The 261,476-nt window shown below is 37.1% G+C and overlaps 1 protein-coding gene, 1 long non-coding RNA gene and 1 other non-coding gene across 5 annotated transcripts; 2 read left to right on the top strand and 1 right to left on the bottom strand.

Annotated features, from left to right (window-relative positions):
• Nucleotides 1-826: 826 nt before the first annotated feature.
• Nucleotides 827-243,276, bottom strand: USP32 (ubiquitin specific peptidase 32). 3 transcript variants are annotated; one of them, XM_045488182.1, is made up of 34 exons: nucleotides 243,011-243,276; nucleotides 173,264-173,391; nucleotides 127,648-127,753; nucleotides 123,403-123,521; nucleotides 117,527-117,686; nucleotides 94,380-94,511; nucleotides 92,460-92,567; nucleotides 91,046-91,161; nucleotides 89,993-90,055; nucleotides 87,522-87,605; nucleotides 79,105-79,166; nucleotides 67,429-67,531; nucleotides 57,076-57,271; nucleotides 50,412-50,587; nucleotides 49,491-49,631; nucleotides 44,205-44,322; nucleotides 40,222-40,376; nucleotides 39,049-39,130; nucleotides 38,170-38,244; nucleotides 37,256-37,394; nucleotides 36,711-36,816; nucleotides 34,039-34,212; nucleotides 33,144-33,318; nucleotides 32,319-32,470; nucleotides 30,982-31,093; nucleotides 29,390-29,601; nucleotides 22,900-23,084; nucleotides 18,447-18,533; nucleotides 17,401-17,521; nucleotides 8,814-9,005; nucleotides 6,523-6,811; nucleotides 4,365-4,789; nucleotides 3,771-3,863; nucleotides 827-3,110 (listed from the first exon to the last, which is right to left on the bottom strand). In XM_045488182.1, the coding sequence occupies exons 1-34, from the start codon at nucleotides 243,066-243,068 to the stop codon at nucleotides 2,937-2,939; spliced, it is 4,818 nt and encodes a 1,605-aa protein (XP_045344138.1). In that variant the 5' UTR covers nucleotides 243,069-243,276; the 3' UTR covers nucleotides 827-2,936. The 3 variants fall into 3 exon arrangements, with proteins under 3 accessions (XP_045344138.1, XP_045344137.1, XP_045344139.1); XM_045488181.1 differs by having other exon boundaries at nucleotides 44,163-44,322; nucleotides 243,011-243,265; XM_045488183.1 differs by lacking the exons at nucleotides 117,527-117,686; nucleotides 123,403-123,521; nucleotides 127,648-127,753; nucleotides 173,264-173,391; nucleotides 243,011-243,276 and adding an exon at nucleotides 103,287-103,434 and having other exon boundaries at nucleotides 44,163-44,322.
• Nucleotides 13,019-13,125, top strand: LOC123604794. Its single transcript, XR_006715511.1, has one exon. It is a non-coding gene; the product is annotated as a U6 spliceosomal RNA (small nuclear RNA).
• On the top strand, nucleotides 66,778-191,096 carry LOC123603362. The gene is made up of 2 exons (XR_006714851.1): nucleotides 66,778-67,013; nucleotides 190,886-191,096. It is a non-coding gene; the product is annotated as an uncharacterized LOC123603362 (long non-coding RNA).
• Nucleotides 243,277-261,476: the final 18,200 nt, after the last annotated feature.

A 261,476-nucleotide genomic window follows, 5' to 3' on the forward strand; every position in this document is an offset into this window, starting at 1 on the left:
TGTTGATGACTTTCTGGATCCTTTTTCTGTTTGTCTCCTTAAACAAGCTACCACTGCTGCTAACATGTTTCATCTATACATTTTTAATGTGTATTCCTGTTATTGAGAATGTGAGCAAAGAGCTATTAAATTCTTTTAGCATTAGTATAGCAAGAGTACAAACAAAACAAATCTTTTTACAAAACATGATTGAATCTCATGGGGGTAGGATTTCACATTCAATGAGCACTTACCAAGAAACTGCCAGGCTTTTATATACTTCATTTACTTAAGATAAGGCTGAGAGGTAGGCAGTCTATTTTTAAAGATAAACAAACAGGGACTGAGGGTGAAGAACCCACAGCTCTAAATCTTCAACTCTTCTCAATACTGCCAATTGCTTCCTTGGAGGGCTCCCAGAGAGACAACCAGGGACATCCTTGGTTTCTCAGCATCCCCTAGAAACCCAGGATCATTTCAAGGAATTATTCAATGAGAAGTCTTCCTCTTCACCTCATCTCCTAATCTGCAAGAAAACTATCATTAAGGCCTCCTACATCAATTCTCCATTCACCACCAACTCTGCAGCCCCCGCCTGTCCACACTGCCCAATGCCTTCCAAACAGTTTCCTAACAGGGATGTGAGCAAAGTTTAAATCAATTCAGCTGGCCACTGCAGGTATCTTGTTCTACCTTCAATAGTTTCCATTCTCTCAGAGATGGAGCATCCACTCTATAAGTCAGGTACGTATTATTCGAGTAGGAGAATTAAATAGGGTCACAGAGAGAAAAGGCTGAAGAATTTGACTTTTTTCTTTACTTGTATAGAGGAAAGCCAGCACATAGATGCATCCACAGTATTTAATTTGTTTGGATAATAGTTACAGATAAACAGGTACACTCCATATACAATTACCAATACTTTTTTATACAGTTCATATTTCAGTACATCAACACTATTTTATTTACACTCTATTTATGTACATTAACATCTTTCTAAAGTCAGTGCATTGTCAACAAGTTTTATACAGTAATTTACAAGGTGAATGTAGTTAATAGTTAATTTAATAAATTTTCTGCTAGTCATGAATTAAAAAATTAATTACAACCAATATAACAAACACAGATCAAACAACATTAGTAGATTGTGCTACCTGCTTAAATAAAACATCTGTAAGTAAATTATTTAAAATCTTCCACTTTTTCATGGGACTTGTCCAGGTAGAAATGGACAGATTTTTATATAACTGAAATCATGAAACTTACAAAGCCTGCATTTTGTCTGACTTTATAATATTTTATCATTTAGGCCACTCCTTCCTACTTGTAATTACAGTCTTCTTCTGAATAGCGTTTAAACTTACGTAGCCATTTAAGGCAACCTTTCCAAATGCTCTGAGAAGAACTGAATAATAACCGGCCTCAGATATCAGAACACAAATGCTTAATTACATTGGTACCTACTATCTATGAGGAGGGAAGGTTAATGAAATCTGACAATTAATGAGAATCACTTCCAGGTTCCAGATTAATAAAAAAAGACTGAAATAAAAGTGAAATGTTCACCTCACATATATTTAAAAACAACACAAGGGAAAAAATGCTGCCTGAAATAAATAACATTTATACTTTTGTTCCAGTTTTGAATTATCAGAGGAAAAAATGAAGTAAGCAAGAAACGTAACTTTTGATGACCATTACTGTGAAATTATTAAAAAAAGAAAGAAAAAAAAAGACAAACTCCAGAATTAAAAAAAACCAGACATGCAAAAAAACCAAAAGTTTACTTCCTAAACCCACCAATTAAATTAAAAATACACACTATCAGTGTTTGGGATGTGTTTTGTTTTTAAATTTAATATGGGGGCAAAATACCCCATATTCAAGTTAATTTATAGCCCTTACAGCCATCAAGTATGAACAAGTTTTAAAAAATTCATTTTTTTAAATGCATGTATTCTCTCTTTTTCTAAAGTGCAAAACAAAGAAACAAAGAACAAACAACCACTAGTTGTAAAACACCATCCAGTTTAGATGCCGCTTTCCCTCTGAGAAGCTCTTTGTGCAACATGGGCATGTGACGATGGTGCAAATGTTGGCAACTATCCTACTGCACTCAGCAGTGGTGGGGGATACATTTTTGAGGACACTTGAAGTAACCTCAAGGTAAGATGCCTCTATCTGGAGGGCTCTTTTAGCTGGATTTCCCAGGACACATTTTTTTTTTTCCCTACAGGGTCTCCAACCAAGGCCCTGGGTAGAAGGCACACAGCTCTTAAGAGATTCTCCCTTTCAGACTGACCACTTATATACATGCCTCTGCCATGAATGGCTGGTTGTGTCTCAAACACAAACACGACAACAGAAACAAAAAGCAAGAAAGGCATAGAAATAGTGGGAAAATGGTTTAAAAAATAAATAGAAAAATGTGTGTCCATGCCGTAAGAATCCTTTGCACGCCTTCTGAACTTGTTTTCTCACATCTTGTCAATAAAATGGAATAAAACTTTAGGAAAAAGGAGGTAGCATATCATGTCGTCCCCAGACAACACTACAATTTTTTGTTTTACTTTGACTCCAAGGAAATTCTTAGCATTTTGTTATGATTATTGGTAAACTCTACACTCACTACATTTGTTTATATCTGGACAAGCACAATTTAGTTCTTATTTGGTCCCAGGTGGCTGGTGCCAAACCCTTTTGTTTACAGGCTAATGGTGGGCTCCGCCTGAAAGTTCTCTACCAGAGAGCTTGTGTGAGACACTTCCAAACCAAAGTATTACTACTGTTATGCTAACTGCTATTTTAATTAGGATTTTTATTTTGTGCTTCAGGGTCACAGGATAAAATAACTACATTTAGCTTGCCTTTCACAGAGAAACTTCTGCCAAATGTCAGCTACAGGGAGTCATCTCCCTCACCACCAGCCTGTCTAGCAGCCAGAGTGGTAGCTTTATTTACTGTAACACACAATACTTTTTGTAATCGGACTCAAAGTCTTCATCCATGCTGCTTGTGTCTGCCATCTTTTTGCCATCGATCTTTGGCAGAAATTGTGCATAGTCTATCCCCTGCTGCTCATAGAAAAGAATGTAGGCAGAGTCGGTGTCAATTTCATCAGGGTGAAGTTCCTGAAGAGGCAAGAAAAGCCTTTAATAAAAAAGTCATTACTATGCTGGCCCTAAATCCTTGCTAGGGAAGGGAGGACCAACCCTCTTTAATTACTAAACCAGACTGATTCCAATCAGCTTAACATTTTGGCTGTCTGATACCTGTCCTAAACTAAGCCCCATTATTTTCAATGTTTGTTTTGGGGAAAATATTCTGACCACAGACAGTCAAAAGAATGACTAAAAGCAAAGAAAAAACCATCAAATTCTAACAGCTCAAAAGATAAGAACTTTTTCTCATTAACAAATACCTTCTTTTTCTTCACCATTCATGTTTTCATTCTGTGCTCTGTACATCATTTAAAAAAATACTTTTTAATTGTTTATTTTTGTGAGAGAGAGGGGGACAGAGGATCCAAAGCAGGCTCCACACTGATAGCAGAGAGCCCGATGTAGGGCTTGAACTCACAAACTATGAGATCATGACCTGAGCTAAAGTTGGATGCTTAACTCACTGAGCCACCCAGGTGCCCCTGCACATCGTTTTTGTTCCTTTAATACTGAAGACACCTATATACTAACAGAAATATTTCCTATTGAGTACAAAGTCTATTATTTCAGCAAATGCCCCTCAGATCTGTTGACATTTGTTTCTTTTATTCAAAGACGGGGGATATTTACCTTACAGCTGCTGTCATTATAACAGTACCACTTGCTGTTTGGGTTTTTGGCATAAGTGACGTAATGGCCCCCACCCAGAATTCCTGAATGGCACTGTAAGAGAGAAGAAAGTAGAGGTATGTTAGTAGTTAACAGTAGTCTGGTCAGGGCACAGTCCTAGGACACAATGGGGAAAATACCAATCACTTAGGTGATTAAGAAAGATGTTTTGGAACCATTTACCTTTTTCTAAAAACAAAACAAAAAGAAAAATCAAAATTTAAAAGCTCCAAATCTTACCATTTTACACTTGTAATTATATTTTAGAAAGAAAAAGTTCTTAGGAGTACATAATTTTTCATGACTTGAACCCATGACTCCAATTATAATGATTACATTACTATGCCCTGCATACACTGGGAGCATCTTGAATTCTACCCAAAAGGCCAAGATATCTACTGCTAACTTCGTCTATCACCAAGCTCAATGCCCAGCAAATAAGCAGGTCCTGAAAAAAATGACTGATGAATGAATGAATTAATGAATGAATGAGATGAGTGAACAAATCATTGAAAAGTGCAGATCATTCTGAAAACCATACAACAAACCACTTACCGAAATTGCATATAGATTATAAATAGGCTTAACACGAACATCTTCTCTTTGGTCATCAGTGCTGTCTTCTTCACTGTGGTTTTCAAGCTGACCATTGCTGTAGCCATTGCCACATGCCTCATGCTCATAAAGAAATCCATTGGCCAGAGCTACTTCGTGGTCCTGGGGGGTGACCAGTTCAGTTTGGCTACCCCCCATCATGTGCCCCCGGCTCAAGGAATCAGCCAGCTCACAAACTTGCCCACCTCCATTCTCTTTGCTGGCATCCAAGTTCTCCTTACTACTTGACAGTTTATTTTTGCTGCCAATCTGGGGTAGCCGGAGCCTCCCTTTGCTCCTCCCTAAAGTCCTAGGGCTACTGTTAGGGCTGCTATTTTTGCTGGAGGGACAGCTAGTTCCACTCTTTCTTGACGAAGACGGAGAACCTATGAAAGGGAGAAAAGGAAAAGATTCTTAAATCCAAATGCCACAAGTTTAACCAGCCACCAAATGCTAACTTTGAAGTAAACTTCACAAGTGTACACATAAAGGTAAATACAGGGGTGTTCTGACCAGCTACTTTTTATTCCTATCATGCAGTGACAAGTTATATTCTTGTCTTCCTCAGGCCAAGCTCCTACAGGCAGCAATGTCCTAAAAAAGTGAAGTACCATGTAGGGACTTAAAAACAACAGAAAGATGAGGGGTGCCTGGGTGGCTCAAGCAACTGGTTGAGCATCCAACTTTGGCTCAGATCATGATCTCACTGTTCGTGGGTTCAAACCCTGCACTGAGCTCTCTGTTGTCAGCACAGAGCCTACTTCAAATCCTCTGTACCCCCCCTCTTCCCCTCCCTCATTCTCTTACTCTCAAAAATAAACGAAAACATTAAAAACAAACAAACACACACAACGGGGTGCCTGGGTGGCTCAGCTGGTTAAGCGTCTGACTTCGGCTCAGGTCATGATCTCATAGTTTGTGAGTTTGAGTCTTGCGTCAGGGTCTGTGCTGACTGTTCAGAGTCTAGAACCTGCTTTGGATTCTGTGTCTCCCTCTCTCTCTGCCCTTCCCCTTTCTCTCTGTCTCTCAAAAATAAACGTTGACAAAAAATTTTGTTTAATAAATTTAAAAAAACAACAGAAAGATGAAAAATAAAAAAAAATAAAATAAAAACAACAGAAAGTTGTACACCTGAGACAAATATAACACTGTGTAATAACTATACTGGATTTAAAATAAATAGAATAAAATAAAATAAAATAAAATAAATAAAATAAAATAAAACAAAATAAAAATAAAAATAAAAATAAAAATAAAAATAAAAATAAAATAGCAGAAAGATAATTTAGGTCAGATTCAGTTCAAAACAAACAACTGGACTAGAGCATAATACAAATACATACTCTCCTTTGTTAAATTAGATTACAGAATATGATTAAGTACTTACTATTGGTAGGCACAGTATTGGGAACTCCCTACTATTTCTACCTCTGTAGATCCTGTAAGGCAGTGGGTCTCAAAGTTTTTGGTCACAGCCTCACTCACTTCCATATATACTCTATATACTCAAAAATTGCTGAAGACCTTAGAACTTTTGTTTATATAAGTTATATATCAATATTAATCATATTAGAAATTAAAACTGAGGAATTTAAAAAATACAATACATAAGCACATATTTCACTGACAGTATCATCACATATCATGTTGGCTCTGACTCCACTACATATCTGTTAGAGAATGAAAGTGAAAAGGTAAATACTGTCTTAGTATTTTTATGAAAGAACTTCTAATCCTTCAGGTCCCCTGAAAGGGTCTTTCAGAGACCCTCTAGAGGTTCCCAGACTATACTTTGAGAACCTCCGCCGTAAGGGAACAAGGATGACGACTATTATTCATGATCACCATATATGTCAGGCATTACGTAAAGTGCTTCACTCTTGATGCAGCAAATCCTCAGACACTATAAACTTTTACAAATGAGAGGCTGTATCTCTTGCTAAAAGTCACACAGGTGACTCAAATCTAGACAGGTCTGATTCAAGATAGGTTCCTTCTACCTCACACCAAACTGGTGCTCCAGAGTGGAAGACAGGGAAACATGCAACCTACAGGGGTCCCAGGAAAGCCCCTCTCAGGGTGACATCTGGACTCCATGAGGCCCTTCAGGCTTCCTCACCTTTAGGGCTACTGATGATGTTTGCACTGAGTGAAGACGGGCTCTTGCTCAGGAACACATCCTCTTCCCCAGTTGAATTCTGAGCATCCACTTTCTTCACCTCTCCTGGCAGAACCCTGGGCTCAGAGAGGTCATCCCCCTGGGGTGTGAGTGGCTTACACTGACAAAGAGCCGGGTCTCTTGGTACCAAAAAAGCACTAGGGTCAAAACTTTCACGAGGAAATTTAACAATTTTCTGTGATTTTATCCATCGACCATTTACAAATTGAAATCGTTTAAGGTGAATAATCTGGAGAAGGAAAGGTAGAAAACAATTACATTAAAGGGCTCTGAAGATACAAAATTACATTTAAAAAACCTCAAGTCTAATACATGTTCAAGAATATATACATTTTTTTCAAAAAGAATGCATCTTATTATTTAATGGAGTTATCAGTGGGGCCACTGGCCTTTAGATATATAGCTAACATGATGATCTCCCTAATTTCATAGTCTATGCATATCCAAAATTCTCTCCCAAATTTCTGCAACATCCTGGGTGTCTGTATTTTGCATCCTGGGTGTCTCTGTTTCCTGGGCCTGTCACCCAGACTGACCTTTACCTTTCTCTAACATCACAAAATATCCATCCACAAATATACTCATGAAGACAGAAGACTATACTGAATATTTTGAAGAAAAATGGAGGAATTTTCACAGATGAAACTTACCCAATCTCTGATAGGAGGCTTCTCATTTCTTACCATATCCTTTGGTTCCTACCAGGGAGTTTCAATGTCCTAAAGAGCATAATAAGAATCTCCCTTCTCCTTTTTGCCTTCTTTTTTCTTTTCCAAGAGCAACAAATTCCTCTAATCTTTATACAGTGTTATAATACAGTCTAGTGTGGGCACAGATCTTTGGGTGGCTATCTCTATCCTAAATACTAACAATTTACTATTTATATAAAGAGAAACTCTTCCTAAGGGACATACTGGTATATGGATCTACAGCAGTCCACCAAGCTCTCAACATAATATTTATTTTTCATTATTCTTTAAAGATATCAAAAACATAGTTTTTATATAAATGCCTTTACTGCTTATGTTCTATGTGACTATTGTACAAGTATATATAATTATCAAAACTCACCAAACTGACATTTAACATCTATGCATTTAATTTCATGCTAATTATACCTCAATTAAAAATAAACTTGCCCCCTTCCCACCTACCTATCCCAAGCCTGCCCTGACCTTTTCGTCTCTTCCCAGAGTTCTCATCCCTGGAGCTAGCTAATCAATGTTATTAATTTCCTAGGCATCCATTCCTGGGAAGTCTTTCTGGTCTAAGTAAAGAAAAACCTACATTTACAGTCTCACATAGTAATAAAAAAAAAAAAATGAATAAAAAAGTACACACAAGGTCTAGTTAAAATATATCAATGCCTGGGGCACCTGAGTGGCTCAGTCGGTTAAGCGACTGACTTCGGCTCAGGTCATGATCTTGTAGTCCATGAGTTCGACCCCCACATCAGGCTCTGTGCTGACAGCTCAGAACCTGGAGCCTGCTTCGGATTCTGTGTCTCCCTCTCTCTCTGCCCTCCCCACTTGCACTTGCTCGCGCGCTCTCAAAACTAAACATTAAAAAATATTCTTTTAAACATATCAATGCCTTACAGTTACATTTGCTATGATACTTCTACCTGTACAGAAAAAATTTTCTTAAATGAACAGGGAGATCTGTCACTTCAAACTCTCCTGATGAGCAACAGAAGCATCTTCTATTCCATGAAGGAAAAAGGCAGGAGTAGTAAATCACGTGTAAAAGAACACATAAGCCCAAGTGCACCTGTGTGCTTGTGCTGTGGCCATGTGACCAAGCACAGTGGGACTGGAGACTGAGGCTCAGCTGTACTTCTACATAAGAGCCTAAAGGGTGAGCATAAAGATTCTCTCTCTAGAGCATAGAGATTCTCTCTCTTTCACCTTCTCCTGAAGTTCAAATTCACCAAGATGCAGAACTTGTGGCACTTCTCACATACTGCACTGAACTACAATTAATGGTGTCTCTCTCCAATTAATGACTTCTCTCTCCTTCTAGCCTGTATGCTCCTTCAGAGCAGAACTGGTAATAACACGTGTAGAACAATTAATCCCTGTGTGCAACACAAAATCCTTGCACAACACAAGTGTTTTAAGCACTGCCACAGGGAAGGTTTTATTCTCAAAAGTAACAAAATTCCTATTAGTTCATGGCTTCTTTCTTTTATGCTAGGCTCCTGCTCTCTCAGAGGCAGGGCTGAAACATACCAGGATAGGGGGAAGCCTCCAGAGATCCAGCTTCTTGGTTGCCAAGCAGTGGGTCTTACACTTGGAACAATAGTACATCTCATTTTCCCCTAGTTCCTCCTCACTGGTGAAAGCACGGAGGCAGCTGTCCAGGTTGATGGGCTCAGCTTGTGCTCGCCGACTCTGTTCTACACTCTCATGCTCATCTACAACCTGGAAGTGGAAGGAATAAGAGGAATTGGAAAAGGGGTGTAAGGGAGGAAAGGAGTTTAAAATGATCCCATGGCTATGTATCATGTTAGGTGACTCACTCTCGTTTTACTTTACATGAGGAAAAAGAAAACATAACCCAAACTAGAGTCTTTGAGCAAATACCATACTTCCACATTTACTTCCAGAATTACATCAGTAACATCCTGGATCAAATTTCTATTTATATGACCATAATAGCTTTTCTTGAAAATTTTCTGAATTCTTCAAAATGACAAAAACAAGGAGCTGCCTATTTTACAACTTTTTAATTATAATGGTATGTTTTATTTATATATATAAAAATATATATTTGTATTTGACATATATATATATATATATACACACACACACACACATATATATGTATATTTATATAAATCCAAAACAGTATCATTTCAACATGTGATCAATAAAAGAATTATTGATGACATATTTTAGATTCCTTTTTACTAAGTCTTTGGAACTATAATACTTCTTAATTTGAATCAGGCACATGTAAGTGTTCAATAGCCACATGTGACTAGTGGCTACTGCACTTCTTTTTTACAATTCTGACATCCTAAAACAGCTTATATGTGAGCTCACCCTCAAGTCAGGGGTGATGAGATTAGGCCATTTATTTTCAACCACAAAGACAGAACATTATCAATATGTTGCAGGCTTTGTAGAGGCTAGGAGAAATAACATCATCACTGGAACACAGATGCCAGTTATATATTAAATAAGAAAGGGTATCAGAAAAGCTCACCAGGAGAAGGCAACATACCAGAGCATGAAACCTCATGGGATAAAACTCATTTGCATAGTAAAGTCATGTAACAGAGTTACCAGAATACCATGTGTATCATCTGTTTCGTGCCTCATGGGGCCTTTTCATCTGAGGTGGCAACAAAGAGATGGCAATAAAAGCAAGAGCAGGCTCAAAAAAAGCCTATGTTGAGAAGGCCCCTAATACCTGCCCAAATCTCTCTAGTTCTATTGACCAGCATGCTAGACTTTGGAGTAAAAAGGACATAAGTCTAATAAAGGAGAGAGAGCAGAGGAGGTAGTGTGCATGTGTGTTGGAAGTAGTGTGGGGTCAGGAAGGAGAGGAAGACGTACCTAGAATGCAACAGAAAAGGAAAAATTCTCCCTCTCCTGTTCTTGGTTGCCACTTAACAGCAATGGAGAACCATAGTGGGTGAGGCCTAGCACCAGGACTTTGAAAGCTACCATAAGACTTCACACACAGATCTTTTCACCCCAGCACAGGGCCTCGACACTAAGTCCAACAATAAGTGCCTCTCTTTCTGGGCAAAGGGCACACAGAGGTCCATCACCAAACTTCTTACTCTGTTCCCTTTCTGAACTCATGATAGAACATTGAGCTGCCTGGCTGACAAACTGGCATGGCTCAGCACATTCAGTTTACAACAGGTTTTCATGTGTGGCTTTTTCCTGACATGAGAGGATAGCTAAGTCACAGGCTGTCAAATGCTAGGGCTGATCATGCAATTAACAGTTTTAGCACTGCATCACTGTCCACTTCTAAAGACCTCATATAAAAAGAGGAACTTAGAGGAAAGTCCTCTCTTTCAGAATGATAAATGTACCTTGACTTTAGGTCACTGCCTTCTTTCCTGATACTAACTTTCATCATCTTTAGAGCTGGTCATCTGAGGGAAAAACTGACATGCTTCAATGTCAGTGGAAATATGTTGCATCATGGTTGCTGGAATCAGAGTAGAAAAAGAGTAATATTCTTTTCTCATAGCCAGTTAAACATTATCCCTATTATTTCCATCAGGGATGCTTTATGGCCTACCACAAATTACAGTAAGCTGGTAAAGATACTGTTGATCTTTATTGACTATATTTCTTATGGAACACACAGGCTAGATGGAGAAAGGGAGGAAGGTTGACCAAAAAAAATGCATCTGACAATAATTTTTATTTACCAATAAAATTTCCCTAAATGACAAAGATTCCCTTTTTACCTCTTGGGATCCATTCCCAGATCCTCTACCACTATTCAAATAGTTTAAATCACTCATTGGCACCCTCCTCCTTCTTCTGCTTGAAAGCTTCTCCTTAACACAAAACATAAGGAATTGGGGTGCCTGGGTGGCTCAGTTGGTTGAGTGTCTGACTTCGGCTCAGGTCATGATCTCACAGCTCGTGAGTTCGAGCCCTGCGTCAGGCTCTGTGCCGACAGCTCAGAGCCTGGAGCCTGCTTTGGATTCTGGGTCTCCCTCTCTCTCTCTACCCTTCCTCTGCTCATGCTCTGTGTCTGTCTCAAAAATAAATAAAAACATTAAAAAATTTTAAAAAAAAATTAAAAATTAAAAAAAACAAAACATAAGGAATAAAGTCATAGCTTTCTCACATGATAAAGAATATTAGAAAAAGAGGGAGATATAAGAAGCTATCTAGTTCAATTATCTATTGAGGAATGTGAAATCTAAACAGGTGAAAAATAAAAAGACTAAGAGCAATGGTCTTTTTCTCTGTTTACCAAATAAAGCATTTACATAGAAATTTTGGAAAGCATGGAAAAATATAAAAAGGCAGGGAAACTTTTATTCTTTTTTTTTTTTAATTTTTTTTCAACGTTTTTTATTTATTTTTGGGACAGAGAGAGACAGAGCATGAATGGGGAAGGGGCAGAGAGAGACGGAGACACAGAATCGGAAACAGGCTCCAGGCTCTGAGCCATCAGCCCAGAGCCTGACGCAGGGCTCGAACTCACGGACCGTGAGATCGTGACCTGGCTGAAGTCGGACGCTTAACGGACTGCGCCACCCAGGCGCCCCGAAACTTTTATTCTTAATACAAAGACAAATATTGTCAAAATATTGGCAGCTTTTCTTCTGTCCTTTTCCTAAATAGTATATATTTTTTAATATTGAAAAGATTTTTTAGTATATGCAGTTTTATACTTTGCTTAAAAAAACAAAAAACAAAAAACCATGAGGGGTGCCTGGGTGGCTCAGTCAGTTAAGCATCTGACTTCAGCTCAGGTCATGATCTCGCGGTTTGTGGGTTCGAGACCCGCGTTGGGTTCTGTGCCGACAACTTGGAGCCTGCAGCCTGCTTCTGATTCTGTGTCTCCCTCTCTCTCTGCCCCTCCCCTGTTCACGCTCTCTCTGTCTCTCAAAAATAAATAAATGTAAAAAAAAAAAAAAACCCAAAAAACAAAAAACCATGATACCTCTTTGGCTAGGTTTATTCCTAGGTATTTTATGGTTTTTGGTGCAATTGTAAATGGGATCGATTCCTTGATTTCTTTCTGTTGCTTCATTATTGGTGTATAGGAACATAGGAATGCAACCGATTTCTGTGCATTGATTTTACATCCTGAGACTTTGCTCAATTCATGGATCAGTTCTGGCTGTTTTTGGTGGAATCTTTGGGGTTTTCCAAATAGAGTATCATGTCATCTGCAAAGAGTGAAAGTTTGACTTTCTCATGGCCGATCCGGATGTCTTTTATTCCTTTGTGTTGTCTGATTGCTGAGGCTAAGACTTCCAGTACTATGTTGAATAACAGTGGCAAGAGTGGACATCCCTGTCGTGTTCCTGACCTTTGAGGGAAAGCTCTCAGTCTTTCCCCATTGAGGATGATATTAGCAGTGAATCTTTCATATATGGCTTTTATGATCTCGAGGTATGATACTTCTATCCCTACTTTCTTGTGGGTTTTTATCAAGAATGAATGCTATATTTTGTCAAAAATCGATACACTGAAAACTACAGAAAGCTTATGAAAGAAATTAAAGAAGACACACACACAAAAAAAGGAAAAATATTCCATGCTCCTGGATTGGAAGAACAAATATTATTAAAATGTCGATACTACCCAAAGCAACCTACATATTTAATGCAATCCCTATCAAAAAAACACCAGCATTCTTCACAGAGCTAGAACAAACAATCCTAAAATTTTTATGGAGCCAGAAAAGATCACAAATAGAGCAATCTTGAAAAAGAAAACCAGTGCTCGCTTCGGCAGCACATATACTAAAATTGGAACGATACAGAGAAGATTAGCATGGCCCCTGCGCAAGGATGACATGCAAATTCACGAAGCATTCCATATTTTTAAGACATCCAGATGGCCAACAGGCACATGAAAAGATGCTCAACATCTCTCCTCATCAGGGAAATACAAATCAAAACCACACTCAGATATCACCTCACGCCAGTCAGAGTGGCCAAAATGAACAAATCAGAAGACTATAGATGCTGGCGAGGATGTGGAGAAATAGGAACCCTCTAGCACTGTTGGTGGGAATGCAAATTGGTGCAGCCACTGTGGAAAACAGTGTGGAGGTTCCTCAAAAAATTAAAAATAGACCTACCCTATGACCCAGCAGTAGCACTGCTAGGAATTTACCCAAGGGATACAGGAGTGCTGATGCATAGGGGCACTTGTACCCCAGTGTTTATAGCAGCACTCTCAACAATAGCCAAATTGTGGAAAAAGCCTAAATGTCCATCAACTGATGAATGGATAAAGAAATTGTGGTTTATATAGACAATGGAGTACTACGTGGCAATGAGAAAGAATGAAATATGGCCCTTTGTAGCAACATGGATGGAACTGGAGAGTGTTATGCTAAGTGAAATAAGCCATACAGAGAAAGACAGATACCATATGTGTTCACTCTTATGTGGATCCTGAGAAACAACAGAAACCCATGGGGGAGGGGAAGGAAAAAAAAAGAAAAAAAAAAGAGGTTAGAGTGGGAGAGAGAGCTAAAGCATAAGAGACTCTTAAAAACTGAGAACAAACTGAGGGTTGATGGGGGGTGGGAGGGAGGGGAGGGTAGGTGATGGGTACCGAAGAGGGCATCTTTTGAGATGAGCACTGGGTGTTGTATGGAAACCAATTTGACAATAAATTTCATATAATAAAAAAAAATAAGAAAAAAAAATAAAAAAATAAAAAATTTGAGATAATCAGGAAAAAAAGAAAAAGAAAAAGAAAAAGAGAAAGAAAAAGAAAAAGAAAGCCAAAGCTGGAGGCATCACAATACCAGACTTCAAGTTGTATTACAAAGCTGTAATCATCTAGACAGTATAGTACTGGCACAAAAACAGACACTCAGATCAATGGAACAGAATAGAGAACCCAGAAATAGACCCACAAACGTATGGGCAACTAATCTTTGAAAAAGCAGGAAAGAATATCCAATGGAATAAAGACAGTCTCTTCAGTAAGTGGTGCTGGAAAACTGCACAGCGACATACAGAAAAATGAACCTGGACCACTTTCTTACACCATACAAAAAAAATAAACTCAAAATGGATGAAAGACATAAACATAAGACAGGAAGCCATCAAAATCCTCGAGGAGAAAGCAGGCAAAAACCTCGTAGACCTCAGCCGCAGCAACTTCTTACTCAACTGGTCTCCAGAGGCAAGGGAAACAAAAGCAAAAATGAACTATTGGGACTCGTCAAAACAAAAAACAAAAAACAAAAAACTTCTGCACGGCGAAGGAAACATTCAGCAAAACTAAAAGGCAACTGACAGAATGGGAGAGGATATTTGCAAATGACATATCAGATAAAGGATTAGTATCCAAAGCCTGTAAAGAACTTATCAAACTCAACACCCAAAAAACAAATAATCCAGTGAAGAAATGGGCAAAAGACATGAATAGACCCTTTTCCAAAGAAGACATCCACATGGCTCACAGACACATGCAAAAATGCTCAACATCAAAAAAAAAAAAAAACCAAACAAATAAACAAACAAAAAAAACAAACCCAAAAAAACAAAAAAAACCCACAAAAATTTTTTAAAAAATATTAAAAAACAAGAAGGGGCACCTGGGTGGCTCAGTCGGTTGAGCATCCGACTTCGGCTCATGCCATGATCTCACAGTCTGTGAGTTCGAGCCCCATGTCAGGCTTTGTGCTCACGGCTCAGAGCCTGAAGTCTGCTTCGGATTCTGTGTCTCCCTCTCTCTCTGCGCCCCCCCCCCCGCCCTGCTCTGTCTGTCTCTCTCTGTCAAAAATAAATAAACATTAAAAAAAATAAATAAAAAATGCTCAACATCACTCATCATCAGGGAAATACAAGTCAAAATCACAATGAAATATCACCTTACACTTGTCACAGTGGCTAACATTAACAACTCAGGCAACAACAGATGTTGGAGAGGATGCGGAGAAAGAGGATCTCTTTTGCACTGCTGGTGGGAATGCAACCTGGTGCAGCCATTCTGGAAAACAGTTTGTGGAGGTTCTTCAAAAAATTAAAAATAGAACTACCTACGACCCAGCAATTGCAATAGTAGGTATTTATCCAAGGGATACAGGTATGCTGTTTCAAAGGGGCATATGCACCCCAATGTTTATAACAAACAGCACTACTGACCATAGCCAAAGTATGGAAAGAGACCAAATGTCCATTGATGGATGAATGGTATATATTCTTCCATCTTCAGATGGAAGATGTGGTATATATTTATACACATTTGCAACTATGTGGATGGAACTAGAGGGTATTATGCCAAGCGAAATTAGAGAAAGACAAATATCATGACTTCACTCATAAGGAATTTAAGATGCAAAACAGATGAAGATAAGGGAAGGGAAGCAAAAATAATATAAGAGCAGGGAGGGGGACAAAACAGAAGAGACTCATAAATCCAGGGAACAAACAGAGGGTTACTGGCAGGGTTGTGTGTGTGTGGGGGGGGGGGGGGGGGGGGGCAGATGGGCTAAATGGGTAAGGGGCATTAAGGAGTCTACTCCTGAAATCATTGTGCTATATATGCTAACTAACTTGGATGTAAATTAAAAAATAAATAAAAAACCAAACAAAGCCATTACATTGTTAAGTATCATGGTAATCACGGTAAAAACTCCTGGTAATCATCATTTTCAATGACTGCATAATATTTTATCAAATTTATATACTATGCTTTATTTAACCAATCTTCTAATGTGGGACAAATACAAGTTGTGTCTAATTTTTTAGTGTTCTAAAAAATGCTATGATGATTATTTGTCAGCATTAAAGTATTTCCCTAGAATAAATTCCTGGAAGGGAAATTACTGGAATAAACAACATAAAATATATGGGTAATAATGTCAATTTTGAACCAAGGTAATCACTTTGTCTACGTGACTCTCTAAGCACATGCAGAAACCACAGGTAGGAAGAGAAATTTAGTAGGAAGAAATTAGTCATGTGGCTGCAGTCCCCACCAAAGCAGGATATCTCAATAGCAAGTTGGTTTCCATGGTATCCTAAGAGCATCACTGAAAGTGGAAATGGGGTGAGATTTAACAGGTCACGTAGGCCCTTCTTTCTATAAGCAGGATGTCCTCCAGAGCTTTTCAGATCATACACTGGAAATTTCCATCAAGAGCCACATAAATGCAAAAGCAACTACAATTCTTCATGTAACTAAAAAAAAAAAAAAAAAATCCGTTGATGCTGTTGCTTTTATTTCTCCATCAGATTCATCATATCTCTATCCACCAACTATCTAGCCAATCTATCCTTCAACAATTATATTATAAAAATTTAATATTTTATAATATTAATATAAATATATTTATATAATATATAATATATATTTATTTTTATATATATTTATATTATATTTATATAAATATATAAATATATATTTATATTATATATAATATATTTATTTATATATTTTTTATATATATTTATAAATATATATTTATATTTATTTACATTATATATAATAAATATATAATATAAATATTATAAAAATTTAATATTTTTATAATATAAATATAAATATTTAATATTTATAAAAATATAAATATTTTTATAGTTAGTATGGAGTTATTAGTCTTTTTGAAATAATATTTTCAAAATGTAAAAACTGTTTTCCCAGTAGAGGAATGCTAAGTGTGAAGGAATAGCCATTGAGATACATTCTTAGGTGCCCAGTCTTGAAACATTCAATCTTTCCTTTAATTTTTCTGATCACTATGCCCAGTAAGCAACTGTAGCCCTGAGATGCCTTCCAGCTAAGTTACAGTGTTACTAAATGCTGCAGCTATAATAATAATTAATAAATAGGCAAAGAGGTATTTATTGCTTGGAGGCCAAACAATATAATGTCTTAGTCATACCCAGAATTTCGAGATTTACTTATTAGTGGTGTTTTTTGAAATGTAATGTCCCAATAAAAGTAACTCTGTAAGTGGGAAAACAGAAACGTCCATGTAATCATGTCAATATATTAAGTGGCTTAGAGAATACCAATGAATGTTTTTCTGATTGTATTTAGATCACCTAAAACAGAAATGTCACAATACAGTTAAACTGGGAAAACTTCTACTTATGAAAACTACCATCTTATGGTGGCCTTGAGTACTTACCCTTTCCTGTGATGTTTGATAGCGGAGGTGAAGAGCTGTGGGGTCCCAATCTACAGCAATATAGGCATTTCCAATGAAAGCTCTGTCTTCTCCACAATCAATTTTACAGCCTCTGCAAAATCTAAAGGGACGAAAATGACCTACTAAGGAATGAATAATTATGAAAGAATCAACATTTTCTTTATCAGAAATATTTTCTCTTTCTACTTCTCCACTTTCTTGGGTTCAGAATCTGTCATGGGCTTAAGAGTGATAAATGTATGAATATGTATTAGTAATTATTTTTATTTCAGGGAAGCATGCTCATTACTTCTCAAGTCTTTGGTTTTTCAAAGCACTTGATAACCATTTGTTAATCCACATGAATGTGTGGACTTTATGGAAGATAAATGACGCGGGGATTGGATATTTGAGATAATGTACCTCTAAGAAAATTCTAAATTTAGTCATTTAATACTCTGAGGAAGGACAATTCATCTGATATAACAATGCCCATTTCCTTGTTTGTAAAGTGGCACACTAAATAAATGTTTGTAAAAATTTATGGGAAGGGAAGGACCATGACAAAGCCATGATTTCAATGCCTATTTAGATTCCATTTGCTAAGTCTATTATAGTTCTCTGAAGGTTGTTGACTTTAGCACTCAGATATTTCGCAAGCTGCAACAATACTGACCAATCAGTCTCCATAATTCTTCTAAAAGTCAAAAACAGACTTCCACGAAGTCTAGTAAGTAGACTATGTTCTACTGGGCTCAGAATGCTAAACTGATTTATATATAAGGAGCAGAAGGTATAAAATAATAAATGTTAATCATAAACTATGAATTTAATGAGGATCACAGAGTTTTCAAAACCAGCTAAGGCTCAAGAGCAAAACTTAGCTACGGACCACATAAGAAAAAGATGAATCAACAATTGCGATGTTTATTTCAAGCTTCTTATTATTTAGTATTACTTCTAAAAACTGGAAACCTTATGCAAAAGGTATAATATCTGAAGCTGCAATGCTACTAAAATTTTTCTTTTGCATAAGATTACTTTACCTATACCATGGGCACCAAGCACAGGAGTTCCCATCTTTCTGCACAACTCGTAGAGTGAAGGGATACTGATAGCCCATACTGTCATCACTGAAACAGAACATAAACCAAAGAGTATAAAAAACACTTTTTAAAAATTTGTTTTATTTTTTATTTTTTTAAATTTACATCCAAATTAGTTAGCATATAGTGCAACAATTTCAGAAGTAGATTCCTTAGTGCCCCTTTACCCATTTAGCGCACCCCCGACAATCCTCAGTTTGTTCTCCATATTTATGAGTCTCTTCTGTTTTGTCCCCCTCCCTGTTTTTATATTATTTTTGTTTCCCTTCCTTTATGTTCATCTGTTTCGTCTCTTAAAGTCCTCATATGATGGGGCGCCTGGGTGGCGCAGTCGGTTAAGCGTCCGACTTCAGCCAGGTCACGATCTCGCGGTCCGTGAGTTCGAGCCCCGCGTCAGGCTCTGGGCTGATGGCTCAGAGCCTGGAGCCTGTTTCCGATTCTGTGTCTCCCTCTCTCTCTGCCCCCCCCCCCCCCCCCCCGTTCATGCTCTGTCTCTCTCTGTCCCAAAAATAAATAAAAGTTGAAAAAAAAAATTTAAAAAAAAAAAAAAGTCCTCATATGAGTGAAGTCATATGATTTTTGTCTTTCTCTGATTGACCAGTTCCATTCATGTAGTTGCAAATGGCAAGATTTCATTCTTTTTGATTGCCGAGTAATACTCAGTTGTGTATACATATAAACCACATCTTCTTTATCCATTCATCCATCAATAATAGACATTTGGGCTCTTTCCATACTTTGGCTATTATTGATAGTGCTGCTATAAACATGGTGGGGGGCATGTGTCCCTTCGAAACAGCACGCCTGTATCCCTGCGAAACACCTAGCAGCGCAATTGCTGGGTTGTAGGGTAGTTCTATTTTTAGTTTTTTGAGGAACCTCCATACTGTTTTCCAGAGTGGCTGCACCAACTTGCATTCCCATAAAAAACATTTCTATTTGAGGTCTCAACTCCTTTTCATTTTTTCTTGAAGTAACCCTAGGAAGGGGCATCTGTCACAGCAGTATGCTCATGGTTAACAGTTCAATGCTAGTTATTTTAACCCATTAGCAGCAGCCCTGTACCAACCCCACTCAGGGCTCCCATGTTGTATCCCTGTTACAGAAGGTAGACAGACTAGACTGTCAGATGTCTCTAAGAGAGGCCATGTGGTCCACACAAAATTTTAAGATAAGCTAATAACCTTATAAGCTAATAAGCTAATCATGAAATCAACTACCAATTATCCTTCAGCCCTAATTCTATCACAAGATTTAATTCACATTAAACTAAAATAATTAGACCTTTCCATGACAAGAACATTGCCACAGCACAGAAAGCCGAAAGATCATAATGGTTTTTAGAAGAGCGGACTATATATAATATATAATATATAATATATAATATATAATATATAATATATAATATATATATTATATATATTATATATATAATATATATATAATATATATATATAAAATATATATTTATATTGACATATTTCCTTTTTTTTTTTTAAGTTTTGTTTAATCTCTACACCCAATGTGGGGCTCAAACTCACCACCATGAGATCAAGAGTCACATGTTTTTCCAACCGAGCCAGTCAGGCACCCCAGAAGCGTTCTTTAATCAGAATCCTGATGTGGTACACTGTGAGGCACCCTTTTCCCTGCCTTAACTACTCAAAGCTATAAGCTACCTAACATTTTTAGAGTAATGTCTTTTAACTGCAAGACAGCCTTGATTCTCCCACTTAAACAAGTATTTTTCTTCATCCTTGCCCCAATAAGAAGCAATGCAAGACACCACATTTGGCAACTGGTAGTAGCTGTTACATGGTTGCTAAAGGTAATGAAACCATGAGAAGGACTTTGCCACCTCCAAAACGTTCAGTTCCAAATATCCTACTTTGCAATAGCTACCTCCTAACTTTTTAAATCGCTTATTCAAGTATCACTACTCTAACAATTCTTTGACCAAAGAGAAATTTCTAATTACTGCTCTCAAATCCTCACTTTCCTCCTTACCCACTGTAGCTCAAAATAATCATCTTTTATATAGATCCTCGATTCCAGGAATTTGTCCATCTAATCTAAACATTCAAATTTATTGACATTAACACTCACAAAAATAGAGAACTGTACAATGAACCCCCATGTATTGGTCACCCAACTATAATCATCATCAACCCTCAGCCACTTTTAATTCACCTATACCCTTAACCTAGCTCTATAGATTCTTTCATTCCATTAAAAAAAATGGGAAAATATACATAAAATTTACCATTCAACTTTTTTTTAAAAGTAGGCTTCAAGAACAGTGTGGAGCCAAACATGGGATTGAATTCACAACCATGAGATCAAGACCTGAGCTGAGATCAAGAGTCAGACGCTTAAGCAAATGAGCCACCCAGGCACCTGTACCATTTAACCATTTTTAAGTATACAATTCAGTGGCATTAAAGGCATTCACAATGCTGTCTGTGCAACCATCACCACCATCCATCTCCAGAATTTTTTCATCTTCCCAAACAGAAACTCTGTACCATTAAGCAATAATAATACTCCTTTCCTCCCAAACCCTAGTAAACTCTAATCTAATTTCTGTCTATGAATTTGCCTACTCAAAATGTCTCATAAAAGTGAAATCATACAGTATTTATCCTTTTGTATCTGGCTTATTTCACTTAGTATAATGTTTTCAAGGTTCAACCATGTTGTAGTGTGTATCAGAACTTCATTCCTTTTTATGGCTGACAAATACTCCACTGTATGTACATACCACAGTTTATCCATTTGTCTGCTGATGGACATTCGGGTTGTTTCCACCTCTTGGCTATTGTGACCCACCAGATTATTTTGAAGGAAATCAGAGGCATTTTATCATTTTCATTCATAAATATTTCATTGTGTTATCCCTAAAAGACTCTTATTATCTTTTTTATTGCCTGTAGGACTATTTTCTCTTTAATCTATTCTAACCTCCATGCCTTCATCTATACCATTCCATCTATACTAAAATAGCTTTTGCAAAGGTCACCAAAGACTGCCATTTTATCAAGTCCAGTGGTCAGTTCCCAGGCCTCTTCTTACTAAATCTCTCTGTAGCATTTGAAACTGATCATTCTTCCTTTAAACACTTCTTCACTTCTGGGACACCACTCACTCCTAATTTTCTTCTTTCGTCACTGGCTGCTTCTTCTCAATCTCCTTTTTTGTCATTTTTCAACCTCTAAATGTTGGAATGCATCAGGAATTACATTGGGGGGGGTGTCTTCTCTATCTCTTACTCTCTAAACGTTATCATCTGGTCTCAGGGATTTAAATACCAACTATTTGTGATGACACCTATATTTTTATATCTCCAACAAAGGACACTGAAGTCTATATCCCACTTAAAAATATAACATACATGTTGAATTTAACTTGATTCCTGTCATCTCTTGCTCAAACCTACTCCTTCCTCAGTTTTCCTCACATTAAATGTTACCACCATTCACAAACAATTGCTCAGGCTGATAACCAAACTTGGGTTCCTCTTTCCCTCATACTCCATATCCAATTCATTAGCAAGCCCAGGGAAAAGTCCTCATCTGGAAGTTCTTCAATTTAATCACACTTTCACTTCAAATTTAATCTTGCCCTATTGTCATTTTTACTTAACATGACATTCCTCAACTAAATTGCTTATTATTTGCAGTTTTCCTTTAAGATTTATTCTTTTTTCTTAAATTACTTTTTTTTTTTAATTTGAGGGAGAGAGAGAGAGAGAGAGATAGAGAGCGCACAGGGGAGAGGGGCAGAAGGAGAGAGAGAGAACCTTAAGCAAGCTCCACACTCAGCAAAGAGCCTGACGTGGGGCTTGATCCACAATCCTGGGATTATGACTTGAGCCAAAATCAAGAGTCAGACACTTAACAGACTGAGCCATGCAGGTGGCCCTCCATGTTAAACTAACAAGGCATGGAAACAATCCAACTGAATCATTTGTTATGGTATGGGGATTTTTCAGAGTTCATGTATAGAAATGAACGTGACTGTTTCCATTCTGCATTCCAGCAAGTTGAGAGGATACAAACTCCCTGGTGAATTTATACTCCCTAGTTTTGCAATAACAGAAGTCAAGGATAATACCTGAAGCATTTAAAGCATTAGCAGGAGGGACTTCAGGTAAGAGAGTACAGAATGAAAGGATTATTAGACACTAGAATGTCTAGGTCATGAAAGGAAGTTGTACAGTCTCTCCTACTCAATAGATCAAACCACATGGTTGAATTATATGCTTTCTGGATGGCTCTTCAAAGAGTGATTAACTTAACATGGAATGTGTCCTATATATTACATAGAATTCATATAAATTCTTCTTCTTGAGTTTGGAAACCACCTGTCCAGGCTTATCCCCCTCTCAACTCACCAATCCTGAGCATGGTTACTGGCTTCCTGAGGTGGGAGTGGGCTGGCTAATCGAGACACCTGAATCCAGACCGCATCATACAGGTCCTTCTTCCGGGTATGCACAGTACAAGGAACAATCAGTGGCATTCCAAAGAGGCTGGGGCGATTCTTCTGAGATGAAAGGAAATACAGTTCTGTCCTCATCTGTATGTACAAACAAGAGAAGAAAGGGCTGAGAAGACAGGCCTTTGATTCCTCCCTTTCATTCTAAGACAGCCAATAACAGGCAACAGTATCATTTTCAAAGTAGTCCCTACCACACTTCTCTTTATTTATAAAACCACGTTTAATTAATATAGAGAATATGGTTATTTAGAGTGGAAGGTTGAAGATTGAAGTATTGCCAGTTTTAGAACTGCTATCAAACTTTTCAGCATTTAGTATTTTCAAACTAGTTTTCTCTGATAAATATTTCTCACACACACAGAACCACATGTAAAAACTAGTAATAGTTTCCTAACTCAAGGTTTTTAAAAGCACTTAAAATCCTTTCTCTAGAAAGGATGCCAGTAAACCAAACTGCCTCAAAACACAATTTTCTAATAAGGTGTTGACAGCTGTTGTTAGAGCAGCAATTCCTAAACTGTTGGGAAGATATGAAACCCAGCCATTTAATGTTATAACAACTTATGCACCTTCCTAAAAGTAGCTGAGCTGACTTTAGTCTTTTTTGTTTTTTAATTACGTGATAGAATATAAGTAAAGTAAACTTTAAAAATATTTGCTTTTAGTATGTTAAGGAGATTCCTTAATTATAGAGATACTGCACAGAAGTAGCTTGGAAATGGCTGCTTAATAAAACAAAAGTTTAGTATAATAAAAGGTTGACTGCAATTCAGGATTACTCAAAAAACTGCTGAGCACTTGGACATTTAATTCTTTAAGTGTGGTCTTTGTGTAGTAGTTAGAGAAGCTAAATCAACAACTTACAAACTCACCAACGGTTAGCTAGTTTCTTAAAGACTTCTATTTCAGATTCTCAAGCATTTTATCTTGCCATTATTCATTTTTTAAATTAAACCCCTTTTTTTTAAAGATCTTATTTTTAGGTAATCTCTACACCCAACATGGGGCTCAAACTTACAACCATGAGATCAAGTGTTGTATGCTCTACCAACTGAGCTAGCCAGGCACTCCTTGCATTATTCATTTAAGCTTAGCTAAATACATGATTCTAAGACTGTATTTCATGTGCTGATGTTCTTATAAGACTCACAGTTGATACATGGACAGAATTCAGAATAACTATTTTTCAAAAACCTAAAAACAGGGGCACATGGGTAGCTCAATCAGTTGAGCATCTTACTCTTGATTTCAGCTCAGGTCGTGACCTTGTGGTCATGAGATCAAGCCCTGCATCAGGCTCTGTGCTGGATGTGGAGCCTGTTTAAGATTCTCTCTCTCCCTCTCCTTCTGCCCCCCACCCCTGTGTGCACACTCTCTCTCTAAAAAAACAAACAAACCAATAAAACAAAAATCTAAAAATATAGGTTAATTCTTCTCTCCTTAAACTTCTACTGTTCTTCCACTCTCTCAGCAGATGACTTATTTTACTAAATAAATGAGATCATCTAAGCAATGACCTCTTCATTCCTCAGTGTAGCTCTTTTCTAAACCCACAAAAAATTTTCATCCTCTTGAAGGTAACTTCTCCCAGTACCACTGGGAGATACTACTCAGTTCCTCATGGGAATAACACTCCCAGCTTTCCTATACCAGGAATCCTCCTTTTGCTCTCTCCTAACAACTTTTCCTCCCAGCTGGAAAAACTCATTTGGCCCAACTGTTCAAAGGAGTTTTGCTCCATTTCTTTATTCAGTTATACTGCGAAACTTCAATTTTCACTCTTTTGATTTCTCTGGTCCATGTAAACCACTTCTTTCTTTCTTTTTTCCTTTAAATTGACTTTTCCTTTATTTGTCGCATCAATACCGTTTTCCCATTTCTCTATTTTCTGAATATTCTTGCCTAGGTTGCCTTGTCTCATTCTTATTCATCTTTTACCTTGTAGAAAGGAGGAGACAAAAAATAAACTACTTTCAAAGTAATTCAATCATGAGATCAGAAAGGTCTGAAAGAAGGTGGCAATAAAAATGAAGAAATGGTAAATTCAAGTAGTATTTTAAAATAAGATATTAAGGGGATGGGGCCCCTGGGTGGCTCAGTTGGTTAAGCATCCGATTTCGGCTCAGGTCATGATCTCACAGTTCGTTGAGTTCAAGCCCCGCGTTGGGCTCTGTACTGACAGCTCAGAGCCTGGAGCCTGCTTCGGATTCTGTGTCTCCCTTCCACTCTGCCCCTCCCCAACTTGTGCTCTTTCTCTCAAAAATGAAAGAATAAATAAACTTAAAAAAAAAAGAAAAGAAATTAAGGGTTGCCTGGATGGCTCAGTTTGTTGACTGTATGACTTCAGCTCAGGTCATGATCTCATGGTTTGTGAGTTCAAGCCCCCACATCAGGCTCTGCTGTCAGCACAGAGCCCACTTAGGATCCTCTCTTCTCCTCTCTCTCTGCCACTCCACCACTCGTGCTCTCTCTTTCTCTCAAAAAATACATTGTTTAAAAAAAAAAGAAGAAGAAATTAAAGGGCATAGTGATATACTGAATATAGGGTTTTAGAAGAAAAGGGGAGAAAAAAATCTAAGGATATTCTCAGCCTTTAGCTTTTAGCATGGAAGAATGGTGTTGCCTTTCACAGAAATAATAGGAAAAGGGACTTGACCTGAGACAGACAGATGGTAAAATCAATTTTAGGTATTCCTAAAGCACCTGTCTAGATCATGAAAGAAACTGGAAATCGATAACTGGTTAAAAGGTGAAAATTAAGGGTTGACAATGTGGCTTTATGGTCTAATAATTACAAAAAACTGTATATAATGCTTTAGCACTTACCAAGTGCTCTATAAAACATATTCATGAAAATTCAAGAGAGTGGTTTTCCAAGACTTTTTAAAAAGTACATGAGAATTCTTAATTTAGGATCTGATAATACTTGGTTAAAAAAAAGAGAGAGAGAGACATAGGGAAATGCTGATGGGAGTAGTTGGAGCTGTACTTAAAGCCAATACCAAGTACAAATGGATGCCTTAATTCTCTATCCACTCATATAATCCCATACAATCCTGTCTAGAACGTGGCCCGTAGAATGTCATCTACGTTGTCAGGTGCTCACTTTAAGTCATGAGTTATTAATTCAAAAGGGTAGACAAGTACATTTTAAAGAATTATCACAAAGCAAATAGCTGTATAATCACTAGTCAAAGACAGAATACAGCTAGCACTCCAAAAGCCTCCCTCTGCTTCCTCCCAATCACAATTTCTTTCTTCCTTCAAAAGTTCAGTTTTTCTAATTTTATGGTAATCACTTCCTTGCTTTTTCTTTATAGTTTCATAGGCTATGCATAAAAACAGTAAATTTCATTTTCCCTGTTTTTAAAGTTTTTATTTATAAAAAGAATCATATATTTTATATTTCTTTTGTGTCTGGCTTCTTTTCCACATTAGGTTTATGAAATTCATTTATGTTGGGTACAACTCTAAATTCATTCATTTTCATTGCTGTAGAATATTCTATCATATGAATGTCTCAACTTCCTTATCCTTTTTCTACTACTAATGGACATTTAATGTTTTTATTTTTTGTTTTCAGCTTTGGGCGATTACAGATAATGCTGCTAATGCTAATGCTGCTGAATGAATATTCTTGTACATATCTCCTGATACACACGTCTGTTTGGTAGATGCTTAAAAAGGAGAATTGCTTACCTTTAACTAGAAAACTACTTTCCAAAAGAGCTGTATTAACTTATACTCTTATTAGCAGTGTATGAGAGTTCCTGTTGCTCAAATATCCTCATCATCACTGTTAATCAGTTTAAGCTGCTCTGGTGGGTGTGCGGTAATATGCTAATGGAGCTTTAATTTGTACTTCCCTGGTTAGTAGTCTGGCTGATCACTTTTTCATATGGTTACTGGCTATTTGTATATCCTTTCTGTGAAGTGCTTATTTAAAATTAACCATTTTTTATTCAAAAAATTTTTTTATTTGAGAAAGGGAGAGACAGAATAAGCAGGGAAGAGGGGCAGAAGGAGAGAGAATCTTTAGCAGGCTCACACTCAGCACAGAGCTGAGGCTCAACTGTGGGGCTCAATCCCACAACCCTGGGATCATGACCTGAGCCAAAATCAAGAGTCAGATACCCAACTGACTGAGCCACCCAGCGCCCTGAATTGTTTTTTAATGATTTATATGAGTTCTTTATATTTTCTAGATTGAGTCTTTTTGTGGTTATAGGAGTGGCAGACATCTTTGACTCCAAGGCTTGCCTTTCTATGCAATGGCATCTTTTGATGGAACTAAAGTTCTTAATTTTAATGATGTCCAATTTATTAATCTTTTCCTTTATGGTTAGTGCTTTTTGTGTCCTATTTAAGTAGTCTTTTCCTACATCAAGGTCATGAATGTATTCACCTATTATCTTCTAGGAGCTGTTTTATTGTTTTGCTTTCATATTTAGTTCTGTAGTCCACCTGGAATTGAACATTATGTGGTAAGAGGTAGGTGTCAAGTTTCATATGGCTATTCAATTATCTCAGCACCATTTACCAAGAAAATTGTCTTTCTCTCACTGCTCTGCAATGCTATCTTTGTTATAACTCAAATGTTCATACATTTGTGAATCTGTCTCTGGGTTCTCTATTCTAAACCACTGTTAATACTTGTCTTTTCTCATACCAATATCACAATGTCTTAAGTACTTAAGTGTTATAAAATAATTGTAATATCTTGTAGCTCAATTCGTCATGCTTTACTCTTCTTCAAGAGTGTCTTGGTTATTCCAGTGCTTTGTATTTCCACATTTTTTTTTTTAATTTTAATTTTTTTTTACTTTTTTTTATTAAAAAAAATTTTTTTTTAATTTAGTTTGAGAGACAGAGAGAGCAGAGGAGGGGCAGAGAGAGAAGGAAAGAGAGAATCCCAGGCAGGCTCTGTGCTGTCAGCACAGAGCCCGATGCAGGGCTCGAACTCACGAACCATGAGATCATGACCTGAGCCAAAACCAAGAGTCAGACACTTAACCAACTAAGCCACCCAGTGCCCCCGCCCCCCGTTTGTTTAAGTTTCTTTATATTGATAGAGCACAGGAGGGGCAGAGAGAGAGAATAATTTTTTTACTTTTTAAGTAAGCTCTGTGCCCAACATAGGGCTTGAACTTATGACCTCAAGATCAAGAGTCCCATACTCTACTGAATGAGCTAGCCAGGTGCCCCTCTGCTTCCACATTTTAGCATCAGCTTATCAAGTTTACATACACGAGCATACATACACATAGTAAGCATTTATATTGGGATTGTGCACTGAATCTGTAGATGAGTTTGTGAAGAACTCAGATCTTTGAAATATCTGGTCTTCTAATCCATGAACATGGTCTATTTCCCTCAAATATTTGAGTCTTCTTTAATTTTTATCAATATTTTTATTGCTTTCCATATAGATACCTTGTGTATCTATTGCAGTTTATTTCTAAGTACTTAAATCTAATGACAAGTGCTATCAGTAAATCTCACTAGTGAACAGCAGAGGGAGAAGCAGAAGATCATGTAAAGATGGAGGCAGAGATTGGAGTTATGAGATAAGAAATGTCTATGGAAGTTGGAAGAGGCAAGGAAGGATTCTCCCCTAAAGCCTTTGGAGGGAGCACAGCCCTGGTGATTTCAGATGTCTTGAGATACCTATAGAACTATGAAAGAATAAATTTCTGTTGTTTTAAGCCATGAAATTTGTGCTAATTTGTTACAGCAGTCCTAGGAAACAACTTGTTTTTACCCAAGAACATTCCTGTTTCTCTCCAAAAAAACCAACCAACCAACCTCCAAATACATCTATGCTTACATGGCAGAGAAGATGTACATGCCTACATGAAAATATGGGAGACACAAACTTTTAAAAAGGGAGTAGTATTTGGATGTAGCAGCCATCCTGTTGCTGTTTAATATGAGTGAGGAATGACACTTCAAATTTTTAAAAAATGTTTATTCATTTCGTGTGTGTGTGTGTGTGCGTGTGTGTGTGCGAGAGAGAGAGAGAGAGAGAGAGAGAGAGAGAGAGAACAAGTGGGGGAGGAGCAGAGAGAGAGGGAGACACAGAATCTAAAGCAGGCTCCAGGCTCTGAGCCATCAGCACAGAGCTGACACAGGCTTGAACCCACAAATTGTGAGATCATGACCTGAGCTGAGTCGGACACTTAAACGACTGAGCCACCCAGACGCCACTGAGGAATGGTATTTCATACAATGGCCAGCATGTGTGATACTAAATCCTGGCTCTGATCACTTACAATAACACCCTGAAAGTGAACACAATGAAGAGGCTTCAAAGACAGAAAGTGGCTATGTTTCACAAATGACATTGGTTAAGATGAGCAGTAAGTTGCCTAATTTAAACTAACCATTTTTCGGTGGACTGCAATGATGTAGCCTGTAAAGGAATTGTCAGGAAGAGATGGCATATGACCATTCACCATTCCATTTGTGAAGTTCTTCTCAGTTCCACACGGCACAACAGTGTTTGGCATTCCATTGGGTATAAACATTGGTCGGGGCAAGTCTCCATTGGTTGTTAGGGTCAACATTCCATTTGTAGATGGGGAAGAGGAGAAATCTACAAATTCATAGATAAGTACAGCATCATAAGCTTGTGGTGTTTTCATCGTTGCTCTTTTCTCAAATAATGTGGGGACCAAGACCACTGTAGTAGAGTCTCTTTTAGCAAAGGACAGGGAGAAATCATAGTTCAAATAATAATTCTGGACTGACTGGAAGATTTTAATTTCAGATTTTACTTCTATAACTCACACTTAAGATGAAATGACAAAGCAAGAATAACTGCTGGAAGTAACTGCTTGGAAGTATAAGTAAAAAAAAAAAAAAGTTGGTTTTCTTTTAGTTTTCTGAAAAGTAGAAGTAAAATTTTTGTAAGAATCTTTATCAGCATCATACCTGTTCAACCTAAATGATATTAAATTCAGATGGAAAATCCCATTTTTATGTTCTTACAAATAGTTTGAACATACAAATAGTTCTGCCACTTGTTTTCTTTTCCCTCTCTATGAATTCATTTCTCTATTCCCCTAAAAATGTTCAGTTGAAAACAACAGTCTCTAGCTAGATGTTCCTTTTTTTTTTCATTTTAGTTTTTAAAAAATATTTTTTAGATTAGTTTTAGATAAAGAGGAAAGTACAGATTTCGCATTTGTCCCCAAAAATGCAAAGCCTCCCCCATTAGCAACATCCCCCCAAAGTGATATATTTGTTACAAATGATGAAAGATGTCTTTTAAATTTAAATTATATTAAAAATGTATTTCTCTTAGTCTCAACAGTGCTCAACAGTCCATATGACTTGTGAATATTCTATTGGATGGAAAAGATTACAGAAAATTTCCATCATTGCAGACAGTTCTATTGAACAGTAATTATCTAAACAAAAAAGCAGTATTAAATCATCCATCAACCCACTATCAATAAGTGCCAACAAGAGGAGCCTCATTCTCTATGAGGCCCTTTATAGTCAGGAAATAAACCTAATTATAAGCAGTATGCAGAATAGACCAACAATGTTAATGGTCAAAAAGATTTAATTGATAACCATATCAAACCACATGCATATTAAACAGATTCTTTTTTTGTTATTTCCTACCCCCACTTAAATAGATTCTTTTTGTCATGTTTATTGTTTTATTCTCTGATAGTATATTATATATCTCTCACACCATTTGTTGCCATGTTAGTATCAGATAAAAGAATTAAGAGATCTGAATTCCAGTGGTAGACTTAGTTAAATAAGCATCTGCTTGTCACTTACATTGCCTGAATTTTAGGTTCCTCATCTAAAAAATGAGGAATCTGAGCCAAATGATCACCAAGGTTTCCATCAGTCTCCAAAATTCTTTTGCCTGAATATCCTTAGCCCAAATAAATATACACCCTTAGGCCAATATTTAAAGCTGAAATAACGAGAAGGAGCTCTAGTTCTATCTTACCTGTCTGTGTTGGACTAGAAGCTGAAATTGGAGATCCAGGAATGGGAATTTCAAATGCACACAAAAATCCACTCACTGAGAGTCTCACTTTTTGGTTGTCTTGAGGGAAATTCTACAGAAAAAGAGGACGAGAAGGAGGAAATGTTTCATATAAAATGGAAAATCATTTGAAACAAACGTCTTAGATGGTTTCACGAATAAAACAAACAAAATGACTGAATAACTTTTCTCAAACAGCTAAAAGATGAAAGCTTGATAAACTGACTGAAAACTAACCTCACTGACAAAACATGTTATCCCATTCCATAGGAAAGAAGTTGTTTTGAATAACTGATGGCTTAAGTTTTGTCCTTCATTTCAAGCATCTAAATCCCAAACCTCAGAGAGATCTTACCTTTGCATTACACATGAGAAAACATCAGTTGGGAGTTTGTTCAGAAAGCCCAAAGATGAATATGAATAATATCAATGGTAGGAGTTCAATTGAGGGTAGGCAATATATTATTATTTTATTAATTTTAATTTTTATTTATTTTTGTTTCAAGCTTTTACTTAAATCCTAGCTAGTTAATACATATATAGCGTAATATTAGTTCCAGGCAATGTATTTATTAAATTGCTTGCTTCTCCAGCTGGTATGCACGAAGAAGTGATTTATGTCAATTTGTCTTTGCTCTCTAACATCTTAGTGTGTTGAAAGGCCAGGTATATATATTCATAAATAAATAGTAAAAGCATACATTTATAAATATGTAAAATACTTTAACCAAGGAAGAATTCTACTAAGAGTGGTAATACAAAAACCTGTAAAGTGTAGCAGCAGTAGTCACTGGGGGAAATCTATACTGTAGTGATGTAGCTAGATTACTCCATATAGATAGCATTAGGCTTATATTTCCCTTCTTTTAAAATGCCACTATCAGGGTACCTGGGTGGCTCAGTTGGTTAAGTTAAGTGTCCATCTTCAGCTCAGGTCATGATTTCATGGTCATGGGTTTGAGCCCCGCATCAGGCTCTGTGCTGACAGCTCCCTGGAGCCTGCTTTGGATTCTGTGTCTACCTCTCTTTCTGCCCCTTCCCTGCTTACTCTCTTGTCTCTGTCTCTCAAAAATGAATAAAAATGTTAAAAAAAAAATTTTTTTTAATGCCACTATCATTATTACTTCTTTATGCTGGTAGATACCCTTTTTAAAGTTTCAGGGATGGGAAACTGTTAAATTTTGTTCATTCTTTGTTGTGTTTTGATATCCCCTTCAGTCATTTAATAATTAATTGAGAAAACTGTGATCTTTAAAGGATGGAATCAAGGGTATCCTAGAAAGAATAATCAATATTACCTTTATGTTGGACCCATGTACTTCTGCAAGAAGGATCTGTTCTGATTTAAGTCCACAGAGATCGCTCAGCTGTTTTTTTAAACCTGTGTACTTTTCATCCATATTCAGTCGTAGTCCGTATCGTACAGGGGTAGTACCATCCAGCTTAATAACTAGTAAAGAGAAAACATCTTTTAGATATAATGCACATTTCACTGAAAGCTCTACTGTGTGTGTGTGTGTGTGTGTGTCTGTGTGTGTGTGTGTGTGTCTTGGAAACAGCAAACGTTTCAGTCTAGAATTTTTATTTTACATGTAAACTACAAGAGATGGTTGTATCATCAGGGATGATACTGAGTGAAATCATTATTTTTTGATGTTCTTCTGATATAGAAATGTGAGTGGTTTTGTAAGATTTTAAAGAGTTTCTGGCATGTTTGAAACTAACAGAGGTATCAATGGGCACAAGGCGTGGTCCCATGTTCCAGGGTCTGGAGTTCCTGCCTGAAATTACACTGTTGGATTATAACATGCTGACCAATTTTTATGATAATACATTATAATGTTTGTTTATTTGGGGGGGGGCGGGCAGAGAGAGGGAGATACAGAATCCAAAGCAGGCTCCAGGCTCTGAGATGTCAGTACAGACCTTGACATGGGGCTCGAACCCATGAGCCATGAGATCATCCTGAGCCAAAGTCAGACACTTAACTGACTAAGCCACCTAGGTGACCCTATGAGAATGCATTATAAAGAAATGACTATACTTAGAAATTCAAATTCAGGCTACCTGATCAATGTAGAAGACATTGAAGTTAAGTAGATTTTCAGAACTTTGTGACCTACCTGTTATTTCTAAGTGCATATAACTGTCCATTGGTAGTGGCAAAGACAAAAAATTGAAAGGGTCAAATCGGACACTTATATGCCCACACGTTTTGCATCTGACTTGGGACCTCAGCTGCCCATGGAACAAATCCACAACAATCGATCTATTCCTTCTCAGATGGTTGTCCCATGCCTAGCAAGGAAAAAGATCAGAGAGCTTTCTTTTTTCAAAATTCAAAAAATAATTATTTCTACATAAATTCAAATAAATTGGTTAAATATTTTAGGTTTAAATGCCAAGAATATAACCCTCTGAAACTAATGTAACATTATGTCAACTATACTCTAATAAAAAAAAAAGAACATAATCCTTAATCTTCATTTAAGATATAGAAACTTTCTGCCTGCAAATTTACAATTCAGATATGTAATTTAAAATGTACTGGCCTACTGAGATAGGAGAGAAAACCAGTTCTTGATTAGAATGTGATTCTTTCTGTTCAACCTAAATGATATTAAATTCAGATGGAAAATCCCATTTTTTTGTTCTTACCATAGTAACAATGATGAGAATTAAAGTTCTTTGTCCATTAAAGAGCAGATAAAACATACATATTCATCATTGTACACATCATTTTAGCAATTATGGGGACTCCTGAAGTTCTACTGAATAAGTCCTGCATCCTTTCCCATAAGTTTACAATGTAAAAAGGCAACATTTAAAATTTTTCATTAAAGATGCCTTGTTTTGGCATTACTGAACAAGAATCAAGCAGAGAAATATAAATTCTTTTACTTCCATAGTAAAATTTTGATCACAGAATAGTTTAGTTAGCATTCAACTTGTACAACACACATCTGTGGCCAGAACATTTTATCTATTGCTTACATTAGAAACTCAAAACCGACAAACCTCTGCAGCTACTTCCCAGTCTGGTCGGCCATCACTGTCCTTCAGTTCCACATAGGGCTTCTCATGGACTCGGTTAAGATCTTCATGGAGACCATCCAAGAGAAAAGCCAGAAGTTCTTGGGAGTCTTGTTGCTGGAACCCATTAAACCTGGGAGCATATTTTGCTATGGTCCACTATAAATATAACAGAATCAAACTCATTATTTGCTACCCCATAAAATTTGGGAAGAACATGCCCCATAATTCAATCAGAGGCATTATAAGAAGATAAAGTATTTAGTCTGCCTCCATTTCAGCAAATATATTTGGAATAATCATGAAATCTCTCGTGTCTTAATTTCAAATGACCAAAAAAAAAAAAAAAAAAGGGAAGAAAAACAAAAAAGTATTTTGGCTAATTCTGTGTCCCAGTTCAGTATCATATAAGCAAAAAGTTCTTTAGGTACACAGACATTATTTAAGACAGGTAAAGACAGAAGTATATATATATATATATATATATATATATATATATATATATATATTTTTTTTTTTTTTTTTAAGGTTTTTATTTTGAGAAAGACAGAGACAGTGTGAGCAGGAGAGGGGGAGAGAGAGAAAGGGAGAGAGAGAAATAATCCCTAATAGGCTCCACACTGTCAGCACAGAACCCGATAAGGGGGCTTGAACTCCCGAAACTGTGAGATCATGACCTGAGCAGAAATCAAGAGTTTGACACTTAACTGACTGAGCCACCCTGACACCCCAAGACAGAAATATTAAAATAGCATTTGCTTTCATTGAAAAATTCCTGTTACAGTTTTCTTTTACAGTTAACCTATCTAGTCTTATAACCTTTTATTACTAGAGGCAGAATAGCCTCATGTTTAACTCTGAGGACTTACTATCTTGTAATCTTGGGCAAACTATTTAACTGCTCTGAGCCTTAGTTTCCTGAGCCATAAAATAAAGATAATAATATTGTTTTATATTACAGGACTATTTAGAAGATTAAAGGAGTTAATACACACAAAATATCATTAGAATAGTGCCTGGAACATGAAAAGATGCTCAACATCACTCCTGATCAGGGAAATACAAATCAAAACCACACTCAGATATCACCTCATGCCAGTCAGAGTGGCCAAAATGAACAAATCAGGAGACTCTAGATGCTGGAGAGGATGTGGAGAAATAGGAACCCTCCTGCACTGTTGGTGGGAATGCAAATTGGTGCAGCCACTCTGGAAAACAGTGTGGAGGTTCCTCAAAAAATTAAAACTAGACCTACCCTATGACCCAGCAATAGCACTGCTAGGAATTTACCCAAGGGATACAGGAGTACTGATGCATAGGGGCACTTGTACCCCAATGTTTATAGCAGCACTCTCAACAACAGCCAAATTATGGAAAGAGCCTAAATGTCCATCAACTGATGAATGGATAAAGAAATTGTGGTTTATATACACAATGGAGTACTATGTGGCAATGAGAAAGAATGAAATATGGCCCTTTGTAGCAACGTGGATAGAACTGGAGAGTGTGATGCTAAGTGAAATAAGCCATACAGAGAAAGACAGATACCATATGGTTTCACTCTTATGTGGATCCTGAGAAACTAAACAGAAACCCATGGGGGAGGGGAAGGGGAAAAAAAAAAAAAAAAAAAAAGAGAGAGGTTAGAGTAGACGAGAGCCAAAGCATAAGAGACTCTTAAAAACTGAGAACAGGGGCGCCTGGGTGGCGCAGTCGGTTGAGCGTCCGACTTCAGCCAGGTCACGATCTCACGGTCCGTGAGTTCGAGCCCCGCGTTGGGCTCTGGCCTGATGGCTCAGAGCCTGGAGCCTGTTTCCGATTCTGTGTCTCCCTCTCTCTCTGCCCCTCCCCCATTCATGCTCTGTCTCTCTCTGTCCCAAAAATAAATAAACGTTGAAAAAAAAAAAAAAAAAATTAAAAAAAAAAAAAAAAACTGAGAACAAACGGAGGGTTGATGGGGGCGGGGGGAGGGTTGATGGGGGATGGGGGGTGGGTGATGGGTATTGAGGAGGGCACCTTTTGGGATGAGCACTGGGTGTTGTATGGAAACCAATTTGACAATAAACTTCATATATTGAAAAAAAAAAAAAGAATAGTGCCTGGAAGTGGTTAAGTAGTCAAATTTTTAGCTATTATGATTATTAATTTTAAACTAAAAAGTTTTTGTATTGTTTTTAAATAAAGATAAAAAATAACCCTAACTTTACTACATATGATATTAATGCAAAATTTGTATCCATGAGTTTCAGTAATTACATTCTTTCAGTTTTTTTAAATTCTACAGATAGAATTAATTACTTTAGTAACGTCAAAAATATATGGAGTATCATTAACTAGACTCAGAGGTATATCTTGCAGTTAGAATACTGTTAATAGTAAAGGACTAACAATGGAAGATTTACTATACACACAAGCAAGATACCTGATAAATCAGTAAACTGAATGACATTCCAAATTTAGACTGTGACTTTGTTTCCCAGTATTTTGCATACATCTGAACAAGTAAAAGTATTTGACATCTATGTGTAGTGAAGGATCTAAAAAACATTAGTTAAACTAAAACTAAAAAAGCTAAACATAAAAAGCATGTGGAGAAAAGAATTACTTAAACAACTGCTTAGGACTTAAATACTTTCATATTATTTTAATCTGCTTACCCGAAGTTTTAACGGGGCGACATTCTTCTGAGTTCCACTCCAAAGTTCCTGTACTAAATCCCCATAGCACTTAGCCATATGCCCCTTCATACCAATGGGATTTGTCCTAGAAGTTTAAAGAGGAGAATTTTTGCCAAAGATTCTCATAAATCACAATCACAGAAATGCCTAGCATCTATTTTCTCACATCAAAATATCTTTTTTAAATTTTTTTTTTTTTCAACGTTTATTTATTTTTGGGACAGAGAGAGACAGAGCATGAACAGGGGAGGGGCAGAGAGAGAGGGAGACACAGAATCGGAAACAGGCTCCAGGCTCTGAGCCATCAGCCCAGAGCCCGACGCGGGGCTCAAACTCACGGACCGCGAGATCGTGACCTGGCTGAAGTCGGACGCTTAACCGACTGCGCCACCCAGGCGCCCCCAAAATATCTTTTTTAAACAAGTATGTCTTTCCCCTCATTTCATACTAAATAGGGCAAATAAGACTTTTGGGTTCATATCAAAATTATAAAGAGAGAGCAATGAATCAGGAAATATTATTACCTGTTGAGTTCATAAAGATGTCTCCCTGAGATAAAATACTGTGTCAGTGGCTGTGTGTTACTAACACACTGGATGCTTGAGTTCATGAAGCATGTGTTTCCCAGGTTACTCAGACCTGTGGCTCCTTTTTCTGTGGGAACTGGAACAAACAATATGAGAAAGAAGCTTAGCTATAGTAAGACGTCACAAACCAAACAGTTACTTGTATTTGATGCAAAGATTTTTAAAATTCTTTCAGTTGGCTAAATGGAGCTAATACTTCTTTTTCCAGTCTTGGAATGCTAAAAGTAGAGAAGGTTTTTCATGGGATGTCACTGGCAATCATGATAATCCAAGTTCATTTGTGATCTAAATGTAGCAATGATTCTCTTTAACTGCTATGATAGTTTTTTTTTTTTTTTTTAAATGTTTTTATTTATTTTTGAGACAGAGAGAGACAGAACATGAGCAGGGCAGGGGTAGAGAGAGAGGGGGACACAGAATCCGAAGCAGGCCCCAGGCTCTGAGCTGTCAGCACAGAGCCTGACGCGGGGCTCAAACTCACGGACTGTGAGATCATGATCTGAGCTGAAGTCGGATGCTTAACTGACTAAGCCACCCAGGCACCCCTGCTATGATAGTTTTTTAGAATTCAAACAATTCTCTCCTAGTATCGGGTCTTTAAAAAGATATAAATTATTTAATTGTGAGGTTAGAAAAAATGTGATGCTTCAGGAAAAAGTAAAGTAAAAGGGGAACTAGTTCACTTTTGAACTAGAGGGCCAAAAGTTAACACTTCAATAGATAAGAAAATTAAAAAAAAAAAAGAAGGAGGAGGAGGAGGAGCATAAGCAGAGGAAGAAGAAGAGGAAGAAGAAGAAGAAGACGATGACTTTTAAGATCATCTCTTTAAAAATAATACATTAGAGACTTACCCTTGTGTCTATCTATTTTACTACTGTTTGCTATAAAGGACATTTCCTCAGGCCAACTCATATCTTTGTTGCGAACTGGAAAGACAGAAAATGTGTTAATTTCTTATCTATATCCATTTAATTGCTTCTGTTTTTTTTTTTTTTGAAAAGAGTTTATTTCTAAATAAACCAGAAACTGAAAAAAAGGGGTTAATTTTGTAATTGATTCTAAAACTATTCCAACTCTATATTGGGGACTTTACAGTCACTTAATTAGAATTCATTAGTAAGCTATTCCCTCAATTACCTGCCTGAATTAAAATTATACTCAAGTATTGATAAATGTAATTAAAACTCTTAAACTCAATGCATTAGAATTATCACAATTCCTTCTTAAATTGTGACAACTGTTAGAGTAAAACTCTATTTTAATACAAAGGCAGCTAGCAATGTTTCCAAAAATCTTGATGGGAAAAGATACATTTTAAATTTTCAATGACACGTGCATGCCACTATGTAAATGTATATGTGAATATACAAGTAAGCTCTGTTGGTGAGTGACCAGTGTTGATGACTAATGAAAGCCTGTGCCACTAACTGTGCCAGAAAGTTAGTTTTCTTACTCAAACTCAAAAAAAGGCAGCTTGAAATTTCTAAGAAATTTTGTAAATTTATAACCGAATTCACTTGCTTCTACCCACCATTTCCATCCATTGCCAGCCAATGAATGTAGACATATTTTTCTTTTAAAGCAATCTTGATAGAATGTAGGATTACATAAGACCTTAATAGTTTTTCTTTACTATAATAGTTAGAAAAATTATAAAATGAATTATTGAGTAACTAAACCTTAAATTCTTTCCCTAAAATCTAATATAGATGCATGCTTCCATCTTGTACCTTCAATTACCAGATGCTGCTCATCCTGGATTTTCAAATATTCCAATCTATGATCCTCATCATCCAGAAGAGTAAGGTAATTCTGGTAAGGAGGAGGAAATGTTTTTGTTAAATTGATTACTAAATTTAAAACAAAATGGAAATAAAATAAAAATGAATGACAAACACATCCTTGAAGTTCTATAACTTATGTGACAGATATGTGGATATTATAGTTGTTCAGAAATATTAATAATTTAATTGGCAACATGAGAGAAAAACAATGTCAACTTCATAAACAAATACTTTATGTCTCTAAAACAAAGTTATAACAGAATTTTGGGGAGATCAGAAGACTTACCATACATCAAACCAAAATTCACTGAGATTTAGATTTTCTGAAGCACTTACAGAACTTTTCTCTAGTACCTGGTATGAAATTCAGTAAACATGTTTGTGAACCAAAACTAGGGGTGTCTGGGTGGCTCAGTTGGTTAAGCATCTGATTTTGGCTCAGGTCATGATCTCATGGCTTATGAGCTCGAGCCTGTGTTGGGCTCTGTGCTGACAGCTCAGAGTCTGGAGCTTGCTTTGGATTCTGTGTCTCCCTCTCTCTCTGTGCCCCTCCCCACTCGTGTCTTCTTTGTCTCTCTCAAAAATAAATATTTAAAAAAAAGAACCAAAATATAAAATCATATAGGACAATTACACGTTTTTGTTTGTACTCACCCTATTTAAAGTGCTCACAAAGTTAAGTCATTTAATTCTAAGCGAGATCTATTATTTTGCCTGTTTACTCATGAGAAAATTGAGACAGTTAAGTAACTTGCTCTGGGTTATACAGCTAAAGTGGCAGAGACAAGATTAACCCCTGGCAGTGTGGTTCCAGGAATCGTGCTATTCACTATTATACCATACTGTCTCTCAATGGTGATCATAGGAGGATGTTACAAAGAGGGAACAATGGAATACAGAACTGGTTAAAACTATTTATGATCCAATTTCAAAGTATAATCTGAAAACACACTGCATATATTAGGAAGAACATATAAGCATTTAATAGCACTGCCTCTGAGGAAAGTGAGAGATAGAGGTCAGAGGTTGGGAACAAAGAATTTTCACTATATACTTGTGTACCATTTGATTCTTTTCAACATGTGTATATAAATTACCTTACAACAGGAGATGACTTACCTCACTGTTGTACAGCCACAGACGCATATCTTCCTCTTTGATGCGTAGCCTCTGAGATAGATATTCATGAATTTCCTTGATGGTCTGCATTCGACTAAAACAGCCTGTATAGGCTAAGACCCGCTTTAAGGGCGCATTCGGAGAAGGTACATTTCCTATGGTCATAGTAATCATGATAAGGAAAACGGCAGATATAAAAAAGAGCTCCCTGATCAGCAATGACTATTTCAGAAAATAATGATGAGAAATGAGAATTATAGCTTTAATAATTTTAAAAATTAAGAAGCTTTAGAAGTGCCTGGGTGTCTTAGTTAAGCATCCGACTTCGGCTCAGGTCATGATCTCGTGGTTTGTGGGTTCGAGCCCCGCGTCAGCCTCTGTGCTGACAGCTTGGAGTCTGGAGCCTGCTTCAGATTCTGTGTCTCCCTCTGTCTGACCCTCCCCCATTCACACTGTCTCTGTCAAAAATAAATTAACATTAAAAAAAAAGAAGAAGAAGCTTTAAAATAAAGCTGTAAAATGAAGACAGGGGACCAACTGTGTTAAAGTAAGTTTAAAGTCAGTCTTAACTTTGAAAGGAAGAGCAACAAAATCAGAGGCCCAAATTAACAGGCAGTATTTGGATCCCAAGAAAGGTGGCATGTATCAACAATTGACCCTGGTATCTTGGCTGTCCTCGGCAGGGTTACATGCAATAGCAAAACCAAAATTCAGTGTAAGAATGGGGAAGATAATATGGGACTGGATTTGAATTCCACAGTTAACTGGATTCATTGAAAAGAAAACCACTGGCCCAAAATGGCATCACTTAGGTTAAAGCCTTAAGTCAATAAACCAGGACTTAAAACCTAACCTAACTGCAGTTTCAAACCCCCAGAAATGTAACCTTTAACCAGTCAACATAGGAATTTCTTTGTCAGTACTAGGAAATTTACTGATAGACTCCTACCATTCCCCTTAAGAGGGAGACCCTGCCTAAAACAGTGGAATCTTTGCTAACAGTTTCCCTTTTTCCACTCCCTCTCTACCTTTAAAAACCTTTCCTTTTCTGTAAGCCCTTGGGAGCTCCCTACTACTTGCTAGACGGGATGCTGCCAAATTCATAAATTGATTAATAAAGCCAATTAGATCTTTAAAATTTCCTTGGTTGAATTTTTGTTATTTAGCAACCTGACCCACTTTCTCCCTTTTTTTAAAGTTTATTTATTTTGAGAAAGAGAGCAAAAGAGCGTGACTGAGGGAAGGACAGAGGGAGAGAGAATCCCAAGCAGGCTCCACATTGTCAGGGCAGACAGAGCCTGACGTGGGGCTCAATCCCACAAACTGAGATCATGACCTGAGTCAAGATTAAGAGTTAAATGCTTAACTGACTGAGCCACCCACGCACCCCCTGACCCACTTTCTTAAAATAAACTATCTGTGAATTACTAACCCGATCATTCTCAGTTATTAAGTGCCCCGATAACCTGGCACATTAGTACAATCACATAAGAAACTTTTGTTTAGAATTCTAAGTAGGCATACACTCTACCAAGTGGAGTTAAAAGTGAAATCAAGAACCTTCCTGTGAATTAAAAAAAAAAAAATCACCCTGCTGAAAAGGTAGGAGGAAAACCGTATGGCCTGCCTGCCCAGTAAGAAGATAGCAGACATGATCTTTAATTCCTAGAGGGCTCAAGAAACAAAAACAATGGCAGCAAGGGAAAAGAGTGACAAGTAAAGAAAGAATATATCAAGTTTAACCACATACTTCAAAAGAGAAGGTGGATGAAATGACAAAGGATTATGGAAGTCAAAAATCGTTTGCTAAAACAATCTACTAAACCCTGGTTAATTTTTCAGCCAAAAACCCAGGCAAGAGTTGTAGCTTAAAATGGTCCTCTCTAGCTATATAGCATATTATAGTTTACTGAACAACCCAAAACAAAACAAAAAAAACCCCTTAGCATATCAATATAATCCACCTAGGGTACAAGTATACATGCCAGGCAATTTTCTACCCATTCAATGGAGACTTAGCTTTTTTCCCCTTATTAAATGCATGTAAGTTTTCATCTACTAAACAAAGCAGAGAAAAGTATTGGTATCATCCACTTTTTAAAGAACTTCCAAAAAGAATTCACTCACCTACAATAGGTTGAAAAATCATATAAGAAACAAAGCCCTCTGTAGCTTTCTCTGTCAAAAAGGCTACATTGAAGGCTTTAAACATGGTTTGTACATCTGTCACTTCAAAAGGAGTAAAAGAGCCTAGTAAATAACCCTTAATACATTGAGTAAGAAGAAAGATGAAAACTATGTTACAGCAGAACAAAACCCAACCATGATCAATTTTAAACACACAGAGCAAATCTTTTACAATCATCAGTGAGCAAAGAATAATTCCTAACAGAAAGTAATAGAGCAAATTTCTCCAATTATACATCAGAGGATTAGTTATAAGATTACAGCAAGAAAGCATCATTTTTACAAACTTCAAAATGATTAATGATTGATTTCAGAACTAATTAGTAAGGAATAAAAATTTCAAATTAAGAATAAATTTAGAGCAATAACTACCCAGTTCTAGGATTCAAAAGCATTTGCAAGTGTAGTGTCCAAGTCAATTTCTATAGTCTTAAGCCACATAAGAAATTTATTTGAATTCTAGACAGTTTTTATAGCATAGCTCATTAAGCAGGCAGCCACTTATTACACATACTTTTGTGTTTTTGAATAGCACCAACAAATCTAGTGGAATTTACAGAAGCAGCAAAAATCTAGGATCAGCACAAGAGTTACAAAGAATACTTACTAAAAGCACAACAACACATTTTTCCTCTCATGTTATCTTTCAAAGAGAATTGAAAAAAATATATGCTAGGGTGCCATGGAAGCAAGGCAAATACTTTTATTCAATGGAAAATTAAATCAAGAATGTTTCACAGTGATTCTATTTCACTGTTCCTTGATTTTGACATTTTCCCCAAAGACAAAATTTGGTTAGGTAGAAGCCAATACTTTGCTATAATTCTTACCAAACAATATGTGTAAGAATCTCCATATATAATTTGAATATAACCTTTAAGAAAGGCATAAAACTAATTCTATTTAATTTCAAGGGAGGGATGATAGTGATTATAGAGTTGGTTTGGGTTCTTACATACTAAGTTATATTAATTATAATAACATTGTGGCATTATTAACACAAAGTCTGAGATTTTGTGTAAATGGATGAACTCATTACTTCTGCTGAAGAACAATGTCAAATATTTGCAAAGTAAAAGCACAAGGCAAGTCCTGCCTGTCAATAAAATTTAACATAACAGAGAAATCAAGGGGGAACTTTTTGTAGGTAATACATCAAAATGGGAACTTTTATGTCATTTTGATAGGCTTGATGTTTTTCAAAGCCAATGTATCATTTTAGTTTTCAAAAATATATCCTTCATTTTATATATATTATCTGTCTTCTTATAAAGGCTCTGTGGGCCAAGCATGAGAAATGTATCATGTTTTCTCAAAAAAAGTCCCCCAAAACACCAACCAACAAACAAAAATATGATATTGCAAAAGAAATTACTTTCAGATATTTGAGTGGAGGTGAAAAGATTAGTCAGTCACAGACTGACAGGTTTTACCTTAGGTCAAGGAAATAATTTACAATGGATGGTTTTCAAAGAAAAAAAGTATATGAAATATATTTCTATTTATTTTCTTTGTATGTTGACTAGCCAGAAAAAGAAACAACTCTTCTCAGTTTGCTGCTGAGATTTTGCCACTACCCCATCTAGTCTTGCGCATGACCATAGATCTAAGCCCCATTGATGATTTACTGATTCTGAATGAAAGCAGATGGGAATGTGTATTAGTACAGTGGCACCAGACTTCGAGCAACTTGGGTTTTGTTTGTTTGTTTGTTTCAACAAATGCATGGTATTCTTGCTGCATTCTTAAGTTACCTCTTGGTAAATGCTGAGGAAACATTCTCAGGCTCATCATACCCATATTCACCCAGATGTTAGACTGCTGTGTCCGAGTGGCAGGCTGCTGTCTTAGGAAGAGAAGATATCGAGGAAATAACTCTAGCTCTGGGATTTCTGTCTTGCTATTCTTGATTACCTGTTGTCATATAAGATATAATGTGATCACTATAAAAGAAACAAAATTTGTCATTTTTATCTAATTTCTGAGATGTATGTATGTATGTATTTAGAGCGAACAAGGGAAGGGCAGAGAGAGTGTGGGAGAGAGAGAATCCCAAGTAGGCTCCCTAGTGTCAGCGCAGAGCTTGGTGTGGGGCTCGAACCCACGAACCGCAAGATCATTACCTGAGCCGAAATCAAGAATTGGACGCTTAACTGACAGAGCCACCCAGGAGCTCCACGGACAAATTCCTAGCACTAGAGGTATAAGTCAAAAAGTATGGAAGATCGTTATCATTAACTACAAGTCCTTTTGCCAAAGCGTAGCAATTTTCTTAGAAGTGTATGAACATACTTCTCTCATAAGATATTCTCCGAAATGTATGAACATTTATTTTACAATATTCTCAGAAACCTATGAATGTGCTTCTCTCATAAAACCTTATCATTGGACATCATTTGAAAACACCTTATTTCTTCAATAAAGAATAAATTTGCTTCAATTTTTATTTATTACTCAGGATAAAAATGTTTTCATATAAAAATTTGCTGTCTAGGGGCACCTGGGTGGCCCAGTTGGTTGGGCGACTGGCTTGATTTTGGCTCAAGTCATGATCTCACCATTTATGAGAATAGGCCCCACCCATATCAGGCTCTGTGCCTGCTTGGGATTCTCTCCCTCCTCTGTCCCTTCCCTGCTCTCTCAAAAAAAAAAAAAAAAGAAAAAAAAAAAACTTAAGAAAAAATTTGCTATCTATGTTCTACTGTGTAACTGGTTTGTTCAGTGTATTTTTGTCTATGATTAAAACAACTACATTGGATGTACAAAACTAAGACTTATGTTGTTGAAACAGGATTTTTCTGGGGCACCTGGGTGGCTCAGTCGGTTAAACATCTGACTCCTGATTTTGGCTCAGGTCAGGATCTCACGGTTTGTGGGATCAAGCCCAGTATCAGGCTCCGTGCTGACAGCACGAAACCTGCTTGGGATTCTCTCTCTCTCTTGTTCTCTCTGCCCTTCCCTCGCTTGTACTCTCTCTCAAAATAAATAAGAAAAAAAAAAAGAAACAATTTCTCAGTAATCCCCTGCAATAATGTGTTTGCCAGCCCAAAGATACAGGAAAACATTTCATTATAAAAATATTGCTCTATGAATTTTAAGAGTTGAACATTATCAAATTAGTATTCCAAAAGGATAGCAGAATTAACACTCTTTAAAACATAAAATCCTACATAATGTTTAACAGTCTCCAGTGATCAGGCTTTATTTTATTTCCCTCTGCCCTAGTAACCAGTGTTTTCTGCAATAGAGCATTTTTCAACACCAAGAGGGGGCAGTAAAGAACCAGATAAAAACAATGATACAAACCACACTTTTAGTACTTTTTCTTAAAATTCTGACAGGCTACAGTATGGCACTCGAAAAGCTCCACTTGGGAGGTTTTTCAAATCCTACTTAAATGATAAGCAGTAACTCTCTCCCTGGTATTCTCTTTAGACTGCTAGAAGAAGTCTGTCCACTTCTAAATAGGCACTGACAGCTACAAAACCAACCATCATTCTTATGGTTTCAGTTTTACATGATTTGAGGAAAAATTAATAATTCAATATCTGGGGCACCTGCCTGGCTCAGAGGAACATGGTACCCCTTGGTCTTGGGGTAGGGAGAGATTACTTAAATAAAAAAAATAATAACAGTATCTGTAGTTGTAAAGCTATATAAAAACATACCTTTGGCAGAATTCTGAACTGATAATGAAGTAGTTTTTATAATGCCCATCTTGCTTGCCAAGATAAAAGTGCTTTCGTGAGCAAACTACAAATTAACAAATTCTTATGTACAAACATACAAAACACATTTATTTACTTTTTAATTATTCTTGTCTTTGAACTTCTTAACCTCAGTGACAACTGCAAACAACAGATGCAATTCCATTTGCAGGAATTTACCGTAAAGAGATCACCACACCATGTTGGGAAAGAAAACGCTCGCCAGAAATTTTTTTTCCAGAAATTTTTTTTAACAATTAGGTGCTAGAGGCAAACTAAATGCCTATCAGTAGGTGATTGGTTAATAAATTATGATTTATGTATATATGCAAGTGTATATGTATGCAAAGTATATAAAGGAACACTGTGCAATTACTGAAAATAATGGTACAGATCTAGATTTACTGACCTAGAATGATATCCACAGCATCTATGTTAGATTGAAAATAGCAGGTCACAAAACATCAGGTATAAGATGATTCAATTTCATAAAATTACCCACACATATCTACTTACATATGTATATGTATGAGTAGGCACAGAGGAATGCACACTGCTTAGAAAGATACACACCAAAAAGTTAATAGTGGTTATCTTTTAAGTAGTAGGATTTGGCATTATTTTTATTTCTTTGTTTTTTTTGTGTGTCACTTATCACTGAGCATGTACAACATGTACAAATTAAATATTTTTAAAAAATATTTTTATTTATTTTTGAGAGAGAGTGAGCACGAACAGAGAAGGTGCAGACAGAGGGGGAGAGAGAGGATCTGAAGCGGGGTACACACTGTCAACAGAGAGTCAACGTGAGGCTGGAACTCCCAAACCATGACATCATGATCTGAGCTGAAGTCGGACGTTCAACTGACTGAGCCACCCAGGTGCCCCCTTGGTGTGTATATGTATCTATATACTTTAATAATTTGTATTTTATTTAGAGAGAGAAAGAGTGAGCACAGCAGGGGAGAAGGGCAGAGTGGGTGGGGGGGAAGGAGAGAGAGAGACAGAGAAAGAGAGACAGAGAATCTTAAGCAGGCTCCACACTCAGTGTAGAGCCCAATGTCGGGCTCGATCTCACAACTGTGAAATCATGACCTGAGCTGAAATCAAGAGTCGGACGCTCAACTGACTGAGTCACCCAGGTGCCCCAAAGATATTATTTAAATAAATAGTATGACTTATATAAGTATGAAGGTGAAAAACATTAATTTTTAACCTTGCCATGGCAATACACTTAGTATTCTCTACCTGAAAACACCATATTTAAATTTTTTTACAGCACTTTTTCCTGTAAGCAGGCAAATTTAGAGATTAAAAAAATACTATTAAGCCAGTAAATGCAGCTTTGATCTAGTAAAATTACTTTAATATTTGTCTGACCTCAATGTAAAAACATGACCTTGCATGGGGCTCTGAAAAACTCATTTAATAATTATAATGATGATGATGATGATAATATTAGCAACAGTCAATATTTACTGACCACTTACTATAAATCAGATGCTGTCCTAATCATACATATTATTTAATTATCAAAACTCTAATGAAGTAGATATTGTTATCTTCATTTTACAGAGGAGGACACTGGGATTTAGAGATTGGAACGCTGGTAATCCAAATCTAGGCAGCCTCTAAAACATCAAAGTATATATGTGTCAAACATAATTATCAACAATGTTTTCCCTGTAGATATAGAATATTAAGATACAGCAGGAAAGTCCCAGAAATTAAGGGGTGCCTGGGTGGCTCAGTCAATTAAGTGTCCAACTTTGGCTCAGGTCATGATCTCAAGGTTCGTGGGTTCAACCGTGTTGGGCTCTGTGCTGATAGCTCAGAGCCTGGAGCCTGCTTCAGATTCTGTCTTCCTCTCTCTCTGTGCCTCCCCTGTTAGTGCTCTGTATCTGTCTCTCAAAAATGAATAAAAACATTAAAAAAAATTTTTTTAAGATACAGCAGGAAAGTCCCAGAAATTAAGTGACTAACTGAAGGACTACCCCACCTCCCAATAAATAAAGTATATATAAAGAATATAAAGAATAAAGTACATATAGTATATATATCTATGTATATTCATATATATATGTATCTATCTAGGGGTCCTGATGACAAATACAGTAGGAAACTTTTGGAGCCAAGAAACACAATACTAAATTCCTGATTCCAACTTAAACACAATTTTTAATAAACATAATTATTAATAACTCAAAATCAACATCAAAATTATACACTAGAGCTTTATAGCAGATTTTACTCTTTTTAGAAGTGATCTAAGTAACTGTATCTCATCCATGCAAACTTTCCTAGTATAAGAAAGTTCTATCTTGGGGCAAGTTCTATCTTGGGGCTGCCTTGGTGGCTCAGTTGGTTAAGTGTCCAACTGCTGATTTCGGCTCAGGTCATGACCACATGGTTTGTGGTATTGAGCCCCGCACTGGACTCCATGCTGTCAGCTTGGGACTCTCTCTCTTGTCTTTCTGCCCGCCCCCTGCTCACACATGCTCCCTCTCAAAATAAATAAATAAACGCTTAAAAAAAGAAAGTGCTATCTCAGACACTGTATGAAGGAGAGTGTTTCTTGATCTACAAAAAGAACCTTTTTACAAAGTATTTTACTGCATTGACAATGCAAAGTATTCAGAGTAATGAGTCCTGTTGTTTACTGTATAAGCACAACAGATGTTGTTTAGTAAACTCGTTAATATTTTGATATTATATACTTCAAGTCTTTTAAATTATTTTAGAACATTTTATTTATGCTCTGAATGACTCATCCTAGTAATGGCAACAATCAGCATTCACAAGCCTTGAATTCCTGTTATCATATGTTGTGATCATTTTTGTGTCCTTCCTTCAAAAAGACAAAACACAAAAATCCACCAACAGCTATGGGAAGAATCAATCCCTAACTGGATGCCTGTGTGGTTAATGCAAATTATAGTTTCAGAAGTAACTACTACACCACTTCCTCTATATTCACTGAACTTTTTGGCACCGGCTTTCAGACTTCTGCTCAGCCTAAGTCCTGCATTATCCTAAAGTCTGTGTTTATGTGGATGACTTATTTAATAGCCTAGCCTCATAATATCCTTGACTTTACTTAATTCAGTGACTATTCTCTCCACTCCATGTAGCCACACACTCCCATAAACACATCACTGAAGAGTTGGTACCTAATACAGTGCTCAGTAAATGGCTGAACAAATGAATGAATACATGTAAAAGGAACATAAATTTTGTTCAACTAATTTACAGGTACTGAGTATTCTGCTGTCACAGGTAAGAACTAATTTGTGGATAGTGAAATTCATATGGAAAAGTAACAGAAGACCCAAACTAGGACTGTTCCTTAGATAAAGCACTACTAGTTATACTTACAGGTCTAGGAAGGGCCAGGTTTGCTCCATACCAGTGATAAAGTGCTCTCCACACAGGTTCTGGAACCATTTCATAATCTCTTCCGTGGATCAGCTGTGGGGTTCGTTTTAATCGTCCTCCTTCTAGTGTTAACGATGTAGCCTTAGAAAGAATGGAACACAAATGTTGATTTTTAGTATTTTTAGTATTTACAGAGTCTTGTGTTTTAACATAACCTAGACACAGGAGAACAAACACATATGTCACGACTCAGTTTTATGTTACTGGAAAAAAAATGAATTTTCTATAAGAGATTTTTATTTTTAACTTTCAAAATAAATTATTTAAGGAAGATAACTCAAGGCAAATTATTTGAAAAATCATTAGAGCATCTGGAAATAAGACTGGTTTTCACAGATTTCTTTCAAACACAGTATAAAATATTATTTTAGGAAAAACAAATTCCACATACACATAAAACTACATTTTCACAGTAGCTGTCCTAAGAATTTTTTTTTTTTTTTTTTACATTTATTTATTTTTGAGAGACAGAGAGACAGAGCACAAGTGGGGAGGGGCAGCGAAGGAGACAGAATCCAAAGCAGGCTCCAGGCTCTGAGCTGTCAGCACAGAGCCTGATGCAGGGCTCAAACTCACAAACTGCAAGATCATGACCTGAGCCGAAGTCAGACTCTTAACCGATTGAGCCACCCAGGCGCCCCAAGAATACTTTTAAAGATTACTACTGCTTCTATATCATAAAATATTCTCTAAATCATAAAATATTCTCACAGATGTGTACTATGCAGAGATATCCATCTACACCAGGTTAATTAGTGAATCATGAATGTATGAATGTTGTGCTATGTGTTAAAACCTCTAGAAAGGAATTTATTTGCCACTTGAAAGAGAATTATTTTAAGTAGATGTCAAATCACTTACCTTTACTGGTTCTTGAGTTACTAATGGCTGGTTATCAATAGCCCCTGGTTTCTGAGGACTGAGATGCAACAAAATGTTCCCATTGGCTCCTAGCAAACATTGGTTGTTGTTGTCAGAAGTGTTATGCTGTCGAGCAAAGCACATATCTGCCCCTGGTGTGGCAGAATACAGAAAGCCTGTAAGGGAAAAGAGGATGGAATCTCTTTATTTTTAGTTATTATACATAGGCTTGAAGATATGAACTCAGTGTCCATGTATTATGCTATTTTTGTGTTGGCACGTCAGTCAGTACAGTATAATATTCTGATAACTGTAGAAGATAGGAAATATACATGTATTCTTTCTGGAAAACACCTAGCATAACACTAGGTGGAAGAAAAGTTTTAAAAACTGTTACCAAATGGACATTTGGCCAACCTCCTAAAATATCTAGTAAGTCACAAGAATTACACATCCTTTGACAGGAAAAGAAGTATGGCCAAATAGCTGGGCTCTCACACAGTCACCTTTAATTCTTCTCTTCCACCTATAAACACATTCCAAATGTTCTTAGTAGATAATGGTGATAAGAAGAAGAAGTATTAAAAAAAAAGGGGGGGGGAGGAAAACAGGGGAAGAAGAAGGGGTAAGGGGTAGGGATAGGGGGTAGGGGGAGGAGGAAGAGAAGTCTCTAAACCAAAGGGAAGGAGCTAAAACAAGAATAGAAGAGTACCAGAGGGGAAGGAATGGTTTCCTAATAAACTTATTTCAAAGGAAGACATACAGGTTACAAAAGAAAGATGCAAACAGAAAAATGATTAATGATGACCTAGAGTTGTGAACCTCAATGGTATTTTAAGGTATTTCAACTCTAAACTATAGGCTAATCTAGGGTAAACATTCTAGCCATCAATCACTTTAAATCTCTTATCTGTGGCACTGCTTAGCCTGTGGATAGCACAGGTCAGAGTGAGCACATATCAAAAAGGACCTTAAGAGGGTTAAGAAATAATCTTGGTGTTAAGGCTCATGAGAGAGAGCACTTCTAGGACTGCTAAGTGATCACTATAATGTCAGATGGGGAACAAGGAGTAGATTCTACAAAGAACTTTGTAGAGAAGATGCTAGCTCTGTCCAATTTGAATGCTCCCTCCATGGAAAGGAAAAAAGATCTCAAAGATGAAATAACAAGAAAGTAAGTCTAAGAGTCCTGCTACTATTATCAGCAGAGTAACAGGGATCAACTCAATTCAGTTGGGCCACAAAAACATCAAGCCATTTCCTCCAAATGTATAGAAACACTGAATTTTAGATAGGTACCAAGGAGTGAGGGGGATTATGGGAAGCATTATGACTTTTGTCAATAGTTTTACAAAATAATCCCCCAGTTCTGGCCTGAAATGTCTGTAGAATCTGGTATGAGGATGCATTAAATCCAATGAAAGCAGAGACAGTCTTGGAGATGGAAATTTAGACTTTTCTCAAAAATGGTCTTCTTAAATCTAAACTTATTAACAAAATATTTTTTAAGTTATTTTGAGAGAGAGAGAGAGAAAGAGAGAGAGAAAGAAAGTGTGAGAGAAAGAGTGAGAGAAAGAGTGAGAGAGACAAAGAAAGAGTGAGCGGGGACAGGGCAGAGAGAGGGGGCAGAGTATCTGAAGAGTATCACAATGTGGGGCTTGACCTCACAAACTGTGAGATCCTGACCTGAGCGGAAGTCCTACGTTTAATCAACTGAGTCACCCAGGCACCCGACAAAGTAATTTAATATGGAGAGAAGTGGCTTAATCAGTGAATATATTTCCAAATTGAGAGATTAATGAAGTAGAATATAGAAGAGCTTCTCTTTGTAAAGCTACTAATGAATTCAAGAAACATAATTGACCATTTCATTCAAAACTTATTTCTGTGAATGGGCCAGCATTACCTTGATTCCAAAACCAAAGATCCCACAAAAGGAGATTTCCCCATGGATACAAAAATTCTCAACAAGATACTAGCAAACCAAATCCAACAATACATTAAAAGAATTATTCACCACGATCAAGTGGGATTTATTCCTGGGCTGCAGGGCTGGTTCAATATTCACAAGTAATACAAAAAAGATAAGAACCACACAATCCTCTCAATAGGTGCAAGAAAATTGTTTGACAAAATACAGCATCTTTTCTTGATAAAAAAAACTCTCAAGAAAATAGGGATAAAAGGAACATACCTCAAGATCATAAAAGCCACATATCTTTCATAATATATGAAAGACCCACTGTTAATATCTTCCTCAATGGGGAAAAACTGAGACCTTTCCTCCTAAGGTCAGGAACATGACAGGGACGTCCACTCTCACCACAATTGTTCAACATAGTGTTGGAAGTCCTAGCCTCAGCAATCAGACATTAAAAAGAATTGGCAAGGCAAAAACAGACACATAGACCAATGGAATAGAATAGAAACCCCAGAACTAGACCCACAAACATATGGCCAGCTAATCTTTGACAAAGCAGGAAAGAACATCCAGTGGAAAAAAGACAGTCTCTTTAACAAATGGTGCTGGGAGAACTGGACAGCAACAAGCAGAAGGTTGAAACTAGACCACTTTCTCACACCATTCACAAAAATAAACTCAAAATGGATAAAGGACCTGAATGTGAGACAGGAAACCATCAAAACCCTAGAGGAGAAAGCAGGAAAAGACCTCTCTGACCTCAGCCGTAGCAATCTCTTACTCGACACATCCCCAAAGGCAAGGGAATTAAAAGCAAAAATGAATTACTGGGACCTTATGAAGATAAAAAGCTTCTGCACAGCAAAGGAAACAACCAACAAAACTAAAAGGCAACCAACGGAATGGGAAAAGATATTTGCAAATGACATATCAGACAAAGGGCTAGTATCCAAAATCTATAAAGAGCTCACCAAACTCCACACCCAAAAAACAAATAATCCAGTGAAGAAATGGGCAGAAAACATGAATAGACACTTCTCTAAAGAAGACATCCAGATGGCCAACAGGCACATGAAAAGATGTTCAGCGTCGCTCCTTATCAGGGAAATACAAATCAAAACCACACTCAGATATCACCTCACGCCAGTCAGAGTGGCCAAAATGAACAAATCAGGAGACTCTAGATGCTGGAGAGGATGTGGAGAAACGGGAACCCTCTTGCACTGTTGGTGGGAATGCAAATTGGTGCAGCCGCTCTGGAAAGCAGTGTGGAGGTTCCTCAGAAAATTAAAACTAGACCTACCCTATGACCCAGCAATAGCACTGCTAGGAATTTACCCAAGGGATACAGGAGTACTGATGCATAGGGGCACTTGTACCCCAATGTTTATAGCAGCACTCTCAACAACAGCCAAATTATGGAAAGAGCCTAAATGTCCATCAACTGATGAATGGATAAAGAAATTGTGGTTTATATACACAATGGAATACTAAGTGGCAATGAGAAAGAATGAAATATGGCCTTTTGTAGCAACGTGGATGGAACTGGAGAGTGTGATGCTAAGTGAAATAAGCCATACAGAGAAAGACAGATACCATATGTGTTCACTCTTATGTGGATCCTGAGAAACTTAACAGAAACCCATGGGGGAGGGGAAGGAAAAAAAAAAAAAAAAGAGGTTAGAGTGGGAGAGAGCCAAAGCATAAGAGACTGTTAAAAACTGAGAACAAACTGAGGGTTGATGGGGGGTGGGAGGGAGGGGAGGGTGGGTGATGGGTATTGAGGAGGGCACCTTTTGGGATGAGCACTGGGTGTTGTATGGAAACCAATTTGACAATAAATTTCATATATTGAAAAAAAAAAAAAAAAAGAATTGGCAAGGAAGAAGTCAAAACTTTTACTCTTCGCAGACAACATGATACTCTACGTGGAAAACCCAGAAGACTCCACCAAAGAACTGCCAGAACTGACACGTGTATTCAGCAAAGTCACAGAATATAAAATCAACATACAGAAATATGTGGCATTTTTTTTTTAACTTTATTCATTTTTGAGAGACAGAGAGAGACAGAGCATGAGCGGGGAAGGGGCAGAGAGAGAGGGAGACACAGAATCCGAAGCAGGCTCCAGGCTCCAAGCTGTCAGCACAGAGCCCAACGCGGTGCTCGAACTCACGAACTGTGAGATCATGACCTGAGCCAAAGTCGGATGCTCAACCGACTGAGCCACCCAGGTGCCCCCAGCCAGAAATATGTGGCATTTCTATACACCAATAATGAAGGAGCAGAAGGAGAAATCAAGGAATCAATCCCATTTACAATTGCACCGAAAACCATAAAACACCTAGGAATAAACCTAACCAAAGAGGTAAAAAAGATCCATATGCTGAAAACTATAGAAAGCTTATGAAAAACTGAAGACCCAAAAAAAAATGGGAAAACATTCCATGCTCCTGGATTGGAAGAACAAATATTGTTAAAATTGTTACTATCCAAAGCAACCTAAATATTAAATGAATTCCCTATCAAAATAACACAGAATTCTTCACAGAGCTAGAACAAAAAATTCTAAAATTTGTACGGAACCAGAAAAGACCTCAAATAGCCAAAACAATCCTGGAAAAGGAAAAACAATCACAATTCTGAACTTTAAGATGTATTACAAAGCTGTAATCATCAAGACAGTATGATACTGGCACAAAAACAGACACATAGATCAACGGAACAGAATAGAGAACCCAGAAATGGACCTACAAATATATGGTCAACTAATCTTTGACAAAGCAGGAAAGAATATCCAATGGGAAAAAGACAGTATCTTTAGCAAATGGTGCTGGGAAAACTGGACAGCGACATGATGAAGAATGAATGTGGGGGCGCCTGAGTGGCTCAGTTGGTTGAGTGTCCGACTTCGGCTCAGGTCATGATCTCGCGGCCAGTGAGTTCGAGCCCCGCGTCGGGCTCTGTGCTGACAGCTCAGAGCCTGGAGCCTGTTTCAGATTCTGTGTCTCCCTCTCTCTCTGACCCTCCTCCGTTCATACTCTGTCTCTCTCTCTGTCTCAAAAATAAATAAACATCAAAAAAATTAAAAAAAAAAAAAAAAAAAAAGAATGAAAATGGATCACTTTCTTACACCATACACAAAAATAGACCCAAAATTGATGAAAAACCTATACGTTAAGACAGGAGACCATCAAAATTCCAGGGGAGAAAACAGGCAACAACCTCTTTGACATCAGCTTGCAACAACTTCTTAATAGATATGTTTCTGGAGGCAAAGGAAACAAAAGCAAAAACGAACTACTGGGACCTCATCAAGATAAAAAACTTCTGCACAGCAAAGGAAACAATCAGCAAAACTAAAAGGCAACCTTTGTAATGGGAGAAGATATTTGCAAATGACATATTGGATAAAGGGTTAGTATCCAAAATCTATAAAGAATTTATAAAACTCAACACCCAAAAAACAAATCCAGTGAAGAAATGAGCAAAAGACATGAACAGACACTTTTCCAAAGAAGACATCTACATGGCTAACAGATACATGAAAAGATGCTCAACATCATTCATCATCAGGGAGATACAAATTAAAACACAGTGAGATACCTCACACCACCTCACACCTATCATATTGGCTAAAATTAAGAAATCAGGAAACAATGGATGTTGGTGAGAATGCAGAGAAAAGGGAACACTTTTGTACTGGTGGTGGGAATGCAAATTGGTGCAGCCACTCTGGAAAGCAGTATGGAGGCTCTTCAAAAAATTAAAATAGAACTACCCTACAACCTAGCAATTGCACTACTAGGGATATATCCAAAGGATACAAAAATGCTAATTCAAAGGGGCACATGTACCCCAATGTTTATAGCAACACTATCAACAATAGCCAAATTGTGGAAAGAGCCCAAATGTCCTTTGAATGACAAATGGATAAAGAAGATGTGTATATATACACAATGGAATACTGGCAATCAAAAAGAATGAAATCTTGCCATTTGTAAAAATTGCAACAACGGGGATGGAACTAGAGTGTAGTATGCTAAGTGAAATAAGTCAGAGAAAGATAAATATCACGATTTCACTCATGTGGAATTTAAGAAACAAAACAGATGAACATAAAGAAAGGGAAGGAAAAATAAGATAAAAAGAGAGAGGCAAACCATAAGAGACCCTTAAATACAGATGGGTTGCTGGATGGGTGTTGGGTGGGGGGAATGGGCTTACTGGGTAATGTACATTAAGGGGGGCACTAGTTAGGGGTGCATGGGTGGCTCAGTTGGTTGAGTGTCCGACTCGTGGTTTCGGCTCAGGTCATAATCTTATGGTTTTGTGAGTTCGAGCCCCACATAGGGCTCTGTGCTGACAGAACAGAGCTTGGTTGGGATTTTCTCTCTCCCTTTCTCTGCCCTCCCCCCATTCACACTGTCTCTGTCTTTCTCAAAAATAAATAAACTTTAACAACAACAACAAAAAGGAAGCACTTGTTGGGATGAACACTGGGTGTTATATGTAAGTGATGAATCATTAAATTATACTTCTGAAATCATTATTACATTATATGTTAACTAATGTGGATTTAAATGAAATTTAAAAATTAGAAAATAAAACACCCCCTCCACCTCAAAACTTATTTCTGTGAATGGAAGCCTGATTATATCCTACCAAGCACACTCTCTGACAAAGTATACTTCTTTAAGAAGTAACCCTGAATAAACTTTATGGGAAACAAATCATACTTACCACTGCCAGCGGTTTCTGAGGCTTCAGACGCAGTAGAAATGTTGTCTGAAAATCTCTCCTCTGTGGTGTTCATATAACTGAGGCTGCCACCTCCGATTCTATCTTCACTTTGCTCTATAGAGTGTACTGCTGTTCCAAATGAGTGTTTTCCTCCATTCAGAATAGATGATGGCTCAATTACAACAGGGCTGGCATCCTAAAAATCATGAAGTCAGAGATTAAGGCATAAGATGAATCCCCAAATTATCTATTGCTTCTAATTCTCCTATAGTTAGCTACCACCAATTAAGAACATTTTTTTAATAGAGAAGATACAATTTTTTAAAATATTTTTTAATGTTTTACTTTATTTTTGGGAGAGAGAGCATGAGCAGGAGAGGGGCAGAGAGAGAGGGAGACACAGAATCCGAGGCAGGCTCCAGGCTCTGAGCTGTCAGCACAGAGCCCAATGCGAGGCTTGAACTCACAAGCAGCGAGATCATGACCTGAGCCAAAGCCGGACGCTCAACCGACTGAGCCACCCAGGCTCCCCCAAGAACATTTTACCATATAACTAAATTTTAATGTCTTCAAAGGGGAAGAGGTGTGTACAAGTAGTATTGGTAAGGTGGGCTGGGAACGTATTGCAAAGCACTCTGTAACACAAAGTGAGTGAATGAATGAATGAGTGAGTGATGTATGTATACATGTATTTTTGAAGTAATCTTATGCCCAATGTGGGGCTTAAACGCATAACCCTGAGATCAAGAGTCACATGCTCTACCAACTGAGCCAGCCAGTCAGGTGCCCCCGACATAAAATTATTTAGAGTTTATTCTGTTGAAAATTGAAAACCATGGAAGATTTTTTTTGATATTAAAAAATTAAATATTTGCTCTTTTTATTATTACAGATTATAGTGTTACTGTAGGAAATCTAGAAAAATATGAACAAAAATATTACAAGTATTCAGATTCCAGCATTTAGCATTAGTTGACACTTTGATGTGTTTCCTTTATTTTTTTGTGACTGAAAACGTATGTATATGTAAAAAATAAATAGCATGGAGTACATAGTTAGAATTAAGGGGAGTGCTCTGACATACCAGCTATTCGGCCTTTCACAGTAAGTAAATTTCTAAGCTCCAGTTTCTTCAGGAGTAAAAATCAGGATAATATTCGTATTTATCTTAGAATTATTGCAAAGATAACATGAGCAACACATGTAAAGTGCCTGGCATTTAGTAAATGTGAACTATCATTCTGGTTGTTATTAAATTTTATTTTTTTTATTTTTATTATTAAAATGTTTTTTATTTTATTTATTTTTGAGAGAGAGAGAGAGAGAGAGAGAAAGTGAGAGTGCAAGCAGGGGAAGGGCAGAGAGAGAGGGGAACAAAGGATCTGAAGCAAGTTCCATGCTGACAGCAGGGAGCCCAAGGCAGGGTTAGAACTCATGAACTGCGAGATCATGACCTGATGACCTGAGCCAAAGTCAGAAGCTTAACTGACTGAGTCACCCAGGCACCCCAATATGTATTACATTTAAAAAACAGCATATGGTTTCTTTTTCTTTCACTTAACATTATATTCACAGGATTTTCCTGTGAGAGGGTTTCAAACGGGAACACTATAATCCATTTTTTGCTTTAAAACTACAGAAAGGACTAGAGACAGAAACTGAAAATTGAGACACAAGTTAGAAGACTCCTACAATAATTCAAGGCAAGAGATGATAAGCTACTATACCATACAGCTAGATTCAGAAATAAGGAGATGGAGAGAACATGGACTTAGGATATGTAGGAGGTGAAAAAAATTGACAACTACATGAAAAAGAGGCAAAGATAATTCCAAAGTAGAACCTGAGGTGCTGGTGAAGACAACTAGATGGGAGTTGACACTTTCATAAGGTAAAGTATGTGAGTTAATGGGATCATTTGGGGAAAGAGCTTATTTGGGGATATTCTTGTTTGAGTTACCTAGACACTTGAGTCTTGTGTTCAGGACAGAAAAAGAGGCTAAATATAAAATTCTGGAGCTCAAGAGACTTCCTAAAGCATAAGAAAATGTTGTATGTAGAACAATGAGAGAACAATATTTACAGAATAGGCAATGGAAGAATCTGAGAAGGACACTGAATCTGAATGATGAGAGAGAAATCAAGAGATTTTGCAGAAGCAGAGACTGCTTGCATAGAATTATTTTCTACTAAGTTTAGTAATGGAAAAACAGAAACATAAGACTTGCAGAGAAGCAGGAGGAAAGGTGCTATGAGAATGTGCATTGTGAATGTTTTTAGAAGATTAGGATATTTGTAACTGAGAGGGGAAAGAGAAAGACTGAAGGAATTAACCAGTAAAACAAGATCCCGTAGGCATCTGAGGAGATACACAAGAGGATGGGTAGAAGAACTCAAGTGGCATTCAGTAAACACTGACATGCATTTTAGTAGATAAAATTGATCACTGAAGGCACTGCTTATAAAGTAAATAATTGCAACCCAAGAAAAAAAAAACACATCAAATTTAAAAGACAAACTCCAAGTAACAGCATAGCAATAGAACAGTGGGTGCTTTAGTTTCTTTTAATGCAATTATAGTATCTCTAATTTTAGCCCAAACAGGGAGACACTGTATCAACATTTTATTATATGCTTTCTCCTCTTTGATCTATAAACCAGGTGAATACCATCAATTTGTAGATCCTTCAGAAGCCAGTTCTGAAGAAATTTCAGTGCCTTTAACAGAGTGGCAAGAAGAATGAGAATAAAACCCAGGTTTCTACAGCCCAATTCACTTTATGGATTAAATTTTTAAAAACAGCAATTGTTTAAAACTTCAAACAACTCAGAAGTATACAAATTCATATTTTAAGTTTTATTTATTTTGAGAGAGAGAGTGAGAGAGAGAGAGAGAGAGAGCAAGCAGGGGAGGGGCAGAGAGGGAGAGAGGGAGGGAGGGAGGAAGAGAGAATCCCAAGCAGGCTCTTCACTGTCAGTGTGGAGCCCAATGCAGGGCTCAAACCCACGAACTATGAGATCATGATCTGAGCCAAAACAAAGAGTTGGAAGCTTAATCAACTGAACCACCCAGGTGCCCCAGAGATTCACATTCTTTACTACAGATCCTAATGTTAGCATCTTCTGTCAATTATTAACGTTCCTAAAGTATGGGAAAAATACCAGATTAATTTGGGTATTAAATAACCCTAGCTCACCATGAAAATTTTATTCCCTTTTCAATTCTCTCTCACTTCCTCTGATTACTTCAAGGAAAGGGTCCCAGTTTAAGTGTGCCTTGGTGGCTCAGTCGGTTAAGCGTCCAACTCTTGATTTTGTCTCAGGTCATGATCTCAGTTTGTGATACTGAGCCTGGTGTCAGGCTCTGCACTGTCAGTGGGATTCTCGGTCTCCCTCTGCACTCCCGCCCTGCTCGTGCTCTCTCTTTTAAAATAAATAAACATCTAAAAAAAAAAAAAGCAGATTAATGTGCTAATCTAATACTTGATCTGCTGATATAACATTTAATAACTTCTCTTTTTAACAGAGAACAGGCTTTAACACTAGTCTTTAAAGGGCAACACTATTTAGCTAGAATTTGATATTATATCTTATTTTCACTGAATTTATTTTTATTTGACCTATTTCTGGAGTGTGACACTGATTTTCTATTTAAGATAGTGATATAGGGGTGCCTGGGTGGCTCAGTCGGTTAAGCGTCCGACTTCAGCTTGGGTCATGATCTCGCAGTCTGTGAGTTCGAGCCCTGCATCAGGCCCTGTACTGACAGCTCAGAGCCTGGAGCCTGCTTCAGATTATGTGTCTCCCTCTCTCCCTCTGTCCCTACCCTGCTCGTGCTCTGTCTCTCTCTGTCTCAAAGATAAACATTAAAAGTATTAAAAAAAAAAAAAGATAGTGATATAAAGTTTACTTTTAAAATATTTACATAAAAATGATAAAATATAATTAAAATGATAAAGTTACTTACATAAACGTATTAAGCAAATAATAGCATGGGCATTATATGGCAAAATATGATGACCACAGTACAGAAATGACTAGAAATTGGGAATCTACATTAAATAGGATTTTGGGTCATTGGTATATATATATATACATACATATATATATATATATATATATACACATACATATATATATATATATACACACACACATATATATATATATATACATATACATATATATATATATATATATTTTTTTTTTTAAGTTCTATGCCCAACGTGGGGCTTGAACTCATAACCCAGAGACTGAAGAATTGCATGCTCTATCGACTGAGCCAGTCAGGCACCCCATAGTATTTTAAATTACACTATCCATCAAAGTCAAAATTGTATGGACAACAGAACAAAAGAACCAAAATGACTCATGGCCAAAGAAGTAGACATGTAAATTAGGTTTGAGTAGTTTACATCATTTATCATATGTTTGGCTTTCAGTGTGTGGATTTCACAGCAATTTCTTAGAGATAATACTTATTTTCTCAAAGTTTTTCTGATATTGAGTTCATATCAGCAAAAATGCATTAAATTTGGATTTCAAAAGAAATTTTCAGTGAACAAAAATGACTTCTATTACTCCAATGGTTTCTGATTTATTAGGTTTGGAGCGGAACAGAGGCATTTCTTTTCTTTTTTTTAAAAGGTCTTTATGTGATCCTATTATGCAGTCAAAATTGATAGCCATTGTCCTAGTGAGGATTATTGTCTAAAACTTCTGTTTTCATAATGTGCTGCAAATACTGAGAGTATAGTAGTAACTGATTGCTTATTGAATGTATTACTTGCTCTGGAACTTGCTTTTCAGTTCCAATAGTTGTTTTTTTTTTCTTATCTGCCAATACAGTCTTCTTCCTTCGGGGAGAGATATTCTGGAATTTCTCTCTGAGTGGTTCTCCAACTTAGTGGCACATTAGCATCACTTGGGAAGCTTTTAAAATCCCAAGGCCAAGGTGGCACCCAAATCAATTAAATCAGAATTTCTGAGGGTGAGGATCAGGGCACCAGGTGTTTTTCTTTTAACCCAGGTGATTCCAATGCACAGTCAAGTCAGAGAACCACTTTTCTGGAACAATGTGCACACCCCTGAAAAAGTGGCAAATTACATATAGGCTATTTGCTTTGTATTCAATGTCTTCCACATAAAAATAAATAAAATCTGAGAAGGAATAGAGGTCATGGGGGAAGGATGCTTTCAGGATAAGGCAATATGCCTACCACATGGCTTACTGTCAGTCCCACCCACCAGGTCTGAACACAGGTTCTCTTCTTGGCAGTCAATTTAGGTTCTGATTCCTTATTAACTAGACAATCCCATTTCTACAGGGTTTATAGTTGTGATTCCCACAGTCTTCTACCAATTCTCTGATCTCAGGAACAAGATTACATGGAATGGGGTAGAGAGGAAGATAAAGAATCCTAAAACTTAACAACCCACAGAGGTCAGTCTCCCTTGTTTAAAGATCAAGGGCCCAAAGCCAAACTCAATCTGGGGTGTGGGTGTAAGGAGTGAGTTGCTAACCAAGATACAAACTGCCTCTAAAAACAGCTGGGAAGGGGGCCTGGATGGCTCGGTCACTTAAGCATCTGACTTCAGCTCAGGTCATGATCTCATGGTTCGTGAGTTCGAGCCCCACACTGGGCTCTCTGCTCTTAGTGTAGATAGAGCTCGCTTTGGATCTTCTGTCTCCCTCTCTCTCTCTGCCTTTACCTCACTCATGCTCACTCGCTCTCTCTCTGTCAAAAGTAAACATTAAGAAAATAATAAAGTTAAGCTCTTCTTAAAAAAATAAATAAAATTAAAACTCTAAACAGATTCAGATTTTAGTGAGCTTTTGGGTCATTTACTTCTTTCCTACAAAGAAGGAGTAAGACTGATAGCATAGCCATTTTGAAAGAATAACTTTTGAAAAATTAAAGTCTTCTCCTAGATCACTCCGTTATCGTCCAGAAAAATCACTTTATTTTTGCTGTAACTGTTCTTGACCTTAAATGGTGGGTGCATAACTATCACATGGTTGACAGGAAACTCTTTTTAAAATTTATATTCATTTCTCTATTCCATTTATTTTAAGTTTGTTTATGCACTATAATTACTTTAAGTTTTACAATAATTTAGCAATAGAATGATTTTAATAGCTTATCAGAGACTGAAATCTTTGCTGCCAGTGACTGCACACTGTACCATATGCTTTTAACATGGTGCAGTGAATGATAACCTTTTTAGACTTAGAGAGTAAGAGCTTTTTTTCACTTATTTCCCACTGTTCCAACTAGAGTGGTCTGTCTTCTCACTGTCTGACTTTCTTTGCTATTCTAGGAATCTACTGCTCTCGGTGTCCGGCACTGCCTGAAACTGTCACCATTACTCAGGTTCTTTCTTCTTTCCCCTTCCTCCTCTATTTTTCAGGTCATTGCTTCCACTCTTGCTTTCGGTGAAATTATCAACATTTTCAGTCAACTAATCTTTCCTTCTGCATGTTAAGCAAACCAATAATGGTCATATACTGTAGTCACTGGCTCTTTCTGAGAGTGTTATTTCCAGTTGCTCTGGAAAATTTTTTCCCCTAAATATCAAAGGATCTTTTGTTTTGTTTTTAGTGACTTCTGGCTCTGGAACTATTAGCAACTGTCCTGTGTTTTTAAGAAGATAGGTCTCTACAGTAGATAAGGTTTCACCCAGGGTGAAAATTTTCCTCATTCTCTTGAGTCGATGATTCCTAAAAGGGCTATGTGGCACTTTAACATACGATAATTCTATTTTGAGCATTTCATGATTCCTTTTGAGTTGTAGCAAATGATTAATGATGTTCCAAAATAAGGGTCAGGATTCATTTTCTTCTTTATCAGTGATGATGCTACTTCTTTTTATACATATGTATACTCCAAGTATTAATTAACTTAAACAACTACTAGTTATGCCAATTTTATATTACATCAGTCTGCAATGCTGGTTTTCAAAAAATGGAAGGCAGTATAGAGTAACGGAAAAAGCACTAAGGTAGGAATCAAGAGACCCAAGCTCTAGAAATCTAGATCGAGTAATAAAGTAATTGCCTAATACAACTCTGTGCAATTACAAAACCTAAAGAGACCTCAGAGGCTTTGTCTATAAATTCAAAAAAGAGAAGTGCTTCAAATGTTTCTTAGATTAGAAGCATTATGTAATAATAATAAATCATAATAAACAATAAGACTAGTACATGAGTACTAGTACTCATGAGGACTAGTACATGAGTAGTAATACTGCTCCCTCAGTTCTCAAACAGGAGGAAAGACAAACATATATACTACAATGATGACAAACAGAAAAGATTTCACCATTTCTCCTCATTTACATTTTTACAAAGGGAGATTTCACATGGTAGAAATACCTTTGGCTCATTAATGAACAGATTGCATGAGCAGATCAAATATTCAACCTCAAATCAATCATAGCAAATTTGAGGGAAACCACTACAGAGTATGCCATTTTATGGAGACATTAACTAAAGCTAATTGATGGTCTTATTAGGTGGGCAGATTAAGCCCACAGTAAGATCAAATTATCCAAAACAATAAAAACACCAATTAATTTTTCTTAAACAAAGTATTTGCCAAAATTGCTATATACTGCAAAGGTAAATAGAAATCATTAATTACTATTGCTACTGCTGCTAAAACCACTGTTAATATTACTACCATTACTTCCCTAACTTTACATAGGGTTTCTACTTGCCAGGCATGGGGCCAAGTGCTTCACAAATGTTAATTTATTTAATTCTTTATAACAACCCTATTGAAATAATCTTGTTGTTCATATGAAGAAACTGAGGTAGGGAAAGGATAAGTAACTTGTTTAAAGTCATACAGCAAGTAGCAGGTCCAGGACTCTACCACAAGGAGTACAAGCTCACTGCTATTATCCTATACTGTTTTCTCAGACTATTAGGTAATACTTCAGTACTTACTATGTACCAGACACTGTCCTAAAATGCTTCATAGGGGCGTCTGGGTGGCTCAGTCAGCTGAGCGTCCGACTTCCGCTCAGGTCATGATCTCACAGTTTGTGGGTTTGAGCCCCATATCAGGCTCTGTGCTGACTGCTCAGAGCCTGGAGCCTGCTTCGGATTCTGTGTCTCTATCTGTCCCTCCCTGCTCATGCTCTCTCTCTCAAAAATAAACAAACATTAAAAAAATTTCTTTTGTTTTAAATGCTTCACATGTATCAGCTCCTTTAATCTTCTTAACATGCTATGATGCAGGTTACTGTTCTTAATCTCATTTTACAGATGAGGCCCAGAATGTCATTTTTTAAAACAGTTATTTGCATAGAAAACAAAGTTACCTTTTATTTACTAAAGATCACTTTTCTAATACATATCTTCAGAAAAGACTGCTCTTACTCAATTTACATTTTTCCCCCTTATTAAGTAAGTTGCCTTAAGTCTCTGCTACTTTTCCCTACACATAAATTGATACCTTTCTCACAACAGTTAACCAGTTTCATTTTATTTTTTTTTTTTTTAATTTTTTTTTTTCAACGTTTATTTACTTTTGGGACAGAGAGAGACAGAGCATGAACGGGGGAGGGGCAGAGAGAGAGGGAGACACAGAATCGGAAACAGGCTCCAGGCTCTGAGCCATCAGCCCAGAGCCCGACGCGGGGCTCGAACTCACGGACCGCGAGATCGTGACCTGGCTGAAGTCGGACGCTTAACCGACTGCGCCACCCAGGCGCCCCTAACCAGTTTCATTTTAAAGTAAACTTTAAGTCTGCATTTGACAGACATACTAGACAACAATACAGAATGCCACAGTGGAGAGAATATGATACTTAAGTGCAGATTTCCACCTCTATATCTCTCCCTTACTACCCTCCACTAATTCTTTTCATGCACAGAAGGGTTATGGGAAGCAAAAGCAAATCAGGTTTGTGTTCTCAACACTGCACTTCTGTCTATTTATGAGAGATGTGCTGCTAAGAACAAGACCTCTACCATGTTCCTACAGGAAATAAAAATAACACTTCAAAACACAAAATGAGGATTTTCTTTGAGTCTGTAGCCAGTAAGACTTTAATAACCATTAATTCTAAGGCCAATTTAAGAATATAAAGAACAAAAAGCATTTCAAAAAAGACTTGACGCTTTACCTCAATGTTTTCATTTTCTACCTACAATCACCATCATTATCTACCTACAAAGTTTGAAGTCATTTGCCTACTTCTCCTTCAACAACATCAGTCTATTTTTTCCAATTAACATATTTTATATGTGAAAACACAATATTAAACTCTCCAAAACGGAAAAAGAACCAGTTAGAATAATGAAGTAAATAATGTGAACATCTACTAATATTCTGATAAATAAGCAATGACACATAAGGACATACAGGAAAAAATATGAATCAAACTATCAGGTTAGTGATCATTTGGTTGGTGACCATTTGGTAACTAACGATGAATCTATATATCAACTGGCTCTCCAAAAATGGGAGAAATATGATTCCTAGCATTACTCTGAGTCTTTTCATACTGAAGAAAAATCCATTCTTTGTTTTACATAAGACTCTAGGGGTGCCTGGGTGGCTCTGTCAGTTAAGCATCTAACTCTTGACTTTGGCTCAGGTCATGATCTCATAGTTCATGAGATTGAGTCCACTGACAGTATGGAGCCTGCCTGGGATTCTCTCTCCCTCTCTCTCTGCCTCTCCCTCACTCGCGTGTGATCTCTCTCAAAATAAACAATCAAAATACACACATACATACATAAAGACTCTAGAATTTTCACTGAGAATTCCTCTTTTAACTCTTTATTTGGAACAATGGCAGATTATCATTTAGAAACTGAATCTAATGTTAGTCCTGAAATTAACTTTCTTGAACAGAAAAATCAACACGTCTTACCCAAGGGTCTTCAACATTTTGATGAAAAAGGTGAACAAATGAAGGATAAGGTAAGTGATGTGGTCGAGATACCACTGGCTTAAAAGTCAGACCTTAGGTTTGATCCCAGTAAGCAAGATATTTATGTCACCTTTAATTTCAGCCTTAGGTACATCACAGGTAAAATGAATATAATACCACTTTTCTCCCAGGGATATTGTGAGCATTAAATGAGATATGTAAAATGCATATACATGCACCCATGCGTCCATTATCACCTTCCTCACAGAGTTGTTTCAAGGCAGGAAATTTATGTGGCAGTACAAGCACAGAGCTTGGTCTATAGCAAATATATCACACAGGTACTCATTTCTTTCCCCACCAAATCCTCATCTATGTAGAAGGATTTTATTACTGGCCAGGAGCCACCAAAGTCTGATAGAGTTGAAAATCCTATGAAATATTACATAGGGGGGTCATACTCACATATTTGACATATTCTTTCCACTGCTGCCACCACTGCATGGAGATGATAAACCAATTGTGTCCTGGTTGCAGACCATACCTGCTCTCTCGTTCTAACCATCCTCTGTACATACAAAAGACATTCAGTATATCAAATAGTATGAAACAGATGACCACACATCCACAAATTATCATTAGAAATTTTTACAAAGGAAAAACATGACACATATACTTGGGGGACTGCCATAGTTTAAATTAGTGAAACACTGGTAAGCCAAATTTAGGAGTCCTAAATACCACTATCAGGCTTCACACTGATGTTTTAAAAACAGCTTTAGGGCGCCTGGGTGGCGCAGTCGGTTAAGCATCCGACTTCAGCCAGGTCACGATCTCGCGGTCCGTGAGTTCGAGCCCCGCGTCAGGCTCTGGGCTGATGGCTCAGAGCCTGGAGCCTGTTTCTGATTCTGTGTCTCCCTCTCTCTCTGCCCCTCCCCCGTTCATGCTCTGTCTCTCTCTGTCCCAAAAATAAATAAACGTTAAAAAAAAAAAAAAATTTAAAAAATAAAAAAAAAAACAGCTTTACTGAGGACTAACTTACATAACACAAAATTTACCTGAATTCAGAGTACAGCTCAATGATTTTGGTAAATTTATAAACATGTGCAACCATCACCAGAATCCAATTCTAGAATATTTCAATTACCCCCCAAAGCTATCCTGTACCCACATTTAGTCAAGTTACATTACCACCCTCAGCCCAGGAAACTACCAGTCTATTTTCTATCTCTTACAATTTGCCCTTTTCTGAACATTTCATATACATGGAATAATACAACACATGGTCTTTTATACCTGGCCTCTTTTCCTTACCATAATGTTTTTGAGGTTCATCTATGTTGCAGCAGATATCATTAGTTTGTGCCTTTTAATTCCATTCCAAATATTACTTAAAATCATTCCAAAGGTCTGTATACACATTTTGTTTATCTACCTAACATCTGATAATCTGAAACTGGCAATCTATTTTCCAAAGTGGCTGCACCATTTAACATTCCCATCAGTAAGGTACAATGGTTCTAGTTTTTCCACATTCTTGGTAACACTTGTTATTGCCTGTCTTTTCTATCAAACGTTCAAGTGGGTATGAAGTGGTAACACATGGTGATTTAAAAAAAAACTTTTACAGAGGAGAAATTCATAACATAAGGTGTTGGTTGCCTATTTTGAATGTACTAATGCCAGTGGACTGTTATGCTTTAAATGGTCACTTTTATGTTATGTGTATTTCTCTAAAACATTTTCATACATCCCAACTGAGTAGTGATACATTAGGCAGTTATTTCCTATTATTCCCTTCCCCCAGCCCTTGACAATCACCATTCTGTTCTCTTTATCTATTCATTTACCTATTCTGGATATTTCATATAAATAGAATCATACAATATGTGACCTCTTATATCTGGCTTTTTTCATTTGTGAGGTTCATCCATGTTGCTGCACGTAGGAATACATCGTTCCTTTTTACGGCTGAATAATATTCCACAGTATGCATATACCACATTGTGTTTACCTATTCATCCACTGATGGCTACTTGGGCTGTTTCCACTTACTACTTATTGTATATAGTGTTGCTATGAACATTTGTTTACAAGTATTTGAGTCCCTGTTTTCAACTGTTTGGGGTATATACCTAGAAGTGGAATTGCCAGGTTACATGGGATTCCATGTTGAGGAACTACCAACTTTTCCACACAGCAGCTATACCATTTTATATTTCCACCAGTGATATATCAGTGTCCCAATTTCTCCACATCCTTACAAAATTATTTTCCATTTTTTTAATTATAAACATCCTAGTAAGTGCAAAGCAGAATCATTGTGGTTTTTGAGTTGCATTTCCTTAATGACTAATGATTTTGAGTATCTTTTTACGTGCTCGATGACCATTTGTAGGTCATCTCTGGAGAAATGTGTATTCAAGTCCTTTACCCAGTTTTTAATTGAGTTTTCTTTTTGTTAGTGAGCTGTAGGAGTTAGTTAGTTGACCCCTGGTTAGTTGACCCCTGGCAGATCTGTGATTTACAAATATTATCTCCATTTTGTAGGTTGTTTTGTCACTTTCTTGACAATGTCCTTTGATAAACATAAGTTAAAAAAATTTTTTTTAATACTTATTTATTTTTGAGAGAGAGAGAGAGAGAGAAAGCAGGGGAGGGAGGGGGAGAGAGAGAGAGAGAGAGAGAGAGAGAGAGAAAGGGAGATACAGAATCTGAAGCAGTCTCCAGGCTCTGAGCTGTCAGCACAGAGCCTGACATGGGTCATGAACTCACAAACCATGAGATCATGACCTGAGTTGAAGTCAGATGCTTAACTGACTGAGACACCCAGACGCCCTGATAAACAGTTTAAAATTTTGATGGTCAGGGGCACTTGAGTGGCTCAGTTGGTTAAGCGTTCCACTCTTGATTTCAGCTCAGGTCATGATCCCACAGCTCCTGAGTTTGAGCCCCTCAATTGGCTCTGCACTGACAGTGTAGAGCCTGTTTGGGATTCTCTCTCTGTCCTCTCTCTCTGCCCCTCCCCCCTGCTCACGTGTGCACAATCCTTCTCTCTCAAAATAAACTTAAAAAAATAAAAATAAATAAATTTTGATGGTCAAATTTATCTATTTTTTCTTTGGTTGCTCATGGTATTTATTGTCACACGTAAGAATTCAACTTAAAATCCAAATCACTTTTGAAAAAAATATTTTTCCTAAATACAGAATAAAAGTACCATTCTGCTCACTCCTGGATTCCAAGATTTCTGATGAGAAACCTGCTGTTAATCTTATTGAAGATCTACTGCATGTGGTGGATAGCTTTTCTCTTGTTACTTTAAAAATTTTTCTCTGTCTCTGGCTTCTGATCATCTGATTAAAATGAGTCTTGGTGTAAATCACTTACAGTGTTATCCTTCTTGGAGCTCGATGAGCTTTTCTAATGTTTAGGTTCATATCATTTATCAAGTGTGGGGAGTTTGGACCCATTATTTCTTCAAGTATTCTGCCACTTTTTCTCTTCTCCTTCTGGGATTCCTATGTGTATGATGGTACGGTTGCTGCTATTTCAACAGGTCCACTAAACTCTGTTCATTTCCCTTAGTTCTTTTGTCTTTCTACTACTCAGTCTCAATAGCTTAAATTGACCTATCTTTAGATTTTAGCTTCTCTCAAACCAGGCTTTATGGTTCTTGATATATAAAAAGAGTGTAAAAAAACATTTCTAGCTTGTAGGCTGTATAAAATCAGGTAGTGGACCAAAGTTAGCCAATGGGCCACAGTGTAATAATCCATGGCTTAACATATAGTCTGTCCTAGACAATATCACGTGTACTTGAATATGTACCCTGCTGTTGTTGGGTGGAGTGTTCTGCTGCTGGGTGCATATACATTTACAACTTTTATATTTTCCTGAAGAACTGCAACTTACCATTATAAAATGTCTGTGTAGTAACAATTCTTTGTCTAAAAGCCATTTTTTCCTAAATATGCATGGTTATATTTATTTCAGCATTTTACTTTGAATCTATTTGTGTCTTTGAATCTCAAGTATTTGGATTAAAAAAAATCAGTCTAGCTTTTGATAATTGTTTAATCCATTTATACTTAAAGTAATTATTGATATGGATTTGTGCCTACCATTTTGTTACTTGTTTTCTATTTATCTCAAGTATTTTTGATTTTCTATTCCTCCTTTACTTCCTTCTTTTGTATTAGATTGTTCTGTATTAGATAGCATATCATTTTAATTATCTTTTTAAAGAAACTATATCTGGGATTATATTCTTATGGCTGCTTTAGAGTTACAAAATAAAGCTTAACACATGCTACTTCAGATTAATACTAATTTATTTCAGTAAAATATAGATGCTGCTCAAATATAGCTCTAGTTCCCATTCTCTTGGTTGTATTATTGTCATGCACATGACGTCTTTTTATCATGTAAGAACAACATAGCTTTCAAATTATTGTCTTATGATTTTGTATTTTAAGTCAGTCAAAAGGTGAAACAGAAATGTATTGGTATATCATTATGTTTACTAGTGCTCTATATTTCTTTATGTAATTCAAATTATTGTCTGGGGTCACTTTGTTTTAGGATGAAGAAGTTCCTTCAATATTTTAAGTATTTTATTCCTTCAGTATTTAAGACATGTTAACTAGCAATAGTGTTTGTATGGACTGTTTTCAAATTACCTTAATTTCTGAAGGATAATTCTCTAAAAGAAAAAAAAAAAAAGGTCAGCCATTAATCTTATTGCCTTCTACAGGAGTCGTTTTTCTCTTCCTGCTTTTAAGATCTTCTCATTGTAACTTTGAACAGTTTGACTGTGATATGTTTAGATGTGGATCTGTTTTTAACCTGCTTGCAGTTTGTTGGGCTTCTTGGATTAGTGACTTTCAATACTTTTAGAAGATCCAGCTATTATTTTGTCAAATATTTTTTTCTGCTCCTTTCCTCCTTTTGGGACTTCCATTATGTGTGTATTGGTATACCTGTCTCTGGTGTTTCACGCACCTCAGGTTCTGTTCATTTTTATTTATTCTCTCTGCTCTTCATACTGGAAAATCTCTATTGATCTATATTCTATTTTGCTGATTATTTCTCTGCAACTCTAATCGGTTGCTGAGTCCCTGTAGCGAATTTTCATTTCATTTATTGTAATTTTCAACTCCAGGATTTCCATTGAGTTCACTTTTAAAATTTTTATCTCCTTATTGATATTTTATATTTGACTAGTTATTGTCATTATATTTTCCTTTAAATCTTTAAACAAAGCTTCCTTTAGCACTGAAAACATTTATAACAACTGCTGTGAAATCTTTGTGTCCTAAGTCAAACATCTGAGGCTACTTCAGTGACAGTTTCTATTATCTAGTGTTGTCACCACCACCACCACGGTATATGGGTCACATTTTCTATTTTTTGTATGTTTCATATCTTCTGTTATTGAGAACTGGACATATTTGATAATATGTTTCACCAACTCTGGATTCTGATACCACCTGTGTGTTTTGCCTTGTGATTTCCTGGACTAATTCTAGAGTCTGTTTCCCCTGCAGTGTGAGGCAGCTCAGTTTTATTATTTTTTACATTTAAGTTTGGCTTCCTTGGGAACAGCATAATTTACTGATCAGACAATAACTGGTGAGGAGCTATGCTGAAACATCTTGAGCCAGTAATACTTACACTTTTTCTTGATGGAAGAGTTCGCAGTTTGAAAAATGATGCGAAGTTCAGGCAGATAACGAACTTCCTTGGTTTTTACTTTTTGCATGTGCAAGGTCTCACATTCAATCAGGAATGAATAGATAGCTACGGTCCTCCTTGGTTTCTGCTGAGGTTGGGCCTAGCCTTGTATATGAGCAGGCTTCCAGATCATTTGTGATATGGTGAAATATATCAATACTCATTACGGTCATCTTGTTCCCTGGATCTCTTGGTTAAAATTTTGACTGGCCTGTCAGTCTGGTGTTTTCCTTAATCAGTATCTCAACCCCAAGCTAATGATGTTCCCTGATTGTTTGCCAACATGATTGTCATATAAATATATATGACTATATATATATATATATACATATATATATATATAAATTACTTATTTATATATATACACACACACAAATATAAATATTGTGTATATGCACAATTTTCTTGGGCAGGCATTCATGCCTGTCCTATTCCAAATTAAGTCAGCCTTGTCATCTCTGCCTTGGTAAAACTATCACGTTGGGTAGGAAGGAATGGGAACAGCCCCAAGTAAAATTACCACAGATTCCCATTATCCTTACCAAGGTTTAGTGGTTTTTCTTGAATAAATGCTTCCCAATTGTCGAATAGCTTTGGTCCATTTCCAAAGTCCTAAAATAGCTGGCTGACAATTTTGTACAATGTTCTATTTTGTCCAGTTGCTTTTCAGGGAGGATTTGCTGACATCTTCACTCAGCCATTGCAGAAATACTAATTTTGATATAAATTACTGATTCTTTAAGTTAGAGAGAAATATTTCTTTCATCTCATTGCATATATACCAACCCGATTCATACTTTAAAAATCATCCGACAAATTCAAATGAATTTCTAGGAGTAAAAATGCAGGCAAAATAACACAAAACTCAAAAGTCAAAAATGAAATGAACCACTTTGGAATCTAGAATTTAAAATTCAGATTTAGTAAAAATAAGGAATACAGAGGCAGATTATTTGTGTTTTCAATGAAAAAAGTCATTGACTTGATCCTGCCACTTCCATGCAATTTTTGGTAATAAGTTCCTCAACTTTTGTGTTCTCAGTTTCCTCTTCTATAAAATGGGATGGTGATACTAATTTAAAGCAGTTATTCTTTTTTTTAATATAATTTATTGTCAGAATGGTTTCTGTACAACACCCAGTGCTCATCCCAACAAGTTAAAGCAGTTATTCTAAGGAATAGATGAAATAATGCAAATGGAACTACTGTGTAAAGAACAAAGTTCTATAAAAACATGAGATTTTACCAGTATTATATTTTAAAATAGGGATGCTATAAGCATTTGCAAAATAATTAAGCCAAGAAATGTATATACAGGTTATACAGCATTTTTTTTAAGTTTTTATTTTAATTCCAGTTAGCTAACATACAATGTTATTTTAGTTTCAGGTGTACAATATACTGATTCAACAATTCCATACATCACCTGGTGCTTATCTAGATAGCATTCTTAATATGTATACTAAGTCATACTGACTTCAGAAGATATTAGCATGTGATGAAATTAGATTACAATACTGTAAGAAAAAGCTACTGCAGCTACATAAAAGCCTTTCAGTATTTCTTTACCATATCTCATTTGTACACTTAAATGTACTTTAAAATTTTATTTTATGACAGTTAAAAATCAGAAAAAATCAAGACAACAGTGTCAACATCTGAATACAAGATGAGTAAATAAGAATGAGTTTTCTGAGCATGAAAATTAAAATGACTACATGAGACGAGAGTTTTTATGAAAACATTTTCAAAATGGATACAGCTAAAAATTCTTTAAAAAAATAACCATTTTTTGGGGGCGCCTGGGTGGCTCAGTCGGTTAAGTGTCCGACTTCAGCTCAGGTCACGATCTCGCAGTCCGTGAGTTCGAGCCCCACATCGGGCTCTAGGCTGATGGCTCAGAGCCTGGAGCCTGTTTCAGATTCTGTGTCTCCCTCTCTCTGCCCCTCCCCTGTTCATGCTCTGTCTCTCTCTGTCTCAAAAATAAATAAACGTTAAAAAAAATTTTTTTTTAAAAATAACCATTTTTTAAAAGAATCCAGTTTTTGTTAAGTTCATTTATTTTAAGAGAGAGAGTGAGCAGGGGATGGGCAGAGAGAGGTGGGGAGAGAGAAAATCTGAAGCAGGCTCCATGCTCTCAGCACAGAGCCCAATGCAGGACTCAAACCCATGAAATCTGAGGTCATCACCTGAGCTGAAATCAAGAGTCAGACACTTAAGTGACTGAGCCACCCAAGTGCCCCTAAAAGAATCTATTTTACAAAGATGGAAAATATATTTGCTACTTAAATTAATCTGAATCTCAATTGGCATTTCTCTTTAAATGTTAACTACATAATCCTTCCGGTCCTCAGGTATTCCAAACAACTCTATTCAGTATACTCTCTTATCAAGCAGTCATACACCAGAAGAAACTACTGAAAAATTTGCATACACACTAGTTTCAAGAGTAAGTGACAAACTATATATTGAATTTATTCTAAAAGCCAAGTTTAATAGTGATTCAGTCTTGTTTCTGAAACTTCCTACACAAAAGTAGTAACACTAAAGCAATGAAAGATACTTGATATATTAAAAACTGAATTATAGCCATAAATGTGCAGGCCTATTAACCTAGATATTTCACCTCAGGTAATATTGCCTAAATAAATACCTAACCAAAGGCATACAGAATTTATTACTAAATTACTAAATTATATTAAAGAAAAATAGAGATTAAAAAATAGGGGATGAATGGGGCCTACTAGCCAGTCATTTAAATTATAAAAGGCTTTTATTGATATGTAAAAGTGTCATTTGATGTAATCTGCAGTGAAAATGGAGGCCAAAAATAAAAGAGTGTTTTGAAATATCCTTCCTTCTTTCCTTTTATTAAAAAAAATTTTTTTGGGGGGCGCCTGGGTGGCGCAGTCGGTTGAGCGTCCGACTTCAGCCAGGTCACGATCTCGCAGTCCGTGAGTTCGAGCCCCGCGTCGGGCTCTGGGCTGATGGCTCAGAGCCTGGAGCCTGTTTCCGATTCTGTGTCTCCCTCTCTCTGCCCCTCCCCCGTTCATGCTCTGTCTCTCTCTGTCCCAAAAATAAATAAACGTTGAAAAAAAAAAAATAAAAAATAAAAAATTTTTTTTTAATGTTTATTTTTGAAGAAGAGAGAGAGTGTGAGCAGACAGAGAGGGAGACACAGAATCCAAAGCAGGCTCCAGGCTCTGAGCCATCAGCACAGAGCCCAATGCAGGGCTCGAACCCACGAACTGAGAGATCATGACCTGGGCCAAAGTTGGACGCTTAACCGACTGAGCCACCCAGGTGTCCCCCTTTCTTTCTTTTACATGTTTATTTACTTTTGAGAGACAGAGAGACAGAGTGTGAGTGGGCTAGAGGCAGAGAGAGGAAGACACAGAATCCAAAGGAGGCTCCAGGCTCTGAGCTATCAGCACAGAGACTGACATGGGGCTTGAACTCACAAATGACCTGAGATCATGATCTGAACTGAAGTCAGACACTTAACTGACCGAGCCACGCAGGCATCACGAAATATTCTCATTTTTAAAAAAACATTTACAAATCCCATCAGAGGCATACATATGTGGGTATATGAATATAAAAGTGTCAATAGTGCAACCATTAACAAAATGAAAAGGCAATCTATGCAGTGGAAGGAAATATTTGCAAACCACAGATCCAATAAGGGCTTATATCCAAAAAAAAAAAAAAAAAAAAAAAAAAAAATATATATATATATATATATATATACACACACACATATATATATGAAATTCATTACCACTTAATAGTAAAAAGATAATAATAATCCAATTTAAAATAGGAAAGAACCTGAATAGATGTTTTTCTAAAAAAGACATACAAATGGCCAAAAGCTACATGAAAAGGTACTTAACACCACTAATTATCAGGGAAATACAACTCAAAACCACAATGAGGTACTACTGCATGCCTGTTAGGATGGCGATTATCAAAAAGACCAGAGAGAATATCCATTCACAGATGTGGAGAAAAAAAGAATCCTTAAACACTGTTGATGGGAATATAAACTGGAATAGTCACTTAAAAACTAGGTTTCACATGAAATCAAAAAAAGAACTACATATGATCCAGCAATCCTACTTCCAGGTATAAAACCAAAGGAAACAAAATCATGATCTTGAAGATGATAGCTTTACTTCCATATTCATTGCAGCATTATTCACAAAAGCCAAGGTGTGCTAACAACCTATGTGTACAATAATGAATGAATGGATAAACAAAATGTGGTGTGTGTGTGTGTGTGTGTGTGTATATATATATATATATATATATATATATATATGTATATGTATGATAGAAACAAAATGTGGTGTATATATATACACATACATATATATATGTATATGATGGAATATTTATCCAGTCTTAAGAGGAAATCCTGTCATTTACAACAAAATGCATGAGTCTGGAAGGCATTACACTAAGTGAAATAAGGCAGGCAAAGACAGACAAATATTGCATGGTAAATCACTTACATGCAGAATCTTAAAAAAAAAAAAAGAGTTGAATTCAGAAACAGAGAGTAGAAGAGCAGTTGCTGGAGGTTGGGAGAATACAGAGAGGCTGATAAAAGGGTACAAACTTTTATAAGATAAATAAAGTTTGAAGATGTGATGTATAATATGGTGACTACAGTTGATAACACTGTAGTGTATAACTGAAATTTGCTAAGAGAGTAGACCTTAAATATTCTTACAATTAAAAAAAAAAAGAAGGATCCAAAATCTATAAAGAACTTATCAAACTCAACACCCAAAAAACAAATAATCCAGTGAAGAAATGGGCAAAAGACATACATAGGCACTTCTCTAAAGAAGACATCCACATGGCATACCAACAAATGAAAAAATGCTCAACATCACTCATCATCAGGGAAATACAAATCAAAACCACAATGAGATACCACCTGACACCTGTCAGAATGGCTAACATTAACAACTCAGGCAACAACAGATGTTGGCAAGGATGCGGAGAAAGAGGATCTCTTTTGCACTGCTGGTGGGAATGCAAACTGGTGTAGCCACTCTGGAAAACAGTATGGAGATCCCTCCAAAAATTAAAAATAGCACTACCCTACGACCCAGAAATTGCACTATTAGGTATTTATCCAAGGGATACAGATATGCTGTTTCGAAGGGGCACATACACCCCAATGTTTATAGCAGCACTATCAACAATAGCCAAAGTATGGAAAGAGCCCAAATGTCCATCGATGGATGAATGGATAAAGGTGTGGTATATATATACAATGGAGTATTACTTGGTAATCAAAAAGAATGAAATCTTGCCATTTGCAATTATGTGGATGGAATTGGCAAAATTAGAGAAAGGCAAAGATCATATGACTTCACTCATATGAGGACTTTAAGATACAAAACAGGTGAACATAAGGGAAGGGAAGTAAAAATAATATAAAAACAGGGAGGGGGACAAACATAAGAGACTCTTAAAAATGGAGAACAAACAGAAGGTTACTGGAGGGATTGTGGGGGGGGGGGTTAAATGGTTAAGGGGCATTAAGGAATCTACTCCTGAAATAACTGTTGTACTATATGCTAACTTGGATGTAAATTAAAACAATAAATTTAAAAAAAGGAAATATGTGAGGGAATAGTGATGGATATGTTAACTTGATGGTTGGAATCCTTTCACAATCTGTACCCATATCAAATCAAATTGTACACTTTAAATATTTTACAATTTTAGATATCAATTACACCTCAATACAGTTGAAAAAATGTCAACAGCAATTACCTATAAATACAGAGATGATGGGCTTTTTTTTGCTTCTTTTTATTTAGCTTTACTTTATAAAAACTTTTTTACAATAAACATGAACTATTTTGTAGTAAGGAAAAATTGCAACCTTTCATCTTATAAAATATCTTTTTTTTTTTTAAGTTTTTTTATTTTGGGAGAGACAGCATACACATGTGAGCAGAGGAGGAGCAGAGAAAGAGAGAGGGAGAGAATCCCAGGCAGGCTCAGGACTATCAGCACAGAGCCCGACATGGGGCTCTATCTCATGAACCGTGAGAGCATGACCTGAGCTGAAACCAAAAGGACGCTTAACGTCTGAGCCACCCAGGTGTCCCTAAGATGTCTTTCTTATTTCAAAAAATTAAATTCAGTACTTGGTGCAATTTTAAAGCTAAAGAGAATATGATTTCTAAATTAATCCAATCCCTTGGTTAGGAAATTATTTTAACAAAAATATTTCAATATGAAACTAATTTGGAGAAACAAGGTGTCACTATAATGATTATATTAAAATGGGACATGTTACTTAATAACAGTATATTTCAAGTGTCGGAAATTTCAACTATATAATGAAAAGTACTCTGATTGAAACTATAAACTTACCTAATAATTTGTCCTTCTTCTTCAGGAGTAGCTGGTCTTAACCCCAGAACTATGTGACATACCTAGAGAAAAAAGTGGTAAATCAAACTTCACTGGTGCCAATGACTGGACTGTATAAAATTTCACATGCTCTGCATGAGTTCCATTTTGTAGATGGGAATCTGAATTAGCAATAGCTCTCAACTGATGAATTATCAGTGTTTGAACTTTAAACTTGAGCTGTTTGTTTTCTAAACAAACTATTTCAATAGAGGCCAACTTCTAAATCTCTGTGTGAGACAGGAAAGAAAGGAAGGGAGGGAGGAAAACGGAGATAGAGACAGAGACAGAAGAAAAGAACTATTTACCAGAACATTTCATTAATACTATGTATTTTAAGATATCTCACACAGGGAATACTATTTTCTTTCCTGAAATCTGAAGAGCAAATCATGGCACTCAAGGAGAAAGGCGAGGGGAGATGCAGAGGATATAGGAGACAAAAAATATGGGTAGCATTTCAGTTTAATCAGTTCAAAGAGAAAAATTATTGCCACTAATGCTAAATAAGCTTTTTAAAAATATGCTTTTTAGGGCTCATTTCCTCTATGTGGTTTCTCTAAATACCATCAACAGATGTAATTTTTCAATATTTTCTCATGAAAAATTTCAAAAACACAGAAAAGTTTAAAGAATTTAACACTGAACATGTCATACCCATTATCTAGATTCTAACATTAACGTTTTATTATACTTGCATCTATCCATTAATTTATCCATCCTTAATTTTTGGATGCATTTCAAAGTAAATTACAGACAGTAGTACAGCTCTTTATAAATACATCAGCATGGCTAACATTAACCAGAGAGTTCAAGATCTGTTTACAGTTTTACCTTTTGAGGTGACATTTATGTAACAACAAAATCCACAAATTGGGTTTTTGAGATTTATCTATTTAGGAGTAAGTAGTTCATTGTCATTACTAAGTAGTATTCCATTGTTTGAACACACCACTGTTTTATCCATTCTCATATTGACAGATATTTGAGCTTTTGAAACCTATTTTTCTAAGCAAACTTATAGAAAATGGAAATACACATGCTTACAAGTGAACAAATCTTAAGTGTACAGTTCAACGACTTTTCACAAAGTAATATCTATGAAACCCAGTAAAAAAACTGCTATCTCACCCAAAGCCCACTTTGGGTTCCTTCCCAGACACCACTGCACCTCTCTGATGTATCCACTATCCTGAATACTATCACCATAGAATAAGTTTTGCATACTTTTGAACGTTTTGGTTTAGTGTTTTCAGCTCAAGTTTATGTAAGATTCATCCATGTTGTTGGGTGTAGCAATATTAGACTTATTTTCCAGTGCTTTAAAGTATACCACTGTATGCACATGCCACAATTTACTTCCTATGTATTTATTTATTAATAAGTATTTGGGTCATTTTCTGGGGTTTTTTGGCTACAACAAATAGTGATTTTAAGAACTTATTTGTAGGTCTTTAGGTGCCCAGATAACACCAGTTTCTGTAGGTTTTACATATGAGTAGACTTTACGGGTCACCAGGTAAATATATGTTCAACTTTTATAAATACTGCCAAACAATTTCCAATGTGTTTGTAATAATTTACAATTATTACAAATTGTACAAATTACATCCTATTGGCAATATATGAGAGTTCCAGGTGCTTGTTATCCTCACCAATACTTCATATCACTTAAAAACTAACCATTCTGGGGTATGTCTACTGAATTTCACATGTGGTTTTAATATGTATGTCCATGATGACTAAGGAGCTCCTTTTCATTTCTTAACTACTGGGACATTCTGTTTTGTGAAGCATCTCTTCAGGATTTTTTTTTTTCACATTTTTATATTGAAGTTTTGCCTTTTTCTCATTGATTTTTATTCTTTGTATGCCCTAGATACAAGTCTTGTCAGATGCAGGTTTCACAAACATCTTCTCCCACTGCATAACTTATCTTTTCACTTTTTAAATGGTAGCTCCTCACTAAAAAAAAAAAAAAAAATGACTTGTTGTTTATTTAGTTTTTTGTTTTGTTTTGGGTTTTTTTTGTAGATATTTTATTTTTATTTTTTTTAATATATGAAATTTATTGTCAAATTGGTTTCCATACAATATCCAGTGCTCATCCCAACAGGTGCCCTCCTCAATACCCATCACCCACCCTCCCCTCCCTCCCACCCCCCATCAGCCCTCAGTTTGTTCTCAGTTTTTAAGAGTCCCTTATGCTTTGGCTTTCTCCCACTCTAACCTCTTTTTTTTTTTTTTTTTTTTTCCTTCCCCTCCCCCATGGGTTCCTGTTAAGTTTCTCAGGATCCACATAAGAGTGAACACATATGGTATCTGTCTTTCTCTGTATGGCTTATTTCACTTAGCATCACACTCTCCAGTTCCATCCACATTGCTACAAAGGGCCATATTTCATTCTTTCTCATTGCCACATAGTACTCCATTGTGTATATAAACCACAATTTCTTTATCCATTCATCAGTTGATGGACATTTAGGCTCTTTACATAATTTGCTTATTTAGTTTTGAGAGACAGAGACAGAGTGAGCATGAGTGGGGTAGGTGCAGCACAGGGGGTGGGGTGGGGGGGGGGGGACAACAACACGGGATCTGAAGGAGGCTCTGTGCGGACAGCAGAGAGCCCAATGCAGGCTCAAACTAACTGTGAGTTCATGACCTGAGCCGAATGGAGACATTTAATCGACTTAGCCATCCAGGTGCCCCTAAAAAAATTCTTAATTTTACTGAAGTCCAACTTAGAAACTTTTGCTTTGTGGTTAATGCTTTCTGTGTCCTAAGAAGTCTTTGCCACCTCAAAGGCATTAAAATATTCTTGCAAATTATTTCCTAGATGCTTTATCTTTACTTTTCAAACTTATTAGATTTATACTCCCACTTGGATTAATCTTGATATATGGGTAAGAAGGAAGAATAATAATGCATTTTTCCCCACAGAGATACCAATTGACCCAGTACACCATTTATTGAAAAGATCACCCCTTCCCATATGCAATGCAAAGTCTTCTTTGTTATAAGTCAGGTGATCACATACATGTAAATCTGTTTAAAAACTCTCAATAGTGTTCCACCGGTCTATTTGTCTACCTTCACGCAGTCTTAATACTATCACATCGTCTTAATACTACTGTTTTATACTAAGTCCTAATATCTGGTAATGTAAGTCCTCTAACATCGTTCTTTACATTATCTTGGTTACATTTGGCCTTTTCCACTTCTGTATGTACTTAGAATCAGCTTGTCCAGTTCCACAAAAACAATGACAACAATAAGCTTTTTGGCATTTTGATTGTGAATGCGCCACATCTACAAACCAATTTATTTATTTATTTATGTATTTTAAAATATAATTTATTGTCAAATGGCTAACATACAGTGTGTAAAAGTGTGCTCTTGGTTTTGGGGATAGATTCCTGTGGTTCATCGCTTACATACAACAACCAGTGCTCATCCCAACAAGTGCCCTTCTTAATGACCATCACCCATTTTCCCCTCTCCCCCAAGCCCATCAATCCTCAGTTTGTTCTCTGTATTTAAGAGTCTCTTATGATTTGCCTCCCTCCCTCTCTGTTTATAACTAATTTTTTCCCTTTCCCTTCCCCCATAATCTTCTGTTAAGTTTCTCAAGATCCACATATGAGTCAAAACATATGGTATCTGTCTTTCTCTGACTTATTTCACTTAGCATAATACCTTCCAGTTCCATCCATGTTGCTACAAATGGCATGATTTCATTCTTTCTCAATGCCAAGTAGTATTCCATTGTAAATATAAACCACATCTTCTTTATCCATCCATCAGTTGATGGACATTTAGGGTCTTTCCATAATTTGGCTATTGTTGAGAGTGCTGCTATAAACATTGGGATATATGTACCCCTGTGAATCAGCACTCCTGTATCCTTTGGATAAATTCCTAGTAGTGCTATTGCTGGGTCATGGGGTAGTTCTATTTTTAATTTTTTGAGGACCCTCCACACTGTTTTCCAGACAGCTGCACCAGTCTGCATTCCCACCAACAGTGTAAGATGGTTCCCATTTCTCCACATCCTCGCCAGCATCTGTTGTTTCCGGAGTTGTTGATTTTAGCCACTCTGACTAGTGTAAAGTGGTATCTTATTGTGGTTTTGATTTGTATTTCCCTGATGATTAAGTGACATTGAGCATCTTTTCATATGTGTCTGTTGGCCATCTGGATGTCTTCTTTGGAAAAGTGTCTATTCATGTCTTCTGCCCATTTCTTCACCGGATTATTTGTTTTTCGGGTGTGGAGTTTGATGAGTTCTTCATAGATTTTGGATACTAACCCTTTATCTGATAAGTCATTTGCATATATCTTTTCCCATTCCATCGGTTGCCTTTTAGTTTTGTTGATTGTTTACTTTGCAGTGCAGAAGCTTTTTATCTTCATGAGGTCCCAATAGCTCATTTTTGCTTTTAATTCCCTTGCCTTTGGAGATGTGTCAAGCAAGAAACTGCTGTGGCTGAGGTCAAAGAGGTTGTTGCCTGCTTTCTCCTCGAAGATTTTGATGGTTTCCTGTCTCACATTTAGGTCTTTCATCCATTTGGGGTTTATTTTTGTGTATGGCGTAAAAAAGTGGTCTAGTTTCATTCTTCTGCATGTTGCTGTCCAGTTCTCCCAGCACCATTTGCTAAAGAGACTGTCTTTTTTCCATTGGATGTTCTTTCCTGCTATGTCAAAGATTAGTTGGCCATACATTTGTGGGTCCAATTCTGGGGTCTCTATTCTATTCCATTGGTCTATGTATCTATTTTTGTGCCATACCATACTGTCTTGATTATAGCTTTGCAGTAGAGGCTAAAGTCTGGGATTGTGATCCCTTCTGCCCCTTTGGTTTTCTTTTTCAATATTACTTTGGCTATTTGGGGTCTTCTGTGGTTCCATACAAATTTTAGGATTGTTTGTTCTAGCTCTGAGAAGAATGCCAGTGCAATTTTAATTGGGATTGCACTGAATGTCTACAAACCAATTTAAAGGGAACTGACACTGACATCTTCAAGATGCTGAGCCTTCCAATCCATAAATATGGATTATCTCCCTCTGCATTGGTTTTTTTTATTGCTTCTATAACAAATTATCACAAATTCAGCATCTTTTTTTTTTTTTTAATTTTTTTTTAACGTTTTATTTATTTTTGAGACAGAGAGAGACAGAACATGAACGGGGGAGGGGCAGAGAGAGGGGGAGACACAGAATGGAAGCAGGCTCCAGGCTCTGAGCCATCAGCCCAGAGCCCGACGCGGGGCTCGAACTCACTGACAGTGAGATCGCGACCTGAGCCGAAGTCGGACGCTCAACCGACTGAGCCACCCAGGCGCCCCGCACAAATTCAGCATCTTAACACAAAGTAACTTTATTATCTTATGGTTCTGTAGGTCAAAAGCTAGACACGGGTCTCACTAATTCAAAAATCAAGGTGTGAGCAGAGCTGCATTCCTTTCTGGAGATGAAAAGAACACACTTCTTTGTCTTTTCCAGTTCTAGAGTTCACCCACATTACTTTGTTCATGGCCCCTTCCTCTATCTCAAAGCGAACAAGTTTGCATCTCTAACTTTTCCTCCAATGTCATCTCTCTCTCTTTTTCTTCCTTTCCCTCCCTCCCTCCCTCTGACCACAGCTGGAAAAGGTCCTCTACTTTTAAGGACTCATTTGAATTAGACCCATCTGCTAGGCTAATCTCCCTATCTCAGAGTCCTTAGTCCAATACATCTACAAAGTCCCTTTTACCATGTAAGATAACATATGCACAGGTTCTAGGGATTAGGGCATGGATAACGTGGTGGTTGTGGTGGGCATTATTCTGTCTACCACACTCTTTAAAACTTGATACTTTTTGATAATGCACAAGACAGAACACCCCGATTATGTTTAGAATACTTCAAAATATCGGCCACTGAGTTTATGAAGAAGGACTGAAAATAAAGATATTACCACAGGGATGGTTTTCCAATTTTGTTAACACTTATATATGTTACACTTAAATACCTAAAACACTCAGCCAAGAGGGATCTTGGCAAATAAAGTAAGAGTATAATTCAAGCTTTTATCACTAGACTTACCAACTAACTCTACCAATTTTAAGACATAGATAACAATTAAAGCTTAGCATAGCATAATATAACTTAGCATAACTTAGCATAACAGTCTTCTTACTCATATACTAAGTGAACATATAGTTTTAAAAGCATATTGAATATGAAATAAATACAGTAAAATATAATGTTAAAATGTAGGTGATAAGTATTCATGTGAAAAACCTTTTAGCTCTTCATAATATAATGTTAGAAACACACATACACAAAGGCAAATCTCAAGCATTTGGTTATTTATAAATTAGAGTCAGAAAAATAGTGCCACTGCAAGTTCTTGATAAGAATGAGAAAAAAAAAAAAAAGAATGAGAAAATAGGAAAGACAATACAAAAGAATCAAAACGTTATGCTATGCAATAGCTACAAGATGATATAGGCATAAGCCTAAGCGATCTAAAAGTTATGAGATAAAGTAATAAGGATATTATTTTAAATGAGATAAAAATAGTTGATCAATTTTCATATTACCAATTTTCATATTACCAAGTCATTTCTGTTTGGAGTAGTGACTAATATTATTTTTGTATGTTTATATTTTATAAAGCCATCAAGTTAAAATCCCTGCTGAAAATTGTAACTGATGTGGAAAAACTGATTGATATAAATGGATATTACAGGCTTATCAGATTGTGTGTGTGTATGTATACACACACACACACACACGTGTGTATATATACACACACGTGTGTGTGTGTGTATATGTGTATATATACGTATATGTATGTGTATGTATATGCACGTGTGTGTGTGTGTGTGTGTGTGTGTAATTAGTCATTAGCTATCAGGAAGAGGCCAGTTTCCATTTATTCTAGCATAGCCATGTTTATTCTTTACATAAAACAGAAGAACATGATAGATATAAACATAGCAAACTTCTGACCTTCACAGGGGTATAAGGAAAGAAAAATAAAATAAGGAATCTAAAATAGGGGCACCTGCGTGGCTCAGTTGGTTAAGCATCTGTCTTGATTTTGGCTGGTCATGATCTTGCAGTTCATGAAATCAAGCCCTGTATCAGGCTCTATACCGACAGTGTCAAGCCTGCCTGGGATTCTCTCCCTCTCTCTCTGCCCCTCCCCTGCTCGCTCACATCCTCTCTCAAAATAAATAAACTTAATAAAAAAAAGAGGAATCTAAAATATCACTATTAAGTCAACTTAAATATTTGTGAAAAATTATAAAAAATGGAAACCATAAATTATTGTTTTTAATTGGAGCAAGAAAAGAACTACAACTAGGAAAATAGTTGAAATCTGGCAAGCCTTATGACTTAATGTTCATTCCTGGCACCTTTTCTCTCCTCCTTCTTCAATCTTTCTTGTATCTTCTAAAGAATTTTTTAAAAAATTTAGAAACAGCCTTGCAGCCAAGATAATCTCCTAACTGGAGAGACTGTGTACATTGAAAATTCTACAGCTGCCTACTTATGATTCATCTTTCTGTTCACACTGCCTCACTTATTAGGAAGGACCTTTAAAAAAAGACAACAGTGAAGAAAAATAAGAATTATGATGGCTTTTGCAATCTAAATTATTATCTATGCATCTAACATGCTGGTCTATCATGAATTATAAGATAAATATACATAATCAGCTATATTCTACTTTTCTATCTCCCATGATTTTGAGATGCTTCGGTGGGCTCTCACCCTCTGTCTTAGCATCTTTCAGGTATATACAGGATAATGTAGTTTTTTTTTAATAATTTTTTTTAATTTTTTTTTTAATGTTTATTTATTTTTGAGACAGAGAGAGACAGAGCATGAACAGGGGAGGGGCAGAGAGAGAGGGAGACACAGAATCTGAAATGGGCTCCAGGCTCTGAGCTGTCAGCACAGAGCCCGACGCAGGGCTCGAACTCATGGACCATGAGATCGTGGCCTGAGCCGAAGTCGGACGCTAACCCACTGAGCCACCCAGGCGCCCCTAAATAATTTTTTTTAAATGTTTATTTATTTATTTTCAGAGAGAGAGAGAGCACGCGTGTGAGAGCGCACAAGTGGGGGAGGAGCGGAGAGATAGGGAGAATACCAAGCAGGCTCTGCACTAACAGTGCAGCCTCAGGGCTCAAACTCACGAACCATGAGATCAGGACCTGAGCAGATATCAAGAGTCGGATGCTTCACCAAGTGAGACCTCCAGGCGCCCCTACAGTTCTTTTTATAATATGCGGTTTTGTAGCTGAGTTGCAGTTATTACTACACAATGAAACAGATGTAGAACTACTGGTACTATTACTCTCTGTACCTGTCAAACCTACCTGGAAAAGGAGATTCAAAAACTCATTGGCAAGAACATTTTTCACGCTCCAAATCTGGTAGTCTTCTAGAGTAAGATGACCCATCTGAAAGAGAAACAATGTTTAAAAAGATCTCATGTAAAGAATGTCCTCATTTTTACTGAATTTGAGTAAAATCTGACTTATTAAACGTATATTGGTCATTTTTATTTTAAAGCAAACAAATAACTTAAAGTAGATGCTGCATGTTCATCTGAAAACTAGACCAGCTAGGATAAGTTTAAAAGCAACAAAACTCTCTCAAAGCAGTCAATGGTAATGAGGATAATTTATCATCAACAAGCTTTATCCTCCAATAACCTGGGAAATAATTCACATTATCTTCTGCTTCAAGGGTTATCTAGGGAAAACCACAAAAGGCTCTGAATAAAGTGGAGTATTTACTAATGAAAAAAAATTTTTTTTAATATCTATTTCTGAGAGACAGAGCATGAGCAGGGGACAGGCAGAGAGAGAGGGAGATACAGAATCCGAAGCAGGCTCCAGGCTCTGAAGCAGGGCTTGAACTCACAAACTATGAGATCATGACGTGAGCTGAAGTCACCACCTATTTACTAATTTTTGAAAGCAAAAAAGCAGACTCTGGATTATGTCCTTTCATTCTAACAATTTTCTAAAACCTTCTTAGAAATATCTACCAATATTATCAGACTTCTTAGACATTTAAAGGAATTTGATAATAAATTTCTGATATATCAAAAATGAGTATCTATATAAGATTTTCCCAAAACTAATTTAACAATTTATAAGTTGAGTAAAGGCAGCATTTTTGTAGTGTCAATGTGTACAAAAAATTCCATATACATACAAAGGCAATATAACCAAATGTTTCTTACTGCTTGTGTTCACATAATTACTTATCAATCTTAGATGAATAATGTTTTTTGCTTTTATTATTTAATGATATTGACATGTTCTCTTTTCATTATATGCTAGCCACATGTAAGAAAAGATTTTCAATTACTACAGTTATGATTATTAGCTTTCACAATACAACTTCTTCTTAGTATGTTAATATTAAATCTAAATTTAGTACGTTAATACTAAATCCAAATCCAGTATTACGCTTTTTTATTAATAAAAAAAAAAAGCATAATATTGACATAATCTGTCTCCAGCGAATAGGTTTGGCTGAAAGGTCCAAGTTTTATTCTGAACTGTTACTTTTTCATTATTGTTGCAACATGGAGATGGAACAACTAAATTAAATTATCTTCTTGTTAAAGTTTATAATAGAGCCAGAAGTAGAAACTCCACCTTACATAAATAGACAGCAATAATTCCTACTATTTATTATTCAGAAAAAAAAGTATTAAAAATTGTACCTCTACATGAGGCATTTTCTAACAGAAATTGTTGCAGGTTTCTACGCATATCAAATAGAAGTGGATACCTTAGTTTTTGGTAGACAGAGGTAAACAAGGGAGACTATCTGTACTGCCAAAGCCCTATAAAACTCACCTCTGTTACTGAGCATTAGTTAATAAGCCTATGATTGATTCCCTCTAGAATCATGATTGAAGAAAGAAAAAAAAAACTAATGTCACTTATTTTATCTAAACCTCTGTAATACTACTGTAGTCTACATCCTACTAATCTGGTACTTGGTACATGTCAAAATTTGAAGGGAAAGGCTCAAAATAACTCAAATATGCCTCACATATGTGCATTATTTTCAATTTCACACGGTGACACAAAGACATTACAGTAATGTAAGCTATAGCAATAAACCTATTATAATATCCTTACTAATAAATGTTGTCAAACTAAAAAAAAAAAAAAAAAAAAGAATTTATTCTTTAAGTATATGCTTACTCTTGGTATTACGTGATTATCCTGGCTGCTATTAAATAATTCAGGAGACATCATTATTAATACTATTAGAAAAAAATAATTTAGGAATATATGTATCACCCAAATTGAGATAAAAAATCATTTCTATTGTCCCAGATATCCTATGGTCCTACCCAATTAATCCATGCATTCCCCAAATCACTATTCTAATACCTATCACCATTTATCAGTTTTGCCTCTGTTTTTGAGCTTCACATAAATGGAATCACACAGTAAGTATTCTTTTTTGTGTGAATTTTTTTGCTCAATATAAGGTTAGCCCTACTATAACTTATTAAAATGGAAGAAATAAATATTATAAACCATAGATGTCAAGGGCTATGTCTATTTAATTTTTATAAAACATCTAGTTGTAAAATATAAGTTTATATATATAAACACTTAACGGAACTGTTTAAAGACGGAATGGGCTATCTTTAGAGACAACTTCGTGGTACTATAACTGTAGGTCCAAATAAACCCTTGGTGGAAGTGATGCAGAAGGGATTCAAATATGTATATAAGCTATATATCCTAATTCACTGTACATGGTATTTTCAGAAAAGCATATAATTTATCCTAGCCCTAGCTAGACTCACCTTTGTGGTGTCATGTGCATTCAATATGCCTTCTACAATGTCAGATAGATCCGTATGTAATTCCTTAAAAAAAAAAAAAATCCAAAGGAGTAATTAGAAAAGGGTAGTTACATTTTATTATTCAATGGCTACAGAATACTGTATTTTAGTCAAGTATTGTTAATTTTTTTATTTAAAAAAATTAAAAAAATTTTTTTTAACGTTTATTAATTTTTGATACAGAGAGAGACAGAGCATGAATGGGGGAGGGTCAGAGAGAGAGGGAGACACAGAATCTGAAACAGGCTCCAGGCTCTGAGCGGTCAGCACAGAGCCCGACGCAGGGCTCAAACCCACGGACCGCGAGATCGTGACCTGAGCGGAAGTTGGACGCCTAACTGACCGAGCCACCCAGGCGCCCCTATTTAAAAATTTTTTAATATTATTATTATTATTTTACACTGTTATATTCATTTCAGGTATACAATACAGTGATTCAACATTTCCATACAACACCCAGGGCTCATGACCACAAGTGCCCTCCTTAATCCCATCATCTATTTAACCCATTCCCCCACACTCCTCCCCTCTAGTAACCATCAGTCAAATATACATTTTTTTTTTTTTTATTTGAGAGAGTGTGTGCATGTGGGGGGGGGGGGGGGAGGGAGAGGGAGAGAGAATGTGAAGCAGGCTCCATGCTCAGTTGGATCCCATGAACCTGGGATCATGACCTGAACAGAAATCAAGAGTCAGACGCTCAACCAACTACGCCACCTAGGTGCCCCAAGTATTTTTTTAAATTACCTTAATAAGTTCTTAGGTTTCCTTTAAAAAAAATTAAGACAATTTTCCTGTAGTTTCATTGTTTACACAATAAGTTCAGTTTATTAAATTTTCTAAGACACATTCTCTTTCCTATTTTGTACCTTCAGCTATGAATATTTTGAGTATGTAGCATTAATATAGCAACTCAAAATAATAACAAATCCTTTTCTCTCTCTTTTTAAATTCTCCACTCCACTTTCCTATTGGAAGTTTACATACAACAATATGTATACAATCAGAACTTACTGGTATATCATCAGTGCGGTTGTCCTTCCACACCTCTAAAAGTGCAACCACCATGTCTCTCAGTTCAACCCTGGAGAGAACTCCATCACGGTCAACATCAAATACCTTGAAGCAAACTAAAGAAAAGAAACTCTTATGGAGGAAAATTACTTTTCTATTCTGAAGTACAATGCCTTTTACTAGACGCTGACCTAGCAAAATTAGTTTCTCAAGCAAGTATATTTGGATTAAGTTCTCATCTGGAGCAGACTATAATATGTCATTAAAGTCCTCTAAACTTGTAGGGCTTCCTGAATTCTTCATAAATCTCCCTCTGAATCAGTACCTGGGTTACAGTCCTATGCTTTACCCAAATTTAGAGTTAAATTCCTTGCAAACTGATTAAAAAAAAGGGGGGGGGGGAGTTACTATATAATAAATATTACAATATCTCACAGGTTTTGAGGAGGCAATTCAAGTCTTTATATTACTTTCTAATATTTAAAACTGATAAGCTGATTTTTATAGTGCTGAAAGTATTCCATTTACACGAAATATCAGCACTTTGCTAATTAGCTCCAAACAAATCACTATAGTTACCTTCTGTTAGCCCATCAGCAAAAAAAAAAAAAAAAAAAAAAAGTTAAAAACAAATTTAAGGCGATAATTCACCTCATTTGAGATGCAAAATTTCGGCCTCCTTATTTAATATTAGAACTTTAGTGGGAACAAATGATCTACCATAAAGTCAGACTGTAGTAATGGCATATCATCAGGGAAGAATTCTGAATTTTTAAAATTAAGTATCTATTTCATGTTTGTGAAGCTGTATTTTAGAAAGAGTGTGATGATGACCCTAGTAAATACATTAGAATTAGGTTCCAATTAAATGTAAACTGCTCCATTTTCTCATATCTGGTTAAGATTTAACAATGTAATATACTTATGTTTGTAAATTATGCTACAATAACATTTTAGCTAGGTTAAAGAGACCATTTTAGTATTTAATAAAATTATGTTTTGATCATAAATTTCATCTTGCTAATAAAATATTAATGTATACAAGTGACAGAAAATGAGTTGTACTTTAAATTATGCAAGACACAAAATTCTCTATAGACTACCAGAACATATTTTCCAAATGCTTAACACTGTCAAATATATTGTAAGTGATATAGTTCATTGATCATGAACTGCAAATTCATCAGAAAAATCAATCCCTAATCAAAAAGATCCCAAACTACTCCACAGTAAAAAAGAAGAGATGAGTGAATCCTTAAACTGACCTCAGGAAAACCTCAACATGAGACTAATATTTACCAACCTGACAATGTGATAAAAATTCAAGCCTTAATACACAGATGATTTTATATAGATGAATGCTAATTCTTTCTGTGTAGTTTGCAAATTTTGTGACAAAGTTTAACACACTTACATTTTTGTCTTTCAGCCAGGGGTCCCCTACAACAGGCTGATAACCCACAAGATATCTCCTTAAAATCTATGTGATTGTCACGATTTTCATCAAAAGCATTAAACAAACCTGTAAAATAGGAAAAGATACCATAAATCACAGCCAACAAGTCTCCTAATATTAATAATATCATGTTTATGAAAAGAGGCATGACTCCCACAAACTGGCCAAATTAAAAAAAAAAAAATTGTTTATCAGTAGCTCCTACTGCCTCAGGAAGTATTTTTCTCCTGGCATAATTAAAATTAAAACTAAAGACCATAGCAGAAAACACATTCCTATCATCCTGTGTTTGGTTATATTTGCCTGTTTGTCTCTATCTTCTATCACTTGTAACAGCTAAAAATGATGATGGCACGGGGCGCCTGGGTGGCGCAGTCGGTTAAGCGTCCGACTTCAGCCAGGTCACGATCTCGCGGTCCGTGAGTTCGAGCCCCGCGTCGGGCTCTGGGCTGATGGCTCGGAGCCTGGAGCCTGTTTCCGATTCTGTGTCTCCCTCTCTCTCTGCCCCTCCCCCGTTCATGCTCTGTCTCTCTCTCTGTCCCAAAAATAAATAAACGTTGAAAAAAAAATTAAAAAAAAAAATACTTTAAAAAAAAAAAATAAAAATAAAAATGATGATGGCATGTAAAAAATTAAAATAAATTGAAAAAAATTAAGAACTGAAAAAATAATCAGAAATTACTATTATCCTTACTTAGTTAAGAAAAAGGAAAAAAGGAGAAAAGCTGAACTGTATACTTAAAGATAATATATGAGCTCCCATAAACCTCTTTCATTAAGCAAAGAAAAACATGTTACAAACAAAAGAAATTCTGTACTGCAGTCTTCTTTGTAGTTTATGTTTTATAAATAAATACTTAAAATCAAAAACAAAAGAAAATTTGTAATCTTGTGGTTTTCAAACTTTTTAACTCAGGACTCTGAGATCAAGACCTGAGCCGAGAATAAGAGTCGATGCTTAACTCACTGAGCCAACCAGGCAACTCTGGTTTTCAAACTTTGTGTAAAACATAGAAATGGAATAATTTTGTTTTCAAATAAAATGATTTCTCAACCTGCAATTCTAAAAAGGTGAAAACACAATTGTACTGTTGAAGTAAGGTGGAAAAGCCCAAATCCCCATCAGTCCTGGCTCCCCCAATAAGTACTGCTAAAGTACCCCAGGAATCTGAAGAATACAGACTATATTTCAAGAATTCTGTGCCCTTAGTTTAAAGAGTAGAAAACTAAAGCTCAGATGGGGTTAAGTGATTTGCCAAAAGTAAGAAAAGTTAAGAAGAACACAACCCAAATATTCAGATCCCAAATATGATTTTTATGATATTATCCACAATTATTCTTTGTATTCCTAATTTAAAAAAAAAGTTATAGCAATGAAAAGTTTAGAGCTAGCAAGAACCTCAGAGATATTCCAGGCTAGTAATTTTTAAATCTTTTTTGGTAGGGGGAAGGATATAGCAGTGGAACCTTCTTATGTAGAAGAAAAATAATAGAGGCACTTGAGGTGAGAAAGAGGTGGACTTATGGGTGGAAACCTAGAGCTTTACCCACACAGTGGCCACCACCCTATTCCATGCACCATAGGCTAAGACACTTCATTGGAATACAGTGACTAACTTAGTCAAACTCATTTTATATTTGAGGATATTCATGTGCAGAGAGAGCTAACCTGATTTATGAAAGGTTACACAGGTAGAATAGGAAGCTCAAGACTACAATCTTCATTCCCCTTTTTGTTTTTTTTTCCATTAAACAATGCTATTTGCAAGAAATTTGCAAACTTATAACATTATGGCATTTTAGAGTTAAGATGGATGTAATGGTTAGAAATAAGAGATGGACTCAGGTGTGTTTGCCATTTGTAGAAAACAGACCTACCTTCACTTAGAGATGGACGAATGGGTGGTGAAACCAATGGGCCAAATGTCTCTAAATCAAATCGTCCAGTCCGGGATTGAGCCTTTAGCAACCAATAGCGTTTCTCCAGATCAATGATGTCTGATTCTTCCACTGAGAGTCAAATCAAATAACATTATAAAACCTCAGACTTCTCTTCTGGGCAGTTAGTTCATCCTGATCACATAACTTCAAGGATATATTTTACTAATTTTCTGATTCAATTGTTAAAAATAATAATTACCTAAAACAAAACTCTGGAAGACAAATACGTTATATCTAAAATGGCATGAGAATTAAATCTGAATTAATATAAAAGTGGCTTTAAAAATCAGGAAAAAATGTTCACAATTTCCCATTAAGTAGGCTGCTTAAACCCAACATGTAAAATAATAAACAACTGAGACATTTCTTTTTGGCTTCCTATAACACTTTTATCTATACTCCCTTTTCATAATTTTCAACTTCTATCTTGGATTTAAAGATTTTATATACATATTCGCTCCTGGTTACACTGTAAACATCCTAACAGCAGGATCCATGTCTGATTCATCCTGTCGATATGGTAACTACTTACACATTCAATACTTATTAAATAAATAAAAAAGAATATGAAAAAGATGCTATAAATGACAAAAGTCAATAAATGACAGATGAGGTAGGATAGGATTTACAATGTGATAAATAATAGGTGCATCATGAAAACATGAATGTCCTTCACCCCTCATACATCAGAAGGTAGACTAAAAAATTACAGATATGCTCCAACCGCAGTTACATTTTCCATGTGCTGTTCCCCGCCCCCCCGCGCCCCCACCCCATGCAAAGAAGTAAGATTTAGAAAGCAAACAAAGTGAGTCCTTCCAGTGCCCTGGCTTTTTGCCTGCAATCACCTTCCAGACCTTGGCAAGATTGGAGGAACCTAAGCAGTGAGAGATTTCGCTGAGTTAAACAGAGAAGTTGTAGTTCTGGGAGGTTAAGATAGCCGAAATTTGCAAAGCAGAATACTGGAGAGGAAAGAGTTATACAAAGAAAGAGCTCCAGAAATCTGCATAGGACTCTTGTTGAGTTTTGGCAGAATAGTAAGCTATGTATGTATATAGTGAAATTCATTTGAGGCTGGGCTAGGAGATACCTAAGTTTTGGCTAGCCAGAGTAGAGACACTTCCCTGAACACAGGGAGTAGATTAAGAAGGTCACACTTAAATAGAAGGGAAAAAACTCTAGAGTAAATGCTACTTCAGACTTAATAAAGCTTTAAAAAAAATTTTTTTTATGTTTATTTATTTTTGAGAGACAGAGAGACAAAGCACAAGCAGGGGAGGGGCAGAGAGAGGAGACACACAATCTGAAGCAGGCTCCAGGCTCTGAGCTATCAGCACAGAGCCCGACACTGGGCTTGAACCCGAGAACCATGAAATCGTGACCTGAGCCAAAGTCAAATGCTTAATGGACTGAGTCACCCAGGCACACCACCCTAATAAAGCTTTTAAAAAAATCCTTGCAAATGCCAAGCTGATCCACAAGTAATTTACCGGCCTATCAAAAGAAAACAAATTCCTTTTAAAGGAAGAATCCACTTAGCCATAACATTCATAATGTCTAGCATCCAAAAAAATATGACACAAGCAGGAAAAAGTGATCCAAAATCAGGAAAAAATTAGTCAATACAAAAACCTATAGAAATAACAGAGAATTTGGCATTAACAGACAGGCTTTAAAATATCTATTGGAAACAGCTCAAGAATTTAAGGAAAACCATGACTACGTTGAGGGGAAAAGGGGGGGGGGGGATAAAAAAGCACCAACTGATATTTTCTACTTATTTTTTACAATTTTTTAAATGTTTTTTTAAATTTATTTTTGAGAGAGAGACAGAGTGCGAGCAGGGGAGGGGCAGAGATAGGAAGACACAGAATCTGAAGCAGGCTCTAGGCTCTGAGCTGTCAGCACAGAGCCTGAGGCAGGGCTCAAACCCACGTACCGAGAGATCATGACAGAGCTGAAGTCAGATGTCCAACCAAGCTACCCAGGCATCCCCCAACTGATAGTTTTTTTAAAATATGTTTATTTATTTTGAGAGAGAGCACAGGAGTCTGCATGTGTGTGCATGTGCACAAGTGAGGTGGGGGCAAAGAGGGAGAGAGAATCACAAGCAGGCTCCGTGCTGACAGCACAGAGCCCGATGTGGGGCTTGATCTCATGAAACTGTGAGATCATGACCTGAGGTGAAACCAAGAGTCCAAAGTTCAACCGACCGAGTCACCCAGGTGCACACCAACTGTTATTTTGATGAATACAAATATTTGAAATAAAAAAATTCACTAAAGAATTTCATAGCAATTTAAAAACTACAAAGGAAAGATCAGTGAATTTGAAGACCAAGCAACAAAAACTATCCAAATGGAAGCATAAGGAGAGAAAAAAAGTGAAATATTAGAACCTTACTGAACTATAGTATCAAACAGCATAACATGCATGGGGTCCCAGAAAGGGAAGGCAGAAAATATCTGAACTAATAACAGTTGAAAATTCCCCCAAATTTGATGAAACCTATAATTCCACAGATACCAAAGTTCAATAAATTCTGTGCAAGAAAAATTCAAAGAAAACCAAACCAAGGCAAGTCACAATCAAATTGCTAATAGAAAAAATTTAAAGCAGCAAAAAACAGAAGCAAAACCTACTACAAACAAGGGAACTATGATAAGCAATGATTTCCCTCCAGAAACAAGGGAGCCAGGGGTGCTTGCATGGCTCAGTCAGTTAAGTGTCTGATTCTTAGTTTCAGCTCAGGTCATAATCTCAACAGTTCATGGGGTTGATCCCCATGTCAAGCTCTGTGCTGACAGCACCTGCTTGGGATTTTCTCTCCTTTTCTTTCTGACTCTCCCCCACTCAAAATAAATAAAAAGTTGGAAGAAAAGAAAAGAAAAGAAAAGAAAAGAAAAGAAAAGAAAAGAAAAGAAAAGAAAAGAAAAGAAAAGAAAAGAAAAAGAGAAAAGAGAAAAGAAAGCCAGAAAAAAAACAATGGAGGAAAAATGTTGAAAGAAAAAAAAACCTGTTATTTTCATATTCTATATCCTATGCAAATATCCTTCAAAAAAGGGGAGGGGGGATGAAGAACTTTTTGGACAGACCAAAGCTCAAAGAATTCATCAACAGCAGAACTGCATCAAAAGGAATATTAAAGGATGTTCTTCAGACTGAATACCAGATAGCAATCAGTATCTATCTATCTATCTATCTATCTATCTATCTATCTATCTATCTACACAAAGGAATGTTGAAAACAGGAAATGCCCAGTCTTTAAACTTCCATGGGGCGGATATCACTGACCATACCAGATTTTGGATAGGAGCTTGATGGCAGCTTTGGTTAGACTAAGTTTTTCTTCAGTTCAAATGCTTTGAAAACTGAGTTCAGATTTCTATTCAGGAGAATCCAGAAACTGCTAGCTTTTGAAACTAGGGGCCATAAACTCCAGCCTGGAGGCTGCATGCGTGTTCATATAAATAGTGTTTTATTAAAGCACAGCCACACCATTTACTAACATATATAATTTATGGCTGCTAACGTATTACAATGGCAAAGTTGAGTAATTGTGATAAACAGACATATGGCCCACAATTCTGAAATATTTACTATCTGCCTTTTTTAAGAAAAGGTTTTGCCAATCTCTGTGTTAGACCTTGAAAGTGCATGACTGCAAGACTTCAAAACTGAGACTACACAAAATGACAGCACCTAGGGACCAAAGAGCCTTGAGACTGTGACCCTTCAAGAGTCTGAGATTTTAAAATTGTTAGGCCATAAAACTATAAAATCAAGAGATCTCTTTTCACTTCTCAGCCTGCCCCCAATCAGCAAGATTTCCACCTGAGAGAACTGGGTGGCAAAAATTATCTTTGTACGTAGGGTTCCTTCAGATTCAAATCTGAAACAGGTTTCTCAAAAGTTTGGCTACTTTTTCTTCATTCCAGCACAACTTATCCTCAGGCAGGCTCACTCCCCTGCCAGCCTTACTCCCAACCTCAGCATCTGGCCTGAGATTTGAAAACATCCTATATACCCTTGATCACCTAGGAAGGGCTTTGTCTCTCTGGAGTTTCACTTTCTTTTCTTTTCTTTTTTTTTTTTTAAAGTTTATTTTCATTTATTTATTAATATTTATTTTATTTACTTATAGAGAGCAAGCAGGTGAGGGGCAGAGAGGGGACAGAATCCTAAGCAGGCTCTGTGCCACCAGCACAGAGCCTGATGTGGGGCTCAAACTCACATACCTTGAGATTGTGACCTGAGGTAAAATCAAGAGTCAGATGTTTAATCGACTGAGCCAACTGGGCACCCTCTTTTTTTTTTTTTTCCTAAGATTTCTTTGTATGCAATGGCTTTATTTATTTATTTTTAGTTTTTTTAGTTTATTTTTGAGAGAGAGAGAGAGAGAGAGAGAGAGAGAGAGAGAGACAAGTATGCACACAGCAGGGGAGGGCATGAGAGGGAGACACAGAAGCAGGCTCCAAGCTCCAGGCTGTCAGCACAGAGCCTGATGCAGGGCCCCAACCTATGAATGGTAACCTGAGTCAAAGTTGGACATTTAACTGACTGAACCACTCAGGTGCCCCTGCATGCAATGGCTTTAAAGAAGAGTATGATTGTTTCGTCTATGTAGTGATTTCATGTTATTACAGTGGAAGTGAAAGTCGTTTATACCCTTCTATACTTCCCAACCTAAAGCAGAACCCTTCAATTAGCATTTAACATGAATCTGAAAATTCTCACCAGTGCAGTAAGATATAAATATGAAAGTACAATATTAGAAAAGAAGAAGCAAGGTTATTCTTTGTGTAAAGCAGAATGCATATCAAAAAACTCAGTTTTTTACAAATTATAATTGGGTTTAAAAATCTATAAGGATACAAAATACATATACAAATATCCATGCTTTTCTTATATAACATTAATAGCATGTAAGAAAATATAAAAGACAAAAAACACAAAAATAGCAATTCCCCACAAGAAACAAATATCTAAAAGTAAATTTTAAGATATAAACGAAACTTTTATGAAGAACACTTTGTAACTAATATTACAGATCTGAATAAATGAAGAAGCATACCATGGCCCAACAGGGCCTTGATAGAGGCATACCATGGAGTTAAACAGGGTGTAAGATCACACTGTGAGGGTGGTATAAGAGTAGAGATCTGAAGGAGGCAAGGGGACAAATCACAGAAAAAACTTTCTAGAGAACAAGGCCTCAAGATGAAAGCTTGCTTAGCAAGCTCAAGGAAAACAAAGATCAGAGTGGCTGAAATGGAGTTAATGAAGGGGAGAATAATAAGAGAGTAGTAGGAGATAAAATCAAAGAAAAAATGGTCAGATTATGTCATTGTGAGAACTATGGTTTTTTTTTTTTTAATGTTTATTTAATTTTGAGAGAGAGAGAGAGAGAGAGAGAGAGAGCAAGAGAGAGCAAGTACAAGCAGGGGAGGGGCAGAGAGAAAGGGAAGAGAGAAAAGGAAGACACAGAATCCAAAGCAGGCTCCAGGCTCTGAGCTGTCAGCACCGAGCCTGAAAGTGGGGCTTGAATTCATGAGTCATTAGTTTATGACCTGAGCCGAAGTAGGATACTCAACCTACTGAGCCACCCAGGTATCCCCTTATAAAACTTTTTTTTTAACGTTTATTTATTTTTAGAGAGAGGGAGAGAGACACAGAGCATGAGTGGGGAAGGGGGAGAAAGAGAGAGAGGGAGACACAGAATCCAAAGGAGGCTCCAGGCCCTGAGCTTCAGCACAGAGCTAGATGCGGGGCTCAAACCTACCAACTGCAAGATTTTGACCTGAGCTGAAGTCGGATGCTTAACCAACTGAGCCACCCAGGCGCCCCACTTCAAGAAATTTTATTTTACTTATTTTTTAATGTTTGTTTGTTTGTTTATTTTGAGAGAGAGGGAGAGACAGAGTGTGAGTAGGGGAGGGGCAGAGAGAGAGGGAGACACAGAATCCGAAGCAGGCTCCAGGCTCTGAGCTGTCAGCACAGAGCCCGAAGCGGGGCTCTAACTCACAAACCGTGAGATCATGACCTGAGCCAAAGTCGGACGCTCAGCCGACTGAGCCACCCAGGCACCCCTAAAAGAAATTATATTCCTTTTGCTTGACTTCCAAGGGGCTCCCTGGACTTAAAGCTAATATCTATTTTCCTTTCCTACCTCCATTCTTTTTTTTTTTTTTGAAGTTTATTTATCCATTTTGATACAGAGAGAGGGAGCAAAGCCAAGTGGGGAAGGGGAAGAAAGAGGGAGAGAGGGAATCCCAAGTAGAATCCACACTGAAAATGTGGAGCCCAATGTGGGGCTCAAACTCACGAACCTTGAGATCATGGCCTGAGCCAAAGGCGAACACATAAATGACTGAGTCAACCAGGAGCACCCCCTACTCATTATACTGCCCTGATGCTCTCTATGCCTAAAACCTAAAAAAAAAAAGAGGTTGTTACTTAAAAGATCTAAGAGTAAAATTCTTTTGAAAGTAAAATACAAAAATAACACTGCACTAGGAACATAGAATTTTGTGTAATTATACATCAACAGATGGAAGAAATGAGATATTCAGAAAGCCAGTATTGTAATTTACTCTGAAGCAGAAGAAAACTCATGGAAATGACCACACCTGCCATAGGTAAAAACAAAAAAGGCCTTGACAATGTGTACCTGGGGTCAAGTACACTGGTTCTAACGTGTCCCCATTTTACAAAGAATACTCTCTTGGGAAGTTCTTAACTTTGCTATCTCCAGAATAGTCCTCTTAATGATCCATAAAATCTATGAACAGGAATTCTAAGAGTGACAATGAAGTTACCCTACACTTTGGCATTTAAAAAGAACTAATTACTTATTAATTATTAAAAGTAACTATACACTGAGGGACAAGATTACTTGTTTGTCAAATTACACAAAATCATTGTTCATAGTTTTAAATAAAGGGCTAAGTTCATTTTTAAAATTTTACAGAAAAATCATCAAGGAAGATTATGACACAAAAAAGATAAAATTTTCATACAAGAGTACACACTGTCATAGATTTTCTTTTTTAACCAAATATCAAATATACTACATTCATTGACACTGTAACCTCCTGATGAATCCACCTTTGCAAAGGTCCAATAATTTTGAAACTAAAACTAAATTTTAAAAATATGCAAAACTTCTACATAAGTACATAGTTTTCATTTTTTTTAAAACAGAGGTATCTATCAAATACCTATATAACTGAATTTTACTAAAAAGGAATATTTAGGGGTTCCCAAGTGGCTCAGTCAGTTGAGCGTTCGACTTTGGCTCAGGTCATGATCTCATGGTTCATAGTTTCGAGTCCAGAGTCGGGCTCTGTGCTGACAGCTCAGGGCCTGAAGCCTGCTTCAGATTCTGTGTCTCCCTCTCTCTCTGTCCACCCCCCACCCCCGCTTGTACTCTCTCTCTCAAAAATAAATAAACATTGGGGCGCCTGGGTGGTGCAGTCGGTTAAGCGTCCAACTTCAGCCAGGTCACGATCTCGCGGTCCGTGAGTTCGAGCCCCGCGTCGGGCTCTGGGCTGATGGCTCAGAGCCTGGAGCCTGTTTCCGATTCTGTGTCTCCCTCTCTCTCTGCCCCTCCCCCGTTCATGCTCTGTCTCTCTCTGTCCCAAAAATAAATAAACATTGAAAAAAAAATTTTAAAAATAAATAAATAAATAAATAAATAAACAAACAAACAAACATTAAAAAAAGTTAGTAAGGAGAGTAATCACAGGAGTCTGATATATAAACTGAGATAGCACTACTGTTTCCTTTTCCAAAATAAGATACCTGGTCACTTCATTTACAATGTATGAAAGAAAAAGAAACCTTTTAGTTCCTGCAGAGAAACTGCTTTCTCAAATTCTAAACTTTCTTCTAAGTAGTAGATATACATATAAAAAATCTGACCCTGAAACAAAACAAGGAAGACAGTAGCCTTGACAGAAACTACGTTCTTATTTGAATACTTCTAGGTACTGAGCATATGCTCAACAAGTACTTCTGATTAATTAGTGTTTATACAATACACTAAATTAGAAACGCACACAAATCACACTGACTTGACTCTCAAAATTGTTTACCTTTGATAACTGTTTATAAATCTCCTTAAAAAGCACAATTTCTTTGCTAAAGGAGAAATGCGGAGGGGCGCCTGGGTGGCTCAGTTAAGCATCAGACTTCAGCTCAGGTTATGATCTCATGGTTCATGGGTTGGAGCCCCGCATCAGGCTCTGTGCTGACAGCTCAGAGCCTGGAGCCTGCTTTGGATCCTGTGTCTCCCTCTGTGTCTGCCCCACTCCTGCTCACTCTATGTCTCTGAAAAATGAATAAAGGCTAAAAAAAAAAAACTTAGAAAAAAAAATGTGGAAAGATGTGTTGAAGATATTTAAAAGAAAAAAAAAAGATCAGATTGTCATGGTCACCAATTAAAACCATGCTTTACAGTTCCCTCTTACGCTTATGTGATCTGTTCATATTTTGGTTATAGACTGCATGCAATTCATCATCAAATATTTGCCAAAAGCAGGCTAAAATAAATTATATATATTATTACATGAACTGGCAACTGAAGTGCTGGGAAGAGTGAAGGCAACTAACTTTATTTTCACTTAAAGAAGTTAGAGGTAATGAGTGCAATAATAATTACTCTACTTGCAACTCATAGATCAATATCAGAACTTATACTTTACTAGCTAAATACGAATGAATCTATAACCCATCTAAAAGTATAATTTTTTTCTGGTTCACAACAGCAGCACACCATACTCCCAACATTCTAAATAATTCGTGGCCTACACTTGGGCCATCCTAATCAAGTCCCATCTTACCAGAGGTTCCAGCTGCAGAAATAGCTCTTTAATGCCAGAAATGGGTTCTCATTAAAAACAAAGAAAAAACTGGCAAAACATCCAAGCGTTTTCAAACAGTAACACATTTCTTGAACACTGTTGAGGAAGCAACCTGTTCACAAATGCAACGACCTTCTGAGATCTACTTAAAATGGCTATAATCCTTACATCTTGTACAACCGATAAGAGGATAATGAAAAAGGGACATGGAGATTTACTAGGGGTTTATGGTCAAAGAATCATTGACATACTTTTTCTCTTATTGAAAGAAGGTGCCAGCAATGCCAGCTAAAATGTTGCAAGGGAATATAATAACACACATATTTTTAATTGAGATAATAAATGCTAAAATAGAAACAATGTAAATTTAAATTAGATATAAAAAGAATAATCAAAATGCATTCAAAATTAGCCCAAAATACTACACTAATTACCTCAAAATCCACTACTAAAAAATCTGAGTTATTCATCAGGCTTATTCATTCTTATGATACATTTTAAGGAAATTCCAAAAGTTCTTTCTTAGTTTATTTCGAGACACATTTACATGAAAGAATAGGCACAAATATTTTCTTCCAAAAATATGGCTAAATTATATGAAAATATCAATATTAAAGAAAATAACTCTCAATTCATTTTTATCTTATTTGTTAATTTTTGAGAGAGAGAGAGAGAGAGTGTGTGCACACACAAGCAGGGGAGGGGCAGAAGGACAGAGATAGAGAGAGAATCCCAAGAAGTCTTCACATCCAGCTTGGAGCTCAATCCTACCACCAGCTATGAGATCATGACCTGCGCTGAAATCATTGAGTCAGATGCTCAACCGACTGAGACACCCAGGCACCCCTCAATTCATTTTTAAAACATAGTTCTTAAAATCATAGTTCTTCTACTGCCCATTTCATTTCTAAGTATCCCAAGGGGGGAAAAAAAGGAAATTGGAAAAGTGAATCTGCAAGATTGTCTGAAGTGAGTCTGACGAAAATGGTGCACCACAACCACAACTCCTTCTATCTCAATTAACAAGTTACTCATAAAAGATTGAAGAATAAAATGACTGTGTGTTCATAAACTGCCTTCATCTCAATTTTGGCACCTAGTAGCCATCTGATCTTGAGAAAGTTTCTTTAACTTCTCATAGTCTTAGTTTCCTTAGTTTTAGAATATGAATAAAATGAACCTCAGAGAGGGCACAAGGATTAAATGAGAGGATATACAGAGTGCACATAGTGCCTTCTTTAGTAAGTGCTCAATCTACACTAATTAGAACTCTCATAAAGAGAAATTAAGAAAACAGTCCTGTTTACAATTGCATCAAAAAGAATGAAATACCTAGGAATAAATTTAGTCAAGTAGATAGAAGATCCGTACTCTAAAAACTGTTAAGACCTTCTTTAGTATTATGTTTAGATTCCTTTCTCTTTATTTTTTGTGGGTATCTATTAGTTTTTGGTTTGTGGTTACCGTGAGGTTCATATATAATACCCTGTATATACAGCAGTCTATTTTAAGTCTGTGGTCACTTAAGCTCAAACACATTCTAAAAACACTACATTTTTACCATCTACTTCATGTGTTTTTAACACTATATTTTACTTTTTATTCTGTGTATCCCTTAATTATTACAGAAATAGTAGACTTTACTACTTTGTCTTTTAACCTTCATACTAGCATTACAAGTGGTTGATCCCCTACCTTTACTGTATGTTTGCTTTTACAAACAGATTTTTCTCTTTCATAATTTTCTTACTTCTAGCCATGGCCTTTTCTTTTTCACTGAGAGAAGTCCCTTTACTATTTCTTACAAGGCCAGTTTAATGGTGCTAAACTCCTTTAACTTTTGTCTGGGAAACTCTTTATCCCTCCTTCAATTCTGAGCGATAACCTTGCAGGTAGAGTATTCTTAGTTGTAGGGTTTTTTCCTTACAGCACTTTGAATATAACATGCCACTCCCTTTTGGCCTGCAAAGTTTCTGCTGAAAGATCAGCTCATGGTCTGATGGGGGTTCTCTTGTATTTGCTCTTCCCCCTTTGAAGTTTCTTTTATCTTTAATTTCTAACATTTTAATTACTATGTTTCTTCATGTGGATCTCTTTGGGTTCATCTTGTTTGGAAAACTCTGTGATCCCTGAACCTGGGCGTCTGTTTCCTTCCCCAGATTAGGGAAATTTTCAGCTATTATTTCTTCACATATGTTATCTACCCCACTTTCTCCGTATTCTTCTTTAGAGACCCCCATAATGCACATGTTAATATGCCTGACATCCCAGAGGTCCCTTAAACTATCCTCATTTTTAATAATTCTTTTTTCTTTTTGCTGTTCAGCTTGAGTGCTTTCTACCACTCCGTCTTCTAGATTGCTGATCCATTCTTCTGCATCATTAATCTGTTGATTCCCTCTAGTCTATTTTTCATTTCAGTTACTGTATTCTTTACTTCTGATTGGTTCTTTTTAAAAATATTTTCTATCTCTGTTGATGTTTTCACTGTTTATTCATTCTTCTCCTGAGCATCTTTCGATGAACATCTTTAGTTTTTTTTGTGTGTTTATTTATTTTTGAGAGAGAGAGAGAGAGAGAGAGCAAGGAAGGGGCAGAGAGAGAGGAAAACACAGAATCTAAAGCAGGGTCCAGGCTCTGAGTTGTCAACACAGAGCCCGACGCAGGGCTTCAACTCACGATCCTTGAGATCATGACCTGAGCCAAAGTCAGCACAACTGAGCCACCCAGGTGCCCCTAGGTGAGCACCTTGAGGACCGTAACCTTCAAGTTTTTTATCAGGTAGATTGCCAGCTTATCTCTGTTTCATTTAGTTCTTTTTCTGAGGTTTTATCTTGTTTTTTCATTTGGAACATATTCCTGTGTCTCCTCATTCTGCCTGTTTGTTTCCATGTATTAGGTAGATCAACCACATCTCCCAGTCTTCTTTTTTTTTTTTTTTAGTTTATTTATTTATTTTGAGAAAGAGAGAGAAAGAATGCGAGTGGGGGAGGGGCAGAGAGAGAATCCCAAGCAGGCTCCACACTGTCAACGAGAAGCCCAACGCGGGGCTCAAACTCATAAACTGTGAGATCAGGACCTGAGCCAAAATTGAGTCAGATGCTTAACCGACTGAACCACCCAGGTGCCCCACACATCTCCCAGTCTTGAAGGAGTGGCTTTATGTAGAACATGTCCTGTGGGGCCCAGAAGCACAGTCCCCCTAGCCACCAAAACCAGGAGCTCCAAGGGTATCCCCTGGGTGGGCTGTGTGTGCATTTCTATTACGCGGGGCTGTGACTGCTGGAAGTGCATTGATAAGTGGAGCTGTCCCTAGCATGACCGGCTTAGATGCCCCGATGCAGTTACTAACTACAGGCACAATGGTAAGGTTTGGCTGCCCTGCTGAGGCTGGAGCCAGTTTGGGAGGCTGCTGGTCCAGGCCAAAGCCACACACTGGATGCAGCATGGTGGGAGCTGCTTTGGGGTCCCTGGTCCTGGTGGAGGCCACCCAATGGGTGCTGTGGAGTGGAAGCCATTTGGAGGAGTACTAGACCCAGCTGAGGTCACCTACCAGACAGATATGGTGGAGCAGAAGCCGCTTTGAAGAGTCACCTGGTTGGGAGAGGAGAGTTAGGCATGGAAGGATATTGAGGCAGGGTGAGTGGTGCTAGCAAGGCAGATGTGAATTATCAGAAATGGCACCTACCAGCACTAGGCCAGCTAAGTAAGAGTAAGAAAAATGGCAACCGCCTATGTTTCTGTTCCAGGAGAAAGTTCCTTCAAATCCCTGCCCCTTCAGCACATGCACTAAAACTAATGAATAAATCTCCTTTACATATGACCCTGGGGACTTCAAACCCCTGCCTCTGTGCTCTTGGAGTGGATGGATTTGTGCACAGTCTACTTTTAAGAGCAGAGTCTCAGGTTTCCTAGAGCTCAATGGGTTTCCTATAGCTCAAGAGCTTTCCTGGAGTTAGGCTCTGCTGTTTCAAATCCAGGCTTTGTGGGAGCTCATCTTCCCAGTGCAGGTCCCCAGGCTGGGAATGTCCAATGTTATGCTTGAAACCCCTTGCTCTTCAGGGAGGACTTCTGTGTTTGTGACATCCCTTCTGTTTAAGGGTCACCACACTGGGGGTATTAGTCCTAACTACACATCTCTGCTCCCCTCCTACCTATCTCCATGTGGCTTTTTCTTTATACCTTTAGTTGTGGAATAGCTGTTCTGCTAGTCTTCAGGTTGTTCTGAGAAAGAGTAGTTCTATATGTAGTTGTAGTTTTAGTGTATCTATGAGAGGAGGTAAGCTCAGAATCTTTCTACTCCACTCTCTTGATCCTCTTCAGGTCTAATCTTAGGTATTTAAATAGCAAATTATGAGAGAAAAACACAACAGCTCTGACAAAAATTTGATTAAGATCTACTCAAATATTAAAAACTTGAACTCTGGGCTAATGTTCTAATTCAATTTCTTTTTTTCTTTAAAAAAAATTTTTTTAATGTTTATTTATTTGAGAGAGAGAGAGAGAGAGAGAGAGACAGAGCATAAGCAGGGGAGGGGCAGAGAAAAAGAGGGAGACACAGCATCCGAAGCAGGCTCCAGGCTCTGAGCTGTCAGCCCAGAAACCGATGCAGAGCTTGAACCCACAAAATGCGAGATCATGACCTGAGCTAGTCAGACACTTAACCCACTGAGCCAACCAGGTGCCCCATAATTCAATTTCTTAAGCTTAAAAAAGATACGGAGGCACCTGGGTGTCTCAGTGGGTTAAGTGTCCAACTCTTAATTTCAACTCAGGTCATGGATCTCTTGGTTCTTGGGATGAACCCTGTGTTAGGCTCTGTGCCGTGAACAGCTTTCCTGGAGTTAATCTCCAGCTTGGGATTCTCTCTCTCCATCTCTCTCTGCCCCTCCCTACTCACACATGCACAAACACTCACTCTCAAATAAATAAAATAAAATAAAATAATAATAAGGTAACAATAATCTGGAATTTGCAGTTCTGAAAAATGTACCTGCCATGACAAAATCTAAAATCTTACTCTAAATCTGTATTGAATACAAATAGATTCCCCTGTTTCACTTGTGATTTAAATAAAAGAGAACATCTGATTAAATATGGCAGTGTGTTCAACTTACTGTGACTTTAAATTTTACTTTATAATTGTATGTGAAAAATAAAAGGCATCTGCATTCTAATATAAATGTTACTTACAAGTGAAAAATTGTAATTCCTTTTTGTTTCCTAGATATCTTGGCTCATTACACAAATTTAAATGTAGTCACTGATGCTTTAAAATAAATATTTTCTGTCTACTTATAAATCAGTTAATAACACTATTTTTTTATCCTAAGTTTCCACATTCAGGACACATTATTTGAAAAGTTTAATGTACCAAATATCCTTTGAATGGAAGAGCTTGCAAAGAATTTAGTGGTGAATTGCTTAGCCAGAAACTGAGAATGTATAGGTAATATGATAAATCATAGCCATCAGAATGCAAACCTACCATGTCAGAATTTCTAAATAAATTTAGCAGTAATTCTGACTTTATGATAATGCTTTCATATAAGCCCCATGAAGACAGTAGCTATTTGCTGAAGCCCATTGCAACTGAGTTGTCTCTTTCACTGGTTTATGCTGATTCTTTATTTCTATAAACTGTAAAATAAAACAGAACTAGAAAGAAAAAGACTTTCCTCCCACAGATGTGGACAAGTTGATTTGTGTACAGATCTACAACCCTCTGTTATGAAACTGCTTGCTTCCAAAACAATAACTCTCTAGAGATAATGGGGTAAAGCTCACTGATATTTGCAAGCCAAGTGTCCAATGATAAAAGAGGTTACATATTCATTGTAAAGCACCCATTCTACAACAGGCACCAAGCTGAGTCTTTTAAAAACGGTATTATCTCATGTAATCCTAAAGGGTAGACCAATATGCCACCCCAAATATCTTACTTGGCATAAAAATTATATTGAGTTGAAGGCAATTGAGAAGAAGCAGATAAAAGAAAAGCTCTCTGCAAACTCCCCCTACCTTTTGCCTAATTTGTAAAGGTGTCTTCCCTGCTCCTCTACCAGAAAGACAGAAGTAATCACCAGAGACTACTCTAGACCGTTATCAACCTGGAGATTGTACCCGATAAATGAATCTATATAACAAACCTTACTAGCCAGCCCTACCATTAGTTTCTCCACACATTTGCCTTCCCATAATTTGCCACCTCTAGAAACTCAGTCCTTTTGTCTTGTCCCCTCTCTACAAAACTATTGTTCTTTATTAAGATGCTATATAAACTCCAGGTCTAACCACCATGCATAAGCAATGTTAATAAACTTGTTTCTCGCTTGGTATCTGCCTCCTGTGAGTCTAATTTAAAGGGCTCTATCGGGGCACCTGAGCGACCGACTTGGGCTCAGGTCATGATCTCACGGTTTGTAGTTCAAGCCCCGTGTTGGGCTCTGTGCTGACAGCTCAGAGCCTGGAGTCTGCTTTGGATTCTGTCTCCCTCTCTCTCTGCCCCTCCCCCACTCATGCTCTGTCTCTCTCTGTCTCGGAAATAAATAAACATTAAAATAAATAAACAAACAAATAAAGAAAGAAAGAGCTCTATCAATGAACTCAAGATGGGTAGAGGAAGAAAGACTTCCTCCCTACATACCTTACAACACTCCTGTGAGGTAAACTGTATCATTACCTCTGTTTTCCAGAGGACGAAAAAGAAGTTGAGAGATTAAACAAATTTCCCACTGTTACATGAGTAATAAGCAGCAGGCCCAGTGTCTGACTCAAGGTCTGAAGAACTCCGAAACATCCTATCTGTATTCCTCAAAATATAGTTCAGAATTACCTTAGATGTCTATTGCCCACTGAATAAAATCATGATTATAGAACCAATAACCAACATGTTTAACACCCTCTCCAAATAATTCTAATGCTCAATGAAGGCTGGTAACTACCAATATACCATGGTAGCTTTATATGTTTTTATTAATATTTATTTATTTTGAAAGAGAGAGAAAGAGAGAGCACAAGCAGGGGAGCAGCAGAGAGGCAGGGAGAGAGAATCTAAAGCAGTTTCTACGCTGTGAGCACATAGCCCAATGTGGGGTTTATTCCCATGAACCTCAAGATCATGACCTGAGCCAAAATCAAGAGTTGGACACCCAACTGACTGAGCCACCCAGGTGCCCCCATAGTAGGCTTATATTTTATTAATTTTTTATTTTGGGATATTACTCTTACAAGAAACAAGGATACAACAAAATTCAACTAACGTGCTAGCAATTTAAAATGTTATAAATAACTGAGAAAATTTAAAGCATAGCATTTCTTCAGACTTTTACCATACACTACTGACTTATTTCCATGGCCACCAGGGAAATCCATGGGTGTACTATAGGAGTAGATAAAATAATTAGTTTAGTGCTCTATACTCCTAAAACAACATATAACTCCTGCTCACTCCTGGGGAAATCAAACGTTTAAATGAGTACTTAGAATGTAGACTTTTAGTAGCTAAAAATTTTTCAATACTTTACAGTCCAAAAACTTGCATTTAGACCACTGTACTAAGAAGAACTCAAATATGAACTGGATAAGAGCCTTGTCCCTATGGGACTTGTAACTTCTGAGGGGAATCAAAGCCACTTCCAAATGAACCTAAGAGAAGGTAAAAAGCATCTTAATTGCTTTAATAGAAATGTAAGATGTGCAGGAATGCAAACAGTAAACTTAATTCAAACTGAAGAAAAATGGAGAAGGCATGACAAAAGAGCATATGGATTTGGCTTTGAGGATGAAGAAGTATTTCAATTCTTAAGAGCTGAAAGATGAAATGCAATCTAAATAAAGGTATATTAGAAGTGATATACAGGGTAACTATAAAAGCCCATGGGGTATAGTCATGGAATATTGACCAGTGCTCTGTAGTTGAAGCAGAGAACACATATAAAGAGAAATGATTATGGAAAATTAAGAACAGGAAACCAAGCGACGTTAGAGCCATGCTAAGGAGTTTAAACTTTGTTCTATAGAAAATGAAGATTCCTTAAAGGTTTCTGAAAAGAAAAAGTATTTTTTTAATGTAAACTAAGCAACAACAACAACAAATTTGCCCTTCATTCTCTCCTATGATTAACATATACTCAGATAAACAAGGACAAACATTGCAATGATGGCAGCAAAAAAGAAACTCTTAAGAAATAAGGCTGAATTAAGATTGATGGGGTCTAATGTGAAGTTTGACAAGGAAAAGTCAAAGTTAATCTCAAACTGGATGACTGGAATTACAAATACTATTAACCATGATAGAAAAGACAGGAGGAAGAACATGTTTGCTTTTTGAACCTTTAAGATGGGTTGAAAACAAGGAAACATGCATTTAATTTTACATATGAGATTAAGATGTTAGAATATATATAGTGAATACTCGACAGTCAAAAAGAATGAAATCTTGCCATTTGCAACTACGTGGATAGAACTAGAGGGTATTACACTAAGCTAAATTAGTCAGAGAAAGGCAAATATCATATGACTTCACTCATATGAGGACTTTAAGATATAAAATTGATGAACATAAGGGAAGGGAAGCAAAAATAATATAAAAACAGGAGGGGGACAAAAACATTAGAGACAAACATGGAGAACAAACAGAGGGTTAACTGGAGGGTTTGTGGGAGGGAGGATGGGCTAAATGCGTAAGGGGCATTAAGGAATCTACTCCTGAAATCATTGTTGCATAGATGCTAACTTGGATGTAAATTTTTTTAAAAAATTTAAATAAAAAAAAATAATAATAAATAAAATATAGAAAAAAGAAAAAAAGAATATATATAGATATATAGATATAGATATAGATGATATAGATATATAGTGGAAAAAAGGAACAATAGGCCCCAAATGGAGTCACTTGTGTGGAGCCCCATGTCAACATACCAAGACTTAATATCTCATCTAACTGTAGTTTCAGCCATTCCCAGAAATGTGACCTTTAACCTCTCAATCTGGAATTCCTGATAAGCACTAGAATAAGGTAATCTGCCTGAAAGACCCCAGGCATTCCCCCAAAGGAAAAGATGACCTTACCTGAAAACAATCTACTGTTTGTTAGAAACTCCTCCCCACCCCCCCCCCCACTTCACTCTCACTCCTGCTCCCTCCTATCTATAAATCTTCCATTTTGTGGAGCTCCTCAGACCTCCTTTCTATTTACTAGATGGGATACTGCTCAGTTCATGATTTGAATAAAGCCAATTTGATCTTGAAATTTATTCAGTAGAATTTTGTTTTTCAGTAATACCCAGGAGGTATTTATTAAAATGAATATACAGTTTGGGGTGCCTAGGTGACTCAGTAGGTTTAAATGGCTAGCTCTTGGCTTCAGCTCAGGTCATGATCTCACAGTTCACTGGTTCGAGCACTGCATTAGGCTCCACAGTGACAGTGTGAAGCCTGCCTGGGATTCTTTCTCTCTCTCCTCTCTACTTCTTCCCCAATTGTATGCACAGCCATGTTCATACAGGTGCACATGCTCTCTCTCTCAATATAAATAAATAAACTTAAAAAAAATGACTATACAGTTTGAGATACCTCAAGACCAGAAAACTCCATCAAGGTATCACCCACAAAGATATGAAGTATAAGTGAAGCAATGGAAATGGCTGTAATGAAACAAAGCACACACATCATTTAAGAATAAAACACAGCTAAAGTCCAACCCATGAGAAACCCTTTCTACATTTAAAAGGTAGAGAAAAAAAAGGAGAACAGTAAAGAAAACTCAAATAATTAAAAACTAGGAAACTACAATGGTTCCAAAGCCAAAGAACAGAATTTCATGAAAACTGAATGGTCAATAGTGCTAACAATGCTGCAGAGAGACAGGGGTAGATAGAATGACCCTAAGAAGAAACCATTTGGTTTAGAAATTAGAAGGTCATTATTACAGGTGGAACAACACATCTACATTAATATTTGCTGTAAATTCAAGGTAAAATTTTTTTAATAAGGCAAAGGCACTGTAACTTTCAAATACTATTAAAACTTCAAAAATCTTCCCAAGTGATAAAAAGCTAAAAATAGAGAAGATCATCTTTAAATAAAAATGGAACCATATAATGGGATAACATTTTTAACATTTTGATAATTATTTTTACTGATTGAATTTAAGTAAGTCAGTCTGTAATCTTTAATAATACAGTGCTTTCTGGGAGTGCAAGCTGGTATAGCCACTCTGGAAAACAGTATGGAGGTTCCTCAAAAAACTAAAAATAGAACTACCCTATGATCCAACAATTGCACTACTAGGCATTTATCCACGGGATACAGGTGTGCTGTTTCAAAGGGACACATGCACCCCCATGTTTATAGCAGCACTATCAACAATAGCCAAAGTATGGAAAGAGCCCAAATGTCCATCGATGGATGAATGGATAAAGAAGATGTGGTATATATATACAATGGAGTACTACTCAGCAATCAAAAAGAATGAAATCTTGCCATTTGCAACTACATGGATGGAACTGGAGGGTATTATGCTAAGTGAAATTAGTCAGCCAGAGAAAGACAAATATATGACTTCACTCATATGAGGACTTTAAGAGACAAAACAGATGAACACAGGGAAGGGAAACAAAAATAATGTAAAAACAGGGAGGGGGACAAATCATAAGAGATTCATAAATATGGAGAATAAACTGAGCGTTACTAGAGGGATTGTGGGAGGGGGGATGGGCTAAATGGTTAGTAAGGGGTGCTAAGGAATCTACTCCTGAAATCATTGTTGCACTATATGCTAACTAATTTGGATGTAAATTTAAAAAATAATAATAATAATTTTAAAAAATAATACAGTGCTTTCCAAAATAAGCCATAAGCAGTATCTGCATTTGCAAAGTATGTCAGACTTAATTTCACTTTAGGCAACTGACAAAGACTTTCTCCTTGACCATACTTAAGTCTCTTTGAGCCCTCTTTCTGACTAGGCCTCCAACTAAGCCCCCATCCAGTCTCTGGCTTGCTCAAATCCAGTCTTAGCTAAGAATGCTGCTAAGTCGTCCCCCTACCCTTGATATCTGATCAAGTTCCTCATACCCCATCTCTGATGAATAAGTCCTTGGCCTTATCCCCCTACCTTTGATGCCTCCTCTTAGTAACTTTCCCTCCAGTGACCACCTCATCCTGCTCCTTGGCCAGAACTCCCTACTTGTCCTTGTTATATTTAGAATTAAGACCAATCTTTGTCTCCTACTGCAATACACCACTACAGAAGTCTTGGGTTGTCTTTCTTACCATTTTAACAAGCGTCAGAGTAATTTTTTCTATAACATGAGTCATTAGGGGTGCCGGGGTGGCTCAGTCAGTTAAATGTCTGACTTCAGCCCAGGTCATGATCTCATGGTTTGTGGGTTCAAGCCCTGCATCGGGCTGTGTGCTGACAGCTCAGAGCCTGTAGCCTTTTTCAGATTCTGTGTCTCCCTCTCTCTCTGCCTTCCCCTGCTCATGCTGTCTCCCTCTGTCTCTCAAAAATAAATAAACGTTGAAAAAAAATTTTAAAAAAAACAAAAACAAAACCATGAGTCATTAAAAGAAAGCAGTCACACTCTTAGCATATATTAGCAGAAAAATAATTCACCACATAATCACAAATGAAAGTACGAGTTCAGCAAAATATCCGTAAGACTGACAATTTAAATATAAATCTAAGTTAAAATTTACAATGAGTATAAAAAGATTCCCTAATTTTTTATGCAAAACAATTTTTTTAAAGGCTTTCCTATCAAAAATAAAAACAAGAGCACTGAAAAGTAGTAGAATCAAGTCCATTGCCTATTCATGCCAGAATTTATCAGAACTTCTGGTAATAATGGAATGAAAATGGGCAGAAAAATAGCTGCTGTGTAATTAGTAGCCAGTCATAAGTTATACAAAGCAACAGATACAAGTAGCACTTAACATCCAGGCCCTCTATTCAGTTAATAAATACTTATTTTTTAAGGGCTTGGCACAGAAGGAGAAAAAGCAAAGAATAATATAGATTCTATGATTTAAGAGAGATGACATGTACAAATAAATGGAATGCTATAAATAATTTCAGTAAGAGGTGGAAGTGATAAGTTCATCCAAGAAGGGTACAAAAAAGGTGTTACGAAAGTTCAGAGGAATGAGAGATGATTTCTCACAGAAAGGCAAGAAAAAGTTTCCTGGAAACAAAGGGGCATGTGATTTAAGTCTTCAAAGATGACTAGGATTTATAGGGAGAAGTAAAGGGAAAGGCACTCCAGTGTTAAGAAGTAGCATAAGCAAAAGCCCAGTGTAGGTACTTTTCTGTACCCACAGAAAAGAATAAAGGTTAACATTTAAGGTCTATGCAGTGGTAACTTCAATGATGTCCCTCAAAAATCCATGGTCACCTGGAACCTCAGGATGTGACCTTATTTAGAAATAGTGTCTCTGTAGATATAATGAATTCAGCATCCTGAATTTAGTCTGGGCCATAAGTCCAATAACTGGTGTCCTCATAAGAAAAGGAAAGGACACAGAGAGATACAGAGAAGGCCACAGGAAGATGGAGGCAGACACCAAAGTTATGCTGCCATAAGCAAATCCTGGGGTCACCAGAAGCTGGGTGAGGCAAGGGATGATTTTTCCCCAGGGCCTTCAGAAGGAATATGTTAACACCTTGATTTCAGCTTCCAGAACTGTGAGAAAATAAATTTCTGTTATTTCAGTTTACAAATTGTGCTAATTTGTTACAGGAACTTTAGGAAACTAATACCGCTAGGTTAAGGGCAATTAGTAGAGGGCTATTGTAAAATAGTATGTAATTGGTCTCTGCCCCTGGTTCCTCCTAATATTTAGTTGTGACCAAACTCTTGTTAACTTCCCAAGTGATAAGGGTTTCTGACACAGTGGCCCTAAATCCCTTGTAATTTCCTGGGTGATATCAGTACTTTGTTCTAATGCCTGAGGTGACTCTTAGTGGGATTGGTCACCAGGAAGACCAAGCCATAATCAGAAACTTGGAACTTTCAGCCCTACTCCCCATTTGCTGGAGACAGGAAAAGAGCTAGAAACTGAGTAACTGATTATGCCTACATGACGAGGCCTCTATAAAAATCCCAAAGTATGGGCTTTAGTGAGCTTCTGGATTGATGAACATATCCATGTGCCAGAAGGACTGACACATCCCAGCTCCTGGGCTTGGGACCCTTCCAGACCTTGCCTCTGGTTGCTCATCTGTATGTTGTTTTTTTCTTTTTTACACAACCTTTATTATATATTAAGTCAATACATATAAAATGTTTCCCTGAGGGGCGTCTGGGTGGCTCAGTCAGTTAAGTGTCCGACTTTAGTTCAGGTCATGATCTCACGGTTGGTGGGTTTGAGCCTTTCTTCGGACTTTGTGCTGATAACTCAGAGCCTGGAGCCTGCTTCTGATTCTGTGTCTCCCTCTGTCTCTGTCCCTCCCCCACTCTCACTCTGTCTCTGTCTCTTGAAAATAAATAAGTGTTAAAAAAAATTTTGTTTTAATGTTTCCCTGAGTTTTTATAAGCTCTTTTACAAATTATCAAACCCCAAACATAGGTAACATCTAATTTAGAGCTGTTTGATCAGAAGCACTGGCAACAACCAGGATTTATGATTGGCCTCTTCTGTGGGTAGCAAAAAAATGGTCTTGTGAGACCGAGTCCTAAACCTGTGGGGTCTGTGCTAACCCCCCCGGGGGAGATAGCGTGTCAGAAGTGAACCAAATTGCAGAACACGCAATTGGTATCTACAGAGCATTGAGGAATAACTTTGTGTGGGGAAAAAAACCTACGTATTTGAAGTATAAAAGCATTCAGTGAGTACAGAAAAAAAAGTTTTCTTTTTCAGCTATGTACTCAATGCTCCAGCATTTTTTAAAAATGTTTATTTTGTGCGCGCGTGCAAGAGAGAGAAAGAGGGAGAGAGAGAGAGAATCCCAAGCAGGCTCTGCACTGTCAGCACAGAGCCTGATGTGGGGCTCAATCCCACAAACCCAGAGATCATGACCCAAGCTGAAATCAAGAGTCCGTTGCTTAACCGACTGAGCCATGAAGGTGCCCCATAAAGCTCTAGCATTTCATTTTATTACACTCTGGAAGAAAAAAAAACACTGACCAGTAAATTTCTCCTTAATAGGCATATTCTCATATTACTAGGCAACTGTATTAAAAGTGGACAGAAAACAATGAAATGCCGTTACTTACAATGTGTGACTCCAGCTAGAGTTTGGTAGAAAGTGGGAGTATCACTATCATCAGTGAGGGTCACATAAACACCTCCAGATAGTAGCCAACGAGAGAAGGTAAAAGCATCTTTGTTTAGAAGAAGCCAATTTCTAAATTTTTCATAGTTTACTTTTTCACCCTAAAATTAAAAGGAAAAAAAAAAAAACACATAGGCTTAGTCAAATTTTAAGGTATCTTACTTAAAACTGTACAATTTGAAATTTGTTAACGTTTATCTTGCTAATATCTACAAAGAAAGGATTATCTAACACTACAGGGTGTATATTTGGAAATCAAACTGTTTTAAAAAATAATTGTATTTTCAGAACTTCCACTTGCATAAAATCTATGCAATTTAGTTGTAAATTACTTCATCAATTCATTAAAGCAGTGCATTGTTACTAATAACTCACATATTATTTTCTAAGGTATATCCTGAAATCAGTAAAGTGTATTTTTTCCTCTTTGTAAAAAAACAGTTTTATTGAGGTATTATTGGTATACAAAGATACTTAATATGTACAATTTGATGAGACTGGACATATGCAAAACCTATGATACTATCACCACATCAAGATGGTAAACATAGCCAACATTTCCCAAAGTTTCCTTGCATCTTTGTTTTTACTTGTTTGTTTGTTTGGTTGGCTGGTTTGTGGCAAGAACATTTAACATGAACTCTACCCTCTAAACAAATTTTAAGGTGCACAATAATGCATTATTAACTATGGGCATTATGTTATACAACAGATCTCTGTAATTCATTTAGCATGACAGAAACTTTATACCCATTGAACCGCCCCATTTTCCCCACGCTCTAAAAGTGTATTTTTTTTCTATATTTAATAAGGCCAATTTTTTACTTGCCTTATCCCTCTTCTTCAGCACCTTAAACTTTAAGAATGAGCATATTTTAATTAAATATGTATGGTATTAAAATGCTCTTTTAAATTTCATTGGCAAATTAAAAACAACTATCCAGGAGCCCTCTTCTAGAAGGTATCACTGAAAACATGTATTCACAAGTCAATTAGAATACAAAAAAAAAAACAAGTAGATTGCTATTTCTTTGCTTTTTTTGTCAAGTATTTTGTCTTCTACATCTCTGGATTAAAAAAAAAAAAAAAAAAAAGTATCCCGGATGAAAAAGAACATGACATAGCTGTGCAAGTCAATTTCTTAATCTGGAAGACAGGAGGACCGAGGGTGAATGAGGGCCGGATGTTTCTGAGAAAAAGACAGAAGCAACCCACATGGAAATACAATGAAGAATGACATTCAGGAGCCTATCAGGTCTATTCCTGATAGAAATATTAAGGGATACAAATAATTCCTAACCTAAAAGAGATATGATAGAAATCATTTATACACCGTTTGGCAGCATCCTATTAAAATACAGCAATATGCTTAGCTTACTAGTTTCAGAACATTTAACAGTGCAATCAAAACATCTAGACAACATTGACAGTCTTGTTTTTCTGAATGGAAGAATATGGCATTCAGACTTGCTGCAGGGGTATGGGAGGACATTGCCAACATGTTGAGAGATTAGGGATCATACCCTTATTCTCTCTGTTCCCCATGTTTAGTTTAGAAAGAGGATTAGTAGTATAAATCCCATAAGCTCATGTACATTTTTACATATTAACATCTCTGACACTGGGATGAATTTTCAAACCAAGAGTATCCTTCAACTAAAACTGGCAGGTCTTTTCTCTCTTTATAATACATAAAGGTACATCTTATAATCAATGGGATTGTAGATGAAGCAAAACATGTAGCATCAATGGTTTCAGTGAGACTAAGATGTTATAAAATGTACCCTCATGTACAAGAAAGCAAAAAGTTGCTAATTATAATAGGCACTTCTACCACCTTCACATATCATTAATATTGAGTATTTACAATTCCCTAAGCACTGTTCTGAACATTCTTTTTTAAGATTTTGTTGTCAAGTAATCTCTCTACCCAACGTGGGGCTCAAACTCACAATCTCAAGATCAGGAGTTATAAGCTCCAATGACTGAGTCAGCCAAGCACCCCTAAACATTTCATATTAATTTAATCTTCAAAGCAACACTCTACTCTACCATCCCCATTTTACACATGGGAAAACTGAGGTTTCAAAAAGTTAAATAATCTAAGATCTAAGATAGAGTGGCAAAAATATGATTAAACCCAGGTAGTCCAAAGTTTCTGAGCCTAAGCTATGCACCACACTTCCTGGCTGACTTAGTGAAATATAAAGTAACCATGAAATCCACCTGTCCATTCGGATCACTGCATAACTGGTAGCACCAAAATGCCATCTGTTAAACCTGACTTTTTATGTTTTCGAGTCATGGGTGTCTTCTAAAACAGAAAGCAAAGGCAAAGTTTCCTTTTATAAATTGTCACAATAGCAGTTTAGAAAAAAAAAAATCCAGTAACATAAAAGGCAAATAAAAATAAACAGACTCCTAAAATTGACACATCTTTTAAGAACAATATGAATTTCCATCTTAAAAACTGACAACCAAAGAAAATATAAGAAAAGAACAATACAATTCCTATGTGGATTCCTTTATAACTTCATCTTTTAAGGCTAAAAAAAGCATAAGATAGAAAAAGTTGAGGGGCGCCTGGGTGGCTCAGTCAGTTAAACTTCCGACTTTGGTTCAGGTCACAATTTCACAGTTCGTGAGTTCAAGGCCCATGTCAGGCTCTGTGCTGACAGCTCAGAGCCTGGAGCCTGCTTCAGATTCTATGTCTCCCTCTCTCTCTGCCCCTCCTCTGCTCACACTCTTTTTCTCTCTTTCTCTCAAAAATAAACGTAAAAAAAAATTAAAAAGGAAAAAAAAAGAAAAGGCTGAAACCTATTCCATGTCACTTAAATCTAGGTGCTAGGTCCACATCATTTAGCTAAAGTGCTTCTCTTTATAGTTTTGGTGGCTTTTTAGGATTGCAAAAAACAACACAAAACATTGTTATGGGAGGTCCAAATAAGTCTTTTCTAATATAAGTAGACTCATACTGAAACATGGTAACTTGAAAAGCAAGGGTTTGGACACAATCAGACACATTACTCAGAAATTACAGCACGTAATACATTAAATAGTTGAATCAGATAAAAATTAGCCCATTTACTGTGAATTTTTTGTTTGTTTTGTTTTGTTTTTAACCAACTATAAGTATCTAGTGGTTTAAATAGCCATCTACATGAGTATTCCAAAACCAGGGCCTCTCATTTCTTTGATCTTTCCTTTTCCAAAGATCTTGTCCTTCATACAACACTTAACTGCAGACTTAACTAACAAGTCTTATGATCTTATTATAATAACTGTTCCCTTTCCATTAAGTGCAATTTTAAGCATTCCACTTTCCCCCTTCACTACTTTCTCTTATGAGCAAACTTCTTTTGGTATCCTAACTCCAGTGAATTTTTTAACTCCACAGGACCTCCACCAAGGACTTTCCTCTACATTGCCAATTCTAATGATCACTTCTCAGTGATCAAAAATCAACTCATTTGACCTTTCAGTTTATCTGATATAAACACTCTTTTCTATTAAAATATTTTCATCACTTGGCTTCCAGGACACCATTCTCTTTTGGTTCTCCTCACAGGCTATTCCTTAGGCTCCTGTTTTGAGTCTTCTTCATTTCATTAACCTTTCAACCCTGGAGTAAAGGACTCAGTCTTCCAATCTGTTTTCTATCTAAATTTACTCTAAGATGATCTCATCCTCAACTCTAAGCCAACAAATCCTATCCTCTGAATGCTAATTTATATATCAAAAAGCATAGTTGGCATCAGTTTAATGTCTAAAATGATTCTCAAATTTAATTATGTCCTAAATCTCTCTTGATATCAAAACCCCAAACCTCCCCCAAGTAGTTTTAGCCATCTCAATTAATGGAAACTCCATTCACTTACTAAATCAAGTCAGACACTTTAGTCATCCTCTTCTCTGCCACAGCCCATAATCCATATAAGATCCTGTCAACTCTCCCTTCAAAATAAATGCAGAATCTGAAAACTTCTCACCACCTCACTGCTATATTATGATCTACATAATCATCACCTCTTACCTAGATTAGTCACAGATATCTTGTATGGACTCTGTTTAGCCTACCCTGTACGTAAGAGCCAAAATGATCATGTTTAAAAAAAGAAAAAAAAATCATGTATTTCTCGGCCCCAAACCCTCTAATTGGTTCCACCTCACTCAGGGTGAAAATCAAAGAACTCATACTGTCCTAGAGCCATATATAATCTCCCCACTTCATCTCACACCCTTCCCCAACCTCTGTAACTTCTACGAGTCTCATAATCTAATCCAGCTCATTTGGCTCCTTTGTTGTTCCTTGGACATATCAAGCACACTCCAACTCCAGGCCTTTGCTGTATTCTCTTCTTAAAAAATGTTTTCCTCCAGATTTCTGCATAGTTTGATCTTTCTTCCTTTAAATTCTTGGTTCAAATGTCACTTTACGTAACAAGCCTTTCCCAACTACCCTATACAAAATACCAACACTCTGCCACCTCCTCCCCATCACCACCTATCCCCCTTATTCTACTTAATCTTTCCTTATAGCACTAATTATCATCTCATATATGTACCTGCTATTGTGCCTAAATTTTGGAGAACTGGGTAGCTAGCCACATTGAACTCCCATCAAAATGGGAATATGTACATAAAACTTAATAAGAAAAATATACATTCTCCAAGATGTACAGAGTATTAATGCATTTTACATCTGTGTGAAAAATTCAATTAATCAGGCCTGCAAAGATTAGGTTACTTTTTTTGGACAGGAAATGTTTGTTATTGGAGAGAAAAACCATAGCCTAGCTTGTCTTGAAGTACTGAAATACTATCACAGCAACTTGCAGTGCAGGAAGCCAATCCTTTTGCACCAAACACACAGAAATATGGAGTAAAATATAATACCATAACCACTACTAAAAACTGTACAGCCAAGTTGAAGGCAAGACACAGAAATCTCCAGGTGCTATCAACCCAGAAGAAACTCAAAGCCAGAGTAGTGAAAAACTAAAGCTACAGAGTCCAAAGAGCTATGAAAACCAGATACATGCATATAGCTGGAGTACTGACAATCAAGGCCTTTACAGTTAGGAAGGAGACTAAACTAAAATGAATAAAACCCACAGCAGTAAGGGACTGTCATATCTGTAAAACGCAAGTGGCTCAAACAGCCACCCATGAGGAATCATGCAGCATTGAGTGTGCTGCAGGAAAACATCAGAAAATTCTAAAAGGGTTTTTTTATTCTACCATCTTTAGGGCATTTCCCATATTAGCAGACCTGTGAAAAGGAAGAAAAAAAAAAAAAGAATTTTCTCTGTTAAAGATAGACATTTTCTACTGTTTTTCTATAATGAAAATATATTATTTATGAAAATAGAAGAAAACGACAGGTTTTTCACACCCAAATATTTCACTATGCAAATCAGCTAAGTCAAGTAAGTGATAAAATACACCTTGATGGGTGAGAGTCACAGAATGACTTAAGGCCAATGATACACTATAAGATGAAAAGCAGTGGCACGTATGATCACCAGTGAGTGTGTATGTATTGGTGTAAGAATGTGAGTGTGTTTTATTATCCCTTAAGTATAGACAGTTGTCTTTAAAGTAGAACTGGAAATTTTAAGATTCACAAATATAACAGTATTAAGTGTCATGGACCTTTGAGAACAGCACACAAATAATTGAAACATCAACCATTAAAAACAAAAATGTCAAGAATATGCTGCACATAAACATTATTCATCATAGCTAAGCTCATTATATAACTAAGAGTTAATACTTTGTAACAGGTAGGGATGAAATGTAAATCTTTAAATATACCTCTGAGAAACACTTCCTGAGTGTATCTGGGACTTTACCATCCACCACATGGAGCATTCTTTCCATTTCTTCCCGTACAACATAGCTCCCAGATTCACTTGCAAAAAGACTAAAAATGTCTAGAAGAAAGAAAGAATAAATTAAACTTACCATAGATTAAATATACCCTGGCAGAAGTAGAGAGGGAAGAGAGAGGTAAATATTACTAAGTGATTACTAGTGCCAAGCACTTTATCAATATATCATTTAATTTATTCCTAAAAAAAAAAAAGAAAACCAACAACGCAAATTAAAACAGCAATATGATATCTTTTCAAACACATCAAATTTGCAAAAATGTTTAGGTGTGACAATACAAAGTGATAGCAATAAATTGGGAGAAACAGGAACTACTGTACACTGTTAATGAGAGTATGAATTACTGCAACCACTTTAAAGAGTAACTTGCCAAAATCTGGTAAAAGTGATGTATGCTAGAAATTCAACTTCTTTTTTTTAATTTAAAATTTTTCTTAATTTGAAAAGAGAGTGTGTGCGAGTGGGGGAGAGGGACAGAAGGAGCAAGAGAGAGAATCCCAAGCAGGCTCCACACTCAGCAAGGAGCCCGATACAGGCCTCGATCCAATGACCCTGGAATCATGACGTGAGCTGAAATCAAGAGTCATTCAATCAACTGAGCCACCCAAGCATCCCTAGAAATTCAACTTCTAAGCAGCTCGACTTCCACCCTCAAGAAACTTTCATACATGTGCACAAGAACAACAATGTTCACTGGAATATTATGTGTAATAGCAAAACTCAGAGGAAAAAAGATAAATATCTATCAATAAGAAAATAGGTAAACTGACATACACACACACAATGGAATACTACATAGCAGTTAGAATATAGGAACTAAGTGCTTCAAGATGGATAAATATCAAAAACATTCAGGGAAGGGATACCTGGGTGGCTCAGTGAGTTAAGCATCTGACTCTTGATTTCAGCTCAGGTCATATCTCATGGTTCCTAAAATTAAACTCCATGTCGGTGCTCAATCCCTGCTTGGGATTCTCTCTCTCTCCCTCTCTCTCTGACGCCCATGCACTCTCTCTCAAAATAAATAAATAAACTTAAAAAAATATTCAGGGAAATATTTTTGGGATTGTAAAGCAAATTATAAAATAATCTGTATCATATACCATTTACTTAAAAAGTTTAGGGGGACCTGGGTGGGTCAGTTGGTTAAGCATCTGACTTGTGCTCAGGTCATGATCTCACGGTTTGTGAGCCTGCTTGAGATTCTCTCTCTCAGCCCCTTCCCCACTTGTGTTCTCTCTCCCTCTCTCAGAAGAAATAAACAAACTTTAAAAAAAAGTTTAAGAAGTTTAAAATCTGCAAAACAACTGAAGATACGTTTAAAGGTATATAAAATATCATAAAGGTAGAAACACCTGCATGAGGAACAAAAGATCACTATATTCATGAGAGTGGTTACAGTTGTAAAGGGAAGAGTGGGAATGAGACCATGGAGAGATACAGAGAGACAGCCTCACTTTGGATGTAATACTTTATTTCCTAAAAAATAAGATCCAGCACAAATATGACACAATGTTAAGAAATAATAAAGCAGGTGGATGTACATATTGTATGTATGTTTGAAATACTGTTGTTATGGATTAAACTGCATCTCCCAGAAAGATGTGTTGAAACGCTAACCTCCAGAAACTTATGAATGGGACCTTATTTGGAAAGATAGAAGATAGAAAGATAGAGGAGACATTCCATCCCTTTGAAGGCCCAGGGGGTTTCATTGCCTGCCTTCCCACATCCCATGGAGGATTTCTTCAGGGGGAGTATTTGCTGGAGTGCTCTGACTACCTGTTACGGGTTGAACTGTGTCCCACCAAAAGATGGTAAAGTCCTAACCCCAGCATCCACAAATGTGACCTTATTTGGAACAGGGTCTTTGCAGATATAATCAAGTTAAAGTAAGGTCATTAGGGTGAGTCCTAATCCAATATGACTGATTATAAGAAGAGAAGACAAAACACAGAAGAAAACCATGTGAGGAGATAGGCAGAAATTACGAGTGATGCACACACAAGCCAAGGACAGCAAGGACTACCAGCACCAGAAGTTAGAAAAAAGGAAGGATTCTTTCATATAGGTTTCAGAGGGAGCAGGGCCCTGCTAACATCTTCAATTTGGACTTCTAGCTTCCACAACTACGAAATACGTTTTTGTTGTTTTAAAAGCCACTTAACAAAAGTTTGCAGTACTTTGTTATGGTAGCCCTAGGAACCTAATACAATTGTATAATAAAAATTAAAAAAAATTTAGGGGTGCCTAGGTGGCTCAGTCAGTTGAACGGCCGACTCTTGATTTTGGCTCAGGTCATGATCCCAGGGTTGTGGGGTTAAAGCCTAGTGTAAGGCTCTGCGCTGAGCCAGCTTAAGATATTCTCTCTCCTTTTCTCCCTGCTCCCCGCCCACCCCTCTTCCCCACTAGCACTCTCTCTCTAAAATAAAAAAAAGGAAGGAAGGAAGGAAGGAAGGAAGGAAGGAAGGAAGGAAGGACTTTATATGTTTGTGTTTATGATGCCCCCAAATGTTACTTTTAATTACTGGCTGCGTGGAGCCACAGTATCTGTTTGTTGGCAGAGGAATGCTAATTTGAAAAACCAGGATCACAGTTAAATTCCAAGTTGGTTCATGGATACGTTCAATATCTTAACTGTGATAATGTGGGTATATATACATCCCCAAACCTATCAAAGTCCACACTTTATATGTGTGCATTTTATTGCAAGTCAATTACACTTCAATAAAACTATAAAAAAAGAAATAGATTAAAAATAACAGCCTAAATTTAGGATTAAGAAAGAAGATTCTGAGGGATTTAGGAGAAGCAGTCAGAAGGCAGGTTAGAAAAGGAAGAAGGTTGGGGCGCCTGGGTGGCTCAATCTGCTGGGCGTCCGACTTCGGCCTAGGTCAGGATCTTGCAATTTGTGGGTTCAAGCCCTGCGTTGGGCTCTGTGTTGACATCTTGGAGCCTGGAGCCTGCTTCGGATTCTGTGTCTCCCTCTCTCTCTCTCTCTGCTCCTCCCCCGCTCATGCTCTGTCTCTGTCTCTCAAAAATAAATAAATGTTAAAAAAAAGAAAAAAAGAAGAAAAAAAAAGAAAAGGAAGAAGGTAAATCTGGAGAACAAACAGAGGGTTCCTGGAGGGATGTGGGAGGAGGATGGGCTAAATGGGTAAGGGGCATTAAGGAATCTATTCCTGAAATCATTGTTGCACTATATGCTAACTAACATGGATGTAAATTTAAACAATAAAAATAAATTAAAAAATAAAGAAAAGGAAGAAGGAAGAGAGAAAACCCAGCATCTGGTGGCCAAGGGTTAAAACCTAGGAATTTTCAAAGTAAATGTTTTCTTTACTTCTCCTGGGAAATTTTCAATAAAACTTTCACTCCAAAAAGAAACCCTACATTCATTAGTAGCTGCTCTCCATTTTCCTATTCCCTGCCAGCCTCTGGAAATCACTAATCTACTGTGTCTATGCATCTGCCTAATCTGGACAATTCATATAAATGGAAGTACATACCATGTGGCCTACACTTTGACTGGCATTTATCACTTTAACATAATATTTTCAGGTTCATCCATGTTGCAGCATTAGTACTTTATTCTTTTACTGTTGAGAAGTATTTTACCATATGGAGGTATCACATTTTGTTTATGTTGAATGCAACAGTTGATGGATAATAGGGTTGTATCCATCTTGCAACTACTGTGCACAGTGCTGCCATGAATACTCTTGTACATTTTTTTTTTTTTTAAATGAATACATGCTTTCAATTTTGGGGTGAACATACTGGAGTGGAATTGCTGGGTCATATGATAACTCGATGTTTAGCAGTTTGAGGAACTACCTAACAATCTTCCAAAGTGATGGTACCATTTTACACTCCCAGCAGCAATATATGAGGGTTTCAACTTTTCCACTGTTCACCAACTCTAATTATTACCTATCTTTCTTATTTTAGTCATCCTGGTAGGTATGAAGAAGTATCTCACTGTAACTTTAATATATATTTCCCTAATAAGTTTACATTGACCATTTTTTCAAGTGCTTATTAGCTACTTGTGTATCTTCTTTGGAGAAATATCAACTCAAATGCTTTCACTGTCATCAGAATTTTCAGGTAAATTATTCCACACACAAATGTAGTATTATCATTTTGAGATATTAAAGTACGTACATTTTGCCTTCTCTTCATCTCTGCCTCTTGTAAGAAGGACAAGTCCAACTATTAAGTTATTGAAGTGCAGTCCTTTGGATGTTCCACCAAAAGAACAGTATATCACCTAGGAGAAAATGATAAAGCCAACATTAGAGGTTTCAGTTGTTGAGGAATTTGAGGCTCATACCACCTTTACCAAATCTTGTCTCTATCTCCAAACAAGACTCTGGTAAACTTTAGTAAAATGATGTTATACATCTTGTTAGTGCACTCAGCCAAAAATACACTTTATCTATTCTACTATATATATATATCACTGGCTCACACACTAACTATTCTTTTTCTTTGGAATCCTTATCAAGGTCAAAGAAGATAAAGGTTCAATAGCCCCAATAATGTGGTAAGAATTTTGTGTAATTACAGAATTTCCTTCAACCTCTGTAAAACTTACATACATTTTGATTTGAAAGATCGACATCTGGGGCCTCTGAGTGGTTCAGTTGGTTAAGCGTCCGACTTTGGCTCAGGTCATGATCTCAAGATTTCTAGGTTCGTGGGTTCAAGCCCTGTGTCGGGCTTTGTGCTGACAGCTGAGAGTCTGGAGCCTGTTTCAGATTCTGTGTCTCCCTCTATCTCTGTCCCTCCCCCACTCATGCTCTGTCTCTGTCTCTCAAAAATGAATAAACATTAAAAAAAATTGAAAGACTGACACCCTCTGAATGTTTAAAAATGGAATGACAATCATATTACAATATATAAATACACCAAATTAACACCTTGTATACTTTAAATTTACACAATGTTATATGCCAAATATATTCAATTTTATAAAAGTAAAAAATACAGAAACCCCTCAAGATGTTTTATACTAGAAAGGAGTATCCTAGGGCGCCTGGGTGGCGCAGTCGGTTAAGTGTCCGACTTCAGCCAGGTCACGATCTCGCGGTCTGTGAGTTTGAGCCCCGCGTCAGGCTCTGGGCTGATGGCTCAGAGCCTGGAGCCTGTTTCCGATTCTGTGTCTCCCTCTCTCTCTGACCCTCCCCCGTTCATGCTCTGTCTCTCTCTGTCCCAAAAATAAATAAACGTTGAAAAAAAAAAAATTAAAAAAAAAAAAAAAAAAAAAAAAGAAAGGAGTATCCTAGTAATCAAAACTAAAGAAGAAAAGCTATGCATAAGAAAGGGACAGCAAAAACAATGACATAAATTCATTCAGTTAGTAATTCTTTATTGAGCGCCTAAGGTGATATTGTGATATAATAAGAAATAAATATTTGGTCTTCCTCCAAGTTTCTGACACAAGAGCTTCTAAAACTCTTTGCTGAATGATATAGGTAAAAGAAGCATCTTTGGTTATTTACCCAATAAGTCCCTTTCATTCATATCTGAGTTTATGCTAATGAAATGACTCTTGGTAGGCCTTTACAAAGCTTCAGAATGTGAGCTGGTAGTCAGAGGAAAAGATGTGATTAGAGGGTTAGAATATTCAGCAGCACTTCCCAATCTCCAGGAAGGGAAGGGTGCTGGAGATTTATTTAATCACCAATAGCCAGTAAATGGCCAGCGATTTAATCAGCCATGCCTGCATAATGGAACTTCCATTAAAAACCCCTAAACCAGGGGTTGGTGAAGACATCAAGGTGCTAGCAGAGGGGAACACCCAGAGATGGCATGGAAGTTCTGCATACCATCCCCCTCCCTGCCCACCTTCACCCCTTGCCCTTTGTGTCTCTTTCCATTTGGCTGTTACTAAGTTGCAGTCTTTAAAAAAATAAACTGGTAGGGGTGCCTGGGTGGCTCAGTTGGTTATGCGTCCAACTTCAGCTCAGGTCATGATCTTGCGGTCTGTGAGTTCAAGCCCTGCATCAGGCTCTGTGCTGACGGCGCAGAGCCTGGAGCCTGCTTCAGATTCTGTCTCCATCTCTCTCTGCCCCTCCCCTGCTCACACTCGGTCTCTCTCTCTCTCAAAAAATAAATAAACATTAAAAAAAAATTTTTTTAAATAAATAGGTAATAATAAGAGGAGAGGCCAAGATGGCAGAACAGCATGGAAGGTTTTTTTTGTCTCTAGGACCTGAAATGCAGCCAGATCATCACTAAACCACCTTGCACACCTAGAAAACTGATTTGAGGACTAATACAACAATCTGCACGACCTGAACCACACAACTGGGCAGGTATCCAGAGTGGAGAGGCGAACTGGGAGAGAAAGAAGCCGCTGAGGACAGGGAGCTGTTTTTGCCTGGGTAGAAAAGGCATGTGAGGCGGGGGGTGGGGGAATACAGGAAAAGCACCCACCCCTGAAAGCAGCTGGAGAGAAAAAGGAACAGTGGAAACAGCCACAGGGACTAAACAAAAAAGGGAGAAAGGAGAGGGTTTAAACTCCATTAAGACTCTATAAACAGGTGGAGCGCAGAGTCTGAAAACTCCACAGCTCAATACCTGGCGGAGCTCTGGTAGGAAGGGGAAATCCCTGGAGGCAGAGTGTGAGGTCTGAGGGGTCCGAAGGCCACACAGGGAGAGGTGGTTCCCCTACTGGGAGGACATTTGGTAGAGGCAGTGTGGCCTCCCCACAGGCAAAGGTCCCAGCAGATCCCTGAGAATGGCCACATTCACTGGTGTCAGAGCCAGGATGTTGAGGGTGAAGCCTGGTGCCAGATGTGTGTCGTGATTTGCCGTAATCCCTGAAATGCTGCTGCTACATGACTGCACAAACTTTTTTCTGGGAAGGGCTGGTGGCTGGCTGCAGTCTCTGGGCATCAGCAGTGGCACGGTCTCCCGAACGTTCCTGGGGGTGGCCAGCACCCAGCCATTGCTGAGAGAGACCCTCCCCCAGAGAATAAGTACAGAAATGAGGGGTTGGGAAACACGGCCCCATCTGAGATAAAACTCACGAGGGAGGTGCCGCCGGGCAGCCAGATGCCTTGGTCACACACAGTGTAGAAACAGAGAATGGACAGAAGCCAGAGACAAAGAAGGGGTGCTTGATTGCTAGTAGGGAAGAGCACAGAGTTCTGATACTAGAGACTGTGTAGCTGGGTGACTCCACTTTCACCCCTCCCATGCATGCCCCTACACACCTACACCCACAACAATCTACCCCACTAAGCTAAGCAGCACCATCTAGTGGAGAATGGAGCCATTACACTAAGCCCTGCCCAAATGGGCCAACCGCACTCTTGAAGAACACAAGTCTCTCTGCCTGCTTAGTTTGCAGACTATAAAGTGCTTCATAGTTTGACTTCTAGGGGAAACCGGATGTAATTTCAATCATATTTGACTCTGTTTGTTAGTCCAACTATTTAATTTTTTTTTCTTATTCTTGAATACAGAAAGAGAAAAAATTTATTTTTATTTTCCATTTTTATTAAAAAGATTTTTAATTTTTTTCTACTATATTACTTTTTTGTAAATTTTTTATATCCTATCTTACTTCCATCATTTCATTTTATTCTATTTTATTGCATTCATTTTCTCAAATGTTTTCCTTTTTCTTTTCTTTCTTTCCTTTTCTTCTCTTTCTCCCTTTTCTCTAATCTATCAAGTTTCTTTCAACGAGACCAAAACACACCTACGACCCAGCATTCTTCATTTGATTTTGTTGTTCTTAATTGTTTAATTTTTTTTTGTACCTTATTAATTCCTTTTCTTTCTTCAAAATGACAAAACGAAGAAATTCATCCCAAAAGAAAGAACAGGAAGAAATGACAGCCAGGGACTTAATCAACACAGATACAAGCAAGATGTCTGAACCAGAATTGAAAATCACAATAATAAGAAAACAGGCTGGGGTTAAAAACAGACTAGAAACCCTTACTGCAGAGATAAAAGAAGTAAAAGCTAGTCAAAATGAAATAAAAAATGCTACTATTGAGCTGCAATCTCCAATGGGTCCCACAGCAGCAAAGATGGAAGAAACAGAGCAACGTATCCACGATAGAGAGGACAAACTTATGGAGAATAATGAAGCAGAAAAAAAGAGGCACACTAAGGCAAAAGAGCATGATATAAGAAATAGAGAACTTGGTGACTCATTAAAAAGGAATAACATCAGAATCACAGGGGTCCTAGAAGATGAGGAGGGAGAAAAAGGGGTAGAAGGTTTATGTGAGCAAATCATAGTGGAAAACTTTCCTAACCTGGGAAACACAGACATCAAAATCCAGAAAGCAGAGAATGCCCATTAGATTCAACAAAACCAGCCATCAACAAAGCATATTATAGTCAAATTCACAAAATACTCAGGCAAGGAAAGAATCCTGAAAGCAGCAAGGGAAAGAAGTCCTTAACCTACAAGGGAAGATAGATCAGGTCTGCAGCAGACCTATCCACAGAAACTTGGCAGGCCAGAAAGGAGTGGCAGGATATATTCAATGTGCTGAATCGGAAAAACATGCAGCCAAGAATTCTTTATACAGCAAGGCTGTCATACAAAATAGAAGGAGACTTAAAGAGTTTCCCAGACAAACAAAAATTAAAGGAGTTCATGACCACTCAACCAGCCCTGCAAGGAACTTTAAGGGGGACTCTCTGAGGGAAGAAAAGACAAAAAAAAAAAAAAAAAAAAAAAAGACCAAAAGCAACAAAGACCAGAAAGGACCAGAGAACAACACCAGAAACTCCAACTCTACAGGTGACATAACAGCAATAAATTTGTATCTTTCAGTACTCACTCTAAACATCAATGGACTAAATACTCTAATCAAAAGACACAGGGTAACAATGGATAAGAAACCAAGATCCATCTATATGCTGTTTACAAGAGACCCATTTTAGACCTAAAGACACCTTCAGATTGAAAATAAGGGGATGGAAAACCATCTATCATGCTAATGGCCGCCAAAAGAAAGCCAAAGAAGCCATACTTATATCAGAAAATCTAGATTTTAAAACGAAAACTGTAACAAGGGATGAAGGGCATTATATCATGATTAAGGGGTCTATCCACCAAGATCTAATAATTGTAAACATTTATGCTCCAAATGTGGATGCATCCAAATATATAAATCAACTAATCACCAACATAAAGAAACTCATTGATAAGAGTAGGGGACTTCAACACTCCACTTCCAACAATGGACGGATTATCTAATCAGAAACTCAACAAGGAAACAATGGCTTTGAATGACACACTGGACCAGATGGACTTAACAGATATATTCAGAACATTTCATCCCAAAGCAGCAGAATATACATTCTTCTCCACTGCACGTGGAATACTCTCCAGAACAGATTACATGCTGGGACACAATTCAGCCCTCAACACGTACAAAAAGATGCAGATCACATCATGCATATTTTCAAACCACGACACTACAAAACTCAAAATCAATCACAAGAAAAAAATTTGGAAAGATAACAAATACTTGGAGATTAAAGAACATCCTACTAAGGAATGAATGGGCTAACCAAAAAGTTAAAGAGGGAATTAAAAAGTACATGGAAGCCAAGGAAAAAGATAACACCACAGCCCAAAACCTCTGGGACACAGCAAAGGCGGTCATAAGAGGAAAGCATATAGCAATCCAGGACTTCCTAAAGAAGGAAGAAAGGTCTCAGATACACAACCTAACCTCATACCTTAAAGAGCTGGAAAAAGAACAGCAAATAAAACTCAAAACCAGCAGAAGGCAGGAAATAATAAAGATTAGGGCAGAAATCAATGCTATTGAAACCAAAAACAAAAACAAAAACAGAAACAAAAACAAAAACAAAAAAAAAAACAGTAGAATAGATCAATGAAACCAGAAGCTGGTTCTTTGGAAGAATTAACAAAATTGATAACCCTCAAGTGAGTCTGATCAAAAAGAAAAAGGAAAGGACCCAAATAAATAAAATCAAGAATGAAAGAGGAAAGATCACAACCAACACAGCAGAAATACAAACAATAATAGGAGAATATGAGCAATTATATGCCAATAAAATGGGTAATCTGGAAGAAATAGACAAATTCTTACAAACATATGAACTACCAAAACTGAAACAGGAAGAAATAAAAAATTTGAACAGACCCATCCATAGCCAGTAAAGAAATGGAATTAGTAATAAAAATCTCCCGGGCGCCTGGTTGGCTCAGCCTGTTGGGTGTCCAACTTCGGCTCAGGTCATGATCTCACAGTACGTGAGTTCAAGCCTCACATCATGCTCTGTGCTGACAGCTCAGAGCCTGGAGCCTGCTTCAAATTCTGTGTCTCCTCTGCCACTCTCTCACTTGTGCTCTCTCTCCCCCTCTCTCTCTCAAAACTAAATAAACATTAAAAAAAAAAAAGTCTTAAAAAAATTAAATTTAATTTAAAAATCTCCCCCCTCAAAAAAAGTCCAGAGCTAGATGGCTTTCCAGGGGAATTCTACCAAACATTTAAGGAAGACTTAACACCTATTCTGTTGAAGCTGTTCCAAAAAATAGAAATGGAAGGAAAACTTCCAAACTCATTCTATGAAGCCAGGATTACCTTGATTCCAAAACCAGATAAACACCCCACTAAAAAGGAGAACTACAGACCAATTTCCCTGATGAACATGGATGCAAAAATTCTCAACAAGATACTAGCCAACCGGACCCAACAGTACATTAAAAGTATTATTCACCATAACAAGTGAGATTTATACATGGGATGCAGGGCTGGTTCAATATCCACAAAACAATCAATGTGATACATCACATCAATAAAAGAAAGAACAAGAACCACATGATCCTCTCAAAAGATGCAGAGAAAGCATTAGGCAAAATACAGCATCCTTTCTTGATAAAAACCCTGAAGAAAATAGGAGTAGAAGGATCATACCTCAAGATCATAAAAGCCATATATGAAAGACACACTACTAATCTCATCTTCAATGGGGAAAAACTGAGAGCTTCCCCCTGACATCAGGAACACAACAGGGATGTCCACTCTCACCACTGTTATTCAACACAGTGTTGGAAGTCTTAGCCTCAGCAATCAGACAACACAAAGGGATAAAAAGCATCCAAATAGGCAAGGAGGAAGTCAAACTTTCACTCTTTGCAGACAACATGATACTCTATATGGAAAACCCAAAAGATTACACCAAAAACAGCCAGAACTGATCCATGAATTCAGCAAAGTCGCAGGATATAAAATCAATGCACAGAAATCAGTTGCATTCCTATACACCAATAATGAAGCCACAGAAAGAGAAATCAAGGAATCGGTCCCATTTATAATTGCACCAAAAACTATAAACTACCTAGGAATAAATCTAATCAAAGAGGTGAAAAATCTATACACTGAAAACTACAGAAAGCTTATGAAAGAAATTGAAGATGACACAAAAAATGGAAAAACATTCCATGCTCCTGGATGGGAAGAACAAATATTGGTAAAATGTCAATACTACCCAAAGCAATCTGCATATTCAAAGCAAACCCTATCAACATAACACCAGCATTCTTCACAGAGCTAGAACAAATAATCCTAAAATTTGTATGGAACCAAAAAAGACCCCGAATCAAGCAATCTTGAAAAAGAAAACCAAAGCTGGAGGCAATCACACTCCTGGACTTCAAGACGTATTACAAAGGTGTAATCAACAAGACAGCATGGTACTGGCACAAACACAGACACTCATATCAATGGAACAGAATAGAGAACCCAAAAATGGACCCACAAACATATGGACAGCCAATCTTTGACAAAGCAGGAAAGAATATCCAATGGATATTCTTCAGCAAGTGGTGCTGGGAAAACTGGACAGCAACATGGAGAAGAATGAACCTGGACCACTTTCTTACACCATACACAAAAAGAAACTCAAAATGGATGAAAGTCCTAAATGTAAGACAGGAAGCCATCAAAATCCTCGAGGTGAAAGCAGGCAAAAACCTCTCTGATTTTGGCCACAGCAACTTCTTACTCAACATGTCTCCAGAGGCAAGGGAAACAAAAGCAAAAATGCACTATTGGGACCTCATCAAAATAAAAAGGTTCTGCACAGAGAAGGAAACAATCAGCAAACTAAAAGACAATTGACAGAAAGGGAGAAGATATTTGCAACGACATATCAGATAAAGGGTTAGTATCCAAAATCTATAAAGAACTTATCAAACTCAACACCCAAAAAACAAATAATCCAGTGAAGAAATGGGCAAAAGACAGGAATAGACCCTTTTCCAAAGAAGACCTCCACATGATTCACAGACACATGCAAAAACGCTCAACATCACTCATCATCAGGGAAATACAAATCAAAATTACAATGAGATACCACCTCACACCTGCTACAATGGCTACCATTAACAACTCAGGCAACACCAGACATTGTTAGAGGATACAGAGAAAGAGGATCTCTTTGCACTGCTGGTGGGAATGCAAACTGGTATAGCCACTCTGGAAAACAGTATGGAGGTTCCTCAAAAAATTAAAAATTGAACTACCCTATGACCCAACAATTACACTAGGTATTTATCCAAGGGATACAGGTGTGTGGTTTCAAAGGAGAACATGCACCCCAATGTTTATGGCAGCACTATCAACAACAGCCAAAGTATGAAAAGAACCGAAATGTCCATCAATGGAGGAATGGATAAAGAAGATGTGGTGTGTGTGTGTGTGTGTGTGTGTGTGTGTGTGTGTGTGTAACGGAATATTACTCGGCAATCAAAAAGAATGAAATTTTACCAGTTGCAAATACGCGGATGGAACTAGAGGGTATTACACTAAGCGAAATTAATCAGTCAGAGAAACACAAATATATGACTTCACGCATATGAGGAATTAAGATACAAAACAGATGAAGATAGGGAAGGGAAGCAAAAATAATATAAAAACAGGGAGGGGGACAAAACATAAGAAACTCTTGAACAAACAGGATTGCTGGAGGGGTTGTGGAAGGGGGGATGGGCTAAATGGGTAAGGGGCATTAAGGAATCTATTCCTGAAATCATGGCTGCACTATATGCTAACCTGGATGTAAATTAAAAAGTTAATTAATTAATTAATTTTTTTAAAAAGATGTGGTATATATACACGATGGAGTATTACTCACCAATCAAAAGAATGAAATCTTGCCATTTGCAATTACGTGGATGGAACTAGAGGGTATTATGCTAAGTAAAATTAGAGAAAGACAGATATCATGACTTCACTCATGAGGAATTTAAGATGCAAAACAGATGAACAGAAGGGAAGGGAAGCAAAAATAATATAAAAACAGGGAGGGGGACAAAACATAAGAGACTCTTAAATGTAGAGAAGAAACAGGTTGCTGGCGGGGTTTTGGGAGAGGGAATGGGCTAAATGGGTAAGGGGCATTAAGGAATTTACTCATGAAATCATGGCTGCACTATATGCTAACTAACTAGGATTGTAAATTAAAAAATAAATTTATTTAAATAAAATAAACTAAACTGGTAATAGTAAATAAAGTGCCTTCCAGAATTCTGTGAGCCATCTAGTAAATTGTCAAACCCAAAGAGGAGGTCATGGGAACCCTAGATTTATAGCCAACTGGTCAGAAATACAGGACTTGAGACTGGCATATGAAGGAGGGGGCAGAATTGGAGGTCTGCACTAATTCCAGGTACTTATCTCAGAATTGAATCGAAATTATAGGACATCCAGTTGGTGTCCAGAGAGTTGAAAAATTGACTGATATAGGGAAAAACCCCATACATTTGGTGTCAAAAGTGCTGTTGTTTAAAACAAAGTGACCCAGTTTTTACCATGCAGAATTTTTGTCGAAAAATGTATGATTAAGAATAGTTCAAACCCAAAGCAATCTGTAGATTCAATGCAATCCCTATTAAATTACCAAGTATTTATGGGGCGCCTGCACGGCTCAGTCGTTTAAGCGTCCAACTATGGCTCAGGTCATGATCTCGTGGTTTGTGGGTTTGAGTCCCGTGTCTGGCTCTGCCTGCTTCAGATTCTGTCTCTCCCTCTCTCTCTCTGCCACTCCACTTGCGCGCGCACGCTCTTTCTCTCTCAAAAATAAACATTAAGAAATTTAAAAAAAGAAAGTATTTTTTACTGAACTAGAAGAAACAATATTAAATTTGTCTGGAACCAAAAAAGACCCCCAAATAGCCAAAGCGACCTTGTGAAAGAAGAACAAAGCTGATAGTCCCAGATTTCAATATATACTACAAAACTGTAATAATCACAACAGTATGGTATTGGCATAAAAATAGGCATATGGATCAATGGAACAGGACAGCCCCAAAATAATAATTGACATTTATGTGGTCAATTAATTTATGACAAAAGAGGCAAGAATGCACAATGAGAAAATGTCAGCCTCTTCAATAAATGGTGCTAGGAAAACTGGACAGCTACAGCTTTTGGCTATTTACCCAAAGAAAATGAAAGCATTCATTTGAAAAAAATACATGCACCCTTATGCTTACTGCAGCATTATTTATAATGGCCAAGATATGGAAGTAACCCAAATGTCCACTGATGAATAAAGATGTGGTTTGTGTACACACACACACACACACACACACACACACACACACAGGACTTTTACTCAGCCATAAAAAAGGTATGAGATCTTGCCATTTGCGACAACATGGATAGACCTGGAAGGTATTATGCTAAGTGAAATAAATCAGACAGAGAAAGACAAATCTTGTATGATTTCACTTATATGTGGAATCTAAACAAACAAAAAGCAAAAACAGACCCACAGATATAAAGAAATGAAGGCTGCCAGAGGGGAGAGGGTGTGAGGATCAGCAAAATGGGTGAAGGGGAGTGGGAGATACAGGCTTCTAGTTATAGAATGAATAAGTCGCAGAGATAAAAGATGCAGTATATGGAATATACTGGTCATTGGTATTGTATAGTGACTGACGGTAGTTACACTTGTATAGAGCATAGCATAATGTATAGAGAAGTTGAATCACTATGTTTTACACCTAAAACTAATGTAACACAGTATATCAACTACAATAAAAAAGAATTCAAGAAATAAAACTTACATAGTAATATGAAAAATGAAAATATATATTTATTAAGTGATATTTAAAAATATATTCAATAACACTCTTGACAACTGATGCCAAAAATTATGTATCTCTGGTGCCACTAACAGAAAAGCCTAGCAAAAACTAGTCTAGGGAAATGGTTCCAGATCAGAACATAAAAAACACTTTAAAAAAAAACCTTAACAGGGGCACCTGGGTGGCTCAGTTGGTTACATGTCTGACTTCAGCTCAGGTCATGATCTCACCACTCATGAGTTCGAGCCTTGCATCTGGCTTTGTGCTGACAGCTCAGGGCCTGGAGCCTGCTTCCGATTCTGTGTTTCCCGCTCTTCGTGTCCCTCTCCTGCTTACCTTCTGTCTCTTTTTTAAAAAACCTTAACAAATATACTTTGTGGAATAACTATTTTCACTTGGTATAACTAAAAATAAACTGCATAAACTGGAGGAAGGTAACAGAAAAAACCTCTATCCCTGAGACAGGGGTAGAAAACATCATAGACCTTTAGATATCCCCTACCATTGGGGAGAGGCAGAATCACTAAGAAGTGGGGATACACTGTCACAGCTTTAAACTGAAACAAAAACATAAAACAGAATGCCTCCCCCCCAACTAGCACCCTTACCCACTTCCACCACTGTGTTAGCAAACACTGAAGAATAAATAATATCAGTCTACTGCTGGGGAGGGAAGAGCATACAAAGAGACCCTTTCTGAAGTATCATAACAACAAGAAAATAAGATAAAAAGTTGAAGGTAGAGCAAACATTTGAAGAATCCTCTGGCAAATGAGACTCCACCCTAAAAAAGGTAACCCTAGACTTGAATTTGAAGCCTATAGTGCACTATGGCTAAGTATAGCAGTACAAAATACAGCTCAACCACAGATGAGACTGACTCAACTAGTCATGCTAAAGGCCTAGCCAGGCATAAATACTATCTTCCTCAGTCTCTACTGTCCAACATAAAACATCCACCTTTCAACCACAAATTATAAGTTACACGAGGAAGCAAGGAAAAACATGAATAGTGAGTTCAATAAAGCTTTGGAATGGTTCAATAGTAAACTCAACAGAATCAAGTAATATTTTGTACAAAATGAAACAGAATGGGAAAAAAATGTGTGGGTAGAAAAGAACAAAACAAAATTTAAGAGATGTAGGATAATCAAATGATTTAACACACATGCAGGTGTAATCCTAGAAGTAAAAGAGAATGGAGCAGAAGAAACATCTGAAGACATAAATGCTGAGAATTTCCCAAAACAAAGACACAGACAGAAGTTGTTCAGACAACAGGTAGGATAAATTATACCTCTAACCCCACCCCCAAACCATATTCAAATAGGCAAATCATATTCAAATCATATTCAAACTACTCAGAACCAAAGATAAAAAGAAAATGTTTAAGGCACCCAGAGGAAAAAAGACATACTGTATTGAAACTTTTCTCACTGAAAACTAAGTAAGCCAGAAGACAGTCAAGTGACAAGTTTACAACACCAAGAAGAAAAACCAGAATCCTATACCCAGAGAAAATATCTTTCAAAAAGAAAGGTCAAATAAACTTTTCCAAGAAATGAAAACAAATAAGTCATTACCAGCAAACCTGCACCACATAAAAGGGGGAAAGAGTACTTTAGGTGGAAGGAAATCGAATACCAAACCAGACACATGTATGTACACAAAGGAAAAAGAATAAGGAACAGCATAAATGAAGGTACACAGAAAATATAGTTGTTCTCTTATTTTTAACTTCTCTAAAAGAAAATTGGCTGCCTAAAAGCATAACAGTAAAAATTTAATGTGTTTATAGCGTATGTTAAATTAATACACATGACAGTAGCAAAGATGGGAGAAAGGAACTTAATACACACTGTTGTATACTACAGGTAAAATGCTATATCACGTATCTCAATCTTTATATTGCCAGTCAGTAAGAAACTACTTAATCATAGCACTACAGTGTTTAACCCAACACTAACTCCATTAATAAATTATTTTTATATTAATAAAAATAATAGCCAACATTTAAGTGCTGGAAAATACTGGTACCTCACTCCCAAAATATAAGAACAGTAATAACTTTCCCAAACCACCAAGTTCAAAAGTTCATCTGACAGATGAGGAAAAGAGGCCCAGGAAAATCACCATATTTTCTGAATTCTAAGACATATAAGTATTTTCCAGCATTTTTAATGTTCCAGAAATCATGACGCATCCAACACATCTAATGTGTAATATCTTTCTTCATCCCCAAAAAATTATTTCTAAAGCAATAATTACATTACAACTGACAATGCTTTAACATTTATGAAATACTAAGTGCCATGGTCATTACCTCAGCTTTGTTTTTAGGATTGGTGAGAGGGGGTGTGCAAAGGATAGCAAGGATATTTTGATGCTACTTTTAAAAAAAAGCACGTGTTTGTTATTATTGTAACTGGTTACAAGATCTTTATTTAAAAATCTCTTTGGCGATTTTCTGTAGCTATTAAAAAATAAAGAAGAATAAAAAACATTTCTTAAATATTTGGTAGCCATGAATATCCAGACTGAGACCTGGCATACTGTTATACTAATGTGGCATAAAAGTGGTATAAAATTGATGGTTGTGGTAATGATCTCACTAACCCCCTTTCAGATAATGATATCATCCCAGTAAATAATATGATGAGTTCAGAAGAGAGGGAAATTAATCTGCATTTTAAAAGAGAAAGACTTATTCTATAATATATCAAGAGCTCTTAGCATGTAGTTAAAAGATTTTTTTAAAAAGGCAGAGGTACATAGGTCTCCACAGTTAAAGAAAGGTTGTGCTGTGTTTCAACCACTAGTATATGCCCTGATCCTTCTCTTCCACTGTATTTTGGCTACAAGTTACAAAGGTATTCCACTATTCCTTGGGAAAGTAGTAAGGGAAAGTAGTAAGTGATGCAAACTGTTTCATATCACGGCATTTCAAGTGACAGAGACTTGGGTTTGAAGCCAGGCTTTATTAATTTATTGGCTCTATGATCTTAGGCAAATCACTTAACTTCCTGAGCCTTAGTTCCATCCTACTGCATATAGGTGAAGGAAATATGTCACATGTCTTCTCATTCCAGGACTCAGGCTGAAAAGCTGCTCCTGTGTGTAAATGCTATTCTCAGGGCAGAAGACAGAAAGCAGAGCTTGACTCCACTTTGTTAATAAGTAAGAATTAATTCATGATCAATGACCTCATGACTTTTTTCTGAGTAAATTCTACTACAGCTTTTAAACTGTGTGATTAATAGTCAATAGAACCAAATAAATATTTTTAATTTTTGCTTCATTTTACATAATTTTCATGAGGATCAATATTTTTCTATTTAAACTTTTAATGAAGATTTGATTCATCAATTAGTTTTACTCCCTTATCAAAATTTTTCTATGTGATCTTTTGAAGATGTTATTTCTTTCAAAACTAATTTTCTCACAACACAGCAGACCTAAATTTGTTAGTGAAGAATTGATTTTTCTGGAAATGCCCAGACAACAACAAACTTATTCTGTGCATTAAAAAAAATCTGCTATACAGTTTCTCTTAATTTGATATGTAAATATTTTATTATGTATCTCTACAAGATACTTTAAAAATACAACCATACTAGCATTACTACACTGAAAACAAAACAAAACAAAAAACAAAACAACACAAAACACGGTTTCCCCCAAATTCTTATGTTGAAACCCAATGTGAGGTGGGATGCTTTGGGGGGGTGATTAGGTTGTGAGGGTAGAGCCCTCATGAATGAGATTAGTTGCCCTTACAAAAGAGGCCTGGGAGAGCTCCCTGAAGACATAGCAAAGACGGTTATCTAAAGAAGCAGGAAGCAAGCCCTCACCAGACATTATAGGTGTGGGCATCTTAATCTTAAACTTCCCAGACTCTAGAACTGTAAGAAACCAATTTCTGTTGTTTATAAGCCATTCAGAATATGGCACTGTATTACATCCCAAACAGACGGAGACAAAAACTAACAAAAATTCCTTAGTATCACCAAATATTTAGTCAGTATTCAAGTTTCCCCAATTGTCTCACAATTTTTTTTGCAACTTGTTTGTTCACATCAGGATCTAAAACATATTATAATTGGTTGCTAGATTCTTAAGTGTCTTAATATGTACATTTTCTTTCTCTCTCTCTCCTTCCTCACAATTTATTTGCTGAAGAAACCAAGACATTGGTCTTGAGTAGTTTCCCAAAGTCTGCATTTTGATGATTCTGTCCTCTGTATTTCCAAGGGCAATGGTAGTCAGTTCCAGAGAACTGATCAAATTTAAACGATATTTTTTGGCAAAAACCATCTCCCAGTTGGTGCACTGTATCTCCATCAGGAGGCACATAATGACTGCTTATCTTAGTATATCTTTATGATATTAGTAGCCATTGATGGTCACTGCCTACATTCACAAATTGATTAAAGGTTAAAAAATGCTGGTAAATATAATTCTACCATTTTTTGTTAATTGGCTAGAATACTTTATTTTATTTTATTTTTTATTTTTGTTTTTTGAGAGTGAGAGAGACAGAGCATGAGTGGGGAAGAGGCAGAGAGAGAGGGGGAGGCAGAATCCAAAGCAGGCTCCAGACTCTGAGCTGTCAGCACAGAGCCTGAGGCAGGGCTTGAATGCATGAGGGATCATGCAAGAACCCTCATGACCTGAGCCGAAGTCAGACACAAATGACTGAGTCACCAAGGTGCCCCTAGAATACTTCTATAGTGAGAAAACTCCCCTAATCTACTATTTGGCCTTCCTGATACACATACACACACACACACACACACACACACACACACACACACTTTTTTATTTTGAGAGACAGCATAAGCAGGGGAGGGGCAGAGAGTGAGGGAGTGAGGGGATCCAGGGCAACCTCTACGCTGTCAGAGCCCGATGCAGGGCTCAAAACCCACAAACTATGAGATCATGACCTGAGTTGGAATAAGAGTCAGATGCTTAGCCACCGTGGCACTCCACTGAGATATATTCTGTATACAAGAGCCGGGGGGGGGGGGGGGGGGGTGGAGGGGGGGCTGCAAATAGTTGATTAGAGGTGCTAGGGGTGCTTATTGCTTGGATATTAGTGATTGTTTCTCAGACTTTTCAGTGGACAGTGCTGAAAAACACATCATGAATTTATACTTATATTCCCATATACACATACTCTTTTCCTTCTCTTCTCAACTAAATTAATCACTACATTTTTATATAGATTAAATGTTTCAATATGAACAATGTTTCAGTGTTCCTTCCTAGAGGGCATTCTGAAATAAGGTAACAGGGAGGTAGGATAATGAGAAAAAGAAAGTAATTCCAAGGATATCTTCAAAAAGGGTATATTTAAGCATAAAGCCGGAAAATACTAAGCCTAGATAGATATTTGTGGAAGAGACTTCTGACGCTCTCATAAATCTACTTCTCCTTTCTTTTGGGGCAAAAGACAAGGAGACATTTCCTCATGCTCCTTCCAATTGAAAAGAGCTATATGACTATTTGTGGCCAAAGGGTTAATGACAGAATGACATACACCACTTCTGGGCTAAGTACCTAATAGCAGGGAAGAGACCCCTCCCTAGCATGACCACCTCTACCTTGGTGATTTATAGCTCTTTCTGACAAAGGAGTTGTCATGGAGAATCACTAACTCCATCAACAGAATTTTTCTGAGTGAAAAATAACCTTGTGTTATGTCAAGTTACTACTGTGGGGGAAACATCTGTTACAAAAGCATAACCTCATCTCTATTGACTCACAGAGTTAAAAAAGAAAAGGGTACAAATGCTAAAAGTTAAAAAATATATATTTTCCCAAAGACCATAATTCCACCAACCTATATGCCTAAGATTTATCTTTAGGTAATTTAATGACAAATACATACTAACATGAATACACAAAATAAGTCACACTGTATGTTGCTGAAGTTCAATGAATAATTCAAGTACACAATAAGACCCACAGTACATAATCTACAAAAACATGATGTGCTCATTTGCATAAAATATACTTAACACCCATAAAATTTCAAATATTGTTATTCAAATGCAAAGTCTGATTCTCTATATATATGTACCGAAAAAATGTTTCCTCTTACAGATAAAAAGTATTTCTGTCTACACTACTGTCTTTGCGGAGAGTCTATTACAACAAAATGTGTTTTTTTTCAAATGCATTTCATTATACTAATCAAATTTTCCTTTTCTGTAATTTCTATACCAAAATATCATTAAGAGAGAGTCAGACTTAGCTCCAAAAAATAATAAAGAACCCTTGAAGTTCTGAATAAGATACAAGAGCATAATGTAAATTCCATAAAAAAAGAATAAATACTAAGAAAATGACTATCAGGGATTGGAAGGCCAAAGCTCATATAGAGTTGACCAGTCAGAAGACAAACCTCAATTAATATCCAGTGCTTTTAGAAGGGACCCCAGAAGGGGCGCCTGGGTGGCTCAGTTGGTTAAGCGTCCGACTTCAGCTCAGGTCACGATCTCACAGTCCGTGAGTTCAAGCCCCACGTCGGGCTCTGGGCTGATGGCTCGGAACCTGGAGCCTGCTTCCAATTCTGTGTCTCCCTCTCTCTCTCTCTCTCTGCCCCTCCCCCGTTCATGCTCTGTCTCTCTCTCTCTCTCTCAAAAATAAATAAACGTTAAAAAAAAATTAAAAAAAAAAAAAAAAAGAAGAGACCCCAGAAGAATCAATCCTTACTATTAGAGCTGTTAAACAAGATTTAGAGCAAAGACTACTTTAAAACAAGCCCCAGAACGATTAGACTAATCTGCAATTAATTTCACCATATGCTAGAATAAAAGACTGGCAGCATTCTTTAACTGAACACAACAAAACTCAAGTACTCAAGACAGAAAGTTTATAATATCCAACAGATGTAAGCAATTACTAGACATAAGAAGAAAAGGAAAATGTAACCAATCACCAGAAAAAAAATCAGGCAAAAGAGAGAGAATAAAAACTGGCATAAAAGAAGCTGAAAATAACTATTAAATAAGCTTAAAGATTTAAATGAAGACATGAATATGAAAACTGAAATTATATTTTAAAAGAAAAATGTAGGGGCGCCTGGGTGGCTCAGTCGGTTGAGCCTCCGACTTCGGCTCAGGTCATGATCTCACGGTTCATGGGTTCCAGCCCCACATCGGGCTCTGTGCTGACAGCTCAGAGCCTGGAGCCTGCTTCAGATTCTGTGTCTCCCCTCTCTCTGTCCCTCCCCCACTCACACTCTGTATTTCTCTCTCTCTGTCTCAAAAACAAAGAGTAAAAAAAAAAAAAAAAAAAAAAAAAAATTAAAAAAAAAAGAAAAAACAAAAGAAAAATGTAATTGTTAGAGTGAAAAAAATAACAATACCTGAAAAAGTTTACTATAGGGCTTTAACAGCATATTTAACCTTGGCAAATAAAAAAATCAGTGAACTTGAAGACAGGACAACAATAACTATCCAAACTGAAGTACAGTGAGAAAAAAAGGCTACAAATGGGGGGTAAGGAGGAGATGGAAAGTAAATAAAAGAAGATCAGAGTCCCAATAATATGAAAAATCACTATTTTGTATACATGTAATTGGAGGCCAAGAAAAGGGAAGACATATTTGAAAGATAGTGGCAGAATATCTCAAGTTGGATTACAGATCCAAGATGCTCAAAGAACCTCATACAAGATAAACATAGAAAACCAAGGGGTGCCTGGGTGGCTCAGTTGGTTGAGCATCTGACTTCAGCTCAGGTCATGATCTCGTGGTTTATGAGTTCAAGCCCCGTGTGGGGCTCTGTGCTGACAGCTCAGAGCCTGGAGCTCGGATACTGTAGCTTTGGATACTGTAGCTTTGGATACTGTGTCTTCCTCTGTCGCTGCCCCTCCCCCCACTCACAAGTCTGTCTCTCTGTCATCTCTCTCTCAAAAATAAATTAACATTAAAAAAAGAAAACCAAACTATATCATAAATTTTTGAAAAAACAATGAAAATCTTGAAAGCCTGAGGGGAAAAAGGACACATTACATAGCAAAACAAAAATAAAAATGATCACTGACTTCTAATCAGAAACAATGCAAGCCAGAAGACAATAAAAGGAATCCATCTGAAGTGCTGAAAAGAAGAATAAAAACTTCCGCACACTGCCTAGGGTTCTATATTCAACAACAAAAGGCCAAACAACCCAGTTAACAATGAGCAAATGAAAAACAAAAACCAAAAAAGGAGACTTTATAATAAAATGGGCAATGACTTAAACAGACATTTATTTCTCCAATTAAGATATACAAATGACCAATAAGCACATGAAAAGATCCTCAGCAGGGCACCTGGGTGGTTCAGTCGGTTAATCGTCAGACTTCGGCTCAGGTCATGAGTTCCGAGCCCCACATGGGGCTCTGTGCTGACAGCTCAGAGCCTGGAGTCTGCTTCGGATTCTGTGTCTCCTTCTATCTCTGTCCCTCCCCCACTTGTGCTCTCTCTCGGTCTCTCAGAAATAATAAATGCAAAAAAAAAAATTTTTTTTTAAAAATCCTCAACATCTTAGTCATTAGGGAAATGAAAATCAAATGAATAAAACTATCTTTTAATCACTAAAAATATCAATTCTTACATTTTTCTATTACTTTGAAAAAGGGCTCAATTAAAATCTTTATAAAACTGAATTTAAAAATGCACCTTTCTAAGAGGTCATATATGAGAAATAGACCAACTCCCTCATATTCCTAACCCAGTTAACCTAGAAGTTACAAAAAAAAAAAAAAAAAATTAGATTCCATATTATGACAAAGATCATGTTCTAGAAATTTTAAATGGTACAGTAATCAAATTAACCAATAAGAATTAAAGTAAATGTATGCTTACTTTATTTAGACAAGTATTTGACAAGATCTCATAATATTATATTTTAGATATTTCGGTAGACTGTGGGCTGAATATTATAGTTAGGGCCATGCAAATATGGCTGAGTGATTATAAACACAAAGAGTACTGATTAAACAATTCTATATTTTCCTTGGGAAAAGGCTCTAAAGAAGTTCTAACTGGACTCTATTTTGATCATAACTATTAAACATCTTTTTATCAGTGATTTGGATTTGACATAGAAGGCATGTGTATTAGTTCTGTAAATGACAAAAGTGGGAGGAATGGCTAATAAAATAGGTAACATATAGTATCAAATTCATCTTAGGCTAGGGCACTAGGCTAAAGGCAACAAGATTAAATGTATTTAAATTAGCTTCTTAAAAACTCAGAACATATAAGGATAGAAAAACAAGATTAAGCTTGAAAATTTTAGCTAATAAAGCTATGACCTTTTTGCTTAAGTTAATACAATTTTATGCTGCATGGTAGTGATTAAAGAATTAAATATTCTCCTACTGTTCATTAATCTAATTCCATCTAAATAGAGAACAGCATGGGATTAACCAGTATGCATATTAACTATGGTTAAGAAGCAGCAGGGGAAAAGGACACGTTCACATGCCTAGAAAGGAAGGTTCCAGTTTCCCAATTCAAACAGCTGAATTCCATCCCTATGACACAGCAGATTTCCAATGAGCGGTTCTAGTAGTACAAACTTCGGGATCATGATACTGTATCAAAATCCCCCGGTGGCTTCTAGTTCCACCCCCATCTCTAAAGCCAGAAAATGAGGCTGGGACTAGGTCAGGGGAATATACCTAACTGTTTCAATGCTTCCAAATTTAAATGGGGTGAAACCAAAAAAAATTTTTTTCATTGAATTTATGACATCCTACATCTTCAAGTTGAGTTGTCACATCAGTTTACAACATTAAACAATTAGCACGATTTAAAAAAAACTTGAATACTGTAAGAGAAATGCTAAACAGAAGGATGTTGTGAATGAAAAACCTACTACTTTTTTTTTAAGTTTTTTACTTTGGGAGACAGAGACAGCACAAGTGGGCAGAGAGGGGCAGAGAGAGGGAGAGAGAGGATCCTAAGCAGCCTCTGCACTGCCAGCGCAGAGCCTGATGTGGGGCTCAAACTCACCAAACCGTAAGATCATGATCTGAGCTGAAACCAAAAGTCAGACACTCAGATGCCCTTGACAAACCTACCACTTTTAAAAGTCATTACTTACAATGAGATATTATTGAGCCATAAAAAGAAATGAAGTTCTAAAACATGCTACAATATAGATGAATTTTGAAAACATTATGTAAAAAGTGATATAAGCCACACACAAAAAAACAAGTATCATATGCTTCCACTTACATGAAATATTTAGAATAAGCAAATTCAATACAGGTAGAAAGTGGACTGTGGTGGGGGAGAGGGGTGCATTATTGCTTAATGGGTACAGAATTTCTGTTTGGGGTGATGATAAAAACATTTTAGACAAAGACAGTGATGTGTCCCTAATACTGTGAATGCAATTAATGCCACTAAAATGCACTTAAAATGGTTAAAATGGCAAAATTTGTTCTATATATTTTACCAAAAATGCATCTCTGCCCTCTCTAGCTTAGTAAGATCTAGCAAAGAAAGTGACTTACTTCAGTCCTGACCACTGCAAGTCTGTAGTGTCATGGAATTACTCACAAAATTTAAAGACTGACTAGCAAAATCAAACAAAACCTAACCCAAAGGTAGCCCTTAAATAACTCACAAGTAGTTCCAGTTATTAAGAAACAAGGAAAAATCATTCCCAACTTACAAATGCACTATACACCTACAGTTTGTAAAAATGACTATTTAGAATACAGAATGCATTTTCCCTTAGTAATTAATGATCAGATTTCCCTAGGTAACCCCCAGAATTCTACCTAAATTATAATGTGGCTATAATACTGAGTAATTAACAACCACCATGATAAGGACTTTAAAGGCATATTACTGTGAATGTATGTATTTCATCTGTATTATCATTAACTAAATAAGCTTGGGAGCTAGTATAGGAATGCAGTCATCATTTACAAATATTGTTTCCAGAGAGAAATGCTTCCACTCTGTGATAAGAAAGGTGAATAAAAAGACAACATGAATATGTCCCCGCCCATCTCTCCTTCCTTTCCTGGTCCTTCCTGCTGGGATTTTAGACAGACAAAAATAAGCTAAAAAACAGAGTGAGCAGCTGGAGGAGGGGCAGGAGATATTATCAGGTCCCTACAACCCAGAAATGGTACATCTAGCCAAAATCACATTCACAGAACCTGGACTACCATTCCCCTAAGGATGGATAATCAAGATAGTAACATGTTTGTGACTGCCTTTTGCCCATTCCTTCCTATTATTTTAGGACCCTAGGTCAAGTCAAGAAATAATGAGGCAACTGATCACAGAGCATTCTTTCTGCACTATATTCACTGACTACTGGCAATAACAAACCTGCAGGGAAGTTAACAGTACCAGGGAATGCTAGTGAGGTGCTGTCACATGCCAATGCTGCCCTGGGACTTTAAAAAGATAGGGACTCTAAATACTATTTTGAAGAATGATGATAGTAACTTTGTGCTAAGACATTGTTTTCTTACTTGTTCCCCCAGTAACCACAGACACACATTTAACAAATAAATAGCCTTTGGGATATCTTATTATCAACCAAATTTGAGAAACACCCCACTAACCCAAACACATATTCATTCTAGGCAACAACAACAAAAATAAATAAGTGGGACTATATCAAACCAAAAAATGCCTGCACAGCAAAAGAAACCAACAACAGAATGAAAAGGCAACATATGGAATGGGAGAAGATATTTGCAAATATTTGCAAAATATGATAACATATATATGTTGTATGATACCATACAATGCAATAGTGCGTGCACACACACACACATACACAAACCTGATTTTTCAAATGGCACAGGAACCAAATAGGCATTTTTCCAAAGACATACAAATGATCAATAGGTATATGAAAAGGTGCTCAACATCACTAATCATCAGAAAATGAAAATCAAAACCACAATGAGACAGTATCTCACATCTGTTAGAACAACTATCACCTATAGACAAACACATCAAAAAGTATAAAATATCAGGAATTGAATTAACCAAGAAGGTGGAAACTTATACTCTGAAACCATAAGACAATGATGAAAGAAACTGAAGACCCAAAGAAATGGAAAGATATATTGCACCCATGAATTGGGAAAATTAATATCGCTAAAATATTCATACTACCCAAAACAACCTACAGAGACAATGTAATCCCTATCAAAATTCCAATGGCATTGTTCACAAAACTGGAACAAATAATCCCAAAATTTGTATGAAACCATAAAAGATCCCCAAAAACCAAAGCAATCTAGAGAAAGAAGAACAAAGCTGGAGGTATCACAAATCCCAGATTTCAAACTATACTACAAAGCTATAATAAAGTCAAAACAGTATGGTACGGGCACAAAAACAGACACACAGATCAATGAATAGAATAGTGAGCCCAGAAATAAACCCATGTTTAGAAGGTCAATTAATCTTCAACAAAGGAGATAAAAGGAACAGTCTCTTCAGTAAATGGCTGTTAGAAAAACTGGACAACTACATGAAAAAGAATAAAACCAGGACCACTTTCATTATAGCATATACAAAAGCAAACTCCAAATGGATAGAAACCTTAATGTAAGACCAGAAACCATAGAGCTCCTAGAAGAAAACATAGGCAATAAGCTCTCTGACATTAGTCGTAGCAATATTTTCTTTTGAATCTGTTTCCTCAGGCAAGGGGATCAAAAGCAAAAATAAACAAATAGGGCATCAAACTAAACAAAACTCTTGCACAGCAAAGGAAACCATGAGCAAAATGAAAAGGCAACCTACTGAATGGGAGAGGATATTTGAAAATGATATAACCACAAGAAGTTAATATCCAAAATATGTAAAGAATTCACACAGGACACCTAGGTGGGTCAGGCGGTTAAGAGTCTGACTTTGGCTCAGGTCATGATCTCGCAGTTCCTGAGTTTAAGCCCCACATCAGGCTTGTGCTGACAGCTTAGAGTCTGGAAACCACTTCAGATTCTGTGCCTCCCTCTCTCTCGCTGCCCCTCCCCCACTCATGCTCTGTGTCTCTCCCTCTCAAAAATAAACATTAAAAAAAATTAAAAAACAAAACCTCACATAACTCAATATCAAAAGAACAAACAATCCACTTAAAAAATGGAAAGAGGACCTACATGCACATTATATAATAGAGAACACATACAAATGGCCAATAGGCACATGAAAAGATGTTCAACATCACTAATCATCAGGGAAAGGCAAATCAAAACCACAATGAGAAATAAGCCAGACAGACAAAGACAAAAACTTCATGGTATCACTTACATGTGGAATATTTATTTTTAACAAATTTTTAAAATTTATATCCAAGTTAGTTAGCATATATTGTAATAATGATTTCAGGAATAGAATTTAGTGCTTCATCACTTACATATAACACCCAGGGCTCATCCCAACAAGTGCCCTCCTTAATGTCCATCACCCATTTAGCCCATCCCCCCACCCAATACCCCACCAGCAAATCACAGTTTGTTCTCTGCATTTAAGAGTCTCCTATGGTTTGTCTCCCTCTCTGTTTTTATCTTATTTCTTCCCTTCCCCTATGTTCATCTGTTACATGTGGAATATTTAAATAAAAAAAAGAAAAGAAAAGGGATTCACACTCTTAGAAACAGAGTAGGAAAGTGGTTGTCAGGGGCTGGCGAGTGGGAGACAGGTTGGTAAAAGTGTACAAACGTTCAGCAGTAAGATGAATAAATTTTCAGGTTCTACTGTAAAACATGGTGACTATAGTTAACATTGTATTATATAATTCAAACTTGTTAAGAGATTAGAACCTAAATGTTCTCATAAAAAAAGAAAGAAAGAAAGAAAGAAAGAAAAGAAAAGAAAAAGAGAAGAAAAGAAAAAAAGGAACCCCCAAGAATTAGATACTACCAAAGGAAACTGTCACATTGTCAATTAAAAACAAAAAAGTAAATATCTCAATTCACTTGTAATATAAGACATCTTAACTCTGATAGAATACATCAAAAAAAAGATAAGATCCTTCTCTCTAGGAAGGCAAAGTAGGTGGCCAGGGAACTGGGTGAAAAGGAGATTTTTCACTGTTCGTTCTTTCCTTTTTTTTCTTTTTTAATTTTGAACCATAAGGATATATCATTTGTTTAAAAATACAGAAAGAGGGGGGAAAAAAGCATTTCCTACTTGCCCTCACAAATTATAGAGTACCATCAGAGACATACATAACTCGGGCAAAAAATGAAGTCATTGTCACTAGGCAAGATACTTTTCCAAGTAAGACAATGCTACACATTTTATATAAAAGTAAGAGTCAACATGACAAATCAATGTAAAAGTCTGCAATTCTCAGTGAAACACAGTTGTTAACTCAGGAACCAAACAGAAATGAGTTCAAATCCTAGCTCTTCTACTCAGGGATTGTGTGGTCTTGGATAAGTTATATAATTTCAACTTAAGTCTAGAAAACAAGATTAATAATAATAGCACCTATACCCCACATGGTATATAGAATGTGGTGTAAGAATTAAGTATGATTTACATGTTTAGCATAGTGCCAAGTACATGGTAAATAAGTCCATAAATGTTATTTATTTTCATCATCAGTTGGAGGCAACATAGAAAAGTAGTTAATATGGATTTGGATACTTGGACTTGAATCTTGGATCTATGCATTAGCTTTTAATATTTAGATAGTAAACTAACCTCCTTAAGCCTCAGTATTTTTTCCTCATTCATAAAATGGTAATAATATCATTACTTGCATCATGAGAAAAGTCATATAACTTAAGATGTCAAATAAAACTTTGTAAATTCACTAGGCAAACACAATCTTAACCAAGTGTTCAAAGTTAACATCCCCAATAACAGGATAAACCAGCTACATGTGGTTGTTCAAAGCACTGAATGACATGTTCACAAAGTAGCTAATAAAGTAACAAGCATATAGTATTAATAAAGAACAACCAAAGTTCTTCATAATTACATAGTTTCTCTGAGGGAAAGGTTTGGTTTCAAATAAACAAGTTGCTTTTATTTGTACCTTGTATAATATTTGCAAACTGTTATTATATATAACTATGTTATTGCCAGTTTTGAGTTCTCAGGCTGAAATTATCCATGAGGATGAAACAAACAACTTTGCCATTACAGCATGATGCTCTCAAATGACCTAATAAGTAGACTAATGACAATTAAACAGTTCAGGTAGTATCTCTTTGGAGTTTAAGTGTAGTAAATATCCTATTATCTTTCAAAATAAATACACTGGTGAGGGCTTAATGTGGCTCCCAAGGATTACTGAAAAAAATAATCCTAACCCTATGAGGAAAAAAAAAAGAGACAATAAAAAATAAATAGGGGCTATTTTTCAGTCCAAAAACTTTTCGATACACAGCTTTGAAAAAAACAACAAACTCACGCCAATTCATGTCCTTACCTACACCCTTTGGTAGCTTATACTGACCTAAACTCTGTACCACTCAACCATTACATAAATACTATATAACTCTATGAGAAATGGGAAAAACAAAACCTAACTCAATAACTTGTATAAGAATGTGCCAAATACTGTATCAACAGCTGGATTTTATCTTATTAACAAGAGCAACTGGAATACTCATTATAAAACAAGGGAGGACAGGTTATAAATATTTTAAATATCATCATCAGAACAATGTCACCCACACAATAAATTTTCAGTCATCTGTTGAAAATCTCAAACTGAGACTTAAAAAACCAAGAATACATAAGTATATAAACCTATTTCCAGTAGTAGAGGAAGATGCTCCTAATTAAATAAAAATATTTTCAGAAAGTAGTAAGTAACTAACCTGGCATTTTAGAACATGGGCATTTATTACCACAATTCCACAGACACATGGCCACATGCAGGTTCTAAGGATTAGGACCTGGAGAGTCTGGGGGGCCATTATTCAGCCTAACACACTGTCCAATCAGAACACCTATAGTCCCAAGAGAGATAGATAAACTCCCATTTTTTTCCCTCTCTGTTGTCCTACAGATTGGCTCTGGACACAATCACAGTAGTGGAAAGTGTGGCACCAGCCTTCCGATAGGTAAACTGAAAACGGCAGCACCAGGGAAAGAGAAAGCACTATGGATACTGAAAGGAGGAAGGAGCTCAGGAGAGTTGGTTTTGAACTCCTTGGTTCATCTCCTAACTGCACATGCACGGATCAGAATCTAAACATCACCACAAAGTCTGAGAACTAAAATTTAGGACAGATCACTGTCTAGGTTCCAGACTGGCCACTGGGTGGTGCACACATGAAACATATCCAAATAACACTGCATGGCCTTTGATAACTCAACATTGAACTATCAACCAAAATGGAAAAAAAGATAGATTGGAACCTGCAGCCTAAATGATCAACATCAATGATCAACAACCTAAGACAACAAATATATCAACCTCTCCATAGATTTTTAAGAGAATCAGGGGCACCTGGTGGCTCAGTTGGTTAAGCAGCCAACTTCAGCTCAGGTAATATCTTGCAGTGCGTGAGTTTGAGTCCCACATCAGGCCCCGTGCTGACAGCTCAGAGCATGGAGCCTGCTTTGGATTCTGTGTTTCCCTCTCTTTCTCTGCCACCGCCCCTCTGTCCCCCACCCACCCCAGCTTGCACTCTGTCTCCGTCTCTCTCAAAAAGAAAAAATGTTACAAAAAAAATTTTTTTAAATAAAGAGGATCAGAATCTCATAGCATTGTATTAAAAATGTCTGGAATAAAACCCAGAATTACATAGCATGCAAAGACCAGGAAAGTCTCAATTCAATTAGGAAAAGACAATCAACAATTACATGAGACAGATACTAGATTTATCAAAGACGCTGGGGGAGCCATTATTAAAATGACCAAAGAAATGAGGGTAAACTCATTGTTGAACAGAAAGACAGAAAGTCTTAGTACAGAAACAGAAGATATAAAGAAAAACCAAATGGAAATTTAAGAACTGAAAAATACAGTAACAACAACAAAAAATACCACCTCGCTAAATCTACTAATTGGAAATTTGGGAAAACAAGCTCCTCTTTTAAGAATGACAACTCTGGGGCGCCTGAGTGGCTCAGTTGGTTGAGCATCCAATGTCAGCTCAGGTCATGATCTCAGTTTGTGAGTTCAAGCCCTGCGTCGGTCTCTGTGCTGACAGCTCAGAGCCTGGAGCCTGCTTCAGATTCTGTGTCTCCCTCTCTCTCTCTGCCCCTCCCCTGCTCACACTCTGTCTCACTCTCTCTCAAAAATAAACATTAAAAAAAAATTTTTTTTTTTAATTTAAGAATGACAACTCTTTGGGGCGACTGGATGGCTCAGTCAGTTAAGCATTGGACTTCAGCTCAGGTCATGACCTCACGGTTCGTGAGTTCAAGCCCCACGTCGGACTCTGTGCTGACAGCTCAGAGCCTGGAGCCGGCTTCGGAATCTGTGCGTATCTCTGTCTCTGTCTCTCCTCCGCCTGCACTCTGTCTCTCAAAAATAAAATACAAACATCAAAAAGTTAAAAAAAAAAAAAAGACAACTTGTGCCAATTCTATTACTCACTAACACCTCAGTATTATTTTAATCAGATGGCTTCCTTCATAACCCAGTGGTTCTAAATGAGAAAGATATATTTCAACTTTGTCACAACTTTAACCATCCCTTTTTGATAAAGTGCCCACCGAGTTTCCACTCAGTAACTACTGAAAAAAGTTAATGAACAGAAATAAATAGTATCAAATCATAACTACTTATTAGATGGAGAAAACAAATTAAAATTGACTACCAGTTACAAACAGGTCTACTGCTTCACAAGATGTATTTAATATATCTTGACACTCAAGATGCTGTTTCTTTCATGTGAGAAGGGTAGGTCCCTCTGCAGATCTAAATCATATTTATGTGTTAAAACAATGTTCTTAGAAAGATGAATTTAATAAGTATTACAATATACAAACCAAGAAAATGTATGCTGTGACTTAAATCCAATGGTATTTCATCTCTACATTAGTGAATCTTCACAAAAATTTATTAATACAAAATTAATAACAGAATACTGTAGATACCACTTCACACCCACTAGGATGTCTATAACCAAAACACAGATACTAACAAGGTTGGCTAGGATGTAGAGAAGTTGCGACCCTCACACACCATTGGCGATAATGTAAAATAGTACAGCCACTTTGGAAAATATTCTGGCAGTTCCTCAAAAGGTCAAACACAAAGTTACCGTATGATCCAGAAATTCCATCCAAGGTATATACCCAAGAGAAATGAAAACATACATCCACACAAATGCACATGAATGTTCATTGCATCACAATTTATAATAGCAAAAATTATAAATAATGCCAATATCCATCATTAGATGAACAAAGAAACAAAATGTGATATATCCATACAAGGGAATGTTATTCGTCAATAAGAAGGAATGAAGGACTGACACACACTGCAACAGAACATAATGTTTTTAAGATCTAAGTCAAAGAAGCCATCTAAGCCACAAAAGACCATGTATTATATTATTCCATTTTTTTAAATGTTTATTAATTTTGAGAAAGACAGCATGTGAGCAGGGGAGAAGGGGAGGGAGAGAGAAGGAGAGGGAGGGCAGGAAGGTCAGAGAGAGAAAGAGAGAGAGAGAGAGAGAGAGAGAGAGAATTCCCAAGCAGGCCCAAGCCCAGCATGGAGCCTGATGCAGGGCTCGATCTCATGAACCATGAGATCATAACCTGCGCCGAAATCAAGAGTCAGACGCTTAACTGACTAAGCCACTCTGGAGCCCCTATATGATTCCATTTTTATGAAATGCCCTGAAAGATAAATCTATAAAGATGGAAGTACATTAATTACTATATTAGCCTAGGGCTGGTAGAGGAGGGTATGGAGAAAATAGGGATGACAAAGGTATAGGGTTTCTTTTGAGGGAGAGGAAATTGGTTGTGGAGTGATGGTTGCACAACTCTGTGAACAAACTAAAAAGCCATTAATTGTATCCTTTCAATGGGTGAATCGAATAACATATATCTCAATAATTAGGAAACTGTTAGAGAAAAAGCTATTAGGAAATAATACTCATGTTTCATTTAAAGCAAAGATCTGTTATACATAGCAAAGTTGGTTTAACACATTTTTCTGAAGACTGCTCCTATAAGCCTTTTTACTCCTCATCTAAAATTTTTGAAAGTCAAATGTAAAAATAAGAAAGAATGAAGATAGGAAAATTAGTTCAGAATAAATCTTATGTATGTACTGTATGCCAATATGGTTTTCTATATAAATTTCAAAACACCACTGGAAATTTGGAAATTAATGAGAAAATTTGTCATTTGGAAATTAATGAGAAAATTATTCTTCAGAGAATACTATTAAAGTTGCCACCAATATATAAAATAACTTAAGCAAACTATTTTGTCTACTACTAATTTCTATGAGTAATGCCAACTATAAACTGGTTTTTACAAGTATACACTAGGAACACCTGGGTGGCTCCGTCGGTTAAGTGTCTGACTTTGGCTCAGGTCATGATCTCGTGGTCCGTGAGTTTGAGCCCCACATTGGGCTCTGTGCTGACAACTCAGAGCCTGGAGCCTGCTTCAGATTCTGTGTCTCCCTCTCTCTCTGCCCCTCCCCCGTTCATGCTCTGTCTCACTCTGCCTCAAAAATAAATAAACATTTAAAAAAAAAAAAAGTATACACTATTAAAGGGGCACCTGGGTGGCTTGGTCAGTTAAGCATCTGACTCTTGATTTCAGCTCAGGTTATGATCTCATGGCTCGTGAGATGGAGCCCCACATCAGGCTCTGTGCTGACAGTGTAGAGCCTGCTTGGGATTCTCTTTCTCCCTCTCTCTGCCCTTCCTCCACTCATGCACACACTCTCTCTTTCAAAATAAATAAACATGAATTTAAAAAATGATAAACTACTTAAAAAAGCTAAACTCTACCCAGAATCCGTAAAAAATGAAAACACATTTTTAGAGATGCTACTAACTTGATTTTGAAGAGTATCTCAGCTTCCTTCACATTAGACAAGAAAAAAACCTAATTCTTTTTTTTTTTTTTTTTTAACGTTTATTTAGTTTTGAGACAGAGAGACACAGAGCATGAACGGGGGAGGGTCAGAGAGAGGGAGACACAGAATCTGAAACAGGCTCCAGGCTCCGAGCTGTCAGCACAGAACCTGGCACGGGGCTCGAACTCACGGACGAGATCATGACCTGAGTCGAAGTTGGCCGCTTAACCAACTGAGCCACCCAGGCGCCCCAAAAAAATACCTAATTCTTAAGCCTAATTTTCCTTTCCTCTGAGGTCAAGTGCTTCATACAGGTGGAATTTTACATTTATTTTTAAATTTTATTTATTTTGAGAAAGCACTGTACAAGAGCAGGGGAAGAGAGAGCGAGAGAGGGAGAGAAAGAATTCCACGCAGGCTCCATGCTGACAGTGCAGCGCTGGATCCCACAACTGTGAGATGATGGCCTGAGCCGAAATCAAGAGTCAGATGCTTAACCGAATGAGCCACCCAGGTGCCCTACAGATGGGATTTTATATCTAGTATTTTCCCACTGTTATTATTAATGGTAATTTAACAACATGCAAATGATGTGATTAAAATTCATCCTCAATTCACCACCTATATTTTATCTTGATGTCCCACATTACTTCAATGGCAAATAAAACTCACTAATTAAATTTTGCATCAGTTATTTTATGCACAGTTGGGACACGGAAGGCCAAAAAGCATAAAAGTCCATGGAATATTAGAGGATAGAAAGACAGCCTGATATAGATAGATAAATAGAAAGATAAATATATACAAAGTACATATGTATGTATCACAACTAAAATACTTAAGCTAAAGTACATTTGGAAGACCAGTATAAAAAATTAACTTTTGTCTCACAAAAAATTATACTAAAAAACTGGTGGAATGTTATGGGATGGTTTAGCCACAGATATGAAAACTAAGCAAATGAAAAAATAAGCTTAATTGTTAACTCCAGGAAAATAAAAAATAAAAAAATAAAGAAAACTAAATCATAACATACCATGTTGCAAAAAATATTTATATATCATAATACTGTAGGGGCGCCTGGGTGGCTCAGTTGGTTAAGCATTGAACTTCAGCTCATGTCATGATCTCATGGTTCGTGAGTTCAAGCTCCCTCTGTGCTGACAGCTCAGAGCCTGGATCCTGCTTCAGATTCTGTGTCTCCCTCTCTCTCTGCCCCTCCCCCACTCATGCTCTGCCTCTGTCTCTCAAAAATGAATAAACGTTCAAAAAAATCTTAAATATATATATATATAATCATAATAGTATAAAAAACAAATACTGATTTATCCAAAAACTGTGATATACTGCACTGAGAAGATGTGGAGGGGAGTGTATAAGAAAGCTAAATATTTCCTGCAATTGGAAAGCAAAGAGTAAAATCTAAAATCAACTAAGAAACAGCAGTAAAGACTACTAGTTAGGAGACAGGTATATAAACCAGAAGCTATTTCTAGAAAATGGTTGCCTCAAGATTGAGGTAGGTGGGGGGACTCTTGGTTTTTAACTAGCTCTTTCTGATTCTGCTTTGACCATGTGCAATATATCACTATGATAAAAAAAAATAATTGAAAAACTTGATTTGCAAAGCAGGTTAACTGGCTGCTACTGGAGAAGGACTCTAGGTAATGGGAATAAAATGGAGGTTTACTTTTCACTAATACTTCTGTAAGTTTTAAATAGTGAGCCACAAGCATACATTACCTATTTCTTTTAAATCAATTCATAAATAATAGGTCACAGGATTATAAAACATGAAATACAGAGCAATTGAAAATAAGAGCACTATAATTCAATTTAAATAATATAACTAAAACATTCATTGCATATATTTTTCAAAAGGCCATTTTATTAAATAAAATTTTCATCTATATAGGAATAACTAGCCTCCACAGGACTGTCCAATCTATTTAAATAAATTCCTGTTTCTACTCACCCTGGATGATAATACAGCTTATATGATATAGCTTGTGGCAGAAACTGTTAGCTGTCTACACAATATCCGTTTTTTCTTTCCTCCTCAGTAATAGAACCTCAATTTTTTCCATGATATTAGTGATCAATCATAAATCAAAACTTGCATTTCAGATCATCTGCTCTTATAATTTGATTTGGGGGCCCTTATTGGAAACAAGGTTTATTTTCTCATTCTACTGAGACTTAATGTTTTTGGTCACATGGAATTCTTCGACCTCAGTATGAGAAATGCTGTAAAATGCCTTTTCTTTTTAAGGTTTTATTTTTGTTTGTTTTTGTTTTTATCAGTTGGTTGTTTTTGCACATTAATTTTTTTTAATTTTTTAAAAAATCTTTATTTATTTTAACTTAATTTTTTATTTTTTTAGATTTACATCCAAATTAGCTAGCATTTAGTGCAACAATGATTTCAGGAGTAGATTCCTTAATGCCCCTTACCCATTTAGCCCACCTCCCCCCAACCCACAACCCCTCCAGTAATCCTCAGTTTGTTCTCCATATTTATGAGTGTCTTCTGTTTTGTCCCCCTCCCTGTTTTTATATTATTTTTGTTTCCCTTCCCTTATGTTCATCTGTTTTGTCTCTTAAAGTCCTCATATGAGTGAAGTCATATGATTTTTGTCTTTCTCTGACTAATTTCACTTAGCATAATACCCTCCAGGTCCATCCACGTAGTTGCAAATGGCAAGATTTCATTCTTTTTGATTGCTGAGTAATACTCCATTGTATGTATGTATGTGTATATATATATATACACCACATTTTATTTATCCATTCATCCATCAATGGACATTTGGGCTCTTTCCATACTTTGGCTATTGTTGATAGTGCTGCTATAAACATGGGGGTGCACGTGTCCCTTCGCAACAGCACATCTGTATCCCGTGGATAAATGCCTAGTAGTGCAATTGTTGGATCATAGGGTAGTTCTATTTTTAGTTTTTTGAGGAACCTCCATACTGTTTTTCAGAGTGGCTGCACCAGCTTGCATTCCCAAGGTTTTATTTATTTATTTTTTTTTAATTTTTTTTTTTTCAACGTTTATTTATTTTTGGGACAGAGAGAGATAGAGCATGAACGGGGGAGGGGCAGAGAGAGAGGGAGACACAGAATCGGAAACAGGTTCCAGGCTCTGAGCCATCAGCCCAGAGCCTGACGCGGGGCTCGAACTCAAGGACCGCGAGATCATGACCTGGCTGAAGTCGGACGCTTAACCGACTGCGCCACCCAGGCGCCCCAAGGTTTTATTTATTTTTAAGAGAGAGACAGAGACAGAGTACTAGCAGGGGAGAGACAGAGAGAGAGGGAGACAACAGAATCTGAAAAAGGCTCCAGGCTCTATCTAAACTGTCAGCACAGAGCCCGATGTGGGGCAGGAACTCATGAACCGTGAGATCATGACCTGAGCTGAAGTCAGATGTTTAACCAGCTGAGCCACCCTGATGTCTATCTCTTTGAGGTTCCACCAGAGGATCACTAAAGGAAAATTCATGCGCATAGGACAGAATAATCTATAATTTAAGTCCCATTTCCCCAGAAAGACTTACCAAATTTTATTTATATAGATTATTACCCTCTCAAATTACTTTATTGTTAAAGAACAAATTGTTAAATTTGTTAAAGGAAAAATGTTAAATACTATTTTTAGAAAAAATGAAATAATGCTATTTGCTCCATATTCTTAAATATTGTTTTATTATATCTGCCCTACAATCCATATTTTTTTTTTCACATAAGAATTATCGTAGAGCTTCATAGGCCTGTGTCAGGTATCTATCCTGCAGAACCATTGACTATTAGATGTTAAGCACGAGTCCATATCATAAAATGTTTGCGTAACACAAGAGTCCAAAAATAAGTTCTAATACTCTTCTTAAATTCAGAGAATAGAGTACTCCATATTACTTCCCTCCCTTCCTCAAGCCAAAAGAAAAGGAGCCTTGCCTAAACAAAGTATCCAGGATACCTCTGTATATTACCTATTTTTAAAAATTTTTTTAATGTTTTATTATTTATTTTTGAGATAAGAGTGCAAATGGGGGAGGGGCAGGGAGCGGGGACGACAGAATCCAAAGCAGCTCCAGGCTCTGAGCTGTCAGCACACAGCCCAACATGAGGCTCGAACCCACCAGCTGTGAGATCATGACCTGAGCCAAAGTTGGACACTCAACTGACTGAGCCACCCAGGCGGCCTGTACATTACCTATTTATATCTGACAGACTGCCTGTCTGACCAATAAACTAATCCTAGAATTAACTGGACAAACCAGATTACCAGCTCTGTTTGTCTTAGGTAACTTCCTGTTGCCACCACACCCAACAGCAAGTCCTGAGATTTGGTCTCTACCTCTTTTCTCGTCTCTAAAGATACTTTGTCTTAAGTCTTCTTAATTGTCTAATTAAGTCTTAAGACTTAATTGTGTGTGACTTGACACAATTACAAGTCATACAGCATAAAACCACAGTGTCACCAGACATCAGTGAAGTAAATTATTTGTATACCTTCTCAATTAGCTCGGCAGTGGTTTAAAATAATTAATTTCTTTGAAGTTCTGGGTTGTAACTCCCCTTCCATTCACTAACATCCTTAAAGCAAATATTTGTCTCTTTTCATAGTTGATCTATTCCCACCTCAATGAAAAAGCTGAAGTCTCCTTATACCCACAGGTGCTTTGAAGAAGCCTATTACAGGTTCAGGTTCAACCACTAGGTTTGAAGTCAAAACTGCTCTCCTTGGAATCAGTCAGTGTTCTGAATTCTGCCCGTGGAGAATCCCTAGCTAGCTTTTTTTCTTTGCTGTTTTCACACCTTAATCCATAATCCTAAAACTGGATCCTTGCCCTCACAACTGGCTCCTTGTCCTACTTTATTATGCATACTTTTCTTGGAAACTGATTATCCTGGATCTTCTATTTTTAATGATCTCATTCTGGAATTTCCTTGCTTTAACTTCAAGTTTCTCAAAGTGCAATTTAATCCATACCTTCAGATCAGGAGAGAAAAGGCAGAATTCCAAATTTATCATTGAGAATTCCTTCCTTTTCACTGCCCCAACTTTCCCAGCCTAACCTAGCCTACATCCTTTCCCCTCCATTCCAGACTGATTTCAAAGGCCACTAAAACATCATAAATTTTAATTTTTTTTTCAACATTTATTTATTTTTGGGACAGAGAGAGACAGAGCATGAACGGGGGAGGGGCAGAGAGAGAGGGAGACACAGAATCGGAAACAGGCTCCAGGCTCTGAGCCATCAGCCCAGAGCCCGACGCGGGGCTCGAACTCACGGACCGCGAGATCGTGACCTGGCTGAAGTCGGACGCTTAACCGACCGCGCCACCCAGGCGCCCCAAAAAACATCATAAATTTAATGGCACTTCTAACTTCTCTAATTACAATCAAGCTGGTCATATACCTAATTCTGACAACAATTCTGATCAAAAGTATGGAGGTTCTTTTGCCTCAGAACTTAAATGACTAGGAAAAGACCCTGAAGTAAATTAATAAAGTTAGAACTAAAGCCCAAATATTTAACAAAGACTGAAAAGGAAATGATACATTTTATCAATAGTCAATTTTTATATTTCAGGCTCACTTTTCCAAGTAGTATAAACGTTCTTCCTGAAAAACACAAAATGTACATCCAATTAAATATTTTACAAAGTTTTTGAGGGATAACTGAAGTATAATAAACTGTACATATTTTTTATTAGTTCCATTTTATTTTTTTATTTTTTTAAATGTTTATTTATTTTTGAGAGAGCTAGAGCATGAGCGGGGAGGGGCAGAGAAAGAGGGAGACACAGAATCCAAAGCAAGCTCCAGGCTCTGAGCTGTCAACACTGAAGGGCTCGAACTCATGGACCGCAAGATCATGACCTGAGCCAAAGTCGGACACTTAACTGACTGAGCCACCAAGGCAGCCCTAGTCCCAGTTTTCAAACTGCACATATTTAAAGTATACAAACTAACCAGTTTTGTGATGCCATGTCATACCACTGAAATCATCACCACACTGAGAAGATAACATTTTTATCACTCAAAAGTGTCCTAATGTCTGCATATAATCTATCTCTCCCTCTTCTTCCCCCTGTACCAACAACACCCAGTAAGCTTCCTTTCAGGATAACTTTGCAATTTCTAGAATTTTATATGAATGAAATAATAAGCATGTGTTCTATTTTTATTTGGGTTCTTTCACTTAACACAATGATTTTGAGATTCATTCATGTTTTTGCATGTATCAATAGATCTTCCATTTTAATGCCGAGTCATCAAATATAATTTTACGAAGTAGTAAAAAGAAAATCCTCATTGTGAAAACATCTTACTATATTTATGATGTCTAGAACAGATATTTTTAATATGCTTCTGTGTTTTTTTAAGTCTACTTATTTATTTGGGGTGAGGGGAGGAAAGGAGGGGCAGAGAGAGAGGAAGAGAAAGAATCCCAAGCAGGCTCCACGCTGTCACAGCAGAACCCAACAAGGGGCTCAATCTCAGGAACTGTGAGCTCATGACCTGAGCCGAGATCAAGAGTCAGATGCTTAACTGACGAAACCACCCAGGCACCCCCGCTTATTTTAAAAGGAAGAATATCACAGAAAAACTGCACAATGAAGAAATATATTTTATTAATCACCTCTGGAAAAAAAATAAGAATTAAAAACTTCAATGATCTAACTTTAGCAGCTAAAAATACAGGACTACATTTCTTTAAAACTTACTCCACGGAAATGAAAAAAATGTAAAACAAACAAAAAAAAAAGGCACCTGTCTGGCTCAGTTGGAGTATGAGACTCTTGATCTCAGCGTTGATAAATTCAAGCCGCACACTGGGTATAGAGATTACTAAATAAATAACTTAATCCCGTGGATTAATTTTTTTTTTAATTTTTTAATGTTTATTTTTTGAGAGAGAGACAAAGTGCAAGTAGGAGAGGAACAAAGAGAGTGAGAGATGAGAGAATCTGAAGCAGGCTCCAGGCTCTGAGCTGTCAGCACAGAGCTTGACACGAACCATGAAATCATGACCTGAGCCAAAGTCGAATGTTCCAAGCACACCCCCCCTCTTTTTAAGAGAGAGAGAGATCACACACAACCCAGGGATGGGGGAGTAGCGGGGGAGAGACAGAGACAGAGACACAGAGAGAGTGAGAGGGAGAATCCACAGCAGGCTCCATGCTCAGCTTGGAGCCCAACATGGGGCTTAATCCCATGAGCTTGGGATCATGACCTGAGCCGAAATCAAGAGTCAGATGCTCAAGTGACTGAGCCACCCAGGTGCCCCTCCCATAGAATAATTTTTAAATGTGTATTATTGAGAAAAGTTAATATGGGAAGAAAATAAAGCAATAATTTTTACTGTATGTACTGTAACCCATTTATTACATGCTGTCCAAAGTTCAAAGAACTTTTATGCATTCACAAAAAATCACAGGCGTTTTACAGTAAATATCTAGTGTGTAAATATCTAATGTGTATAAATGAAAGATTCCTACTAAAGAAAAATACTATAAAAAAAAGGATGGACTGTAGTAAAGACTTCCTTTCTAGCTAAATATAAAAACATTTTTCAATAATTTGCCCTCCTATACTAGTTTGCATACACATAGGAGGATACACTGTTTCTTATACCATTTATTTCTGAGAATATATCCTTGAAAATCCTAAAATTGGCTGAAATGTCCCTTAACTACAAAATTAATCCAAAAATCCTAACTTTTATTATATTTTACATAATATTTGAAGCTACAATATATGTAGTTATATTGCTTATACATGTGCACTGCTTATAAATTTTTATTTTAAATTATAATGTATATAATCTGCAATGTTAACCATTACAAAGCTAACAATTTTTTAAAGTCTGTCATTTTTCATAATAGCATATTATTTGGGTAATATCTCAGATTCTTAGAAAGGTGCTGCAGGATTTTCTTATAACTTTAAGAAGAGGATAGGAAAACATGTATCCTAAAGCTCTAAGTATAAATGACTCAAAACACAAATTTTTTCCTCTTCATATTCTCAAGCAGCTACTCAGAAAAAGTATCAAGGTATTACATTTATTTTTTTTTTTAATTTTTTTTTCAACCTTTATTTATTTTTGAGACAGAGAGAGACAGAGCACGAACGGGGGAGGGGCAGAGAGAGAGGGAGACACAGAATCGGAAACAGGTTCCAGGCTCTGAGCCATCAGCCCAGAGCCTGACGCAGGGCTCGAACTCACGGACCGCAAGATCGTGACCTGGCTGAAGTCAGACGCTTAACCGACTGCGCCACCCAGGCGCCCCTAGGTATTACATTTAAAAGTACATTAAGAAAGGATTCTCACATTTATCACTTAATGACAAAAATGAATATGAAAGTCCAACTGTATTTATAACTCTTTTCCCTACATTTTAATCTAAATACTGAATGTAATAACTCACACTAGTCAAAGATGACAGACTCAAAAGATAGTAACTACCATACGCAAGGCAAACAAAATAGTTCCATTTCTGCGACAAACAGAAATTTATTAGGTAGGTACTCAATAAAAGAAAGTTATGTTTATTCCACCTATGGGCATGGGGAGAAAGGGGAAAAGGTAAGAATTCAGATGTCTGCCCTCTACATTCACCCAAGTTTAGCAATATTAGTTGCTTTCCCTATCATTTAGAATTTTTATATGAATTTTATGTTTCTATAGTCAAACTTAGCTAAATCTCACCAGCTAAATTGTAGCAGTTTTGAACATGGTTATAAATTAAATCTACCTTACTTTACCCTATAATACCAATTAAGGAACATGCTATTGGAGAGATGTGTTGATCAAGACCGACTTAAACAGGATATTAATTATTTTTGTCATCTCCTACACCAGTCATGTCAGTAGCTCAGTTAATAAACTGATTCAAGTAAATGATTATGCATAAGTTAATTTCTCTAAGAGTATTTTTCAGTATCAGTATAAATAATTTCAATGACAGCTGTAATACACTTAGAAATTCATAATTTGTGTAATGTACTTGATGTAATATTTTAGATAAGAAGTTCACTAGTTCCATTATGCTCAATGACATATCAGCTCCTCTACTTTAACCTCTGTTTTTCAAAAGTTTATGAAGCTGTTTAAAAACCACTCTAGGATAGGGGTGTCTGGGTGGTTCAGTAGGTTAAGCGTCTGACTCTTGATTTTGGCTCAGGTCATGACCTCGTGGTTGATGAGTTCGAGTCCCATGCTGACAACAAGAAGCCTGCTTGGGATTCTGTCTCCCTCTCTCTCTGCCCCTCCCCAGCTGTCTGCCTATCTGTCTCTGTCTCTCTGTCTCTCTGTCTCTCTCAAAAATAAATAAACATTTTTTAAAAAATCACTCTAGATAAAATTTGGCAGTTAAGAACCAAAAAAACAATAATGCACATTTTTTTAAAGTCCATATGTATGTTTACAAGAGAGTGAAATATTCTGTCAATATTTTCATCTAACAGAATCCTTGGAATCTTTTCTGTCCAGAAATATTGAAATCTTGAAAAACAATGAAATTTAAGAACCAGCATTAATTACACTGTGAACAAAAAGTGATGCAATTAAACTCTAGTAAACGTTTTACAGATTCTAGCTACAGAGAAAGATTTTAAAACCAGAATCCTGCTTAGTGTTCTCCTGTCAGCTATAATGTCAAGATCAGAATTTACCATAACAAATGAAAACATTAGCTATTCTTCTCTGGTGGATATAAATACATTAGTTATTTCAGTATATTACAACAGTCAATGATGAGTAGCATCAAATGCTGACAATAACTTTGAGTTGTCAAGGAAGTTGTTTTCATCATTTAAGAAAATCCAACATAAAGGGATATAATAAAAATACAGATCAACTAATATCAAAACAAGAAAACACTAATCATAATTCTGTGGTCAGTCCCCCTAAACCTAGACTATCTAGTAAATACATGTCCCTAGTCCCAAATGAATACTTCAGTATGAACTTACCACCTCTAATGGAAAAATATCCTACTGATCAACTGTTTTCACATGTTGACCACTGTGTCTGAAAATACACCAGGCTCTAAGATTGCTTTCACTTAAAATGTGTATTTTCCTCTAATCTGGAAAAGGTTAAATGTTCAAAGACTGCAAAAGTTAGCAAAGCTGACTTCACAAATACTGGTTTCCTAGTCATTGTTGTAATAAGATTTTGCAGAATAACATAAATATTTTTTAAAAATCATTAACAAATCAAATACTCATTAAGTTTACACTATGCACAGCACTCTGGGATGTATTTTTTAAAAGCCATAAAGTCTGCCCATCAAGAATCATAACTTAGTTGAGAGACAAGATTTAAGTGAATAATTAGCGAACAAGCCATTATTTCATAAAATGTTGTGCTACATAGTAGATAGAGGCAGGCTTTAATACCTATAAGGAATCAGAGTAAAACAATGTAGGCTAAAACTGTCGAAGGGAGCTATAAGGAGAAAGGTGGAATGGTATTACTATACTATCCAGTCATCCAGAGTTGAAATCAATCCTAAAATAGAAATGTAAGAGTTTCCAGTTAAAAGAAATCATTAATGAGTAGGTACTCATTAACGAGCTACTCATTAATGATTTCTTTTAACTGGAAACTCTTTAAATTCATTAAAATGGTGAGAACTACTTTTAAGTGAATGTGAAAACAATAGGAAATGATTACAAATTAATACTACATGGAAATATTTTGTTATTAGAATTTCTTTGGGAGAATAGGAGTTGGGGGATGGGTGATTTCCTAAAGAAAATATAAGCACTGGTTTATTAAGAACTAGTGACTTTGCTTCCAAAAAGGCCAAATTCAAGTATTATACATCTTTCATTTACTTACCATGTACTTCATTTTTACTTTGTTTTCTCAATCCCCTCAAATTTTATTCATTCAATATTCTATTCAAATAATATGTGGTTACTACTATTAGCAAGGTCAGAATTGCATCAAAATATTTAATTAAACTAATCTATCCTAGAAACAAGAGACTAATGAAATCAAAGCTTAAATTCTAAAAACTGTAAACTGTCATGAGTTCTTACTCTTAATCCAAAATGTCTTGAAATTTATCATAGCAAGTCTTCAGAGAAGGTAAAAAAAAAATGGGAATTCAGTTCTAAATAAATCTCTTTTGCTCTAAAAATATACAGCTTCTCTCTTCTAGAAAATAATTTAGAAACTTACCTTGGCTCCTTAATTAACATATTAAGGACTAAAGTTATTGTCTTTTTAAGTTTAACGTCCTTTTGCACTAAGATTCTAAAAATATCTCCCCTTGGGGTGCCTAGGTGGCTTAATCAGTTAAGCTTTGACTCTTGATTGACTCTTGATTTCAGCTTAGGTCATGATCTCAGGGTCATGAGATCAAGCTGTATTGCATGCTCCCGGCTCTACCCTAGGTGTGGAGCCTGTTTAACAGTCTCTCCCTCTCCCTCTGCCTCTCCCTTGTCGTACACACAAGCTCACTCTCTCTCAAAAAAAAAATTAAAAAGAAAGAGAAAAAAAAAAAACCTCCCCTTGCTCTTAAAAAATATGTTATTACATTTCCTTTAAAGAAAAACACTGATTAACTAGGAAATGAACTTCTCTCCCCACCCACAATTAGCAGCTTAAATGGTTCCTGGGGCTTTTCTTATAGAGATACTGACATTAAAATAATGCTGTTGTGCCTCAAAACATTAACTTCAGAACCTCACCAAGAGTACCCTCTTCACCCAAATTTAAGGCCAAACTTCTCCATAGGATTGTAAGAAAGATCTCACGAAGGACATCACTTCATTTATAAATCCTATCATTTAACTTATTTCTCTGCAGCTGTAGAATACAGATCCTCCATTCTGAGTCTACCTACTAAGACTAAATCCAAGCTTCAAAACTTGAATTTTGAATGGGAAATTCACATCCATTTTATTTAAAATGTGCCATTTCTCCTTCAATAAATTACTCTGCAAATATGAATTATACTAATAAATTCTCTCCCTTTCCCAAACACACAAAAGCTGATGAAATCTATCTACTAACACACCTATCTCAGAGAGATGGCTAAAATAAAACACAAGCTCATTTTATATAAATGTTAAAACTATTCCAGAACTCAGCTTTTTTAAGTTCTTTCTGAGCTTTTTGGGGTTCACTCATCCTTTTGAGATTACAGTGTGAGAAACTATTATAAAGACTTCATTTTCTGAGAAAATACCAGAGACTAATTAAAGATAAAGTACTTAGTTCCTTATCATACTTTACAACATACACAATATACTATACATACTAATCAATATACACATGCTAATAGTACCTGTCCTCACTTAAAATAAGCCTATGTCAGTAAATTAGGGCAAAAAAAGCTAACATCATCACTAAAAGCATTTATAGAATTTATATGTGTTTAATACAGTGCTAGAGTTTACACCAAAAGGCATTAACTACAATGAAACTGAAACCTGAAACTATCATTGTTTACAAATTGTTTACAATTTAAAATTAAGATCATTCTTGTAAAATAACTACCTTAATTATTCTAGCCAGTGATGACTCTCAACACAGTCCAAAGGACAGAGGCAAGATCCCTGAAATAGTTTTGGGTGGAATGAAATTTATGGAATATTCACATAAAAATGATGTTGCAAGGAGTTCCACTTCCACCTTATATGTACAAAGTCTGAAAGAGAGTTACTCCTAACCTAAAAAACAGGAAAAGCCAGATAAACTATCATACAACATTTCTTGAGCCTGTCAGAGGCAACCAAGTAGCCTGACATCCCAGGAAGGACAGATTCCTCCAAAACATAGGATGCATGAATTGCCTGTCCAATAGCAGAGCATGGGAGGAAGATGCAGGTGCTATTAAAAGAGAGTAAGAAAAAAAATCAGCTAAAATTTTAACTGATCTGTTTTCTGTTTCCATAGAGTTGGCTATTCCCACCATTTCATACAAATGGAATTTAAAAAATTGTGTCTTTGTGTTTGGCTTCCCTGACTTAGCATGTTTTACGGGTTCATCCATGCACATATCAGAAAACTTCATTCCTTTTTATTAACAAATAATATTTCACTGTATGGATTTACAACATTTTGTTCAGTTGACAGACATCTGATTTCTGCAATGAAAACTACAAAACATGAAAAAAATTAAAAACCAAATGTAAAAACTTCCTAATTTCATAAGTCAAAAGATTTAAATATTGTTAAAATGGTTAATACTCATGCTGAAACAGAAAGCTCAATAAGTAGTATTAAGAAAAAAGTTAACTCTATCATAATTCTGAAACAATGGCAGAATACATAATTTTACACAAGAATACATTTAAGAGAATTAATGCAACATATATCCTGATCCAAAAAAAGATAAAAATTAAAAATGCAAACCCTATATTATGTAAACCTCAGGTTCAAAAGCACACAACACAGGTTAGAAACAGAAACTGTCATTAATTAAGAATGGTGAATTATGGTTCTTTATAATATACCAAGCCTAAAATTCCTATAATTTTCAGTGTTTTATTAACAGTTTCAGTGTTTTATTGTCATTTCATATTCAGAATAACATAGTGCATATCTGTGTCTATAGCCATAAAATAATTAACTATTTTTAGAAAGAGTATATTTATATCAACTTAGCACATTTTAACTCTACGTAAAATTTTTGGTAGAAATTAAATAAGCCTTTACAGGTTCCAGTGAGCTAGCATTTCATTTATAACACTTAATTTTAATTTTTTTTTTCCTAATGTTTACTTACTTTTGAGAGAGAAAGACAAAGCACAAGTGGGAGGGGCAGAAGGAGAGAGAGACACAGAATCCGAAGCAGGCTCCAGGCTCTGAGCACAGAGCCCAACGCGGGGCTCGAACCCACAGACTGTGAGATAATGACCTGAGCCGAATTTGGACGCTCAACCAACTGAGCCACCCAGGTGCCCCAACACTTAATTTTATACAATTAATTTAATTAGGTTTTACTAAAATGGAAAGGTTTTCTTTAACACAAAATTTATAGAACATATTCCCAACATAAAATTTATGTCAGAGTAACAAAGTTTATAAGAATAAGAAGCCAGTCATACAAATGGTCCCATGATTATAATCAGTGGCTATTAAAACTCAAAAAAAGAAAAGTACAACTGCAGATCTGTGTTACGCCCCTATGGCCTCTAAAAACACAATCATACTGACACCTAAAATAAGACTTGCTTTAAGATAAAGGGAGGTAAACCTTTGAGAGACTCTAAATACAGAGAACTGAGTGTTGCTGGAGGGGAGGTGCGTCGGGGGATGGGTTAAAGGAGTGATGGTCATTAAGGATGGCACTTTTAGGAATGAGTACTGGGTGTCATATGTAAGACATGAATCATTGGGTTCCACTCCCAAAACCAAGACTACACTGTATGTTACCTAACTTGAATTTAAATAATAAAAAATGAAATAATGAAATGAAATATAAAAAAAATAAAATATAAAATAAAATAAATAAAATAAAATAAAATAAAATAAAATAAAGTAAAAATAAAATAAAATACCTGTTTACCTACTTGGCAAGAAAAATAACTGTGAGGAAGATTATACATGTTAAGGCCAGAAGGGTCCTCAGGAACTCAGGCTGGTGGGTAACTATCTCAAAGGAAAACCTAGAATATAAAGATTACCTCAGCAACTTTTGGAGGCACTCCATCCCCAAGCACCTCCCTGATGAAGCAGTGTTGGCCCATATAATATGAGAGTCCACAGGTCCTCTTGAAGGCATCTTTCAGTCGTTTCAGCTCTACGTCGGTAACTGTAATCCAGAAATTGAAGAGGATAAGAAAAAAGAAAACCAGAAGAAAAAAGAAGTCTTTCAAATCTTCATTTTTTCAAAATAAGTGTTGGCAAGGATGTGGAAAAAAGGGAATCCTTGTGCATTGTTGGTGGGAAGGTAAACTGATGCAGCCACAATGGAAAACAGTATAGAGGTTCCTCAAAAAATTAAAAATAGAAATAACATACAATTCAGCAGTCCGCTTCTGAGTATTTGCCCCCACCCCCCCTTCTGAGCATTTATCCAAAGAAAACAAAAACACTAATTTGAAAAGACAGATGTGCCCCTATGTTCACTGCAGCATTATTTATAATAGCCAAATTATGGAAGCAACCCTAAGTGTCCACGAACTGATAAATGGATAAAGAAGATACAGTATAGATATATCTAGATATATAATGTGGAATATTACTCAGCCATAAAAAAAAAATGAAATCCTGCCACTGGCAACAACATGAATGGACTCAGACAGTATTATCCTAAGTGAAATAAGTCTGACAGGGAAAGACAAATCCTGTATGATTTCACTTATATGTGGAATCTAAAAAAACAGAAACAGACTCATAAATACAGAGAAAAAACTGGTGATAGCCTGAGAAGAAAGAAGGGATGAGGTGATGGACAACATAGGTGAAGGAGATAAAGAGGTACAAACTCCCAGTTACAAAATAAATAAGTTACAGGGATGTAAAGTACAGCATTGGGAATATAGTCAATAATAGTGTATTAACTTAGTATGGTGACAGGTGACAACCATTTCATTATGTATATATATATAGTTTTTTCAATTTTTTTAATGTTTATTTATTTTTGAGAGAGACAGACAGAGCACAAGTAGAGTAGGGGCAGTGAGGGAGATACGGAATGCGAAGCAGGCTCCAGGCTCTGAGCTGTCAGCATAGGGCCCGACACGGGCTGGAACCCACGAACCGTGAGATCATGATCTGAGCTGAAGTTGGGACACTTAACCAACTGAGCCACCCAGGCACCCTTCATTATGTATATAAACATTGAATCACTATGTTATATACCTGAAACTAATATAATATTGTATGTCAACTATACAATTTTTTTTAAATCAAATTAAAGAAATCTTTACATTTTTCCAACCAAATTCCAAATAAAAACTGGCCCTAAAAAATATAAATATTACTCCTAATAAAATATTATTCCTAATAAAATATTATAAAATATTATTCCTAATAAAAATATCATTTCTCTTTCCAGATAAGTATGACAAAGCCAAAGATATTTTGTCATAATTCCAATACTTTCCAATCTAACGAAGAAAATAAATGGGAAAATTGTTGACCCACTACTTTCCAACAGAATGGTAAACATACAAATTTTAGGCAGGGGCAAGGAAGAGGTAACAAGTATTTCAAATTAGCTGATAATCTAAATGGCATTAGATTCTGCAATTAATATGTTTTCAGCAACAATGCATTCATTTCCTTTGGGATAAAAATTATATTATCTGTACTTCTTCAGCACTTATCTATCCATGTGAAGGACAGATCTCAAGTTTAGCTTAAATTTTGTCATCATTTATAAAGAAAGTAATCTTCTATAAATAATTATTTTAACAAACTAACATTTTATTTTCTTTCCTTTTGTTAAAAAAATGTTTATTTTTCAGAGAGAGAGAGCAGGGGAGGGACAGAGAGAGACAGAGAGACAGAATCCCAAGCAGGCTCCACCCTGTCGGCACAGAGCTCGATGTGGGGCTAAATCTCATGAACTGTGAGATTATGACCTGGGCAGAAATCAAGATTTGGATGCTTAACCAACTGAGCCACCCAGGCACCCTAACAACCTAACATTTTTAGGCCCCCACTGTCAAAAAAATTAGAGTCATTATTTTATTTTAGGCATTGCAGACTTTTTTCACTGAATAGAACAATATCTGTCTACAAAGACAAGAAAAATACCCTTTAATATTACACAGTCAGTTCAAGGATCATAATGGAGGCAGAGAAATGGTAGCTTTAGCCCAAGCTGGAGGAAAAGAAGACTGGACAGAGAGAATGATTACATAAAAATTTAAAGGCTAACCAAAGCCAAAGGAACAAAGGCATGTCAGGCAGAGATAATAGTTTGTTTCAAAGTACAATGATGTATGGAATGTATGGAGAATTCTATGTTACTAGAACAAAATAAACAAGGCAGGGGCAGTAAATGATAGACCTACACAGGCGGTCATTTGACCAAGGCATAAAAATTTTGCTCTGTCATAATAAGGAAGGGATATGGTCACATTCAATTCAGATACAAACTCCTGGCAGATAAGAAACAGGACATAGATACAATTCAGACAGTTTATTCTTCTAGTAGTGTAAAGAAGCAAAAAGTAGACTGCTAATACAAGAAAAGGAGAAGCTAAATCTGGGAAATGTGTACAAGGAAGTCAGTAGAACTTGAAGCCTGAGTGAGAAGCTATCTAGAATACTACTCAGCATTCTAGTCAGGGAAACTTGTAAGATGGCATTTCCATGCAGAAAGGGAATGTAAGAAAAAAAGTAAGTGAGGAAGAAAACATGGTAAATTCTGGCAAGGATATACAGCATGTGAAGAACCTTGGGAAAATTCATTGAGTTTTTACGATTATGAGTGTAAAACTCAGGAGAGGTTTGAGGAGAGTCATCAGCATATAGGTAGCAATTAAAATCATAAAGAAAATTAAAGAAATTAATTAAAGAAAATTAAAGAAAAAAATTAAAATTGAAGAAAAAATTTAAAGAAAAATACTAAAAATATTGTTCTTTAATTTCTTTCTACTATATTCTTTACTTTTGTGTATATTTTTTCAAATTCTATTTTACCATCATCATCTCATTTTAGTCTACTTCAGTGTATTCATTTTTTCAAATTCTCAAATGATTTCTTTTTTTTTTTCTCCCCCCACCCCCACCTTTTTTTCTCTAATCTGTCAAACCACTTTCAACACCCAGACCAAAACACACCTAGGATCTAGCATCATCTATTTGATTTTTGTGTCTGTGTGTATTTTTAATTTTTAATTTTAATTTCCTTTATTTCAATTTTTCTACCTCATTAATTCCTTTTCTCCCTTCAAAATGACAAAACGAAGGAATTCACCCCAAAAGAAAGAGCACAAAGAAACGACAGCCAGGCATTTAACCAACACAGATAAAAGCAAGATGTCTGAACCAGAATTTAGAATCACAATAATAAGAATACTAGCTGGAGTCAAAAATAGATTAGAATCCCTTTCTGCAGGAAAAAGAAGTAAAACATAACCAGAATGAAATTAAAAATGCTATAACTGAGCTGCAATCATGGATGGATGCAGCAGCGGCAAGGATGGATGAGGCAGAACAGAGAATCAGTGATACAGAGGACAAACTTATAGAGAATAATGAAACAGAAAAAAAAGAGGGAGATTAAGGCAAAAGAGCACAATTTAAGAATTAGAGAAATCAGTGACTCACTAAAAAGGAACAACATCAGAATCATAGGGGTCCCAGAAGAGGAAGAGAGACAAATAGGAGTAGAAGGTTTATGTGAGCAAATCATAGCAGAAAACTTTCCTAGCCTGGGGAAAGACACAGACATCAAAATCAAGGAAGCACAGAGGACCCCCATTCGATTCAACAAAACCTGAAAATCAAGGCATATCATAGTCAAATTCACAAAATACTCAGGCAAGGAGAGAATCATGAAAGCAGCAAGGGAAAAAAAGTCCCTACCATACAAGGGAAGACAGATCAGGTTTGCAGCAGACCTATCCACAGAAACTTGGCAGGCCAGAAAGGAGTGGCAGGATATATGCAGTGTGCTAAATCAGAAAAATATGCGGCCAAGAATTCTTTATCTAGCAAGCCTGTCATTCAAAATAGAAGGAGAAATAAAAAGTTTCCCAGACACACAAAAATTAAAGGAGTCTGTGACCACTAAATCAGCCCTGCAAGAAATTTTAAGGGGGACTCTCTGAGGGTAGAGAAGATATATAGATAGATAGACAAACAGACAGACAGACAGATAGATAGATAAATACCAAAAGCAACAAAGATTAGAAAGGACCAGAGAACATCACCAGAAACTCCAACTCTACAAGTATCATAATGGCAATAAATTCGTGGCTTTCAGTACTCACTCTAAACATCAATGTACTCAATGCTCTAATCAAAAGACACAGGGTAACAGAATGGATAAGAAAACAAGATCCATTTATATGCTGTTTACAAGAGACCCACTTTAGACCTAAAGACACCTTCAGATTGAAAATAAGGGATGGAAAACCATCTATCATGCTAATGGTCAACAAGAGAAAGCCGGAGTAGCCATACTTATATCAGACAATCTAGACTTTAAAATAAAGACTGTATCAAGATGCAGAAGGACATTATACCATAATCAAGGGATCTGTCCAACAAGAAGACCTAACAATTGTAAAAATTTATGTGCCAAATGTGAAAGCACCCAAATATATAAATCAATTAATCACAAACATAAAGAAACTCATTGATAGTAACACCATAATAGTAGACTTCAACACCCCATTTCCAGCAATGGACAGATCATCTAATCAAAAAATCAATAAGGAAACAATGACATGACATTGTTTTGAATGACATATTGGACCAGATGGACTTAACAGATATATTCAGAACATTTCATCCTAAAGCAGCAGAATATACATTCTTCTCCAGTCCACATGGAACATTCTCCAAAATAGACCATATACTGGGACACAAATCAGCCCTAAGTAAGTACAAAAAGATCGAGATCATACCGTGCATATTTTCAGACCACAATGCTATGAAACTCGAAATTAACCACAAGAAAAAATTTGGAAATGTAACAAATACTTGGAGACTAAAGAACATTCTACTAAAGAATGAATGGGCTAACCAAGCAGTTAAAGAGGAAATTCGAAAGTATATGGAAGTCAGTGAAAATGATAACACCACAACCCAAAACCTCTGGGACGCAGCAAAGGCGGTCATAAGAGGAAAGCATATAGCAATCCAGGCCTTCCTAAAGAAGGAAGAAAGATCTCAGATACACAACCTAACCTTACGCCTTAAGGAGCTGGAAAAAGAACACCAAATAAAACCCAAAACCAGCAGAAATAATAAAGCTGGAAATAATAAAGATCAGAGCAGAAATTAATGCTATTGAAACCAAAAAAAAAACAGAACAGATCAAAGAAACCAAAAGCTCATTCTTTGAAAGAATTAACAAAATTGATTAACTACTAGGCAGTTTGATCAAAAAGAGAAAGGACCCAAATAAATAAAATCAAGAATGAAAGAGGAGAGATCACAACCAACACAACAGAAATAAAAACAATAAGAGAATATTGTGAGCAATTATATGCCAATAAAATGGGTAATCTGGAAGAAATGGACAAATTTCTAGAAACATATACACTACCAAAACTGAAACAAGAAGAAATACAAAATTTGAACAGACCCATAACTGGTAAGGAAATCAAATTAGTAATCAAAAATCTGCAAAAAAAACCAAGAGTCCAGGGCCAGATGGCTTTACAGGGGAATTCTACCAAACATTTAAGGAAGAGTTAACACCTAATCTCTTGAAACTTTTCCAAAAAATAGAAATGGAAGGAAAACTTCCAAAGTCTTTCTATGAAGCCAGCATTACCTTGATTCAAAAACCAGAGACCACACTAAAAAGGAGAACTATACACCACTTTCCCTGATGAACATGGATGCAAAAATCCTCAACAAGATATTAGCCAACCAGATCCAACAATACATTACAAAAAGTATTCGCCACGACCAAGTGGGATTTATACCTGGGATGCAGGGCTGGTTCAATATCTGCAAAACAATTAACGTGGTTCATCACATCAATAAAAGAAAGGACAAGAACCATATGATCCTCCCAAAAGATGCAAAGAAAGCATTAGGCAAAATACAGCATCCTTTCTTGATAAAAACCCTCAAGAAAGTAGGGATAGAAGGAGCATACCTCGAGATCATAAAAGCCATATACGAGTGACCCAACACTAATATCATCCTCAATGGGGCAAAACTGAGAGCTTTTCCCTTAGGTCAGGAACAAGACAGGGATGTCCACTATCGCCACTGTTATTCAACACAGTATTGGAAGTCTTAGCCTCTGCAATCAGACAACACAAAGAAATAAAAGGCATCCAAATTAGCCAGGAGGTCAAACTTTCACTCTTCTCAGATGACATGATACTCTATATGGAAAACCCAAAAGATTCCACCAAAAAACTGCTAAAATTGATTCATGAATTCAGCAAAGTTGCAGGATACAAAATCAATGCACAGAAATCGGTTGCATTCCTATACACCAACAATGAAGGGACAGAAAGAGAAATCAAGGAATCGATCCCACTTACAGTTGCACAAAAAAAAAACCATAAAATACCTAGGAATAAATCTAACCAAAGAGGTGAAAAATATACACTGAAAACTATAGAAAGCTTATGAAAGAAACTGAAGAAGACACAAAACAATGGAAAAATATTTCATGCTCACAGATTGGAAGAATATTGTTAAAATGTCGATACTACCCAAAGCAATCTACATACTCAATGCGATCCCTATCAAAGTAACACCAGCATTCTTCACAGAGCTAGAACAAATAATCCTAAAATTTGTATGGAACCAGAAAAGACCCCAAATAGCCAAAGCAATCTTGAAAAAGAAAACCAAAGCAGGAGGCATCACAATCCCAGACTTCAAGCTATACTACAAAGCTGTAACCATCAAGACAGTATGGTACTGGCACAAGAACAGGCACTCAGATCAATGGAACAGAATAGAGAACCCAGAAATGGACCCACAAACATATGGCCAACTAATCTTTGACAAAGCAGGAAAGAATATCCAATGGAATAAGGACAGTCTCTTCAGCAAGTGGTGCTGGGAAAACTGGACAGCAACATGCAGAAGAATGAACCTGGACCACTTTCTTATACCATACACAAAAAGAAACTGAAAATGGATGAAAGACCTCAATGTAAGACAGGAAGCCATCAAAATCCTCGAGGAGAAAGCAGGCAAAAACCTCCTTGATCTTGGCCGCAGCAACTTCTTACTCAACACGTCTCCAGAGGCAAGGGAAACAAAAGCAAAAATGAACTACTGGGACCTCATCAAAATAAAAAGCTTCTGCACAGCAAAGGAAACAATCAGCAAAACTAAAAGGCAACCGATGGAATGGGAGACGATATTTGCAAATGACATAACAGATAAAGAGTTAGTATCCAAAATCTATAAAGAACTTATCAAACTTGACACCCAAAAAACAAATAATCCAGTGAAGAAATGGGCAAAAGACATGAATGGACAATTCTCCAAGGAAGACATCTAGATGGCCAACCGACACATGAAAAACTGCTCCACATCACTCATCATCAGGGAAATGCAAATGAAAACCACAGTGAGATACCACCTCACACCTGTCAGAATGGCTAACATTAACAACTCAGGCAACAACAGATGTTGGTGAGGATGCAGAGAAAGAGGATCTCTTTTGCATTGTTGGTGGGAATACAAGCTGGTGCAGCCACTCTAGAAAACAGTATGGAGGTTCCTCAAAAGGCTAAAAATAGAACTACCCTACGACCCAGCAATTGCACTACTAGGCATTGATCCACAGGATACAGGTGTGCTGTTTCAAAGGGACACATGCACCCCCATGTTTATAGCAGCACTATCAACAATAGCCAAAGCATGGAAAGAGCCCAAATGTCCATTGATGGATGAATGAATAAAGATGTGGTATATATATACAATGGAGTATTACTCGGCAATCAAAATGAATGAAATTTTGCCATTTGCAACTACGTGGATGGAACTAGAGGGTATTATGCTAAGTGAAATTAGTCAGAGAAAGACAAAAATCATATGACTTCACTCATATGAGGACTTTAAGAGACAAAACAGATGAACATAAGGGAAGGGAAATAAAAATAATATAAAAACAAGGAGGGGGACAAAACAGAAGAGACTCATAAATATGGAGAACAAACTGAGGGTTACTGGAGGGTTTGTGGGAGGGAAGATGGGCTAAATGGGTAAGGGGCATTAAGGAATCTATTCATGAAATCATTGTTTCACTATATGCTAACTAATTTGGATGTAAATTTTTTTTTTTTAATTTTTTTTTTCAACGTTTATTTATTTTTGGGACAGAGAGAGACAGAGCATGAACGGGGGAGGGGCAGAGAGAGAGGGAGACACAGAATCGGAAACAGGCTCCAGGCTCTGAGCCATCAGCCCAGAGCCTGACGCGGGGCTCGAACTCACGGACCGCGAGATCGTGACCTGGCTGAAGTCGGACGCTTAACCGACTGCGCCACCCAGGCGCCCCTGGATGTAAATTTTAAAAAATAAAAAATTTAAAAAAATTTTAAAAACCACAAATAAGCAGCACAATAAGTCAGAGACAAAACCACATAAATCAATGCTTACAGTATCTGCAAAGAGAAAATACTGAATAGGAATAGTTAAAACAAGGAAAACAAGAAAGTATAGTCTCCAAAGGACAAGAGAAAGGGACTGGTCTACAGTCTTGTGTAAGACAGAAAGGACCCAAAAAATAAAGACTGAAGAGTCCCTGGCACATAGATTAACATTCAATAAACGTTCATAGTAGCGAGAGAAACCTCATGGGTTTGACAACTTGGGATTCTCTCTTCCTCTCTTTGCCCCTCCTCAACCCATTCTCATTCTCTCTCTCTCTCTCTCTCTCTCTCTCTGTCTCTCTCTGTGTCTCTCAAAAATAAAGAAATAGTGTGCCTGGGTGTCTCAGTAGGTTAAGCGTCTGACACTTGTTTTCTGACTCAGGTTTTCGGCTCACAGTTTGTGAGACTGAGCCTCTCATTGGGCTCTGTGCTGACAGCATGGAGCCTACTTGGGATTCTCTCTCTCCATGCCTGTCCCGCTTGTGCTTGCTCTCTCTCCTCTCTCTCTCAAAATAAACATTCAAAAAAATGAAAAAGTTAAACAAAAATAAATAAACTTGCCAAAATACTAGAAACAACTCCTTTGTCCATAAACTGGTGAAAAAATAAATGTGGTATATCCATACAAGGAATGGTAATCTGCCATAAACATAAAGAAACTACTGATTAATGCAACAACATAAATGAATCTCAAAAATGATACTGAGCAAAAGAAATCAGACACAAAAGAACATACACTGTATGACTACATTATATCAATATCTTACAGAGGCAAAACTAGCTATGATGACAAAGACAACTAGTAGCTGACCAATGATGAAGTAAAGGGTATGTGGGTGGGACTGTAGGGAACAGACTGCAAAGAGGTAGGAGGCAACTCTTTTGAGGTGATGGAAATGTTTTATATATTTGACTGGGGTGGCAATTACACAAGAGAAACATTTGTCAAAACTTATTAAGCTGAATACTTAAAATTTGTGCATTTTATTATATCTAGATTTAGTAGTTAGTAGTTGGATGGGTACCAAAAAATGTAATAATGAGAAAGTAACAATAATCTCTTGAGCCCTTTCCCAGCCAACTGTAAGAGAATGTTCTACAACAAAATGAGAGGATAAACAAAAGAAAGAAAAGGGACCTAGGAAACAGGACTCCAGCATGACAGAAGTAAAGGGAATCCCTGGGCTGATTATGATATGACACCCCAGGATGACAGCTATACAGGAGGCCTAGAGGATAAGACCAGATCAAAAATGAAGAAGAAGGGCTCAAGAAAAAAAAAAAGAAAAACAAGGAGGACAGGACAGTAAACCAAAGACTCTAACCACAGTGGGAATAGCTTTAAGAAGCATTTCACTTTCAAAAAATAAATCTCAAGGACTAATTTTACTTTAGGTTTTTCTTAACAACCTAGAAAAAAAGAGGAGAAGCATTTCAAAGTACAGTTGAACCTTGAACAATACAGGTTTGAACTGCATGGGTCCACTTACACATGGACTTTTTTCAATAAATATATTGAAAAATTTTTTAGAGGTTTGTAATTTGAAAAAACTCACAGATGAGCTGAAGAGCCTAGAGATATTGAAAAAATTGAAAAGGTATGTCATGAATGCATGAAATATATGTAGATACTAGTCTATTTTATCATTTACTATCATAAGATATACAAGATCTATTAAAAAAAAGTTAAAATTTATCAAAAGTTACACACACAGTCTGTACATGGTGCCATTCCAACTGAGAAATGTAAACAAATGTAAAGATGCAGTATTAAATCATAACTGCATAAAACTAACTGTAGTAATACTGTACTACTGTAATAATTTCGTAACCACCTCCTGTTGCTATTGCAGTGAGCTCAAGTGTTAAGATTGTCTGCTTCAAACTCTATGTGATGCTAATCATTTCCACATGAACAGTTCATCTCTCCAGTAAACTGTGTATCACAGTAAAAAGTGATCTCTCATGGTTCTCATGTATTTTTCATCACATTTAGTGCAAAACCATAAGCCTTGAATGACACCAAGAACCACACAAAGTGCCACTAGTGATGCTGTAAGTGCACCCAGACTTTTCAGAGAAAAGTCTGAAAAAGCTGAATTGCTTGATATGTACCACAGATTGAGGTCTGTAGCTGCAGTTGCCCATGATTTCAAGATAAATGAATCCAGTGTAAGGACTGTTGTAAAAAAGAAAAGGAAAATTCATGAAGCCATCACCACATCTGTGCCAGCAGGAGTGAAAACCTTGAACTTTTTGTGAAATACTTTTTGATCTTGTATTGAAAATACAGCTTTTATGTGGGTGCAGGTTGCTAACAAGAAAGGCATACCTGTAGACTCAAGATTCTTCAATTCAAGAAAAACTGAAGTCCTTATATGACAACTTACAGCAAAACGAAAGTGAAGGTTCTAAAGCAAGCTGAAGAATTTAATGCCGGCAAAGGACGGTTTGAGAATTTTAGAAAGACGTTTGGCTTAAAAAATGTAAAGATAACAGGAGAAGCAGCTTCTGTTGAGCAAGAGGCAGCAGATGAATTCTCAAATGCCGTTTAGAAAATCACTGAGAAGGATATCTGCCTGAACAAGTTTTTAATGCAGACAAAAGTGCCCTATCCTGTGAAGAAAATGTCACAAAGAACATTTATTAGTAAGGAAGAGAAACAAGCACTAGGATTTAAGGTGGGAAGAGATAGGCTAATTGTACTGTTTTGTGCAAATGCAGTAAGGTTCATGATCAGCAACTATAAAGTTGCTAACACCTGAGCCTTGAAAGGAAAAAGATAAACATCAGCTGCCATCATTCGGTTGTAGAGCAAGAAGTCTCCGGACAACAAGAATCCTTTTTCTAAACTGGTTCTACCATTGTTTTGTCCCTGAAGTCAGGAAGTACCTTGCCAGTAAAATCTACTTTTTAAAATTCTTGGGGAGACCTGGGTGGCTCAACCAGTTAAGCGTTCAACTTCAGCTCAGGTCATGATCTTATGGTTCGTGAATTCGAGCCCCACATCTGGCTCCACGATGACAGCTTAGAGCCTGAAGCCTGCTTCGGATTCTGTGTCCCACCCCCGACCTCAAAATTAAACATTAAAAACAATTTTTAATAAAATAAAATTCTTTTGATTCTCATCTTTATTAAACTTTGGACAATGGACCCTGTGGTCAGGGCTGCTATTGCTGCTGCTCCTGGCAACACGACAATACTAGTGCCACTCATACCACCTGTGCCAAATGCATTCTGCACAGTTTTTCAGCCTCTGTGTCAGCATGCCTTGAGTCAGAATCTGGCATGTGGTCACCAGAGTGGTGGAGCCTCACGCCATGTCCAACTTCAAAAATGTCTGGGAAACTGGGGTTTCCCCTCTTATGGACGAAGGTGGTCTCTACCCCTATTAAGAGTCTTTAAAAAAAAAAAAAGAAAAAGAAAAGACTCTTCAAGTGTGGAATCCCTTACAAAGGAAAAGGGGTACAAATTCTGGGGGTGGACACTGGAATTGAGGAATGGAAAAACAATGACAAATTTCAATTTTTGAAGCAGTGATCTGAGACTAGAACTTGGTAGTCTCAGGTTTGCTTACAGGAATGAGTGACTAATCACATTTTTCAAATAAAAAAAATTCTTCTGATATTGAACAATGCCCTTGGGCACTCAGAACCCCATAACTTTACCATCAAAGGCGTCAAACAGTCTACTTGCCCCCAAACACAGTATCTCTAATTCAGCCTCTAGATCCAGGGGGTCAGGTCATGAAGACCTTTAAGGCTCATTACACACAGTACTCTGTCAATGCTATGGAAGAGATCCCCGATAAGAGAGGACATCATGAGGGTCTGGAAAGATTACACCACTGAAGATGTCATCATTGTTACACAAAAAGTAGTGAAAGCTATCAAAGCCTGAAACAATAAATTCCTGCTGGAGAAAACTGTGTCTAAATGTTATGCATGACTTCACAAGATTTACAACAGAGCCAATCAAGGAAAACATGAAAGAGTCTGTACATATGGCAAAAAAGGTGGGAGATAAAGAGTTTCAAGATAGGGATCTTAAAGAATTTCAAGAGCTAAGAGACACCACACCAGAAGGCAGAATTTGATGGAGACACATTGATGGAGGTAAGTGTTTCCAAACCAGTGCCAGATGATGAGAAAGAAGAGGTAAAAGAAGCAGTGCCAGAAAACAAATTGACATTAGACAATTCAGCAGAAGGATTTCAATTAGTCAAGACTGCTTTGACTTCTTTTTTTGACCAGGACCCTTCTATGATACCATACCATGCTGACGTCTCCTGTATGACATTTTTAGAAAAATGAAAAGGCAAAAAAGTCAGATGGAAATTATAATGTATTTCCATAAAGTTACATCGAGTGTGCCTGCCTCTCCTGCCTCCCCTTTCACTTCTTTCACCTCTTCTATCTCTGCCACCCAAGACAGCAAGACAAGCCCTCCTCTTCCTCCTCCTCAGCCTATTCAACATGAAGAAAATGAGGATGAAGATCTTTATGACGATCCAGTTCCACTTAATGAACACTAAACAATTATATGTCATAGTTAATAAACTTATCTTGGGGCACCCGGGTGGCTCCGTCGGTTAAGTATGTTTGTGAGTTCAAGCCCTGTGTCAGGCTCTGCATTGACAGTGCAGAGCCTGCTTGGAATTCTCTCTCTCTCCCTCTCTCGCTCTCTGCCCCTCCCTGCTCGTGCTCGCTCTCTCTCTCTCTCAAAACAAACAAACTTAAAAAAAATTAAACTTATCTCTTGTATATGTGTCTTCATGTGAAAATCAGTAACTGTACAGCAAGAACTGTAGATGTTTCTGTGTCATCATAATCATCGAACTATTCACCATGTAGAACATCTTGTGCAAAAAACTCATGTGGAAGTAGATCGCCTATCTTTATGATGACATTTAATATAAAATCAATAATGTATTAATAAAGTTTTCTTACTGTTTTATAACTTTGCTTTCAAAAAACTATATTACAGGGGCGCCTGGGTGGCGCAGTCGGTTGAGCGTCCGACTTCAGCCAGGTCACGATCTCGCGGTCCGTGAGTTCGGGCCCCGCGTCGGTCGGGCTCTGGGCTGATGGCTCAGAGCCTGGAGCCTGCTTCCGATTCTGTGTCTCCCTCTCTCTCTGACCCTCCCCCCTTCATGCTCTGTCTCTCTCTGTCTCAAAAATAAATAAAAACATTAAAAAAAAAAAAAACTATATTACATACAGTGTGTCTCATAATTGGAGAAACTTCATTATCAGACTATCATAAGGTTGTTGTTGTTTTTTAATGTGACAATGCTTCCAATACTGTATTATGAATAGGACTACAATATTGTATGCCACAAAAATTTCATAATGATTCATTCATTAGAATTAATTCTTTAGGAGTACCTGAGTGGCTCAGTCAGTTAAGCATCTGACTTCAGCTCAGGTCATGATCTCACAGTTTGCGAGTTCAAGTCCACATCACAGAGCCTATTTTGGATCCTCTGTCTCCCTCTCTCTCTGCTCCTCTCCTGCTCATGGCTCTCTCTCTCAAAAATAAATAAATATTTTTTAAAAACTGAAGAGGGGCGCCTGGGTGGCGCAGTCGGTTAAGCGTCCGACTTCAGCCAGGTCACGATCTCGCGGTCCGGGAGTTCGAGCCCCGCGTTAGGCTCTGGGCTGATGGCTCGGAGCCTGGAGCCTGGAGCCTGTTTCCGACTCTGTGTCTCCCTCTCTCTCTGCCCCTCCCCCGTTCATGCTCTGTCTCTCTCTGTCCCAAAAATAAATAAACGTTGAAAAAAAAAAAATTAAAAAAAAAAAAACTGAAGAGAAAAAAAAAGGAATTCATTAGGGTAGGCTACTGTGAAGCAATCATATCAGTAACACCAGGCTACCACAAAGCAATCATACTTGATGCTTCTTCACTATAAATGAATGAATCATTAAACCTGTAAATATGAATGTCTTTTTCATATTATCATTTTTGATGCCTAAATGTTAGGAATACATATAACATCTACAATGTTTTACATCAAAAAAGAGAATATTGTTGTAGATACAGACAATTCATCTTGTAAACATATGACACAAACTTAATACCAATAAATACAATATAGTGCTATAAATGTACTTCCTCTTCCTTGTGATTTTCTTCTTTTTTTTTAATGGTTAAGGCCTTTTTTTTTTTTCATCTTTATTTTTGAGACAGAGAGAGAGAGCAGGGAAGGGGCAGAGAAAGAGAGGGAGACACAGAATCTGAAGCAGGCTCCAGGCTGTCAGCACAGAGCCCAACGTGGGGCCCGAACTCATGCATGAGCAGTGAGATCCTGACCCGAGCCAAAGTGCTTAACCGACTGAACCACCCAGGTGCCCCTCCCTGTGATTTTCTTAATAATATTTCATTTTTGCTAGCTTACTTTATTATAAGAATTCAGTACATTATATATATAACATACAAAATATGTGTTCACTGTTTGTGTAATCAGTAAAGCTTCCAGTCAACAGTAGTTAAGATTTGGGGGGAATCAGGGACACCTGGCTGGTTCAGTCAGTGGAGCATGCAACCCTCAGCGCAGGGTCACGAGCTCAAGCCTCACACTGACTAAAGATACCACTTTAAAAAAAATTTGGGCGTGGGGAGTAGGGATCAAAGTTATATGTGAATTTTCGACTGCACACGGGGTCAGTGCCCCTAACCACCAAGCTGGTCAAGGGTCAAATGTATATCTGTAACATTCGGCATGAAAGTTAAGAAACCAACCAAAATCTTTTTGAAAGCTATAGGGACAGAACTGTAATCCCTCCTCAAACAGGAAGTGTAAGAGAAGACAAGAGAACACCAAAGGCAAAGAATAAGGGAGAAATTTTCTCATATCAAAACAGATTTTCAAGGAAATTTAACACAATTTGGTAAGAATTAGCAACTCACAATCAAATATCAAGATCTGGTAATAAAAAGAAAGTACTGGATAATCACTTTCTGATTGTAGCACAAAAGAAGTAAAAGCAATTACACAGAAAGGGCAGATACTAGAACAGAGATAAAACAAAGATTATGATATTAACCACTGAAACAATCCTTCCAGTAAAAGCATTCTGAAATGCAAATCATAAAAATTATAATATTAAAAGCTCCTGGGGGCGCCTGGGTGGCTTAGTCGGTTAAGGGTCCCACTTTGGCTCAGGTCATGATCTCACAGTTCGTGAGTTCGAGCCCTGCATTAGGTTCTGTGCTGACAGCTCAGGGCTTGCTTCGGATTCTTTGTCTCCCTTGTTCTCTGCCTGTCTCCCACTCACACTCTCTCTCTCTCAAAAATAAATAAACATTAAAAAAAAAATTTTTTTTAAAGCTACTGAACTCTTATCATATGCCCAAACACTGTGCTATGCAATGCAGAACACAAACCTTCAAGGAATCCATGGCTAAGAGACAGACTCATGAATAAATAATGACAATATAGTAAATATAAAAGACATAGCTGGGCACATAGGAAGAACACCTAAAAAGAGAGAACAAGTGCTCTAAAACTACACTAGTACACACAACTTACAGCAAAACAGCAGCATCTAGTGATTACTTCCATATACACTTTCTATAAAGGTCTCTATTGTGAATTCTTCCTACATTTCATCACATATAGCATGACATTCTAAAAACCTATCTGACCTGTAATAAACCTAATATAGCAACTTATCAACATAAACAGCCTAACCACCACTTACAATGTTTTTAAGAGAAAACTGCAGTACTCTGTGATAAGATTTACAGGTTTTATCAATTGACTGGGACTAATGTAACTGGACTTGAGTTAACTATGATGAGAAGGACAATAGATAAGTAACTTCTGGAATTCCCCTTGTGCTTTAAGGCCATCAACCTCCCCATCTGGATGGGAAAATGAAAAGTCCTCAGATGTAGACAATGGTGCTAGTCGCCAATCTGGGCTTCCTGGACACTCTCCCATCCCAGATTTTCCCATCCTCTCCCATCATTTGGTTTTCTGAGCAGGGCAAAGGCAACAAAGTACTCTGGTGAGCTAAGGGGAGAACACTGAATTCACTCCAAGCAGTCTGTGTCCTGCTGAAGAACTACATCTTCAGGGTAATGGGTGCTAACAAGAAACCCATGTTTCTTCGGTACTCTCCACTATTTCTAAACCACATTCCCTCTGATCCTTTACCAACACTATTAATAGATATTATCTAAATAAATGAAAATACATGCATAATTCCAACTGAAAAGGCCAGAAACATCAGCTATCTCCCCTACATCTGACTATTCTCAGATCTGACACTGACACTGGAAAGAAAAGTTGTATTAATAAAAATATTCAGTGGCTCCTTTGTTCTTGAATAAAAGTTCAAGCATTAGTAAAGAGTGATGATGCAAAGCTCAAAAACTGAAATACCTACAGGGATGAATGAGGAGGGCAATACAAATGATGAAGTTGGCCAGGTGGGGTATGTGGAACCCTAGAGAACACATACCTACAGGGTGCAGCTGCTTCTAAGTTCCAGGCATTTGCTGCAACGTAGCAATGAGGAAACCAAGAATATGATATATATGTGTGTGTGTGTGTGTGTGTGTGTGTGTGTGTGTGTGTGTGTGTGTGTTGTTTGTGTGAAAGCTCTCTCCTTTAAAAGCGCTGGCAACTAACTTTTTAAAAATTTTAAACAAGATGCAGTTTCGATATGTCTAGCCAGCTGCCACATTTGATAACCTCTGGCCAAATGGTTAAGGGCAGAAAGAAAACATATGTGTGTTTAAATTGAACAAGGTCACTTACTAGCTATGAGAACATGGGCAAGTTCCTTAATATCTGTACCTACTCTTCTGTAAAATGGATATAGACATATGGAGTTGACAAAGACAAGAAAGTAACGGATGCTCAACAAATTACAGTCTGGGAGGAAGGGATTTCTAGCAGTAATGAGGGTGTACCTTGTTCATTTTCTATTCCTAACTCTGGAAAAGGTATGAAAATGAAGACTGGAAAAAGGAGGTACAAAGCCAAACAACAATAAATTTTTCTGCCCTTATCCTCTTTCCTCCTTACCATAGACCAATATTACCATCCCAGCTGACCCAGCTACCGTCTAACATTGGAACAAAGGGGAAGAAGAAAGAGTACAGAAGAGGAAGAAGGGAAATATCAAGAAGGCGACAACTTCTTTAGCTCTTGACAGACAAGCATAAGGGAAGGGCTATTGTCATTCATTGTAATGAATGTATCAAAACCACTGTGTTAGATTAAAGCATGAGTGCTGTCTTACTCAAAGCCAAGTAAGTCATATTACTAGGAGTATTCATCAATGCCCTAAAATATAAAAGGTCATTAACATTCCATAAAATTATAAACAAAATCATCCTTTGTAAAAAAAATTTTGCTACCAACATTACATAAAAGAAGCAAGTCAGGAGTCAGTTCATATTAATAGATGAAAGGTTCAATCTGGTAAGTCAATCTGTATTCACTGGCTACAGGCTGGGCTAAATATGATATTTACTCAAAGCATGCATACATTCTCTTGCTCTATTTTATTTATCTACCAAAGCTCCTAATCAATCATACAAAAGCTGCTTGAACTAAAGTGACCAAGAATTCAATATGTACTCATTTTAAAAATATGACTACTTTGCAACAGATTACAGAATGGGGCTTATTATATCTAACCCATAGATAAAACACAAGAACTACTTCAGAGTTCACGAAATCCAAGACATCTCTAGAGGGTATTTTTAAATTTGTTTTTAAAATACAAACAAGCAGAAAAAGCATTTCATTGTCTAGCAGTTTTTAGTTACATAGTAATCCAAGTATATTCTGGGTGGCCCATAATACATGAAATATAAAAAGTAAACAGATCTGTGTATTTCACCTAATTTATATATAATTGGCAACAGTGTGCTGGGTTCTATGGGGGATACAAAGACAAGGTATTGTCCTCGGTGTTTTGTTTTGTTTTGTTTTTTGTCTTCGTACTTGGTTTTAAAAGCTTAAAATCTGCCAACAAATACTTGAGTTTTATTCTGGTGAGAGTGTGAAAGAAGTATAACAAGGTGTAAACTTTGCTAAATGGGAATTCAAATCTGAAAGCTATTTAAAGAGTAAATTTAAGGGGTGGCTCAGTCGGTAGAGCGTCCGACTTGAGCTCGGGTCGTGATCTCCCTTTGTGGGCTCGGGCCCCGCGTCAGGCTCTGTGCTGACAGCTCCAAGCCTGGAGCCTGCTTCGGATTCTGTCTCCCTCTCTCTCTGCTATCTCCTCCCATCTCCTCTTGTGCTCTGTCTCTCTCTCTCTCAAAAATAAATAAACATTAAAAAAAATAAATAAACAGTAAATTTAAGAGTTCTATTAAGTGTTCAGTGCTCATATAGACACAACTTTTTCCACACTGAAAAAAGTTTACATTTTGAAAAAGAAAGCCTAGAGAGCCATATATCATCAACCCTCATACAAACCCACCCCGTCTCATTTTGTTTAATTTTCTGATAACAGAGGAGAAGGAAGAAGGGTCACTAGACCTCAATTTGAGATTTCCAGGATTATGGAAAAATATTTACCAAAATGCCTACCATCTATCTGCTCCCTGGACAAAGAAACAATGCAAGAGAGGGAAAGAAGACAAGATTGAGAAAGGGAAGAAAAACATTAAGAAAGTTAACAAAGCTGAAGAGAAAGATTAGGTAGAAAATATTAGACAGGGGTGCCTGGGTGGCTCAGTCAGTTAAGTGTCTGACTCTAGATTTTGGATCAGGTCATGATCTCACAGTTTGTGATATCAAGTCCCACACTGGGCTCTGCGCTGGCAGTACGGAGCCTGTTTGGGATTCTCTCTCTCCCTCTCCCCCCCAAAAATAAATACATTTTAAAAAATATATAAGAAAAACATGCAAAGGAAATCAAATACATTTCACTGGTATATGTAATAAAAAGTTGAAATGACAAGACTGTCACTTCTGCTATAGTCACAAGCCTATCCAGATCTAAGAGGAGCAACCAGAGATTCCAGTTTTCATGGGGAAAGTGTCAAAGTCCTACTGTAAGCAGCAAGTGGGATGGGAGATACTGTGATAGTCATTTTTTAAAAATATAATCTGGGGGCACGTGGGTGGCTCAGCTGGTTAAGCGCTCGACTTCACCTCAGGCCATGATCTCATGGCTAAGGGGTTCGAGCCCTACACCAGGCAGTCTGTTGTCAGCACAGAGCACGCTTTGGATCCTCTGTCTCTCTCTCTGTCTCTCTCTCTCTCTCTCTCTCTCTCTCTGCCCCTCCCCCACCTCTCTCTCAAAAATAAATAAACATTAAAAAAAATTTTTTTAAACAGGGGCTCCTGAGTGGCTTAGTCAGTTAAGCGTCCAATTTCAGCTTAGGTCATGATCTCATGGTCCATAAGTTTGAGCCCCACATTGGGTTCGGTGCTGACAGCTCAGAGCCTGGAGCCTGCTTTGGATTCTGTCTCCCTCTCTCTCTGCCCCTCCCCTGCTCATGTTCTGTCTCTCTCACTCTCAAAAATAAACATAAAAATTGTTTAAATGAACAAAAAAATTTAAAAACATATGTATATAATCTGCCATATAATGAACACTGAATATTTGTATCAAGTTTTCTTTTTTCCATAGACACTTGAAGAATTCACTCCCCTTTTAAACATTTACAAATCTTTGCAAGACAAGTTACATACATAGGTACTAAAGAAAATAGTACTTAACAAAAAAGAAGTGCTACTAAAGAAGCCAACCATACCATTCTCCTTCAGAAATACTCAACCATTATAGTAGATTACATCTAGCCAAAAACAGAGCGAAAGGCTTAAACTTCCAAGCTAACATCTTAGAAAAGGTACAAAATCAAAAGGGAGGAGAAGACAGAAGAAAAACATGTGATATGCTACCCAACTGGGAGAGATCAAAATCCCATCTGTACTACACCTAAAGGTACCATTTCAGAAATCAGAAGTAACCTAGTCTTAAAGAAAAAAAGGAAGGAAAGGGGACTGCAATTTATTTCTTCACAAAGAACTTCAGTATCCAAGATCTATTAAAAGACTAACGAGGATGGGAATGCAAGCTGGTGCAGCCACTCTGGGAAACAGTATGGAGGTTCCTCAAAAAGCTAAAAATAGAACTACCCTACAACCCAGCAATTGCACTACTAGGCATTGATCCACGGGATACAGGTGTGCTGTTTCGAAGGGACACATGCACCCCCGTGTTTATAGCAGCACTATCAACAACAGCCAAAGTATGGAAAGAGCCCAAATGTCCATCAATGGATTAATGGATAAAAAAAATGTTGTGTGTATATATGTGTATACACACACACACACACACACACACACACACACACACACACACACAATGGAGTATTACTCAGCAATCAAAAAGAATGAAATCTTGCCATTTGCAACTACGTGGATGGAACTGGAGGGTATTATGCTAAGTGAAATTAGAGAAAGACAAAAATCATATGACTTTACTCATATGAGGACTTTAAGAGATAAAACAGATGAACATAAGGGAAGGGAAATAAAAATAATATAAAAACAGGGAGGAGGACAAAACAGAAGAGACTCATAAATATGGAGAACTGAGGGTTACTGAAGGGGTTGTTGGGGGGGGGGGAATGGGCTAAATGGGTAAGGGGCACTAAGGAATCTACTGAAATCATGGTTGCTCTATATCCTAATTTGGATGTAAATTTTTAAAAATAAAAAATAAAATTAAAAAAAAACTTTTTAGTGTTAAAAGTTACAAAATACTGCTGACAGAAATTAAAGAAAATCTAAATAAATGGAAGTAATCAACCATAAAAAAAAAAAAGACTAAGGAGTAAAGAGGCGGGGGAGGGAGGAGGTGGGGAGGGAAGAGGGAAAGGGAAGAGGGGAGAGGGAGGCAGAAGAAAAGACATGTAGTCCAAGGCAAAAGGATGAGAAAAAGTAGTCTAGTTTCAAGCGACTCCCATATCTAGATAGATTCTAGAGCCTTTTTCCCTCAGAGTTTAAGTGAAACTTTTCTCTTTTCCCTTAGTCAACTTCACTTCTATAATGAGTTATGACTTAGCAAGGCAATGGGGACACTGTTCCTGGGAAAGAAAATCAAAGATGAAACAGAGCTAGTAAAAGTTGTAGCTAAGGATAGATTTTTTAAAAAGGTAGGGGTAAGCATAACCTGAAAATAATCCATTTATAAAAATTCATTTACAAAGCAGAGCTGTCGAGACTAATTCTGTTTAACTTTGTTTTAAGCAATAAGTACCTTCAAATCAATCAACTAGGAATTTCAGAAATTTCTCTAATTTTATCATTTTAATGTAGGGATGCCTGGGTGGCTCAATCAGTTGGGCTCTTGATTTCAGCTCAGGTCATGATCTCACGGTTCAAGCACTGCATTGGGCTCTGCATTGACAGTGCAGAGCTTGCTTGGGATTCTCTCTCTCTTTCTCTCTCTGCCCCTCCCCTCCGTGCTCTCTCTCTCTCAAATAAACTAAAATTAAAAAAAATTAATGTTGTAGTCTGTATATCCTACATATTCATTATCTGTAGTTCCTAGAGGCAATTCTGAACTGCATGTGGCCTAAAAGCATAACAACATTCCTCCTTTTTTAAAATTGTACTTTTAGGGGTGCCTGGGTGGCTCAGTTGGTTGAGCGGCCGACTTTGGCTCAGGTCATGATCTCATGGTCCGTGAGTTCGGGCCCCGCGTCGGGCTCTGTGCTGACCGCTCAGAGCCTGGAGCCTGTTTCGGATTCTGTGTCTCCCTCTCTCTCTGCCCCTCCCGTGTTCATGCTCTCTCTCTGTCTCAAAAATAAATGAGTGTTAAAAAAAACTTTTTTTTTTTAAATTGTACTTTTACCTGATTTTTCTCAACAGTCATTTATTAAATGCTACTATGTGTCAGGTACTATCAAGATGAATAAGACCCAGTTCACACATTCTAATACTTAAGTTTTAGTAGGGAAGATTGGCACACTCCAAATAACTGCAATAATAGATAGGAAATGTTAAAGCAGAGATATTAAAATGGAGTCCCAAAATAGGGAGTGATTAATTCTGAGTTGGTAACTAAGAAAGGGTTCCAAGAGGTATTGATTCTTGGGGTGCCTCAGTCGGTTGAGCATCTGACTCTTGATTTCAGCCCGAGTCATGACCTCAAGGGTCGTGGGTTCCAGCCCCGCATCAGGTTCTGTGCTGACAGTGCAGAGCCTGCTTAGGATTCTCTCTCTCCCCCTCTCTCTCTGCCCCTTCTCTGCTCTCGCTCACTCTTTCTCTCAAAATAAATAAATTAAAAAAAAAAAAGAGGTGTTGATTCTTTAAGTGAAGGGGATCACCTGACCAAAAAAAAAAAAAGGCTAAAGGGTATTCCATGCAAGAAAAACACATATAACAGAATGAAGTAGCACAGATAATCAGGGAACTGCAAATAGTTTGATATAAATGGAGTATACGGTGCAAGAAGCAGAGCTATAGGGATTGAGATTGGAAGGACAACTGGCAAAAAACAGAATCCTACTTTATTGAAGGTGATAATGTTCCCAACTAAAAACTACTATACTTTCCAGCTTCCCTTGCAACTAGAAATGGCCAATGAAATGTAGACAAAATTGCTAGGGAGGACCTCTAAGAAGACTCCTGAAGGGGCACCTGGGTGGCTCAATCAGTTAAGCGTCTGACTTCGGTTCAGGTCATAATCTCATGATTCTCGGGGTCAAGCCCTGCAGGGTTGTGAGTTTAGGCTATACACACACACTCACATATACATATACTCAAAGGCAATCCTGGTGAGGTTCAGAAAGAAAGCTACAGATAAAGTCCTTACCATCTTAAAGAATATATCATGAACAGGGGTGCCTGAGCCTCGGTGGCTCGGTCAGTTAAGCTTCTGACTCTTGATTCCAGCCTGGGTTACAATCCCAGATCCCCCAGTTGAGGGATCCAGCTCCATGCTGAGCATGGAGCCTGCTTGGGATTCTCTCTCTCCCTCTGTCTCGGCCCCTCCCCTGCTTGAGATCTCTCTCTCTCTCTCAAAATAAACATTTAAAAAAGAATATATCATGAATAGAATATAGGTTAGGAATATGAACATTAAAGGCCATTCTGGTGAGATACCAGACAGAAATGAGGAACATGTTACTGGAAACTGGAGGGGAGATTATCCTTGTTAAAAAATGGCAAAGAATTTGGCTAAACTGTGTTCATGTTCTAGTGTTTTCATAGAACACAAAACTTTTGAGTGACAAAATTGGATATTTAGCATAGAATATTTCTAAGCAAACTGCTGAAGACTTGTTTTCTCCTTACAGCTTTTAGTAAAATGTGAGAGGAAAGAGATTAAGGAACTGGTAAGCAAAAAAAGACTTGAAGATTTGGAAAATGCTCAGCCTCTCCATACTACAAAAAATGATAAAGCTTATTATTCTGAAGAGAACACTAAGGGTGTGGCTGAACAACTATTTGATAAGAATAGTGTGGATGTGAGCCACAAATTTAATCAACCACCTCAGCAGTAGCCAGGAATAAAGATGGGATCATAGAAGCAGAAATCCTGCCAATTGGGACTAAAGGGAACAGAAAAAAAAATGGGATAGAATGAAAGACAGCTATAAGACTTCTGGGGTTCTACAGGATGAGACAATAGAGTTATCCAGCTTTGAATATGAATTATCCTTCAAGAAAAGAGCAGACCGACCCCAAAGGTGATACAGAGCTACTAGGGCTACCACCCCCACCACAGGTCCAGAGGGCAGGTCTGGTTCCTCCCCATTTCAAAAGGTGAAGTCTCCTAGGTTTGGGAGTGGAGAACCAAGAAGCCACCACCCAGTGCCTCAAGAGCAAGGCCATGGCCCAGTACCCAGGAGCAGAGCTGTTCCACAGAACCATGAGAGAGGCACTGACTTCCCAATGGACCTGGATACCAATAATCTAAACCAAAGAGGATTGTTCCCAAAAAATAACAACTGATGGAATTTGCCTTGCTAAGTTTTGAACTTGGAAAGTTTGCCTCTTTCTTTCCAATTTCTTCCTTTTGGAACGAGAATGTGTACCTTGTTCTGTCCCACTACTATATTTTGGAAGCATCTAACTTTGTCTAGATTTATAGGTTCAACAGCTGGAGAAATTTTCCCTCAGGATGAGTCCTATCTCCAGTTTCAACCATGTCTGGATTTAGAGAATATTTAGATGTGACTCTAGGCTTCAGACTTTAGAAATGATGCTGGAATGAGCTAAGATTATGGGGGCTATTAGAATAGAATGAATGGATTTTAGATGCAAGGAGAATATTAATTTGGAGGACCAGGGGTAGAATGTTATTGACTGAATTTATATGTCCCCCAAAATTCATGTTGAAACCCTATACCCTATCTAGGCTGTATTTGGAGCTAGAAAGTAAGGTTAAATGAGGCCATAAAGGTGGGGTCCTGATCAGATAAGGTAAGATTAGCATCCTTATAACAAGAAACACCAGACAGCTTGAGAGTTCAGGCACAGGGGGAAAGGCCATGTGGAAACTCACATAAGGAAGCCATATGCAAGCCAGAAACAAAGCCTTCCTTCACCAGAGGCCAAACCCTGCCAGAACCTTGATCTTGGACCTTTCAGCTTCCAGAACTGTAAGATAATTTTTTTTAATAGTTAATTTTTAAAGTTTATATATTTACTTTGAGAAAGAGAGAGAACATGAGGAGGGGAAGGGCAGAGAGAGGGAATCCCAAGCAGGTCTGCACTATCAGTGCGAAGCCCAATGCAGGGCTCAAACTCACAAACCATGAGATCATGACCTGAGCCAAAATCAAGAGTAGGACTGAGCTACCCAGGTGCCCCTAATTTCTGTTTTTTAAGCCTTCTCGTCTATGGGATGGCAGCCCAAGCAGACTAACACAATTTCTATAGTGCCAGTAATAAATAGGTCAATTCCACCTTTCTGATTTAGATGGAGACGCTTTTAAATGGCTTTTGCAGGGTCATAAGAAGAAATTAAAGCTCACTGTCCTTGAACAGAAAATAAAATATGTACTTTAATGATGGCACCAAAAAAACCCAGTATAAAAGAAAGAACAGTAGAATGTTCATCTCTCTTACAATTTTTTTTTTTTTTTTGTCTATAACAGTAGTTATCAACCTTTTTCTGTGGTGCCAGGATGGATGTTTTCATTTTATGGGCAATCCCTGAACCTTACCTGTAACTACACTCTTTTCACTTCTGGTCAAGAAATCATATGTATATGTGAAATGCAGGAATGGTAATCCACACTTGGTATGCTTTTCCCCCCCAAAGTTCAGTACTTCGTATTACTCATTATATGGCTATAAAATATTCCACAATAAGCCATGGTATGGTACTGGTGTTCTATACTCCTATTATGTACTGCCTTATTAACCTTTTTTCCAAAGGTAAAGTCTTATCTCTCCAAGTAGATTTTAAGTCTCTCAAAAGCAGAGACTAGGTAAAATCTATTGTTTCTCTCTCACAGAGACAAAGTAGTGTCTTGCATTCAGATTTACGCTAAAATATAGGAGTTGTTGTTTTGCCAGTTTGGTTCCAAAGGAATGGATAAAAATTTAACAACTTCTGAATCAGAGGATAACCACAGAGGTAAACAAACACCGGGAAATATGCTTTTCACTGCCAAAGCTGAATAAGAATTTCCAAACACAGACGAGGCAAAAAGCAGAAAGCAGCAAAGAAATCACAACCAACATTAATTTATAAATATGCCTGGTGAACTTACCTACCAAAAGACTCTCTGGCAGGCTACCTACAGGAAAAGTTACTGCAAAGCCACTTCAGGTAAATAATAAAGTGTATCCCAGATGGAATATCTCAGACAAGAGGCAGCCTACTAACATTAAGTTTATACAAATTGTTTCTGTGGTCAATAATGGTAGATTTGGTTATGGTCGTACCTACAGGCCCAAAATATAAACTCTTACTATAGTTTAAATTCAATGAACTTTATACCTATTCTGAATTCTGTCCATCAAAATACACAAAATTGAGATCATTAAAATTCCACTGCTAAGGGACGCCTAGATGGCTCAGTTGGTAAAGCGTCCAACTCTTGATTTCAGCTCAGGTCATGATCTCATGGTTTGTGGGATTGAGCCCCACATGGGGCTCTGCACTGGCAGCGCAGAGCCTCTTTGGGATTATCTCTCTGTTCATCCCCTGCTCACACTCAAAAATAAATAAATAAGCTTTAAAAAAAAAAAAATTATGCTGCTAAGACCCCTGACCAATCCAAGAAACAATCATACCAGATTCAAGAGTATTAACTACATTGCTTCTGAATATCTATACCTCCATGTCTCACAGGAAGATGTCTAAGTATCAGGCTCTTCATCTTCTTTGAAAGCATGTATTAGAAAGGCAGAGAGGGCTGCCTGGGTGGTTCAGCTGGTTAACTGACGGTTCATGAGATCAAGCCCCGTGGCAGAATCTGCACTGTCAGCTCAAGCCTGCTTGGGATTCTTTCTCTTCCATTGTCTCTGTCCCTCCCCGACTTGCACACACGCGCTCTCTTTCTCTCTCTCAAAATAAACATAAAACAAAAAAAGAGAGCCCAACTGAGAGACAGAAAAAAAAAAAAAAAAAAAAAGACTTAAAAGAGCACTTCATAAAAGAGGATACCCAAATCAATAAACATTAAAAGAACATCAAATGTTGGCAAGGATAGAGACAACTGGAATTCTTATTCATTGCTAGTAGGAATGTAAAATGGTATATCTGCTCTGGAAAAAGGTTTACCAATTTCTTATTAAGTTAAATATATACCTGTCCTATGAACTAGTAATTTTACACTATTTACTTAAGAGTAATGATAACATATGATCCCAAAAGATTTATACAAAATGTTCAAAAGATTTATACAAAGTGTTCACAGTAACTTCATTAATGGAAGTCAAAACCTGGAAATGACCCAAACATTCATGAATAAAAGAAACAAAAAAAAATGATACATTAATATTATAGTATACTATTCTGCAATAAAAAAAGAAAAACCTGATACATTTAAACAACGTGGATTAAGCTCACCGGGCAAAAGAAGGCTGGTTTTGAAAAGTATAAAATCTGCCTACATGAAAAACCAATAGACCTATCCCAGATACATAAGAACAGTCCTACAGATACAAATATCACCAGCTCAGGGCACCTGGGTGGCTCAGTCAGTTAAGCGTCCAACTCAGGTCATGATCTCATGGTTTATGAGTTTGAACCCTGCCTCGGACTCAAAGTTGACGGCATGGAGCCTGCTTGGGATTCTCACTCTCCCTCTCTCTTTGGCCCTCCCTCTCTCTCTCAAAAATAAATAAGCTTAGGGGTGCCAGGTGGCTCAGTGGGTTTCAGTGTTTGACTTCAGCTCAAAGTCATGATCTCACGGCTTGTGAGTTCGAGCCCTGCGTTGGGCTCTGTGCTGACAGCTCAGAGCCTGGAGCCTGCTTCTGATTCTGTCTCCCTCTCTCTCTGCTCCTCCCCTGTTCACTCTCTCTCTCTCTCTCTCAAAAATGAATAAACATTAAAAAAAATTTTTTTAAGAAATAAGCTTAAATATATATATATATCCCCAGCTTTTCACAAATCAACAAAAATTCCCTAAAAATAACTCATCCCTCTATATGACTAATTTTATTGTTATTGTGCTTCATCTAGTATTCCACAGTATTGTTTTACTGCAAACGTACAGTATTTCAGCTAAAACAATGACTTAAAATTTCTGAAAGCTACAACCCTAGAAACCTAACCAGCGTTCATAACACTGTTTCTATGGAGAAATAAATGTTAAATTCTGTGAAAATTAGTAAAAGGAAACATCATTTATAATGGAGTCTAGAGGCCAGCAGGGGGAGCTCTCATGCCCAGTACTCTTGTCCATTGCAGACCCAACAGGAAGAGAGGAACTTTACAGGTGGATACTACTCTACTATCCTGGCAGAAAGAAGGAAGTTTTTTTCCTGCCCAACAACAGCCCAGCCAATGGGACACAACTCAGCCAATGAAAAGCCACTAAGAACGCCCAGTTTCCACTAATGGACTTATTTATAACAGCCCTCCCAACATTCCTCCTTTCCTCTATAGAAAAGGGTATAACCTATCCTTTGTTCTGCAGACAAGCCATAGCTTGTTTGTCCTGGATTGCAATTTTCTGCTATTCCTGAATAAAGCTATCTTTTGCTGGTAAAATAACTGGCAGTTTTATCTTTAAGGTTAACAATTCTGAATAAACTTTTAGAACTTAATCTATAGAGTACTTAAACTAGGCTCACTCTTAGATTTAAAAAAATAAGAACAAAAAACACATGTTCTAATAGTTTAATCCAATATATTTCTCTAACCTCATTAAATCAATAGTACAAATCTAATCTTCGATAGTGAACAAGTCTACCAAAATTACATTTTCACAAATCCCTTTAAACATTCACAATATTTTGTTTTGACTCTAAACTCAAACATAGAAACACAGCCTTTTGAAGGTAAAGCCAAAAATAACCATCTCTCCAAAGTTTCCAAAATATCTATTAGAAAAAGAATGGTAAAATATAAACAACTGAACACAAAAGGAGAAATAATACACAAGAAATCCCACAATAGAAAGAGAAATTTCTATAAATATGACCCAGGAAAAGCACAAAAAGCAAACTAGTGATTAAATTATGGCTAGCATGATGGGGCGCCTGGAGCCTGCTTCAGATTCTGTGTCTCCCTCTCTCTCTGCCTCTCCCCTGTTCACACTCTCTTTCTCTCAAAAATAAAATAAACATTAAAAAATTTTTTTTAATTGTGGCTACCATGAGTAGATTGCAAAGCTAAGTACAGATACATTAATTTAGTAGAAAAGAACAAGTTCTGGACTAGATCTGTATATCTAATATAACAAGGAAAGTATATAAAAGACAATGGCTACTTGAAATATGTAAAAATGTATAGGAAGCAATCAGAAAAAAATCAGTTACAGGTCAAAACCTCACAACTGAAAAATGGTACTAGAAAAATGTAGATAATGTAAAATTCAAAGGAGAACATCAGTAAAGTAAGGCAAGGTTTTATAAAGGCAATGTTACTCCGTACATCACAAATACCAAAGGCCACTGAAAGTAGATGAGAACAGGATATTGATGAGGAGAATACTTCCTAAGGCTTTGATTCTACCTTCTGGGCATCTCAGGAACTGACAAAATATAGCTTATACCATGGTTATAAGACCAGGAAGAATGTCACTTAACAAAAGAATCTAAAATGTTCGGACAACTCTGGTTTCTCTTCAGACTGAATAAATCTTTCACCTTTTACTAAAAAAAAAAAAAAATAATAATAAAAGGTTCTGACAGCAATAAGCTGATGAAAATTATAAATATAAACCTTAGAACCAGAAGCAGAGATATATACAAAGGCTCCAGCTAAACCAAACTACTTAGCATTTCCTAACCATATTATGCTCACTTGCCATCATCCTTACAATGTCCTCTGACTATTATCCCCGATTAATCTAACTGGGCCAACATCCTTCAAGACTTGGTTTAATGTGTCTTCCTTATTTTTCAGAAGTCTTTTCTAAATGCTTCTGTGCCCTGCTACCTACAGTTAGAGGTGTCTCTTCTACAGAATGACCTTGCTTATAATCACTTACTCAGTATCAAACTTTCTGTTTTAACACAATACTATATTTCCTAATTTGTGTATCTCCCCTTGCTCTTTGAGAACAAAGAAATGGTCTTATTTATCTTATCAAAGAACCTTAAATATTATTGATGTATAATAAATTTTTGGATAAAGTTTAGATTTTTTTAAATGATTAAACAAATGTTCTATCTAGTCTCTCATTCACAGACTCCCACTTCTAGAACAATACTAACTCACAGTAAGGGCTCAATAAAATGTTTTTTCATTAACCTAACCTACATCTGATGTTTGCCATCACTAAATGTGACCATAATGCAAATGTAACCATAGTACAAGTATTATCTCTTCACAGCCTTCCTCAGCTTAAAATCCAATTTGGAATCACATTCATTTAGTAACCTACTAAATGAAACCCAGATGAGAAACACAGAATTTATAATGTTAATTCTAAAAGTGCTGGAATAGGTGTAATTTAAACATTTACCTGCCCAAAGGCAGGAAATCAAACAATGGCTTTCTTAAAATCTCTTACACGTGATAAATGCATTTTTTATCATTAAAAACATATACCCCAGGTTAAGCGTCAGACTACGGTTCAGGTCATGATCTCGCAGTCCGTGAGTTCGAGCCCCGCGTCAGGCTCTGTGCTGACAACTCAGAGCCTGGAGCCTGTTTCAGATTCTGTGTCTCCCTCTCTCTGACACCCCCCCTCCCCCATTCATGCTCTGTCTCTCTCTGTCTCAAAAATAAATAAACATTAAAAAAGAATTTTAAAAACATATACCCCATACTCAAAAATTACATATTTATATAATTATGTAGTATGTTTTCGCTTCAAATGACAAAAAGTGACAAATTTTAGAAAAATAATCACACAGTATCAAACAAGGCAGATAAGATACAACCTGTACACAACACAGTCTTGTTCCAAAGATCCTCCAAATTATCTTTTTTTTTTAATTTTATCAAACACTTCCTCTTTGCCAAACAGTATTCTAGTTGTTTTACAAATATTATTTCACTTAATCCTTGTAAAAATCCTATGGAGTAGATATTGTTACTATTCCCATTTTACAGATGAGGAAGTTGAAGCACCAAAGTCACTTTTCTGAGTTCACATAGTTAATGAGTGGCAGAGGCATGATTTGCATGCACAAAGTCGGGATCCAGGGTCCATACTCTTAATCTCTATGTTGGGTTTTTTTTGGGGGTTTTTTAACGTTTATTTTTGAGACAGAGAGAGACAGAACGTGAGTGGGGGAGGAGCAGAGATAGAAGGGACACAGAATCCGAAGCAGGCTCCAGGCTCTGAGCTGTTGCCCAGAGCCTGACGTGGGGCTGGAACCCACAAAACATAAGATCATGACCCAAGCCGAAGTCAGATGCTTAACCAACTGAGCCACCCAGGCACCCCATCTCTGTTATGCTTTTAAAAAGAAATTTGAATGGTAAGGTATGGTGAAGTTAGTGTACTTCACCAAGGCTGGTAGCATTATACACTGGTAAAATCCTTTTGTAAAATAATATGGCAATACTTAAGAAGAGCCAGAAATGTTCATGTGGTTAATTCTTGGGAATTTCATTTAAAGAAATATTTAAGAGTATTGTTACAGATGGTAATAAAGACTTCACAGAAATATGAAAACGTGTTTGTAATATAATATATTAACAGCCAAAGATTATGAAAAGTTTACAAATATATACACAAATGAATGACAATGTGCAAATAATAAAGTGGTTGTTGTATTGGGTAGTACTGGGGGATAATTTTTTAAATTAGTTTTTTATTACACAAGCAGTAAGTAAATAAATTCTTCTTTTAAATGCAAACAGTACATATAGATAAGGCTAAAGACATCGCCAAATCCGAGTCACTTCTTCCCTCTAGTCCTGATCCCTATCTGTCCCTCACACTTTCCCAAGAGATAATCAATGTTTGGTCTGTCTCCTTTTAGATCTTTTTCAATGCTTTTATAAGTACCCATAGAAACTTACAGTGGTATATTATACATACCACGATGCAACTTACTCTGTTATAAATGTAGCTCATTCCTTTGTGTACTGAATAGCATTCCATTACATAATACTAGACTAGCTATTCACTTATTTTTTTTTTTTTTTAGTGTTTATTTTTGAGAGAGAGAGAGAGAGAGAGAGCACACGAGCAAGAGAGGGTCAGAGAGGGAAGGGGACACAGAATCCGAAGCAGGCTCCAGGCTCTGAGCTGTCAACACAAAGCCTGACATGGGGCTCTAACTCACAAACCATGAGATCATGACCTGAGCCGAAGTCAGATGCTTAACCGACTGAGCCACCCAGGTGCCCCTACTAGCTACTCACTTATTATTGCACAGTTAGGATGTGTCTCATTTTTTCCTTCATACAACACTTGCTATGAAAAATCATGGGCATGCCTCCTTGGAGAAATATATACACATATCCATATGCTTCTCTAGTAAGCAGTAGGTCATTCACATTTTTTGGTTTAATAAATACTGCCAAATTTCCTTCCAAGTGACTCTACCAATTTACATTCCCATAATTATCCTTCTTTTATCCGCTATTGTTTATACAGTCTCCAAATTCAAACAAACAAAAATTCCTAAAAGAATCCCATATAGCCCATCTTAGGGTAGCTGTTTAAAATAGAGAGGGGTGCCTGGCTGGCTCAGTCAGAGGAGCATGTAACTCTTGATCTCGGGGTCATGAGCTCAAGCCCCATGCTGGTTGTAGACATTACTTAAAGAAATAAAATATATAGAGGCGCCTGGGTGGCTCAGTCGGTTGAGCTTCCAACTTTGGCTCAGGTCATGATCTCACAGTCGGTGAGTTTGAGCCCCGCATCGGGCTCTGTGCTGACAGCACAGCCTGCTTCAGATTCTGTGTCTCCCTCTCTCTCTGACCCTCCCCCGTTCATGCTCTGTCTCTCTGTCTCAAAAATAAATAAACATTTAAAAAAAATTTTTTAAATAAAAAAATTAAACATATAAACATATATATAAAGGAGAAAATGAATCCATCCCTATTTCTCGTTACTGAGAAGATATAAATCTAGCTGTCTATATTATATCCTAGCTTATATCCCTGAGCATAACATCTATAATTCAAGCAGAAAACAGTGTGGCAATTCATATACTGCTTGGCCTTAGTGCTCAAAGATAAAATGTTGATAGTACTGCTCTGTGTGGGTTTGTAGAAACTAAAAGTGGATCCAGTCATTTCTTCTACATCCATACAAAGTTGTTCTTGGCTTTACCATAACACACATGGTTAGCACAGGTTGTAGAATATATTGTGGCTCCATATCTTCACTTCACAGACTGCCAAGGCCTGTAATCAAAATGAACCACCCTATCTTTGCAGAGTGTCAGTTTGGACCATCTGCCACTACTTCTGTTCCCCAGTATCCCTAAGCTTTGCTGCACTGCATAAAACAACTGAAGTAGTCTATGAGAAAATTGTGCTTCCACCATCCTATTGGTTTTTATTAACAAGCATATGTGAAGAAAAAAATAATACAGAATGGAGTCTGTGCTACACAGTAAAGCTACTTTGTCAATGAATGAACCAGTAGTAACTTATAAACAGAGTATAAATGAAGAAACATGCAAGTTGTACAACTTTTCTTCTACTAAGAATGACAGTTCATATTATGAAGCATACCAAACATGCCACTTTATAGTTAACAACTTCAAATAATTCAAGAATGTGTCTTTGAAAACTGCCCATAAGAGAAGAACATAAACCAAAAAAGACACCACTTAGTTTATGGTCACAGAAATCTATTGTATACTTAAATGCTGCAGGAGAGTCTTAAAAATGTCATGAAAAAAATGCCTTTAAGTATTGATTACCTTCTTTTATTTTCCATAACATAACAAAATGACTTAACATATGCTGATGACAAGTTTTCTAGTTCATTCACTTGCTTCCAGCAGTTTCTCAAATCAAATACACAATTTATCATTCTTCTGGTTCATAAGCTTCTGACTACCAGCAACATGGCACTCATCAGTTCAACTATATTAAAATATAAGTTTACAAGTACCCTCTTTTCTGCCAGAGGGGAAAAAAAGCTTAGTCAAAACATCTAGTAGCCCAAATCCCTTTGGAAATTTAACCAAAATGTAATGACAGGTTGTCATCAGTGCTTTAACCTTAAACATATTAAGATTAATAACAGCTGTTGCATCTAACCTAGCATTTTACTACTTTTTAAAATTTTAATTCTAGTATAGTTAACATATAGTGCTATATTAGTTCCAAGTATACAACATAGTGATTCAACAATTTTATACATTATCAGTGCTCATTGTGATAAGTGCACTTTAATCCCCCTCACCTATTTCACCCATCCATAGCATTTTACTCTTTAAAAAGCACTTTCACAGAGACTATCTCATAAGATTTTTAAAATAGTTCTATGAGATAAGGATAACATACATATCTGTGTTGATGCTTTTGTTCTAGGGAGAGGAGGGAGAAAGGAAGGGATAAAAGGCAAGGAGGGAAAGGAGGCAGGGAAGCAAAAAAAGTAGGAAGACAGGAAGAAAGGAGGGAAGGCCATTGCCCACATAAACGTAGGCCCACACATAAGTACGTATGTTTTCACGTTCCCTAAAGGAACCAGTGATGTTTTCCTTTCACCAGCATCCCCCCAAACCTGCTAAGCCAATCACTTTAAATATCCATGAATTTAAAATCATTTATAACTTCCTCCCCTTTGCAGAAACTTTATTATTCACTAATATGTTCACAGGATATGTCCAATCCTCCAATTAGTTTTCACAAATGAGAAAGCCACAAATAGTAACACACATTTACATCACCAACAAATGACTACAGAATTAAAAGTCAGACCTTTTATAATCTACCATCAGTACTAGCTGAACACATAATATTCAAGTTGGAAGCTGTTTCCTTGTGCCTTTTAATTAAGAAATCATGAAATTTTTCTTACAGTTCTATGAGAATTCACCCATCCTTATGTATCACTAAGATCCTTGCGGAAAGGCCTTAAAAAAAAACTACCTTAGAAGAGAACAAATTAATGTAATTTGTAACAAAAAAAAAATTGGTCAGAAGAAAACATATTAATGAAATTTGGAATTATTGTCCTCTTCCATACAGTTTTTAACATTCTTCTTGGCAAACTGGGGAATAAGAAAACATAAGAGTATTCTATTCTCAATGCTGCTGTCACTTGGGAAGAATTACTGTTGAAAACAAACTGATATCTTGGCAGCCATACGTTACAAATGACAAAAATGTCATTTTCAGTACTATTAATGGTAACAACATATACGATCTGACAGAACTTCATATGCTATTCTTTCTCATATCAAAAGCAAGTCTGAAAAAAATCACATAAATGGGTAAGAGTCAGGTGTGGACAATACTGAATTCTTTAAAGAAATTTACATATTGGGGCACCTGAGTGGCTCAGTCTGTTAAGCGTCTGACCTCAGCTCAGGTCATGATCTCGTGGTTCACAATTTCGAGCCCCGTGTCAGGCTCTGTGCTGACAGCTCAGAACCTGGAGCCTGCTTTGGATTCTGTGCCTCCCTCTCTCTCTGCCCCTCCACACCCCTCATACTCTGCCTCTCTCACTCTCACTCTCTCTCAAAAATAAATAAAAAACGTTAAAAAAAAAAAAAAAGAAATTCAGATATTTACAACTGTCAAAATGAGCTCTTCTCAAGAGTGTTTACCAATACTTTACAACTAGAAAATGCATACCAATCTGGTAATGACAATGTTTTAATCTGAAAATTTTAAATTAAAATGATAATAGGGGTGCCTGGGTGGCTTAGTCAGTTAAGCGTCTGATTCGGCTCAGGTCATGATCTCGCGGTTCATGGGTTCGAGCCCTGCATTGGGTTCTGTGCTGACAGCTCAGAGCCTGGAGCCTGCTTCAGATTCTGTGTCTCCCTCTCTCTCTCTACCCCTCCCTTGCTTGTGCTGTCTCTCTCACTCTCTTAAAAATAAATAAACATTAAAAACATTTTTAATAATAATAAAATCTAACAGCTTCAAATTTTTGTAGAAAGGCCTCATGTACCATAGATACTTAATTTTCATGAATATTTTAGATATTCTTCCTGATCTTAGATTTTCAAATAGCAATAATACATATTCTTTCTATCCTAAACTCTCATTCACAAATTTTAGACAGGTACCTAACTATAAAATTATTAGCACAGATGGCAAAACACTAACACTAACCCATAAGCATGGAGGAAAAAGTCATTACTATTCCACTAAACACTCAGGTAAGAAGAACAGACAACAGCATTACCAGTTTATGGTTTGAAGAAAAATGAAAAGAAAGTTATTTCAACAAATGAAAGTTAATTTGTTTAAATGATGAAAATGTTCATTGTTTTCCAATTTTCCTTATCAACCAAACTCTAATTATCCAGTTAATCTAGTTTCATAAATGAGTTTTCTTCTTTAGAAGAGATTGCATTTTAAAGTTGAATTTAACTTTTAAGTCAATTAATCTGTAACTAAAGAATGACCTTCCCTGTATTCATTCACTAAATATGTCCCAAGGAATTTTTGTCCTAGTTATGTACAAAAATTTTATTACTTTTTTCATTACTCTACATACACCATGACTTCATGGTAGTGGTTATTGAGTCATCAGGAAATAAAGTAATTTACTAAAAGAATCCATTTAGAAAAGGCATTTTTTACAAATAAAAATTTTTATGTAATTTTATTAAAATACCAAAAATAATGTCACAGAATAAACATGTATAAGAAAAACTAGAATGAAGCTATCAAAGAGTTTGGCCTTGAACCCAAACTTCTGCAAAGGGTAGGTTTCAAAATGACGTAAGAAATTAATTCATACTGGGAATGCAAGCTGGTGCAGCCACTCTGGAAAACAGTATGGAGGTTCCTCAAAAAACTAAAAATAGAACTACCTTACAACCCAGCAATTGCACTACTAGGCATTGATCCACAGGATACAGGTGTGCTGTTTCGAAGGGACACATGCACCCCCATGTTTATAGCAGCACTATCAACAATAGCCAAAGTATGGAAAGAGCCCAAATGTCCAACGATGGATGAATGGATAAAGAAGATGTGGTATATATATACAATGGAGTATTACTCGGCAATCAAAAAGAATGAAATCTTGCCATTTGCAACTACGTGGATGGAACTGGAGGGTATTATGCTAAGTGAAATTAGAGAAAGACAAAAATCCTATGACTTCACTCATATGAGTACTTTAAGAGACAAAACAGATGAACGTAAGGGAAGGGAAACAAAAATAATATAAAAACGGGGAGGGGGACAAAACAGAAGAGACTCATAAATATGGAGAACAAACTGAGGGTTACTGGAGGGGTTGTGGGAGGGAGGATGGGCTTAATGGGTAAGGGGCACTAAGGCATCTACTCCTGAAATCATTGTTTCACTATATGCTAACTGATTTGGATGTAAATTTTCAAAAATAAAAAATTAAATTAAAAAAATTTTGTTTTAAAAAAATAATTAAAAAATTTAAAAAAATTAATTCATATGTTTAATAGTAATAGTTCTAGTATCCTGACACTTAAAACTAAAATGAATATTTTATTAAACTTTTAGAAACAATAAATATAAATTAGATTTGGTAAGAGTTTGCTATTGATTCTTGATTTCTATAATTCTGAAAATATTCTAATTTAAGTCTATTGTTGAAAGCTGGGTATTGCTTGTCTCCCAGAGCTAGAAACACATTGCTATTATGAAAGTGGATAAGAATCTTAAGCCCACTTTTTAAAAGAAACCATATACCTACCTCAAAGAACCACATAAGCCAACACGCAATAAACAAATTTTAAAAAAGAAAATGCAAGGGTTGACAGTAAATAAAAATTCCACCTAACCAAATATACTCTGTTTCATAAAACACAGTTCCTCCTTACTGCAAGAGAAATACAGTACAGTTTGATCCTTGAACTACATATGTTAGAAGCACCAATCCCCCATTCCTCTTTGCCTGCACAATCGAAAATCTGCATCTCGAGAGGGAGAGAGAGAGATAGGAGACGGAGAGGGAGAGAAACTTGACTCCCCCAAAACTTAACTACCAATAGCCTAAGCTTTAACAATAACATAAACAGTCGACTAACACTTATTTTGTATATTGTATGTATTATACATTGTATTCTTATAATAAAGTAAGTTAGAGAACATTAAGAAAATCATTAGGAAGAGAAAATATATCTGCAGTATTATATTATGTATTGAAAACATCGTATATAAGTGGACTCATGCAGTTCAAACTCATGTTGTTCAAGAGCAAACTGTATTTAGAAATAGTAAGTACTTCATGCTATATTGCAATAGTGGATAGTGTACCACTTGCTTACTTATTTTAATGTAAATTTAAGCTGGACAGAGTTATATAAACATTAAATTGCTTCCATTCCAATATGTAATTTTTTGGTGTTTGGTTGGTTTGTTGTTTTTTATTTATAGAAATCAAGGGGAAGGGAAGTTCTATTGCTGATAGTTAATAAGAAATCCTGATATAAAAATCTAAAGAACGATCTCAACTTCAGGAAAATCTTCTCACCTGAAGGCCTTGATTCAAAAACAAGGTTACTAGTTGTGGGGTCATTATAAAAATAACAAACAAACACTGAAGAGAAAATATATTTTAAACTGAGATCCTAGTTAAAAAACAAAAACACAATAAACTGTTAAAACTAAGAATTGAATCTGGCCACAAAAAATAAGCACAAAATAAACATAAAATAAACCTAGGAGTTTATTTTCGTTATTCTGCGGAGTAAGCACTTCATAGTTGTCAGCAATTTCCTGATAACCATACATGGTTTTATAAGCAATCTCAAGATGGCAACATTCTGAAGTTGTATTACATAAAAGCAAAGGTGTACCAACACTTCCCAAACAACTAAACAAAATAATTCAAAATAAGGAAGTCTAGACTTCATATGATGCAATGAAAGTTTCTCTGAGAAAATACACAAGTTTCTGATACGAGAATAAATGAAGGAATAATTGCAACAGAATTTAAGAGACAAAAATAGAAATTACTATACATATTCAAATTATTTTTAAAGGATTTTTTTAATGAAAATGATTCCCTGACTGATACTTGATTAGCTACTTAGCAACTAAACAAAAAACAAAAAACCCTCAAATTTAGATCCTTTTAATACACTCCAAAATAAATTTCAGATGAATGAAACTAAGCTGAATACTAAAAATATGAAGTCATACATTAGAATCAATTATTTTTCAAGCATATGTTAATGTAAAAATGTGAAACCAGAATGATACAAAATATATAGTTGGCAGATCTAACTACATACAAATTTTGAGCTCATGAATATTATTCAGCCGTAAAAAAGAATGTTGCAACAACATGGATGAACCTATATGGTATCATGCTAAGTGAAATAAGTCAAAGGAAGACAAATACTTATATGTGGAATTTAAAAAACAAAACAAATAAGCAAAACAAAACAGAAACAGACTTATAAATACAGAAAACAAACTGGTGGCTGCCAGAGGAAAGATGGGCAAGGAAAGAGACTAAATAGGTAAAGGGGATTAAAAGGTACAAACTTCCAGTTATAAAATAAGTCACAGGGATGTAAAGTACAGCTTTGGGAATATAGTCAATAATATTGTAATAATTTTCTATGGTGACAAATGTTAACTACACTTACAGTGGTGAGCATTTCATAATGTATATAAATGCTGAATCACTACGTTGTACACCTGAAACTAATACAATGTTGTATGTCAACTATACTTCACTTTAAAACAAAAATACATAAATAAAAAAGAAAATAGCAAAAAAAGGCAAACACATTGAGAAAATATCTGCAGCAAATCTGTCCAATGGTTAACACTCAAGACATTTATTAGAAAGAGTTCTACAAATTGATTTAAAAAAACAATTTTAGGAACTAGAAATGTTAATAAGAACAAAGGACAAAAAGATAAATGATGAGGACATGCACCTACCAACAATGTGGAGAAAGGTTCTACCTTGAAAACTAATCCAGAAAATAAAAATTAAAGCAAGGTGCCATTTTAGACTATTAGCAAATAAGAGGGTTTTTTGCAAATTATAATACCAAATTCTGATAAATGTTTAGTAAAATCAACACTCAGAAAATAATCTGAGTCAAAAGATGATTATTTCTGGAAATATAAGGAAATAATCCTAAAAATGGGGAAACTTAAATGATGTTCATTTCAGTATAACGTAATAAGTGAAAAATTGGAAGAAATTTAAATATAAAGTAATAAGGCAACAGTATATTATGGGCAATCTAAGCAATGGAATATCATGCAACCAAGAAAAATATAATTATGAAAATATTTTGAAAAAAGATGTGCTATGTAACAAAAAAAATACACAGAGTTCTGATAAAAGAACATTGGATTGAAACACATTTAATTTCACTCCCTTTTTAAAGCCAATAAAGGAGTTCTTTTAGACACTTTTTTTTTTAATAGTCTTCACACCCAGCATAGAGCCCAATGTGGAGCTTGAACTCACAACCTTGAGATCAAGAGCTGAGGTGAGATCGAGAGTCACATGCTTAACATGCTTAACCGAGTGAGCCACCCACATGTCCCAAAGGAGTTTTTTTCTTTTTTAAAGGCATAAACCCAAAGACAAAACAGTCATAAACTAAGAAAATTATGGAAGTTGAAATGAAGACAGTCACATATTAAAGGACTTAGCAGATGTAAGAAAGCTGAATCCTAAGCTGCCAATAGGAAAAGATGGGCTTTTTATACAGAGGAATCCCATAAAGATTCAGAATTAGTGGGATCAGGGTACTTCCAAAAGATGTAAGAGGGTAGGGGTAAAGAGGGAAGTTGTGCTATTGGCTCAAATCTATTTAAGCAGTGACATTCCAAAGATCCCCAAACCCATTCCAGACAGCCTGGCTGCCAAGTCTCCCCACCCATGACAATATACTAGAAGTGTATTGTCTGGAAGATGTGAAACACCAGAAAATCTCTGGACATCAGACATAAAATGAGGTTAACTAAACTACTCTAGGAACAGAAGTACTGGGGCACCTGGGTGGCTCAGTCAGTTAAGAGTCTGACTTCATTTTGGCTCGGGTCACGATGTTACGGTTTGTAAGATTGAGCCCAGTGCAGAGCCTGCTTGGGATTCTCTCTCTCCCTCTCTCTCTCTGCCCCTCATGCATGCGCGCGCGCGCACACACACACACACACACACACACACACACGTGCACACTCTCTCAAAATAAATATTTTAAAAAGATAAAACAAAAATAAAATAAAAACAGAGGTATTAATGGCTATTAATTCCCATGGATGGGAATGGAAAGACATCTCCTCTCTTCCTCTGAGCTTCGAAAATCTGGCATCCAGACCTTTACCTGCCAGACAGAAGAGCTGAGGAGAATTTTCTGAGAAAAGACCTAAAGATACTAACTTGGAAGTTGGGAGGAGGTTCCACATTGAAAATGCTCAGCAACAAGTCCCACTAACACAGAACTTATAATCAGCTTTATGAGCAGATAAACAAGGCATCTGTATAAAGCCTGTAATAATAAAGAAGCAAAAAACAGGAAAAAAATTTTTGAAGAAACAGTCTATAGAAGGAGGAACAGAAACTTTTTGAAAATGTATCAATATCCTCAAAGAGATAAGATTACAACAAAAGTGAAAAAAGACAACATACTATTAAACAAACAAAAAAGGGCTCTTAAAGGATCTACACATGGTCAACGTGCACAAGTAAAGGTGTTCAACATCAACAGTCATCAAGGAAATATAAATTAAAAACCACACTGAGATACTACTTCCCACCAATCTGAATATCTAGAATTAAAAGAACTCACAATACCAAGCACTGGTAAGGAGGCAGAGCAACTGAACTAGCACAAGTGAAAAAAATTATTATACAACCATGTTGAAAAACTATTTGGTGGTTTCTAAGAAAGCTAAACATATACTACTCTATGACCAACCATTCCACTCCACTCCTAGGTATATAAAAAATATATGTCCAGAAAGACTTATACAAAAATGTTTAAGCAATTTTATTCATAATAGCCAAAATGAGGAGACATCCAACTGAAGAATAATCATGTTATATTCATATAGAATACTCCTCAGCAACATGGATGAATATCACATCTTTTAGATATTATGTTGAGCAAAAAATGGCAAACACAAAAAGATATATATGATTCCATTTGTACGAAGTACAAAAACAAAGGAAACTAATATATGGTGATAAAAATCAGATAGATAGTTGCCTCTGGTGGGTGGGGATGACTGACTGGCATGAAGGATTTTTCTAGAGTGATGGAAATATTCTATATCTTCAATTTGGTGATAAGTACAAAGCATTTGTCAAAATTGAACTGAATACTTAAGATCTGTATCTTTTTTTTGTTGTTGTTTAATCCTTACTTTTGAGAGGGAGAGAGCGTAAGTGTGGGAGGAGCAGAGAGAGGGGGAGACACAGAGTCCGAGCTGTCAGCACAGAGCCTAATGCCAGGCTTCAACTCACCAACCGTGAGATCATGACCTGAGCCAAAGTCGGACACTTAACCACTGAACCACCCAGGCACCCCACTTTAGATCTGTATCTTGATAGGAGTATAGGTTACCATGGGTGGAATTTTTTCATTTTGGGGTTTTTGTGCATAGCCATGGGCTTTATTAGCACATTTCCTCATGAGCATCAGCCTACAGCCTTACTCCAGAGGTAACAGTTTTGGTAAAGTTGGGTGTACGTATTTTTAAATTCACTGAAGTATACACTTGAGATTTAAGCATTGTATATGTAAAATTTTATTACATGTAAATTTATCTCATGAAAATTTTCAATAAGGAAAAAAATTAACAGCTCTTAAAAATGAGAGCAAAAAGACAAAGATCAATTAGAAGATTAGAAGGTAAGGTTAAAGAAATCTCCCAAAAAGTAGTAAAAAGACAAAGAGAAAAAGGTAAGCTAATCAGAGGATCAGTCTAGGAGCTCCAACATCCAAACACAAGAATTTCAGAAGGAAGAAATTCTAAGAGAAGAAATCATCTATAAGATAATCAAATTTCTCAGAACTGAATTCAGGACATCAGCCTTCAGGTTAAAGCCCATCTTTACTAGCAAATAGGTGAAAACAGTCATACTAAATGACATCACTGTGAAATTTCAGAACACTGCAGATAAGTATCCTATAAGCTTCCAGAAACAGAAACAAATACAATGGCCCAAGAATTAGAAAGGCACTGGATAGCTCAAATCAACATGGAAAGCCAGGCTAAAAACGAAGCATTACTTTTTCAAAATTCTAAAAAAAATGATTTCTAACTTAGAATTCTAACCCAGACAAACTTCCAGTCAAATGCGAGGACAGATACAAGGTATTTTTATTTTTTTTAATTTACCTTTTTAGTAATCTCTACACCCAACATGGGGCTCAAACTCACAACCCCGAGATCAAGAGTCACTATGGACCAGGTTCAAGAGTCACTATGGACCAGGTTCAAAGAGTAACCAATCCAGTTTGAAACCAGTTCACAGTCCACATGAAAACATCAGAAGAAACTCATAATATGTGATAATCTTGAGAAGAGACTTGGGCAAGTGACAAGAGTGTATTTATGGTTAAATTAGTGATAAATACTAAACAAACACAAATAAATACTACAATTATTAGCTCTAGGGAAAACAAAATTGTACTAGAAAAAGAACCATAGCTTACTACATAACTTGAGCTGTGTATCATATGTGTACATGGTCATAAGGTAAACATTAAAATATTTATCTAACCAAAATTACCATACAACTATAGTGGCAGGATGAAGTAACAGGGAGAGGGGAAGAGGAAGTGGCTAAGGGAGAAGGAAGGGGAAGAAAGCTAAATTCTCATGCTCTGAAGTGGGAAGTCAACAGAAAATGCCTAAAAATGAAAAATCAGTAGCAAACACCAAAAACCAACTAAGAGAATATAAAATGGTAACTTCTCGGAAAGAGAAAATACCAAGATTAGGCAACTGCTTCTTATTCAACAAATTTTTTATTCAACAAATCTTATACAAACTATTTAACACGTTAAACTATGTGAATGTATAACATTGATAAAAATAGACATCTCAGAAAAAACAAGATATAAAATTGCATGTATGTTATGATTAAAATAATATAAAAAATATAAAACATTTATGAGAAAAAAGAATAAAAGCAAATAATTAGCAGTGTTAGGTGACAGGATTATTAATGGAATTTTCCTCCTTTCCCAATTTCTCAATAATGTTATAATGTATTATAATTTTTTTTTTAATTTTTTTTTTCAACGTTTATTTATTTTTGGGACAGAGAGAGACAGAGCATGAACGGGGGAGGGGCAGAGAGAGAGGGAGACACAGAATCGGAAACAGGCTCCAGGCTCTGAGCCATCAGCCCAGAGCCTGACGCGGGGCTCGAACTCACGGACCGCGAGATCGCGACCTGGCTGAAGTCGGACGCTTAACCGACTGCGCCACCCAGGCGCCCCTAATGTATTATAATTTTTAAACAAAGTTTACAAAGGCACTGTTTGTTGTCAACTGACAACCTGTTTGCTTACAATACGATCTCCTCTACATATACCACCCTACTTGCAATGCCACCTGAACTGATCGTCTTTTATGACCTGAGTTAAAACATCACTTCTTTCCTTTCATTTCCAGACTTCTCTCTCTCTCTCTCTCTCTCTCCAATAAGCTCCTTGAGGCTAGTATCACTTCTTACTTGTCTTGGTAGCCCTAGCACTCAGCACAAAGCCTAGAACATGATGTAGGCATTCAATAAATAACCAATCATTCAATTATGTATTTACTCCAATAACCATAAGAAATCTAAGTGCTTTTGTCATATCAAAGCACAGACCATAATTTTTTAAATATTTATTTATTTTTGAGAGAGCAGGGGAGGGGCAGAGACAGGGAGACACAGAATCCAAAGCAGGCTCCAGGCTCTGAACTGTCAGCACTGAACCTGATGCAGGGCTCGAACTCATGAACCACAAGATTGTGACTTGAGCCGAAGTCAGACGCTTAATCAACTGAGCCCCCCAGGTGCCCCAACACAAATACTTTTAATGGTGATGCCAACAAATAGCCTCAATTTTTCTGCTGCCCAAAAGATTTTTTTAAAGCTGTTATAAAATGAAGTGAATAAATTAAAAGAGCTATTAAAGGACATCTGGCTGGCTCAGTGGGTGGAGCATGGGACTTCTGTAAGTTCCAGCCCCATGTTGGGTAGAGAAATTACCTAAAAAACAAAATCTTAAAAAAAAAAGAAAGAGCTATTAAAAGCTTCACAAAACACATCTATTTTCATGAAACTGATTATACAATACACAAAAACCATTTACATATTAACTTGAAAAAATTAACTTTAAAAAAAGTCACAAAAATTTTACAATAAGACTTTCATCCCGTTGGAATACCAAAAGAAATGGAACTTGTTATTACATCTAAATGGGAAAGAAACACAGTCTTTCATGAACAGGACTAAAAAGTGATGCTTTTGGTGGGGGGGAGGGGGAGTGTTAAGAAAAATAGTTTTAAAAATACCAATTAAAATTTTTTTTAGATAACAAAGATACACAAAGAGACAATAAAAATCACCTTCAACTTCACAACACAGACATAATCTATTAATGTTTTGCAATATAGTTGACCCTTAAACAACTTGGGTGGTGGGGTACTAACCCCACCTCCAGTGGAAAATCCATGGATAATTTTTTGACTCTCCAAAAACTTAACTACTAATAGCCTACTGTTGACTGGTAGCCTTACCAATAACATAAAGTCAATTAACACATATTTTGTATATGTATTATATACTGTATTCTTACAATAAAGTAAACTAGAGAAGAAAATATCATTAAGAAAATCATAGGGAGGTCACCTGGGTGGCTCAGTAGGTTGAACATCTGACTCTTAATTTAGGCTCAGGTCATGACCCCAGAGTCTTGGGATCAAGCCCCACATAGGACTTTGTACTGAGCACGGAGCCTGCTTAAGATTCTCTCTCTCTCCCTCTACCCCTTTCCCTGGCTTGTGCTCTCACACACACTCTCTCTCTAAACCAAAAAATAAAAAATAAAATAAAATAGTCTTATCACTAAATCTTGTCAGTGAAAAGAGAGTATCTTTGTTAAGGTAAGTAACAAAACCTCTAATCCTACAAATCTCCCTACAGAAACAAGTACATCACACACTGTCTATATTAAAAGCAATAAGCTCACACAATTTTATAAGTGTAAGAAAAAAGCTGAGGTTATTATATAGGTCAGCTTAAGCTTCACATCCTTTTCTCTATAAACCACAAACACATTCCTACTTTCTTGAAATCAAATCCTCACCAAAACGAGTATTTTATGAATAATTAGAGACAGTAAGATTAATTCTTAACATAAAGGCAGTCCTTGCTTTGCATGGTTACCACATTCATGAATTTCAGTTTCTACAGGTTTGGTTAAATAACACAAGCCCTTCAAAAACACAGTTCAAATTTCAGTCACCACATCATATTAACTGTAAATAATTTCAAAAAATACAAACTTCACGGCTGGTTCTTCAGTCCATGAATCCCGATGTAAATAAAAGATGCACATTATAATCAGTGACCAATCATGTCACTTCTTTCAAAGCCTGTCTATAATTGGTCCCTATGTAGCTGTTAGAGAGAAGGTGTAATTGTTGTGTGATAAATCCAAGTGATATTTTATGAAAATGGATAATCAAAAGAGGGAACTGGCCAACAAAGATAAAAATGTAGCAAGGAAATGAAGTGATAATGATAAATTCCAATTAAACACAAATGGACATTTAGAAGAAATAGCTGACCATGGAAATGTTGACATTGCTACCTTTCAAGGGACACTAGATATGCATTCAGAGGAACTTAGTGAAAGGTAAATGGGAAAAATAGCCATGACAAAACACCGAGATGTTCCAGAAGAAGCAACACTGGTCAAAAAAAAAAAAAAAAAAAAAAAAACTTTTAGAGAGCTCACACATACTTTCACAACATTGAAAACACAAAAGAGAAAATGTTGGAAGCTAACCCAAACTTAGAAAGGAATGACAATGCACCAAAGCATAGAAAAGATGCCCATTCCACATTTTAAGTTATGCAACAAGGCAAGCGTGAAACTACTCTTGACAGGTTTTTCCACAAGGAAATAAAACACTAATTCTGATATTTTATGCTTTATTTATTTTATTTTTTTAAGCTTATATATTTATTTTGAGAGAGAAAGAGAGGAAAAGCACGCGTGTGTGAGCAGGCGAGGGGCAGAGAGGGAGAGAGAGAGTATCAGCACAGAGCTCAACACAGGATTCTATCTCACGAACTGTGAGATCTTGACCTGAGCTGAAATCAAGAATCAGACACTTAACCAAATGAGCCACCCAGGTACCCCCATTTATTATTTTTTTAAAGTAAGCTCTACACACAACATGGGGCTTGAACTCACGACCCCAAGATCAAGAGTCCCTACTTCTAACATTTTAAATTACACTGGAGTACATAAATATTATCATTGGGCATTTAAAGGAATATCTATAACACACTGTAAATTACATAAGATGAAAGAATTTGCATTCTAGGACCATAAACATATATACAAACTCATGAAGTATACAAACAACACAGACACTAAATTACCTCTTCTGTTAACACTGTTTCTCCTTTTCCTATTTTAAATATAGTAGAAATAAATAAATAAATGTATGTATATATGTATGCATGAATCCAAGTAGTAGAGCTGAGTACATCTCATGGATAAAGCCAGAGTTATGATTACCTTTATGCCATCAACTTTGGTAGAGGCAATGTGACAAAACAATGCAGAAGTAAGCTGAAAATGACAATCAGAGCTGAAATGTAAATTCTAAGCATTAAATGACAGCAGGACAAAAATATCAATAGCAAGTAAAAAAAGTAAATATGAATTTGATGTGCCATTTTTTTTCTGACAATCTTTAATCTCTAAAATAATATAGTAAGACAATAATTCATATCTTCCAACATATGTGAACAGAAAACAATAAATCAGAATATGCACTGCACTTTCACTATCAATTAATTTTTTGCCAATTATTCTGATTTTTTTATTTTATGAAAAGTAACAACTTCTAAAAGATGAAGAAAATTTAATTTCTTCCCTGGAATACTCTAACTGCACTAAGTTACAATATGTCAATAATGGCATTAATGTTTAACACAACATTTACGTATTAATAATCAATTAAAGTCAGTTATCCAATATTCACATTTGGAAAAAAAATTTCAGACTGACACAGCATATCAGATTCCAGTCCAAAATAAAAGTTTCTGCTAATATATCAAGCTACAAAATGCCACTACCAAAAGATAAGAACTTCTGGAAGAATTATTAGATGAATGGCTAACAATCTCTATTAAAAATGCACAGAGAACAATGCTATAATAAAATTTTGATATGCAAAGGACTACATCTAAGGGATTACATAGTTAAAAAGAAACCTCTTACAGCCAATATTTATCACCCTCTTGAACTCACCTATTAATCTATATATGCCCATTAAGATATAATAACTTTTAAGAACCTATCCCCAGACGTTAAGTTAAAAATACACAGGCAGAGCTCTCTTTTAAAAAGTGCCTCTTGTACCCTCTTGCACTTTCAACAATAGCTAAATTATGTAAAGAGCCTAAATGTCCATCAACTGATGAATGGATAAATAAGTTGTGGTTTATATATACAATGGAATACTACTTGGCAATGAGAAAGAATGAAATATGGCCTTTTGTAGCAACGTGGATGGAACTGGAGAGTGTTATGCTAAGTGAAATAAGTCATACAGAGAAAGACAGATACCATATGTTTTCACTCTTATGTGGATCCTGAGAAACTTAACAGAAACCCATGGGGGAGGGGAAGGGGAAAAAAAAGTTAGGGAGGGAGGCAAACCATAAGAGATTCTTAAAAACTGAGAATAAACTGAGGGTTGGGGGCGCCTGGGTGGCTCAGTCGGTTAAGCGTCCGACTTCGGCTCAGGTCACGATCTCGCGGTCGGTGGGTTTGAGCCCCGCGTCCGGGCTCTGTGCTGACAGCTCAAAGCCTGGAGCCTGTTTCCGATTCTGTGTCTCCCTCTCTCTCCGCCCCTCCCCTGCTCATGCTCTGTCTCTCTCTGTCACAAAAATAAATAAAAACATTAAAAAAATAAATATATAAACTGAGGGTTGGTGGGGGGTCGGGGCGGGGGAGGGAAAGTGGGTGATGGGCATTGAGGAGGGCACCTGTTCGGATGAGCATTGGGTGTTGTATGGAAACCAATTTGACAATAAATTTCGTATTTAAAAAATTTAAAAAATTAAAAAATTAAAAGTGCCTACCTAAAATAAAAGATCTTAAAATATATAAATGTCATCTGCATCACTAAGTAGCAATCATATAGTCTCTATTCCAGCAGCATATAGAACATATTAAGCCTTAGGCAACCACAGCACTTCGGTTAACAAAGATTAAATTTTAGAATTCATGAAGACACAAGGCACTTCTCATCCTTCGGGAGGAGACTACCTGCTACCATTTGTGTATGTGTTTGCAGAATAGAGGCTGACTTTTTTCATGTTCCTCAAAGAATAGCCTGACTTTCCACCCTGGCTAAGATTCGATAATAAAGTTGGCTCTCCTGACAGCACTGCTTTTACGAGTATTGTTCATTTTTAATTTATCCATGAAATGTGTGGATTATTTGGAAAATTATTTTTAAAGGATTCTCTTTATGGAGGGGCAGAGTCTTTGCGTTATAGGAAGTAGGGTTCTCTCTACCCTGGTTTTCTGCAACTATGAGGTCAATCTTTCAGGGTTTTGTGGCTTTATCTCTGCACAATCTAAAACTTTAAATTCCAAACTGCCTGACATCATCAAAATTAAAAACTTCTAAGTAACAAAAGATACTATCAAGAGCATGAAAAACATCCCACAGAAAGGGAGAAAATATTTGCAAATCACATACGAGCATACCTCATTTTACAGTACCTCACTTTTCTGCACTTTGCAGATATTGTTTTTTACAACTTGAAGGTTTGTGGCAACTCTAACAGCATCATTTTTTTCAATAGCATTTGCTTATTTCGTGTCTCTATGTCACATTTGGTAATTCTCTCATTATTTCAACTCTTTCATTATTACTATATTTGTTATGGTGCTCAATGATCAGTGATCTTTGATGTTACTATTGTAATTGTTTTGGGGCAGAAAACTTAACTGATAAATGCTGTGTATGTTCTGACTGCTCCACCAACTGGGCATTCCCTCCCTGGTCACTCTTCCTCTCCTCAGGCCTCCCTACTTACTGAGACTCAAAATTGAAATTAGATCAATTAATAATCCTACAATGGTCTCAAGTGTTCAGGTGAAGTGAAGAGCCCCACATCTCTCATTTTAAATCAAAAGCTAAAAATGGGGGCGCCTGGGTAGCTCAGTTGGTTAAGCGTCTTAATTTGGCCTAGGTCATGATCTGGCACTCCATGAGTTCAAGCCCCACATCAGTCTCTGTGCTGACAGCTCAGAGCCTGGAGCCTGCTTCCAATTCTGTGTCTCCCTCTCTCTGCCCCTCCCCCATTTACACTCTGTGTGTGTATCTTTCTCAAAAATAAATAATAAACATTAAAAAAAATTTTTTAAATAAAAGCTAAAAATAACTAAGCTCAGTGATTAAGCTTCAAAAGCATGCTGAAACCTAAGACAGGCCAAAGCCAAAAGCCAGGCCTCTTGCACCAGTTAGCTACATTGTGAATGCAAAAGAAAGGGGTTTTTTCTTTAATATTTATTTATTTTTGAGATAGCACACACAAGTAGGGGAAGGGCGGAGGGCGGGGGGTGGGAGAAACAGAGGATCCGAAGTGGGTTCTGTGCTGTTGCCAACGCACAGAACCCAATGCGGGGCTTGAACTCACAAACAGTGAGATCATGACCTGAGCCAAATTCAGACGCTTAATCTACTGAGCCACCCAGGCACCCAAGAAAAATTCTTGAAGAAAATTAAAACACTATTCCAGTGAACACACAAATGACAAGAAAGCGAAAGTCTTGCTGCTGATAAAAAGTTTTAGTGGTCTAGATTGATCAAACCAGCCACAACATTCCCTGAAACCAAACTCTAATCCAGCATAAGGCTCTAACTCTCTTTAATTCTACGAAGGCTGAGAGAGGTAAGAAAGCTGAAAAAGACCGAAGCTAGCAGAGGTTGGTTCGTGAGGTTTAAGGAAAGAAGCCATCTCTACAACATAAAAGTGCAAGATGAAGCAGCAAATGCTGATGTAGAAACTGAAGCAAGTTATCCAGAAGATATTGGCTGAGATAATTAATGAAGGTGGCTACATTAAGACTTTCACCATAAATGAAACATTACACTGGAAAAAGAGGTCATCTAGGACTTTCCTAGCTAAAGAGAAATCAATGCCTGGCTTCAAAGCTTCATAAGACAGCTGCCTCTCTTGCTAGAGGCTAATGCAGGTGGGGACTTTAAGTTGAAGACAATGCTCACTTACCATTCTGCAAGTCCCAGGGTCCTTAATTCACACTAAGTCTACTGCCTGTGGTCTACAAATGGAACAAAGCCTGGATGACAGCACATCCGTTTATATGATTTACTGAATATTTTAAGGCCACTGTTGAGACCTATTGCTCAGAAAAAAAAAAAAAAAATCCTTTCAAAATACAACTGCTCATTGATAATGAACCTGGTGGTTACCTAAGAAAGCTGAAGGAGATGGACGAACTTAATGTTGTTTTCATGCCTGCTAATACAACATCTATTCTGCAGCCCACAGACCAAGAAGTAATTTCAACTTTCAAATCTTTTTCTTTAAGAAATACATTTCAGGGACACCTGACTCTTGATGTCCTCTCAGGTCAGGTCGTGAGATCTAGCCCTGCATTGGACTCCCACTAAGCATGGAGCCTATTTGGGATTCTCTCTCTCCCTCTCTCTGCCCCGCCCCTACTCACACACACACACGCACGCGTTCTCTCAAAATAAATAAACTTTTAAAAAATAAATTAAAAAGAAAATAAAAAGGAAAAAAAATACATTTCCTAAGACTACAGCTGCCATAGACAGTGACTCCTCTGATGGATCTGGGCAAAATAAATTAAAAACCTTCTGGAAATGATTCATCATTCTAGATGCCATTAAGTACATTTCTGATTCATGGGAAGGGGTCAAAATATGAACATTAACAGGAGTTTGGAAAAAGTTGATTCCAACCCTCATGGATGACTTTGGGGTTTCAAGACTTCAGTGGAGAACCTGCAGATGTGGTGCCTATACCAAGAGAACTAGAAGTGGCGCCTAAAGATATGACTGAATTGCTGCAATCTCATGATAAAAGTTTAACGGGTGAGGAATTAACTTTCATTTATTTTTTTTAAGTTTATTTATTTTTGAGAAAGAGAGAGCAAACACAAGCAGGGGAGGGGCAGAGAAAGAGAGGAAGACATAGAATCTGAAGCAGGCTCTAGGCTCTGAGCCATCAGTGCAGAGCCCAATGCAGGGCTCAAACTCACAAACAGCAAGATCATGACCTGAGCCAAAGTCGGACACTTAACCAACTGAGCCAACCAGGGGCCCCTAATTTTAATGAATGAGTAAAGAAAGTGGTTTCTTGAGATAGAATCTACTCCTGGTACAGATGCTGTAAAGATGGTTGAGGGATGCCTGGCTGGCTCAGTCAAAAGAGCACGTAACTTTTGATTTCAGGGTCATGAGTTCGAGCCCCACATTGGGTGTAGAGATTACTAAAAAAAAATTAAAAAAATAAACCTATAAACTATAAAAAAAAGATGTTGAAATTACAACGAAGGATATAGAATATAAACTAAGTTGACAAAGCAACAGTGGGGTTTGAGAACACTGACTTTCAATTTTGAAATAAGTTCTACTGCAAGCAAAATGCTATCAAATAGGATCTCATGCTACAGAAAAACTGTTTATGAAAGGAAGAATCAATCAATACAGCAGACTTCACTGTAGTCTTATTTTAAGAAATTGCCACAGCTACCCCAACCTTTAGCAACCACCACCCTGAGCACTCAGCAATCAACACCAAGGCAAGACCCTCTACCAGCAAAAAGATTATGACTTGCTGAAAGTTCGGATGACGGTTAGCATTTTTTTTTTTAAGTTTATTTTTTTATTTTTGAGAGAGACAGAAACAGCATGAGCAGGGGAGGGGGAGAGAGAGAGAGAGAGAGGAGAGAGAGAATCACAAGCAGGCTCTGCACTGTCAGCACAGAGCCTGATGCAGGGCTCAAACTCACAAAACCGTGAGACCATGACCTGAGCCCAAACCAAGAGTTGGACACTTCACTGACTAAGCCACCCAGGTGCCCCTAAATAGTTTTTAATTGTGGTATGTAAATTGCTTTTTTAGACATAATGCTAATTCACACTTAACAGACCACAGTATAGTGTAAACATAACTTTTATATAACCAAGCACAGGAAGACATGCTCAACATCACTAGCCATTAAGGAAACACAAAACTACAATGAGGGGCCCTGGCTGGCTCAGTCAGAAGAGCATCTAACTCATAATCTCAGGGTCATGAGTTCAAGCCCCATATTGGGTGTGGAGCCTACTTAAAAAAAAAATAATAATAACTACATGAGACACTATTTCACAACCAATAGGATGGGTAAAATAAGAAAGATAACAAGTACAGGCAAGGATGTGGAAAAATCATAACTCTCATACATGACAGGAGTATAAAATAGCACAGCCACTCTGGACAATAGTTTGGTAGTTCCTCAAACTTAAACATCAAGTTACCATATGACCCAGCAATTTTACTCCTAGGTAGACATTCAAAAGAAATGAAAGCAAGGCGCCTGGGTGGCTCAGTCAATTAAGTGTCCGACTTCACGTCAGGTCATGATCTCACAGTTCGTGAGTTCAAGCCCCACATCGGGCTCTGTGCTGAAAGCTCAGAGCCTGGAACCTGCTTTGGATCCTGTGTCTCCCTCTCTCTCTGCCCCTCCCCAGCTTGCCCTCTGTCTCGTGCTTTCTCTGTCTCAAAAATAATGAATACACATTAAAAAAATTTTTTTTTAAATAAAAAGAACTGAAAGCAGGAACTCAGATCTTTGTCCACCAATGTCCACAGGTCTATTAATCCGTGAATGGATAAACAAAATGGAGTACACACATTATTCAGCCATAAGAAGGAATGAAATTCTGCTACATGCTACAACACGGATGAATCTTAAAAACGTTACGCTAAGTGAAAAATGACACAAAAGGGTAAATATTGCATGATTCCACTCATATGAGGTACCTAAAATGGGCAAATTCAGAGACAAAAAGTAGAAGAGAGGTTACCAGGGTAGGGGGTGGGGAAGAAAATGGGGAGTTATTTAGGGATTATAAAGTTTGTTTGGGGTGATGAACAAGTTCTAGAAACAAATATTGGTGACGATTATACTATATTATGAATGTACTTAATGCCACTGAATTATACAATTTTAAATGGTTCAGAGGATGGGGTTCACAGGTTTGAGCCCCACATCAGGCTCTGCGCTGATAGTACGGAGTCTGCTCGGGATTCTCTCTCCCTCTCTGTTTCTCTCCCACTTGTGGTCTCTCAAAATAAATAAATAAACTTTAAAAATAATAAAATAAAATAATAAAGTTGTCCAAGCAGTAAATTTCATCTTATGTATAATTTACCACAGTAATAAATTGCTAAAGCCAGAAAATCAAAACTATGTACATAACTGAACTTGTGAAGATCAGACAAAAATTCATATGAAATATCTCATAATTCCCTTACAACAATCCTAAAACATATGGTTGAAAATACAATACTGATCATAAGGCTATATTCCTATTACAATCAGAAATCGTGGGGCGCCTGGGTGCCTCAGTCATTTGAGTGTCTGATCTTGATTTCAGCTCAGGTCATGATCTAATGGTTTGTGGAATCAAGCCCTGCGTCAGGCTGTGCACTAACAGTGCAGAGCCTACTTTCTGCCCCATTCCCACTTGCACTGTCTCAAAACAAATAAATAAACATGTTTTAAAAATTGTAATTTAGTGCAATTTTTGCTTTCTCTCTCATGTATATGAGAAAAAGCATATTTATGTATTTGTTAATATCAGAATCACAAGAGACACCGATAAGAAGTAAACACCTTGGGAGCATTCTCAAATCTTCAAACTGAGGCAAACACATAAGATGAGCAAAAGTCTTCTAAATTCCATTGCAACCTACAATTGTCTACCTTCTAATAACTTCTTCTAACATATATAAAACTGCCTGCCATGCACTGCAGTTCTCTTGGACCTATAATTTTAACTTTCAGTCACATTCGTATAAACTGCAAATTGGGAGTTTGAGATAAGAGCCACATGTTATTTAAACATTCAGAAGAAAACATGAAAATGAAAGTTAAAAGATCTTAAAAAAAAATACTAAATAAGATAACTTCATTTTAAGAAGCAACACATCACAATCATATAAAGACACCAAGTAACCATCTGGTTCTCTCTCTCATCAAGCATATGCTGAACAGCTATTTGTGCTGAAAACAATGCAAAGTGGTTTTTAAAACAAACAAAATTCCTCCTCAAGAAACTTAAAGTGGGGAGATTAAGTTAATACATATAACACAATGCTATAGGTATGTAAAAATATTCAAATACCAAGGACACAAATTAAGAGTCACAGGACTTCAAAGGAGATAAGTGCTGGATAGTCCAGGAATATTCCAGAGAAAGGTTAAGATCTAGGCAAAGTCCAGAAGTCCAGAAAGATGAGGAGAATCAAATGAAAATGAACCCTTCATAATCTAGCCTCATCTTGCCTGTCCAACACTGTGTACAATATAAAATTATTAGAATAGATGAAGGTAGAGAAAAACTCAGTCCACATAAGAGAAATCACAGAAATACAAAATGGAGAGCAAATCAATTGGTCCACATAATGCTTATTGTGGAGAAAAAATTAAAAATTTTAAGTAGAAGTACATATTAAGTTATATAAATTATATTTAAAAAGTTCCAGGGGCGCTTGGGTGGCTTAGTTGGTTGAGCATCCGACTTCGGCTCAGGTCACGGTATCACGGTTCGTGGGCTCAAGCCTCGCGTCGGGCTCTGTGCTGACAGCTCAGAGCCTGGAGCCTACTTCAGATTCCATGTCTCCTCTCTCTCTGCCTCTCCCCCGTTCACACCTTGTCTCTCTCTCAAAAATGAACATTAAAAAAAATTTTTTTTAAAGTTCCAAAAATTGCATGGAATTTTGACCTAACTTTAGCATATTTTTCTATTCACACCAATAAGTATTTTCTATTTATGAAAAATTTGAGTGTCTCAGAACCAATCAAATCAAGGTTCACCTGCAAAATGTGAGCATTAATTTTAATGCTGTTTTTAGCTGCTAATTATAACACAACTTACAAATCTACAAGTCTTTTTGTATAAGATTATGTTTCCCTTTCCTTCATATTTTCTACTGAGTGCTTCATAAATTCAGGTAATTTTAGTTTAGGGCAAGCAGATATTCCTTTTAACCCAAATTCTAAATGTTTATTTTTCTGGAATATTTGAATATTTGTATAAATGTCATGAAACTATAATTTATCTCATAAAAATACAATTTACCAAATTTTGACTATTAGTTTTATTCTGTCAGCTTTCTCCTTTATTCAGAGGGTACCCATTCATTCAATCAACATTTTAATAAGCCCTGCCTTATTACCTTCTAAGCTCTAGAGTTATTCTCAAGGATTTCAGAACTCAAAGTAGACAGCCAATTAAACTAGCAGCTATAATGAAGAGGGATAACCACTACAATAAAAGTGTGTTACAGCAGAGAGGAGGAGGAAAAGTAGGAGCAATATGAGGGAAGACTACTGAGAGGACTTGATGCCTGGGCTTAGTTTTAATGCATAAAGATCTGGTAAAGCTGACAGTTCAGGGAGAAAGATGTGTGTCAATTCATCAATAAGCACGTACTTCACGTCAGACACTATGCCAGCTTCTGGAAATAAAAAAAATATACACTAGCCCTAATTTCAAGATACTGGTAATCTTTTCGGAAATGTACTTCATAAAGAAAAGGTTTAAAATTCGGTGGTTTAATTTTTATTTTTTCAAATTTATATCCAAATCAGTTAGCATACAGTGCAACGATGATTTCAGGAGTAGATTCCTTAGTGCCCCTTACCCATTTAGTCCATTTCCCCCCCCCACAATCCCTCCAGTAATCCTCAGTCTGTTCTCCGTATTTATGAGTCTCTTCTGTTTTGTCCCCTTCCCTGTTTTTATATTATTTTTGTTTCCCTTCCCTTATGTTCACCTGTTTTGTCTCTTGAAGTCCGCATATGAGTGAAGTCATACGATTTTTGTCTTTCTCTAATTTCACTTAGTATAATACCCTCCAGTTCCATCCATGTAGTTGCAAATGGTAAAATTTGGTCTCAAAAATGAGTTCATGGGGCACCTAGGTGATTCAACTGGTTACACATCAGACTTGATTTTGGCTGAGGTCATGCTCCCAGGGTCATGGGAGCAAGCCCCACGTTTGGCTCTGCGCTGAGCATGGAACCTGCTTAAAATTCCCCACCTCTCTCTCTGTCCCCCTGCCCCTCACCCCTGCTCATGTGCTCTCTAAAGTAAAAATTAATTAATTATGGGCACCTGGGTGGCTCAGTAAGTTAAGCATCCATGACTCAGGTCATGATCTCTTGGTTTGTGGGTTTGAGCCCCACATCAGTGCTGACAGCTCAGAGCCTGGAGCCTGCTTTGAGTTCTCGCTCTCTCTCTACCCCTCCCCTGCTCGCACACTCTCAAAACTAAAAAAAAAATTTTTTTTAATTTTTAATTAATTAAAAAAATAGGGCACCTGGGTGGCTCAGTTGATTGGGTGTCCAACTTCTGCTTGGGTCACGAGCTTGTGGTTCGTGGGTTTGAGCCCTGCATCAGGCTCTGTGCTGATGGTGCAGAGCCTGCTTAGGATTCTCTCTCTCCCCCTCTCTCTGCCTCTTTCATGCACTCTCTCTCTCTCTCAAAAAAATAAACTTAAAAAGAAAAAAGAACACAGTGCTCTGGGTGTATTAATATATACATGAAAATTTAAAAATGGGTTTGCATCTCATTTAAAAAATTTAGTTCACCATGCACACACACACAAAGTGAATATTGTATGATTTATTTATACAAGACTCAAATATAGATAAAGCTAATGTATAGGGATAGAAATTAGAATAGTGGTTACCTCTGCGGGGCAGTATCAACTGGGAGAGGGCAAGAGAGAGCCTATTGCAATGTTAGAAATGTTGCTCTCTATCCTGGTTTTGCATGGTGGTTGCTTAGGTACATAGCTAGAATTTCACTAAGCTATATAGTAAAATTTGTGCACTTTAGTGTATGTAAGTAATAAAGGAAGACATTCCAAGATCTAGGAAGCAGCATTTCAAAGGCAGAGTGTTCACACAGAAGCCAAATCACAGAAACTACAAGGGCTTGCCACACTAAAGACTGTCTTCAAACCATAGGTGTTGCGCACTTCCCACTGATGAGCATCTGAGTAAAATGACCAGTTGTGTATTTCAGAAAGATTATTCTGGTGGAAATATAAAGAATGGATTGAGGAGATAGGAGACTAATAATAGTCCAGAGGACAGAAGGCCTTTTCTAAGGCAGTAACTTTAAAGATGCAGAAGTAAGGGGGCACCTGGGTGGCTCAGTCAGTTAAGCATCCGACTTTGGCTCAGGTCATGATCTCGTGGTTGGTGAGTTCCAGCCCTGCGTTGGGCTCTGTGCTGACAGCTCAGAGCCTGGAACCTGCTTCAGATTTTGTGTCTCCCCCTCTCTATGCCCCTCCCATGCTCATGCTCTGCCTCCCTCTCTCAATAATAAATACACATTAAAAAGTTTTTTTAAAAAAAAATGCAGATGAAACATAAGATAGTAAGAAGATATCGATTAAATTTGAACAGAGAAAATAAAAAAAAAGTCTCAACTGATAAACAGGTTTCTGGCTTGGGATCATAGGTAGTAAACCACATACGTGCAATATATAAGCCGATCTGTGGAAAAATAAGTTGCATTTAGTTTGGGACTCTACTGAAATAATATTAAAAAACACGCTCAAAAAAAAAAAAAACTCCACTCAAAATAGAACATTTTTCTATGACGTTATTTACTGCCAAGTGCTCATTCAGTTGATATCCTATTTCTTTCATTATTTAAATATAATTTGTTTGGCAATCTTCTGTCAACTTCAATTTATATCTATATGTACCCGTAATGTGACAATATAAAATGCTTCCACCATTAGATAATTACTCCTTACTATGCCTCTAAGCCTATAAAGAATAAGTAATTTCTTGTCCTTCCATAATTAGCTGTAAAGAGGTATTCTTACCTCAGCATCTCTGACAAAGAATTAACTTCTGATCTATAAAACTCCACACAGTGAAATATTTCACTTATGGATGCTTGCATAAACTAAAGAATCTCTAAACCAAATTTATTAATCAAACAACTGCTCTAAACCCACCACAGCTTCCTACCACAGCTGCTCACCAATAGATTCCAAAACCAACTTTAAAAGCAGAGCCAAAAATGACATAATAAAACATTAATACAAGTAACATTTTTTAAAGGCAAAAGATGCATTTAAATATATGTACACAGATATAAAAATACAAGTTTTAAACCTCAGGGCATACACCCATGAGTACACACACATTTATCCTGAACAAAGTTTTCTCTAAAAGTTTAATCTGGTTTTTTAGAAAAGATTGCTTTGATATACAATTCAGTCATTCAACAAACACGTACTGAGTAGCTAACACAGGACAAACAACATGCAATTGCTAGAAATAGCAGTGAACAAAACAGACATGTCCCCACCCTCATGGAGGTTTACAATCTAGTGATATGTGATCATGAAAACTGCAATCTAGGGCAATGTCTTCCTCTTACCCCAGTTTCTAACTGACCATGCAATGAATCTGCCCTAAGGCTTAAATTAAGACCCACATGACCAGAGATTAAGGATTACTAAAAAGGAACTTCAGTATCAGTATAATTACTTGGTTAAAACAGAGACAGCCTCTTAGAAACTGAAGAGTGGAAAAAAAAGAATAGTGATATAAGAATTATTTTAAAGCAAGAAAGCACCAGGTCAAGAATGAAGGTCTTAAAGCTTCACTACCCATTGCACCCTTCTTCAGAAAGCTACCAGAGAACAAGCTCCATCAAAATAACGAGTAAGTCAAGAAAGAGGAAACAAGGCATACAACAGGAGATCCAACACAGAACACTGAAGGAAATCTCAGGATGAATGGTAAAGAAGATCCCAGCATGGCAACTATGCTTCAAGCACAAAGGCAGCAGGTACAGACCTGAACAGGCCAAAAAGCTCCAAGAAAATTTTCCAATATAATGACCCGAGTGAACATTAATATATGGATTAGATTTAACTATTGGTGGGATTTTGGGGGTTGAATTATAGTGAATAGAATCCCAAGCAAATAAAAGAGAAGGTAATTATTAAAGGAAATATTTAGAAGGAAAGTATACAGGAAAAGTAATCCTACTATATCAAATGGCTTAGCTGTGAAAAGCATTTATAAAAACCTAATCATGTAAATACTGAACAATGATCTAACCATAATTAAAATATACATATACCAAAATGAGGAAATGGGACTACAGAGGTGTACATGTGTGTATCTGGAGGGCAGGTAGCAGTGAAATAAAGAGCTAAATCCTAATCTTTAATACTGGGATGCCAAATAAACATTCCTTAAATGAAAAAAAAAAAGTATCAATATAAATATATTACTTCGAGATAAAAAGTAAAGACCAATTAATAGATTTAAAATATTAAAAGTACTGGATAATAAGCAGAGGAAAACTGCCAAGGGAGACAGGGTAACAGTACTACTGCTTTCATAAGTAACCCTGTAGAACTATTTGATTCTAAATTCTGAACATATATCACTGTGATAAAAATTAAAACTAAAAGACTAGAAAAGAAGGAGGGAGGGGCGCCTGGGTGGCGCAGTCGGTTAAGCGTCCGACTTCAGCCAGGTCACGATCTCGCGGTCAGTGAGTTCGAGCCCCGCGTCAGGCTCTGGGCTGATGGCTCAGAGCCTGGAGCCTGTTTCCGATTCTGTGTCTCCCTCTCTCTCTGCCCCTCCCCCGTTCATACTCTGTCTCTCTCTGTCCCAAAAATAAATAAACGTTGAAAAAAAAAAAAAAATTTAAAAAGAAGGAGGGAGGAGGAGCATTAGTTATGGAACTTAAGAGAAAAAGAAACTTGGAGCCAAAAAAAAGGGGGGAGGGGGGCGCCTGGGTGACTCAGACGGTTAAGCATCCGACTTCTGCTCAGGTCATGATCTCACGGTTTATGGGTTCGAGCCCCGCATCAGGCTCTGTGCTGACAGCTCGGAGCCTGGAGCCTCCTTCGGATTCTGTGTCTCTCCTTCTCTCTGCTCCTCCCCCTGCTCATACTGTGTCTCTCTCTCTCATAAATAAATAAACATATATTTTAAAAAGCTATACATAGGGGCGCCCGGGTGGCGCGGTCGGTTGAGCGTCCGACTTCAGCCAGGTCACGATCTCGCGGTCCGTGAGTTCGAGCCCCGCGTCGGGCTCTGGGCTGATGGCTCAGAGCCTAGAGCCTGTTTCCGATTCTGTGTCTCCCTCTCTCTCTGCCCCTCCCCCGTTCATGCTCTGTCTCTCTCTGTCCCAAAAATAAATAAACGTTGAAAAAAAATTTTAAAAAAATAAAAAAATAAAATAAATAAAAATAAAAAGCTATACATAAATTTTATTTATTTATTTATTTTGCTTTTAGTGAATTCTATGCCCAATGTGGGGCTCAAACTCATGAGCCTGAGATCAAGAGTTGCATGCTCTACCAACTGAGCCAGACAGGCGCCCCTAAAATTTACTTTTAAATCACCTGGACTATTTCAAACCAATGAGAACACTCTGTATATTGATGTAAATCTTATTCTCAGCTTCCAAATTAACACTGTACATTTTAAACAAGTAAGTTTCCAACTCTTAGATTTGGCAGTAGGATGATGCTTGTCATCATGGATGAAAAGTACATGAAGATCACTGTCTAAAAATAAATCATTTCATGAGCAAAATTATTAAATATTACATTTTTACAAAAAGACATTCTCCAGTGTTCATAAACATAATACTTAATGACATACTAGTCTCTTAATATCCACTTAGTAATTTACATTATGAGGTATCAACTTAAATATCTGAACTAAACAGATAAAATTATATATTGTATTTAAGGCTGTTACATTTTTATCTATCATTCAAAATCTTTAGCACATTTTTCAAAGCTGATTTAAGGAAATCTTGAGATGAATACATTGTTTGGTATACTGAGTCCTTATCAGTACCTGATCATTTACCCTCCAACCTTACAAACATTATTCAAGTTCTCCAAATCTTCTACCCATCATTTATACATTCACCACCATCCAATATTTACTGAACACTTAAAATACACCTGGCACTGCACCTATCCTGGTACCGGAGATTCATCATCATGTCTGACAATAAACATGTTAATTATATATTATGATAAAGGCTACAAATGAACGTTACAGAATAGTACAACACTGATGGAAAACCACTTCATATAAGATAAGAGAAGGCCTTACTGAGGCCATCAGAGCTTGGACTTCAGGTATGAAGAATGAGCCAGACCTGTGAAAATTTGTAAGCAGCCTTTCCAGCCTGAGAGGAAAGGAATCAACAGAATCTCATTTGAATTGTAGGATTACACTGGCTGCTGCCATGAAACTAGAAAACCACTGCATGGTATCTTAGAAAGAGATGATGGCATCTAGGACTAGAGTAGCAGCAGTGAAGATGAATAGAAGTTAACAGACTAGACTGGATACCAACTAAATGAAGTAGATGGCCAACTCAAACGGGGGATAAGAAGATAGGCCAGATGGTGAAAGAAAGGAAAAACTGAGGAAGTCTGCAAGATTCTTCACTTTAGCAACTATCTTGCAATAGCGGTACTAATTATTATCCTGGAAGAAAGACTAGGGGAGGACTACTTTGATAGAAGGGTCCTTTTCATAATGCAATCTCTTTAGAGTCTTTCACAAGTCATTAAAAAAGGCAAGAATCACAGCAAACCTTAAAAGCCTTTTCCTCTGAGGGCTACAATGCTGAGACAACCTAACTTCTTTATGGAAATGAAAGAGGAGCTGGAGAATTTCTTTGTAAAACTTCATTTTAGCATAGTTTCCTTTAATGCTGTGCAACATCAAGGATTCCAAGAACCATATTACAGCAAGGTCTTGATATATCAATTTTTCTGAACCTTGTCTACAAAATAGTTATTGAGATTTCCCTGAACTAAAAAGAGACTTATGTCAATGAACATTAAATCCCTAATAAGGAAGGGTGTTAAAGAAGGCCTTCATCTTTGAATAGATAGGTCTTCTAATAGATAGGTCTCTGACTTTAACGTAAATACTAAAATACTAGTTTCATCAGGCTTTTGTGTCAGTAATTAATGATCCACCTTTTATTTTCAAAAGATCCTTATTACTAGATAAGAGGAACAAGAAAATTTATTAGCATAAAGAAAGAGGTGGAGTGGCTCAATTTAAATATTCATTTTTTTAAAAAGCAGATTTTTTGTTTAAAGTTATTCATTTAAGTAATCTAAACCTAATGTGGGGCTCAAACTCACAATCCAGAGATCAAGAGTCCCATGCTCCTTAGACTAAACCAGCCAGGTGCCCCTGCAGTGGCTCAATTTAAATACATGCATCAAGAAGCCTAAAAGGTAAAAGCAGAAGCATAAACAAGTCCTGAGCAGAGAAGCCATACTTTCTGGATACAGTATGAAAAGAACTCTCAGTCCCATCTTAGTCTTCTCAGTACCATTTCAAACCATCGCCCATTTTTTCTAATTGGAGTATAATTGACATACAACATACAACATTATATCAGTTTTAGGTGATCTGACAATTATATACATTACAAAATGCTCACCATGATTAGTGTAGTTAGCATCTGTCGCCAAAGTTATTACAATATTATTGACTATATTCTCTCTGCTGAACTTTCCATCCCTGTGACTTAATTATAACTGGAGTTTGTATCCCTTAATCTCCTTCACCTAGTTTACCCATTCCCTCACCCACCTCCCCTCTGGCAACCACTAACTTGTTTCTCTATATTTATGAGTCTGTTTCTCTTTGTTGCAGTTGGTTTGTTCATTTGTTTTTTAGATTCCACATATAAGTGAAACCATATGGTATTTGCTTTTCTCTGTCTGACTTGTTTCATTTAGCATAATACCCTCTAGGTCTATCCATGTTGTCCAGATTCAAATCACCAACATTTTTTTTTTTTAAGTAGGAATCACACCCAGTATGGAGCCCAATGAAGGACTTGAACTTACAACCCTGAGATCAAGACCTAGGCTGAGATCAAGAGTCAGATGCTTAACCAACTGAGCCACCCAGGCACCCCAAAACCACCAACTTTTAATTCATAAATAAAATACCTTCACCTCTGCAGCTATTTAACATCAAACCTTCTAATCCAGCTCTCAGACTTAATCTTTAGTACTCCAAATCCAAAGATGGATTTCCTATAGTCCTAGCAAGAATAATAATCATTTCTCTAACTTTTCCTGTGACCTACATATTATCAAGTACCAAAAATCTTCCCTTTCTCCTGAAAAAACAACTCATGATTGGTTGGTCACCACATTACTAACCCTAGGTTACTTACACATCTTTCTGGAAGGTGACCCTGAATGCTGTCACTGTGAAGTCTCACTAACTAGGCACAAGACAAACAATTAACAAAGCAAAACAAAAAAAAAAAAAAAAAAAAAAAAAAAAGAAAAGAAAAGAAAAAAAAACAACAACAGCTGTTCAGTTTGGTAAATGGAAGGCCATTATCCATCAAGTGATGTCACCTCATTCTGCTCATCCTCCCCAAATCCAGGGTTCATTAGTGTATTTATCTCCTCTTTGTCATGGACACTCCATACGGAGTGTCGAACTGGAGACTATGAAGAACAGCACCTATGTAATTATTTAGGTGACTACATATAAAGAGACTAACTTAAAACTGCCCCATTTTTCTCCTTTATGTATAATAACAGCTGGTTAGGTATACTTGCAAATGGCTTAACCAAAACTTGCAATTCCACTGTAATGCAAGAGTTCACTGATAGATTTAATAAATTCAGATGAAGGCAAATTAAGTGCCTTAATAAGAGAAAACAGTGCATCCTAGAAGATGCCAACTGTGAAATTAAATTTTCACTTATACAATGATATATTATGCTAAACTGCCTAACATCACATCATAGGCAGTATAATATCAACGAAATTTTAGTATTAACACTACGAAACTTGATGAATAAAATCTTGATTGGTGAGTCAATGTTTTAGAGCATATTAGGGCTGGTAGATAATAAGCAAAATGAAAAGTAATGGAATCTTCAACTATTACATGCTTAATTATTTCACTAGCAAAGACAATAACCTTTAAGTGACGAGGAAATAAAACTCTTTAATACACAATTATTGAGCACACACAATGAAATGAATAGTGTTAGGGCACTTTCAGGCCAATACACCAACACACACTCTACATTCCTATAGCACTTCGTTCTATAGCACTGTAGAATTTAACATACTATATGTTATTTATAAATGATATACATATATACTACTTTTTGCAAATATTGTCCATTATCAAACATACACAAAATAAGGGCACCTGGGTGGCTCAGTCAATTAAGTGTCCAAGTTCAGCTCCGGTCATGATCTCATGGTTCGTGAGTTCCAGCCCCGCATCCGGCTCTGTGCTGACAGCTCAGAGCCTGGAACCTGCTTCAGATTCTGTGTCTCCCTCTCTCTCTGCCCCTCCCCTGCTCATGCTCTGTCTCTCTCTCTCAAAAATAAATAAAAATTTTTTTAAAAAATTCACAAAATACAACTTTAAAAAGATGTTTCAATATTTTATCCCTACCTCATATGGATAGTTCTGCATACACCTTGAGTTACATACACTTCAGTGGACTGACCAGGCTATATGCTCCTAGAGAGAGGGTTTTAGTCATCTTTGCTTCCTTGGTGCCTAAGTCACAGGTAGCACTCAGTAAAAATTGCTGTATTTCATCACCCAACTATTTAGTCCAATGTAAAGTGCCAAAATTCTTTTTAAAAAAATTTTTTAATGTTTATTTATTTTTGAGAGAGACAGAGAGCAAGCAGGGGAAGGCAGAGAGAGAGAGAGAGAGAGAGAGACACAGAATCAGAAGTAGGCTCCAGGCTCTGAGCTGTCCGCACAGAGACGAACGCAGGGATTGAACTCACAAACCATGAGATCATGACCTGAGCCAAAGTCGGACACTCAACTGACTGAGCCACCCAAGCACCCCAGTTGTTCTTAAGGAAAGGGATTAGAAGAAATTCACCCACTATATTTTATTAACATCATTTAAAAGTTAAGGACAATTTTAATTCAGCCAATTCTAAGGGGGAAAAAAAGCCTTATTATTCTCAGTTTCCAGAATGATGAAAAGGAGAGAGGAGCAGGAAGAAAGAATTAAAGAACTGGAGATTTTTAAGTTTCTCGGAGTTCTGAAATACTCTAAACTTCAACTCCTCTTTCATTCAATATTTTTTAATACTATGCTCCAAGCATTTAGAATATATTTTCAGGAATACACAAGCCACAAACTTAGATGCAATAGGAAGTGAAATAAAGAGATGAACATAGCTGCTAAAATTCTCACTACTCGTGAAGTACAGTAGATGTACTTCAGAAAATACCAGCAATCTAAACCAGGGTCAAGCCTTTCAAGGAAAAGCCTATTTGCATTCTATTCAAGATATTCAAGACAGATAACAAAAATAAAAGCTACCACAAATCTCCCTTAAAAAACTTTAAACATATGCTGTCGTATGTATATAACTGGCACACAGTCTAGCTAAAATAGCATGCAAAATCAATCTTCCTAATTTCTAGAGCTTCTGAAATGTAAATGAGAAGTCACTAAACTGCCCTTCGCTTAGGTAGTGTTATCTGTCATTAACATAACACTCCATTTCCAAGGCTCTGTTTTACAAGATAAATTGCCTGCAATTCCATGTTTGCTTCCAGCAATATACAGTTGACTATTTCTTTTAATACTACCTAAATATGATTAGGCATTATTTACTGGTCAGTAATTTTAAGAAAGCCAAGAGGGGTAGGCATTTCAGTAGTTTATCAAACTTGCTTTTTTACTTGTACAGTGATTCATATAACCAACATTGTGTTTGTCCAATCCTCTCCCTAACACCCACCCCTATTCACCCTAAAAAGTAAATAAGACCAACAGATAGAGGTTTTGGTACCTATTTAGTTCATGTGCCCCCCCAAAAGTTCCCAAACCATTTTTTAGCTCTACCAAAAGTTTTATAAATTCTTTGTATATAACCTCAGTAAATGAAATTCTATATTAAAGTCTAACATTTACTACGGTAAATAGTATATTCAAAAGAATTGCCCACTTTAAAAAAAAAAAAAAAGCTCCTGGTTTACATTTAGAAATACTACTTATCAGTTTGGTTCTCTCTTTTGCTTTAATTTTCTTCTGGAGCAAAACTGATAAAACAAATTTATTCAAAGAAGAGTTAAAGGTTTTAACAAATATTTTGCTACCTCTTCAAATATACATTTTAAATTCAACAGGCAAACACTTCATAATAAATTGAACAAAGACCTTCAATCAAATCAGTTTAAAACACACCAACTATTAATTTCCTTTATATTTACAAAAGTACTAAAATCTTAGTTTGATATGAGAGTAAGCGGGGTACAGTTGAATAAAAGTTAAATTTTAGAATTCCTTTAATGCCAACTACATCACCCTCAAACTTAAGAAACGAAATACTTCTAAACCATGAAGCTGTGAATCAATTTGATTGATGTCCTCTTTCATGCCATGTAAAGCCATTGCCTAATTGAGGCCAGACCTGTCAGGCTCAACAGCATCCCGGAAATGACCAGCCTACTAGGGCTGGAAACACATCAAGAATTTGGAATATTTCTCATATTGAGAAAAAAGTTCAAGTAAAATTGTCCATAAGAACAATCATTCATTGTTCTGTAGGAAAAAAAGATATAAAAAGCATATTTTCGTTATTCTGGTCAGTCCACAATGAACACATACACCTAAATTCTTTATTTTCAGGTGATATCCCACTGAATTTACCTTTGTTTCTTACATACAAAGAAGAGTTTACTACTAAATCCTCATTTTGAATGTCTGTCTTTTAAGCCAATTTTTATTTTATAGCCTTAGCTACTGAAACCATCACCTGGAGCATGGCTGGTTTCTTGACTTAGAAACCTGTTAACAATAATGCCAAGCATCCAACCTGCTTAATGTTTCACTTCTTATCAAAAAAAAACCCATTAAATGTCGAAAAGAAATACACGCATACATACATACACACACACACACTCAAATCCCACTCATGAAAAATTAAGTCACATTCCGGCCATAAACTGCAATAGACACTTCCAGTTAGCGTGTGCTTTAGTAATCACCAACAGCGGTATCAGAGAAAGTGGTAGGGGGTTGGGGCTATTAGCAACACACTGTGCATCAGAGCCAATAAGCAGCAGGCTAGGACTGGCAGCAAGGCCGGTCTCTAAAGGGAGCTATAACACAATATCAGAATGCTGAATTTCCGAATGCCATTTTATAGGAAGGGAGGGGGTGAGAACTGGGGATCAAGTGCAATAAAAGGCTCTGGCCAACGTCTAAGGAGATGTAACCTAAGACAAGGTCTTGTGCAAAACCAGCTGTCCAGTCTCATCTCACCTCAAATACAACTTAATTTCAGGTCGTTCTTATCAAAGTCAGCCGCTCAAAAGGTGAGGGGGTGGCAGGAGTGGATGACGATAGCCCCCTAGAGACTAGCAAAGGCCCTCGGAAAAGGCGGAGACTCCACAACTGGAAGGGGCTTCCAACAGCAAAAAGAGAAGAGAGCTTTGCAGCCGCCTCCCCTCTCCCTTCCAACCAAGGTTGTTGGGTATGAGCTTAGGATGTTGTCGGGTTTTATGAAGGAGTGATATCAGAAAATGGCAGTAAAGGATGAGGGGGGCTGGAATGGCTGATGCCACCCAAGAAAGGAGGGAGAGAAGACTTCTCTGGACACATCCAAGATAACAACGCCACCAAAGAGCACGGGCATTTCCGTGCCAGAGCCAGATACCCCTCTCTCTGGGAAAGCTTCTCCCCCTTTCCATACGGTCCCAATTCCCAAACACTGCTCCCACCCGACCCTTCTCCCTCATAATATTCCCCGTCGCTCCCCCAAAGAGGGCCTCCTTTCCCATCCTCCTCAGGCACCCTCAAGCGCTCAACCTCCCCTCCCCTTCCCCGGTCACCCACCCTCGGGGCAGCCTGTCGCTGGCCTCCCCCGCACCTCGTCCAGACCCCTCCCCCCCTCACCTCTCCTCAGAGCCTCCTCGTAGCTGAGGAATCCGATCCGTGACTCCTTGGCGCCCATGCTCCCCTCATCCCCTCGGCCGGGGGTCGGAGCCTAATCTCGCCCCCACCCCCCCTCCCGCCTGCGACTAGGCGTCCCTGGGTGACGGTGTCGGCGTCCCCCAGCCCCCTCCTCTCCCCACACTAACAAGTGCGGCTTCTGCCCCGGCAGCTCCTCCCGGCCGCCGCCACCGCCTCCATGCCTAATCACGTGACCCGCTCCCACCCCGCCCCCTTCCCCTCCCTCCTACTCCGCCCTTTTCTCTCCTCCCTTCCCTTTCCTCCTCACGCCCTTTTCCCTCCCCCCACCCCCCTCCCGCCGGCCCCGCCGAGGGTCACCTGACCCGAGGCCGGGGATTGTTCCGGGTAATGGCCGCCAGGGGCCACTCACTTCGCCCCGCCCCCAAGCTCTCCGCGCGCAGGAGCGCAGAGGAGGGGCCGGATCCCGCGCGTAACGCATCATCTCCCAGTTTCCCTCCAATCCGAGGCCGCAATGCCGGGGAGCCTCCGCCCGTCTGCGGGGGTGGGGGGAGGTGACTTCCGGGGCGCTCGGGGCCGCGTCTCCCGCCCACGGGTTCTGGAGCCTGACGGGCGGGGCTGGAGCAACTGGCGGTTTGTCTGGCCCTGGCCAGGCCCAGTCTTGGGTGGAATCTTAGGGAATCGGGGTCTCAGGGGTGCAGTGAGAGAAAGAGGCAGGCAGGGGAGAAACTCCTAACGTTACGGAAATTTTTGGCTGGGAGGGAGTTGTGAGAAGAAAAGAGACTCTCAAGGATTTCCTGTGATGAAAGCATTCTTAATCCTGGTGGGGAGATCTCTGAGGAAAATGAACCTTGTGACAACGTTTAGAATATATTTCTTTTCACGTTACCTGTACCTCCCCACCCCTGTTGACTCTAGATTTCCTTTCACATTCGCAAGCCCACCTCTGAGCCTGCCTCTACTGGAAACTGCTGTGCAAAAGGCTTCAGCTTGCTTATGTCCAAGCATTGCCCACCCCGCCCGCCCAGGGGAGATGTGAGGTTTACGAGATTTACAACGGAGTTTCTTGCTTTTCAAAAAAAATTTTAATTGTGGTAAAATACAACTATTTTTAAGTACCTCATGAGTGGAATCATGTGGTATTTCTCCCTTTTATGCCTGGCTTATTTAACTTAGCATAATGTCCTCAAGGTTGGTCGCTGTTGTAACATGTCAGAATTTCTCAGATTTACAGAGTTCCCAGAATTCCACTTTTTAAGTATATACCCAAAGAATTGAACTCAGGGACACATATTTATACACCCATATTTATAGAACATTATTGACAATAACCAAAATGTAGAAACAACCCAAGTGTCCAACAATGGACAGGTGAATAGATGTGGTATAGTTGGCCCTTGACCAACACAGATTTGAGCTGCATGGATCCTCTTGTATGTAGATTTATTTTTCTACAAATACAGTACAGTACTGTGAATGTATGTTCCTTAGTTCTTAGCATTTTCTTTCGTCTATTTTATTGTAAGTTATATATAGCGTGCAATATATGTGTTAAAGAACTTTTTACGTTATTGGCAAGTATTGGCAAGGCTTCTGGTTAGTCAACAGTAGGCTATTAGTAAAGTTTTGGAGGAGTTATATAAGCGTTTTTGACTGCAGGAGGATTTGTGCCCCTGACCCTTTCACTGTTCAAGAGTTAACTGTATAGGGGCGCCTGGGTGGCTCAGTTAAGAGCCCGACTTCAGTTCAGCTCATGATCTTACAGTTGGGTTCCTGGGTTAGAGCCCAGCATTGGGCTCTCTGCTGTCAGCAAGCAGTCTGCCTTGGATCTTCTGTCTCCCTCCCTCTCTGCTGCTCCCTAGCTTGCTCTCTCTCTCTCTCTCTCAAAAATAAACATTTAAAAAAAAAAAAAAGAAAAGAGTTAACTGTATGTACAGTGGAATGCACTTTTTTAAGTCTATTCAATTTGTTTTTGTTAGTCTTCACCCTCAAAGTCACAGTATAAAGCTTTTGGATAAGGAAAGAACTTTTAAAAAATAACCATTTGGATTAGATTACACAGGAGGTGCCAGTTAGGTAATTCAGACCCAGCAAAAGGATTTTAATTCCTTAAGCCAACAGATTATAATATGCTCTGCTAAAGAAAGAAGGTAATACTCTTGTTTCTGTACTCACCTTTCCTGGCAGACCAGATGAGCAGCGTGGCTTTATTAGTCACTGTGTTGCCCTTTCCAGTTCACTGTGAGGCAGTTAATTTTAAGACCTCAGATTAGTTAAAGGCCATGAATAAAGGGGTTGGGAATGTATTTCAAAGCCTTTAATTTCCAGATCATCAATTTGGTGTAGACAGAAGTATCCAGACAAAACAACTCTGTCATCTTCAGCCTATACTTAGATTATCGTAATTAATGGGAAGTGAATCTTAAGGGCTCAGCTGTATACAGGGGAAAAGACCCTCAAGAATTCAACTGCAACATACCTAAGTATTATTACTGTCCCAAATAATCACTACCTAAAGCCAACCTTGGTGCACAAAAGACAGACCTGGGTGATTGTCTACCCATTTGATTTACAGTGGAATTGGAAGCAAATTGTTTTAGGTCTTTGTAGTACTTGCCACACTTGAAAGGTGAGACTAGAGTTGGACTTAATCTGTCACATTAAATAGTAAATTATTATACTCAGCAAAGAATAGAATATGAACTTTATAATGAAAGATTTAGAGCAGTACTAACACACAAGAACTTTAATATTCTCCTGCTTGGTTTCAGGCCTGGATTCCTATAGGGCCATAAAAATTTTCACCCCGTCACAGCATTTACCATGGATTACACACTTCTCAAAATTTTGGGTTGAGATAGCAAACTAAGAAATAGTATTTCTCCTTTGTCTGAGTTAAATTAAGCATATTATTGAAAGCAGTGAAGCAGGCAGTTATGTCTGATGGGAATTTTAAATGTTAAGCTGGGATTAAAACTTGCCTTTTGGTTTGTATTACACAGTATCAGACAGTCAAATGTTAAACACCCCTCTCTAAGTTAAAACTGACACAGTACTTAAGTTTGATTATGAGAAAATCTAAAGTCTACTTGTCATGCTGAAAGGAATTCTATTAATCCTTTAGTTTCTTCACTTTCATTATATTTCACTTTAATCCACTGAAGAGTTGGCCAGAGACCTGATTCTAAGCATTAGGTTGCACTTGGGGAACCATTGTTTTCACTATAATTACATACCTGTGAAAGAGCTGTCCGTATGAAGATTTAAAGCATGGGAGATTGGCATGTAATTTCTGCTTCCAGTTGAGCAACCCAAATGACAGAGGTCCTCAGTTTATACTCTCAGAGAAATCACACAGGAATAGGACAGAGTCATTTTAGTACTTGCCAAAGAAGCTTAGGTCATAGACAGGGAGGTCAATACAATAAAGAAGGGTGCAACAGCACCCAATTCATGTATAACTTTATTTTCACCAAGTGAGGCCAACAATGTATGAAGCATGACTATACAATAAGAGAATTGATTTTTTTGGGGAATGCAAGCTGGTGCAGCCACTCTGGAAAACAGTATGGAGTTTCCTCAAAAAAACAAAAATAGAACTACCCTACGACCCAGCAATTGCACTACTAGACATTGATTCAAGGGATACAGGTGTGCTGTTTCGAAGGGACACATGCACCCCCATGTTTATAGCAGCACTATCGACAATAGCCAAAGTATGGAAAGAGCCCAAATGTCCATCGATGGATGAATGGAAAAGAAGAAGCAATCAAAAAGAATGAAATCTTGCCATTTACAACTACGTGGATGGAACTGGAGGGTATTATGCTAAGTGAATTAGAGAAAGACAAAAATCATATGACTTCACTCGTATGAGGACTTTAAGAGACAAAACAGATGAACATAAGGGAAGGGAAACAAAAATAATAAAGAAACGGGGGGGGGCGGGACAAAACAGAAGAGACTCATAAATATGGAGAACAAACTGAGGGTTACTGGAGGGGTTGTGGGAGAGGATGGGCTAAATGGGTAAGGGGCACTAAGGAATCTACTCCTGAAATCATTGTTGCACCATATGCTAACTAATTTGGATGTAAGGTTTAAAAAATAAAAAATTAAATAAAAAAAAGAGAATTGATTTTTTCCCCCAGTATTATATATTTGTCACCTTATAATGACACAATAAGATGTGGTCACTTGTGTTGTATTTTTAAAATTTTGTGTTTTAGAATAAATAAAAATATAACTTAAAATTTTTTTTTTTTAGACAGAGAGAGTGCGAGCCAGGGAGGAGCAGAGAGGGAGATGCAGAATCCAAAGCAGGCTCCAGGCTCTGAGCTGTCAGCACAGAGCCCGATGCGGGGCTCCAGTGCATGAGCCATAAGATCATGACCTGAGCTGAAGTCGGACACCCAACTGAGACACCTGGGTTCCCCTAAAAATACAACTTTAGGGGTGCCTGAATGGTTCAGTCATTAAGCATCTGACTCTTGATATCGGCTCAGGTCACTATCTCGCATGAGATCACACCCTGCATGGCTCTGCACTAATGCACAGAGCCTGCTTGGGTACTTGGGAGTCTCTCCCTCCCTCTCTCTCTGCTTCTCCCCACTCAGGCTCCCCCCTTCTCAAAATAAGTATGTAAACATTTAAATATATATATATAACTTTAAGCACTTTAAGCTATTTTTAATGAAAATAATATATATTCTACGTTAAAAAATGTTTTTCCACCACTAAAAAAAGTGTATGTGAAGTAAAAGATCACACTTTTTTTTTAAATTTTTTTTAACATTTATTTATTTTTGAGACAGAGAGAGACAGAGCATGAACGCAGGAGGATCAGAGAGAGAGGGAGACACAGAATTCGAAACAGGCTCCAGGCTCTGAACTGTCAGCACAGAGCCCGACACAGGGCTCGAACTCACGAGCGGTGAGAACATGACCTGAGTTGAAGTCAGATGCTTAACCAACTGGGCCACCCAGGCACCCCAAAGATCACACTTTCTAATTCACCCAGTCTTATTCCCTCATTCCAATTTTCTGTAACTACACCCACTGCACACCTTCTTCATAGTCCACATACTGATCTGCAATTTGTTTTTCACTCAATAGTATAGCTCAAATTGGTTTTCATATCACCTTATAGAACTACCTTATTCTTTTTAACATATATAATATGCCAATTTTGTGTATTTAATGTATAATTAACCAATTACCTGTTGACAAACATTAGATTGTTTCGTTTCAATATTACAAACACTATTGCAATAAACATCCTAATACAAATATCATCTTAACATATATGACTGCATCTGTAGATGGGATTTCCAGAAATTGAACTTCAGAGTCTAAGAGTATGTTAGATGTTGCTGAATTGCCAGCCTAAAGATTTGGATCAATTTACATTCTAATCAAGAGTATCAGAGAGAGCCAATTTCCTTTCACCTCGCTAACATTAATATCAATTTAAGCTGATTTTTGTCATTACCCTCTACCTATCACAAATCCTACCAGCACAGAACTGAATCCCTGCTTTTTTTTTTTTTTTTAAGTTTGTTTATTTATTTTTGAGAGAGGGAGAGAGAGCACAAGCAGAGGAGGGACAGAGAGAGAGAAAGAGACACAAATTCTGAAACAAGTTCCAGGCTGTGAACTCTCAGTACAGAGCCTGACACAGGGCTTGAACCCATGAACCAGGAGATCATGACCAGAGCCAAAGTCAGACGCTGAGCCCCAGACGCCCCGAATCCCTGTTTTTCTAAACATGAAATTCATTTTCATTTTAAACCTGAACAAAATATTTTAGGAATGACTAAAAAAATGTCATTCTCTAGTCTGCATTTAAAGATGTTTCTCCTTTCTATTTATCATTCTTTAGAAGACACCTAAAATTGGCAAAATTTCAACAGGGCACATTCCCTAAGAGCTTCTGCTTCACAAGACACATAAGCTAAAACTAAGAATGGCAAAGAAGTAAAACATTCAAAGTGAAGGCCTTTAACTTAGACCTAGTTTAGAAGGTCTCTTTTTCTGTCTTACCACAATCCATGCTTGGCAAACAATTTGCACTACCCACTGAACCTGTGAGTAAATGTTTACTCTTTATAATATTGCAAATTGCCCTCCTCCACCCCAACTGCAATGAAGGTGTATTTACATCTCTTTCAACAGTTTACAAAGGTTGGGGAGTGGGTATTGTGTACAGTTCCTGAAAATTCAAGCAGTTTCTTTTTAGTCTTCCTCTGATCTTACTCCTTCTAATGTGGCAACTGCATTTTACTCTTAGGCCAGTTTTTTCCAGCAAAATACAAACTACAAGTTTAAGAATAAGTACATTAATTGAATTCTAATCAGCAGTTAAAACATAGAATAATACAGACTCCAGCTGTAAACAGATAAGATATACCTTACCTCACTTTCCAGGTTCTAAATAGACTTTGTCTAGTCATCTAAAGTCCAGCTTATCATGCTAATATGCTTTGTTAGATATTTGAGAAAAACCAACTCCAGCTGTATACCTTAGACTTTGATTTCTTTGTCTAGTAGATGAAAGATTTAAACTCAATCAGGCTTTTTCCAGTTCTTAAATTCTTTATCTTTATCTCTTGAAATGTACATTCTTTTGCCAGCTCAAATCTTTTTATTTTTAGTTCAGCCTGAGTTTTCTTCTCACCTGGTTATTAACACAATACTTCTATTCTCTTTTCCACCTTTTGCTGAACTACCAATTTGCTGTTTGTCTAATTGTCCTCCCTTTCTCGACTCCAGGCTTACGTTTGATCAATAACTATTATTTTGATGGGGGAGGCCATGTATGTGTGGGGACAGAGGCTATATGGAAAATTTCTGTACTTTCTGCTCAATTTTGCCTCAAACCTAAAAGTCTCCTAAAAAAATCTGATAACCAAAAATTCTGATACAGAGATGCACCTGCCTACATGTAAGTATTTAATAGCTAGTAATTGTGGTATAATTAAAAAACCCTTGAGAGAGATTCACTGTAGGAATGGGGATGGGGTAAATCATTATTAGTCTTCAAAGGTTTCAGTACATGAAGCTAAATATGCAGTATGTGAGTTGTGATTTTAGGTTTAGGTAAAATTCTTTGTTTGGTGGTCCTGAGCCAACAATTAGCATTTTTAAAAATCCCAACATTTTCTTCCAAAAAGATTTGAAAGCTATAAAATAGCATTTGGCTGAATGTTTTTTGGCAATTATATTCACTTACTGGCATTCTGGGGGTAAGAGTGGAATCAAATCTGGATTTCTTTGAAAAAGGAAGGAAATTTATATAAAAACAGAGGAAGTTAAGTTTCTCACTCATGCGTATCTAACATCTCACTGCCCCAACATTTGGTATGGATGTTGCAAATAGTTGATTTTAACATTTATTAAACATTTTCTGTGTGCAAGGGACTGTGCTAAACCTTAGGGAATACCAAGACGATTTTTTTTAAAGCCTCTAAGAAGTACTATGATCAAGATAAATATAGTGTGTTATGGGAACTGAGAAGAGAGAGAGTCCAAAATAAAGGAGTGGCAGAGGGAGGGAAGCCTTGGGGGATGGGAGTCTTAAAAAACCAAGCAAGAAATCAGCCGTTCATTTACTCCTTCAACAAGCTCAAAGTGTCTTACTAGACAAGCATTGTCCTAGGTACTGAATATACAGATTTGAACAAAGAAAGATTCCTGGTCTTATGAAATGTACATTTTAGTGGAAAAGAACAGACAATAAACAAAGTAAGTAAAATAATGGTAAGTTAGTTGGTAACAAGTTCTGTGGAGAAAAATTGCAGAGAAAGGAGACAGGAAGTGCTGAGATGAGGGTTGCAATTTAAAATAGAATAGTCAGGCGACTCCTGGGTGGCTCAGTGGGTTTTCAGCCCAGGTCATGATCTCACCATCAAGCCCCACATCAAGCCCACCTTGAGCCCTGCGTCCAGTCCTGTCGGGCTCCTTGCTGAGTGTCAAGCCTGCTTAAGACTCTCTCTCTTCCTCTGCCCCTCTTCCCTGCTTGTACGCTCTCTCTCTAAAATGAAAATAAAATAAAATAGAATGGTCAGGGGTGCTTGGGTATCTCATTCAGCTGAGCCTTTTGGCTTAGGTCATGATCCCAAGGTCATGGGATCAAGCCCCTTGTAGGCACCACACTGAGAGTGGAACCTGCTTAAGATTTTTTTTCTCTCTCTCTCTCCCCCGACCCTGCCCCTTTCCCCAGCTCACATGCTCTGTCTCTAAAATAAAAATAAATAAAAATTTTTTTTCAAAGAAAACAAGGTGATTTAAAAAAATAAAATGGTCAGAGATGAGCAAAAACATGACATTTAAGCCAAAATCTGAAGGAGATGGTGGAGTAAAACTTGTGGATATCCTAGGCACCTTATTCCTGGCAGGTATAAGGATCAGCAACTGGGGCGGCAACAGTAAGGGAAGTGGATGGAGGCTTATCCTCCCTGAAGAGGTTGGCTCTTACTTCGTAGAAAATGGGATGCCACTGCAGAATTTTGCATAAAGAGATCTGTCAAACACTTTAAAAGGATCTCTTTGATGTGTTGAAAATGAACCAGAATGAGAGAAGAGACAAAAGGGTAAAGACGAGGGCTCCTGGCTGGCTCAGTTGGCAGAGCATGTGACTCTTGATTTCCAGGTTGTGAGTTTGAGCCCCATGTTAGGCATTGGGCGCACAGTTTACTAAGGAAGGGAGAGAGAGAGAGAAAGAAAGAGAGAAAGGAAGGTAGGGCAAAGACAGGGAGAACAGTTGGAAGGCTAATGCAGTTATCCAAGCAGGAAGGGTTAAGGGAGGTTGGGTCCAAGATAATATTTGAAGGAAGAGCCAACAGGATTTATTGGTAGACTGAATTGGGATATGTCAGAAAATAACCACTTTAAAGTTGGCGGTCTAAGTAACTAGGAGGCTAGAATTGCTATTCATTGAGATGTGGAAGACAATAGGAGGAGCAGGTTTGTGGGGCAAGTTCAGGAGCTCAGCTTTAGATCTGTTATTTTGAAATGCCTGTTAGACATCCAAGCAGAGATGTTGAATATGAAGTTAAATGAAGTGAGAAAAAGTTCAGGCTGGAGATACAAATTGAGAAGTCATTAGAGATTCATGGTACTTGGGGCGCCTGGGTGGCGCAGTCGGTTAAGCGTCCGACTTCAGCCAGGTCACGATCTCGCGGTCCGTGAGTTCGAGCCCCGCGTCGGGCTCTGGGCTGATGGCTCAGAGCCTGGAGCCTGTTTCCGATTCTGTGTCTCCCTCTCTCTCTGACCCTCCCCCGTTCATGCTCTGTCTCTCTCTGTCCCAAAAATAAATAAAAGTTGAAAAAAAAAAAAAATTAAAAAAAAAAAAAAAAAAAAAAAGAGATTCATGGTACTTAAAGACATGAGACTGGATGAGATTGCCAAGGACACGATCTACTCCCAAAGTAACTGGGACTTCCAACATTAAAAGTTCAGAGATGGGGAGGGGCACCTGGGTGGCTCAGTCGGTTGAGTGTCCGACTTCAGCTCAGGTCATGATCTCACAGGTCATGAGTTTGAGCCCCATGTCAGGCTCTGTGCTGACAGCTCGGAGCCTGGAGCCTGCTTTGGATTCTGTGCCTCCCTCTCTCTCTGCCCCAACCCACTCTCATTCTGTCTCTGCTCTCTCAAAAATAAATAAACATTAAAAAAAATTTTTTTTAAAGAGTTCAGAGATGGGGAACTAGCAAGAAGACTGAGAAGGTAACACCAGTGAGGTAGGAAAGCAAAGAAGGGGAGAGAGTGTGCCAGCAAAGAAGAAAAGTGTGAATAAAGGCACAGAGGTATAAAGTGGAACTCAAAACGTAAGAAGCTCTGCCTCATCAGAAATGCCCTTTATATGAACAAAACAGCTAGCTATTAACATAAATGAAAATTCAAAACGCGTTATTAACTAGCAAGGTAGTTACTCTCACTTCTAATACTTAGTAAGAATTATAAACATTTGAAGAATGCTTTCAGGTAGATTTTAAGAACTTAGTTGTGTTTTTTTGTTTGTTTTTGTTTTTTAATGTTTATTTTTGAGAGAGAGAGAGACAGAGTGTGAGTGAGGGAGGGGCAGAGAGAGAGAGAGAGAGAGAGAGAGAGAAACACAGAATCTGAAGCAGACCCCAGGCTCTGAGCTGTCAGCACAGAGCCCGACACGGGACTTGAACTCATGAACAGTGAGATCATGACCTGAGCCAAAGTCAGATACTTAACCAACTGAGCCACCCAGGCACACAGAAGCTTAGTTGTTCTTTGTCAGATTTTTGTTTTGCTATGATTTCTTTGAACTGTCAATAGGTCAATACTTGAAAGGAGGTTCTGGGGACAATAGGCACCCTTAAAATTTGTTCTAAAAGAATGAATGGAATTAGGCTAAAGTATGATAATTAATGGTTGAAGGTAGATTTCTATCCATGCATGAACTTCAGCCTGGATATCACTCAAGAAAGTTCTTTACGCCCATATATTTTTTTGCATGCATTAGTAAATAATACTGACATCCTAATTAACTCATGCAAACCTCTGAGGAAGTAGCCAATATATACAAAGATAGTCCCCAGAAAATTCATAGGAAAAGGGTTCAAATTTCCCCCATTCAGACAAACTCTCTTCATTAGTAGCTCAGATCATGTACTAGATTCATGGACAACCGTTCGAAAAAATAGTGCTAATTTAACCAAAGTCGTCTAGTTTCTGTGGAATTGGAACAAAAACAAAGGTGGACAGACTTAAATTCTAGTTTATAGGTCACTGTGTGCATTTATTAACTGCACCCAATCTTGCATTATGCAAACACTAACATAAGGATTTTCTCCATCCTCAATATTCCATCCCTCATTGATCTCAAATTTTTTCATTCTTCTGAAGTACTAGAGCACTAAGTGGAATTACATTGCAGTGCATGGTAATTTGTTTGTACATGTCAATGTACCTGTGCTGTTGCACGTGATTCTGATTATTATTGCTGCAGAAGAAATTACCCCCAAAACTTAGTGGCATAGAACAATGACAATATTTATTTTGCTTATGAATCCTCAAATTGGGCAAGGTTCAGCAGAGATAGCTAAACTCTGGTCCATTTAGCCAGCGGCAACAGCTTGAAAGCTAAGGAGTAGAATCCTCTGAAGGCCTGCTTGCTCACATGTCTGACAGTTGATGCCTGTTGTTGGCCGAGACCTTAGCTGGAGCTGTAGGCTGGAACAACTACACGTGTAATATGCTTCCTCTTTCCTCACAACACTGTGGCTAGCTTCCAAAGGTGAGCAGTGTGTGTGTATCTGTGTGGAGTCGGGGGAGGGAGTAATCAGCATAAGCTGTATCACCTTTTATGACCTAGCCTTGGAAGTAACACAGTGTCACTTTTGCTGCATTCTAGTCATTGAAGTGGTCACAAAGTTCTGCCAAGGTTCAAGGGGGACGGGAAATAGTCTCCAGCAATATTGCTGCATCACAGCCTGCCGTCTGCTCACAACAACTTGCATTTCTCCTGTATGTAATATACATTCACCCCTTTTTCCAAAATCCCCATTATGATATCAGGTTCAAGCCTGGAGTGTAGGATCTCCTGATCTAAATCAGGTACAGGTGCAAATGAGGCTCCTCAGGTGTGTTTCCTCAAATACAGTATCTGTCTTTTCTCTTTTTTTAAGGTTTTATTTTTAAGTAATCTCTACACCCAACACAGGGCTCAAACACAACCCTGAGATCAGGAGTCTCGTGCTCTACTGACTGAGCCAGCCAGGCACTCTCAAATATAGTATCGCTTGACTTGAATACCTGTTCTTAGTAAATGTACACTGGGGTTATTTAGGCGAAAGGGACCGTGATGTGTGAAACTTACTTTTAAGGAAAAAAAAAACACAGTTTTTTATGCACACAAGCATTTCTGGAATATATATATTGTATGTACATATATGCATAGTGTGTGTATACATATATACATAGAGACAGAAACAGAATGGGAAAGAAGGATGCTAATAATAAAGCAAATTGATTAAAATGTTAACAAATGACTGAGTGAAGGCTATACCAGTATTCTTCATTGTTCTTTTTTTTTTACAACTTTTCTTGTAGCTTGAAATTATTTCCAAATAGAAAAAAAATTGTTGAGTTTACTTATTTTGAGAGAGATAAACACAGCATGAATGGGGGAGGGGCAGAGAGCAAGGGAGGGAGAAAATCCCAAGCACAGAGCCTGACATGGGGCTCAAACTCATGAAACTGTGAGATCATGACCTGAGCTGAAACCAAGAGTCAGACACTTAACCGACTGAGTCACCCAGGTGGCCCCCCAAATTTTTTTTATGTGATGCACATGGCATAGGTCCTGAGCATTAATCTTTTGATATTTTTTATTCCAGGGGTGAGTCCTAACTTGATCTTGGTATTAACTTTTGGAGATTGAGAGAAGACCCTTTAGTTCTCCCTTTGCCCAGGTGTCTATGAGAAGGCACTATCACTTCCCACTTTAGCCTATGTTCCTCCACATCTCATTTCCTTAAAGAGCTAGTCTGGGAAAGATCCCTTTTTGAGAGGGTTTTTGGCTATGCTGAAACACAGCTTTTCAATGGTCTTTGTGTTACCTACTACACCAAAGGCATCTTTAAGTGTGGCTTGGTTTATCTGGAGAAACTGTAGAAGGATGCGCATCAGCCCCCTTGTAACAAAAGAGACTGGGAGGGGTGCCTGGGTGGCTCAGTTGTATGAGCAACTGACTTTGGCTCAGGTCATGATCTCACAGCTCGTGGGTTTGAGCCCTGCATTGGTCTCTGTGCTGGCAGCTCAGAGCCTGAAGCCTTCTTCTGATTCTGTGTCTCCCTCTCACTCTGTCCCTTCCTGCTTGCATTCTGTCTCTTTGTCTCTCTCTCTCAAAAATAAATAAACATTTAAAAAAATTTTTTTAAAAGAGAGAGAGACTGGGATTAGCTCCCCTGAAGCACCATCATTGTGCTCCCAGAGCACATACTCTAAAAATAGTGGCTGTGAGAAACCATCTTCTCATGTTTCCAGTTTGAAAAGGACACTTAAATAGAAAGCTGGTCTTTTTAGCCGGTGTAACTATCCCCAAACAAACAGAATAATCACTAGTAGAAGTCCCAGTTTAGAAGGCACAAGCTGGTCATTGAACAAATTTATTCATGGCCATCATAGGCTTGTTGGCTGCCCAGAAAAAGCTTCCCAGGTTGACAATAAGTGCAGTCACCACTGTTCTGTTTTCCTTTCTTATGCAAGTACTCAGGACAGAGTTTTGCACAGAGTGGCACTCGAACTCAATATATTACTGTTGCACAAATGAAGCATCCATGGATAATTATCCCAGAGTGCAGGCCTGGAAAGGAAGCTAGGTTTGATCTTACCGAAACAGCTTAACGTTTTTCCTGGAACCAGGTTCCTGGAATGTAAATATATCTTTTTTTTTTTTGTGGGCCAGCAGAACCTAGAAAAAAGGTGTTTTTGTTTCTCTGCCAATGGGAATAAATGAAGGTTCCTTGAAATGTACTCTGTCAGGTGGCACAAATAAACCATATAATTATATTCCCTTAAACAGAAAATCTCAAAATGTAAGGATACGTGGGTTCCCTGGGTCAGACCAAAGGCCATGTAATTCAGATTTTTTTTTAAAGTTTTTTATTTGGAAACACAGATTTACAGAAAAGTTGCGAAGACTGTATCGAGAATTCCTGTATACCGCTTAATCAACTTCCACCACTGTTAACATATTACCATGCTACATTTGTGAAAGCTAAGAAATTGACATTGGGGCAGGGGTGGGGGGGGGCACCTTGGTGGCTCAGTCAGTTAAGCATCTGACTTTGGGTGTGGTCATGATCTCACTGTTTGTGGGTTTGAGACCTGCATCAGGCTGTCTGCTGTCATCATAGAGCTCACTTCAGATCCTCTGTCTCCCTCTGTCTCTCAAAAATAATAAACATTAAAAAAAATTGACATGGTATATTATTATCTAAATTCCAGACTTGCTTTGGATTTCACCAGTTTTTCCATTAAAGTTCACTTTTTGTTCCAGGATCCAACTCAGAATACCACATTACATTTCGCTGTCATGTCTCCCCAGTCTTCTCTAGTCTGTGACAGTTTCTTAGTGTCTCATTTTTCATGACCTTGTCAAACTTGAGGAGTTCTGGCCAGATAACCTGTATAATGTCTCCCAATCTGGGTTTGTCAGATTTTTTTCTCATGATTAGATTGGGGTTATGTTTTTGTTTGTTTTTATTTTTGTTTTTGTTTTTTTTTTTGAAAGAATACTGCAGAAATAAAGTCCTCTTCTCATCATACATCACATCTAGTAGTACCTGAAATCCACATGACACCACTGATAATGTTAACCTTCTTCACTAGGTTAATTTAGTGTCTACCAGGCTTCTTCACTGTAAAGTTACTACCATTCTATTTTCCTACTCTGTTCTTCAGATAGCTCAGATTTTGCTGGACATCAAAAAATATTTTGTAAGGGAGTAGGGTAGTTTGACATTATAATGGCTTTACGTTTTATGGGTTTACCCAGAACATTCCTAATTCCAACAGGAGTCCAAAAAGACAAAGAATCCTCTCAAAGTCTATAGGAATTATAGGAATATAGTCTCTGAGCAATAGGAATAAGCCAAAGTGTATTAATGCCCACTGGTGAAGCAATGGAACATTACATAGCTATAAAAATGTCAACATTAAATAATCCATTGGCAACTAAGATCTCCCAGCTCTTTAAAATCTAGAGAGAGTTGATTCAGCTCTCCAATCTATAAACCATGGAAGAGTGTTTCTCAAGTTTTCTCCAAACTCCCAGGATTTATGTCATCATGGTGGTCCCTTCTGATCACATTTCTTGCCTCTGCCACATTTTTTCCTCTGTACCATATCTTGTTGCTGCCCCTTATCTCTCACTGGCAGCCTGGGCCCAAAATAGGATAGCCCAGTTTCTTTTTGTTGCATCTCATTCTAAAATAAACACAACTCCAAAGCTGTCAAGTAGACTAGACAGAGGTTCTAATGAAATGTTGCATCCCATGCCTTACAGCAAACGAATACAACCCATATTCATCCTTTGGGTCATCCTTCCCCAGGCGTGCCTTGTTGGAAGTGTAGGGCCCATCCTACCCAGCCTTCACCTTGTCCCATGGTGACCCAGCCTCTCATCATCTATTTTGATAGTTTCTATCTCTGTAGTGTCCCTTCTCTCCTCCTCTCCCTTCTGACACCCTTTTCTAGATCAAAAACAAAACCAAAGGCCAAATACTTCTCATTTTCTCTTTCAAAGCAGCTTGGCTATCTCTTTTTGCCTTACCCTCAGATCTCACCTTCTGCCCCCAGCTAGTGAAGTTACTTCCTCTCCTAAAAGTAATTCTGGTGCTCGCTGATAAGATAATAACATTTTCTCCATTTGTAATGGGAACAGCCATCCATTCATTCATTTATTCAACTCAACAAACATTTATTGAGCTCCTGTAATAGACATCTGGAGGATAGAAAGCTAATTTGAGCAGGATTCTGTTCTTGAGGAGCTCATGGTCTCCGGTGAAAGGGAATGCTAAACAAACACATTCTATGTGGCAGTCACATGGATGGGCACTTTCACCTGAAAAATCTTAAAACAATTTTTAATTCTTAATTGACATATAACATTGTATTAGCTTAAGGTGTACAGCATAATGATTTGATATATGTATATATTGTGAAATGATCCTCACAATAAGTTTAGTTAACCTCCATCAATTCCCACATTGAAGTATCTTTAATCCTCAGAGAAACTCTATGTGATAAGTTTTGTTATTTCCTCTTTGCCATTGAGGAAGTTACGGTTTGGAAAGAGTGGTGTGCGGGCAAATGCTTAACAGTTTGGTGGGGAGGAGAGAACCCTGATTTGCAGTGGTTTTAATTTCTCTTGTGTAAATATTTCCACTATGGCCAACATCCAGTGACCAATGTAACATCACTGGATGTGCAGTTGGGAAGGAATGCTCCTCAGCATACGATTATATAGTATTTCTACTACACAGATACAACAGACACAAATACCCTCAAGGGCAAAGATAACTATTAAATGTTGAAAAATAAATAGGAAGGGTGTTAAGTATTTTGTTTTCCATGTCATTTCTTTCATTTTAAGTTGATATTTAATTTTATTTTTACAGAAGTAACTTTTTTATTGTCTTATACATAACATAAAATTTACCACTTTAACCTTCATTAAGTGTACAATTTAGTGGCATTAAGTATACTCACAGTGTTGTATAACTACCACCACTATTTCCAGAACTTTTTTATCATCCCAAACAGAAACTCTGTAATTATTCTTCCTTCCTCCCATGCTGGTAACTTCTGTTCTACTTCTGTCTCTATGAATTTTCCTGTGCTAGATATTTAATATAAGTGGAATCATACAATCTTTGTTCTTTTGTATCTGGCTTATTTCATTTAGCATAATGCTTGCTAGAGTCATCCATCCGGCAGCACAGATAAAAATCTCATTCCTTTTTTTGGCTGAATAAAATTCTATTGTATGTATATACCACGTTTTGTTTATCCATTCATGTGTTGAACATTTGGGTTGTACCCACCTTTTGGCTGTTGTGCATAATGGTGCTATGAACACTGGTGTACAAGTATGTATTCGAGTCCCTGCTTTCAATATTACTTAATAATGTCTGTTCAACAAACAGCTGGCAAAATTCCTGAAAATTTAGTAATCTGCTCTCATAAGCCTGTTAGAGCCAGCTCTGGCACAACACTGAAAACATAATTTATCCAATTGCATCTAAGCAAGGGCCAATTTGGGATTCACCTCACCACATAGCCTCTTCCAAATTTGCCTGATGATAAGAATTCCCCAGGACCTATTAAAATATTGGTTCCTAGGCCTTCCTGGGAGATTCTGAAAGTCTGAGGTGACTTTTCTCATTGGAATTTTTCTCAGTCTGGAAAACCTGATATTAGCCCCCAGTACCACCAGATCTAGGCTGAGGGCAGGGGGTAAAACTGTGGTGTCCTAAAGGAGAGGAGGTGAGAGTAAGTCCTACAGGGAGAACTTGCATGACTTGTAGCAAATTTGGGGGTGGCATTTTTTCTCTCCAAAATCCTTCCCAACTCCAATATTTGTTAACTATACAATTCTCTCCAGCCTGTCTCCCTGCTTCCCATCTTAGGAAAGAACACCTTTCAGAGAGAGGCAAGTGGAAATCATTAGGCTCAGCAATTTAACACCATCTCAGAAAGCTTGCATATCATTAAATTGTTTAGAAACATGCTTTGAAGTTATGAGTTTGCCATTCTGTGGTGTTATTTTGATATCCTGACAAGATATTTTTAGAGCACATAAAGCCCAAATTAAAACATTGCTACCAAAAAAAAAAAAAAAAAGTGAAATTAAACCAGGGCTCCATAAATGGAAAACTACAGTAAACATCAGATAGGAGTGAAGGAAAAAATACCAAATATTTTTGAGAACTATTTTGAGCAGAGAAGAGATGAAGAGATGCTTCTGACAGGCATGCAGAGATTTGCCTATGTCCTGCCAGGGTGAGAGGGAAAGGTGTCAAGCCTATAGGCCCTACCGTGACAGGCTCTCACCCTGGGATTGGTGCAGGAGGAGCTTCATTCCCACTGGTGAGGGATGGGCATAGGCTGTTGGCAGGGGATGCAGTACTTCAGCTTTACTGGACACAGTCAAGGATTTTACTGGCTTTCTCATTTGTCACTGGTTTCTTGGTTTAGGTCTGGAATATGGTTATAGTTAGGCCTATAACCCCCTTGCCTCCTTCCTTTATCCTGTTTCTTTCCAGATTAGCTGTGTTCTGGCATTTCTCACAATTGAGGGCTTCCAAGAGCTCAGATTTAAAGACCCATCTGAAAAACCATTGCTGAGAAGGTCTACACCCTTAGGTTAGACCTCTTAGATCATTGGTTCTTAACTTCTTTAGGGCTACAGACCTCTCTGATTACCTGAAGAAGGCTACAGGTCCTCACATATAACTCGCTAGTTAGAATTTCAAAGGGTTTGTTGACTCCCTCAAGTCTATCAGTGAACCCCATGTTAAGAGACTGCCTCAGGTAGTGATAAGAGTCCTTCATGGCCTTGGATTAGGGACGCCTTGGCCCTCAGCTGGGAACTGTCCCATTTCCTCCAGACCCAGCACTTCAGCTATGATGGGAGTTTGAGTGGTCTTCCTTTTTTTGGAAACTTGATACAATTCTAATTGGATAACTGGACAATTCAGAACAAGATCAAGAGGCTTCTTTTGAAGAAAGATCTTCAAGTCTATGAGAGGATGCATAGGCAGTAGATGCCAAGAGTCATTTTCCCTGTTCACTGAATTCAGGGTATACAACAAAAATTTCATGAGCTCTATCTGGTCACTAGAGGGTATGAGTGAGACATGATGTTTATGCAACTGGTCCATACCATTAAGAAACATGCCAGCCTGCATGG

This window comes from Leopardus geoffroyi, chromosome E1 (genome assembly GCF_018350155.1).
Source record: "Leopardus geoffroyi isolate Oge1 chromosome E1, O.geoffroyi_Oge1_pat1.0, whole genome shotgun sequence".
Lineage (NCBI taxonomy): Eukaryota > Metazoa > Chordata > Mammalia > Carnivora > Felidae > Leopardus > Leopardus geoffroyi.

Bases quoted from the DNA above. Each gene is read 5' to 3' on its own strand.
- USP32 (XM_045488181.1), bottom strand. From the start codon at position 243,068: ATGGGCGCCAAGGAGTCACGGATCGGATTCCTCAGCTACGAGGAGGCT. The intron at 127,754-173,263 runs GTAATCTTTATA...ATTTTCTCCTAG, and splicing joins TGCCTCCAAAAGTTGCTGAG to GTGATATACTGTTCTTTTGG. The intron at 34,213-36,710 runs GTAAGCAGATTA...TTATATTTATAG, and splicing joins TCGCCCCGTTAAAACTTCGG to TGGACCATAGCAAAATATGC.